This window comes from Dromiciops gliroides, chromosome 5 (assembly GCF_019393635.1).
Source record: "Dromiciops gliroides isolate mDroGli1 chromosome 5, mDroGli1.pri, whole genome shotgun sequence".
NCBI lineage: Eukaryota > Metazoa > Chordata > Mammalia > Microbiotheria > Microbiotheriidae > Dromiciops > Dromiciops gliroides.
The window spans coordinates 214,120,024-214,408,381 of NC_057865.1; the positions used below are offsets into that span (position 1 = coordinate 214,120,024).

At 40.5% G+C, this 288,358-nt stretch overlaps 4 protein-coding genes and 1 pseudogene across 7 annotated transcripts; 3 read left to right on the top strand and 2 right to left on the bottom strand.

Moving 5' to 3' along the window:
- Positions 1–62,806: 62,806 nt before the first annotated feature.
- SENP1 (SUMO specific peptidase 1) lies at positions 62,807–127,644 on the bottom strand. Its single transcript, XM_043965980.1, is given in 20 exon segments — positions 62,807–64,507; positions 67,634–67,729; positions 68,244–68,328; positions 70,780–70,816; positions 70,819–70,858; positions 71,986–72,189; positions 86,347–86,478; positions 87,847–87,979; positions 87,981–88,000; positions 88,257–88,341; positions 89,448–89,486; positions 90,745–90,799; positions 94,782–95,077; positions 95,168–95,271; positions 100,794–100,965; positions 105,285–105,438; positions 111,901–111,985; positions 112,743–112,873; positions 116,864–116,911; positions 127,329–127,644. Coding segments are annotated over 19 exon segments (1,935 nt in total). The 5' UTR covers positions 116,868–116,911; positions 127,329–127,644; the 3' UTR covers positions 62,807–64,444.
- LOC122727998 lies at positions 100,920–104,493 on the top strand (annotated as a pseudogene).
- Positions 127,645–134,139: 6,495 nt separating the features above from the next.
- On the top strand, positions 134,140–184,561 carry PFKM (phosphofructokinase, muscle). 3 transcript variants are annotated; one of them, XM_043965978.1, is made up of 23 exons: positions 134,140–134,271; positions 160,038–160,130; positions 169,336–169,409; positions 170,803–170,880; positions 172,966–173,155; positions 173,667–173,832; positions 174,500–174,544; positions 175,043–175,151; positions 175,258–175,353; positions 175,798–175,890; positions 176,922–177,047; positions 177,600–177,664; positions 178,204–178,270; positions 178,919–179,065; positions 179,378–179,448; positions 179,763–179,850; positions 179,988–180,140; positions 180,952–181,116; positions 181,953–182,014; positions 182,269–182,380; positions 183,529–183,628; positions 183,731–183,836; positions 184,041–184,561. In XM_043965978.1, the coding sequence occupies exons 2-23, from the start codon at positions 160,046–160,048 to the stop codon at positions 184,183–184,185; spliced, it is 2,343 nt and encodes a 780-aa protein (XP_043821913.1). In that variant the 5' UTR covers positions 134,140–134,271; positions 160,038–160,045; the 3' UTR covers positions 184,186–184,561. The 3 variants fall into 3 exon arrangements, with proteins under 3 accessions (XP_043821913.1, XP_043821912.1, XP_043821914.1); XM_043965977.1 differs by lacking the exon at positions 134,140–134,271 and adding an exon at positions 155,430–155,781; XM_043965979.1 differs by lacking the exon at positions 134,140–134,271 and adding an exon at positions 155,880–156,032.
- Positions 184,562–186,742: 2,181 nt separating this feature from the next.
- Positions 186,743–196,443, bottom strand: ASB8 (ankyrin repeat and SOCS box containing 8). The gene is made up of 4 exons (XM_043965981.1): positions 196,228–196,443; positions 192,440–192,600; positions 190,006–190,110; positions 186,743–188,625 (listed from the first exon to the last, which is right to left on the bottom strand). Exons 2-4 carry the CDS (start codon positions 192,566–192,568, stop codon positions 187,993–187,995), a joined length of 867 nt encoding a protein of 288 aa, XP_043821916.1. The 5' UTR covers positions 192,569–192,600; positions 196,228–196,443; the 3' UTR covers positions 186,743–187,992.
- Positions 196,444–240,890: 44,447 nt separating this feature from the next.
- On the top strand, positions 240,891–275,299 carry CCDC184 (coiled-coil domain containing 184). Of its 2 annotated transcripts, XM_043968157.1 has the most exons (2): positions 240,891–241,447; positions 274,841–275,299. In XM_043968157.1, exons 1-2 carry the CDS (start codon positions 240,891–240,893, stop codon positions 274,842–274,844), a joined length of 561 nt encoding a protein of 186 aa, XP_043824092.1. In that variant the 3' UTR covers positions 274,845–275,299. The 2 variants fall into 2 exon arrangements, with proteins under 2 accessions (XP_043824092.1, XP_043824093.1); XM_043968158.1 differs by lacking the exon at positions 274,841–275,299 and having other exon boundaries at positions 240,891–242,715.
- The last annotated feature ends 13,059 nt before the right edge of the window (positions 275,300–288,358 follow it).

The following is a 288,358-nucleotide window of genomic DNA, read 5'->3' on the forward strand; positions in this document are numbered from 1 at the left end:
GGTCCATGCTAATATAATAAAAATATCAACAACAATAGCATTTATATTGCACTTTGAAGTTTACAAAGCACTTTACAAATTAGTTCTTCATAATAACCCTAGAAAGTAGGGGCTAAGATTATCCCCATTTAATTTATGGATTCTGTGCCATCTCAAACTATTTCATGGAAGTAGAAAGATAAAATAAAATAAATTTTTAAAAACAAAAGAACAGGGGCAGCTAGATGGCGCAGTGGATAGAGCACCGGCCCTGGAGTCAGGAGTACCTGAGTTCGGATCCGGCCTCAGACACTTAACACTTACTGGCTGTGTGACCCTGGGCAAGTCACTTAACCCCAATTGCCTAACCAAAAAAACAAACAAACAAAAAAAAAAAAACAAAAAAAACAAAAGAACAATAATCTCAAGGGAAATAGAAAAAAAAATAGGAAAGAATGAAACTTGTCATTACCAGACCTCAAACTACACTAAAAAGTAGTAGTTTCCAAAACTATTTGGTAATAGTTTAAAAATAGAAAAGTTAATCAGTAGAACAGATTATGTACACAAGATCCAGAAGCAAACAACATAGGAACACAATATTTGATAAATCCAAAGACTTCAACTAATGAAATAAGTACTCATTATTTCACAAAAACTGCTGGGAAACCTAGAAAGCATTCTTGAAGAAATTAAGTTTAAGCCAATATCTCCTGCAATATACCAAAATAAACTCCAAATCAATATATGACCTAGATATCAAAAGTCATGTGGTAAAAAAAAAATTGGAAGATCAGGGAAAGAGAATATTACTATGCCTATGGATAGAAAAAGACTTCATAGCCAAAGAAAGGATAAAATAAGAAGAGATACAATGAACAGTTTTGATTACCTAACTTTTTTAAAAAAATTTTTTTACTCCAACAATAGAAGAAGAAGAAGAAGAAGTTGTTATATGGCACCTACCAAGTGCCAGGCACTATGCTAAACACTTTACAAATTTTATCTCCTCTGACCCAAGAAGCCTTTATAATCCCCATTTTACAGATAAGGAACCTGAGGCAAACAGAGATTAAGTGACTTGCCCAGAGTCCCACAGATATTAAGTATCTGAGGCTGGATTTGAACTTAGGTCTTCCTGACTCCAGACCCGGCATTCTTTCCACTGTGCTGCCTAACTGCCATAATATTAGCTAACATTTCTATGGTGTTTACTATGTGCCAGGCACTTTATGTTATATCATTCGATTCTCACAATAACCCTGTGAGGGAGGTGCTATTATTGTCCCCATTTTACAGATAAAGAAACTGAACCAAACAGAATAAGTGTTTGAGGGCAGATTTGAACTCAGGTCTTCCTAACTCCAGGTCCGGACCTCTAACCATTGTACCACCTAGCTGCCCAAAGCAAAAAAGGAAAGGAGCTACACATACAAAAAATATTCCTGGGCAGCTAGATGGTACAGTGGATAGAGCACCGGCCCTGGATTCAGGAGTACCTGAGTTCAAATCCGGCCTCAGACACTTAACACTTACTAGCTGTGTGACCCTGGGCAAATCACTTAACCCAAATTGCCCCCCCCCAAAAAATATTCCTAGCAACACTTCTTGTTGCAGCAAAGAATGGAAACTGAGAGGTGACAATCAGTTGGGGAGTGACTGAACAAAAAGGGAAATATTCAAATCCTGACCCTGCTATTTATTAGCTGCGTGGCTTTGTCCAAGTAATTTTAGCACTCAATTTCCTCATCTTTAAATGAGGACATTGAAATAGATTACCTTCGAGGTCCTGAGCTAAATTCAAATCCGGGATGGATTACATCATAGCACAGACGTCAACAGATCAAGGTCATGGACTTATAGCTAGTAGGATCTTAGAGAACACCCCTACCCCATTTGACAGATGAGGAAACTGAGGTCCATAGTGATAAAGTGATATGGCCAATTGGTATCATTCAGGTAGTAAGTGGTAGAGCCAGGATGCGAACCTGGGTCCTCTGACACCCAATCCAGTGGGACATGATGCTGTGACCCTAGCTCCATCTGACATCCTGCCTCTGCTTCAACTGCGTGGTATAAGACCTGAGGGAGAAAGAACAAATTCTCTAGAACCTTTCACATTTTCTCGTAGGCTTGGTTGATGACAGCAAGCAAAGTTCTCCCAGGGCCAAGCAGGTCCAGACTAATTTTCTCCCCTTTGGGCCAGAAAAGCATACAGTTCTCATCAACTATACATGTACTCCTGTCACGATGATGAAGTAGAGCATCCTAACCAGTCTCCATGCTCCTAATGACTAGTGATGGGTAGACATTCTGATTAGGAATCAGGGCCACCTGGAGGCCCTGAAGCTGTGCATTCCTGAGCCTCTGCCCCAGACTGAATAGGCAACAAGAAAAAGAATTCCCCTCCTAGTGAATCCTGATCATCACCATTCATCTACCAAGCAGAAATGCCAATTTAGCTGTCACAGGAATAGCCCAGTTTCCTTCTCCCTGTTGAGCTTTGCCTAGTCAGCCAAATAGAAGCATCAGTTGATCAAATACTTATTGACATGCCTTTTGGTAACAGAAAATACACTTTCCTCCCTGTTTTGTTTAGGCAAGAAAGATGTGTAATGCTGCATTTTCTATCAGATTTGGTTGTTGGTGATAAATTGCTTTCCTCACCCTGACCCCCACCTTTCCTTTTTACTCTTTGTTACAAGTGATAGTTTACTGAATAAGGGAATGGGGAGAGATAGAGTCAGAAATGAAGGTGATATTAAAGACAAAAGACATCATTTACAAAATTAATGGCCCTTTGAAGTACATTATTGTAGTCATTGTGTGTATTACTGTCTTGGTTCTGTCTACTGCATCAATCGTCAATTTATACAAGTCTCCCTAAGTTTCTCTGAATTCTTTCATATTCATCATTTCTTAAGGTATGATGAGATTCCACTAAACCACAATTCATTCAGTCATTCTCCAAATGATAGCCACCCAGTGTTTTGCTGTCATAAAAAGTATTACTATGAGTATTTTGGGTACATATGGGATCTTTACTCCTGTCTCTGACCTCTTTGGAACGAATACCCATCAGTGGTATCACTGGACCTTAGTATGGTAAGAGATTTCTAAGATCCCATCTAGCTTCAGAGCCCCATGGTCCTAACTGTTGCCTTGTATTACTGTTTAATGTATCTTCATCTTATCTAAGCGATATTCTGCAAGTTGCTTTCCCTCTGTAGGTCTCAGTTTACTCAGAAATAAAATGAAGAGGTTGGACTAAGTGGCCTTCAGATCTCTTCCATCTCTAAACCTATGTTCCTACGATTCTATCCCAATGCAGATTAATAACAACTGTTATAGAACATATGGTAGGCTGGCCTTGGAGTCAGGACTAATTGGGTTCAAGTCCTGTCCTTGACATATATTAGCTGATCTCTCAGTCCCCCAGGCAACTCACTAAGACCATGTGATTCAGATAATTGCCCATTTGTATTATAGAGGGAATGTTTTTACTGGGAATTCCCTATACCAGTGAAACCACAGTTTTGGAGGGGAAAATCATCTCCTCAAGTAAATTTTAACTCTCTCTAAGTTGGGAAATTGTTGTTTAAGTCACACCTTTGATGTTTCTAGCTTAAAGTCATTTCTTTCCTGCCTCTGTTTAAAACCTTTTTTTTGTAATTGATATATTTTATTTTAGCATTATCTTCATTTCGGAATCTGCCCCTTTCTCTGAACAAAAAATAAAAAGGAAGGCAGGGGGAAAAAGTAGCTCAACAAAACAAACTAATACATTGACCAAGTGAAATAAACAGAACTGAGAAAATCTAAACTGTTTTTATATTCTGTTGATGCTATTAATCAAACAGATATTGACTATTTCAGGTTTATTTTATTTTCATTTTTAAAAATTATTTTTAAAGAACCAAGTAGATAATATACACAATGACCACAATAGCATAAAGGAAAGCAACACTAAAGCACATTAGGACTCTTATCAATGCATTGATCAAACTTGACTACACAGTGTGGGTACAACACCGTGGCCTTCCTCCTTTGCCTCAATAGAAGAAGTGGACTACAGATGTGGAATGCAGTGTCTGCTGTCAGACATGATCGATGTGTTTGCTTGGCTTCAATGTAGTTCTTTATTACCGGAGAGTTCCATTGCATATGAAGAGTGGGTAAAGTTACTGGAAAATGACATCTATGTCTAAAAAGCATCAATACAATTTAGAAAACTGAGTCTCGGAGAAGGAAAGCGACTTGTCCAAAGTGACACTAACAATTAGTGGCAAAACCAGGTCTAGAACTCAGGTTCTAACTTAAGTAACATAGACTAAGTCCTAAAGGAATTAAAAGAAGGTTGAAATGTTCAGGTATTAAGCAACCAGACAGGAATGGGCCATGATGGAGTAGTCCGCATGAGGCCAATAACTCATATTTGAGCTTCTGAAATAATTTCTGAGGCATGGCTGTCTAGGAAGCCAAAGGGACTTATTCATAATCAGTAAGTGCGAGAATTGGCCGAAGATTGTATTTGGCTTCAAGGTCGAATTGAAATCTTCATTAGCATTTAGTAGAAATGTTCAAATACCAAATAACCAAGAGGCATTGAATGAATCTAGTTTAGGGAAGGCTGGGAGGGGTTGATTTACTTCCCAGCTTCAGTCTTGGATTATCACTGGCATCCCTTCCCTCATAACAGAGCTGGCCAGGAAACATCTCTGATGAAGGGACCTATTATTCCTCCTCAGGTTGGAGGACAGCTGGTTTTTCTGATGCCACTCTGCCTTTGCAGTCCTGCCTGAGATTCAGGGCTCTGAGACTCTCTGTGTGTTTCTCAAGGGTCACCTGAGTCAAGTAAAAATGTCAGACTTTCCTGGAGAGCCTGAATCACTTCCTATTCATCTTCTTTTCACCTTAGACTCCAGCCAATTTCTAGTGCTGTCCGAAGTCTGAAGTGATGAGTTTCTGTGAGCAGAAGGTACAACAAATGCATTTAAAGAGCTAAACCAAGTCTTACTTAATTGTAAGGGGGCACAGGACCACCCTGCTGTCTGTCGTTCATGTAGAAAACGGTCTTGGGCTTTCATAGTATTGGAAATTTCCCTGGAACAGGTATGCCACGCTTAATAATAATAGTTTGCATTTATATGGCGCTTAAAGGCAAACAAAGTGTGTTCCATACAGCAATCCTATGGGATAGGCAGTGCAAGGATAATGATGATGATGATGATGATGGCATAATCCCCATTTTATAACTGGGAGGTTCAGTCATACTTAGAGACATCCACTAAACTGTTGCCACACAGCTAAAGTGTCTGATTTGGTATCCAGACTCAGATCTTCTCACTCTGAGACCAGCTCTCATTCTCCTATAATATGATAACAGTTCATATCATTACTGTCGGATAATCTTCTCATGAACTATGTGCTTGTGATACAATGCACCTTAGTCTATTGTATCTGACTGGGACACTAGGGCAGCATAGATCTCCAGAGAGAAGCTTTCTGAGAGTTTAGGAGGGGCAAACACCAGGTAATTGTCCCATTTGAGGGAATTACTGCAGCCCGGGAAAAGATGGGGAAATCGCTTCCCCACTTCTACACCTAAGTTTCCTCATTAAAAAAAAAAAATTGGGAGGGGCAGCTAGGTGGCGCAGTGGATAGAGCACCAGCCCTGGATTCAGGAGGACCTGAGTTCAAATCCGGCCTCAGACACTTAATACTTACTAGCTGTGTGACCCCCTGGGCAAGTCACTTAACCCCAATTCCATCACCAAAAGAAAAAAAAAGTTGGGGGGAGGGGGTCTGAGACCGGATGAGATGGTCTCCTTCCAACTCTACACCTGGAATATCTATTAGCTATATTGTCCTATAATGCTCACTGTTACTGTTGTAATTCCCACTTCCCACTGGAGAATGCTGTCAAAGGCGTCACCAGCCAGAGGCTACAACTAAATGATTCTTTACCCCAAATGAGAGAATTCATATTTTCTTCTTCCATCCTTCAAGGGCAGAATTCAGAAAGAGGCTGAGGTAGATTTCTGTTCCTTTCATTGCCATACAGGAGATGTTACTCTATCCAATAGATCCCAAATGGGAAAACCAAGAGAAACATTATCTTTTTCCACTTCTTCTATAAAGCCTGCCTTGAATTCAGCCTATACTGATCTCTGTCCCTTCTCCAACTCCTATTAGACTATGTATGGTGCTCAATTATTAGACTATGTATGGTGCTCAATGTCCCATTTTCCTAATTGTGTACCTGTTTAACTGTAGAATCACAGAACTTAGCAATGGAGGGAACAGTGGAGGTCACCTAGTCAAACATCTATATGCTTTGGATTAGGAAATAGTCCCAGGAGTTTTAAATGGCTTGCCTAAAGTCACCCATCATGTCACCAGCAGAACTGGGATTAAAACACATCTCCTGACACAATCCCAGTGCACCGTGTTATGTTTCAGGTATCAAATAAGTCTCATTTGTCCAACCCGAAGGTAAACTCCATATAGCCAGGAAGTATGTCAATGTCTGATTTCAATATTAGGACATATCATTCCAGAGACAAAATCATAGAAGAGGCATAGGCATGGGCTATGCTTAGGACATAGCATCCCTTCCCTTTGTCTTTGCTGAGGGAGACACTGTATTTTCAATACCTTTAGTGGGCTCTCCTTCCTGTCGCCTCAGCTACCAGACCAACTTCATTAAAAGGAATTTCATTCCTAAAGCGGCCATTAACTAAGGGGTCATTAGGTTATATTTCTGGACTTCTTTCTTGAATATATAATGGAAAGAATATTGAATTTGGAATCAGAATACCTGAGTTCAAGTCCTGATCTTACCTCTTAATAACCAGTTTGAGCTTGGGCAAACCATTTAGCTTAATAATAATGATAATAGGGGCAGCTAGGTGGTGCAGTGGATAGAGCACCAGCCCTGGATTCAGGAGGACCTGAGTTAAAATCCAGTCTCAGACACTTGACACTTACTAGCTGTGTGACCTTGGGCAAGTCACTTAACCCTCATTGCCCCCCACCAAAAAAAATAATAATGATCATAACAGCTAGCACAGGACTTTAAAGTTTGCAAAATACTTTACAAATATTATCTCTTCCTTACAACTTTGGGAGATAAGTACTATTATTTTCCCCCTTTAACCGATGAAGAAACTGAGGCAGAGAGCAGTTAAGTGACTTGCCCAGAGTCACATAGTTAGAGTAAAACAGGATTTGAACTCAATCTTCCTAAGTAATTTCAAGGCAGCTAGATGGCATGGTGGATAGAGTGCTGGGCCTGAAATCAGGAAGACTCATCTTCCTGAGTTTAAATCTGGTCTCAGAGACTTACTAGCTATGTGATCCTAGGCAAGTCACTTCACCCTGTTTGTTGCCTCATGAGCTAGAGAAGGAAATGGGCAAACCACTCCAGTATCTGTACCAAAAAAACCTCCAAATGGGGTTACAAAGAGTTGTACATGACTGAAATGACTGAACCACGCTATTTCCACTATGTCCCCTCGATTCTCTAAAGCTTACCTAATAACACTTCTTATGTCACAGGATTGTGGAGATCAAGTGAGACAATGTAGCTAAGTTCTTTATGCCCTAGAAAGCACTATATAAATATGTTTCAATTACTTTAATGAGGTTATATATATACATATAAAAGTGTCTTGCAAAAAAGAAGACATTTAAAAGTGTCTTGCAAATGTTAAAGCATCATCTTAGATAGCTATTATTAATAATGTTACAATTATTACACATTCTCATAGCATGTAATGCAATACTAGGCATATGGTATGTATAAAAATGGTTGTTTTTAAAAGAGTCAATATTTTTATTTTTCAAGTAACAACTATGTTTAATTAATCTATGCTTTCTACTATCACCATCTCCCTCACTGAGCAAAAAAGAGAAAAAGAAAAAACTTTCCATAGCTAGCTGCATAATCTGATGAAACAAAATTCCTCATTAACTATGTCCAAAAATATACGTCCTTTATGAATTTCAAGTTCATCACCTCTCTGTCATCTTCATTCTTTTTGGCAGGGGCGGAGCAGAGCAATGAGGGTTAAGTGACTTGCCCAGGTCACACAGCTAGTAAGTGTCAAGTGTCTGAGGTCAAATTTGAACTCAAGTCCTCCTGTTCATATCCTTTGACCCAGTGGTACCATGGCTAGGCCTGTATCCCAAAGAGATCATAGAAGAGGGAAAAGGACATACATGTACAAAAATATGTATAGCAGCTCTCTTTGTGGTGGCAAAGAATTGGAAATCGAGGGGATGCCCATCAATTGGGGGATGGCTAAATGAATTGTGATATATTAATGTAATGGAATACAATTGTGCTGAACTCAGGTCCACCTGAATCCAGGGCCCGTGTTTTATTCATTGCACCACCTAGCTGCCCCCATCTTCATTCTTTTGGACTTATGGCTTCTCATTGCATTGATCAGAGTTCTAAAATCTTACAAAGTTGTTTGTCTCTAAAATTTTATCATTGCATAAATTGTACTCCTAGTTCTGCTCACTTTGCTTTGTATCAGTTCATAGAGGTCTTCAGTTTCCTCTGAAATTGTCCATTTTAAAATTTTAATATGGTATAATAATATTCCATTATTTATATACCATTATTTATTCAGTTTTTCCACAATAGTACACCCTCTTGGTTTCCAGTTTGAGGCTGTCATGAAAAGAGCTGCTCTTTCGTTGTCTTCTTTGGGTTATGGGCCAGTAGTGACTCAAAGGATATGCATATTTAGTAACTTTATGGGCATCATTTCAGATTGCTTTTTAGAATGGCTGGGCCAATTCACAGCTCCACTAACAGTGCTTTAGTGCTTTCCCACAGTCTCACCAATGTTTATCATTTTACTTTTTTGTTAACTTTGCCAATCTGATGGGTGTGAAATAGAAGTTAGAATTTTATTTAATTTTTATTTCCCAAATTTTGGGTGATTTAGAGACTTTTTCAATGTTGTTAGCTTGTTGATAACTTGGATTTGTTCATTTGAAAGTTCATATATTTTGACCATTTGTCTTTTGGGAAATGAGTGTTAGTTTCACAAATTTGAATCAATTCCTTATATAGCTTGGAAATAAGACCTTGTTGAAAAGATTTTTCCCCAGATACCTATTTTCCTTCTAATTTTTATTATATTAGTTTTGTTTGTGCAAAAACTTTTTAACTTTATAAAATTAAAATTATCTATTTTATCTTGTGTGATCCTCCTATCATTTGTTTAATTATGAACTCTTCCCCTGTCCATAGATCTGAAAGGTAATTTCTTTCTTGCTCCTCAAACTTGCTTATGCAACTATCTAGAGCATGTATCCATTTGGAGTTTATTTTGGTATATAGTGTGAAGTGCTGGTCTAAACCTAATTTCTGCCAGATTGCTGTTCAGTTTCCCCAGCAGTTTTTGTCAAATAGAGAGTCCTTGCTCTTGTAACTGGTATCCTTAGATTTATTAAACACTGTTACTGTGGCTTTTTCTATAAGTCATATTCTTTTGTTTGTTTGTTTGCTTGTTTTGTTTTTTGCGGGGCAATGGGGGTTAAGTGACTTGCCCAGGGTCACACAGCTAGTAAGTGTCAAGTGTCTGAGGCCGGATTTGAACTCAGGAACTCCTGAATCCAGGGCCAGTGCTCTATCCACTGCGCCACCTAGCTGCCCCTATAAGTCATATTCTTAATCCACTGATCAACCTCTCTCCCTACCCCACCCCCATACCAAATCATTTTAATGATCACTAATTTGAAGTAAAATTTGAGATCTGGTACTGAGAAACTCCTTTTCTACCTATTTTTTTTTCATTATTGCTCTTGATACTCTTGACCTTTTGGCCTTCCATGTAAATTTCATTATTCGAAAAAGATTGATCTATAAAATATGTATAACCCAAGTCTCAAAGCCTCTTTCTATAGGATTCTCTCCTCATTGGTAGAGATCAACACTCTGCACCTGCATGAGGGGCAGGGTGGAGTTGGTGAGCATGAAAGAGAGAAGTTCAAGTTTCTTTGAGTCTCTTTGGGCTCTGCAGTCATTTCAGGTGTTTCTGGCTTCTAGCTTCAAGAGAGAAAATAGACAATGCCAACACCACTTCAAATTGCTAAAGGGAAAACAAAACTCTGGAAAGAAGCCAACATGAGAGGAGCTGACAATCTCCATCATGTCCCTATCCTCAGCTTGCTGAGACTTAAGGGAATTTCCTTTTGGATAAGATGTAGGACTCTCTAATTTGGCCTGAGTTACTTTTGTCCCAATGAGAGAGCTCTTTACTCTTTATTGTCACATCATAGTCTCCTATGTATACTTTCTCTGATTTGTGTTTTGTTATCTTAAATGAATGGATTTCTTTGCTATGTGTGTTCATTGTGGAACTGGTATGGGGGGGGGGAGGGAGTAAAGCCTTGGATATAAAACTTGGGTCTTCCTTTCTCTATTAAAGAAAACAGCAATCAGAAGTTGTGTTTGAAGTTGAAAACCACATTCCCAAGACTAATAATATTTAAGGAAGTAGATAGACATAGATATAATTCTAGCCCAGTACGCCCTCTCTGAGGAGAGCAAAATGGCCAAGCTTCTGTCCCCCAACCTTCTGATTCCCCTCCTGGAAGGAATTAAAATCTTCCTTGAAGAAGGGTGTGGGGAGAAGAGGCTAGATATGTCTACTCTGCCTCCTTTTGAGCCACACAAGGATACTCCCATGCTACATGTTGGGAACAGTCCTTGCCTAATATTCTTTTGGGAGTTTGATAGGTAAAGCACTAAATAAGTTCATTAATTTAGGTTATATTGCCATTTCTCTTACATTGGCCCTACCTATTCATGAGCAATCAATGTTTCTCCAGCTATTTGTCTAATAAATAATTGTTGATTTATTAATCTTTTTAAAAATCAATTCTTTTTCTGTCTCTGTCTACTCATTCTCATTTCCCCATTTCTATCTCTTTAGAAACAGCCCAATGTCTGTCAAAACTGAAAGATGACCAATCCCTGTCTCTGTGAAATAGAAACCTCTTCTGTGAGAAGAGACAACCTTAGCCTCTCATAAACAGGATGAGCACAGAGCAGGGACCCTGTCAATGTTATTTCTGAGCTCATTTCTGTAGATTTTGATATAGCCTGCTTAGTGAGAACATAAGATTAAGAAGTCATAGAATCGGGCAGCTAGGTGGTGCAGTGGATAAGGCACCAGCCTTGGATTCTGGAGGATCTGAATTCAAACCCAGCCTCAGACACTTACTAGCTGTGTGACCCTGGGCAAATCACTTAACCCCCATTGCCCTGCAAAAAAAAAAAAAAAAAAGTAAGAAGTCATAGAATCCAGTGAGAGGTCATAGAGTCTTCATTTTATAGATATGGAAACACAGTCCAAGAGAGGTGACTTACCCTTGGTCACACAACTAGTAGGATTTGAAGTCAAGTCTTCTCTCCAAGTCCAGCACTCTATCTACCATACCATATTGAACCTGCTATGTGGAAACATCCACTTAAGGAAAGAATGGCATCTGAATCCAACTGTCATATGGTAGAATGGAGTCTTTCTACTCAAGTACAATATGTAAGAACATAGGATAATAGATTAAAGATAAAAGGAACCTTAGACATTATTTAGTACAACTGTCTCATTTTATACTTGAGGAAACTGAGGCCCAAAGAAGTGACTTACCCAAGGTCACACAAGTTGGAAATGAAAGAACTAGGATTCAAACACAGGCTCTCTGACTCTAAATCCAGCATTATATTCCTCCAAAGAGAAGCAGTTTCCACTTATCTGCTGGAACCCATTTGGTGTTAGTGGTGGTGCTGTTGTTGAATTGTTTCAGCCGTGTCTGATTCTCTGTGACACCATTTGGGATTTTCTTAACAAACATACTGGAGAGGTTTGCCATTTCCTTCTCCAGCTCATTTTACAGGTGAGGAAACTGAGGCAAACAGGATGAAGTGACTTGCCCCGAATCACACAACTATTAAGTGTCTGAGGCTGGATTTGAACTCACAAAGGAGTCTTCCTTACTCCACTGTGTCACCTGACTCGTGGAATCCATTTAGGTTATGCCTTCTTTCACTGAGACCAATCTCTAGATTAAGGGAGAGAGCAGGAAGGGAAAGGGGGTAAGTAAACTTGTTCTTCCCTTGTTTCTTTATCTCTGGGATTCCCCTTTAAAAACTTCTTTAAACTTCTCTTGCATCTTGGTCTTCAACTAAGGGTAGAAAGAGTAAGGATCATCATCAAAGTCTGTTTCCAAATCCCCCAAGCTTTTAATGAACCCCCTGTTACCTCCTCACTCCAGAAGTCACTCTGTTCCTCAGTCTCTGCTCAAAGAGAAAATAACACAGAGGTTTGTTTCCTCATTGGAAAATGTGTTTATTTGTTTATTCACCCTCAAGAGCTCCCCTCCTGCTCTCCTGCAGTTCTCTGACTTTGACCCAACTCCTGGACCCAGCTTCCTGTCCAACTTTATAAGCCTGGCAACCCCTTGAGCCCAATGCTTTGATCATCATTCTTAGAAGCTCTTCCCAAGGCAAACTTGGTCGAAGATCCAAGCATTTTGTTTGATTGCCTTGTATAAAATAAGTTTGCCTTTATCACAAAGAATTTACAAAAGATACTAAATAAACATATTAAGAGCCTCTAACTAGCCAAACTAGCAAACAATTAGAGGATATCGGGCAAACTAAACTCAATCTGATCACTCTTGGTCTTATCCACTTGGTGTTTATATACCGTGTTCTTAGGATTTCTTACCCGCAGCTTTGTGATACTTCTCTGATTATTTCAGGCATATGTTTTGTTTTACTCCGTGTAGATTTCAAACTCCTTGAGGGCAGGCTATTCCTCTGGGACTTAGCTTCTTAAACTGGGGGTCGTGTGACCGAGTGTGGAGATCATGAAAAATTTGGCCGCTGTAAAAGGTTATGCATACCTATTTTATATGCCTATATACCCAGGGTCATGTAAAAATTCTCAGGCAAAAAGGGGTCATGAGTGGAAAAAGTTTTAAGCCCTGGTCTCTGACAAATATTTAGTATAGTGTTATGCACAGGTTTAAGGCTTACCAAAGGTTAAAAATGCAAAGGAATCCCTTCAAAAGGAACTGCTATTACTCAGGGTTATTAAAAGAAACATTTATTTCGGCATAGAGCTATATAAAAAAATTAACTTTGTTATTTACCTATATAAATGACTATAGAGCTTGGTCCAGCCCGCAGAGCTCTGGGCCATCATGGTTTGTTTTACCACTATGCAGAGTTTCTCTTGGGAAGTCTTCGAATATGTAATACTCTGTAATGTCTATGCAATTATAGTTTCAATGTCTTCACAGATGTGGGGGGAAAGTGTTTCCAGCTCTCATAAAAAAATATTATGGGTAACAATGCATAAGACAGTCAATATTTTATCCCACAGAAAATGCAGAAAACACATAAAAGAATCACAGTAGCCTATAAACAGTTGCTAAATTCTCCTCCCTCCCTGGCGAGTTTCCATTTCCTCCAGGGCCTATACAGTACAGCACGCTCAAAGTACCACCCTGTGGTTTGGAGTCCCCTCCTGTGGGAAACAAGTGAGGTTGCTAGAAGAGAAACCTTCCCAACCCCGAAACTCTACTACCACCGCAACCACCACACACATTTAAAAGCGTCCCACTTTTACTACAGAGACCCATAAAAGCATTCAGCCTTATAGCTCTATGGTGTTAGAAATCCCCCAGAAGAAAAACAACCTTGGGGTTGCTAGACGGGCTACTCCCTGTACATTTGATCTGGCCTATCTGAATAACTCATTAAGCTTGGAGAGTATAGGCTAGGTTTTTTGCTCCCTCAGATCATGGTTTAGTCCCTTGTTGCTCATTTCGGCTCTATGGGCCATGAAAATAATTCTCTTCCCTCTAAGAGGAGGCCCAGGAATTCTCCCCTCTGGATTATTCTACGATGCTATTTTTCTTCAAGAGGCTGGGACTGTTCTTGAACCCCCATTATATCTCTCAAATACAGGACTCATGTACTCGAACTTGCTGCCTAGGAACTACCTGTCCTCTCTCTAGAAGGCTGGATTCTAGAACTTGGGGGTACAGAAATTTTCTTCTGAGGTCACATGGGTGAGAGGACAAGCAATTCTGATGTGTCTCTGTCCCACGGCAGTCATTAGTGTCTCCTAAAGTGAGCAAGGGGCATTCTGGGAACCAGTTCTACTGTTAGCTCTACTGATCTCTAGATCTGACTGAAAAGAGGTATAGAATAAAAGTGACTCTGCAAGGGACCCAATTTTTTACAATCCAGAGCAAAGAGTATGCCTCTGAACCACAACGGTCTAAGCCAACCAATGTATCCAATTTAGGGATTGTGAGGTGGCCTATTTAGATAGAGTGTTAGACTTGGGATCAGGATAGACCTGAGTTCAAATCCCACCTCAAGACACTGTATAATTCTGGGCAAGTTTATTTAACCTCCCTTAACCTCCATTTCTTTGTCTATAAAATGGTGATAATAATAGCAGCTACATCACATGGTTATTGTTAGGAAGTACTATGTAAATGCTAGCTATTATTATCCTCAATTGATCCATAATAGCCTAAGTCAATCATTTCATCTGCTTTTAGTAAGATATAATCAGTCAGGGGCAGCTAGGTGGCACAGTGGATAGAGCACTGGCCCTGGAATCAGGAGTACCTGAGTTCAAATCAGACACTTAACACTTACTAGCTGTGTGACCCTGGTCACTTAACCCCAATTGCCTCACTAAAAATATATATATATATATATGTATATATATAAAATCAGCCATAAACAATGGCTTACCAACATGCTAGTTTATCCATTTGATCACAGGACTCAACTAATCAGTCCCCTACAGAGTCTTCATAATAACACATTTATGATTTACAAAGTGCTTTCCTTAGAGCAAACCTGTGCAGTACAGTAAACAGTACAGCTACAATGAAGGAGGAAACTGAGGTACAAAGAGCCCTTGACTAGGGTTATAGAACTAGTATCAGTGCCAGTGCTATTCTTATTTTTTTAATGGATTTCTATTGATATTTTTGTTTTTTATCACTTATCTTTCTCCCTGCATCTCTCTTTTTTCCCTTTCCCAGAAAATCATGCCTTATTGTAAAGTCTTGTTTAAAGAGGAAAAAGAGAGAACAATTCAGTAAATTCAATCAACACATAAAAAAAATCTGACATTATATGCAATATTCCACACCCCGACCTCTGCAAAGGAGTAGGGAGTGGTGGAAGGGGACTTCTTAAATCTCTGCTTTGGAATAAAGTTTATTTATAATTTAATAATATTCAGTTTCAATTGTTCTGTTGTCATTCTTCCCACTTACATTATTGTATCATTGTGCATATTGTTTTCTTGGTTCTACTAGCTTCACTTTAAGTTTTGCCATGATTCTCTATATCTGTATATTATTTCTTATAGTACAGTAATATTGCTTGATGTTTATGCACTATGATTTGTTTAGCCATTCTCTAATTTATAGGTATCTATTTCATTTACAATTCTTTCATTTTTTTCTTTTATTTCTTAGTAGTATTTTCTTTTATCTTCCAATTACATGTAAAGATTGTTTTCAACATTCATTTTTGTAAGATTTTGTATTTCCAATTTTTCTCCCTTCCTCCTCTCTCCAAGATGGCAAGTAGCCAGATATAGGTTATATATGTACACTCATGTGTTTTATATATAATTTCCATATTAGTCATGTTGTAAAAGAAGAATAAGAACAGAAAAGAAAAGCCACAAGAAAGAAAAAATAACAACTAATAAAGTGAAAATAGTATACTTCAATCTGCATTCAAACTCCATAGTTCTTTTTCTGGATGTGGAGAGCATTTTCTTTTGGAATTGCCCTAGATCATTGCATTGCTGAGAGGAGCCAAGTCCTTCACAGTTGATCATCACACAATGTTGCTGTTACTGTGTGCAATGTTCTCCTGGTTCTGCTCACTTCACTCAGCATCAGTTCATGTAAGTCTTTCCAGGTTTTCCTGAAAACTGCCTCCTCCTCGTTTCTTATAGTACTATAGTATTCCATCACTTTCATACACCACAACTTGTTCAGCCATTCCTCCATTGATGGGCATCTCCGCAATTTCCAATTCTTTGCCACCATAAAAAGAGTTGCTATAAATATTTTTGTACATGTGGCGTTTGCAGTTATTTTCTACCACAAAACAAAAATTGAGGCTACAAATATTTTAGTATAGATGTAGCCTTTCTTTTATCATTGCTCTCCCTGTGTTAAATGCCTAGCAGTAGAATCTTTTGGGTCAAAACATATGGACATTTTAATGCCTTACTTAGTGTAATCCCAAATTGTTTTATAGTGGTTGGAACAATTATCAACTGTACCAACAGTTACTTTATCATGCCTGTCTTTCTACAGTTCTTCCAACATTAATGACTTCCATCTTTTGTCATGTTGGCCAATGGGGTGGGGTATAAGGTGAACCCTCAAAGCTATTTTTATTTGTATTTCTCTTATTACTGATTTGGAGCAATCTTTCACAGGGGTTTTAGTTATTTGCAATTATTTTGAGAACTCTTTTCATATCTGTTGACCACTGATCCTTTGGGGAAATGGCTTTTGACCTTTTATATATGTGTTATTAGATATTTAATGCAAATTTTCCTCAATCTACAATTTTTTCCTATGCTAATTGCATTGATTTTGTTAGTGCAAACATTTTTCAACTTCATTAATTAAAATTATCTGTTTTATATGTTGTAATTACCTTATTTAGTTAAAAACTAGCTATAGCTTATTTAAAACTGATCTAATTTTCTTCTGTTTGTTTATGATGTGACCTTTAATATCAAGGTAAAAAAACCATTTTGAGTTTATCAGGGTATGTGTTGCCAAGTTACTTTTTGGTTTTCCCAGCAATATTTGTCATACAGAAATTTCTTCTCCAAAAGTATATTACCTCCTATAAGAACTAAGAGTTAGAAAGCAACCTGGAGGCCATGTAGTCCCAGCACTACTACCTGATGCATGGATTCCCTATAGACCATCACCATTAAGTAATCAAGCAACTTTTGTTTAAACCTCTCTCGTGCAGGAAACTTACTCTCAAGAGGCAACCCATTACATTTTTTTTTTGTGGGGCTATGGGGGTTAAGTGACTTGCCCAGGGTCACACAGCTAGTAAATGTCAAGTGTCTGAGGCCAGATTTGAACTCAGGTTCTCCTGAATCCAGGGACGGTGCTTTATCCACTGCGCCACCTAGCTGCCCCAACCCATTACATTTTAATAGTTCCTTTGAAATGGTTTTCTTTATATTGAAAGTTCCCTCTCTGTAACTTTTACCCATTGTTCTTCATTTTGTCCTCTAGAACCTCAAAATATAAGTCATATTCTTCTATATGTGACAGTCCTTGATTTGATATAGTCATCATATATCCCTTAAATTCTCTTTTCTTTAGGTTCTTTTTCTTGTGGCTTTTCTTCATTCCCAGTTTTACTATTAGGTGAATATAAAAGGCCAGGTGGTGCACAGGATGTATCTCCCCATAAGAGAGTCCCTAAAGGTATAGTTTCTATTCCAATATATTATCTTTCTGGAGGAAGTTAGGTAGACCTGAAAAAGTAGCTGGATAAACTGCCCACCTGGTTCATTCTGGGCCATGCATGCAGACGTTTGCTTCTCTATCTACTTCCCACTAAGAGACTCCTCCAGGGTCTAAGACATGAGAGAGCCCTGTGTCTTGGAGGGGCTCCCTGGAGCCACAGAGACAGATGGGAATCGTGCTAACTGTCTGAGGGTGAGTCTGGGCAGTAGGGACTGGATTGGTTGGATGCGCTAAAGACAGAAAGTGCAAAAATTCCAAACTTTATGCCCAAAGCAAACTTCTCCTTAGTCCAGGTGTCTGAGACCTCCTCCTCCAGGATGAGGATAGGTTGAATATGCCAAGCCAGAGGCTTTGAAAACCCAAGTTGTGTTTGAGTTGTGAAAGTACCAAAAAAAAAAAAGTTTTCCAAGCAGAGAAGGAGCATTTTTCCCTTTCCAAATGCAAACAACTCAAAAGATGCTCCATGGATTTTTTTCTCCAGACTTTCCACAGGAAATGTAAATAAAGAAAGAAGAAAAATGGTTTGGGATCTGAAACCCAATGTGCGATTTCAGACCCAAAGGGACTTGGAACCAAGTTTCCTTGTCTATCAATGCAGCATTCAGAGCTCAGCTTCAAGTTCCCTTCTTCTGGGAAGCTTTCTCTGATTAGGCAAAAGGAGGCCTGATTGTCAGACCTGACTTCCATCCGTGCCCTTGTCTACATACATATATGAATACATGCATACACACATGCATGTATGCATACACATATGTGTCATAGCTTTATATCTATCCTCCAGACTAGGATCTCTGCTTATCTTAGGTATATGGAATCACAGGTTTATTTATTTTTATGAATGAATGGAAAAGCATTTATCAGGTGCTTACTATGTAGTTAAGCACTAAAGACACAAATAGAAGGAGCTCACATTCTAATACAAAGAGACTACACATATAGGAGATAACTGTGAAATAGCAACTGTCAATTACTTTTATCTCTCATGGTTTTTTGTTTGTTTGGTTGGTTGGTTTTTGCAGGACAATGGGGGTTAAGTGACTTTCCTAGGATCACAGGGCTAGTAAGTGTCAAGTGTCTGAGGCCATATTTGAACTCAGGTCCTCCTGAATCCAGGGCCAGTGCTTTATCCACTGCTCCACCTAGCTTCCCCCCACCCCCACCCCCCCACACACCTGTCAGTTACTTTTATAAGCAGTGGATCTCATTATAATTAGAATAGACATGTGGCAGCTAGGTGGCACAGTGGATAGAGCACCAGCCCTGGAGTCAGGAGGACCTGAGTTCAAATCCGGCCTCAGACACTTAACACTTACTAGCCGTGTGACCCTGGGCAAGTCACTTAACCCCAATTGCCTCACTAAATAATAATAATAATAATAATAATAATAATTAGAGTAGACAATGAGGACCTGACTGAAAGCTGGGTAACCTCCTTTTGGACCAAATTGAGGCAACCAGCTGCAAGTAGTGGGAGAAGGGAAAAGACACCATAGCTGACTCCTCCCTATATGGAAGGACAACAGGCCACAGACTTTGTTCCCCTTTGCTCTCCTTTCCCCTTGCCCTTCCCTGGTTAGTCTATGAAATGCTTAATTTTCCTATGGAGAATTAAAGCATAATTGTCACTTTAAGTTTGCAAAACCTTTTACATGCATTGTCTCAACTGACTCTCACAACAACAACCCTGATAGATAGGGTCATAGATTTACAGCTGGAAAAGACCTTCAATGTTAGCTAGTCTATCTCCTTCACTATACAGATAAGGAAAGCAAAGAATCAGAGAAATTGGAATGACCTGTCCGAGACAGCAAGCCAGGATTCAAACCTAGATTGTCTGACTACAAATCTGGTCACCTTTCCTTTCTTGGTCATACTCAGCCTTATGAACTTGAGGGCAGGGCAGCATTTTTCTCTTTGCTTATATGAACCATACAGAACTATGAGCAGTTCTCAACACCTCTTAAATTTTAAACAGGGAATTTTCTGCCCTGCAAGGGATCCCCCCTTTTTTATTATGTCTTCTTTGGTATTCAGAATTTAAGAGTTCTAACGGACCTTAGAAGTAATCTGTCCCAGTCCACACCTTAACAGAAACCTCCTTAACAACATCTCTCACACAATCCACTCTTCTGCAGGTGGTATATTCTGTTCTGGGAAATCTCAAACTGCTAGAGAAAACTTTTCCTTACTTCTTCCCATTGCTCTTAGTTCTGCCTGTTGGGGCCAAGCAAAAAATGTCTAATCCCTCTTCTTATAGCACAGTCCTTCAAATATTTTGACAGCTATCATGTCCCTACTAAATTTTCTCTGGTCTTCTCCAAACAAAATCTCAAGTTCTTTCTACTGATCCTCATGTGATATGGTCTCTAGATCTCTAAAAAAGGTATCTTTTTTTACTGTAGGCATCTATAAGTAAAAAAAAAATTAATTCATCATAGATTCTCCATTATATGCATGTTTATTTATGTAGTTGTTGTCCTTCATTCTCAAAGAGGACCAAAATGGCATCACTATAGTGAATCTGAGTGTGGCTGATCTATATGAATTCAGAAGGCTCTACCACAGGTTGGACACAAATCGTCCATACGGATATTTGGAATAGAGATTTTTTTCTAAATGTGCACATCTTGAGTTTCTTTTGAGCTACTGCAATTCTGCTTTGTTCATAGTGTATAGCATCTTCTTTGAAGCAGGCACACCATGGCGGGGGCCGGGGCAGGGGGCAGTTTCTGTGCCAGTGTCTCCCATGTCACACAATTGATTCCAAAATCCCAGAAGTCTTCAAGAAGTTTTAAGCAACTTTACCAAGACTTTTGGAACACCCTGTATTATGTACATTTTAAATTATACACGAAAGAGTAAAAAGTAAATCAGAATAAATAAAATATTTTTAACTTTTTTTTTTCAGTTTCCCAAGTTTTACTGAAATACTGTGAGTGACCACAGGGAGACCACTAGGAGGTGTCTCCTTAAGCTTTTATTTTATTTGTTAATGGTACACAAACTTTTTGTTCTCACTGAAGTATAGCAACATACTTCTTAGGGAAAGCAACATGACTGAATATACTTGTTATATTTTAAAATCTTGGTCTAACATTTTGTGCTACAGCCATTTAAAGGTCTGGTTCTAAGTTCAGTGTATTTCAATACTTGGCTTTAATGCTCTCATGGTTGACAGAGAATCTCACAATTAAATGTAGACCTAAACAAAAGAAGTACATCTTTGATTGTACTCGTTAAATCATGATACTCATTTTTAACCACTAGTTCTACAAAGTTTTTAGCTAAAATTCAGTTGTCTTCCTTCATGTCCATCTTCCTTCACATCAGGGAGAGAGAAGCAAGGTCTCTGAACTCCTCTGTCCTCCTTTGCTCCTGTCTCTTAGGATAAAATGGCCAGTCATTCTTGCCCACCCCAAGGCCCCTACTTATATCCTTGATCCCAACATCTCTTCACCTTGTCCTCTAGCACCTTGACCCTCCAATCACCTCTCCTTAACTTTCAGACTTTCCTTATCCATTGACTCCTTCCCTGCTGCCTTTAAATATGCCATATTTCCACCATCCTTAAAAGAAAACCTTCACTATATCTTACTACTATATATATATATATATATATATATATATCCTCTGCTCCCTTTTAAAGTCAATCCTCTAGGAAAAAAAAAAAGCTGTCTACCCTCCCTGACTCCACTTTCTCACCTCCTACTCACTTCACAACTTCTTGCAATCTCGTTTCTTTCCTCTTCACTCAACTGAAACTGCTTTCTCTGGGGTCACTAATGTTCTCTTTATTTTAAACTCCAATGATTTTTTTCTCAGTCCTTATTTTCTTTGAACTCTTTGCAGAACACGATGCTGTTGTCTGCCTTCCCTTTCTATATGTTCTCTTCTCCCTGAAGGGTTTTGGGGGAGGATTAGGGGGGTAGGGATGAGGGAAAGAAACACTACACAATCCTGCTTCTCTTCTCTGCTGTCAGGTTGATTTATCTCAGTCTCTTTTGCAGGGTGTTATTTTACAAATGAGATTTAGAGAGATTGATTGACTTGCCCAATGTCACATAGGTAGTAAGTGGTAGAGCTGCAAGTCAAAACTATGTCTTCTCTATCCAAATCCATCACTATTTAATCATACCACGGCTCTGTCCTGAGTCATCATGTTTATCGTTTCTCTTCTTTCCCCTCTTCCTGTTCCACTCCCTATTCCAGTCCCCATCTTTCCTCTCTCTTTCCCAATTCTCTCCCTCCATCCCTTTCTCTGTGTGTCCCTGTCACCTCCTCATATCTCTTGGTTTTTGTCTTTCTGCTTCTTATTGCCCATCCCTCCATCAATGCAGGAATTCAGGGCTGAGAACGATGCCTCCCTACTGCTGCTGTTGTTCAGTTCATGCAGTCTCAACTTCCCACTCCACTTTTCTGAAAATTATATATGTTCTCAAAACTCCTGAGCATAACTCAAATCATCTCCTGGTTCAAAGAATATGGTAGACCAAATTTTTTCTTAAGACCGAGACAGAACTGAACTACAAATCCCAGAATGTCAGTCAGTTCTTATTATGGGGGCAGCTAGGTGGTACAGTGGATAAAGCACTGACCCTGGATTCAGGAGGATCAGACACTTGACACTAGCTGTGTGACCCTGGGCAAGTCACTTAGCCCTCACTGCCCTGCAAAAACAAAAACAAAACCCTATTACACTGGAAACACTTGAGTTCCTACTGCAACATCTGTGATAGTCATCAAAGTACTTTAAAAGCTACACCTTTATGTATTTCCTTGGAGTAATAACTATCCTTAAAAATCACAGAATTAAAAACACAACAAGAGTGAATATTGAAACAAATGAGTACAGCATGAAATCTGGCCCTTAACTAATTGAGGATTACCTATATGTAGGGAAATGGACTCGATCTAGTCTCATCTGGTCAAGGTCAGACATTCTGAGTAAATCTAATGTCAGTAGAAAAATACATAGAAATATTGCTGTCACGAAATGAAACCTTATCAAAATTATTGCTTGGACCCAGTAAATCATGAATCACTGTAGCAGGCTTCTAACAAATGTTTGCTGAATTGGATTGAAACAATTATAGGATTGTAACCCAAGCCCCAAAGCCTATTTACATAAGAGTCTCTCCTTATTGGTGGAGATGAATGCATCAGGCTGGTGGGAGTCATGGGGTGGAGTTGAAAACAGGAGAGAAGAAAAATCCAATCTTTTCAATCTTTTCTAGTGCTTCTAACTTCCAACAAGACACATGGGATGAAGGGAGAATGATTCTGGGGAGAAGCCAACATGTAGAACTTCAATCATATCTTTATTTTCAGCTTGCCATAGCAGAGACTTTGGGGAATTTCCCTTTGGGTGAGATCTAAGCCTCTCTCAAAACCTTCTTACACTCTTGGTTCAGCTGAGTTAACACACTCCCAATGGAAGAGATCCTTCAATCTATATTATCTAGTATATATTCTCATATGTACACTTTTTTTGTGATTTCTATTTTGCTATCAACTTGGATAAATTTAACTTCTTTGCTACTTGTTCTGTGTGTTCATTGTGGAACAGGTATTTGGTGGGAGGGAAGTCAGGTCTTGCATATAAAACTTGGACCTTCCCTTTTCCCCATTTATGAATAGTAATCAGTAGCTTAGCTTGAACCTAAAAATTAAATCCCCTAAACTAACACTATTTAAAGGAGCAGATAGTTATAAACTTTTCCTGGTAACCAGCAGGAGAACCAGCTTCTTGTTCTAACTTCCTACTTCTCTTCCTGGCAGGAATTAGTCTGCCTTGGAAAAGGCTTATTGGTGGGGGAGAGAAGAGAGGAAAGAGCGGCAGGGGGGGGGGCAGAAAATGCTGGAGGTATCTATTCTTGGTATGATCCTTGACACATGCTCATAGATTAGAGCTAGAAGGGACTTCAGATATCATCTCATCCAGCTATCATCATTTTACAAATGAAGAAATTGAAATCTAGAGAGATTAATTGACTTGCCCAATGTCACATAGGTAGTAAGTGGCAGAGCTGCAAGTCAAACCTGTCTTCTCTCTCCAAATCCATCACTATTTCATCATACCATGGTGCATCTGCACTAGGCCTTAAAAGATGATTAAGAAATGGTAGGATGGGGTGAGGATGAGAAGGGGGACTTACAGACTAAAAAACCACAATCTCTGGCCTCTGAGAGTGCCCTAAACTTTCCTTTATTAATTTTTTCAATAACCTGTAATCTGTGAAACGAGTTTGTTCTGTCCAAATATCATGGACCATTGAAACCTGAAAAGCACAATTTAAAAGTGATCTTTTAGCTGGGTAGCTAACAAGTGATCTGTTCTTTTTGATAAGCCCAATAAATAAAGTATGGAAACCCATTAAAAGGTGCTTTCTGAGAAAGGTGTTTTATCCTGGTCTTGAGACTATGACTTTGATGAGTATGACAAGTAGACAAAGAGAACAGAACTAACTCCTCCTTGGACAAGGAGTTTATTTATCTTGCTTATCTGAAGTTAGAGTCAATCATCCTAATGGCTTTCAATGGCTCCAAAGGATTCTCAGCTTTAGATGAATCGACCCATTTACAGAAAAGAGATATCAATGTACATACAGGCTGACCAGTCTGGAGGAAAGTTACTTTGAGAAGGGGATTTCACCCAGAGGGGTTGAGACCTAATTTAGGCAGGCTTCATGGAAGAGGCTGACTTTGAGGAGAGACATCTGGTTGAGGAAAGAAAATGGCTGAGAGGGTAGGAAATGGCACATTAATGGAGAGGTAAAGGATAGATACATTAAGAGAAGCTGTTAAGGATAGCAAAATATTGCTTCAACATGTGAGGCAAGTCTCCCAGAAAAAACTCCCCTAGTGTTTCTGCATCCACTAAAACCCTTGCAACATTGTGTTTACCTTTTGAGTCAGAGAACTGACTTAGAAAGCAAAGGCACTTAAGGAAAAGGCATAGTAAGAAGAGTGGGAACAAAACATTTCTCCCATAAACCTGGGGCATGCTTTTTCACAAATATGCACCACCAATGGAAGCAGAGGCCATACAGAGGAAATATGTGTGGAGAAGCACACATAGATGGTCAGAGAGCACGTGCATGGAGGACACACCTCAAGAACACATATGGTGGGTGCAGCTAGGTGGTGCAGTGGATTCAGGAAGACCTGAGTTCAAATCCAGCCTCAGACACTTGACACTTACTAGCTGTATGACCCTGGGCAAGTCACTTAACCCTCATTGCCCAGCAAAAACAAACAAACAGAAGAACACATATGGCTAGGACACATGTGGTGAGGGGCAACTCATGTCTGGTGTTGTAGGCTACTGGTGTCTTCCACTAATGCCTGGTTTTGCCTCCTCCTTCCCAGGCTGCTCCCTGGTGTTCCCTGTAAGACATGCAGTTTCTCCTGATTCCTGTTTGCTGACCTCATGGTCAACTAAAGGCTGCCAAGGTAAGCCTCATTGAGCACATGGCTGTTGAAGGTTCTCTCCTCTTCTATCCTCTTTCATCAGCTAAGGTCCTTTGTTTTAAGTTCCTCAAAGGGTTCTACTTTGCTCTCTTAGTTGAAAGCCAGAGGGGTTTTATTTTTTATTTTGCTCTTGTTCTTTAGATTATGATCATTTTTAGAGAAACACAGCTATCCCAGGCATGGACCAGCAAATATCCTAGTAAATTTACCCAGTCTCTTGTCTATGAGGCCTCTCATATCCAGTAAGAGATTCTCAGTCCTGTCCTGGGAGCTTACATCTTTTAGAGCAAAGAGCAGAGGGAATTCCTAGCTAAGAAAATATTGAACTCTGGGCTCAAGCTTATCATTTCTTTGGAATCCCCATCCCCATAGGGCTTGTGTCTGTCTGTCAGAGATATCTGTCACCTATGATTAGTTTCCCAACTTTAATCTCTGAAAGTTAGAGTATACTATCCAAAAATAGGTAATTCATCAATAACCACCAAGCTGCTAAGAGGTTCAAGGACTCCAAGACCTTTCTGTTCTTTAATGTACATGAGCGGGTGGGGGAAAGCTGAGCGCAAAAGGCAAGGCCATTGTCTCTTCAGCCAATCTACTCACGTTCCTATGTACATATGGTCATTTGTTTAGTTATTTGTCCACATCTTCCTGACTCCATTTGGGGATTTCTTGGCAAAGATACTGGAATGGTTTTCCATTTCCTTTTCTAGCTCATTTTACAGATGAGGAACTGAGGCAAATAGAGTTAAGTGACTTGGCCAGGGTCCATATCTAAAGGCAGATTTGAACCCTGAAAAAGAATCTTCTTGACTTCAGACCTGGCACTCTATCCACTTCACCTCCTAGCTGCCCCACAATCCTTAGTTCAGCATAAAAGACCACCCAGAATATATGTAGCTGCTTAAAATAAATATTTATTAACTGATGTCCAGTTTTGCAAATCCCACAACCTATTGCACATCTTGATCTGGATAGCTGGTAGACATCTTAAACTCAACATGTTCAAAACGAATCTCTTTATCTTTCCCCCCAAACCCTCCCCTCTTCCTAACTTCTCTATGAGGATACCACCATCCTCTCAGTCACCTAGGCTCTCAACCTAGGTATCATTCTCTACTCTTCATTCTTTCTCAACCCTCATATCCAATCTGTTCAGAGGGTTTGTTGACTTTACCTTCATAATATCTCTTGAATGTACTACCTTCTTTCCACTTACACTGATATCTCCCTGGTGCAATACTTTCTGTGAGAATGTTATTATTTTTTTAAAAAAGGAAAAAAGAGAATGTTATTATTATCAGAGTTTTACCCATCTCTACTCACTCCAGTCCGTCTTTCACTCAGCTGTCAAAGCAATTTTCTTAAAGCACAAGTCTGACGATGTTGCCCCCCTCATCCCGACAGCAGCAACCAGTCACCACTGACATCACTGTGCTGATAGGCCCACAGGTTTCAAAGGCTTATCATTGTATAATTCGCAGGGAGGTATAACAGACATTTCTAGGCTCTTCTCCCCTCACCCTTCTTCAAAGGAGACTCACGCCTGCCAGGAGGGGAAGTAGGAGATTGGAGTCAAAGGCTGCTCTGCTCTCCTCAGAGAAAGGGGTACTAGGCTAGAAGTATATCTATCTACTCCTTTAAATATTATTAGTCTAGGGGTTATGATCAGGTTCGATCTAACTTCCCATTGCTTTGTTATTATTGGGGGCAAGGGAGGACCCCAAGCTCTATAACCAAGGCTTGACTCCTTTCCTGCCAAATACCAGTTCCACAATAAACACACATAGCAAATAACAAAGAAATCCATTTATTTAAATCATACCATACATAGTAGAATATATACCAAACAATACAGAGTGAAGGAGCTCTCTCATTGGGGAGAAACCTCAGATCAACCAAGAGAGAAGGTCCTGGATCTCACCCAGGGGTAAACTCACTGAAGTCTCTAGTGTAGAAAGCTGGGGATAGGTACATGATAGGGGCTGCTCAGTCCACTAATATGTTCCCAGAGTCTTTTCCTTCAGCCACCTGAAGGCCTCTTCCATTTTTCCTCTTGAAGCTGGAAGCCAGAAGTGCTAGAAGCAGCTTAACATTTGAAGAGTGTCAAAGTGCAGAATCTGGAGGAAAAGGTGTGCCAGCACTTGTTCGAGGACAGGGCAAACTCAAGATTCTAGAAAAAGCACTGCTCACACTGGGGGACATTGTTTTCTGCCCACGGAAGCTCCTAGGAATAGACTTCTAGCAATTATAGCCAGACCAACTCCCAATTTATTCTCCCCAGGGAAACCTTTCCCTAGAGCAGACACTTAAGTTTGTTTATTTTTAATATTTTGTTAACTACATTTCAATATAATAAACTTTCTTTCTAATATTAAGTATTTAATTTTATGAATTTAAAAATGTGATTCTGTAAAGGACTTCATAGGCTTCACCAGACCACCAAAGGGGTCCATGCCACAAAAAACCCAACATGCTCTAGGAAGAACGAAATGTGTAATTTATGGACCCTTATCTCCACACTACTGCTTAATGCTTAAAATTCCTTCAACAGGGACAAAGCTTTTAGTTACATGATTAGAAATAAAAAGCTTAAAAACTCATTTGTAATCAAGAGTGACTAGCTAATCAGTAAGTGTAAAGAACTGATGTCAAATCATTTCCTGTTTTGAAAGGTGTTGACGAGAGCAGAAGAGCACTGGGTCCCTGGAATGGGGGAATGGAGAGAGAGCCCCCACCAAAGGGGGAGAATGGTGGAAGAAAAGAGAGGCTACCCAGAAGAAATATTTTGTCTAAAGTCAATAGCATAATTTAGTAGAAAATACTGACTTAGTATCAGGAGACCTGGGTTCGCATGGTGTTTCCAACTTTTATTTGTATGACAGAGAAAGTCATTTAATCTAGCTGAGACTCAGTTTCCCTATTTATAAAATGGGTATGATGTATTTTGCTTCATGCTGAAGAAAGCGTTTTGATAATTTTTAAAGTGCTCTGTTAATGTGAATTATTACTACAAACTCTAACTTTACAGCAATAGCTAGAAGTTGTTGGGGTTTTTTAAAAATCATAGATGGATAGAGCACCGGCCCTGGAGTCAGGAGTACCTGAGTTCAAATCCGGCCTCAGCCACTTAACACTTACTAGCTGTGTGACCCTGGGCAAGTCACTTAACCCCAATTGCCTCACCAAAAAAAATCATGACCAACTCTAAATGTGTATAATTTTTAAAGATATTTCTTTTTTTCTTTTTTTTTTTTTTGCGGGGCAATGGGGGTTAAGTGACTTGCCCAGGGTCACACAGCCAGTAAGTGTCAAGTGGCTGAGGCCAAATTTGAACTCAGGAACTCCTGAATCCAGGGCCAGTGCTTTATTCACTGTGCCACCTAGCCACCCCCCTATTTTTTTCTTTTTTAAAGTGATTTATTAAAGGGTGGGGCTGGTCTTATAAAGTGAAATGTAAGGGGATCTTTAACTATAAAGGACCTTTATTTCCAGAGGGTTTATTCATCAGGGTATCACTGTACAAAACTGTTCATCAAGGTATTGCTGTACTAACATCATCTCTTCTAGGTTTGGAATAGTCCAGCCTTTACATAGGGGACCACTTGAATATGTCCCTATATATATATATATATAATTTTTTTAAGGCAGGAAGGTGGGTAGTCTTCACAGCCTAACCATTGATCCCCTCTTCTACCTTTTGCACTTTCTTTGCCTTCCCTCTTCTCTCCACAGCCACTCTCTACTTCTGGTTCCTAATTTGGACCTGGGGTCCTCCAGACCCTTGAGTCTCCTAAGCTGCAAGGATCCCACTATGCAGGTGCAGCCAGACTCAGGCTGGAATGATCGGGAATTCATTTTCTCCAGCCACTTTTTCCCCCTTGCCATTTTGGGAAACTGTGGGGCCCACATAAGCTTCTTCAGGACTCAACAGACCCTCTGGGGCTATGGGCGCCCCTATGTCGGCTCAGCCAGGCTGGGCCCCTCTCCAGGGAAGGATGGGGTGTGTGTGAAGAACTGTTGTATATAGCTTTGTTTATTTTCTCTAAAGGATCCTGCTGGAGCCTGGCTATAAAAATAACCTGCCTGGAAACCTCATCTTGAAGGGGGAGAAAGAAGCTTTTGTATCCAGGAAAGTGGTTCTAACGGTTTCTCCACCCCTCTGCCTGAGTCCCACATGCATCAGGGAGGTGCTTGCAAAGGCAATTAAGGGCTAGAACTGGAAGGAGAAAGCCACAGGGTCTGGTGGTATTCTAGAGTCAGTCCATTTGACCATAAAGGGGATAGTTCTGACTTCCACTCTGCAATGGGGAGGCCTCCATTCAGGGTCGGGGCTAACCAAGCAACCTTTAGAGTTGAGCCATAACTAGGGCTGGGCAAATGGATCTTTTTCCCTAAGTGGCAACATTTAGAAGGTTTTGTCATAATTTGTATTCCATCTAAAGAGCAGGAACAACTGAACTTAACATTTAGTTAGTAAGAATCATTACAATTGGAGGCATTCTTCCCTGGCAGCTGCACCCCAGAAGAGAATATTGGTGGCCTTATGGTGTCCCAAGTGGGTTTTCCACCATAACCCCCTCTACACTAACATTTCTTGCTAGAATCGCTGCATAGTATAGAAAAAGAAATTTAAAAGAGATAGGAAAACAGACAGCAACTCAAAGACCAACAGGAATACACATAAAAGGACAAATTCAAAGATTCAAAATGACTATCCAGTCATTCATTCATGCATTCATTCAACATTTATCAGACTATCTACTACATTTGAAGCACTCAGATCCTCAAATAGATACAAAGTTTATATTAAGATAGCATCGCTATTCAGATGGAACTTAGCATCTTTAAGGTGATAAGGCACAAACAGAAATAACTACACAATGATACATGTGTTAGAAAGACTTGGAAAGGCCTGAAGGAGCTCATTTATGACTAGGAAGGAGACTAGTGGAACGAGAAAAAGAAGCAGAAAGACCTACCTAAATACACATATGAATCAAGTGAATCGAGAAAAGAACAATATTATATTTATTATATAGATCCAACCAAAGCAGAAATAAATTTATACAAGTTCACTAATGCATATATTATATACCTAAAGTGAAAGAAAAATGAATGCCTTGGAGATGCTCTTCTATCAGTTGACCCCTAAACTCTCTCTGAGAAGAGCAATCTGAACGTTCTTCAGTAAAAGACCTGCCAATGAAGTGATGCCTGAACCATTTCTCCGAGTTATATGTATCCTTCTGATGGGCAAAAACATCAAGTTCTAGATGACTCTGAAGAGAGAATGTAATAAGAAATGGCTGGAGAGGATCAACTGGAATTATATGTAGAAGTAGCTCATTCTAGTCCTAAACAGGGAATCAAGAAACCATTGAAGCAGAGTGTTCCCCACCCCCTTCCATCATGTGTAGCAATGATTTATCAGAGATACAGCCACTGGAAGATAAATCATCAACTCATAATCAGGAGAGTGATGATGAAACAATTGTTTTAAAAGTCCATTCTACCATTCCATTATACCAGCTGCCTGGGCATGACATGGAAAATAGAAAATCCAGAGAATGACAATGAGAGGTATGATACCAAACCTTCTTTGCAATAAAATTGCGTGCTTTGACTAGAGGCAATAGTACAATTGGACCCATAGAAAATAAGGAAATATTCTTTAAGGGTCTGAATAGTGGCTGTAGCCAATGCAGATTGAACTATGATCCCAGGTGTTGACTACAGTGGGAGCAAACCTTGTACCCTTAGATAGAAGGAGAAGGCCAGTATAATCAGTTTACTAACCAGAGGCCAGTTAAGATCCATGTGAAACCCCTCAGTGATAGCTGCTCTGACTGTCTTGAGGGGCATCACTGGGCAGAAGTAGCTCCATAATTTTTGGGTAAGGGGATCATATGATGTCATGCTCATTACAACCTCAGTAGTCAGATTGATAATGAACACAATCCCCAATTTATGTTCCTTCTGTGGAGGCATCAGATGGGTTGTTCCATTTATTAGAGCACATCTGACATATCTTATGCATAACATTCTCCCACAGACAAATGTATGCTATGAGAAACATCAGCAAAATTCTTCCAATGATTCTGATCCAAATATCTAATTCTTTTCTGCAGACCACTCAGTTAAAGCCATAGCCACCACCCAGGAATCAGTATAAATAAATAACAATTATCTCCATCCTGTAAGACTCTCACAGGCTAGCCATTTAGCTCATAGTTTAACCCACTGGAAAGGATTTCCAGGATCCCCATCTCTCAAGGTATACTCAAATCACTAGGTTAGTAGCACTGAAGTCCAAATGCTTATACCTGCCTTACAAATATCTTATTTGTTCCTTACAACAATCTAGTGAAGTTACCCAAATTTTATAGTTCAGGAAATGGAAGCAAACAGTTAAGTATCTTGATTAGGGTCACAAAGTTAATAATTGTCTAAGATCAGATCTGAACTCACTTCTTCCTAATTCTAGAATCAGCATTCTATCCACTGTGCCACCTAGCTTCTTCCTAATACAAATCAGGACCAAACAAAGTCCTGATATTCACTCAAGAAATTCATAGAGGGGCGGCTAGATGGCGCAGTGGATAAAGCACTGGCCCTGGATTCAGGACTACCTGAGTTCAAATCCGGCCTCAGACACTTGACACTTACTAGCTGTGTGACTCTGGACAAGTCACTTAACCCCCATTGCCCCGCAAAAAAAAAAAAAAAAAGAAAAAAAGAAAAAAAAAAGAAATGCATAGAACTGGCACTATTATGATGTCCCAATTCAGGAATTGTGGCCAGAAGAATAAGTAAACAAAAAAGATTCCTTATGATAAAAATCTATTATGGTGTCAAGGATGCCCAAGACATAAACCCAGAAGGAGAAAATAACTCCAAAACATCAGCAAGCAAAGTGTCAAAGAAAAACACAATTTGGCTTCAATTTCAACTAGAAATAAAGAAATAATTATTTTAAAATGATATTATAAGGGGGCAGATAGGTGGAGGGGGCAGATAGGTGGCGCAGTGGATAAAGCACCGGCCTTGGATTCAGGAGTACCCGGGTTCAAATCCGGCCTCAGACACTTGACACTTACTAGCTGTGTGACCCTGGGCAAGTCACTTAACCCCCATTGCCCTGCAAAAAAAAAAAAAAAAAAAAGATATTATAGGGGCAGCTAGGTGGCACAGTGGATAGAGCACTGGCCTCTATCCACTGGAGGACCTGAGTTCAAATGTGGCCTCAGACACTTAACACTTACTGGCTGTGTGACCCTGGGCAAGTCACTTAACCCCAATTGCCTCAACAAAAACAAAAACAAAAACAAAAAAACAAAAATGATATTATAAATGAAATGACAATGCTAGAGGAAAATTTTAGAAAATAAACTGGAGGAAAAATTTAAAAGGAGAATAAATAGCTTAGTACAAAATGTACAAAACCTTACTAAAGAAATAAACTCCCTGAAAATTAAAATGGAGCAAGTTAATAATACATGAGACAGGGGCAGCTAAGTGGCATAGTAGATAGAGCACTGGTCCCGGAGCCAGGAAGGCCTGAATTCAAATTGGGCCTCAGACACTTAACACTTACTAGCTGTGTGACCCTAGGCAAGTCATTTAACCCCAATTGCCTCACCCCCAAAAAAATAAATAAATAAATGAGACATGAGACGATAAAAACTATTAAAATCCAAAGTGTGTCTGAGAGAGAGAAATACAAGGTATCTCAAGTATCAAAAATGAAATACCTAGAGCATATGATCAAGATGAAATCACTTAAGAATAAATGGACTACCTTAAAGCCAGGACTATCAAAAAGCCTGGAAATTATATTTCAAAAAATCGCCAAAAAAGGTGTCTATATTTATTAGAATCAGAGGAATAGTTGTTTTTTTAAATCCACTAATCATCTTCTAAATGAAACTCCAAAATGGAAACTCCCAGAAACATTATACTCAAAATCCAGGGCTTCTGGATCAAAGTAAAAAAAAAAAAAAAGATCCAGGAAGCCAAAAAGAAAGTTCAAGTACCAAGGAGCCACAATGAGGATCACACAGATTTAGCCGCTACTAAACAGGTGCAGAGAATTTGGAATACAATATTACAAAAGGCAAAAGTTATAGGCTTGGGGACAGCTACATGGCGCCATGGGTAAAGCACTGGCCCTGGATTCAGGAGTACCTGAGTTCAAATACGACTTCAGACACTTGACACTTACTAGCTGTGTGACCCTGGGCAAGTCACTTAACCCTCATTGCCCTGCAAAAAGAAAGAAAGAAAGAAAGAAAGAAAGAAAGAAAGAAAGAAAGAAAGAAAGAAAGAAAGAAAGAAAGAAAGAAAGAAAGAGAAAAAGGAAAGGAAAAAAGAGTGAGAACATGGGGAAGAGACAAAAAGGTAGAAGAGAAAAGGACAAAAGGAAAAACAATGAACAATTATAACTAAATTTGAATGGGATGAACTCACAAAATGGAAGATGATAGAATCCAATAATATGTTGTTTGCAAGAAATACACTTGAAACAAGGATTCATAAAATTAAAATAAGGGACTGAAGAAAAATGCGTTATGTTTCAGGTGAACTAAAAAAATCAAAGATAGAAATCATGATATCAGACATGACAACAGCAAAAACTGATTTGATTAAAGAGATAAACAGGTAAACTTCATTATGCTAAAAGGTACAATAGGCTGACTTAATATTGATATTTAACATATGCTCAACCAGATGGCAAAGCATCTAAGTACTTAAAATGCTAAATGGGTTAGAGGGAGAAATAGACAATAAAATTATGAGTGAGGGCTCAATGTACTCTTTTCAGAACTAGATAAAACTAACAAAAATAAATAAGAATAAAATTTTGAAAAAGTTAGATATGATAGGGGCAGCTAGGTGGCGCAATGGATAGAGCACCAGCCCTGGAGTCAGGAGGACCTGAGTTCAAATCCAACCTCAGACAATTCACATAACCCCAATTGTCTCACATACACACACACACAAAGTTAGATATGATAGCTCTCTGGTGATTAGTGGATGAAAATATATATTGCTCAGAAAAGTCTGGTATCTTTACAAAAATTGGCCAACTATTAGGACACTAAAACATCAAAACAAATAAAAAGCTATATGTTAAACATAGCACAACATAATAAAAATTAGTTTTAATAAAAGGTCATTGAAGTTGGAAGAACAAAAGGTCAGGAACTTCAAAGTAACAAGGACAAAAGATGTAAAGGAAGTAAATTCAGCAGTATCAGAACTTAAATTATAAGGTAAAGGAATTGTTGAAGTATAAAATGCATATTTTCAATTATTTTAAATTTAAATGTTCTGGTACAAATAAAACCCATATAGCCAAGAATAGAAGGAATGCAGAAAATTGGGAGAAAACTTTCATAGACAATCTCTAAGATAGGATGTGATTGGGTTGGAATATTGCTATGGTGAAGGAAATGATAAGCTGGTTGATTTGGAAAAACATTGAAAGACTTGAACTCATCAAGGAAGATGCTGTCCATCCTCAGAGAAACAGATGACAGTTGGAAATAAGTATGGTACAGTCATATATGTATGTGTGTATATGTATATGTATCCATGCTTAATTGTAGCCTTCGGGGTGGGGGGAGGATAAAGTAAAAAGTACACAGCAGAGAACAAAAGAAAACCAACAAGGAAGCAAAGAAAAACTGGGTAGCTTTGAAAACAATGTGTGACATTTATTATATAAGTTTTCTTGAAATGGAAATTTATTCTTTTATACTGAATTCTTTCTTATGTTCTGCTGTATACATGGCAATGGTTTTTTTGTTTGTTTTTTTTTTTGTTTTTTGTTTTCCCATTTTGTTTTTGTCTAAAACAAATTTTAAAATTTACCAAAAAAAAAAAAACAAAAACCCTAAACAGTTCATTGAAGAAAGGATTAGAAAGAATTGCAAACAAAAATAACAATTTTAAGGATCTAGTGAGCCAAAGAACAAATCATAGAAGCAATAGATAATTTAATTAAAGGTGATGACAACAAGAAGACAACATACCAGAATGTCCTTAGAGAATATCTTGATCTGAATGTCCTGTAGATATTTAAAACAACATATTTGCATGTCTATATGTGTACATATAAATGTGTATATATGTATGTGTACATATATGTCTGCATCTAGGAATTATATGTATAGAAAAATTTTACTCATGGGACCTAATGGGATTACCAAGTGATATATACCTTTTATATTCTCCCAAAAGGTAAAGATGCTTTGTTGGACAGCTGAATAGTCCTTCTGACTAGCTCATAAAACTGGATCTCCTGTCAAACTAGGGGCTTGGCTTGGGCTTTCTTATTTTCTTTCATCTGCAGCATCCTTTTGCTAGTTTGTCTTGCTTCTTCTCTGAAAAATAGTGTAATTGTAGAAGGCACTTTGCACTGGGTTGTGAGTCAGGGACTCAGGCACTTCTTAAATTCGTAAGATAGCCACCAAGGATAGAACTGTCCATCTCTCAGGATTATGGTTTGGTGATTTGGCCTCAAGGAAAGAACCACAAAGTAGAAGAAATAGCCAATGATTTAAAGTCCAATCTAGGATTTCCCTAGGCAAGTGCACGTTCTTGCTGACTCATGCTCATAGCTGCAATGGCTACTGCAGGACCGGGAGGGTCAAGGGAGAAGAAGAGAAGTTTCTCCCTTCCTCCCTTCCAAGAGAAATGATGCCTGAATCCCAAGTGGCACACAAAAAAAAGAAGGGAGAAGAAAGATCTGGGGCTGAGGAGCTTCTGTCTTTTCTTTTCATAGCCTCCTCTGTAGGGGCTCTTCCTGCTTCAGTAGCCAGTCATCTTTGACATAACCCCATGGTCATGGGCACCCCTAAAGGAGATCACTGGGTCCCCCAAGATGTTGATCATTAATTCTTTCTTTTTTTGGTGAGGAATTGAGAGTTGTGACTTGCCCAGAGTCACACAGCTAGTAAGTATCAAGTGTCTGAGGTCAAATTTGAACTCAGGTCCTCCTGAATCCAGGACCAGTGCTTAATCCACTGCACCACCTAGCTGCCCCCAATTATTTCTTACAACATGGAGAGCCCAGGTGACTTGCTCACAGCTATACAGTGAGGATGTATCCAGGACAGGACCAGAGCCTCAAGATTCCTTATTCTAAGGCTTGCCTTTGAGTGCTTGTTGAAATGAATTGATAAAGGGCGATGGAAGTGGCTACTGCAGTAACTTGGCCACCATAACTAGAGAAGCATAGTACTGGAAGAGATTATCAAGTTCGTGGATCCAGGAGAGATAATGGAAAAATCACTGGACTACCTGACAGCCATCATCAAAAGGAGGACCTAGACATACTCCAGAAAATTATCAAAGAAAACTACCCTGATATCCTGGAACCAGAGGGCAAAGTAGATATTGAAAGAAGCCACCAGTTGCCTCTGGAAAGAGATCCCCAAATGAAAATTCCAAAGCACGTTATAGCCAAATTCCAGAACTAGCAGGTCCAGGAGATCATCTAGTTCAATCCCTTAATTTGATAGATGAGGAAATGAAGGCCCACTGTAGCTGTCATTCTAGGAATAGAACTGCTGCTACGACCCCTAGCATCGAGTTTAAAAATAGATTTAGGCGGACAGCTAGGTGGTGCAATGGATAGAGCACCAGCCCTGGAGTCAGGAGTACCTGAGTTCAAATCCAGTCTCAGACACTTGACACTTACTAGCTGTGTGACCCTGGGCAAGTCGCTTAACCCCAATTGCCTCACTAAAAAAATAATAATAAATTAAAAATTAAAAATAGATTTAGGCTATATGCTGAGGGTTGGTAAACAGCTCCGTAGCACATCTTGGGATGGAGGAGGGATGATAGGGTCACAAAGTCTAACAGATATTCTGCTGCCATTTGACAAACCTTAGGAAGACAGTGGAGTGTATTGATCTGGTTGTTCCCCACAACAGAAACATCTGAGTAGCACACACAGAGAAGATAAATCCATGTGTGAGACTGGTAGGAGGGATGAAAAAAACAAACAAACCCTGTGGAGATTGAGGTCCTTCCAAGGAAAGCCAATTATCATCTCAGAGACTGCAGCGATACCGCACACAGCAGTTAAACATCTCAAGGAACTGGGGTTTCATTATACCCCCATTCTGGCCTCAATTCAGCAGGCAGATTTGCGAATAGCTATCACCACGGGCATAAGGACTGGCCAAGCAACTCTGCATTAGCGGGGGGGGGGAGGGGGGGGGAGGGGACGGTGTCGGAGGAAGGCACAGGGAGAGATATTTACTCAAGGAGTTTTCTCCACTGAAGATCTAGTTATTTTGTAGATAGCAAATGGAAAGGAAACCTTTTCTGAAATTGGTATTTGAATTTAATTTAGGCCCTAGAACTAGGGGATGATAACCATGACTATATAAAGTATTAAAATCAATTAAGCTGAGAGATGTTTGGAAAGCTCAAGATACAGTGAACAGAGGGCAGGATTGTGGAGTCAAAAGACCTTTGTTTAAATCCTAGCTCTGCCACCTAGTAGCTGGATGATGTTGGACAAGTCATGGAGACAGTGTGGTACAAAGGTTTTGAAGAGGCTTCAAATTCCACCCTTAACATTTATACTGCCTGTGTTACTTTGGGCAAGTTATCAAGCCTCCCTGTGCCTCAGTTTCTTCATCTATAAAAATAAGACTAGATTGCCTATGAGATCTTTTAGCTCTAGATCTCATGACTTTCATCCCTCTAGACCTCAGTTTGCTTATCTGTTAAATGAGAGGTTTAGGAAAGAAACCCAGTAAATTTTTTTAGAACAGAAGTAATCTATATTTGCCTAGGTTGGGTAGGAGTCAAGGATTGGTGATCCCATTCAATCCTCTGCTCTGATCTTGCTATCCCTCCTTTGTCAAGGCTGGGAAAGCCTAGGGTGGGGGAGGAAGTCTATTTTTGTCATATCACATTATATTAGGGAGTGCACCCAGGGAACTTTATTTTTAATTTTTTAGGCAAATATTTAGTATTCATTCATAAAGGACATTTTAAAATTCATGAAACCTGAATTTAATTTAAAAAAAATTAACAATGAGGAGGCGGCTAGGTGGTGCAGTGGATAGAGCACCAGCCCTGGATTCAGGAGTACCTGAGTTCAAATCCGGCCTCAGACACTTGACACTTACTAGCTATGTGACCCTGGGCAAGTCACTTAACCCCCCTTGCCCCGCAAAAAAAAAAAAAAAAATTAACAATGAAACTTTACTTTGTGAAGAGGTCCTTTTAATCAAACCCTTCCAGGGCAGTTAGGTGGCACAGTAGATAAGGCATTGGCCTTGGATTCAGGAAGACCTGAGTTCAAATCCAGCCTCAGACACTTTACACGTTCTAGCTGTATGACCCTGGGCAAGTCATTTAACCCTCATTGCCCTGCAAAAAAAAACAAAAAACAAACAAAACAAAAAAAATCAAACCCTTCCCTTCCCCCTTCTCCTAAATACAGACCAACCTTTTCATCTTTATTTTCTAGGCTAAAACTATTTTTTTTTTCCAGCTAGACTCTGTTTCCTTAGCCCCACACTCTGCAATGAAGGACCAGTGGTAGAAGTTAAGGACTGGTGAACAGAGACGCATCCTTTTAAAGTTTTAAAATATTTTGTCTTTCTTACCTGTACCAACCAAAACTTACGGCCACATAATTTAGAATGAGCCAGGGAAAACAAAGTGACCTGAAGAAAGAAAAATGTCTAGTTGATTTTTCCCTGAGCTGGCTGCAGCAGCCAACTGGAGTCCCAAGGTACCAGGGAAATCCCCTGGGACAGAAATAGGGAAGAAGAACCCAGACCCCAGACTCTGATAGGAACTAGATTCCACCTAGGAATGCCAGTGAACCAATGAGGTGGTACCCCGGAGAGTCTAGAAGAAGATCATAGAGGACCATGGGACTACCGGATGATCAGATGACCAGATCAGGGGATCTTAGCCTTCTTTGTCTTGTTGGCTGTCTGGTGAAGCCCTTCTCAGAATGCTTTAAAATTCACAAAATAAAATGTGTAGGGTTACAAAGGAACCTAATTATACTGAGATACAATAATTGAAATATTTTTAAAAACAAGTGTATGGGGGCAGCTAGATGGCGCAGTGGATAGAGCACTGGCCCTGGAGTCAGTAGTACCTGAGTTCAAATCCGGCCTCAGACACTTAACACTTACTAGCTGTGTGACCCTGGGCAAGTCACTTAACCCCAATTGCCTCACTAAAAAAACACACCAAAAAACAACTGTATGGATGCCAGGGTAAGAACCTTGCACTAGATTCACCTCAAGAAGCATCAAGAATTGGTGCAAGTGGGAAAAGAAGGAAGGAAGCAGCAATAGTGGTGGTTGTAAGTGCAGCTAGGTGGCGCAGTGGATAAAGCACTGGTGTTGGATTCAGGAGGACCTGAGTTCAAATCTAGCCTCAGACACTTGGCATTTAACTAAGCTGCGTGATCCTGGGCAAGTCACTTAACCCTCATTGCCCTGAAATAAAAAGAAAAGAAAAGAAAAGAAAAGAAAGAGGCAAAATCTTGGGGCAGCTAGGTGGCTCAGTGGATAGAGCACCAGCCCTGGATTCAGGAGTACCTGAGTTCAAATCCGGCCTCAGACACTTAACACTTACTAGCTGTGTGACCCTGGGCAAGTCACTTAACCCCAATTGCCTCACTAAAAAAAAAAAAAATAGTGGTGGTTGTAGCAGACTGGGCTCCCAAGAGATTGAGAAAGCCACTCTCATCCCTGGTGAGCCCTAGATCCAGGCAAAAGGGCTGCTAACACATTTGGATGTGTCTGAGTATGCCCTGTACACACACCTATGGCCTCACTATTATTGTTCCCACTAGGCCCATGAAGCTAGATGATGCAATGGATTTCATGTGCCAGGCCTGGAGTCAGGAAGACCTGAGTTCAAATCTAACCTGAGACACTAGCCATGTGACCCTGGGCAAGTTAACCTCACTTAACCTGTTTGTCTTTTTTCAACTGCAAAATGGAGATGAAAACAGGACCTACCTCACATTAGATTTGTGAGGATCAAATGAACACATCCTTGACGTCCAGAGAGGACCAACAACATTTGAGGCATAATTGCACAGTCATCAGCCCCACTCTTTTCCAGAGTCATCGAAGTCCAGTAGCAAGATAAAAGACTGACTGGTGATGGCTCGGGATGCATCTTCATTGTCTGACCAAGCTCTAAGCCCTTCACAGCTCCTGCTTCAGCTGCCTTCACGGCTGTTGGAACAAATTGTTCTCATCTGCCCATTCCACTGGGGGAAGCCTTCACGAGCTTGGGTGAGACATCCTCCTCCTCACCGATGGGCTGATGGGTTTGAGGCCCGTTGGTAACTCTCAGACTGGTTTGGCCCAGCTTCAGAGACAGTTTGATCTGAGTGTGGCTGCTACACACGCTACAGCTTCTTGGAGCCACAGGTGAGAGTTGGGTGACAGGTGGATACCAGAGGTAGAAGAGCTGCCATGAAAGGGGCTCAGCAACCCTCACAGCAGAGGTGCCCTGATCAACCCACCCCCTGGGATGGGGTAAGGGAAGAGGAAAGATGGCATGAACCTGAGCAACTAGAAAGATGGTGATAACCTCAATACAACTCTAGGAGTACAGAAAGGGCAGGTTCTGGTGAAAAGGAATGGAAGAGAGAAGACAGGCTCAAATGAGATATTTGTATCACACTTAGCACACAGTAGGCGCTACATAAATGCTTATTCCCCCTCCCTCTTCTTACTGGGGAAAGAAGGCTTTAAAACTGATTCTGGGGGCAACTAGGTGGCACAGTGGATAGAGCACCGGCCCTGGATTCAGGAGGACCTGAGTTCAAATCCGGCCTCAGATACTTAACACTTACTAGCTGTGTGACCCTGGGCAAATCCCTTAACCCCAATTGCCTCACCAAAAAACAAACAAACAAACAAAAACCACACACACACACAAAAACCTGATTCTGACATTGATGGATAAAGTGGCTGGTGGAAAGGACTAGAGGCATCTGTGGGGAGAAGTGCTCCAAAGGAAAACAAGCCATTCATTAGAGGGCATAAAACTCTAGCAAAGCAATAACTTGGGCCCCCAAATTAGTGACTGCTGCAAAGTCCTTCATCTTTCCCCATCCACTTGGGAATGAGAATGAAGGACACTAGAAGCTCTCACTCATTGGGCAGGAGGAGCATGGAACTATGTCATGGTTTGGACAAATCCCTTTTAGTCTCCTCTGAGGTCTCACGGTTTCACAAAGTGTCCCTGGTCAATTGAAGGATTAGGCTCAGAATCTCATGAAAGTTATGGTTAAATTTAGGTTTGAGGCTTAAATTTTAGGTTAGGTTCAAGAGGAATGGGAAGAGTTTGGGGTGCAGTTGCATAGTTAGCTTTAGGGTTAGGATCAGAGATAAAACTGGGGTTAGATCTGGGTTTAGAGATTTCATTAGGATCAATGGCTGAGTTTACACTAAAAGTTGGGTCAAAGGTTTTGGGTGTCGGTTAATGCTGTGATTGGAATTATGGTTACAGGTTATATATAAGCATAGCAGTTATGGTATGATATGGTGAGCAGGTCTGTTTAGCCACTCCTATTTGCTGCCTACCCCACTACTATTCTTAGATGGACTTAAATATAATTATTTATTTGTGTATATGCCTTTCTATATATATAAATGTTCTCTCTCCTCTCTGGGAAGTTATAACAAAAAGACCTATAATTCCATTTTTTATCTCCAAACCCCTAAGTCAGACAAAGCCCACCAGAAAAACACTTTAGTCTTAAATCTCTCTCTCTCTGTCTCTCTCTCTGTCTCTGTCTCCTACCCACCATGATCTCCCTATCCTCCCAACTGCATTTCACATATGTGTATCCAGAATAGCAAATGATTGTGTTTAGAGCTGTTTATAAATTTCAAATAAATGTGTTTAAAACAAAGGAAAAAGGCTTCAGGTTCTTATGAGTGTTCCAAAAGAAGAAAGGAGATACAGTATTGTTGCATTTACATCTGTAGTCCAGACCATTGGAAGTTTTTTCTCTCTTTTTAAAAGAAATGATTAATTTTACAATTATTTGCTACCTCTCCCTCCTACTGCCACCTCCAACTGAAAAATAAGATATAAAGAAAACCCTCATAACAAATATGCATAGTCCAACAAAAACAAATTTCCACATTGGTTATGTCCAGAAATGTATGCCGCATTTTGTATTTTATGTCTATCCATCTTCAATCTGGCAGGAGATGAGAAGCATGTTTCATCTTTAGTCCTCTGGATGTGGAGAGCATTTTCCATCATGAGTCCTTTGGAATTATCTTGGATCATTGTATTGCTGAGAAGAGTTAAGTCTATCACAGTTGATCATCACAAAATGTTGTTGATACCATGTACAATGTTCTCCTGGTTCAGACCAACTCTTGTTTTTGTTTTTTTTTTGTTTGTTTGTTTTGCGGGGCAATGGGGGGTTAAGTGACTTGCCCAGGGTCACACAGCCAGTAAGTGTCAAGTGTCTGAGGCCGGATTTGAACTTAGGAACTCCTGAATCCAGGGCCGGTGCTTTATCCACTGCGCCACCTAGCTGCCCCCCAGACCAACTCTTAATCTAGGGGAAATGGATATGAGGATAGGACTTTGCCTGTTATTACAAGAACACTGGCATCTCAGCAACCTGTAAGCTATTGCTTTACTACGACAAAATGTCATTGTATAAACTGTTTTTCTACTTTTGCTCACTTCATCATAGAGATACTCCTAGCTTCCTCTGAAACTGTCCATCATTTCTTGTGACTTAACAATATTCTATTACATTCATATGCCATAATTGGTTTAGCCATTCCCCAATAGGTGGCATCTCCTTGGTTTCTAGTTTGAGGCTATTATGAAAAGAGCTGCTATAAATATTTTGATATATATGGGTCCTTTTCTTTTTTCTTCTATCTCTTTGGGGCATAGGCCCAGTAATCAGCGGGCCAATTCACAGCTCTACTAAAAGTGCATTAGAGCACCTGTTTTCCCACAGTCTCTCCAACATTTGTCATTTTCCTTTTTTGTTAACTTTTCCAATGTGAAAGTCTTGAATTGAAGTCTCTGAATTCCTTTAATTTGCATTTCTCTGATTATAAGTGGTTTGGAACATTTTTAATATAGTTGTTGATAGCTTCCTTTGAATGCTACCTGTTTATATTCTTTGACCATTTATCCATTGGGAAATGGCTCTTGTTAATAAATTATAATCAGTTCCATATTTATCTTGACCTATATCAGAGAAACTAGATGTGAAGTTTTTTTCCTCAGAAAAATTTGGAACCAGAAATCTTACAAAAACAAAGTTGAAAACTATCTCTCTATGTAACTAGAAAATAATAAAATACTTTTATGATTTTTTTTAAAAAAGAGAGTTGTTCTGAGATAGCTGAACAGGAGCACTATCCCTCTGAGTATCAGAGTAGGGGAGGAAGAGAATCTTGATCCTGATTTTATTTGCTTAATTTTAATGTTCCTTGTGCCTAGTGCTTTTTTATATTCCCAAGCTTTTCCTGTTCCAATTAACCTGTTTTAATGTACTATGATATGAGGGCTAAGTAAATATTCATGGATGAATTTAAGAAAAGGAAGTTTCTGGTTGGATGGATACTACACCAATGTAGAGTATGCTGAATCAGGAATACTCTACCCCAATGTACTTGTAAAATAACAGGAGAAAGAGATTGCACATAAACGCCCAAAGAACTTGTTATATACCTAGCAGGTACATTTATTAAGAACCTATCCTTTGTCAGGCACTGTGCTAGACACTGGCAATTCATATTTATTGAATGACTGTGGAATGAGAAAAGTTCAGTACTACTTGGAAGTTGTGTGGGGAGTAGATTATATATTTAGAACTGTAATGAAGGATGTTTGAAAAGACTTAGAGAATTTGGGCAGAAAAAATAGGGACACTTATCTGAAATATTTTAAATGTAACAATTCATCATAATAGGACAGGAACTTCCTTGGTGTCACTTTGAACAATGGGACCTGCTTCAGAATACTGAAGAGTTTTGACTTTAATCTCATAATCCTCTTGACTAAAGGCAAAACCCAAACTTCTAACCCAGAATTCAAGGTCCTCAAAACTCCAGGTCCAATTCTTACTGGTCTTATCTTTCCCTTAGCCTTGCTAGCCTAATTAGGACTCTCAAATATATCACGCATAATCCAGATCTGAAGCTTCTGCAGAGAGAGAAGGAAATGCATTTCCTCTCCTGAAATGCCCTTTCTTCAGTTTATCCAATAATTTCTACTTATAGTTCAAGGTCTAGTCTGAGTTCTAATAAAAAGAGAAACATAAAGGTGTTATGGGTCAATGGAGAATAATAATAGCTAAGAAAAATGCTTCCTCACAACAACTCTGTGAATTGTCAGGAAACTGAGGCTGAGAGGTTAAGTGAGTGAGTACTCATGGCTCCCTTAGTAACTGTCTAAAGGTCCTCCTGACTCCAAGTGCAGGGCTCTTTCCCACCAAAGCCACCAGGATAGGTCAATCTTGCTAGCCACATATACCCAATAAAAGCAGGAAAATGGCTAGGCCCAAAGAAGGTAAAACTTGACCCCTGGAGCTTCCTTTTGTCTTGCTGCTTCAGGCCCTCCCCCATGACTGATCAGAAAAGTAGAGGGGAAGGACTTTGAATATTAAAATACTTAGGGACCCCAAGCTACAGGAACCCTGGCAATTTGTTTAGAGGGTATCTATTTTTATTTTATTTATATCTATGTATTTATGTATTTTATTTATGTTTATTGTTTAGAGGAATATATACTGATTAATTTTAGTCTAGCCATTGGAGATTAAAATAGGGAAGCATAAAAAAGTGTACTCTAAACTAGCGAGTTTCTAACAATGCAAAGAGGAAATTTGATTCAAAAAACAGATTAAGCCTGAGGGCGCTATTTACCTAAGAGTAGGTCTACTGCCTGTTCTAAAGAACTTCATGCAGCTAAAACTCTGAAAGAACAAGACAGAATTATTCCTTGAAGAAAAAAACCAGATTTTTTTTTTCTCTTAGGAGGGACAGGGTTTGGAGTTGTAAGGCAAGTGGAATGACAAAAGATGATGATCAGAAGAGGAAATTTCAGAGTTCATGTACTTCAAAGTGGATCATTTGCCTGAAGTCAGGAAAACTCATCTTCCTGAGTGCAAATCCAGCTTCAGACACTTATGACCTGTGTGACCCTGGACAAGTCACTTAACCCCCATTTCCTCATCTGTAAAATGATCTGGAGAAAGAAATAGCAAACCACTCCTGTAACTTTGCCAAGAAATCCCCAAATGGAGTCATGAAAAGTTGGACATGACTAAAAATGACTGAACAACAAAGAGTGTGTAGCTGTGGTGAGGCAAATAAATAGATGATGGAAAATTAAAAAGTTGAGGAATTGAGAGACTAGGGTATTTGAGGGAATATCAATATGTAGTTTGAAGACCCCTAGTATTAGGGCAGAAGTTGGGAAGGGAAGACTGTGAGCCAGGCACTGAATTCATTGAGGAAAGAAGAGGAGAGTATACTTCCTCAGGTGTATATCTCTATATGCATTCATACTTTTCACTGATGGTATCTATGGGAGACCATGCCCCAGGTTTATAGGGGAAGTATTTTATTGCTACCATTTTTCCTATGCTGTTTCATGGAATGTCTTTGTTTTGAACTAACTGTGTCCTCCTACAAGTAGAAAAGGTAAACACGTGGGGGGGGGGAGGGTTGTGATAGATAGTTGTGAGTAGATTCAGAATTCCCTTTTGATTATTAGGGCACAAGGAAAGATTGTTGGTTTGAGCACATGACATTTACCAGCCAGGCTTTGGAAGGCATCAGAGAAGGGCCTGAAGTGAGATTGGAACAAAACTGGGGGAGATGAAAGGCTCTGTAACCCTAGGATGATCCAATGAGAGGGTCTTAGACAAGGCTAAGGAAGAAGGGAAGGAAGCTGAGAATAGGGGAACCCTGACAGAAAACCCCCTTATGGGATAGGAATGCCTACGTACTCTCCCTCTCTCAATCCCAGCAATTTGACAAAGTTGAATCCGGATACAAAAATACAAATGAGAGCTCTTTTTAGACTATACCATTTTAATTAGGCAGAACAGAGATTGGGAGAGTAAGAATAGAGAAAGGACAATGGGTGGGTGGCAACTTGGGGTCCTGAGGCAACAGAAAAGGTTCCTAGGCTGAGGGGTAACAGCAGCTTGGCAGATTTCTGAGCTTTTTAATATTAATTTAAAAGATTTATAAAGCATACATAAGAGTACTGAGCGATATGTGAATAAATATGAGTCCTTCAGCCTTTGCCTCAAAGTGAGAGGTGATGATCTGGACTGTGAAGGCACCCTGATTTGAGTCGCTTTGATTTCCAGGCTCCCCCTTCTGTCCCCAGTTGCCCTCACTCATCACCCTGTTTCTTCTGGGACCCTAAGGGGTGACAGCCTCTTCCTGGGGCTGGTTGTCCCCTGGCTGCTGCCTGGAAGGGGGCAAGTATCCCTCTCCTCAGTGTAGTTGCTTGAGGTACCTGAGGAGCCAAGGAAAGGAAAGAAGTCTCTTGTAGGAGCCACAGTAGTGAACAAAGAAGACATTGAGGCTAGCGCTTGGGAGGGGGCCAGTTCCTCTGCACAGCCTCCACATTCTCCCCCCCCCCAACCACACCGCTCAGGACTCCCACAATGCACTTCCCCCTCCCTCTGAGTCTCTGGCTCCTCTCACCAAAGGGGCCTCCTCAGATGACCTCTGAACCAAGGAATTGAAGTGTTCTGTTCTGTCTGGAATTCCAGGAGTCGGGGAAAAGATTACCAGAAAGGCAGCCCTGGCCCCAGTGCCCTCTCACTCTCTTTGTGCAGCCCTGACCTCCTCTCTAACCGCTCCACATTCCCTCCCTTGTTGACCCAATCCCTCTACCTGACCTCCTCCCAACAGGACAGGCATTTCAGTGGGAGTGAGTCTGGGGTCATATGGAAGGAAGGTCCCTGAACCTGCATTGTGGGAGTATGTTCTCAGCCCAGATAATACCCTAGGGATTGGGGACGAAGGTAGGGTGAGTGCAAATAGGTGAAGGAAGGAGCTATTCATACAGTGATTGCCTGGAAAGGGGTTTGTTTGGGGTCAGGAAAGAAACACTGCCTGGGGCTGAGTTTTTCTTGGTGTCCTGACAGTCATGGGACCATCCCAACAACTCAAGTGAGGAGGTCTTTGTGCAGTTGAGTCCAGATTTCCACTGAGGAAGGGGAGTAAGGGGGCTTGATGCTGCTCTGAGCTATGACTGAGGTGGTATTAATGAGAACAAAGAGCCCTGAGAAAGGGACACTTTCTAACAGAGCCCTCCTAACTCCTACCTGCAGCTCCCACTGGTAACCTCATCTTCCTTTCCCACCTCCCACCCCAACCACCACCACCAAAAGAAGGCAGGGAGAGAAGTTAGAGAAATCTGCCTGATCTAACCACTGAAACTGCAATGAGAAAACAAGTGCAATGGGTTTAATCAAGAGATCTTCTTGACTGGGGTCTTTGGGGCTCATCCCTTGGAGTATACATAAGGATAGACCTGTGCCCTAGGGCCACTTCTGGAGAGGCATCTGCTCTGGCTCAGCACTGAAAGCCTTGCTCCTTGGGATGCCATAGCTATTTTATTGGTTCCTTGGTCCACTTGATGTGGGCATAGGTAGATAGGGCTGAGCATATGCTCTGACTACTTCCAGTGGCTTCTTACTGAAGGTCATGTTTAACAAGGGGTTTCTTTCTGGTTCTTTGATCCCTGTAATGGGGTGGGATGTGGAGGCTGCAACAAAGAGGATTATCCACTGATAGATCCTGTACATGCTCCTAAAATGTAAGACTCATGGTTTCAGAGGTGAAGCACATTCCTCTTCCAACCAAGGGACTCTGGGTCTGGACTTACATGAACCAAGTTCCTGTCCTGGGAAAACCTGGCCCCCAAAGTGAGGCTCCTCTCAAACTCCCTTGTTCATTATGCCCCAACCTCAAGTTTGGCTCATATCAGATGGTTTCCACAAAGGGTACTGACAGGATCTCTTTTAAGCATAGGATGGCTATTTATTTACTCCAAATCAAATAAATACTTAGAACACAAATGATTCATACTCATCACTGCTTTTATACTCTCTCAGGAAGTAGTAAAGCCTACCAAGAGATTTGTGAGACTATTAAACAGGCACATCACTTTCACCTTGGCTCTGCACTGTTCAAGTAACTAATTCAAGGTTGTCTTTTGGTCTGCCTTGGCAGACCATACTCCTGCTAGTCAGCACCTAGGAATTCCTGACCTCTAGATTTCACGAGGTCGTCACTGAGGCCAGAAACGTCCATCTCAAGATCACTCTTCAGTCACCTGTGCTCAGGAAATGTAACACAAACCAAAAGGGACTTATAAATCAGTCTCAGGTTTGCCAAGGCAAGTACAGAGAAAGTCAGAGAGAGAGGCTGACTGGGTCTCAGGTGGCACTTGAGAGAAAGATATAGGCAGAGAGGGTGGTCTCTCCCCTCCCCTCGGGTAGTTTAATTCTCTTTGAGACAGTCCACTACACCCTGTCCTCTATCTCCCACCATCATAGGAACCAAAAGACCAAGTAGGAGAATGGGAATGGTTGAACAAGTTGTGGTTTATGAATGTAATGGAATACGATTGTGCTGTAAGAAATGATGAGCAGGAAGAGTGAAATGAGCAGAACCAGGAGAACATTGTACACAGTAACAGCAACATTGTGTGATGATCAACTGTGATAGACTTAGCTCTTCTCAGCAATACAATGATCCAATAATAGAATGATATCTTCTCCAAGTGCATATCTATGGAGACCAATAAGGGGCAAGTCCTTCAGCACTGAGCCATTTGCTATGTCTCTCTTGAATTGGCCCAGGCCCATCTATATGTATGCATGCTACAAGAGATGGCTCTTATTGGCTCTAGTCTAACTAGACATCATTCTATTATTGGTCCTTTACTTCCTATGATAAGGGAAATTTCAGAATATGTGCTCTGACCCCTTACCATAACACATGCTCTGGCTCTTGCTCTTGCATACGCAAGCAGAGGCTCCTACTTGGTCTTTTGGTTCCTATGATGGATCCAAGACAATTCCAAAAGACTCATAGTAGGAAATGTTCTCCACACTCAGAAAAAGAACTACGGAGTCTGAATGCAGAATGAAGCATACTATTTTCACTTTTGTTGGTTTTTTGTTGATTCTTCTTTCTTGTGTTTTTTCCCTTTTGTTCTGATTCTTCTCTTTCAACATGACTAATGTGGAAATATGTTTAACGTGATTGTAATGCATAACCTAGATTAGACTGCTCGCTGGCTTTGGGGGGTGATGTGGAGAAGGGATGAAGGGAGAAAAATTGGGAACTGAAAATCTTACAAAAACAAATATTGAAAACTATCTTTACATATAATTGGGAAAACTACTGTTTTTAACAACAGAAAAGAGTGCCCATCCACCCGCCAGGCTGCCCTTCTCTGGACTTCTCTGTCTTACAACTGCACCTTCTATGTGCTATGTTCCCCATTAGAATGGAAGCTCATTGAAGACAAGAACCCTTTCTTTTTGCTTATATTTGCATTCCTAGCACTTAATAAGTGCTTAATAATGAGATCATAGTTCCATCATCACCGTGCTTCTTTGTGCCCTGCCAGAGGCTCTATTCATTCTCCTTTCTGGGTTGCGCAATCTGGGCCAGGTGCATTGACTGCCTGAATGGGCAGCTAGGTGATGTCATGGATAGAATGCCGCTGACTCATGCCGGGAAGACAGGAGTCCAAACCCAGCATCAGAAACATTCAAGAGTAAACCGGGGATAATGGTACCTCCCTCCATGGATCAAGTGAGGTATTTGTAAAGCCTGGCACACAGTAGGTGCTTAGTAAATACCTGTTTACGTCTTTCTGAAGAAGCACATAGATCAGCACATTGCTTGGGACAGACGGGGCAAGAGGAGTCAAGGAAGAGCATCATGACCTCAGCCTGGGGAACTCATAGCCGTTCTCCGTATGGCTGAGAAGGGGTTAAAATCATCTGAGCCTACGTGTGCATGTTCATGTTCTAGGGATGCATGGAGGTGTGGGAGGGCATAAAGAGCTGCACGGATGATCCAAAACCCACTTCTTTGTGGTCTGAGTTTGGAATGAAGAGAGAAATATTATACAAATACATATTTAAACACACACACACACAGAGCCCATGTCCTGTCTGTGTTAAGCAGCCTCACAGCCAGCTAGGCAGAGAAGAGGCTGATGACAATTCTTGAAATAGATAATTGGGGGCTGGTTGTCCCCATCAGTGTCAGTCTTTTTTTGTGTCTGTGTCTTATGTGTACGTTCCTTTTAGCCTGTGTGAGCCATCTCTTCACCCCATATTGCCTCCCTCTACCTTTCCCCAGCATATCCCTAGTTGACAGGCTGGCAGGCTGCATGTTTCTTGTGATGGATGGACCTGGCTGTAGGCCCAGCCCAAGGCTATATGTCCCCCCACCCACCACCACCGCCACCATCTTCCTGCCTTGCCTGGGTCTGGGCCCCTGTTGCCCTTGGCCAGGGCTTGTTTGACTGAGTGGCTCCTGTCTGGGAGGTTGGGAGCTCAGGATACAGGGAGACACTTGTCCTTACTTGCTATTTTTTTACCAGAGGAGCCAAACCCACAGCGATGGGCCCACTGGCCTGGCTACATTCCCATTCCCTCCATTTCCGGTCACAGATACACAGACTCTTTTTCCCATAGGTTCTCAATGGACCCCTGGTTAGAATTTCTGGTCACCTGCTAAGGGTGGGGGTCTCCTGTGTGGAGTGTGGAGTGTTCCCTGAGAGGGAGGGGCAGCATGACTTAATAGAACAGTACTGGGCTGGGAAAGAGAAGATTTATGCTCAAATCCCAGTTCTGTTATTATCTGTGTGAACTTGGACAAGTCACAACCTTTCCAGGACTCAGTTTCCCCAACAACAAAATGAGAGAGTTGAACCAGATAACCTCTTGGGTCTCTTCCACCTCTAAATTCCAGATCCTATAATGTTATGCCAGGGGTCTAGGCCTGGAGTGGTTGAGGTGGGGAGACTAACAGGGGATCTGAAGTTCCATAGACAGAGGCAGAAATTCTGATTTTTAAACTCCTTGTGGGCTCCAAAAAAGGAGAAAGGTAAGAAGAAACAATACAATCAATTTGATTTATTTCCTAATTTCATTTAAAAAACCTATTAAGGAAAAGTCAAGATTAAAGATGTTTAAAGAACCAGATATCAATTTATTTTTTAAAAAATGAAAAACAAAAGACTTCACTCAACCCAAGCCTGTAGAACTTCTTTCAGACCAGCCCTTCTGTGGGTTATGGGAAACATTCCTTCTCCACTCCTATATTCACTGCCTCTGGTTCTCAGGGCCCCTCTTAGTGAGGCTGCTCTGGTTCCTGACAATGACATTTTTCTAGGTTTAGGAGATTTGGCACTGGGTAAGAGAACCAGAGAAGTAGACTCAGGGTTGGGGGTTGCTCTGGTGCCAAGACTTCAAGATTCCTAAGGGGGTAGGGGCTGAAGGATGAGGGCCTTCAGATATAAAGTGTGATCCTCTCTGCCTCGGATAAGAATAGATTGTTTCTTCTCCCTCCCTTCTCCCCAGAGGCTCACACTTCCAAGATGTGTCTTCCCAGTATTAGAAGCAAACACCACCTAAGGCCCCCAGTCTGAAGAAAGGGATCGAAGGAGGGGGGATTCAGGACCAGTTAGGTCATAGAAACCCGTGCACCTCCAAACTTCCAAGTCTGGTCAGTCCCAGCTCCAGCCCCCACTGTGCTAAGAGGAACAGTTTGATGATGGAAAGGCTCCAGACACTGAGGCCACCCCAGGAGGGAGCTGTACAAAACCACTCTGTGTGTGCTGGAGGGTGGGGCCTGTGAGAGGCTGGGGCCTGGGGAGAGAGGCCCCTCCTCACCTGATTCCCCTCCTTACCCACACCCCCAACAGGTCCGCAGGCATGCACGGTGCCCAGGCTACAGGCAGTGCTTGTAAGTACAGAGAGGGCTTGGTATTGGGGGTGGGAAGGGAAAGGGAAAAAATGAGAGAAAGCAAGGAGGTGGCTGAATGGAAGTTGAGTGCTTGGCTCGGTATTGAAAGAAGCGAGCTCTCAAAGAGACAGTTCAGTCTCTCAGGTCAAACAGACGAGGGTCTCTATGCAGGCTGAAGCTCACAGAAGGGGAGAAAGCCCTCCAGTAGTGCCCGGAGGTGTTGCCGACACCTAACCACAGCACAGCCTGCTGTCTTCACCCCTTGCCATGGACTCAGCAGTCAGAGAAAGCCCCCAGTGGCTTTCGGGCAGAGCTCATCACTAACCAGCCCATTCCCAGGGTAGCAGGCCCTGCCCATTGCCCCCACCCCTACCCAGTGGGGATGTGAGGTCTCAATTAGATCTGGAAAGTTCTTGGCTTCAAGATGTAGAGGAGAAAAGAGTCCTATTTCCAGGGAAGAGAACCAACGGAAAACAATTAGGAGTAATTACCATCAAAAGGGGCCCCCGAGGAGGGAAAGCAGGGGGAGGAGAGAAGCCAGCAGGAGGAAGGGCAGGGCAGAGAATGGACAAGCTTGGGGACAAAGAGGGGAAGGTAGGAAAGTGAGAATGCGGAGCCTAAAGAGAGAAGCATCGTCTCTACGTGGTCCCTTTGGTCCTGGGGAGGGGGGGGGGGAGGTACACAGCCTCCTTCCCTCCACTGGTCTCTGCAGAAGCTCTGACCGTATTACTGAGGAAAGTCGTCCTAACCCTAGCAGAGAGGACTGAGGTGTTCTGTGGGCTGGAGTGGGGGCAGGGTCATGCATTCCTGAGATTCCCAAACCCTCTGAGTACTGTGGAGGAAACTCCACCTTAAGAAAAGACCGAATAATGAGACTGCAAGATCGCAGAGCTAAATAGCCCCCGGGAAATGTTTCCTCGTGGGGAATAAGGTTCCAGTGCCCCTAAGGAGCCACCCCCTTGTGGTCTTTTGGGGCTGGATAACCTGGGTTTTTCAACAAGTTTCCTCATGTCCCCCTCCTTAACCCCGGGATGTTCCTTCACTCTGAAGTCACCAGCTGTCTCCTCTCTTCCCTCTGTCAAGATGGATGCTCTTAGCAAGTGTTCTTGACTTTTTTTTTTTTTTGGTATCATGAACCACTTTGGGCAGTCTGGTGAAGCCTCTGAACCCTTTCTCAGAATGTTTAAAAATACACAAAATAAAGAGAATTACAAAGAAAGGCAATTACATGGAAAGTTATTCAAATATTTTTTAAAAGTTGATAGACCCCAAATTAAGAACCTTGGCTCTTAATGTAGGTAGATGAACTCATTCTGTAAGGAAATGGGGAATGGCTGTACAGGAAGTGGGTAGAAGGAGAGCACTGCTTCTGGGCATCCTGTGGCTAAGGAAGTCTGGACATACTGGGCAGACATGCTAAAGGTCCCACTAACTCCAACCCTGTCAATCTCCATTGTGTCTCCACTTGAAGACCTGCTATAACAGAGAATTTACAACATTTCAGGGCAGCCTATGAAGGTTCTAATTATCAAAGGCAATAGATATTTTTTTGTTTGTTTTTTTTGCGGGGCAATGGGGGTTAAGTGACTTGCCCAGGGTCACACAGCTAGTGTTAAGTGTCTGAGGCTGGATTTGAACTCGGGTACTCCTGAATCCAGGGCCAGCTGCCCCCCCCCCAAGGCAATAGATATTTAAGAGGGGGATTTAAGAGATGCTCAAGAAAAAAATTAGCCAGCGGTGTGGCAATACGGAGTGGGGAGCAGTCCCAACAAACACATCCCAGGTTTCAAGAAAAGCAGAGTAGCCAGCATTGAGCTACTAATGGGCAGAAATCTTTCGTTTGTTTGATCTTCTTCAAGAGTCCAGAACAGGGCTGGGCACAGAGGGAGTGACTGGAGATGGAAGTGACTGATGACTAGGCGATGCCTACATCCACAAAGAGTTACCCCCAGTTTGGTTACAGAGCCAGATTTTCTGCAGAAAAGATAGGAAGCAATGTGTGGGGAAGATAGCCCCTGATGAAGGGGTTGGAGGACAGCCCTTCTCCTATAAGGCTCAGAGGCTTGTCTGAGGAGTAACTCAGCCCTACCAAACATGCCAAGCCAATTAACCTCTTTCAGATTGCTTTCTAATCTGTAAAATGAATGGGTTTGAATTCCCTACTACCCTCTTAGGTCCTTTTCTGCTTTAACAGAAACCTTTAAAGGGGTTGGTAAAAGAGGCCTAACTGGGGCAGCTAGGTGGAGCAGTGGATAGAGCACCGGCCCTGGAGTCAGGAGGACCTGAGTTCAAATCTGACCTCAGACACTTAACACTTACTAGCTGTGTGACCCCTGGGCAAGTCACTAACCCCAACTGCCTCACAAAAAAAAAAAAAAGAGGCCTGCTTGCCCTAAATGAGTTCAAATCACCATGACAATCAATAGTTCTCAAAGTGTAGCTTGGGGTCCCCCTCCCCCTTATAGGGTTTGTGAGGTCAAAACCATTTTCATAACGTTTTAATTTCTTTTATGGCAAATATGAATAGCTGTGAGTTACATAAACAAAAGCTTTTTGGAGGTGGGGTCCTCAATTATTTTTAAGAGTATAAAGGGGTACTAAGACCAAAAAGTTTGAGAATGACTGCTTTAAACTATATCCCAAGGGGCAGCTAGATGGCGCAGTGGTTAAAGCACCGGCCCTGAATTCAGGAGTACCTGAAATCCGGCCTCAGACACTTGACACTTACTAGCTGTGTGACCCTGGGCAAGTCACAAGCCCCATTGCCTGCAAAAAACAAAACAAAACAAAAAACAAAAAATAAACTATATCCCATGATCCTGAAGGAATTGGCCCATGTTATTGCTGAGCCAGTGCTGGTGATCTCTGGAAAATCATGGCAAATAGGAAATGTGTCACAGGACTTTTTAAAAAAAAAAAAAGAAGATGGAGTCTCCTAATTATGAGGTCAGTGAGCTTGACTGAATCCTGGCAAAATTATAAAAATATCATTAAAAAAGACGATTTATAAGCATTTAGAAAGTGAAGCAATGGTTGGGCATCAAGCATCAGCATAGGTTTGTTAAGGACAAGTCATGTTATATTAACCTTCCTTTTGTGGGGTAGGGGGGACTGGGTTACTCAACAGTCAGGAAAATGCCACCAAAATGGTATTTCTGTATTTCAACAAAACCACTTATGATATCCTGGTAGAGAAAATGGAGAGATATGGACTGGATGATTGTATACTTAGGCAAATAGAGAAGCCATTGAATGGTCCCAAGGAATAGTGAGAGGCAGATAGACCAAACTGGAGGGAGATTTCTAGTGAAGTGCCTCTGGGATCTGCACTTGGCCTGGCTCTTTTAAACTTGGATAAACGGCATGCTTATCAGGTCTGCAGATGACACAAAGCTAAGAGGGGTAGATAAAGTTGTTAGATGGCAAAGACAAGATCCAAAAGGATTCTTACAGTCTAAAAGGGTAAAATGAACCTAAAAAGATGAAATTTAATAGGGGTCTATGTCAAATTCTTACTTAAACTTTAAAAAATTAACTATACGGACACAGGGAAGGCCAGATTACAGTTCATTTTTATTTTTTTTTTTTTTTGGTAAGGCAATTGAGGTTAAGTGACTTGCCCAGGGTCACACAGCTAGTAAGTGTCAAATGTCTGAGGCTGGATTTTAACTCAAGTCCTCCTGAATCCAAGGCTGGTGTTTTATCCACTGTGCCACCTAGCTGCCCCTACGGTTCATTTTTAAAAAGATCTGAGAATCTTAGTGAACTGCAAACTCAATATGAGGGCATGTGACCTATGACAAAAAGAGACAGCATGGTATGTGAGGCAACATGATACTGTGGAAAGTGATTTGGAGCCAAGGAACCTTGGCTCTACTGCTTACCAGCTGGGCAAACCACTTCACCTCCTGGCCCTCAGTTTCCCATCTGTAAAATGAGTGTGTTAGACTAGATGAGTTCCCACTCAGGTCTAAATCTATACTTGGATGAAGAGTCCAACATGGTGGCCAAACCCCCCGAACCCAAATAATCCTTAGGCTTCATAGTTTCCAGAACAAAAGGAAGCCATATATTTAGTCCTGCTGTACCTTGCTCTGGTCAGGAACCTATGGAGCATTTTATTCAGTTTGGGGTATCATATTTTCAAAAGGACATTGACAAACTGGAGAGGGCTGAGGAAAAGTCCTCAAAACCAGGTCATATGAAAATGAGTGGAAGCAACTTGGAATGTTTATCCTGGAAAAAATTGGGGATCCAGGATAGATGTTTGAAGTATTTGAAGGGATGTCATGTAAAAGATGGATTGTTCATTTCTGCTTGGAGCCAAAGTGTAGAATTAGGAGCAAATGGCAAAAGTTGCAGAGAGGGGCAAAATTGGGTTCTCTGTAATGAAAGACTTCCTAACACTTGGATTCCTCTAGAAGTGGAATGAGCTGCCTTAAGAGATAATGAATGTATTGGAGGTTTCCAAGTAGGGGGAGGATGACCACTTGTCAGGCATGTTATAGAAGAGACCATCTGTTACACATAGAGGTTGAACTAGATGGCTCCTGTGACTGATTGATTGTACATTTATCTCTTCATTATCCAGAGGGAACTTGAGGTCAAGTCAGATGTAGTGACAGCAAAGGCCAGGGCATTAGCAACTGGGGAGAAGTGAGGGGGCCTAGGAAACTAGGAAGAGAGGTGGTTTCTGAAGTTACACTTAAAAGATTTAGAGCTGGGGGCAGCTAGGTGGTGCAGTGGATAGAGCACGGGCCCTGGAGTCAAGAGGACCTGAGTTCAAATCCGGCCTCAGACACTTAACACTTACAAGCTGTATGACCCTGGGCAAGTCACTTAACCCCAATTGTCTCACCAAAAAAAAAAAAAGTGATCAAAGAGATTTAGAGCTGGGAAGGACTTTAGAGATCATTTAATCCAACCCCATCATTTTATAGATGAAAAAGCTGAAATTTGAATCCCAGAGGTGTGTAACATAGAGAGTTAGGGGTAGAGATGGAATACTTTGATTCCAAACCCAATATCTTTTCCACCACACCATACAACTTTGAGATGAAAGAAATTACTTAAAATTTTTCTACTCCCTGCCCCACCTTCAGTTGCCTGAAAAAATCTTAATTGTGCCCAAGAAAAAGAATGCTAAAGTTAGAAAACAGTTCAGATCTAACACAGATTGATAGGCATCAATTCTAAAACATTAAACATGTGTGTGTTTTTATTGATGGCTTTAGCTTTCAATGTTTTCTTCTTTTTTGATTTGAAAGGTTTATGAAGAAAACATGAGGAATAACACACATGAAAAAAACATGAGACAGTGTTTTAGGGAGCATTTCAGGGGCCTAAAGAGACAAAAAGGAAAACAATAGGGGATGAAGCAATTAACAAGGATGGGTAGGAAAATCTCAGCAGTCATTGGTATCTGGCTTCAGAAAGCCTCATATTTAGGGTCTACATACAAATCTGGTTTTCAAAGTGCCAGTGCTCTACTCATTTAAATGTAATTTGAGTTCCAGTGCCTAACTCCAGGTATGTGAAATTAAATGTATGAATGAGCTGCATTCAGGTCCTTGTTGCTGGGCCAGGCTCAGAGGAATCCAGACGAGACTGGAGGACCAATCACCAATCCCCGACTGGATCAGGAGACAGAGACAGAACAAACAGTCAGAGACAGAGAGATAGTCAGAGAAAGACAGACACATCCTCACTACTGGGCTTCCATCAGTGGAAGCCCTGTGGACTTGGCCTGGTCCTGAGCATTGGGGGAATATTCTAAAGGAGATAGTCCTCAGTGTCAGTGACCATGTCAGCAAAAGGAATTATCCCACTGGGAGGGACGAAATCTATAGAAATATTAATAGTGAACAAATGTGTAGGAGAGAGACATGCAGAGCTGTGCACAAAGCCTTCCCTGGATAATGCCCACCTAACTCCTATAGGTGGGATATCATTTGTGCTGATGGGAGGTTTTCTATCCCTTATTTCATATGGACCCTTCCATTCAGAATATAAATTCTTCCAGGGTAGGATTAGATTCTTCTTTTATTATCCCTCCCATGAGTGCCTAGCATAAGGCTCTGCAAAATGTTATCAATGAATCCTTTTCTACTGAACACTTATGTGTCAAGCACTGGGCTAAGCACGATGAAGAACACAAACTGGCTCTAGTTTATACCTTTCACATCATTCCTCTTCCTATACCAAACATCCCAATGAAACTGGACCATCAGCAGAGCTTCCTTGTGCCTTTGTGGGTTTATGCCACTGTCATGCCAAGGATGCAGTCCCTCCTTATCAGTACCTTGGAGTCAATCAACAAGCATTACTGGATACCTACTATGTGCTAGGGACTAACCAAAGTGCTGAAGATAGAAGGAAAGGTAACCCCCCAAAAAACAAAACAAAAAAACCCCATGGCCCCTGCCCTCCAGGAGCTTGTATTTTAATAGGGATGGGAACACAAATAACTATGTATTTACAAGTCTAAATTGGAGGTAGTCTCAGTGGGCAGGCACTATAGCAATGTTGGGGGAAGAGGGTAGGTAGGGGGAGTGATGGAGGCAGGGGGAGAGACCAGGAAAACTTCTGCAGAAGATGGGATATAATTGGAGGCTTGAGCCGGGGAAGGGGGTATTAATACAGTGAAGAGGCTCAGAGTTGGAAGATGGAGGGTTGTTTACATGGACCACAGAATACAAGGAGTGGAGTGACATATAAAGAGACAAAGAAGGGGGCAGCTAGGTGGTGCAGTGGATAAAGCACTGGTCCTGGATTCAGGAGGACCTGAGTTCAAATCCAGCTTCAGAGACATGATACTTACTAGTTGTGTAACCCTGGGCAAGTCATTTAACCCTCATTGCCCCCTCCCCGCCCCAAAAAAGACAAAGAAGGTAGGAAGCAACCAGGTTGTGAAGGGTTTTCAAATCCAGAGGACTTTATATTTGATACTGGAGCTAATGGGGAGTTCCTGGAGTTTCCTGAGTGATGAAGGGTTTGGGAGGTATTGACATGGTTGGACCTACGTTTTAGGAAGATCGTCTTGGAAGCTGAGAGAAGGATGAACTGGAGCATGGAGAGGCTTGAGATAGGAAGATCAACCAGAAGGTTATTGCAGTAATCTAGGAGGAAAGCGATGAAGAAAAGAGGGCATGTTACATGCCCAGGATAACAATCTCCCATACAAGACATGTTATGAAGGTAGAAAGGAGAAGATTTGGCAGCAGACTGGATACACGAGGGGAGCACAATTGAAGGCCCAATGATGACCCCAAGGTTGCAAGCTCAGCCCATGTGCCACCTCCCTTGTACGGCCTTCCCTGCTCCACACAGCTTAGAGTGTCTCTTTCCTCAAACATTCCTGTACCGTTTTGTTTAGTCCTTGTTTTGTATTATATGTATCCCACCCAGGAGGATGGAAACACTTTCAGGATTTGGGCTCTTGTCTTTTTATCCATGAGCATTGATGAGGGCAGTGACTTGTACAAAGCAGATGCTTCATAAATGAATGTTGAATCAAACACAAGAGAATAACGGGACCTGATCACTGTCTTTTAGGAGCTTACAATCCAGTTTGTAGAATCGTAGCATTGGAAGAGACCTTTGAGACCCTATGGTTCGACCAACTTAATGTAGGGAAAGAAGACTGGACCTGAAGTCAGAAGGCCTGGATGCAAATCTTGGTTAAGCCACTTCTTCTCCAGCTGACCATGACCATAAACAAAACACCACATCTCTGAGGTTTAGTTTCCCTACTACAAAAAGAGGAAAGTGGACAAGCTGAACACTTTTCTTCCAACTCTACAAAAATCCCATAACGATGGACCTCTCAAAACTCTCTTCTATACAATTCCTGGCATCTCAGCATTCCTGCCCCTGCTTGAATTCTTTGGGGGGCAGCTAGGTGGCACAGTGGATAAAGCAACCAGCCCTGGATTCAGGAGGACCTGAGTTCAAATCCAGCCTCAGACACTTGACACTTAGTAGCTGTGTGACCCTGGGCAAGTCACTTAACCCTCATTGCCCTGCAAAAAAAGAAAAAATGACATATTGAATTCTTTGGACTTCAGTCTCGTGTTCTGAGGAGCTCAAGAGACACACAACCGTAAAACTAAAATATGAGTTCTAGGTGTCAGAAGCAGAATCGAAGGAAGAAGAAAAGAGTCAGGGAATAGTTTTACAGGCCTATTCTTTCCATTGCGTCATGACTCTTCCAAAGCAAAGAGGATCCTGGGTGAAGAGGTAGGATAACCAGCCCCCCCCCCCCACACACACACACTTTACCCCATTTTTGAGAAGCTTCCTAGGAATCCCTACTTGTGGCTCAGAGCCTATGGCCATATGCTATTTAAGGCAAGGGAAGAGGAGCATTTCCTAAGAACTCTGGGCTCAGGATGTTTCACTGGGTTATCCAGAGGCTCCATTAGGACCTTGTGCCCTCTCCTATCTCTTACTCACTTTCTATGTAACATCCCCTTCCCTAAACTGAGCAGATATTCCACCCTGCCATCTCTTATCTCAGCAGAGAGGGGGAGCAGTCAAACCCCAAATTCCATGCTTGGAGATAATTTTATATTTTGTGCCAGAAGAGGGTGGACACTAAAGGAGTGGATTGGGGAAGGAGCTGTGACTAAAACCAAGAAACATAAATCTGGTCTAATTTGGAGTTGTTCAGAGGACTCCCATTTTTCCTCTCTGTCCCCCCCCCCCAAACTAAACTTACCTTCCCCAGCATAAGCCACCCCCCCACACACAGACCCTGAATTATTCAACCAGTTATGCAAATAAACACAAGTCCATGGCCTTGTTGCCGAGCTGAAGAGGTAAGGTTTGGGAAGATCCATTCCTTCCCTGGGCCCATCTCAGTTTTGTGGATCACTGGTACAGGCAGAATGGTTGAGAAATGTTTACTAGGCTGATTTGTTTTTTCTCTGAGGAACATATGAAATATGCAGCTATTCTTGTCAGAGAATAAAGAGATAGCAGAGAAAGTTGGAATGATTAGAACCTAAGGGAGAAAATTATAATTACTTAAGAAAGGCTACCTGGAAAATGATCCAGAGAAGACTTGGAAGGTAGGGAAGGATGTGATATGGAGGGGATCTTGTGTTGTTGTTTGTCCTTCATTCTTTAAGAGGAACATGACATTGGGGTGCTGTCATGACTTGCACTGAATTGGATTTAAGTGAGGGAGGACTGTGCAAGGTCACCAACTTCACTCTCTCCTCCAGAGCCATCTGGGCCCAGTGGCAAGATATACATCAGGACAACTGGAGATAGTCTTGGATGTTTAAGGGAATTGGGGTTAAGTGACTTGCCCAGGGTCACACAGCTACTAAGTGTCTGAGGTGAGATTTGAACTCAGGCCCTCCTGACTCTTGGGTCAGTGCTTTATCCGCTGCACCACCAAAGTGTTTGAGATGAGAGAGAAAAGATCATGTCACTCCTTAAAAGCATTCCTCTTTAAAAGAGGTGATTTAGTTCTGGCCACAGGGAAAAAGTAAAGGTATGGAAAGTGAAGACAAGAAAAAGAATACAGAAGTTAAAACATTCAAGGGGTAATCCATTTAAATATGGTATAAATGCATTTAGTGGACTTGATTTTTCATTTTTGAAATTAAGGTAAGCAACACACCCTGCAGACTAGTAATGGGCCTCCTCTGCCTACCTTCTCTCTTCTCCTATCCATTAAAATGTCAGCTCCTTAAGAGTATGGATTGTTTCATTCATTATATTTGTATCCCTAGCACCTAGCACAGTGCCTGAAGCAAGGGGCTGGCTGATGCGAATGAGCTTCTACCCACCAGTCTGGCTGGATAGCTAAGAAAGGATGGATGGTCCCATTATACAATGAGTATGTCTTTTTTTATCTATGGGAAGGGCATAAGATGGATTGTGCTACTGTAGGGGCCTGTCACTATCCCACCATGTGGACCCTCAACAAGATCATCAACTCATACTTTCTGAAAAATCTGGTAAAGTTAAAGGAGGGAAAGAGGGAGAATCAGGTCACAGATGAGATGCACCCATTAACAATCCCTTGTGCAGACCATCATATATTCCAAAGCACTTTTGTAATAGATTATCTCATTTGAGTTTCATAATAATCCTCTAAATTAGGTAGTTTTCTATCTTCCTTTAAAATATGATGACTGTGGGGCAGCTAGGTGGCACAGTTGATAGAGCACTGGCCCTAGATCAGGAGGACCTGAGTTCAAATCCAGCCTCAGACACTTGACACTTACTAGCTGTGTGACCCTGGGCAAGTCACTTAACCCCAATTGCTTCACCAAATATATATATATATATATATATATATATATGAGATGACTGAAGACACAGAAATAAAGTACCTTGAGCCCAGTTCTACAGCTAGTTAGTGACAGGGCCTACATGAGAATACAGTTCTCCTGACTCCTCAGCCGGTATATTTTCCATCATATCATATTCCTTAAAGGAAACTTAAAGGTTGTCTAGTCAACCCTACATTGTATTTACAGGTGAGACCAAGAGGGGAAGTAGCTTGTCCAAGACCATACAGATAGTGCCAGTGTGATTTTCTGCACACACAGTGCAAGTCCATGACCTTCGTACTGAAGTGTTTAGACCCTAAGTTCTGTTGTGCTCTACACCACATGGTCTCTAATAACAACAAATAATGAGAATGAGACAAAATGCTGTGGCTCTTTAGCCAACCAACATGCCAATGGCGTTCTGAAAGAGAATCTAAAGGGTAAACAGAGTCATGGTATTGAAAGCCATTTATTTCCTATACAAAACACACACAAAAAGTGGCCTTTCCCGAGAAGCCAGACTGTTAAAGAAATAGGACGGTCGCTGGGGTGGACGCATCAACATTCAGTTAACAACGGAATATTAAAAAAAATAATTTCCATTTCAAAATCGTAACTTGTGGCAAACATACAAAAATGTACTAAACAAGGTCAGTAAAAAACAATAAAATCTTCCAATGAGATGAGGGCGAGTGCGATAGGAGAAGGGATGGGATGGGGACGGGGGAAAAGGAGAAGGATCTAATACAAAACTCCCTATTACAATACAGAAAAGGAGTATAAAATGTTCCTTTTTTTTGGAACTTAAGTACAAAATGACACTGACAGCTCATCTTTACTACCCAAGCCCAAGGAGGCTCTGAGATGGTGGGGAGGAGGGTGTCAGAAAGAGCAGAGATTTTTGCATCCCAAGTCAGGAAGCTCAAACCCTGTCTGTCCTAGAGCTAAACAACTCATTATCCGCTTGCACACTGCACCCTCCACCCTCTCCTCAGCCAGAATTCATTCAAGTTTCAAAAGGTTCTGTCAGAAAGCCCATGAATACCCTGCATACAGGTCTTGAGCTCTGTGCGTGCTAGAGCTAAATTTGGAAAATGGAAACAAGTCTGCAGGCCAACTGATGAACACACTCAGCTTTTTTTTTTCTTTTTAAAAAAAGAAGCATTTCCTTGTGAAATACATATATTACATTCTCTGTGGTTAGAAATATATTTAAAACTTGCCACAGATTGGACTGGACCTACATTCATTCAATGCTGGAATTTTATGTTAAAGACTGAGGTCCTTTCTCTTGCTCAGAAATGGGAGCCAGTGAAAATGGTGCTTTGTTGCTTCTCTAATCTGCTTCCTGTGTAGGTCTCCCTATCCCAGAAACTCCCATCATAGGCAAAACCCCCACATGTAGGAAAGGGCTTTTGGGGGCTCCAGGACCTGCATGATGTTCTTCAGATGAAATATGGGAAAGGAACAGGAGGAGATGAGAGATGGTAAAATCAGAATTTACAAAGAAGTCAGCTTCCATGTAGAAGAGACTGAACAGGAACAGTGAATCCATGCATGTACCCAGAATTTCCAGTTTAAAATCACATTCTTGTCCACAAACTTTGACAGTTGTGTGTGGGTGAGCATGCATGTGCACACACCCTTTCCTCCCATACAACCCAACAGCAGTGGTACATCTGAAACAAAGATAACCTCCAGGTCTGTTCAGATCTTAAGGAAACTTATAGGGCCCATTTTGGTTAACAAGGACTAGGGGTGATTAGAGCCCTTTTAAAAGAAGATGGCAGAATTGGAGAAGGGGAAAACAGTCTGTCTCTTCGGCTTGAGGAAAATCCCTTTACCCTCTCTCTTCACAGCACCAAATTACGTTGCAAAAATAGGTTCTGAGATACAAAAGAAAGGCAGGTGTGCTTGTGAAATGCATCTTGCCAGGATCTGGTCCAGGATCAAAGTTCTTTAGGGTTTAACAACAACAACAACAACAACAAAAAGTGGGAGCAACTGTTCCCAAAGCCTCTTGGCCAGAGACCTTGGGAACAGCCCAGAGCTGTTCCCCACGAGGTCAGTGACTGCTGACCATGATGGCTCTCAAAGAAGCTTTCGGTGGAGGATCTCCCAGACCATCCGCTTCCGGAAGTATGGCATGTGTTGCTAGGGAAGAAAAGAAACATGCTCAGGTTTCTGAAGGAGACCCCTCCAGCTTCCCCCTTTGGCCCTCTGAATGAGGGCCCATTAGTGACATTAATGACACTCAAGAATATATCTGCTCCACCCCTACTTTCCTCATTTCTTCCCTCTTGATTTGTAAGGATTTGCAGTAGTCCCTACTTTTATTTAAAATTGTATATTCTTGATTGTACTTATGCTTTTTCATTCTTCAGATTTCTACCTGAAATGATATTGTAGTTCTTTCACTGATACTAGGTGTGCCTAGTCTACCCAGAGCAGCTGGAAAGGTAATGGATTACAATCCCCTCATCCTGAGTTTTGGCTCCATGTGTGAAATGTCAGTGTTTCAGTAGCTGCTATCCTAGAATCACTTGACTCTGCTTCTTCAGGCCTTCTATAGTGCCTGACCTTCAATCCTGGTATAATCACAAATCAAGTTGATTTCTTCCAGTATAGCCTATGGTGAATCACCTCAGATAAGCCCTTGTAGCTGCTGGCCAATCCTTCTGCTCTCTTCTTACTGACTCCATTCTCATTCTCAATAACCCCTGTCCCAAATCTCTTTGTGCATCTGCAAGTCCAAATCATACCCCAAACACTCCATGCTTAGAGTAGATGACACAACTCCATTAAAATCATGGTCAACTCTCTAAATTCCATTTAAAGCTTCTCATCCAGTATTACATACTCTTTCCTACTCAGTATCTGCTCAATTGAATTTCTTTCTGCTCCAGAGCAACCTTGCTAAGGTTACCCACCCTCCCTTTTGATCTCCCCCAACACCTTGCTCTAGCCATGATCCCCTCCCCTCTCATGCATCACTAATCTCTTTCACTTTGCTTGGTCTTTTCCACTGGCCTACATGTTCAGGTGTCCCCAATCCTTTAAAAGAAAAAAGCCTTGTTTGGAGTATTGTCAGTCCAGCCACCTATCATCCCATCTCTTTTCATTGCCAAACTTCTGGAATAAGTTGTCTACACTCAATGCCTTGATGCCTTCCTCACCACCCTCTCTCCTTAACCTCTAGCTATCCAGCTGACCTCTCTGTTGAAACCATCTTTTCAATTTCAACCAATAATGTTTCACTGGCCAAATCTTCATTCTTCTTAACCTCTCTGCAACATTTGATACTGAGTACTGTCTTTGGGGTAGTCAAAATTCTGGGGACTTTTCTATGGTTTCAGAGGAAATACATTTTTCTCCTGTTTCTCTTACTTTTCTAGCGAGTGCTCTGCCTCTTCATTAGTTCCTCTTCTTTTCCTCAATACTCTCTCCTTAGCCCTCTCCTCTTTTATTTTTACAGCCTCTCCCTTAGCATTCTGATTCACTCCCTTGGCTTCAATTCTATGCATCTGACTTTCAAATATTTGTCTCTACCCTAAACCTTCCTTCTTATCTTCATACTCATATCTCCAATGGCCAAGTGGACATCTTTACCGGATACTCCATTAACACCTCAAACTCAACATATTCCAAATGGAGTTTATTATCTTTTGCCATAAACTCAATCCTCAGTCTTCCGGGTTCAAAATTTTAGGGTTATTTTTGAGTCAAACTTCCACCTCCCCTTACTTATTTTTTGGTTTTTAACTTAAAATTTCTTTTTTACTATTATTCCCTTACTTCTTCTTCTTCTTCTTCTTTTTTGGTGAGGCAAGTGGGGTTAATTAAGTGACTTGCCTAGGGTCACACAGCTAGTAAGTGTTAAGTGTCTAAGGCTGGATTTGAACCCAGGTCCTCCTGACTCCAGGGCTGGTGCTCTATCCACCTAGCTGCCCCTATTCCCTTACTTCTTATATCCAATGACTTGGCAAGTCCTGTCACCTTCCAAAATCTCCCTCCCATCCGCTTCTTCCTCTCTATTCCTATTGCTATCATACTACTATAAGACCTCATTACCACCTACCTTGACTATTACAGTAGCCTCGTTACAATCTATTCTACTTCTAATTTCTCCCTCTTCCAATCCTTTCGTCATCCTGCTGGCCAGAATGTGCTTTCTTATGTACAGATCTGATAATATCATTTCCTTGCTCAAAAGTTTTCAGTGGTTCCCTACATCAGACTGAGCAAAGTTCAATAATGGGAAGTCACCCTACTTCTCCAAGCTTATTTCACATTATTTCTCTCCAAGTCCTCTAAGCACTGGTCAAACTGGACTATTCTCTGTCCTCCAAACATTCCCTGGGCTTTTCTGGCCTCTGTTCAAACTGCTTCCTATGTCCTATGTCTTTCCTTTTCGTCTGCTTAAGTGCATTTCCCCCCCCGCCCAGGGCAATGAGGGCTAAGTGACTTGCCCAGGGTCACACAGCTAGTAAATATAAAGTGTCTGAGGCCAAATTTGAACTCAGGTCTTCCTGAATCCAGGGCTGGTGTTTTATCCACTGCGCCACCTAGCTGCCCTCTAAGTGCATTCTTTTAAGCCCAACTCAAATACCACCTCTTGTATGAAGTCTTCCCTGAGCTCTCTAGTCTATAATACTCACACGTGCAAACACAGACTTCTTGGGTGTCATATAACTCTTTGTGTCACTGCCCAAGGACACTTGGTCTTCTACTCATTTTCCTCAAGTCTGGATTCTACTTTTTTTTTTTTTTAGTGAGGCAATTGGGGTTAAGTGATTTGCCCAGGGTCACACAGCTAGTAAGTGTTAAGTGTCTGAGGCTGGATTTGAACTCAGGTCCTCCTGACTCCAGGGCCGGTGCTCTATCCACTGAGTCACCTAGCTGCCCCTGGATTCTACTTTTAATTCACATTTTTCTGTCTTTTCCATACTATGCTGCACAAAAACTTCCTGGCTGGCTTCCATTTCTTTATATAACACCCTAAATAACTTGTTATTTGAAGTTTTCTGTCTCAACAAAGTGAGATTAGGTTTCTAATAAAGTGTCATACTTGTCTCCATGGACATTCAGAGGCCATGGTAGAAACAAAAACACTTTAAGTTCAAAGTTCCTAGTTTACAACAGGAGTTGTGTCCCCTAATGGAATAGTTTGGGCTTACTTTGTCTCACACATCCCTTTCAGCCTATATTATCTGGGATAACCAGTGACAACTACGTTGTAACTTACAGGCTGAAAAATGTTAAAGGTCATCCTCCACTCACCTGTGTGAAATTGATTGGTCTGTCTTTGGTAATGCAATCAGCGTATTTACAGGCAAACATCCCACAGTCACTCCCATTCATCTGCTGGGGAATTTCCTGAAAGAAAAACAACTGACACTCATCTCTATTCTTGGATTTAACTGGGCCTCAAGGGGTAGACACACTAAGGGTATTTTCCTGGGTTGTGAGAAATCATCTTGTTCTGAATAAACCGGCTCCCCCTCCCCCAGAGAAAACAAAGAACTAAGGACAGAATGAGGCATTTCAGTCATGGCTGTGACTTTGTATTTTTTTTTTTAACTTGTAGCAGAGCTGAACTCCTTCTGCTTCCACAGCTCCCCTTAACCAGAATTTTAATTGGTACCAGCTCAGGCCACCTGACCCCTGAGAAGATCTAATCTGGCTTGAAATCCTTAATAACTCTTCTAATTGCTCTGACCTTGTTGGTGATCATCTTAGCAAAGGAGGTAGGGAGTTTGGGTGCCAGTGCCTGAAGGCAGAACTGTTAAGACTGAGACCAAGAACAGAAAGGAGGTTCTTCTAGGGAATTAAGCTAGAGGCCCCAATCTCAGGGTTTCCAGGATGCAACAACAGACAGGAAGCAACATACCTGGCTTTTCTTGCTGAAGAGAAGCCAACCATTGGTATCAAATTCTTTCCTTTTCTTGTCAAGGCTCTCTTGCTTTAGGTACTGCCTACAGGAGTTGAAATAGAATGATTAAAAGGAGAGACTGGGCTAAATCCAAGGTTCCTTCCAGCTTTAAAATTTAATGATTTAAATATGAGCTACAGAGAATTCTAATCATAGTTCTCTATTTTCCAAATAGTTCTGTTGTCTATACATTAACTGAACTGAGCGGAACCAAGACCTTTCAAATTGCACAAGATGCTTAAGAACCAAACTTTTATCCTTTGTGTGACCAAAGATAGAGATGAGTCAGATATGATCTTCCCTTTCTCATTAGCATTCAGGAATAAATTGCTACTTCTTTTTAATTAGTGTGGTAAGACCTACGTTTCTAGAAGTCTCTAGGTGGTCAATGGCATTGATTAGTATAGTTCTATACATTCTATTACTAAGTTTGATTATCTCATGAGACAAATGAACTCTGAAGTCTAACTTACCTCAGGTAACAGGAAAACAAAGGGAATGTTATAACATGGAGGAAAGGAACCCTAAACCATTCAGATTCAAAAGACCAAAGAACATTGAATGTAGATGCTGATGTTCCCTCAAACACTCTAACCTCCCTATTCTGTACCTACTCACCTCCCATGATCTGTTGCTGCACTCTGCCTTTAGTCACACTCTTGGCCTTGTCATTATCCACAACTGTACCACTTCTATGACCAAGAACTATGAAATCCCTTTATTCTAATCATAACCTGTTCTCTTAATGCTTCACCCCTACAATCCCTCCACTCCTCAGGACCCTCTTTGACCATACCCCTGCACAGGCTTCACTTTTCTCTCTTCCCAAGCTATACTTAATTAGTCCAACACTTTCCCCAACTCTTGAATCCCTTGTGCCCCTGTCCTGTCACTGATTATTCTTTACAAACCCCAATCCCCGATCACTCCTATAAGCTCCCTATTCACAACAGAGATAGAGGAAGTCATATAACCATGCTTACTAGGTCCACTACTAATTTGTAATTGGTTTCTACTCTATTCCTCATAGCAATTTGCCAAACTCTCCTCTAATTCCCACACCAATCCCTCTACCCACCTTCACAACTGAGGACATTGCTTCAGGTCATCCACTGAGAAAACTGAGGCCATTTTGCCATGAGTTCCCTCTTCTCCTCTTTTTCTACATCTCAAAACCCCGTGACTACATCCTCCATTCTTTCCTCCCTTACTCCTTTATCTCTGATGAAAAGGTGGCCTTTCTCTTCACAAAGGTCAACCCTTTACATTATCCCTTCTCTTCCTGTATTCTTCAGCAAACTGCTCCTACAGTTTTCCCCTCTCTTCCTTTTATCTTTAATCGCTTATCTACTTGTTCCTTCTCTGCTGCCTGTAAACATACCTGTCTCCTGCATCCTTAAAAATCTTTCAGTAGAGCCGAGCATTCTCTGAATCATCCTCTTTCACAACCAAATTCCTAGAAAAACCTGTCTACACTTTCTTTCCTATACCTCTCAACCTTATGTAATCTACCTCATGAACTCATCACTCAATTTAAACCAACTTAAACACCAACTTTGACATGGAGCATTTCCTGATCTTTCCCAGCTTATAGTGCTTCCTGAATTTTACCCCCACACCCTGCAAATTATTGTTACCTAGTCTGTACAGACCTAGATATAAACTTGCCTCCTCTCACAAGACTATACATTCCTTGAGAGCAGGAACTATTTCATTTTTGTCTTTGTATCCTCAGCCCCTAGCAGAGTGTCTGGAACATAGCAGATGCTTAATATAAGTTAGGAGCCCTAAAATCATTTCTGATTTTAATAGTTTCTGAGTTGGAACTTTGAAGCAGTTATTTCCTTATTTCTCCCCATCCAGCTAAATTTTTAATATAATTGTTATGACATTTTACTTATATATGCCTGTTTTGGGGGAATGGAATCTGTCATTTCATTGGTATAGTGAAATACCCAATGAGACTCTCTCATCAGGTGTGATAGGGGCATCTGCTCTTCAAATCAGCTTAGGGAAGTTGCCTAGAATACTGACAGTTTAAATGATCAGCCCAGGAACTAATACGTATCTGAGGTGGAACTTGAACTCAGGTCTTCCTGACCCTGAATCTAGGTCTCATCTACGATGCCACTCCACATTTTATTTTTATACACAAACACACATGTATTCAAATATACACACACATATATATAATCTCGCTCTGTTCTTTTTCTTCCATTTCACTGTCAGTCCACTTTATGTGTGACATATATTAAAGTATTGTAAAATATATACAACATACATATATATACTTGTTATACATATTATATACTTATATATAAACATAGATACTTATTTTATATATGCTTATTTTGCACTCATATCATTACCCAATTTTTTGGTGAAAAATAAGTTTACCAGACACATTCTCCCCATTTTCCAATATTCAGAGCTGGAAAATACCATTCATGCAACCTGATATCTAATTAATCTCTGTTCATAGCTCCCTACTTACAGCAAGATCCTGCAGGCTTCACTGTTTATTCCACCATTGAATCATAATAGGTGATATACTTCTTCCTGAAGTCTATTACCTAGGAGTTAAGAAAAGAACAAAAGTGAACAAAACAGGCTTTCTGAACTTCCACTACCCAGGCACTTTGTGGGTAACCAGCTGGGAGACACTGTATTCGTGTCTGAGTGATAGAAGGCATCGAAAGTCCAAGGTGAAGCCTGAGCATCTGTGCCTCATAAAGCATTGGACCTCAATTTTTTCAATTATACAAACATGGATCAATGAGAAAAAAAAAGCAACCTGACAAAAGTATTACTGAGATCACTGTGACTAACAGGATAATCATGTGATAGTAATGTGACTAATTGTGCTAGTGATTAATGGTGATACCCCACACTTAGCACAGTGCCTGGCACCTAGTAGGTGCTTAATAAATGTCTGCTGATTGATTGATTGATACTGGGTCCCGTTCTTTTATTATGGAAATCCCTATGGCCCTTTACTCCTCTATTGCCACCATGACACCTTCTTTGATGTTCTCTACATCAAGAATATTTCTGTTCACAGAACTCATGGCATTTTCTCTCTCTTAAACACTTACCACATTTTATCTTATATTATGGTTATATGAGTATGTGTCTTACTTTCCTTAGCAGATTGGAAGTTCTGAGAGCAGGTGCTATATTATTTGTCTTTGTGTTTCCTTGAGCACTAAATATACTGTTTTGATACTGTATGTGGTTAATAACTTTAAAAAATATAAAAGTGAACAGTGAGCTATGAAAGGTTTAACTTTCCAACTTTTATAAAATAAATTTGGACAATTCCACAAATGTGCTGAACTATTTATATGACTAATATTTCGTTATATAAAGCATTAAATCAGTAGGCTTGCAAGGTGAAGTATGATCACAGATTCTGGCAGGAAATAATAGTCCTGAGAAGTCTTCTTGGTCCTCCCTTTATCCTGCATCTCACCTAGCTGCTCTCTTCCCCTTTGTTGTTAATCCCCACCAAAGAAAATTCTAGTTTTCTTCCAAGCTGTCTAGTGTCACCTAATCCAGACAGGAAGTTCTTCCTTCTCTCCAATCTGTAACCCTTCTCCTATCGGTCATTCTAATTTCTTCCTTGTCCCAAGTGAAGATGAAGAATCACTGTTCATTCTTCATGTCCATGTTTCTTTTAAAATTCATCAAAGATTCTCACCGCTAGACACCAATGTACTCCCAGGTGAATAGGGACCAAAAGAATGTCCACAGAGAATACATCCACTTTCTTTGTCCACCGTTTCACTGCCTGATACCCAGCCGTTTTTAATTTGGTAAAAAAAAAGGTATTAAATGCATGGACACTTGGCATTCCCTTCTCTTTACTTCGTTCCATTATCATATTCATATAGAAATTGATGATCTAGGGAAGAAAGAGAGTTTGTATAAATATTATGTTGGTTTTAAACAGTTATGCTATATATAGAAAAAACAATTCTGTACTAAAAACTGTAATATGCTTCCCCAATCAATTCAGTCTGAATGCCAATGCCCTTGTTCTGTAAAGATATGCAGGGGTTCCTCACACTCTTTACCAATTTCTGACCAAGAGGATGAAGGGTAGTGAGTGGCCACATGGAACATACAGGAAGGATGGTGTGTGTGTGTGTGTGTGTGTGTGTGTGTGTGTGTGTGTGTGAGAGAGAGAGAGAGAGAGAGAGAGAGAGAGAGAGAGAGAGAGAGAGAGAGAGACTGAGAAAATGGACAAATTACAGTGCTAGAAGACAGGTTGGGAAGAGTGAATGAAGAAAGGGGATGAATGGGATATAGAAGTTAAGAAGTGTGGGGCAGCTAGGTGGCGCAGTGGATAGAGCACCGGCCCTGGAGTCAAGAGTACCTGAGTTCAAATCCGGCCTCAGACACTTAACATTTACTAGCTGTGTGACCCTGGCAAGTCACTTAACCCCAACTTGCCTCACTTAAAAAAAAAAAAAAAGAGAGAGAAGTGGAGAAAGTTGGTAGGGGCGCAAAAAGAGAAGAGGGACATGGATTAATCAGGCACATTAACAGTCACTTTAATCGAGGTGGGGCTGGTGCTGACCAATTAAAACCAATCTTCAATATGTCTTAAGCTCATGCTTATTAAAGAATGATCCCTAATGAGGTCAAGATCAAAGGCTCAATTCTGCCAAAGACAAACTCTGCTCCATGGTTGCAGCCACCCTCAGTTTTGTCAACCACCTTTCAAAAGTTCATAAGGAGAACTAGGTGAAAATGTGGATGTCGTGGTGTAAGTCCATCAACAATACTGAAAAACCAGTTCAAAGCACATGATGGTGACATCATTAATGACAACTCTATATAGGAAAAACCAAAACATGGCATAGAAATAATTTCTCTTCAAGTCTGAAATGAAAAACATTAGTACATAACTAAGCGCTGCTCAAAGTCTCCAGTAAGCCTGCTTATAAGCTTTCCCCCATTTTTTCTGATCCTGTTCATGTGCTCAATATCAAGTTGGGGTAGAAGAGGTAGGAAAACCTATCTGGGGGAGATATATGACTCCTTCAGTGAAGGAAGCAATGTTCCCCTCACAGTGTACACATATCCCACTATTCCCTGTGAATCCAGAACTCCCTTGTACAGAAGCTTCAAGGTGATAGTGTGGAAGGCTGCTGCATGCTGCTTATGGCCAGCTCAGGGCAGGCCAGTGTCTGCCAAAAGCCGAGGAATGAATGGGCTGCCTGACCCGCAGCTGGAAATATGACTAAGAAAAAAAGGGACATTTTCAGAATGCTTTTTGGGGAATGGGAAAACATCCCCACCCTTTGACAAATATTTACACACCAGGATGCCAAAGCAGTGAGCTACTGCCCTTTAAGCCAACAGTAGGCGACTATATACTGGGCAGGCAGAAGGAATGTTGCCAGGAACACACCGGAACACGGCTAGAGAAAAGCAATACAGATGCAGATGGGATGGGCAGTAGCTGGCAAACCGCAATGGTGGGTGGGTACTGTAGGAAAAATGGGCTGGGCAAGGACATCACACCCGCCCATAGACTAAGAAAGGTCTAGCAGTGATGGGCCCAGAAGGCCCCAAGGCTACAACCTTGTGTAGTGCTTAATAGAGTTTTAGTAGTGACGGGAATAATTAAAATGGTCTGTGTCTCCCTAAGACTTTGCACAGAGTCTGGATTGTCAATATCTAGCCCTGGAGGTGATGCTACTATAGGTCTCTTCTCTATTCCTAGTGAAAGGATTACTGATAAAGGAGGGTCTGTCAAGGAAGCACCTGTCCATAAATAGAGAAAATATCACACTGCCCCAAGAGACTAAATAAATCCCTCTTCCCACTCAAGTTTTTGTGGTTTTTTTAATGTGACATTAATAAAGTAGCTAGAAGCCAAATAGAAGTAAATACTATTTAGATAATATGACAATATAAGGTATTATATAATAATGAATGCCTGTTTACAAAATGGTGGAGAAAAGTATTGAGAATGGAAGTGGCAAGGGAACCCCCAAAGCAACATTATCATGACACTGTAAAAGATGACTAAAAATACAAGCCTTATTAATATTGCAGGTCACTCTTCTTCAAAGTGCCAGTTTTCTTCAGGGTAATAATCCTAAAAATATTTAATGCCTGATGTATAAGCAGGATGGAGGGTGGCCTACAAGAGGGGGGAAGTGTTGTGAAAATAAGGGCCAATGTTGGATCACCTCCTAGCAAACCCACACACAGTGTAAAGTGTAAAGTTAATGCTCCCCGCTGAAACATCAGTAAGATTTTCTGTGGTTCATCTGCTGTTTCTGTAGCTTATTATATATATATATATATATCTCCCTCTGCCCTCTGAATAATATAGTCTTGACTGAGGTAGGGACAACCATAAACACTGCAAACTAAGAATAAGAATAAGATAAGAATATGGGAAAACTGAAAAGCAGGTTAGCAGAATTTAGGTTTCAACAAACATTTTATACCATATAACAAAATAAGATCATAATAGATACATGACCTGAATATTAAAGCTTGTGTATATTATGAAAAAATTAGAAAAGAACCAGATCAGGTACCCTTCATGTATAAAGGAACAAAAAAGTTTTTCAATATTAAGTCAATAATGAAAAAAAAAAAAGCAGTAATAAAGAAGGAATAGTACTTACTGACCTAAAACCATATTGTAAAGCAGTAATCAACAAAACCATTTGATACTGGTTAAAAAACTGGAAAAGTAAATCAGTGGAAGAGACTAGAATTAAATGAAGTCAAATTAATTAACCCAGACTTCAATAAAAATAAGATCATAAACTACTTGGGAAATGACAACCTATTTGACCTAATTTCTCTGAGGAAATGAGAAAGTAGTTTCTCTCTCTCATACACACACACACACACACACACACACCCCAAAGATGCTTAAACTGTGGGCCGCAAAATATTTGGCAACAGTAAAAGACTATGCATACCTATTTTATATACCTATATACTCGAGGTCAAAATTTCTTGGGCAAAAAGGGGTCACAAGTGGAAAAAGTTTAAGAAGCCCTGATTTAGACCAATATCTTAGACCATAGAAGTTCCAAATAAATAGGTACTCAACTCAGAGAGAAAAGGTCATATCATTTTTTTAATTTGTAGAAAAAGTCATAATTTAACAAATTATGGCTATGGGATAATTTTAACCAAACAAGGGATAGAGGCAATCAAAAAAGATAAAATACATAATATCAATTACAGGGAAATTAAAAAGGATTTTATAGTAAAAAAACTAACTTAACTAAGATAAGGGAAGCATATCCTTGATAAGGATACAATGTCTAAGATATATAGGTAACTAACAAATATATGGGGTCAAATTATGTAAACACATTGGTCTAAAAACAATTACAAACTAATAACAATCATATGAAAGAATGCTCCAAATCACTAATAAAAGAAAAGTAAATCAAAAACCAACCTGAGGACTTCACCTAACACATAGCAAAATGACAGAGATTAGAATGGGAATGGTCTGTTTTGAAGGAGTTGTGGGAAAACAGGCCCACTGTATATTCTTGGTGAAGCTGTGAACTTGTTTGACCATTTGGAAAAGAAGTTTAGAACTGTGCAATAAAGTAACTAAATGTCTAAATCCTCTGACCCAGATTCTGGGCCTCAGCATCCACCCCCACGTAGCATTTTTGTGGTAGCAAAGATAGATGCCCTTCATTTGAGAAACAGCTAAACAGTGGTGCATGAATATAATGGAATATAAGTTGTTAATAAGAACTGACAACTATGACAAGAACAGAGAAGCAAGGAAAGATTTACATGAACTGATGCAGAGTAAAGTAAGAAAAGCAAGAAAATAATATACATAATGATAACAAAAAACACAAATGGAAAGAACTGAAAATGAATGTTAATATTATTAACATTCACTGAAAGTGAATGTTACAAATTACAAAGAACAAGCATGGCCTCAACAAAAATATATTAGAAGATACTTCCCTCAACTCCTCTGCAGAGATGGGAGGTCCACCATTGAGGAATATTGCATATATTTTCAGAGTAAGAAATTATTTTTTGTTAGATAGGATGGCTCTCTGGGAGAGGGATGCAGGAAATATAGGGATAAATTTAGGTGATATAAAAACAAAAGATATCAATGTTTTTTCTTAAAAAAGAAAAATAAGAACTATTTATGCAAATCACTAATAATAAGAGATATAAAAACCAAAACGACCCTGAGGTTTCATATCACAACCAGCAATTTGTCAATAATGACAAAACCTAGGAAGAGTCAGTGTTGGAAGAGTTGCAGAAGGACAGACTCAACAATAAAACATTGTTGAAGTTGTGAATTGTAAAACACCCTGGAAAGTAATTTGCAATTATGCTAAGAAAGTCACCCTATGGAGATCAGTGATGAAGAAAGGTCTCATATACACCAAAATATTTTAAAAACTGAAAACAAAGTAGAAACCCATCGAGGAGTGTTGAAAACAAACTGTAGAAATTAAGAAACTAAGACTATGAGGGAAACAGAAAAGCATGGGACAATTTGTATGAACTGACACAATGTGAAACAGAATGGGGGAAACAATATACAAAACTATTACAATATCATGCTCACAGTGTATAAGATAACTGAAAGTACAAGCCTATTAATACAATATTGCACTATAATTTTCTTGGAGGTAGTAATTTTCTTCAGGGTAATAATCCTAAAAATACTAAATGTTTGATGGGGTCGGGGGAATAAAGTAAATAAAGGTCAGTGTTAGATCAACTCCTGTTAAACCCACATATGGTGTAAGAACCAGAAAACAATATAAACAATTATTAGAATGTACTTGGGAAGAGTATCAATGAAACAATTAAAATTGAGTATTATGAAATTAGTTAGTAAGCTCATTTCCAAAGAAGATATGAGAATGTACTTCCCTTCCTTCTCTGAAGAGATGGGGACCATGAGTAAAGAACATTGAATACAATGTTGGGCTCAAAAAGCATTGGTTAGCTTTGTTGAACTGCTTTTCTCCATTTTGTATTCCTTGTTATAAGTGGACCTTGGGGAGGGAGAGTAGGGATATACTGGAAATGTTAATGGAATAAAAATGAAAAATATCAATAAAAATGAAAGATATCAACAAAATTTTTCAAAATAAGATCTCTTCCTATACCTACAGAAAGGAAGTATTGTTGTCAATATGGTTAGTCTGAGGCACAAGTAATAAAACAAATAAATATCACACACCAAATACACATATTCTTCTTTCTTTTTACATCTTCAATAAAAGATCTCGGGAAAAATATGCAGTTTGACCTATAGACTATTCTTAGTTTGAAAGGGTGAACAATAGAGGTAAAGTCTGAGAAAGATTGAGAGTATAGAGCTCTCTCGGGATGCATTGTCGTCTATGATGCTTTTAAAGTGCCCGTGTCAATGATTTAGTTATGTTTTCTACCACCAAGTTTTCTCCATTGAGAAGGCGGAGACTTAAGTCAGGACTTAATTACCCGTTGGGATCATGTCACACTTACTATCTCTTTTGTAGACACCTGGGAGAAAGCTTGGTGACCTTAATTTAGGCCACTCCTTGATGTAATTGAACACTATTATTGCAAAAGAACAAGTGGAGAGTCTGAAAACAAAGAGGATTCTATAAACTCATAGACAAGAAATGAAGATGAAGAAAAATTAATGGGCAATAAGCCTAGGATGAAAGGGAAGCTTTCTTTTACTCCTCCTTTTGGGAAGATGGGTCCATGTTCCCAATGTAAAAAACCTTTCTTCATACTTGAGTCTTCCAAGCCCCCAATGACTTCTAGTTTGCTTTGTCTTTTTAAGAAATGATATCACTTGCAGGATGTGCTCTTTTTTCCATCTTTCCTGGACTTGTGTTCTTTTCCATTTCCTTGTTGGTTCTGGCCACTGGTACCCAAGAAGATACCCAACTTACTTTTACAGTGTTGATGGAGAACACCAGTTTGTCTATGCAGTCCTGTCTAGGATGATGGGGTTTGTTATGGTGGCTTGTTTCTTTGTGATTTTAATAGTAGTCAAACTAAAACTCAAAAAAAGCCTCTATCTTTTTTTTTTAATTTTGACATCTTTTACTTTTATATGATTTTTCATTTCCTAATAACTCTTTCCAGGGGGCAGCTAGGTGGCAGCAGTGGATAAAGCACCAACCCTGGATTCAGGAGGTCCTGAATTCAAATCCAGCCTCAAACACTTAATACTTTACTAGCTGTGTGACCCTGGGCAATTTGCCTCACCAAAAAAAAAAAAATAGATTAATGCCTTTCCAACCCCCTAATAACTCTTTCCACTTTCCCCTAACCCCATCTTTCCCTGTAAACCCTAATAACAAAGAATAAAAAAAGAGAAAAAAAAAAGTTTGGCAAAACTAACCAACACTACTAAGCTTGACACATGCATGTCCTACACCACAGTATCCCAATTTTGCAAAAAGGGGAAGAGCATAACCTCATTTCTCTCTTCTTTGGAGCTAAGCTTGGTCATTATGTTTCCACAGCATTCAGTTTCACGGATTCTTTCGGTTGTTACTCTTCCATTCACACTGCTGTAGTTATTGTGTACAATGCTCTCCTGGCTCTGCTCATCCTTATACTGCATCAGTTCATATGACTTTTCCCATGCTTTTAATACTCTTCACTGTAATCCTGTTTTATAGTACAGGAATATTATATTACGTTCATGTACACCATTGGTTTAGCCATTCCCTAATCAATGGGCATCACTTTGGTTACTAATTCTACTAAAATTCTAACTGCTATTCTACTAAAAAAAGAGTACTGGTATATTTTGGCAAAAAGCCACTCTTTAAAAAGAGAACTCTCAAAATAAAATATTTTTAAAAAAAAGGGGGGGCAGCTAGGTGGTGCAGTGGATAGAGCAATTGGCCCTGGATTCAGGAGGACCTAGTTTCAAATCTCGCCTCAGGCACTTAACACTTACTAGCTGTGACCCTGGGCAAGGTCACTTAACCCCAATTGCCTCACCAAAAATTAAAATAATTAAAAAGAGAACTCTCAGTATTTTTCCTATCATATAGTGACTGAATGACCATTATCACTTGCAGTTCTCCTGCCTTGCTGATTGATCAATTCTCTTATACAGTTTACTTAGAAGTAAAATATTTTTATATCTTAAAATGGTTGTTTCCTCCATCCTCTTCATTTATTTTCTCCGTCCCCTTCCCTTTGAATGAATGAAGAAGCATTTAAGTGCTTTACTATATGCCTAGCATGGTACTTAATGCTGGGTTATAAAAACAAAGACAGTTGGTTTTGTAACTATAATGTAATATAAGGTCTTGATGACAGTCCTGCCCTCAATAAACCTTACATTCTAATAGAGGGAAACAAAACATATAGGGGTGTATGCAGATAGGTGATATCAATATTGATTTGATTAGTTTCAAGAACTAGAAAGGGTAAGGGTTGGAGGATATGGAAAGTACATAAACTTGATGGTAAGGGTAACTAGGAGATGGAGGAAGAAGGCAGCAGAATATGGCTGGAAGAGCCAGTCTGATATATGGGCTAGATATGAGGCATTTAACTAGTCATAAGCTGGATCCAAGATGGGAGGTCAGAGCTAAAGAGATTAAGTTTCCCAAGCTATAGTGTCTGTTTCTAGAATTGACTGACTACTAAAAAGATGTCAGCGGAGTTAAAGTAAAGCAAGTTTGGGAAAAGACTTCTAAAGGCCCTAGGAAGCATTGTATTCCTAAGAAAGGGAGAAGAACAGTTCTTCTACTTTAAGAACAGATTTAAGAATTAAATCCTTCCATTTCAACCTCAATTTTTTTTTTTTTTGGTGGGGCAATGGGGGTTAAGTGACTTGCCAGGGTCACACAGCTAGTAAGTGTCAAGTGTCTGAGGCCGGATTTGAACTCAGTACTCCTGAATCCAGGGCCAGTGCTTTATCCACTGTGCTATCTAGCCGCCCCCTCAATTTTTTTTCATTCACAAAGTCAAAGTATCACAAACTTAAAGCTGTGGCTTGAAGATGATCAAGTCCCACCCTTGTTCACCTTCCCAAGAATAAAGTGACACCCCAAGAAGTCAAGGGACCTGGCCAAGTTCACACAAGCAGCAAGTAGCAGAGCTGAGATGTAAATCAGAGATGCTTACTACTACTACTTTTGCTCTGCAAAAAGGTTATCTGTCCACCAATAATAATAATATAATTAGTAGCTAACATTTATGGATCACTTTAAGGGTTTATAAAGCTTTTTATATGTGTTATCCCCCCAACTTTCTTGGGGATGTAGGTACTAGGATTATTATGCTTATATTTACAGCTGAAGAAACTGAGGCTGAGAAAGGTTAAGTGATTTGCTCATGGTTACACAATTAGTGAGTGTCTAAGGTATGAATTCAGGTGTTCTTGACTCTCACCTAGCACTCTGCCCACAAATAGCTCCTTTGATTAAATTCAAATCAAATATACCAAAGTATCAGGAATATACAAGCACAGAGGGGTCAGGAGAGAGCTCTGCATTGCCCTGACATACATAACTAGCATACCATAAGATTGTTCTCTAATGAAATGTAAAAAAACCTGTCATATCTAGCCTTCTGCTATAGTTTCAAAGGACTTCAACATTTGCACTCTAATTACTTCTGAGGTGACCCTTATTATTAGTGATAATCCAGGGTTCCCTTTAGGAACCATTAAGAAACCATTCAGGGAAGATTAGCTTTTGGGACAGTGTAACTTATGATCTACTTCAGGACCACCACAGTGAAGATCTCTTTATTTCATATGTAATTACAGTAGTGAGCCCACTAGTAGGAATTCAACAAACATCAGAGTGACAATTCTCTTAAAGTGACCTGGCTTCTCTTTTCTCCTTCTGCACACTTGGAAAGTGCTTCCCCACAACAAGAAACAAAACAAACAAAACTCCAAGAGTTTTCAGTCAATTTCCACCCCTAAATGAAAAACCTTTGCTTAGTGAAGAAGCCTAGTGTTTTGCAGGTTATTTTCCTTCTTGATTTCCTTTATTTTTTAAAATAAGGTTTAAAAAAATTTTCTTAAATTATTTTTGATGCCTTTTGTTGTCACATCATAATAATTTCTCAATATATCTTCACCCCCTCTGCTTACCAGGCTAACCAACCCCTGTAACAAAGATTAGAAAAGCAGTTCAGTAAACTGAACATATTGACCATGTCTGATGGCAATACACAACATTCCACACCTATAATACTCCACACTTCTACAATGAAGGGAGAAACGTGCATTTTTTCTCAACTCTCTTCAGGGACTCACACTTGGCCATTATAATTACATGGTATTAAGTTTGGGATTCTTGTTTTCTCCAGGCATGTTACTGTGGTCCTGTATACTGTTTTTCTTGATCATGCTTATTTTACTTTATATCAATTCATAAGTCTTTCACTGCTCTGAATTCTTCATATTTGTCATTTCTTCTGAGCAGTCTTACTTCCATCATATTAATAAGCTATAATTTGTTTATCCATTTTCCAATCAATGGACACATACTTTGTTCTCCAATTCTTTGACACCCACAAAAAGTGCTATGAATATTTAGTATAGATTGGAGACTTCTGTCTTTGACCTTTGGCGCATTTGTTTAGCACATCTCTTGGCCAAAGGTATGGCCTCTTAGTGACTCCTCAGCATAATTTCAAATTGCTTTCAGAAAACTTGGCCAAATAGCATATCAGTGTGCCCTGTCTTCCTTGAAGCCCTTCTACTCTGATTATTTCCATATTTTTCCATCTTTGCTAACTTTGCCAGTTGAGAGGTGAAGCCTCAGAGTTGTTTGAATTTGTACTTCTCTTATCATTACCTTGCTTGATTTCCTTAGCACCACTTAGTTTGAATTGTTGCCCATTGAGAGAACTAAGATTATTCCACGTCCATATCCAATGCCAAGGCTGCCACTACTCTATAATTTCTGAGTCACTCCCAGGCACCAAAGAGAAATCAGGCATTAGGATTCTATAACTGATTCTGCCACCAGATATTCACGCCACCTCTGGTAAAGGATATTGCTTGGCTTCCCAATCAATGATAGAATGGGAACTACTTCCACTGCAGCACAGGGATGCTTTGAAGCTCAGTAGCTGGTGAAGTCAACAGCTGTGATCAACTTCAAGAGATGAGATTGCAAAGCAGACATTTAATTTGCTCCAGTCAGCTAGGGCTCAAGAATTGTTAAACATCTAACTGTACATGTTCTAGATGTAATCTTCCCAACTTGTGCTGCTTGTGAGATAGCCTTTTCCCATGGTTTCTCCTTGTTTGGGAAAGTAAGAAATGCAGTATTCAAAACCTTCAATGCTTTCTTGTTCTGACTCATCTTGGCAAACATTGGTTATTATTATTTCAGATCCATAAATTAGAACCAGAAAAGAAAATGCACCCAGTTGCCACCAAAAACAACAACAACAACTAACAACAACAAAAAACAACATCCCACCAAAACCCAGTAGATGGTAAATAGAAGTTAGATCACTCCAGGAGAGAAGTTAGATTGGAGAGAAGAATCCTTTAACCATTCTGGCTTTTCTGGTAAAAATGAAATGACCATGAGTGTACTGGGCTATATAGAGAAATAAAGTACCCATTGCTATCTGAATTTGCCTTGGCAAGTGGTGTTCTTCCACTTAAGTGCCTGAATTACTTCTATCAATTTTTTAATATAGATGATGTTTCACAAACCAACTTGGGTACTCTGGAAAGCAGATTTACCCTGTACAAAGAGGAGGCAGAATGTCCAGCCTGCTCCAACACAAAAGCCACAGGAGTCCAAGGGACTTGCTCATATTTTTGCTTTGCTCTTTGAGTAGTGGCCTGCTCCTCTTTTAAGGGAGTCACCCAGAGATGGAGTGGTCCAATGGCTTTTTGCACAAATGGAGTAAAAAAAGAGAGTTCTGATTTCCACTCCTGATTTAATGAATGACTTTTGGCACAACAGCTTCTCAGGTGCAAAGTTTGAATTTCTGTGAGTTCCGCACAGCACCAGAGGGAGCCTTCCCTTCTCCTTCCTGGGTCTCAGTTCTCCCATCTGTAAATGGGGAGAATAATACCTGTCAGCCACTTCTTCTGATGAAGAAAGACCTATAAATCACTGAAAGGTACATTTTTTAAAAGGTTATGAATTTTTTGTTAATAGAAATACCTGTTTGAAGGGAACGAGAAAGGGGAAATTTCAGAAAGAAATAAAGAGACCATAATTTAGAAATGAAGTGATGTATTTCAAAGTGGGTAAAGAAATGCCAAGTGATAACTGTTAGTTCCTTCACATAATGTCTACTGTATGAGGATGAGATGTGTGGCTCTGTGCTGGTAGCCTCCATAGAGTACTCATCGTGGGCATTTGTACCTATCTTCAGGGCTGACAATGCTCTTTAAAACTATTCAGAAGACAGGTGTTTCCTCCATTGTAAAAGCTCCAAACTCTCTTCTACACATCTATGGCAAAGTGTGTTAACCATTCCAGGCAGATGAGCTGGGAAGTAGACAAGGCAACTTACCTTCTCCCTCTAAGTGTTTGCCAATTTTCCATTCTCCTCCACTACATAATGCCCTGCCATGAACTTCCCTGACCCCTTTTCTATGAGTGTGAAGAACCAAGACTCTCAAGAATACAAGAAATGAAAGGAACTCTTAAAATGCTTCTTCAGTAAGGACTTTCATTGAAAAAGTAAATAGCAAGAACTGAATTCATGTGCCACTCACTGCTGCCCCCTGGAAGGCTCTTTCCAAGTATGACAAAAAAACTACAATCTTTGGTCCTGTTAGCCAGTTTACTCAAACACTAGTAAAGAAAGAGGGAGCAAATAACTAAATAAATAAATGGAATCAAATCCGTGTCTTCAAGCCAAAGCTTTCAGATTAATGAGGCAGCTGATTATCTTTGGGTTCTCATCTTTCCCAATGATATGGTCAGGCTTATTTAAAGAAATAGATTATTGCTATCTTTTGATTTTAAATCATCTATATTTTCCAATGTATCTCTTCTCCCATCTTTTATAATAGCAGGTCTTAATACATGGTCTGGGGAACCCTTGGGGGTCTCCAAGACACTTTTAGGGGGTCCATGAGGTCCATTATGTTCATATTAATCCATAGATGTTTTAATTTCCAATGCAGTAAATATTAATAGATATAACCCATATAAACTAAAGGTCTTGGGGGGGTCCTCTATAATTTTAAAGAGTGTGAAGAGGTGTGAAGAGTGAGAATAGCTGCTTTAAAACAAAGAATAAAAGTGGGAAAAAAGCAGTTCAACAAAACTAATAAATTGAAAAAACTGGAAATTATATGTGATGTTCTATACCCCTAGTCCACCACCTGTGAAAGAATTAGGGAAAAGTCAGGCTAATTTCTTACTTTTACACTGCTTGGCCCAAAGTCCTAATGCTACTATGCAGAGTTTATATAAACAAGACTAGCATCCCCAGAATTAGGAGAGTATCAAATTTCTTTACCTTGCTCTGAATCAAAATACCAAAATGAGAGAGTAATGTGCCACCAATACACATTTTGCAAACTGACCTGTGGCAAAATAGAAAATAGAACTAGTCTGACTGATATGGTCCAGATGGTGCCCAAAGTGGTGGGCACAGGATACCATGCTATGCAAACAAAGCTCCAGGACTCTATTGGCTTGAGACAAGATTCAAATTCAAGAATCTGATACTTGTCTGAAGGTTCTTGAAAAAGGCAGGATCTGGTTATCTACCATATTCAGTGATACAAAACTCTAAAAACATTCAACTGATTTGGAATTCCACATCGGGACTCCAGATCCTGAGACTTTGGACATCTCTGACCCTAAATCATCCAAGTAAGCTTAAGAACTGGATAATCAGGAACAGATGTCCAACCCAGCTCTCTTCTTTGGCTTTAAAATAATCTTCTCCAAATAAGGCAGACCCCTAGTTGCTTAGGGGAAAGATAAAAAATGAGATTGGGAGGTATACTAATTCACCTGAAGTTCTAAGCTCCAGTGAGAAAAGTCCTAGACAAATGTGAATCTTCCTTGTTAACAACATGAGATAGCGCAGTACACCAATTTCAAAAGAATTCTACAATGCCTTTTAGGTTAGACATCAACTGTTTTCAGCAGTAACGGACACAGCCTGAAAGCCCTATCACCTGACACATCTGACTGTAACTGGCCATGAATCCCTAAACAAATTCATCAGGTTATATTTGCTAGACTGTTTCCTCTTGTCAAGTAACCACATCAGGAAGGCTGGTCCACAGTGGGTCTTAGAATAGGGCAGAAAGCATGTTCAAATGGTACATAATCTCAGAACACAAACCAATAATCCTCTTATGCTATTTAAGGAGCACATCTCTGATACCTAGAATACTCAACAACTGATTTCTATCAAGGCTCTGGCAAAGTCAATTCTGACCTCGTGTAAAAATGAGAAGAGTTTTCTCCAGGTCAAAATTCTGAGTTAAAGTGGCAAACTTGGGCCTCTTCCTAAGGGATTTAAGTGAGCACTTGTGTCTGACTTCTAGCACTTTACTCACCTCCCTTCAGGGACAAAAGGAGGAAATAAAACCAAAAATCAGAAGCTGATTTATACAGGAAAATAAAATTTTTGCTTATAAAGTAGAAATGCCTGATGGTAGTAGAGGAAACACAGTGGCTCAAGCGATGCCTGCTCAAAAGATGATAGCTGAAACTAGAAGAGGTTTTAGAAAACTGATCATAGTCAAGAATGGGAACAACTATAGGCAGAAAGGGGAGGAGAAAGGATATCTTGATGAGTTCAATCCGGCCCCTGTCACTTACTAGCTGTGTGGACTCAGGGCAAGTCACTTAACTTCTGTCTGCCTCAGTTTCTTTCTCTGTATAATAGGGATAATAATAAGCACCTACATCTCCTAGAGTTGTTGTGAGGACTTAAATGACACTAATATTTGTCAAGTGTTTCACACAGTGTTCAGCACATTATGGGCAGTTGGTAAATGTTCCTTCTCCCAATTTCTACCAAGAGGGGAAAAACAAAGCTTACTTTTGGCCACAAGGGTCTAACATTGAAGCAGATGAGCAATTACCTCGTCATTGAGCCAGTTCAGGTTGTTGAGAGTCTGAATGTCCTTTCGGGTGATAGTTAGGCGGAATGCTTCACTGAGAATCTCGTCCTGGTTGCCATTACGGAACACATTCTTTATTTCTTTCTCCATTTCCTAAAGAACCAAAGGGTGTTAGCAAAGAAATGTCATTCTTTGCAGCCAGAAGACAATCTCCACTGATCCTTATGTCTCCACCAACACCAGTAGGCTATAATCTTTACTGAGATGCAAAGGAATATTTTCTCATCCTTCTCATCCAGGTTTTTGCTCCTGTTCCTTCCCAGTCCTTTACTTTTACTGTGCAATTCAGTAAGGGGCCTCCTTACTGTTCTTGAAACAAGACAGTTCCAACATCTCCCAACACCAGGAATTTCCCCTGGCTGTCCCCTATGTCTAGAAGGCTCTCCCTCTTCATTTCTGCCCTCTGGTTTCCTTCAAGTCCTAGCTAAAACCTCTATTGTACAAGGAGCCTTTTCCAATGTCCCTTAATTCTAGTGCCTTCCCTCAACTGATTATTCCCTATTTATCCTATATAGAGCTTCTTTTGCTAAATTGATTTTTCCCTTCCTATTTTCTGTTTTTGTATCTTTTTAAGGGGAAGGTTTTCTGGGAAGGGAAGGTAGTACATCTTAGGGTAAGGGATGAGGTACATTCAAATGGTACACATTCTTAGGGCAAACAAGTTATTGTCTTATGCTGCTTAAAGAAGCATATTTCTGAAACCTAGAATACTCAGCAATGGATACCCACTGAGGCCTTAAATGAATGTTTAACTTGAAGGCACATGGCAAAATGAATTTCAACTAAGTGTCAAAATAAGAAGAGATTCTCAGGATCAAATTTCCATTAAGGTTATTTGGAAGTTAACATGACATAAAAACAAAAGTGTGACTTAGTAAAAATAGATACTAATATTTATAAAGAGTGTTTCGGGGCAGCTAGGTGGCACAGTGGATGGAGCACCGGCCCTGGAGTCAGGAGTACCTGAGTTCAAATGTGGACTCAGACACCTAACACTTACTAGCTGTGTGACCCTGAGCAAGTCACTTAACCCCAATTGCCTCACTAAAAAAAAAAAAAAAGAGTGTTTCAATGAAGTTCTTCAAAGAAATCAGGGTTCCATCATTAATCTTCAATATTCTCTAATATAAAGTCAAACTCTATAGCAACATTTTACAGTAAGAGCAGTGAAAATGAAATACTAGAAACACTTCTTTTTGCTCTCTGAGAACATGATCAGAAATATCCCTTGTGACAAAATGAATCAAATTTTCTCTGGCCAGATTTTAAATTCACAGAGTTCTAAGCAAAGAACTACTGGGGGAAAAAACAAATAAACAAAAAACCAAATGTTGGAAACTATCATTTACATGTAACTGGAAAATAATAAAATACTTTTTTCAAATAAATAGATAGATAGATAGATAAATTAATGAATGAATAGATAAATAAAGAAATAAATATCCCTTGAATATAACCCACCTCTGTGATTTCAGGAAACTCATCTTCACCATCAGTCACTCTGCCAGGCTCTTTCCCTTCTTCTTGGGTAACTGTGACAGGGATCTCCTTTTCAAGAGGTACTCGAAGATGCAGATCTATTGAATCATGTACGAAAGCTCTTGTCTTGCAGTCTCTGAAAGAGAGACCTTCAGAATCAGGGTTTGGTACAGTAACTGTACTTAGGCCTGCTATGTCTGAGTGGTACAAGTTGGACAGAAAAAGAAAAACTATTCTACTTTGTTTTTTCTCAGCTGCTGAAATATTTGATGGACTTAAGAGACAATGCACCATCTAAGGTGTTACAACAGACTCTATCCCAAATCCAAATGCCTTTAAGTCTCAGCTTTCCTGGGCTGATAGTAGTTCATGGGCTTGTCTAACCCCTTTACCTGGTTTTGAAGCTGTAATGCCAGAGCTTTCTGTTCTTCAATTTTACGTAATCTCTCCCGTGCTCGAGAATCATAAACGCTGGTTCTATGAATTGGAAAAAAGATGGTGCAAATAGTGACATCTCTTTAGCACTGAACACATTTCAGATGCATATTAAGAATGAAATATGAAGTATGTGAATTTACATATAATTCCTCCTTTATCAATATGATTCTAGGTGCCCAGGGCCAAGAAGCAGCCAAGAAAATTGTTTAAAATACTTTTGGCCCTGGATTCAGGAGGACCTGAGTTCAAATCCAGTCTCAGACACTTGACACTTACTAGCTGTGTGAGCCTGGGCAAGTCACTTAACCCTCATTGCCCTGACCAAAAAAACAAAACAAAACAAAACAATCTTTCCTTTCTAGTAGTCTCACTGGTTTTCCTTTTCTTTTTTTTTTCTTTTTGTGGGCAATGAGGGTTAAGTGACTTGCCCAGGGTCACACAGCTAGTAAGTGTCAAGTGTCTGAGGCCAAATGTGAACTCAGGTCCTCCTGAATGCAGGGCTGGTGCTTTATCCACTGTGCCACCTAGCTGCCCCAATCTCATTGGTTTTCACCACAATTTGTATTTGTGGAAAAAAATTTGAGTGTACAAGCTATGGTAAAGTATATTGGGTTTTTTTCCTCCAAGAAACCACAGAGGGTGGTGAAGAACAGCAAAGAACATTAGTAAAAGTGGGAAGGCTGGTAGCAGACTGGAGAAATAACTAGGTATAGAGTCTCTAAAGCCCGGGTTTCTGGAGCATGAACTAGTCCTGGTATAAAATTCTGAAAAAACCCATTTGGCATATCTGTTTTAGAAACAGAGTGCTAAATATTCTAGCAGTTTTGCCAGTATACTCTGGATCTCTAAAATGTTAGAACATTATATTTACCAATGTGAAAACTAAGAGAACATTTATTTTCCATTTCTAAATAATGACTAACACTGAAATACTTTTCCAATTGAACTTGGCTTCAACTATTATTTTATATCTAACAAAACTAAGAACTTAAAATGCTTTAATTCCAGTAGAATTTTTAAAAAACCAACTGACAGTATAATTGAATAATTCTTATTGACTAACCAGATGACTGGCTTGCTACTTGGATAAAAAAGTGGATAGAAGGAAAAAAAAAGGAAAAACATTCCAAAAATAAGTAACTTACAATTCTTTGATCCACAGCTCTGCCTGGAAGAAGGAAGGACTAGAGAAGAGGAAAAGAAAATGTGATAAATGAAGTAGGCTTATGGGAAGGTAGAAAGTTTCACTAAGTAACCAAGACTTTAAAACTGAACCAAACATGATCACTTGGAAACAAAGTAAAAGACATTTAGATCAAATTAAATAATTATAATTGGGCAGAAAGGTGATAGGGAGCATGGACTAGTGATTAGAGAGCTGGTCTCAGAATCAGGAAGTCCTGGGTTCAAGTCCTGCCCCAACACACACTGGCTTTGTGATCCTGGGTGAGTCATCTAACCTTTTAGTGCTCCTAGGCAATTCTCGGAAATCATAAGTCACAGAGAAGATACTGATCTGCATTGGTCAAGAAAGTTCCTTAACAGTAAGGCCTCCAACACCAATGAAATCATAGGTCTTAAAAAAGACAGCTGCAATTGGGCATCAAAGGAAAACAGTCACATACAGTAAAGTATACACATAATAATAAAATCAAGAGACACGGGCCAAAGTTTGGCAAAGAAATAAAAGTTAGCACTATCCCAAAGGGCCAGAGGAGAGACCAACGTAATATGAGAAAGCATATCCCAGTCCAAGATAAATAAATTGAATTGGAGCTATTATTCTCTTCCCCACATGGTTCAAAGTAAATGAGTTTTTCACCATTTCTTACAAATATAGTTAGTCAAATGCATTTATATTCTCTTAAAAATATATGCACCCACAGGCTCTTGAAAGCCCATCTGATGCTCTTAGGAAGAATAGTTCTCAAGGAAAGGAAAGGAAAAACAAATAGATTGAGAAATGAAAGTGATATAAAAAACAAAATACAACAATATAAAATTTAAGTAAAATTAAAAGGACAAGGAAAAAAATCCCATTTGAATTAAAACTTACCTAACCCAATCAGCTACTTACCGAAAACCACAAGGTTCCACATATATCCAATATGACATAGTAAGTACAGAAACAGGGTAGCAACTTAGCTCCATGCCTATGGGAGTGAAGGCCAATCCTATCCCAATAATCCCTAGCTTCATAGGAGCTATTTTAGAAGAACAAAACCTCAGTATAGAACTATGTATATTTACTAATTGTGTTAAACAGTGAATCTCCTAGTCTTCCAAAATATTATTAGCCTAATAGCTAACAGAAAATTCTACTTCATACTCCTTATGCCCTCATGCCAACCAAGGGAGTCTTCATTGGACAGGGATCCCTGTTGGTTTACTATCTATACTTGTGCTAATGAGAGCAAGAACATGGACCTTTCCAAAGTTTACCTGTGAGTGGGAGCTCTGGAATCTTTCACCTTGAGTAAAATAACAGAGTCTGATCCTAGACAAAAACAAAGAGCACTCAATTAATAAGAATTAATAATTACTTATAGAATTATTAGTAATAATCAATGTAGCACTTTGCTACATTTTTTAATCAGCTACAATGCAAGCTCCCATTCTTGGTTATATTCCAGTCCCACAAAGAGAACAGTCAGATGAAACTGTGATGAGTTAGAAGGGCTAATGAATTCATAAAGAGATGAGAATCAGATCCAATGCCAGAAAATATTATCTTTCCAGCTGAAAAATCATACAGCATAAATTGCCATGATGAAATACAATGACATCAGTTTATCAGTTTGCTCTTTCACGATTTTGCCTTAATTTCTCTCTTCCTACTAAGATGGCATAGAGGCAGGCTCTGATCTTGTGGGCCTGGATAATGTAGTAGGAGAAACAAACATTAAGAAGCAAATCCTAAAAACATCCTTCGCACAAAAGGAGCAAAGCAGAGATGTTCCCTTTTCCCCGTTGTTATTTAACATGGTTCTACAAATGCTAGTGATAGCAATCAGAGAAAAAAGTTAAAAGTATAAACACTGGTAAAGAAACAAAAGTATACCCACTAGCTGAAGACATGTTTTACTTAAAAAGCCCCAGAGAATTAGCAAAGAAATTAAAACAAGTGATGGTTCAATAAAGGAGGAGAATAAAGAATAACTATACACATAAAACCCTAGCATCTCTAGACAGAAATCAAAACAACTCTGAGGTCTAATCTCATACCCAGTAAAATAGTAAAGACAACAAAACCTGAACATAGTCGATGTTGAAAGGGCTGAAGATGTTAAACAGGCTGATGTATTCTAGAAAGCAATTTTGAATTGTGCTAAGAAAGTCGCTAAGATATCCATATCATTAACCCAAAGATCCTACCGTTAGGAATATACTGCAAGAAAAAGAGAGAAAGAGAGGTCCTACATGCAACAAAAAAAAGTAACAACTTTATGGTATCAAAAAAACTGGAAACAAAGCAGATGCTCATTGATTGGGGAATAGATAAACAAACTGTGGCTACAGAAACATAAGGGAATATTATTTTTGCCATAAGAAACAATGAATATGAAGAATTCAGAGAAGTACAGAAAGAGATATGAATTTATGCACAGTAAAGAAAGCAGAACCAGGAAAAGAATATACACAATGACTAAAATAATATAAGACAAAAGAACAAAAAATCTGAAGCTGTATAATTATAATGACCATGGTTGGCCCACAAAAAGAGATAAGAATATGTCCTTCCCACTCTTCTTTGAAGAGATGGAAGAGTATAACCGTGGAATAGTACACATACTGATATGGTTGATGTACTAGTTTTGCTGAATTTCTTTTCTTTTCTTTTTTTTTTTGTGAGGCAATTGGGGTTAAGTGACTTGCCCAGGGTCACACAGCTAGTAAGTGTTAAGTGTCTGAGGCCGGATTTGAACTCAGGTACTCCTGAATCCGGGGCCAGTGCTTTATCCACTGCACCATCTAGCTGCCCCAATTTCTTTTCTTTTAAAAAATTTTTTTAAAGTATTGTAAATTTGAAAAACATCAACAAACATGATCTCTTCTACATATAAACAGAAAAAGAGAGTTGCATATGAAACTCTGGGTCTCCATCACATAGAACTTAGGGTTTTTTTAAAGCATAAGTTTAAAATGGAAGTTCCAAAACCATCTTACTTATCCATGTTCCCTTCTGAACTTCCTCTTGCTCTCTTCTGCAAATTTCTACATTTTTCAGTGGTATTCTTTTCTTTCTTTCTTTTTTTGACATCACTATCATTACCACTCATAGCTCTCTCTCCAACAAAAAAAAATGAAAATCACTTGTTGTAACTCATAAATATAATCAAACAAAACAAATCCACATATTGGCCCTGTGTGAAAATGTTTGTCTCATTCTACACCTAGACCATCACTTTCCACCCTGAGGTGGGACATGTGATTCTTTTTTGGAATATTTCCTTTTCTTTTTTTTGCGGGACAATGAAGGTTAAGTGACTTGCCCAGGGTCACACAGCTAGTAAGTGTCAAGTGTCTGAGGCTGGCTTTGCACTCGGGTCCTCCTGAATCCAGGACCGGTGCTTTATCCACTGGGCCACCTAGCTGCCCCAACACATGGCTCTTTTTAAAAAAATTTTTTGTTAAAAGAGATGACTTGATAGGTAGGAAAGGAGAGAGGGATGTATTTGGAAATTAATGTAATGTAAAAACATCCAATTCATTTAACTTATACCTTACAGTAGACAAGCACTTTCAAGATGACATTACACAAAAATTTTAATTTCAAAGAATTTTTTTTTAAGTGGTAGGTGGATAAGAAATAGGTGATTAGAAATAAAAACATAAAGGGGAAATCCTGTATTCTGCTGCAAGTACCATCATGTGCTTCAATTACCAAAAATATTCAATGTATAAATATCATGAATAGAAAAAAAATTGCCCTAAGGCTCAGCAAAAAGCGCTATTATAGTAAAATGGTGTGCTTAAGTGAGCAGGGTGTTCTAGTTAAACTAATCTTCTGCTTAATGATGTTAAATCCCCCACTGCCATAAAAAATGTCAACTGAACTTTCTTAGAACCAATCTCTAACCTATGTATGCCCGGAGCTGCACAGAATAGGCCAGAGACAGTGTCAGGAATTAGAGAGAAAGTTTATTTTCTAAGTGAGGAAAAAGGCTTGCAAGCAAGGAAGAACTATAGACACATGTGCTGAGGCACCCCCCCTAGTGGAGGGAACCCCAGGTAGCATGGGGAGATGTCAATACTTATACTAGTGACTGCTCAGTGAATTGTAACCCTAACAATGAGGAAGCAGCAAGCATGGGACAAGCTTGATTCACTTGCAGGACATTCTGACTTTGTCCAGTGTTTGTCTTTGACCAGAGAAAATCTGGTGAATTATGTGACCAGCCCAGAGGGTGAGATCATCCAGAGGGTGATCACAAAGGATTACTGTCCTGCCAAGCTCAAGGCACACCTTCCTTGCTGGGCCTTAGCTCTGAAAACAGGGAGTGTACATTTTATTTTGTCATTGAAAAAATTAAGCAGAATCCATCACTTCAACACTTCCTGAAAATCCTTCTATAGTCTATGAAACTACTTTTCTGATTTTTTTTTCAAGTGGCAGAGGGAAACAGAAGGGTTTTCAAACCTGTAATTTCATTTGTGATGAGAATTTCAGGTAAAGAAACTTCCTCCACAAAGGCAGATGGACAGTCTGCAACTTAAAGTCTTAGAAGCTTGAACTGGGCACTGAGAAGTTAAATATCTTCCCCACAGTCACAAAGCTAGTATGTGTCAGAAGGACTTTAATGGTGTCATAAGAGCATTGAAAAGTCAAAGATGTACAGCTTTAAGTGGCATTAGAGGTGCATTTTATACAGCCCCTCGTTTTAAAAAGAAAATCTGAGACCCAGAGAGGTTCTGTGGTCTGCCCAAGCTCACAGAGGCAGGAGAGGATCACTCTGCTTCCCAACGAAATGCTTCTTTTCATGTAGACTGCTGCTGCCCTGGCTCCAGGCCCGGCCCCATCTCTATCTGTAGCACACTGCCTTCCCCTGCTTTATGAAAAGTGTGCTAGTGGTTTCTTCTGACTGCTCAGAACACAGAACTGCTTTCCTTCAACACTGCAGTGCTTCAGCAGGATAACCTCCAACAACCAATTTTAAGGGTAGGGCCAATAGATGTTTTTGATTGACAAGCCCCATTGTAAAAAAACAATAGCTTCAAAACAATAGCTCAAAAAAGGTCTAAATGTGCACATATCAACATTGTTTTTCTTTGATAAATCTGTTAATAGTATGTCTTTTGCTCTTTTATTTGAAAACTGAGGGATTCTATTTTTTTCTGAGGACTAGTTAATCGTAAATTGTACTGGAGCTAGTAAGCCTCCAGATGTAGTTAAGTCAGACTAGATTTAGGAGTAGAAATTAGACACTAGGGGAAAAAAACAAGTAGCTGCTTACACTCTATTTGTGCAATAGGTTTACCTTCAGACTGTGCATTTGGAGCTGGTGTGTGATTTGGCTGATGTGGATGAGAGGGGTGTTGGTGAGGTTGACTGTGGAGATCAGAATTCTTAGATTCATTTGCAGCAACACCTGGAAGGTAGTGAGACTGGGGAAATGGTACAGTGGGGTGGGACAGCTGTTCCTGGGTATGTAAAATGCTGGCTGAGCTGCCTGATGGAGTGTCAGAGCCAATGGTCTGAGCTGCATAGGAGGAGTTTGAATCTTGAAACACTGGATCTTCCAAAGTACTCTTGTTCGAACTGAGGCATCTAGACCTAAGAAGAGAAGAATACAGTTTCAATATCAAGTAACTTAAACAGTGGCGTCAGGTTGACTTGAAATTTGTGTTTCTGTGACTCACTCACAGGTGTAAAGGAAAATGTGTGGTGGGTTTGGCTGTGGAAAATTGTTTTCCAGTAACCATCTGTAGCAACTGTCTGTAGATCTCTCTCTCTTCTTCTCGAACTGTCTGTGAAAAAATAAAAGAGTCAAGTATTTACTTCTGACAGCAGTGTTTGGGACTTCCAGAGGTTCTGCCAAAACTCTAGCAGGGTATTAAGGCACAGAAAGGAAAGAATCAGGAAATGTGGTGCCCTTGTACACTCCATGCCTAAAATGCAGGCTCTCCATATCTTCCTTAGAAGAACACCTCAAAGTCACTTCCTCCATGAAGCCTTTTCTGGTTTCTCCAATTTTAATGATCTCTCCCTCTTCAAATTATTTAGTACTTATTTATCTGTATACATAATGACTTCCTGAAGTACAATGTTTAAAAAAAAAAAGGCACAGGGGAACAGAAGGAAGTTCAGAGGGAAACACAGATAAGTAGGATAGTTTTGAAACATGTTTAATTTATTTTATACTTTTTTAAAAGCAACCTACTATACATAATAGAGATTTGTGGTTTCACACATGATACTTTTTCTGTTCTATTTTGTATATAGAAATGGGGGGATTTTAATGTGTGTTAAAATGAGAATAATTTTTTTAAAATAAAAGAGTAGGACATTTACCAAAACAGAGTTAATTCTTCCATTACATTTAATTTCTAAGACAATCAAATACTTTCCAGAAGTTAAATGACTCATCACTCACATGCTTTCTGCCACTATCTCCTCCTTTACCTTTCTTTCTTTCTTTTCTTTTTCTTTTTTTTTTTTGTGGGGCAATGAGGGTTAAGTGACTTGCCCAGGGTCACACAGCTAGTAAGTGTCAAGTGTCTGAGGCTGGATTTGGGCCAGTGCTTTATCCACCTTTACCTTTCTTTCACATGAGGTGACCTTACTCTTTACTAAGTTTAATTCCTCCACCTGCTCAAGTGATCCCATTCCTTTGGGTCTCCTCCATCAGTGACCACCCACACATCATCCCCACTTTTTCAGTTATCTTCAATCTTTCTCTGTCTATTGGCTCATTCCCTCCTGACTACAAACATGCCCTTGTTTCCCCCATTCTGAAAAAAACCTTCACTTTATCCTTCCATCCTAGCTAACAACTGCCCAATATCTCTTCTGCTCTTTGTGGCTAACCTCCTCAAAGCTGTTTACAATAAATGTCTTCACTTTTTCTACTCCCACTCTCCCCTTTTTAAAAAATTCATTATTAGGGGGTGGATAGGTGGTGCAGTGGATAAAGCACCGGCCCTGGATTCAGGAGGACCTGAGTTCAAATCCGGCCTCAGACACTTGACACTTAGTAGCTGTGTGACCCTGGGCAAGTCACTTAACCCCCATTGCCCCACACAAAAAAAAACCACCTTATTATTTATTTATTTTTAGCATTGGTTTTTAAAATTTTGAGTTCCAAATTCTCTCCCTCCTGCCAGCCCTTTCCCCACCAACTGAGAAGGCAAGAAACATTATATCAACTACACCTGTGAAATCATGAAAAACACTTCCATATTAGCTATGTCATCCCTGACTCTTCAATCTGTTGCTAAGGCCTGGTGATTTCACCTCAGCAACCCCTCTCGTATATGATCCCTTCTCTCCTCTGACACGGCCACCACTCTAGTGCAGACCCTCATCACCTCACATTTTGGAATATTACAATAGGCTGCTGGTGTGTCTGTCCATTTTGAGTCTCTCACTACTCCAGTCCATCTCAGCCACTAAAGTGAGCTTCCTACAGCCCAAGTCCAACCATGTCCAACCATGTTATCCACTATTTGATACACTCCAGTGGCTCCCTATTGTCTCTAGCAGCAAATACAAACTGCTCTGTTTACCAAAGTCCTTTGTAATCTCGCCCTCTCTTACCTTTCCAGTCTTCGTATACCTTCCTCCCCACCAAGTACTCATCTCCTCTTCAATCCAGTGATGTTGACCTCCTCTCTGTTCCACAAACAAGACATTCCATTTCTCAGCTCCAGGCCTTTTCTCTGACTGTCCTCTATGCCTGGAATGCTCTCCCTCCTCATTTCCACCTACTGGTACAGTGGATAAAGCACCAGGCCTTAAGTCAGGAAGGCTCATCTTCCTGAGTTCAAATGTGGCCTCATATACTTACTAGCTGTGTGACCCATGATAACCTGTTTTCCTCTCTTTCCTCATCTGTAAAATGAGCTGCAGAAGGAAATGGCAAACCACTCCTGTAACTTTGCCAAATAGTAATTAAGGGAGAAAACCATTAGTCTTTTGACTCCTTTCACTTTGTTACATTTGTATCACACTTTACAAATTTACAAACTGTTTTCACATACACCATTAAATTTGGCTCTCACAATAACCCAGGGGGTAGGTAGCAAGTAAAAGTGTTCCAATCTTACAAAAGAAACTGAAGTCTAGAGAAGTTAAATGACTTGTCCAAAGTTACCATCCAAATAAGTGTAGGAAGCAGAACTTGAACTCAGATCATTAGAAAGATAGTCAAGAACTCTTTCCATTAAACCATGTTGTGTGACTTTGGGTAAATCCTTTAACAGGTCTCAATTTCAATTCCTCATCTTAAAAATTAGAATAATACCTATCCTGTCTACCTCAAGAAGCTGTCATGAGGATTACACAAGATAATGTATGTGAAAACACTCTTAAAATTGAAAAATATTATACAAACATAATACCTTACATATCTTTATAATGATCTCTAACACACAGCCTTGCACATAGTAAGTTTTCAATAAATATCTGTCAACTGCATATTATATTTTCTTTCATGCAGTTGATAATTAAATCATAATCACAGCCTTTTGGTATTTAATATTTGCCAAATGTGCAAAAAGAATTAAATGCTGAACAGCATATTCATAATATCTATCCAAAGAAACATAACCGTCCATGGTCACAAAAGGTTCTAATTCTCAAGTATGATGACACACAAACATACACATACATATTCCTTCTCTGTCTTTTTGGGGAACAAGGGGCTAAGGGAGTTGGGACTACTGGATTTAATTTCTTTTCTGTTTATAGATGTTGAAGGTTTGCGGTTGTTTTGGATTGGGGTTTTTTTTTGGATCGAGAGTGAAAATCATTTAACAGAGACAATAGGGACAGCTAGGTGGCGCAGTGGATAGAGCACCGGCCCTGGATTCAGTAGGACCTGAGTTCAAATCCAGCTTCAGACACTTAACACTTACTAGCTGTGTGACCCTGGGCAAGTCACTTAACCCCAAATGCCTTGCAAACCCCCCCCCAAAAAAACAAAACAAAACAAAACAAAAAAACAGAGACAATAAGTATTTCCATCTAACCCACCTAGCCTATTAGGTTTCCAAAGGAAGCAAGGTTAAAGTAAGATCCTAAATAAGGTTGTGCACAGTGACAGCATTATTGTTCTATGAGCAATTGTGAATGACTTAACCGCTATCAGCAATACAATGATCTAAGACAATCCCAAAGGACTAATGATGAAGTATACTATCCACCTCCAGAGAAAGAACTGATGTTGACTGAGCACAGATTGAAGCATGCTGTTTTGCGCTTGCCTTTTTTTTTTACTTGAGTCATTTTGTATAAAATAACTGATATGGTAATGTTTTACATAATTGCACATGTATAACCTATATCTGGTTGCTTGCCGCCTCAAGGAGGGGAGAGGGTAGAGAGGGAGGGAATGAGAGAGGGATAAAATTTGGAACTCAAAACTTTAAATAACAATAAATAAATAAATGAACAAACAAACGAATGAATGAATAAATAAACAAACATAGAAATGAATGAATGCATGAATGAATGAATGAAGATGGATAAATAAATAAATAAAAGATCCTAAATAAGGGAAGTACTTTGACATATGGAATATTGTTCAAGTGAGAAGAGAAAATTCAGTGAAACCTGCCATTAAAAAAAGAAAGAAAGAAATAGGGGAAGAAAGAAAATCAGAACCCACCCAAAATACCTCCTTGATTTCTTGGAAAATGTGAATGGCAGGGGGCAGCTGGGTGGCGCAGTGGATGGAGCACCGGCCCTGGATTCAGGAGTACCTGAGTTCGGATCCGGCCTCAGACACTTACTAGCTGTGTGACCCTGGGCAAGTCACTTAACCCTCATTGCCCTACTAAAATTAAAAAAAAAAAAAATGTGAATGGCAGCTGGGTGGATATTAGATAGGAGAAACACTGGAAGGCTAGAAAGATGGACATAATACCCCCCCAAAACAGAAAGGAATGAAATTAGGTATCTTTCATAACTGGCTGGAGAAAATTGTTTTTTCTTCTTTGTATTAAAAATCTAGGCAGGGGGCAGGTGGTTGGTGCAGTAGATAAAGCACTGGCCTTAGATTCAGGAGGACTTGAGTTCAAATCCAGCCTCAGACACTTGACACTTAATAGCTGTGTGACCCTGAGCAAGTCACTTAACCTTCATTGCCCCACAAAAAAAAAAAAAAAAAGAAATCTGAGCATACAAGATGCTTTACAAAAGAACTACTGATAGGAGCAGCTAGGTGGTGCAGTGGATAGAACACTGGCCATGGATTCAGGAGGACCTGAGTTCAAATCTGGCTTCAGACACTTAACAATTACTAGCTGTGTGACCCTGGGCAAGTCACTTAACCCCAATTGCCTCACCAAAAAAGAAAAAGAACTACTGACTTGGGAAATGACAATGTATCTGAACTTCCCTAAGATTGGAGCAAAAGGTTTTCATAAGAAGATTTTTAAACTACTAACAATCATATGAAAGATTGACCCAAACCACTAATAAGAAAAATATAAAACAAAACCTACACTGAGCAAACTAGCAAAGATGAAAAAAGAGAGAAATGCCCAATACTGAAAGGGCTGCAGGAACACAAACACATTAATACACTGTTGGTGGAGTTGTTAATTATTCTAACCATTATGAAAAGAAATATGGACTAAGAAAGTCACTAAAATGTCCATAATCTTTGACCCAGAAATTTTACTGCTAGTTTACTCTAAGGAAGTAAAAGACAGAAAGAACAGTGTCATAGGAGCCAAATTACTCCTTGTAGAACTTTTTTGTGGGTTCAAAGAAACAGAAACAAAGTCAAATGCCCTTCAACTGAAGAATGGCTAAACAAACTGAGATACATTAATGTAATATAATGATTGTGTTGTAGAAAATGAAGAATATGAAGAATTAAAAGACAGACATATGAACTGATACAGAATGAAGTCAACAGAACTGGAAAAACAACATAGAAGAGTACAACAACGGAAATGTAAAGAACAAAAGAAAACAAAACAATAAGAGTAATTATAATGACCAAGCTTGAACTCAGAGGAGGTTAAGAAGTGAGGAAGTAGGTGTAGAATACTGTATACACGGGCAGACACAGATGATTTATTGGCTGGTTTTGCTGAACTGATTTTTTCCCTCCTTTTTAACTTTTTACTATAAGAAAGAGCTCACTACGTAAGAGAAGGGAGGGAAAATTCAGAAATTAATGTACTTTCAAAACAAGACATCATGAAAAATAAGAATAAAATTAAAAAACCAAAAATGACAAGAAAAAAAAGACAAACTGGGATATCAGATAGCTGAGTGAAGAAAGACCATAGCTTTGGATACAAATGGCTTTTCTTACCTCTTCTGCTGTACTAATATATCGCCTTTGGGTTTTCTTTGGACTTAAAAGATTACGACGACATGAACCACTCCACGATGGACTGGTAACAGGCTTAATAGGAAAGGTTTTTTCATAGGCAGTCACATGACAGTGATGGTTTGACTTTCCAACAAACGTGTTTGACATTCCACTGTGAAAAGAAATTTGACAAAACATTAGTTGACAATTACAAAAGATAAGATTAATTTAATAATCATTTTTTTCTCTTGGAAAGAACATAATTCAACTATGTGCGAGGGTATTGAGTAATGAAGGAAATGATCCACATTCATCATGTGTTTGGGAAATGGCTAGTTAGGTGGCATTTAAGCACATACATGCACACCTGTGTACACACACATATCCCACTCAATACCTCAATTTTCTGGATAAATTAATGATGAAGGCAACAAAATGGAAGAAGCTAAAGACCTAGATTCAGACCCCAGCTCTTCCAATGACTACTTGTGTGATCATGTTCAAATTTATGACCCTGTGTGAACATGAGTGAGAGAAGTTTAGTTTCTTCACCTGTAAAATGCAGAGGTTGGACAAGCCGGTCAAAGAACACTGGCTATAATAAAACCAGATGACCTGACTTCTAATCTTGTCTCTGAATCTTACAACCTGCATGACCTTGGGCAATTCATTTCACTGTCCTGGGTCTCAGGTTTCTCATCTGTACAATGAGGACATTTGTCTAGATGGTCTCTGAGGCCCTTTCCAGCTGTAGATTTATCATCTTCGGATCCTAATCCAGCATCACAACTAAGATGAAAAACAGAACTGCAACAATTTCCAGAGAGGCGACACCAGAGGGCGCCCAAGCCTTACTCAAATACAAACATGGCTTTATTTCCTTGTCTCTGTCATTCTCTCTCATCTCATTATACCCTTTAGCTAACTATTCCAACATAGCCAATGTTCACTAAAGTCACAGATTTAATGTTTTCAAATATCTCCCATCTAAAGAAAATCCCTGTCAAACTAAAATTCAGCACTTGTCAATTGCAATGAAGGCCAAGTGAGAAAGAATAGTTTATATTCTTTGTCCAGCCCAAAGAGAGATGAATTACATAAAACATCCTTGTGGAGAGAACCAATCAAGCCTTATTTATAAGACTGAGTAAACGTCTCTGTGCACTCTTTCTCATCTGTTTTCATCCTAGACAGATAAGACACCTGAGCTAAGAGCTCAGAAAAAGGCTACACATCTAACCCTAACCCTAAACCACATCAGATTTAACATGAAACTAATTCTTTAAATCAGTACATGCCGCTGATTTCCTTGGTTTGAGGGAAATCAGGCTGGATCTGAAAAAAAAAAATCAGGAAACGAATAAAGAAACTTGAAATACACTATCTCATTTCTATTTCACCTTTATCAACTTCTCATGATAATCTGTATTGAGGTTATAGAAGAGGAAGGAGTGTGTATGTGTATTTCATGGAGTGGAGGGGAGGGAAGGGAAAGGTGAACCTAGAAGAACTCGAGTACTGCTGCTTTAGAAAAATGCTAACATTCCTTCAGAGAGAGGGATGGAAGTTGTTAGGCAAGAATGGAATGAGAACAGGTGGCAAAGTTAAGGGTAAAATGTGTACCCTAGTGATTATATGATGGTCTTCAAATTATATCTATTTGCAAGATGGCTCTAAAGTTAAAGAAAGAGTAGGTAAATGGGGCTACCACTGCTAATCAGAATGTATAACCCCATACAACAAAAAGACAGAATTATCTTGTCCTCACCCAAAGGTCCATCACCAAAGCAGAATTTTTAAAGCTGCCACACAACACTCAGGCTTTTAGTTTTAGGTTTTTGGTTTTAGTTAAGCAATTCTCCTTTGGAGAATTTGGATAATTGGACCCAGCCCTCATCACAATTGTGAGTTCATCATTTCCCTTCTTACATTTTTTTTGGTGGGGCAATGGGGGCTAAGTGACTTGCCCAGGGTCACACAGCTGGTAAGTGTCAAGTGTCTGAGACCGGATTTGAACTCAGATACTCCTGAATCCAGCGCCGGTGCTTTATCCACTGTACCACCTAGCTGCCCCCAGTGAATGAACAGTTCTCAAAAGGAGAACTGCAAACTATTAATGATCATATAAAAGATTGCTCCAAATCACAAATAAAAGAAACACAGCAAAATAACTCTGAGGTTTTAGCTCACACAAAGCAAATTGGCAAAGATGAGGAAAGATGAGAAGAGTCAATATTGGAGATATTGTGGAAAGAAAGGCACATACTAAAGCAACTACTGGTAAAACTATATATTGGTCCAACCATTCTAAAAAACAATAAAGAATTATGTTTAAAAAAAAAAATTCACAAAAATGTCCATACTCTTTGACCCAAATATCTCAGTGTTTTATCTCCAAAGGTCAAAGATTAAAATGCAAGCTTCAATACACACCAAAATATTTATAGTACCACTTTGAATGGTTGTAAAGAACTTGAAACAAAGTCCATGCTAATCAACTAAAGAATGGCTACACGCTACATGAATGTGATATAGTATTACTGTACCATAAAAAACAATGACTATAGGGAAATATAGGGAAGGCATGAGAAGATATATGAACTGATATAAAGTGAAATAAGCAGAACCATGAAAATAATTCATACAATTTACAGAAATGTAAATGGAAACAACACAACTATTTAAAAATGAACACTGAATATTTATAATGATGAAGCTTGACTTGAAAAAGAGGTATGAGAATGTACCTTTCTCCCTTCTTTTCAGAGGTAGACAACTATGTAGACTTTCAGACTTGGTGTTGATTAGGTTTGCAGCACTGTCAATTTTCCTTTTTTTTATTCTGTTATAAGGGATGGTTCTCTCAGTGAGGGAGGGATACATTGGGAAATGAGGTAATTTTTTTTTTAAGATCAAAATTTGCTAATGGCTTTAGAGCAGGGATTCTAAATCTGGGGTCCATTAACTTTTCTATTAAAAAAATTTTTTCGATAACTATTTCAATACAATTGGTTTCCTTTGTAATCCTATGTATTTTAATTTACCCATCTAAAAAAAAATTTTCTGAGAAGAGGAACATAGATTTCACCAAACAGATCAACAAAAGGATCACAATATAAAAAAGGTTAAGAACCCCTGCTTGGCAGTTGCCTCCTGGGAGTTTCTCTTGCTTTATCTCTGGTCCCCCATGGCCTTGCAGAACTGAAACCTGGCTGCTGCCAGCACTGCCACAGCGTCCCATAAGGAGGCTGAGCCTGGGGCAGGCACAGCCCTAGGATCCGTGGGCAAAAGGTTACAGCAGGAATAGGAATTTCTGCCTTCCCAAAGTCTGACAATCTCTTCAAATGGGTTGGGACCATCCATGGGGCTGATGGGACAGTATACGAAGACCTGAGGCAAGCTCTCCCTGGAGTTCCCCACTGGCTACCCATATAATGCTCCCACTGTGAAATTTGTCACACCTTGTTACCACCCTAATGTGGATACCCAAGGCAATATCTGTTTGGACATCCTCAAGCACAAGTGGTCAGCTCTGTATGATGTCAGGACCATTCTACTATCTATCCAGAGCCTGCTGGGAGAACCCAACATTGACAGCCCATTGAACACACATGCTGCTGAACTTTGGACAAACCCCACAGCCTTTAAAAAGTACCCGCTGGAAACCTACATGAAGCAGGTGACTAGCCAGGAGCCCTGACACCAGCTGCCCAGCCTATCTTCCCTTCATCTTGTTCGAATGTGTATGTGTGTGCGTGCATCTTTTCCCCTTGCTCATAACCTGTCTTTTCTCTTCTGTACAGGACTGTATCATACTGTTTTCCTTTTTTCTCAAACTCTAGTCCAGCCCTCAGCATTAATGTATAAATAAATTTGGTTTTGTAAAAAAAAAAAAAGAACCCCTGCTTTAGGGTAATGAAAAAGCAGACGAGGCTACCCTGTTCAGCACAGATCCCTAGAGAATGAAGACAAAGGGATGATTTGAGGCTGGGGTGACTAGGATAAAGCTATTCTCTATAGCTGTCAAAGATGCCTTCCTGTAAGTTGAGCAGCAGTATCTCAGTACTAAACAAAGTCAAGTTGTTTAAGTCAATTAAAGAACTGACTGGGCAACATGAAGAACCTAACTAGAGCCTAACTAGAACCCACAGAAATCAACTTTGGACAATATCCAAAGTTAGCATCTTGATCCTAAAGAGACTCGTGTGTGTGCGCGCGCGCGCGTGCGCACGTGTGCACACATGCGCATGCTATCAATAAAGTCTCACTAACCTTTCCATACCTGAGACTGATAGGGTTTGGCCTTTAGCAAACTGAATAAAAAGTAATTCTTATAAGAAATTTAAGAAAAGATTTGTCCCAACTCTCAACTCTAGACTCCAAAAATCCCTTCCTAATAAAAAGTAACAATTCAAATAGCTACTTTGTGTGAATATTCTTCAAATGTGAGGTAGGACTTTAAGTAGGGTCTTATGTGGATAGCATACCAACCTGGAGGCCTTCCGAGTGTCATGGTAAAGACTTCGGCTGATTCTGGGTTTCTGTAAAGCTGAAGTTGCTAGAGGGGTGGAATTTCTCCAGTGGCCATTCACACTCTGACAAAATGTTCTTGGCTCAACCAGAAAACTGTCTGAGGAAGGGCTATCTAAAAGAGAAAAATTATGTATGTCATAAATAACTATATCTGGTATTCTGTAATATATTGCTATCATGTTAATGTTCCAAGCAATGTGGCAAATCACATATCTAAAGAAACCGAGTCTCAATGTTTACTTCTGTAAACTACAGCTGATTCTCAGTCTCGTTAACCTAAAACTCGATGAAGAAGATTAGCTCTGCTACAGCCACGTGCCTTATCTATAATCAATATGACTCTAGGATGTCCAACCAAAGTTGGATTTTACCCCAACTATATCTTGCAAATAGGTAAAAGACTAAGGAGAATTTTAATTAAAATGAAAAACATGAGTTACTTAATGAGCAGCTGGTGCTACTTCCTTTTTGTCAGGCACTTTCTTCTCCAACCAAGGACCTTCTAAATACTTTCTAGCTGTTGTACAACAAAAATGACCTAATACCTGCATTGGAGGCCTGCTACTGCTTATCTTCAACCTGCTGAGGCACAAGACTATCACTCTGAGGACTGCTATTACTGACCCCAATTTCTCTGACCTATAGACTGAAAAGAGCAATGGCTCTGACATCAGAGAACCTGGGTTCAAATCCCACCTATGTTGTCATTTACTACCTTAAGCAAGTCCCTTCTCTCCTATGCCAAATGAAGGGCTAGGACTAGATGAGCTTTGAGGTCTCTTCCCACTCTAGCACTAGAAAATAGGAGCAATATTACAGAGCAGTAGATAGAATGTCAGGCCTGGAATCATGAAGACTCTTGTTCAAATCCAGCTATGTGACCATGGGCAAATCACTTAACTTCACTTAACCTGTCAGTTTCCTCATCTGTAGAATGAGGATAATCAAGCACCTACTTCCTGGGGTTGTTGTGGGATCCAATGAAATAACAATTATAAATCACTTAGCACAGTACCTAGCACAAAGTAAGCACTATTTAATGTTAGCTATAGGGATACCTGGGTGGTATAGTGGATAGGGAGTCAGGAAGACTCCTCTTCCTGAGTTCACATTTGGCCTCTGACACTTAATAGATGTGTGACCCTGGTCAGGTCACTTCACCATGTTTGCCTCAGTTTCCTCATCTGTAAAATGAGCTGTTGAAGAAAATGGCAAACCACTCTAGTATCCTTACCAAGAAAACGCCAAATGGGGACATGAAGAGTTGGATGTGACTGAAAAACGACTTAAGAACAATATTATTAGCTATTATTGTTGAAGGACAAAGCTGCATCAATTGATGCAACACATTTTTTTTATTCATAAGCTAAAGAAAATAGAGATAGTTTGGAAAATTTTTTCAAAGTAAATGATAACATCTGTTTTAAATTATCTGTATTTATAGGACATTTACAGAGAAAGGAAAAATTATAGTAAAATTGTTTTTAAAATTCGCATCAATTGACCCTTGGTCCTTCAAGATAAAGCCAAATAAACCTACAATTCTGAGTAATCTGCAACACATCCAACAGAAGCAGCTGATAAAGAATTCTCCCCTCTATCCACCATGGTGGCCTCCACTGCGGTGGTTGTGAAAGGGGAATGGAAGCCCTAGATTCGGATCCCAGCTCTGATATTTTTAGTATCTGTGTGGCTTCGGATCAATTATTTAAGTGCTTTGGGTCACAGTTTCCTCATCTGCAAATCAGGAAAAGTAGATAAGATAATCTTTAAGGCCCATTCCAGCTCTAAATTACATTATTTTACAGAATGGAAATATTAGAATGATTATTACTGACTCATTTCTAAACCTATTTGCAAATCCAGGGTTTCTTTCACACAACTTTTTTCGAAACGCTGGATTTAGATTAGCACAAAATAATATTTTATCAATTAATCTTAGCTTAATGACAAGAAATTTGCACTATCTTGACTTCAAAATTAGATTGTGATATTTTTGTTCTTTGTGTTAAAGAAATCCCCAATATATTTTCCTATGAAGTACATTCACTTGGTGGTGGTATCTTCATGACAAAGTCAAAATAATAGAAGTCTCATAAATAATACCATGAAAATCAAATCCTAAAATGCACAGTACAAGCACTGACCTTCATCTCTCATACTCTTCTGCTTAAATCTAACCAAGAAATAGTCTCTAAGTACTGATGTCTATTTGAGGAATAAGTCTGTCAAGAAACCCAAATTATCCTGACAGGCATGAAATTTGAGACCAGGGCTGATGCAGTGACCTTCCCAATGGTATGTGATAGAAGGTTCAGCTTCAAAGAACATGATACCAGGGAGTCATCACATCCAGAATTAGCTGCTTTTATCAGGGTCTCAATGAAATCATGGAATTCTCTTCAGCTGTTGAAGTGATCAAGCAAAACCAGACAAGGTCCACCAGGGAGCACCACAGACATTCAGCCTAGGAAGGATTTGGATGTGGGATTCTGGCATTACTGAGAAGTCAAGAGTTGTAAATGTCATAGTTAAGATTACATATTAAGCAATAACTTGACAAAGAAATGAGCATCATGGATCCCTTTTTTGGAGGTACTTAGTAATTTAGTATCCACTTAAAAACTACTGAAATAAAATATCTTAAAAGTAAACAGCATCCAAGAAGTCACTAAGCTATGCATAACCTTTTTTTTGTTTGTTTGTTTTTGTGGGGCAATGAGGGTGAAGTGACTTGCCAAGGGTCACACAGCTAGTAAGTGTCAAGTGTCTGAGGCTGAGATTTGAACTCAGGTCCTCCTGAATCCAGGGCTGGTGCTTTTATCCACTGAGCCACCTAGCTGCCCCTTATGCATAACCTGTGAACCAGTGGTTCTACCCGTAGGCCTACACTACAAAGAAATTTTAAAAAGAGGTAAAGGACCCATATGTGAAAAAATAAAGCAGCTCTTTTTGTTAAGACAAAAAAAAAAAAACGTAACAAAAGGGGTGCCTTTCAAATGGGAGAAAGACTGAACAAATTTCAACATATGAATATAATGGAATATTATTGCATCCCAAGAAAATAACAAAGGGTATGGAGAGAAGGCTTGTATGAACTGGTGCAGAGAGAAGTGAGCAGAACCAGGAGAACAATTTATACAAAACCACTGGGAGACTTAAGAATAAAAAAGAAAAGAAAAGGTCATTAAAGCATTTTTTAAATGCATAGAATACAACTGAAGTAATTACAGACAAGCAGGACAGCATTTATTATATGCTTTAAAAAAAGAAAATCAAGCTATATAAAAGAGATTCATAGTTTCATGAAATGTTTTTCTGTTTTACATATATGGAAATGCTAATTTTATTCATTAAGTTTAGAATTATTTTTAAAAGCAAATGTCCTCATCTTAGTAAATGGTATCTTGAGATAAAGGTTGATGAACCTTCAGAGCAATAATCTGTAGCTCTAAGGTATATGTACAAATTAAATCATTTTCATTCTAAGCTATTTTTCTTTGTTCAGAACAAAAAACTTTTGTCTTCCTTCTCTTTTGTGGTCTTAACCAAATTTAAAGTGGTTTAACAATGTAAATAGATACCTATAAGCTGACTCTAAGACTGGAACGATGTTATTATTTTCCTGCTATTAAGATGAAATGATGTTAACATCTTCCTGCTACCAGGAATATCCGTTTATTTTGTTCACCAATTAACTCAAAAGCAGGTTTTAAAAAATAGGACAGGAAGAGAGACTAAGTCTGTGAGCTCAATGGTATAGGAAACTCCTAAGTAAGGTTACTCCTTCTACTAATACAGGTAATCTGGCACGTTCTTTTGTAGCTTTTGTCTGAAGAGACCTAGGGAACTGAGGTGTCCAGGGTCAGATAGCCAGTATGTGTCAGAGACAGAACTTGAATCCATGTCTTCCTGGGACTGAGGCTAAGTCTCTATCCATTGCACCACATTGTTTCTTTTTAAAAAATACTGGTCTCAAATTGATAGAGAATTAGATTTGTATAAACCTGATTCAAGAAGACAAGCATAAAGTCTTACTTAAAGACTTACTAAAGAGTAATAATTGTTATGACTCTAGGGCTCCCAGCTGACCCAACTATATTTCTATTTCAGTCAATCAATAAGCATTTATTAGGCACCTACTATGTGCCAGGCATTGTACTAAGTGAAGGTGATAAAAAGAAAGACAAAAAACAAAAACAAACCAAAACACCAGTGCCTCTTCACAAAGACCTCCCAGTCCAATGGGGGAGAAAACATGTAAATAACTACTATGTACTAACAAGATATCTGCAGGATATTTGTAGATAATCAACAGAGCAAAAGCACTAGCATTAAGAGGGTTTGGGAAAGGCTTCCTATAGAAGGTGGGATTGTAGCTGGGACTTGAAAGAAGCCATGGAAGCCAGAAGATGGAGAGAAGCCAGAGAAGAGCAGGGAGTGCATTCTAGGCACAGGAAGAGAACCAGTAAAAATGCTGAGAATCAGGAGATGGAATGTCTTGTGTGAGGAAGAGCAAGGAAAGAATCTTAGAATCAGAGAAGCAGCAAATATCAGTATATAGTTGTTGGTTTTTTTTTGGTGGGGCAATGAGGGTTAAGTGACTTGCCCAGGGTCACACACCTAGTTAAGTATCAAGTGTCTGAGGCTGGATTTGAACTAAGGTCCTCCTGAATCCAGGACTGGTGCTTTATCCACTGCACCACCTAGCTGCCCCCATCAGTATATAGTCTTTAACTTCTTTTTTTTTTTTTTTTTTTTTTTTTAGTGAGGCAATTGGGGTTAAGTGACTTGCCCAGGGTCACACAGCTAGTAAGTGTTAAGTGTCTGAGGCCAGATTTGAACTCAGGTACTCCTGACTCCAAGGCCAATGCTCTATCCACTGCGCTATCTAGCTGCCCCAGTATATAGTCTTGATGACAAGACAGATGAACCGAGGACCTCCATTTGGTCCAATCAATTGGCAAGAAGCAAGGCCAAGGTGACTAGGGTAAGGTTTGTTTAAATGAATAGGTCCAATAGAATTTACAAAAAAAAAATAACCCAGCAAGATACACAATGAACTGGACATGGATAGACTGAACGAGAAATTTTAAAATGAATACCGTTAAAGAGCAAGATTACACAGAAAACAAATGGGATGGGGAAAGTTATAAAGAAATATATTTTGGATTCAAATGGAAACATTCATTACACAAATCCTTTACTGAATGGTCAGTGGGACAGTGAAAAATCATAATTTCAGAGCTGGAAGAGACCTTAGAGATCATCTGGTTTAACCCCTTCATTGTGCATAAATTAACCAAAACCCAGAGAGGTGACATGATTTGCCTAAAGTTGCTTTTCAGATTAATGCGGACTCAGAACTAGAATCTAAAACTCCTGATTCCCAGTTCAGGGCTCTCTCCTCTACACAGCCCAATTTAGAAGTCAATGACTCTTTCTATTCTATCATGCTACTTCTCAACATGCTTAGTAGACCTCTCTTCTATGGGAGTATCAGTTAGGAGGAAGGCAGAGCATAGGCTGGCAGGTCAGGAAATTGAAACAACCCAGAAAAATGTAAGCACTTGCCAACCATGGAATGTATGATGAACATATAGGAACAGCTATGGCAGGTACTAGAAAGAATTTATGGCTAACTTCAAAAAAGAAGCTTGGGTCCAAGTAAAGTATTACTGTTTCTATTTAATTATCCCCATTTTTTCATGGTCCTCTTTCACTGGAATTTTAAAGGATTTTTGGGGGGGATATTCTCATCATAAATGTAAACCTTTTAAAACCCAAACACAGGGCAGCTAGGTGGCACAGTGGATAGAGCACCGGCCCTGGAGTCAGGAGTACCTGAGTTCAAATCTGGCCTCAGACACTTAACACTTACTAGCTGTGTGACCCTTGGCAAGTCACTTAACCCCAAATGCCTCACTAAAAAAAAAAATTTTAATTAAAATTAAATTTAAAAATAAATAAAAAATAAAACCCAAACACAGTTTCTTGAAGAACATATAGAGATTCTGATAGGCCAAACATTAAGCTTTAAATCAATGCCATGTTCTCTGCAGATCACAAAAAACAAACAAAAAAGACCCCTATAATTTTTTTCCAACTGCCACTGCTTTTCTCCCCACACAGAAATATAACTGCAAAATAAGAGGATGGATTAGAAGACAACTATCCAAACAGTTCATTCAGTGGCACAGCATATAAGAGTGTTGTGCCTGGAGTCTGAGTGACCCTGGGCAAATCACTTAACCCTGTTTACCTCAGTTTCCTCATCTGTAAAATGAACTTGAGAAGGAAATAGCAAACCATATCAGTTCCTTTTCCAAGAAAACCCCAAATGGGGTCACAACTGAATGACCAAACATCTAAATAAAAACTCAAATTCAGTTATGACTAGAATTGAAAAACAGCAATCAAAAGGAGAGTTTTAAACTAATGATTTAAGAGAGAAATTACACATCATTCTTGACAATAGCTAAACTTTAAGAGATAGCAACTATAAACACCCTACTAGAAAGAAATATGGAGCATATTAGAAGTATATTTTATGACTCCAAGAAATGCATCATACCTGAATAATAATTTGGGTTATATACTGTACTCCTTGTGGAACAAGTAAAAGGTGGATCCAAATTTTCGGGCCTGGAAGACAAACCCTAAACAAAACAAAGAATGTTTTTCAAATCAGATTTCAGATAATAAGATGAAGGAAGATACATTTTTTAAAAAATTATTCATTAAGTGAAACTACAAGATATGTTAGAAAGCAAGAAATTTAAGCAAAAACCTGAGAAGGAAAAAAAAAATAGCAGCTTGACTACGTGATTAAGGATACAAAAATGAAAAAGAATACAATTCAAAAATTGTTTTAAGATTTTATTTTAATTCAAAGCATACTCATTAGCAAGGTACACATCTCATGATATGAAATGCATCCACTTATTTAAATAATGAATCTATTCTACATCCGTTGCTGAGAAAGCTGTAGCCTAAAGCACCAAAGAAAAAAATGTGGCTCAGTAGTGGATATTACTTGTTTCCCAGAGGCTTTTGGGTAGAAACTATTAGAAACAGTTCAATTAGAGGTTTGAAGAGCAGCTACATGCAGACACATTTTCTTTGTTGTTGCTAAGCGACTTTACTAATCGATTAGAGCATTTATGTTTATCCTATTATGTTCAGTAAGTATCTATTCAGAATGTAGCATGTTTCCTCAATGTTGTTGCCCCAAAGAGATCATAAGTAATTTGATATGTGCTTCACCTGTAAAATATCAAACACTAAAATTTGCTCATTAATGTTCTTTATCTGTAAAAGTTGATATAAAGGTCATTTGGACAGAGAAATGTAACTATATTCAAGAAAAATTTAAAAGATAAAACATTTAAAATAAGTTAAGGAGTGATTCCAAACCTGGTGGTCAGAAAGTGGAAGCTGGTTCTCTTGAAATCCTCTCTCTGGCAGGAGATGTGTTTTAAATATGGTGCTGTGGTTCACTAAAGTTATTTCTCTAGACTCCATCCTCATAGTATCAGAAATCTCATCTGAGGGAAAGGGCACAAATCAGTCCATTTTATGGGATGCCTCAACTGAAATTCTCTCCTGCTGAATCAAACTTTTTGTCATAATTTACTTTTTAAAATTTTTATTGATTCATTTTTATGCCACAATCATAACCCAGGAATCTCTCCCCATACCTTTGTTCCCCACCCCACCCCACCCCAAACAAATAAATGATAAGAACAGTTAAAAAAAAAAAAGAAACAATTTTTGGACACAACATAATTTGAGCAATTTCCAAACATGATGCTATGAAACAGCTCCACAATTAAGTGGATTTCCCTCCTTCTAGCTACTCTAATGACTAGCACGTCATCTTAATTTGAGCAAAAAAAAAGAATTAAGTACAGAAAATAGCCTACTTACAAGTAGGGTAGACTAGAAGAAAAGTAGCAGATACAACCTTCAGAAGTACACAAAATGCTTTATTCAAGCCTTAAAAACCAAGCATATTAATTATGAAAAACCAGATTTCCCCCCCAAAAAAATTCTACACTTTTGCATTTAAATTTTTTAAAAATTCTATTTACCCATTTAAAAATTTTTTTTTTGGTGAGGCAATTAAGGTTAAGTGACTTGCCCAGGGTCACACAGCTAATAAGTCTCAAGTGTCTGAGGCTGGATTTGAATTCAGTTCCTCCTGACTCCAGGGCCAGTGCTATATCCTCTGTGCCACCTAGCTGCCCAAATTTTTTTTATTTTTTTGGTTTTTTTGCAGGGCAATGAAAATTAAGTAACTTGCCCAGGGTCACACAGTTAGTAAGTGTCAAGTGTCTGAGGCCGGATTTGAACTCAGGTCCTCCTGTCCTCCTGAATCCAAGGCTGGTGCTTTTTCCACTGTGCCACCTAGCTGCCCCATATTTACCCATTTTTAAATTCTATGCTCTTGATTTTTTTTTTTAAGTATGGGATGGATCTTTTTTGTTGTTTTCTCTTTTAACTTGCATCTGTTTCTTTGATCTTCTTTAAGACTTTCTTTAGGGGGCAGGTAGGTGGTTCAATGGATAAAACACTGGCCCTGGATTCAGAAGGACCTGAGTTCAAATCTGGCCTCAGACACTTGACACTTAATAGCTGTGTGACCGTGGGCAAGTCGTTTAACCCTCACTGCCCTGCAAAAAAAAAAAATCCAAACAAACAAAAACAAACAAAAAACAAAACACACACACAAAACTATATCAGCCAATCACCAATATAAAGTAAGGTCATTACTTTTGCTATAAAATAATAAATTCAGTCAGACACATATAGGAAACAGAAGCAAGGACAGGTAACTAAGTGTAAATACAAAAGAGTAAAAATGATATCAGGAATCCTAAAGCTAAGATGGTGGTGGTGAATACTAAAAATAACAAAAAGAAGCATTCTAGCTATACTGGGACAAGGAGATGATCAAGGGACAAGACCACTGCTTGGTGTGGATGGAATGATAAAGGATGACAGAAAAGGCATAAGCATCCAACCTTTATTTTGCCTCCATTTTCTCTACAAGGGTAAAAAAAAATTGTTTAGCCTATGAAAGATAGAATTAAAATGATTAGCAGGAAGATGAAATACATATGAGGTTCAAGATAGGTGAGCTGATCAAAAAGCACCTGGCTCTCCACAAGTCGTTTAAGTTCTTAGGTCCTGACAAACTACATCTCAAGGTAATGAAATAACTTATGCACATGTGACTGTAGAGGTACAAGTGGTTAGCCTTCAAAAATTATGGAGAAGGGAAAAGATGCCACAAACCTGGAGGCAAGAAAATACAATACTGATTTTGAAAAAAATAAACAGCTAGTAGTTTTCAAATGATATGCAGGTGGGCTTGACCAATTTCTGGCAAAATTCTAGAATTACGACTTTAGGAAGAGAAGTAATGCTTCATCAATAGGTCAGAAAAAGTCAGAGGAATAACACTGACAGTGAATGATGGGATTTCTTCCAGGCATTTGCCAAAGTATCTTACAATACCCTACTGGACAAAACAGAAAGAAGAAGTTTACAGTGCAATGTCCCAGGAACCTGTCCTGGGCCCCGCATGGTATTTTTTTTATCATTGTCCTGGGTTAAAGTACAAGTAGTATACTTGTCCAAGCAACAGAAAACAGAGAGTTGGGAAGGACACTGACATGTTAGGAAACAGAGATGGGTTCTAAAAAGATATCAACAGAATATAATGATGGGTTCAATCAAAGAAGAAAAAATGGATTAAGGATAAACATCATCTTACCCTTAGATTCAAAAGTAAACTGCACAAGGACAGAACAAGGGAAGCACGATCAAAAACCAGTTTGTGTAAATAAGTTCTAGGATTTTGAGGGAACTGTAAGCTCTGTGACATGTGAGCACTGTGACATGACAGACAAAAAGCTAATTCTATCTTAGCCAACCTTAATAAAGACCTGGTATCTACAATAAGGGAAATGATGGTCTCACTTGAACTCTGTCCAATTTACAATATGCTCTGAGGGCTTTGCTCAGTTCCGGCTACATCTTGGGAAAGAAAATGACAACTCGAATGCATAAAAAGCAGAGTCACTAGGATAGTGAGGAAATTGAAGAGCACACTTACCAGGCTCAACTGAAACAAGTAGTAACATGTAATCTTTTTTTTTTTTTTTGCGGGGCAATTGGGGTTAAGTGACTTGCCCAGGGTCACACAGCTGGTAAGTGTTAAGTGTCTGAGGCCAGATTTGAACTCAGGTCCTCCTGAGTCCAGGGCCGGTGCTCTATCCACTGCGCCACCTCGCTGCCTCTGTGTAATCTTAAGAAACAAAGACAGAAGGGACACAAGAGCTGTCTTCAAGTACCTCAGGGCAGTTATAGAGAAGAAGAATTTTCTGCTTGGCCCAAGAGGACAGGGCCAAAGGAGACGGAGCTGTTTCTAGAGGTAGCGGGTTCCCCCATCTTTGGAGAGCTCCATGTGAAGGCTAGATGCCTACTTGTTGAGGATGTTGTGGAAGGAATTCCTATTCAGGAAGTACAGTCCTAGATCAGGGCTTCTTAAACTTTATCCACTCACCACCCCTATTCACCCCAGAAATTTTAATGCAACCTTGGGTATATAAAACAGGTATACATACCCTTTGACTGTTGCCAAATTTTTTAGGACCTCGACATTCAGTTTAAGAAGCTAAATTCTAGATAACCTGTGAGGCACCTATCAACTCTAAGATTAGTTCTGTGACTACAGAAATTCAATGAAAATAACAACAAACAATATGGCAGAGGGAGGGGAAGGGAAATAGGAGGGAGGGAATGTTGGAAAGAAGTGGTAGAAGAGAATAAAATGGGGAAAAAAAGCAGAAAAAAAGGAAATAGGGAGGGAACTAACAGAATATAAACATCACAGAGGATATGGTAAGCGGCAATCTTATAGATTTTTATAGCCAATCTCAAATTTCTTTCAAATTGGCCACCAGTAGATTCTTGTACTGATCCCTTCTATAAAAAAAAAAGAGAGAGACAAAGGAGGATGCTATGAACTAAACAGTAGAAAATGTCATAGCCACAACATTTCCCAAGATCATATAAATAGAATCAAAATTCATATAAAGCAGATGATTTATTGTATTTTGCTTTCTTCTGTAAGAGAAATTAGGGGGCAGCTAGGTGGCGAAGTAGATAGGGCACCAGCTCTGGAGTCAGAAGGACCTGAATTCAAATCCAGCCTCAGACACTTGATACTTACAAGCTGTGTAACCCTGGGCAAATCACTTAACCCCAAGTGCCTCACCAAAAAACAAACAAATAAATGAGAGAAATTAGAAGATGCTTCTTAAATGCTCTATTAATTTTTTTTATCAAAATGAGGTTTGTGTATGTACATTAAGTAATTGGAACTGAAAAAGCACTTAAAATTACCATCGAGTACAAAAATATAAACCATAGAACTATGAGAAAATAAGATTTGTCAGACTCTTATCTCCAGTGCAGCTAAGCTGTCATAGGAGTTAACACTTCCACCTTCACATGGTTGTCCTTACCCATGTCCAGCCTTGTCACATCACATAGTTCAGAGAAGATACAGGGTCCTAGAAAAGACAGTACACAAAGGAATATTACATGCTGAATATCGGTATGTGTATATATCATGTGTGTGTATATATACATATCCACACATATATGCTTATGATAGTACCACAAGAAGCCTTAAGAGAAAACAAAAAGAAGCCATAAGAGGACGAGTTAGTCTTTGTGTTCTTTGTAAATATATAAGAAACCAAAGCTACAAATTAATTAAATAAATCAAAATAAATAGAACACAAGGGGGACTGGCCCCATTTCCCTCAAATGCAAAATGAAGAGCTGGACTAGATCAGAAGTTCTTAACCGGTTTTGTGCCATGGACCCCTTTGGAAATCTGATGAAGCCTATGGACCCCCTTCTCAGAAAAATTTTTCAATTTATAAAATAAAATACACGGAATTATAAAGGCAACTAATTATATTGAAAGTTATTAAAAAATGTTTTTAAAGGTCACAGATGTCAGGTTAAGAACCCTGAACTAGATGGTCTTTTCTGAAGTCCCTTCCAACTTCAGATCTATGTTCCTATGATTCCATGACAGGAAAACGAATTCCATAACAACGCTAAGCTGGAGTAAACTAAAAGCCTCTCTTTAGCCTATGTACAAATGTGAAATTTAGAAGGGACATTAGAGAACACTTGTCCAACCTCCTCATTTTACAAATGAGGAAAGTGAGAACCAGAGAGTAAGTTAACAAATAATCTATTTGCAGTCCCATAGCTTGTATAAAGGTAAAAAGTCAAAATTAAAACGCAAACCTTCTTACTTATCTTGGTCTAGTGCTCTTTCCAATAAATCAGACTAAGCCTACTATCTAATTCAGGCAGATTTATCTAAAATTGACCCTGAGAGTCTTTCTTAGTTCATACACATATCTAATCCTAAGTTATACATAGATAGAAAGACTGATAGATAGATAAAAGCCTGGTAGAGTTCCAAGCAGTATATAGTTCTGTCTTTCTCCAGTTGATATTAACAGACATTCCCTAAGGATGAAATAATGCATAATACACAGTAGAAGGATTACACGTTATACTGCACAACTTCTTCCTAGAACTGCTAAAGACCAAAGTGTCTGATTACACAAATCTGTTAAGAAAGTTTCCCCAGGTAGAATTTAAGTTTTAAAGTTGCTTAATGAGCTAAATTCTTTCTCTCTCAAAAAACAAAAGGGGATGACCACTGTTCTCAACCACCCTGCCCCCACACATTTTCTTTCTTTTTTTTTTAATTTTTTTTTTTGTGTGTGTGTGAGGCACTTGAGGTTAAGTGACTTGCCCAGGGTCACACAGCTAGTAAGTGTCAAGTGTCTGAGGCCAGATTTGAACTCAGGTCCTCCTGACTCCAGGGCTGGTGCTCTATCCACTGTGTCACCTACTTGCCCCAACACATTTTCTTTTAAAAATATCCTTAGCTAGGGGCAGCTAGGTGGCACAGTGGATTGAGCACCAGCCCTGGAGTCAGGAGGACCTGAGTTCAAATCTGGCCTCAGACACTTGACACTTACTAGCTGTGTGACCCTGGGCAAGTCACTTAACCCTCATTGCCCAGCCAAAAAAAAAAATCTTTAGCTATTTGTTAAGAGGAGAGAATATGATCTGTCACAGAATTAAAGTAGCCTTTTCACAATTCACTCCATCAGGCAAGTCACTCAATAATCAACTTTCATTATTCACTGCTCTTTTCACCTTAAAAACACCAGCCCTAAAAGCAGCTGCCCTAAAAAAACTTCTTCAATAGTCCCCTACCCCTTCCCTGACTCAATCGGAGGATGCCTCTCCAGGACCACAGTTTCAGGAAAGCAACAACAATCTTTAGCTTCATATCTACTACACTTTTCCACAGAGCTGGTATTCATTCCTTTCCCTTTCTAGAACCATGACCAAGTCAATTATGCCGGTTGTTGCTATATAGGTTTTGTCAGACCTACTCCCAGTTGCCCCCATTCACCAGCTCTCTAACTTTATGGGACAAAGGGCCCCTTCCTAGATACCATATGCACATATTTTGCTTGTTTATATATTCATTCTCTCACTGCACAAAAAAAGAATGCTGTTTTTTAGGGACAGAAGGTTCCACCTCAAATTCCGCATCCTATGGCTTTTTATGTTTTAGTGAGATGAAGGTAAAAAGGAAAAAATTTTTCTTTTGAATTCTAGCACCCTGTATCCCATATTAAACCCTTTTCCCCAACCACAGCCACTCTAGAATGCAGGTTGGCTGGGGATTTTGAAAAGGTAGCATTGTGGAAGACATTTAAAAAAAAATAAATGCACATAGTTTGTTCCCCTCTCTATAGGATATATGTATTTACTTTGTGATAAATTAAGTCACATATGTACAATTTATGTTCAAAGACTTCAATCAATAAACATTTATTAAATACCTAATATGTGCCTGACTAATATGCTAAGTGCTGGGGAAACAAAAGAAGCAAAAGATACCGACCTCGAGGAGCCTACAATCTAAAGGGAGACACAATATACAAATAAATATATACAAAGCAAGTCAAATATAGGATAAATATAGAAAACAATCAACAGGGGGAAGGCATTGAAATTAAAAGAGGTTGGAGAAGGCTTCTGATTAGGTGTGACTTTAGTTGGAGTTTAAAGGAGGCCAGGAAGGTCAGTAGTCAGAGTGAAGGAACAAGAGTATTTTAGGCATGGCGGACAGCCAGAGAAAATGCCCAGAGCCAAGAGATGGAGTGTTTTATTTGTGGAACAGTCAGGAGGCCACTGTCACTGGATTGCAGAGTACATGGTGGCGAGAAAGGTGTAAGGAGTAAGAAGACTAGAAAAGGGGGTGGCTAGGTGGCGCAGTGGATAAAGCACTGGCCCTGGATTCAGGAGTACCTGAGTTCAAATCCAGCCTCAGACACTTGACACTTACTAGCTGTGTGACCCTGGGCAAGTCACTTAACCCCCATTGCCCGGCCAAAAAAAAAAGAAGACTAGAAAGGTATAAGGGGGCTAGGTTATACCAAAAGGGCTTTGAATGCTAAACAGAGCATCTTGTATTTGATCCTCAAAGCAAAGAGGAGATGACATAATCAGACCTGTGCTTTTGGAAAATTACTTTAGTGGCTGAATGGAAAATGGACTGTAGTGGCAGGCTACAATAACCAGCAAGCTACTGTAACAGTCCGGATGTGATGTGAGTAGGAGCACTAGAGTGGCAGCAGTGTCAGGAGAGAGAGATGTTGTAGAGGTGACATTGACAGGCTTTGACATCATACTGGATAAGAGGGTGTGAGATAGTGAGTAGTCAAGGATGACACCTATGTTGCAAATCTGAGGGATGGGAGCATGGTGTTGACCTCTATAGCAATAGGGAAGATAGAAGGGAGAAGGGTGGCTTAAGGGGAAAGATGGCAAGTTCAGTTTTGGACATACTCAGTTTGAGATGCCTACTAGAGGGGCAGTTAGGTGGTGCAGTGAATAAAGCACCGGCCCTGGATTCAGGAGGACCTGAGTTCAAATCTGACCTCCAACACTTAACACTTACTAGCTGTGTGACCCTGGACAAGTCATTTAATCCTCACTGCCCTGCCCCACAATCTTAAAGATTCGTACTAAAAATCCAGTTTGAGATGTCTGAAAGGCAGTTGGAGGTACAAGATTAGAGGTCAGCAGAAAAGCTGGTGAAGGATGGGTAGATTTAAGAATCAGCAGCATAAAGACAGTAATTAAATCCAGGGGAGCTGACAAGATCAGTAAGTGAATATAGAGGAGAAAAGAAGTGAACCCGGGAAAGAACCTTGTGTGCCACCTAAGGTTAAAAGGTGTGATCTAGATAAGGATCCAGCAAAGAAGACTGAGAAAGAGAGATCAGACAGGTAGGAGGGGAACCAGGAGATAGTGGTGTCCCAAAAATCCAGAGAGAAGAGAATATCAAGGAGAGAGGGATCAACAGTGTCAAAAGCTGAAGAGAGGTCAAGGAGAATGAGGACTGAGAAAAGGCCACTGGATCTGACAACTAAGATATCATTAATAACTTTGGAGAGAGCAGTTTCTGTCGGAAGCTGCATCTTTTTTATTTTATTTATTTTATTTTTCTTTGCAGGGCAATGGGGGTTAAGTGACTTGCCCAGGGTCACACAGTTAGTAAGTGTCAAGTGTCTGAGGTCGGATTTGAACTCAGTTACTCCTGAATCCAGGGCCATTGCTTTATCCACTGCGCCACCTAGCTGCCCCCTGGAAGCTGGATCTTAAGGAATGAAAGCAAAAGGGAGAGGAGAGAAAATGAAGGAACTATTGTAATATGGCCTTTTCCAGAGTTTAGTTATAAAGGGCAGAAGAGATATAAGATGGGGCAGCTAGATGGCGCAGTGGATAGAGCACCGGCCCTGGAGTCAGGAGTACCTGAGTTCAAATCCGGCCTCAGACACTTAACACTTACTAGCTGTGTGACCCTAGGCAAGTCACTTAACCCCAATTGCCTCACTAAAAAAAAAAAAAAAAAGAAGAGATATAAGATGATATTAGAAGAGACACGGGCATGTTTGTATGCAATAGGAAATGAGTCAACAAGCAGAAAGAGACTGAAAATAAGTTTGCTTCAGGATAGAAATCGCCCAAAGGAATAAAACACAGGTGGGGTTTTTTTTTGTTTGTTTTTTTTTTGGCAGGGCAGTGAGGGTTAAGTGACTTGCCCAGGGTCACATAGCTAGTAAGTGTCAAGTGTCTGGGGCTGGATTTGAACTCAGGTCCTCCTGACTCCAGGGCTGGTGCTCTATCCACTGCGCCACCTAGCTGCCCTAAATGCAGTTTTAAAGGAGGAAAAGTAGAACATGAAAATTTCAAGGTTGGCTTAGGGTCCACAAATGCCTTAACAGCTCTAATAATGACCTCTAGTGCTGCTCTAACCTAAATAGTATGGGATATTTCCTAAAGTTCCAATATAATTGCTTGGTTAAAAATCTATGTTAAAACCACCTCTCGAATGTTTGACTTTATAATATTAATCAAAAGAGAAGTAAAACTCTAACAAGGAAAAATATGTCTAGAAAGAACTCTTGAATAACAACACTCCCAATTTTTCTTGCTGCCCCTGAAATAATGAAAATAGCATACAGGACAGGTGCTACCCAGTCCCCATGGTTGTGTGCATTCAACTGAACACATCCTATCAAGTGAATTGATGCATTCTGAAATTGCTAATAATTCCATCATAATTTTACCTCACTTTAAGAAACCTGGGAGTCCTGAAATATTAAAAACACCACCTTAAAAGTTCTACTTACCTAATAATGGCCAAAAACCTCCCAGAACACTCTAAAAAAACATACTATCTAGGTTCAAGCAGCACAAGAGGTCATTATTATAGCTAAAGGACAAGAGACTTATGTCATATAGGTATTAACTGTACTAGAATTAACAGTGACAGGTGTCAAAAAGAGAGGGAGTATGAGGACTGAAGTCATTAGTTATCCTTGAGCAGTTTTATTAAGGTGGGAAGAGTACAACTGAACTGAAGCAAATTAGGGAAATAGTGTGGTCAAAGAGAATTAAAGAAATAAATAATTTGGTACAAGGGCATCCAAAGGTCTGCTGGTGGCCTTACACTACCTGTGTGACCATGGGCAAGTCCCTTTCCCTGTCCTGTCCTCAATTTCCACATCTGTAAAAGAAGGGAGGTAGTCTAAAACCTAGCTTCTTCAACTGTGGGTCTCAACCCCATCTGGGAGGAAACCTTCTTAAATTGTGGGTTGCAACCCCATATGGGGTAGCATAACTGAATGTGGGGGTTGCAAAAAACTTGGCAACAGTCAAAGTTTATGTATACCTTTTTTATATACCCATATAACCAGGGTCACACTCACGCTACTCCTAACCATTCTTTGGATTTGTCTGGAACACAGAATATATTCCTTAACCTTAGAGTGCTGTTTGTCCCTTATTATTACCTAAGACATACTACTCATTAGCAAAAATCTAGCTAAAATACCATTTCCCCCACTAATTCCAACAACTGAAGAATGGTTGAATAAGTATATGAATGTGATGGAGTTCTATTGTGCTGTAAAAAATGAGGAAATTGATTATTTCAAAAGGACATTGAACTGATACAGAGAGAAGTGAGCAAAACCAGAATGCATATCAATATTCTAAAAATGAGCAGTTTTGAGGTCTTTTATAAACTGATGAAAAAATAAGCAAAACTAAAACAATTTATGCAGTGACAACAATACTGAAAAAACAAACAGCTTTGAAAGCTTTAAGAACCATTCGTGGTTCCAGAGGACTGATGAAACATGCTGTCCATGACAGAGAAGTGTTGGATTTGGGGTGCAGAATAAGATATGACTAAGCATATTTGTTAAAAGAAATGTCGGGGCAGCTAGGTGGCGCAGTGGATAGAGCAACGGCCCTGGAGTCAGGAGTACCTGAGTTCGGATCCCACCTCAGACACTTAACACACACTTGCTAGCTGTGTGACCCTGGGCAAGTCACTTGACCCCAATTGCCTCACTAAAATTAATTATTAATTAATTAATTTAAAAAAAAAAAAAAGGAAATGTCATTTTTTCTTTTTCAATCCCCACCCCGGGGATAGGAGAGAAAATAGGTTTCTGTTATTTTTTTTTAAAGAGAAGGTGCTACAGATGTGAATGTTGCATGTTCTTTCAAATGAAGTCTCTATATTATTAATTTTGCTTAACTGTTTTACTTTGTTTCTTTTTTTTTTTTTTAGTTTGTTTGTTTTTTAGGCAATTGGGGTTAAGTGACTTGCCCACAGTCACACAGCTAGTAAGTGTTAAGTGTCTGAGGCCGGATTTGAACTCAGGTACTCCTGACTCCAGGGCCAGTGCTCTATCCACTGCGCCACCTGGCTGCCCCTGTTTTACTTTGTTTTAAGAAACTCATAAAGTTGGAATAAACTATAAATGCATGTTAAAAAATAAAACATATCAATAAAACTGAAAGTGGCAAAAGAACAAAAATAACATAGTTTTTTAAGACTTTGCACTGTACTTTGTGCTTCTCTAATTATATTCTATTCTCAGCAGAATCATTTTTCAGGTTTTCAAGTATCACATTTTTTACTAGTGTTTCATACTTTGCTTATTGTTGTGTATTGGGTCATCTTTCTCACAAGATGTGGCTTAGTCAAGACAAGGTCTTATCTAAACTCTGTAATTCCCCTCAGGGTGTCTCCCTCTTGGAATGACATACTTTACTGTCTGGACTTTACTCAGGTAGGCAAATAAGACCAAAGGGTATTGAACAACAAAATGACAAATCATATCTGTGCATAAGAAAGATAAATTAATCTTTCTAATCTGTCAAGATAAGTAGGCTGTGGGGCAGCCAGGTGGCACAGTGGATAAAGCACCAGCACTGGATTCAGGAGTACCTGAGTTCAAATCTGGCCTCAGATACTTGACACCTACTAGCTGTGTGACCCTGGGCAAGTCACTTAACCCTCATTGCCCAGCAAAAAAAAAAAAAAAAAGATAAGTAGGCTGTGAAAAATTATTTCAAAGGGAAGGAGGGAGACCAGAGATTGGGAGATAGAGGCTTTTATGGCAGAAGTCCAGAAGGTGGTAATAAGGGTGGCACCAGGAGAAAGAAGGGAATAGCTTTGAGATTCAGAGTTAGCATTTATATTGAAAAATTGATGTCAAAATTTGCTTTTACATATAATTTGGAAAATAAAATTCTAAACAATGTGTGAAGAATTGTTATTTGAGGGTTTTATGACCCCATCTTTTGGCTAGAATTTTTTCATAAAACCTTGGCGTGCACACTGGCCTCTAGGGTTCTGCAAACAGTGCTCCACCCACTGGTTGTAGCCATCACCATGGCGCTGGCACTCACATCATCACCACTCGGCGACACCTACATGGGCCTAGCAAAATTATAATGATCGGAAGCCTAGTGAGGGCAGTCATGTGACTATCAGAGCAGCCAGCCAATTGGCTGGGGGCTGTGTGTGGTCAGCCTGGGGTCTGCTGGGAAGAAGGGAGGAGATTCACCATTCTAGCTTGAAGCTGGAAGGCAACAGGACACTGCTGTGTGTTCTCAGCTGATTCCTGGGTGGTGGTGTTATTCAGGTTGTATAATTTCCCTTTTCCCCATTTTATTTCCTTTCCCTTGATTCTACTGATCCTGTTTGTGTTTTGTTTTGTTTTTTAAGTTCATTCTTGTTAAATAAATCCTGCTCTGTTTTGAGGGAGGCTGCCGGTCCCCTTCCTTGCCCCAATATTACAGTGAGTCACTTAGCTAACACTCCCCAATTAAAAATTGGTCCCCACAAATGTTTTAAGGTTTGCAAAGCACTTTACACGTTCTCTAATTGGAACCCTGCAACAACTTGTCAAGTTAGGGGCTATTATTATCCCCATTTTACAGTAGAGGAAACTGAGGCAAACGGAAACACAGCAGGATTCAAACTGAGGTCTTCCTGACTCCAGGTCCACTCTATCCACTGCACCGCATACTCTAGACTGGCAACTAAGTAGATGTGGAAGGTAAGAGAAAAGAAGAGTCAAAGAAAACACTAAGGTTTTGCCCACAAATGATAGGTTAGTGGTAGTACAATTGAAAGAAACAGGGAAGTATAATGGGGAATGGTTTTGTTATTGTTGTTGTTCAGTCATGTCCTACTCTTCATGAGCCCTATTTTGAGGTTTTCTTGGCAAAGATACTGGAGTAGTTTGCCATTTCCTTCTCCAGCTCATTTTACAGATGAGGAAACTGAGGCAAATAGGGTTAAGTGACTTTCCCAGAGTCACACAGCTAGTCAGTTCCTGAGACCCAATTTGAACTCCAGTCTTCCTGATTCTAGGCCCAGCACTCTATGCACTGGGTCACCTAGCTGCCCCAGTGGTTTTGTAAGATAATATCATCTTTTCTGTATACGTTCAATGTAAGTACATCAAGAACATTTGGATAGAAATGGTTGTGGGGAAGAGTTGGAGCTGAACATATAGCTATGGGAGACACACAGAGAAGCTCCCATAGGAGTGAATAACTAAGATCAGTATAGGAGAGAGCAAAGAGAGAGAAGGGAAAGCCAAAGAATCTTAGAAAATATCCAACTTAAAAGGTTAGGAGAAACCAGTGAGAGAGAAAAGAGTGGTCAGAGGAGGAAAACTGGGCTTTCAAAGATGCCAAAGGAGGATGAAGTGGTCAATAAGTGTCAAATGCTGTAAAGAGGTGAAAGAGGATGAAAAATGAAGAAGAGTCACTGGATCTTTGAAGAAATGATGGCATATTGGGAAAGGAAGACAGATTACAGCAGGCTTAGAAGTGGTCAGGGGTGGAAACATGGAAAATAGAGTACTTTTTAAGAGGCAAGGCAATGAAGAAAAAGGAAAGGTATCAAATGAAAAACTCAATAGGGGTAGAAGGAAACCAAATATATTAGTTTAGGTAGCCTCAATTATTTGCCCATGGTCACAAAGCTAGTAAGTGTCAGAAACAGGATTTGAACCTAAGTCTCTCCTGATTCCAGTCTTGTACTCTTTCTACACCATGATGCCTCTAAGGAATAGATCATTTTTGTTTCGGGGGGAGAAGAAATAGGGAAGGATTAGTTGTAAGGATAAGGCTTCATAGAAGATGTGGCTTTGAAGTTAGAATTTCAGTAAAAGAAGATGGACCTGGCAGAGGTGATAGAGGAAGAAAAACAGTTAATTCAAAGAAGAGAGAGAGAGAGAGAGAGAGAGAGAGAGAGAGAGAGAGAGAGAGAGAGAGAGAGAGAGAATGAACAAACAGGAGCCTGCAGACAGGATGAAAATAGGTGGTGAACTGGGGGATAGAAAGTAGTCCAGTTTGGCTAGAAAAAGCAAAAATGAGAAGGCTGAAAAAATAGGATTGAGCCTCACTGTTGACAACCTTACATTCTGAAATCAGCAGTTTATAGTTCATTGAATAGGCATGGGAAGTCAATAAAGGAGTTTGAGTAATGACATGATCATTAGAACTCATTAAATTACTTGGGCAGTAGGGAGAGGATGCATTGGAGAAGGAATATACTGAAGACGGAAGAAAACTGCTAGAAAGCTATTACAATCTAAGTAATAAGAGATGAAGACACGAACTATGACAGATACAGTGGGAATGGAGAGGAGATAGTGAATGCAAAACATGTCTGAAGTATAATCAACAGGACTGGACAAATGACTGGACGCATAGGTGAGAAAAAGGTAACTGTAGATGTTAGGCTTATGGGACATATGACTTCAGTTTTAGACATACTTCATCTGATGTGACAGGTGGATTTAATTGAGTAAGCATTTATTACAACTTTCCATGTGCTAAGAGTAAGTTCCCAACACAGTCTCCAACCTAAAGGAGCTAACAATCAAATGGATATGTAGACCAATAAGTATGCTACGGAGTAGAATGTAAAAATTGCAAAGAAGAGATCTAGACAAAAACATAAGACAATCTGAAGAGGAAAAAGCTTACTTTTAGTTGGAGAGTAGGAGAGGGCAGAGAAAACTTCCAGGGGTTGATGTCACCTCTTAAGAGATAGTTGACAAGAGGAAGACGTGTGAAGGAAGAGTCTCAGTCATGGAGTGTGATGACCTACACAACTGCAGAAAGAAAAGAGAGGACATGATGACATCAAGAAAGTAGTCCAAGGTACACTGGAACATACAAGGCATTCATATCAAGAAGCATTTGATTTCTACAACTGATTGTAGAAACACAAATTAAAACAACTCTCACACCACTTCATACCCATCAGATTGGCTAACAAGACAAAAAAAGAAAAATGCTGGAGAGGATTTGGAAAAATTGGGACACCAATGAACTGTTGGTGGAGTTATGAACTGGTCCAACCACTTTGGAGAAGAACACTTTGGAGCTATGCCCAAAGTGCTTGACCCAGCAATAACACTACTAGGTCTGTATCCCAAAGAGATCAAAGAAAAGGAAAAAGAACTTATCTGTACAAAAATATTTATAAGAACTCCGTTTGTAGTGGCGAAGAATTGGAAATTCTGGGGATGCCCATCATTTTGGGGAACAGCCAAACAAGTTGTGGTATATGATTGTGATGAAATACTATTGTGCTATAAGAAATAACAAGAAGGATGGTTTCAGAAAAACCTGGGAAGACATGTGAACTCATGCAAAGTGAAATGAGAACAACCAGGAGAACATTGTATACAGTAACAGCAATATTATAGGGATGATAAACTGTGAAAGACTTAGCTACTCTAATCAAGACAATGATCCAAGACAATTCCAAAAACCCATTATGAAAAATGTTTTCAGGAGTACCTGAGTTCAAATCCGGCCTCAGACTCTTGACACTAGCTGTGTGACCCTGGGCAAGTCACTTAACTCTCATTGCCCTGCAAAAAAAACAAAACAAAACAGACACGAAAAACGCTTATCCACCTGCAGAAAGCAAGCTGATGAACTCAATGCAGTTGAAGCATAATTTTTTTACTTTGTTTTTGTTGTTTTGTTTGTTTTCCTTTGCAACCTGCCTAACATGGAAATATATTTTTTATGACTTCACATGTATAATCAATATCAAATTGCTTACCTTCTCAACCAGGGGAGAGAGAAAGAATTTGGAACTCAAAATTTTTTTTTTAATTGTTAAAAAGACTTTTATATGTAATTGGGAAATATTTGATGAAATAAACAAAAATGTTTTCCTAAAAGAAAGCAGCATTTATTAAGTCTCTACTACATACAAAGTTCTGTGCTAGGTTCTGAAAAAACAAAGCCAAAAAATGAATTGTTCCCATCTTCAAGATTACATTCTACTGGAAGACACATGGTATAAACAGATTAAGAAGGATCAAGAGAGGATTCATATAAGAGGCAGTACCTAAGTTAAGCCTTGAAGAAAGCTAAGGATTCTAAGGCGTAAGAGGTGAAGAAAGTGTATATGAAGGAGACCTGTACAAAGGCATAGGGAAGCAGGAGATGGAAGGCCAACTCTAAACAGCAAATAGGCCAATTTGGCTACAACATAAGAGTTCAAGAAAGAAAATCATTTGGAATAAGACTGGAAAGGTCAAGTTTTCCCTGTTTGTGAAAGGCTTTCTTTTTTGTTTGTTTGGGGTTTTGGGGGGTTTTTTTGTGGGGCAACGGGGGTTAAGTGACTTGCCCAGGGTCACACAGCTAGTAAGTGTCAAGTGTCTGAGGCCGGATTTGAACTCAGGTCCTCCTAAATCCAGGGCCGGTGCTTTATCTACTGTGCCACCTAGCTGCCCGCGAAAGGCTTTCTTAGCCTTCATTCTAGAAGTCATGTAATGCATAGACTAGAGATGCCAGAACATTTATACCCCTATTATTATAATCTATGCAAGAAGTCTGATAGGGTGATAGCACTATGAATGGAGAGGACACACTCCAGATATTTAGTAGAACACTAAAACCTCAAAGTGACTGCATATGTGAGAATGACAAAAAGAACCAAAGATAATAGGTTTGATTTGATTTTGTAGAGTAAGAGATAGTGGAGTGATACCTATGATTTCACTGGTATAAGGAATTTCTGGCATCACAGCTCCCTTTATTGAAGCAGATGGGCAACATATCTGTAACTTAAAGAGTCTTAGAGTTACCTGGGCCACTGAAAGGTTAACTGACTTTCTCACAACCTGAACTCAGATTTTCCTGAAAGGCCACCCTCAATTCACTATGCTACCTATCCTCAAAAATAAGAGTGATGTATCATATTGTTAAATTGACCTAAATTCAAATGCCACACCAACCCCATACTACCACAGAACTTTGAGAAATCCAGTTTTCTTATCTTTATAATGCAGAAGTTGAACGAGGTAGCATCTGAGGTCCTTTCTAGTTCAGACATTCTAAGTCTGTGATTCTCCTTATTTTACAAATGTGAGGTAGTTTCCTTTTAGAAAAATAACTGATAACTCACTCATGTAAAGGGACCCTTTAATTTTCTTCTTGAATATGTATGACAGAGGGCAGCTAGGTGGCGCAGTGGATAGAGCACCAGCCCTGGATTCAGGAGAACCTGAGTTCAAATCGGGCCTCAGACACTTGACACTAGCTGTATGACCCTGGACAAGTCACTTAACCCTCACTGCCCTGCAAAAAAAAGAATATGTATGACAAGTATTCTGGTAGGTTTATGCTGAAGAGAAAAAAGAAACAAGCAGTAAGCTGCATGCATATAAGTCACATACATATAAAATATCCAGAATGTGTATGTAGGGGGCAGGGGGGAAGTACAATATACACACACATATTGAGAAGGGTGGTTGTGGAGAATGCTATTTAGTGGTTATCAAGAGAGCAACACTGGAAAGTTATGAGGATCTATCTACATCCCTTCACTTCTCGACCACCTACAATCTAGCTTCTGACCTCACCACTCAACTCAAACTACTTTCCATCATTAACCAATAATCTCTTTTTTTTTTAATATTTTTTTTTTTTAGTGAGGCAATTGGGGTTAAGTGACTTGCCCAGGGTCACACAGCTAGTTAACTGTTAAGTGTCTGAGGCCGGATTTGAACTCAGGTACTCCTGACTCCAGGGCCGGTGCTCTATCCACTTCGCCATCTAGCTGCCCCAACCAATGATCTCTTAATTGCCAAATTAGATGGTCTTATTTCAATCCTCATGCTTCTTGACCTATTTGCTGCATTTAACACTGGTGACCACCTTCTGTTCCTACATAGTCATCAAAAGCACATGAAGGGCTTTCATGATGCTGCTCTCTCCTGCGTCTCTTCCTGCTTAGCCACTCCTCAGCAGCCTCCTTTGTGGATTTATCATCAATATCATGTACCTTAACTGCATATATTCTCTACTCTATACTTTCTCTTGGAGACCTCATCAGCTTCCAAGGATTTAATTATGATGTTTATACATATGACTCAGGATTTATATATCCAGCCCTAGACCCTCCCCTGAACTTCAAACCGAATTACTAACTGCCTATTGGACATTTCAAACTGGATATCCTGGAATGGTTGGTTGTCGTTTTAGCAGGATCAGGCTGGTATGAGGGAGGAGTGCTCTTAGAGAGAACAACCACCACTAGAAGTGGGGCAGAATCTGACTTGTTTTACTGGTAAAATTGACTGACTCAGCCAAGGTGAAATGTAAAATAGCTAATTAGCATTTCAAACTTCTTCATGTTTTAATAAGGATTAACTACCAGCAGCCCAGCAGATTGTAACCATAGTTATGTCACTGAATTCTTCTAAAATTGTTTTACAGTGCTTTCTGTGGTTCTATATTTAGCCTTTCTCTGTATATAGGAATAAACTACCTGTCCCAAATTAGATTCATATTGAATATACATATTGAGTACCTCTTTACTCTTCAGTTTAGGAAAACTCAGACATTAGCTATAAACGAAACCAGGAATAAAACTATTCCTGGGAAATCAACCTCTGGGTGGGAGTTTGTTAAAAAGCCAAAGAATGTGAGAATAAGGAACATAAGCCTCCTAATTAGAGGACAGGGCTCTCCAGGACTGAACCTGGTATAAACTGAAATGGTTTGGGTATCATAAAGGGGGGAGGGGGGGAGGGGGAACGTACTTACCCTATAAGGCCCAGCAATAGTTACTCTATGTTAGAAAAGTCATAAACAAAAGTACTCAAGGAGCTCATATGCTACTAGGAGATATTACATGTGGAAAATGAGAGTTCTAATAAGTAGCAAGATCCATAAAGGCTTCACATAAAAAGTGGACTTATGGGGTGGCTAAGTGGCGCAGTGGATAAAGCACCGGCCCTGGATTCAGGAGTTCCTGAGTTCAAATCCGGCCTCAGACACTTGACACTTACTAGCTGTGTGACCTTGGGCAAGTCACTTAAGCCCCATTGCCCCGCAAAAAAAAAAAAAAGTGGACTTATGTGCAACTTTGAAGGAAACTAAGGATTCTAAGGAGGCAGAAAGAGGATACTCCAGGCAGAGTCAAAGCCTCAAACTCCAACCAGAGACAAAGTAGTAGGGGTTGGAATGCCAAGTTCAGGGAAAAATAAATAGGCCAGTCCAAGTGAAATGTAGGGTGAATGAATCAGAAATAATGTGAAATAAGTTTCGAAAGATCAGCTGAAGCAAGATTGTGAAGGGCTTTAATTCCCAAGCTAAAATATTTTTACATTATTATAGAGGTAATGGATGGCCAATGAAGCTTCTTGCACAGAGGAATGAAATGGATCATCTACACTTTAGGAATAACATTTTAGAAGTTGTGTAGAACATGGATTGAGTAGGAGAAAATCTGGAAGCAAGAAGACCAATTAGAAAGCTACAGAGGGGGCAGCTAGGTGGCACAGTAGACAGAGCACCAGCCCTGGATTCAGGAGGACCTGAGTTTAAATCCAGCCTCAGACACTTGACACTTACTAGCTGTGTGACCCTGGGCAAATCACTTACCCCTCATTGCCCTGCCAAGAAAAAAAGAAGAAGGCTACAGAAATACTCCAAATGAGAGATAGGTAGGACCATAAAATGAGGGCAACCAGACCTGGAGTCAAGAAGACCTGAGTTCAAATTAAGCCTCAGATATTTACTAGCTGTGTGACCCTGGGCAAGTCACTTTAACCTGTTTGCCCAGGAAGTAGCTAAGTAGCTCAGTGGATAGAGTGCTGGACCTGGAATAAGGAAGACCTGAGTTCAAATTTAGCCTCAGACACTTGTTGTGTGACCCTGGGCAAGTCACTGGAGAAGGAAATGTCAAACCACTCCATCATCCTTGCCAATAAAACCCCCATGACTGAACACCAAGGACCTGAACTAGACTGGTGGTCATATGAGTAAAGAGAAGGAAATAGATGAGAGATGTATAGGAAGAATTAAGATTTGGCAGCTGGTTAAATATGGGGTATGAGGGAGAGAAAAGAATTAAAAATGATTCTGAAGTTATGAATATGCATGACTGTAATGTTAATGTGCTCTCAATGGGGAACTCTGGAGAAAGGTCAGATTAGGGAAACAAGTAATGAATTCCATTTTGTGCATGTTCAGGAAATAGAATACTTAACCCTATCTTAAAAAAAGAAGTTGAACAAGCCATAAATGAGCTCCCCAAGAAAAAAATCCCAGGACCAGATGGATTTACATGCAAATTTTACCAAACATATAAAGAACAATTAATTCTGAATGTAAGTTGCCTATGGAATCTGAGATGATATTTTTTACCTCTCCAATGTTGAGGATCAAGGGAATGAAGGGAGGAAAGCCATTTCAAAGATGTTATGACTAGGGGGCAGCTAGGTGGCGCAGTGGATAAAGCACCGAACCTGTATTCAGGAAGACCTGACTTGACACTTACTAGCTGTGTGACCCTGGGCTAGTCACTTAACCCTCACTGCCCCGCAAAAAAAAAAAAAGAATAACAACAATATTGCTACTTTCAAGTAAAAGCAAGGAGAAAGTAAGGAGGTGAGAAAAAAACTGAAAACTTTAAAGCAAAATCCAGCAGTTCTATCACCTAAAATAAGAAGCAGTAGAACCTGTTTTTAATTTCCATTCCCACCTACCAGATTTAGCTCTCATCAAATGGGTGGTAGCAAGACCTGTTTTGCAACTAGTTGAAGGCAATGAAATGGGTGGCCTCAGGATTTCAGAGTAGAATTTACCATCATTTCTCCTCATCCCAAAGGGAAGAACAGCAAGAAGTGTCAAGGAGAGAGAAAAAAAGGGAAAAGGTCCAGAATATGCTTCAAGTTTCACTATAAATACTTCTCAATTCAATATAATTTATATTTCAACGTCCTTATGTGATACAAATATTTAAGGGACAAAGAGTTCATTCAACTAGTGACCATGTTCCTTCAACCAAATAACTAGTTCAAAGCCTTGAAAGGCTCACCAGTTAGTCAACAAGCATTTATTAAAATGCCTACTATGAGCCAGGCCCTGTGCTAAGCACTGGGGATACAAGAAAGACAAGAAGTCTCTCTTCTCAAGGAGCTCACAGTCTAATAGAGAGAAAACACACAAATAAACTATATTCCAACGATAAAGACAGGATAAATTGCAAATAATTAACAGAGGGAATAAGGGAGATCAGTAAAGTCTTACTGGAGAAAGCAAAATTTTAGGTGGAGCTTAAGGGAAACCTAGGAGACCAGGAGATGCAGATGAAAAAGCACAGGAGTCCAGGCTCTGTACCTAACTTTTAAAATGACCACCACAGCTGATATCCTTCTACACGGCACCAAATATGGAGCAAAGAGTCTTCAATAAGGCTGGCTTGGGAATGATAAAAGGGGTGTAAGTGATTGCAAAGGAAGATACTGAAGAGACTGCACAGCCACTGATAAATAGGCATCCTCCTGCTCAAGTCAGAAGAAACTGGGCATCTCTCCAGTAGCGCGCACGTTCGGGGACTTGAGGGGAGCGAGTGTGACAGCTCCTGGAGAAATCACCGGGAGGAATGAACCAGGTGAGCAAACAAAGGGGAGGGGGGAGTTAAAGGAAACCCGACTCCCACAGTGCGGACTTGGGTACGAGTGGTGGCCGTGGAGGTGCTGACTCGAGTGACAGCAGGGGCCGCTGAGGGGAGCGACATCAGGGTGCAGAGGAGGGGGGGGGGTCACGGAGATGCTCCGGAGCCGCCTCCCGTCCCGGCTCCAAGGAGGCTGCCCCCTCCCCCCCGGCCCCGCTCCATTCCCGCCCTCCCTGCCCTGCTCCCGCCACCCGGGAGCTGGCCTGGATCCACGGGGCCCCCTGAGGTCTGCCCCCCGGCGGCGCGGGTCCTGAGGGCGGCCTCAGCCGCAGGGCGCGGGCTGGGCTCGCCCGGGAGGACGGCGGGTAGAGATGCGGAACCCCCCCCCCCCGGCCTCCAGGATTAACGGCTGCCGGGGGGAGAAGGGGGGGCTGTGGGCGGGAGGGGGGGAAAGAGGCAGATCCCGAGGGAGGTGGGGTGCCGAGTCGCTGCCTTCCCCGCCGAGCCCCACCTCAGTCAGGTTTGTCCCGACCTAGCCCGGCTCGGTCTCCGGGCCCCGGCTTCCCTTGGCTCCCCCTCCCGCTTCCCGCCGCCACTCACCGAACCGGAACCGGGCGCCACGCGAGGGGGTTTCCGGCCGGGAGCCGAACACAGAACCCGGGAACCGCTGCGAACCGGAACCACCTCTGTCGCACCGGAAGCTTTCCTTGGCGGTGGCGGCGGCGGCCACGGCAATGGCAGAGGCGGCGGCAGCGGCCCGGCAGCGGCAGCGGAGGAGTACACAGAGCCCGGAGGGGGAAGAGCCGGGGTGGGGGCCGTGCCGAGCGTCTGCGCGTGCGTGGGGAGAGGACGCTCGGCTGAAATCAGCCCCAGAAAGAAGCGGCGCCACCTGAAGAAGTAGATTTAGAATCGCTTTGTTTCCTTTGGGGGGACCTCCAAAAGCCAGTTCTGCCATTTATCCCCCTCCCCTCAGCCGGAGAGGTCTCCGAAGCCGCGGTCCCACCCTGCGCCTCAGTTTCCACGTCCGTAAAATGGGGAGAGGGGGAAGGGTGTTGGAGTAGATGGTCTCCGAGGTCTCTTTCCTATGATCCACCTTGCCCACGGCCCCCCTCCCTGACTTACTGCTGGCCGGGGAGGAGGTCGAGTAAGAGTGGGATCAGCTCAGTTCTAGGAGTTTCCTAACATTTTATTTAAAAAATAAAAATTGTTCTCTCCCAATTACATGTAAGTTTCTAACTTCTAAACCATCTAAACATCTTAAGCCATCGTGATTTGTTTGTTTTTGAGGTTAACGTGGCAAGAACAAGCCAGGCTGTAGTTTTCTTCTTTCTTCATTATCTTCGTTTACCTTTTTCAAACTGGGGAAAATACTGTGACTATGATATCCCTAGGTCCCATCAAAAAAAAAGGATAAAATCTCTCAAACTATCCTTTGGACGTGAGAGAAATAAGGACAAGATGATAATACAATTACGTGGTATCCCGCATCTCACAATTTTAGGGTACAGAGTCAGGTAAAAGCTTTATTGTCCTAGAAATCATGTCACTTGGTTCACGGAAAAGTCTTGAGTCAAATGGGCTTTCTTCGGAGCCATTTCATGTTTATATATAGTATAAAAAGATCAGTAGATGGCAGTTAGGCGGGATTACAGGTTATTTCTAAGTATATGAAAACAATATTCTTTACAAGGAGAGATAGGATTTTTGTAACATTTTGCAGCATTGTTCATCACAGTGATAAGAGAAGCACCCGTTGAACATACCATGAAAGGCCTTGCAAGTGGCCAGGGGCAGAGATAAACTCAAATACCGGAAGAAGGGAAGGAAGCAAGCAAACATTCATTCCAATATATGCACTCAGGAAGCCTACATTCTAATGGGGGAAGATCGTATATGAAAGGGAAACCAAAAAAGGAGAGGGGTTGATTGATGTGCAAGATAGGGTTGTTGAAGGTGATCAGGGGCTTTCCACATTCATATCTAATCCGAGCATTATCTTCCCACTTGTCTCCTCACCCTAATTTTTTTTTTGTTGTCTGTTTTATTTTTTTAATAAATGTTTTTATTTAAAGTTTTGAGTTACAAATTCTATTTCCTCTCACCTCCTCTTCCCCTTCCCTGAGGTGGTAAGTAATCATTTTATCTTTGACCTGTCCTTACAAGTCTGTAGATCTTTTTTCTTGACAGAAAATAGACAAGAAAGGAAGTAATTCCAAGTAAGGGTTCTGTCCCTTCCCTTCCCTTCCCTTCCCTTTCTCTTCCTCTTTCTCCTAACAGGTTTTTAAAAAGGTCCTTTTGTTAGCCTCATTATTTCAAGTTTCAATTCATAGTGGACTTTATTTTGACCTTCTGAATTCTGTTTGTTTTTGTGGGGCAGTGAGGGTTAAGTGACTTGATAAGGGTCACACAGCTAGTGTCAGGTGTCCGAGGTCAGTTTTGAACTCAGGTCCTTATGAATCCAGGGCCCATACTCTATCCACTCAGCCACCTAGCTGCCCCTGCCCTTCTGAATTCTTACAGGACTATGCTACTTTTTATGTTAATCCACAGTTAACTTCCCTCTGGTCTTGTATGCATACTTCTAAAATAAGAATTTCATTGAAATCACATCAGTCTCTTTAGACACTATCCCTTTTTCTTCCTTGCAGAAATAAATACAGATTGTGTTGCTAGAATTTTTTTATCAGTTTCCCATCTCTCTAGAACAGTTTTCCTTTTTAAACATACCATTTTCATATTCCTTGAAATGCATACTATTAAGTCTCAGTGATACCTATGAAGTCCTCTTTACTCCTTCATGTTAAGAATTCTACTCATTTATGGGGGCAGCTAGGTGGCACAGTGGATAGAGCACCAGCCCTGGATTCAGGAGGACCTGAGTTCAAATTAGGCCTCAGACACTTGACACTCGCTGTGTGACCCTGGGCAAGTCACTTAACCCCAATTGCCTCACCAAAAAAAAAAAAAAGATTTCTACTCATTTATTACCTGCACATTGGTATATAGAGACACACATGTTGTTTCTGGTGTGTCCCAAGACTCTTTGTTGGGCCTTTTTTCTCTAAACCTCCTCATGGGGTAGTTTCATTAGCTGCCATGGGTTTGTAGTAGGGATGGACTAGAGCACTAACAATAGAAAGGGGCCAGTTCCATAGGAAATACTCCAGTCTGACATCACCATTCCCCCCCTCCCCATGTAGGTTCAATTACTACTCTGCAAATGACACCCAAGTCTATGTATCCAGCCCTGATCTGTGCCCTGTGCTCCAGGTGCCTATTGGACCTGTCTAACTGAATGTTCTATAAACATCTCAAACTCAACATATCCAAAACATAACTCATTATTTACCCCTCCCCGATAATCAAAACCAGTAGTCTTCATAATTTTTCACAGGCCTGGAATATGTTACTCTATTCTTCCCTCCCTGCCCCTTAGAAATCCTCAGTTCCTTCAAAGCTTGCCTCAAGTGCTGTCTCCTTCATGAGACCTTTCCTTATCCCTTCCAGTTGCTTGTACCTCTCTTCCATCTTGCTGAAATTAGCTTGTATTTACTCTGTATATGTTTTATGTGTACTTACATATTGTATTGGCAGCTAGGTGGTGAAGCGGATAGAGTGCCAGGCCTGAAATCAGGAAGATTTGTCTTCCAGAGTTCAAATCTGGCCTCAGAAACTTAATAGTTGTGTATCCCTGGGCAAATTACTTAGCCCTATTTGCCTCAGTTTCCTCATCTGTAAAATGAGCTGGAGAAAGAAAGAGCAAACCATTCCAGTATCTTTGCCAATAAAACCCCAAAATGGGGTTGTGGAAAGTTGGACATGAGTGAAAAACTTTGTATTGTATACAATTATATACTGAGAGAGGAGCTGAATTGTCATTTCAGTCTTGATATTTGAACTATAAACAAGTCCAGAGGGAAGAAGGGTATTATCACTAAATGCCTTGTTGAGGCAAAGGTAGAATGCAACAACTACTTTCTCACAATAGTTAGTCATTTTGTATGAAGTACTCATCATAAGATTTGCGGAAAGAATACCACTTAAAAATAAATGCCACTTGCACATGAACATTGTTTGCAGAGGATAGGGGGAGGGCGCAGGGAGAAATTCTACCAAGAACTCAATAAGAGCCTCCAAGTTAAATCAATATATATTTGGATAGTTAGTGACTTCAAGGCAAATGTGGGAATGGTTGAAGATGGTGAGAAATACATTGGAACACATAGATCAAGAAGAAAGAATGAGAAACCCATAATTTGTGGACTACATTGAAGACTCACCTTTATATTATGAATATTTTCTTCAAGAAAAGATTTGTTAGAACCAATTTCATTTTTGTGATGTTATTCAATGTTCATGTCCGGTGTCTATTTTAACAGCCAGGAAAAAACTCATCATTGATGGGGGAGGCATCCCTCAATAAGCTGTACGTCAGACCACTGACTTGTTAAAGATCAGAAGTAGTAAAAAGCTAGAAAGAAGAGTAATGAGGAAAAGATATGGCATATAAATGGAACGACTCAATCCTGAACTATTTAAAAAAAAATTTTTTTTTAGTGAGGCAATCGGGGTTAAGTGACTTGCCCAGGGTCACACAGCTAGTAAGTGTTAAGTGTCTGAGGCCGGATTTGAACTCAGATACTCCTGACTCCAGGGCCAGTGCTCTATCTACTGCCCCACCTAGCTGCCCCCTGAACTATTTTAAAGATAATAAATGAAGAGGTGACTGGCAAAATTATAATTTTATGCAGAAGTTTAATATTACTCAATTTCCATAACAAGGAAACAAAAAGAGCCTTAAAAGCCCTCAGGTCAGCAAACACTTGACAAGTGGGAAGAGAAGTTGGCCAAAGGCAACACTGCATTAGAATATAGAATAGATTGTAAAAGCTCATGGAAAAGGATGATGGATGCCTGGCACATCGATTTGTAGTGGATCCAGTCAGTTGCTTGTTGTCCTTCATTCTTTAAGAGGACCAAAATGGCATCACAATGTTAGAGTCAGGTTACAGTGTGTCCAGCTGAGCCTGATCAAACCAATACAAGCTCGGAATGCTGTACTACACTTCGGGCACCAATATTCCATGTGAACATTTGAGTAGGATTCTCTAAATTTGTGCATCTCACATTTCTTTTGAGCTCTTTCAATTCAACTTGGCTTATAAAGCATATCAACTTCTCTGATAAGGGCACACCATTCTGGGTAGTCCTGTGCCCGTATCTCCCATGTCATGTAATCATTTCCAAAGTTCTTAAGAGAGATCTTGAGAGTGTCCTTATATTGCTTTTTCTGACTACCATATGAGCGCTTGCCTTCTGTGTTTTCCATAAAATAGTCTTTTAGGTAAGCGTACATTTGTCATTCAAACAATGTGACCAGCCCATCAGAGTTGCCCTCTCTGCAGTAGAGTTTGAATGCTTGGCAGTTGAGAGAGAGAGAAAGAAGGCAGACCTCAGTGTCTAGTATCTTATGCCGCCAGGTGATCTTCAGAGTCTTCCTAAGACAATTCAAATGGAAGTACAGTTTTCCAGCAAGGCGCTGGTAGACTGTCCAGATTTCACAGGTAGACAAGAATGAGGTCAGCACAATGGCTCTGTAGACCTTCAGTTTGGTAGTCAGTCTAATAGCTCTTCTCTTGGAGTCTCTCAAATGCTGAGCTAGCTCTGGCAATGTGTACATCCCTCCAAAGTATACTGCCAGAAAAAAAAAAAAGAAAGAAAAAAAGAAAAAAAAATTTTGTAAAGTATACTGCCAGGGTAAGTGAACTTATCCACAGAATTCAACATTTCTCCATTTTCTGTAACCGATGGTTCTATATATGGATGGTATGGCTGTTGTTTTATCTTTCATTTCCAAAGACGACCATGCATCAGGGTAATATCATGATTTGCAGTGAATTGGATTTCAGTGAGGGAGGGCTATGCAAGGTCACCAACCCCATTCTCTCCTCCAGAGCCATCTGGAGTTCATGTGTTGTCAGCACTTGAGTGGAAGAGTCAGCTAGGTGGTGCAGTGGGTAGAGAGCTGCCCTTGAAGTTGAGAGGAGCTGAGTTCAAATCTAACCTCAGACACTTACTAGGTGAGGGACCCTGGTCAAGTCACTTAATCCCCATTGCCTTAAACATCTTGGTCCATCTCCAGTCTTCTTGATATATATATCTTGCCACTGGACCCAGATGGCTCTGGAGGAGAGAATGCGGTTGGTGACCTTGCATAGCCCTCCCTCACTGAAATCCAATTCACTGCAACTCATGACATCATCATCTCCTCTTTGAGAATGAAGGACAGATCGCTCCACAAAACATCCAAATAACACCATAGAAAAATGCCCAGAGCAGCAAAACTCACAGAAGAATGTACTGAAATCATCTTCTAACCAAGAACAGCTTGGAAGATCAGAAGGAGGGAGCTGCTGTGCTGATACAGGAGTCAAGCCCAACCCCACAGTCACCCTGACACAGATCCAGTCCCAGGAAGGCCTCACTAGAGAAGCAGACCCCCAGAGCCTCTGAATCAGCTGAAGCACCAGTGTCATCTGGAACTAAGCTCACAGTCTAGTGAGAGGGCTGAGCCCTGAGCAGGGGGGAACTACAGGGGTCTATGCTGGTGCTAAGGCAGAACTTGGGTTTTTCACCCCTGCTGAGAACCAGGAGGTAGACTTGAGTAGCAGTGTCCCAGGTTGGGGAGGGGCACAGGTTCGTTGGAGCTAACAACCACAACACACAAAGCTGGTTGATTAGTAAGTTGCTCTGGGGTCATCTAAGGACCAGGGAACAGGCCAGGTGAGTGAAAAACCTGATCCTCCTTAAATCATACCACCTGGGACTTCTGAAGCTTGGGATACTGCAGCCTGGAAACAGTACCCCACTTTAAGGAGCTAAAAGTCAAGTAAAAGAAAGGCAAGATGAGCCGACAGAGAAAGGTGAGGACCATAGAAAGTTTCTTCAGTAACAAGGAAGACCAAGGTGCACTGTCAGAGGAAGATGTCAACATCAGGGCCCCTATATCTAAAGCTTCCAAGAAAAATATGAATTGGTCTCAGGCCATAGAGGTGCTCAAAAAGGACTTTGAAGATAAAGTTAGAGAGGTAGAGGAAAAAATGGAAAGAGAAATGAGGGTGATGCAGGAAAGACATGAGAAAAAAGTCAACAGCTTTGAAAAGTCAAATTGGCCAAATGGAAAAGGAGGTACAAAAGCTCTCTGATGAAAATAATTGCCTAAGAATTAGGATTGAACAAATGGAAGCCAGTGACTTTATGAGAAGCCGCAATAAAGCAAATCCAAATGAATAAAAAATAGAGGGCAATGTGAAGTATCTTCTGGGAAAAACTGCTGACCTGGAAAATAGGTCCAGGAGAGATCATTTGAAAATGATTGATCTACCTGAAAACCATGATCAAGTAAAGAGCTTAGACATCATCTTCCAAGAAAGTGTCAGGGAAAATTGCCCTGAAATTCTAGAAGAAGAAGCTAAAATAGAAATTGAAAGAATCCACCCATCACCCCCAGAAAGAGATCCCAAAAGGAAAACTCCTAGGAATATAATAGCCAAATTCCAGAGCTCTCAGGTCAAGGAGAAAATATTGCAAGCTGCCAAAAAGAAAGAATTCAAGTACTGTGGAGCCCCGGTCAGGATAGCACAAGATCTAGCAGCTTCTACATGAAAGGACTGGAGGGCATGGAATATGATATTTCAGAGGGCTAAGGAAATGGGATTACAACCAAGAATCACCTACCCAGCAAAGCTCAGCATAATCTTTCAGAGGAAAAAATGGGACTTTAATGAAAAAGAAGACTTTCAGATATTTGTGATGAAAAGACCTGAACTGAATGGCAAATTTGACTTTCAAATACAAGACCCTAGAGAACCATAAAAAATTGGAGCTGGGGGACACATCTGGGGTCCTATGGTGGGCAACTGTCTTGTGTCTGAGGCTGGGTTTTGGCTGGGATCTCCCTGGGTCCAGGGGTGATGCTTTGTCCACTGTGTCACCTAGCTAGGGGATGACATCTTTAGGGTTAAATTGAGGGGTGAGGGGAATGCACTGGAGGAGGGGGAAGGGCAGAAGTGAAATCCTACTTGAAAGAAACAGGAAAAGGCTTAGGGAGTGGGGGAAGAGATAGGAGAGGAGCAGGGCAGTAAATGAATTATACACTCATCAGAAAAGGCTCAAAGACCTTAAACTCATTTGAGCTGCCTCAAGGAGGGACTAACACACACACCCAACTGGGTGGAGTAATCTATTTAATCTGGGCAGTAAATGAGCCTAACACTCCTCAGAACTGGCTCAAAGACCTCAATCTCATTAGAATTGGCTCAAGGAGGGAATAATGTACTCACTCAATTGGGTGGAGTAATCTCTATAACTGCAGGAAAATAGGAGGGGAAGGGGAAAAAGAGAGAGGGGCAAAAGAAGGAAGGGCAGTGGGGCAGCTAGGTGGCGCATTGGATACAGCACTGGCCCTGGAGTCAGGAGGACCTGAGTTCAAATCCAGCCTCAGCCACTTAACACTAAGTAGCTGTATGGCCCTGGACAAGTCACTTAACCCCAATTGCCTCACCAAAAAACAAAAGAAAAAGAAGGAAGGGCAGAGTGGGGGAGGGGACAGACAGAAGGAAATCCCTTTTGAAGAGTGATAGGATGAAAGAAGATGGATAATAGAATAAATATCATGGGGAAGGGAATGGGATGGAAGGGAAACAGTTAACAATAATAACCATGAAAAAAAGAAAAGGGGGGAAAAATGTACAAAAAATATTTATAGCAACTCTTGGTGGAAGCTAAGAATTGAGAATCAAGGGAATGTCCATCAATTGAGGAATGATGGAAAAAGCTGTGCTATATGATTGTGGTGGAATGGTCTTGTTCTACAGGAAATGACAAACCTGGAAAGACTAATGAACATCAATGTATAGTGAAGTGAGCAGAGTTGGGAGGACATTGTGCATAGTGACAGCAGTATTGTTCAGTGAGCAATTGTGAATGACTTAACTACTCTCAGCAATGCAATGATCCAAGACAATCCCAAGGAACTAATGAGGAAGCTTACTATGCACCCCCATAGAAAGAACTGATAAAAAGAACACTTGGGGATTGTACATATATAACCTGGTTGTGATCTTGTGGAGGGGGAGGAAAGGGAGGAAGGGAGAAAAATTTGGAACTCTAAATCTTATGAAAATGAATGTTTAAAAAAGAGAGAGAATGAAGGACAAACAACAACAACAACTTGAGTAGAAAAAAATGAAGATGGTTATGGGGGATGGTCTGACTAATCCAAGATTGTAATTTGTTCATTAGAATAGGGGAGCAAGGGATTCAAGATTAAAAGAAATTTTAGAATTAAACTAGTTAACCAAAGAGCACTGGAAAGGGAAAAGTTGTGCTGGAGCAGGGATATGACACAGGAGAGTACTGAGGGGTGGAAGAATTGGAGATCTTAGTGGATGACAAAGAATTGGCTTAGTAGAAATGGAATTTCAAAGCTTTTGACCATAGATGTGGAAAATCTGTAGATTTTAAAATTTAACAATGTAACTACCCTGGTGTGTGACTGAGTTGGAATAAGTCATGGGAGTTAAGAAGATTGGGGAGTTTGAAGGAACATCAACATGTGCTTTAAAGTCCCTTAGTATAAGGGCAGGAGCTGGAATGGAAAGGAACAACATTATGAGACCAGAACTGAACTTCTTGAGAAGGGAAGAGCCAAAAGTTAATTCCATGAGGAGATGAATTGGGTGATAAATTTGGATAGTTGTTGTTGGTGGTAGTGTTTAGTCATTTCAGTCATGTCTGACTCTTCATGACCCTATTTTGGGGTTTTCTTGGCAAAGATATTGGAGTGGTTTGTCATTTCCTTCTCCAGCTCATTTTACTGATGAGAAAAGTGACTTGCCCAGAATCACACAGCTATTAAGTGTCTAAGGCTAGATTTGAACTCATGAAGATGAGTCTTCCTGTTTCCAAGCCCAGTGCTCTATCCACTGAACCACATAGCTACTCTAAATTTGAATGGCATGAACCTCAAATTAGGAGACGTTGCTGAGTAAGGCAGCAAAGGAAAAATCTAGAATTGATAGTGGGATGCAAGGAGTATTCCAGCTTCTAGGACCAGTATTTTAGAGGGTATGAGAGAAGCTACACTCAGTGTTATAGAAGATAACCAGGGGGGCAGCTAGGTGGCGCAGTGGATAGAGCACTGGCCCTGGATTCAGGAGTACCTGAGTTCAAATCTGGCCTCAGACACTTGACGCTTACTAGCTGTGTGACCCTGGGCAAGTCACTTAACCCCCACTGCCTTGCAAAAAAAAAAAAAAAGAAGATAACCAGGGATACAGTGGCATTCAAAGGGACCTATACTTCTATTAATGCCAGAAGATGGAAAGAACATAAGAGAAAGAGATGAAAATGAAGAGATTCATGGAATAAGAACTCCAAAGAGCACAACGGAGGGGGACATGAGGAGGGGTAGGGTTGAGGTGTATGAAACTGAGAGGAAGTGATGGTTAGAAAGGGGAGTGTTTCTTTTTAGTCAACTGACAATAAGTATCCCAATGTTTGGGAAAGTAAAAACCATGAAGTGTATAGATAGTTTAGATCTGTGCTAGAGGCAACTGAATTATCAGGCCATTGAAGATTCATAATGTATCTAAAGGAGGGAAACACCAAAGGCCTCAGACCTTATGTATATATTTATATCCTGAGTACATAGGACATCAGCAACCTTCTGCCTATATGCCTACTTTCTCCTTTACACACCAAAAAAGTTACATAAATTGAGGATGCTCTCAACCAGGTGAACAGGCTAAGAAACAGGATGGATTTCAAAGTGATACTTTACCATAGATCACCTGACAAATAACTAAAAGGTGAAGAGAATATGATATCCCACTGTTTTATCTCATAGAATAATATGCTGCCTTGGAGTAACTCTTTTAACAATGTGTCTTCTATCCATCCATCAAAATCATTCAAGATTCCTTGAAAGACAAATAATTCTGTGAAATGACTTTCTAATCATAAACATCAGGGGACACATAAAATAGGGATATGTATGCTTGGCAAAGGTGCTTGCTACTTTGGTGAAGGAAATCTAGCACTGAGTCTAAGTCGATGAGGATTCCCTATGGTTGGTGGTGTCCTCCAGAGGCTGCTGTTTTCAAATACCATTGTGCTGGTTGCATTAAGCCCCAAATTTTTGTAGCACCTTTTGAAAGAGATCTATTATCACTCAAAAAAAAGTTTGGTCTGTCCATCCATACAGGAAAGACCAAGTAGATTTTTTTAAAAAGACTATTGCCATACCTGAGTTCAAATCCGGCCTCAGACGCTTAACACATACTGGCTGTGTGACCTTGGGCAAGTCACTTAACCCCAATTGCCTCACAAAAAAAAAATTCAAAAAAAAAAGATTATTGCCTAGATTATGGCATACAGTTGAATATATAACTTATAAGAGCTTTCCCATCAGCATGTATTTTTGACTGATTGCAAGGGATCCATTAGCCCTATAATAGCCAACCCCCTTGTAATTTATCTTTCCAATTTAACCATAAAAAGTTTAGTATGACGATGGCATATTGAGTACATGAGAGATGGGAAAGAATTAGGACATAGGGAGAATGGGGCAGCTAGGTGGCATGGTGGATAGAGCACTGGACTCGGAATCAGGAAGAATGAATTTGGAATCCAAAACCTAGTAAGTTTTCCTCCCACCTCACCATTTGTGAATCATCCCAGCCTCAGGGACACCTTCTGTAGGGTTCTTTGTTTCTATGGCACCCAACACTCCAGAACATCAAGAAACCAGTATCCACAGAAAAGAAGATTCTATTCCTTGTCTCACTGAATTTTCTATGTTTCCTTCCCCCTCCCCCCTTGTTCTGCCTGAGGCACGGGGCCCAGTTGAGCTAAAAGAGGAGCCTGGACTCCCATTTCCTCCCATGAAAATAAGGCATCCGAGAGTTGGGAACAATGCCTGTAGGAAGAGGGGAAAGGGATAAAGAAAAGATTGAAATTTGCTTCTCTTTCTGATCCTGAGTCACACTAGCAATTATCATACTCCATCTTCAACTTACATCATGGAAAAATTGAAGACAGAGCATTTTTTTAAAATTGGAGACACTATAGATGGCATAATTATTTTGGAAATAGGTGAGGAACTTGTGGTATGGAAGGGGGAAGAACTGGGGAAAAGCAAATTAGAGGACAGATTTCTGTGCATTATTATAAACTAGGCTAAAAGCACACACAGGCAAAACAGGAATTGAGGGTCATGGGGTTGGAAAAAAGAAAAAGAGGTGAGAATACTATGAGAAGAAAGATGTGGGCAGAGGAATAGTGAGAAAATCTGCATTTTGACATTAAATAAATTATTGGTCAGTTGAATGGAATCCATTAAGTAGGTATATCTTATTGTAAGCTTATTCTGAGTAGGGATTATTTCATTTTCCTTTATCCCCAAAGCCTAACAGAGTGTCTGGCACATAGCAGGTACCCAGTAAATATTTGTTTGATTAAAGGAACTTTGATATTAAAAATGGAAACATAAAAAAGTTATTAACATTATAATAGACCTCTATAGGAAAAACAACAATACAGTTCAACATAGGAGTTAGTCACTATGATATTAAAATGACCATGGACAAAACCAAGCCTAGATAACCACTTGAGAGGGTAACTTAGTTGCAATGATTACCTGTATTTAACTCCTTTGGGACAGTATGGTTCTCTCTGAACTTACAGATATGTCACTAAACTGAGGAGTCTGCCTATTTCTTCTCTCTAAAGACATAGCTTTGCTTACCATTCTTTCTTTTTGATGATTGAAGCCAATAAGAACAGGGGAAGGACTGCAGAAAGAACAGGGATAGAGACAGGGTCATGGACAAGGCATGGATACGAAGAAGAAAAGGGGAAAAGATAAGGATGAAGAGGGAAATACAGAGGAAAGGACCAATACCTTTTAATCAGGAAATAAATGAATACCTATGCCCCAAGTCCTATCAGCTATGTAAAGACTTGCTCTAAAGACATGATCTACTACAAGATAATAAAACATGAGTGGCAACTTTGGTGGAAGGAAAGAAAATGTGTGGCGCCTTTTGGTGGGATTCATGTTGGGGAAATTCTTCAACTTGGTTCCCCAAGGGCTTAATGCAAAAATCATCCCATTTTGACTATATAATAAGCACAATAGAGAGAAAAAAAGGGTTGGGTGACTAAATCATTTAGACTTTGGCCCTTCTGCGATTATATCATGCTCCAGAGGTAAGGAAGATGATCCTCCAATGATGTCTTCCTTCTGATTTGAAGACATGGGACTTATGGAGCCTGTATATAAATTGGGGGGTGAAAACAGCAACTTATTTGGGAATGTGATCTTTATTTTGACTTCCAGGGATCTAGTTATGACTATATTTATTTTTCTAATATTGCACAGTTGCATCCTTAGTATAAATCCAAAATGGTCATAATAATTTCTTGAATAAATCACTGTAGTCTTTTTGACATGATATTATTTAAAATGTTAGATTCGTTGATTATTGAATGCTGATTGTTTTCCTAATGCTGAACCATCTTTGCATACCTGGTATAAAGCCAACTTGGTCATAATGAATAATTTCTCAGAGAAATTGCTGTAGTCTGTTTTGATAGGATTTTGTTAAAATTTAAAAATAGAGTCATTAATGATATTGGCCTATAGTTTTCCTTTCATGTTTTAGCCTTCCTTAATTTAGACATTAGGATTATATCTGGGGCAGCTAGGTAGCACAGTAGATAAACTACTGGCCCTGGATTCAGGAGGACCTGAGGTCAAATCCGGCCTCAGACACTTGACACTAGCTGTGTGACCCTGGTCATGTCATTTGACCCTCATTACCCCACAAAAAACTCACAAACAAACAAAAACTCACAAAAAAAAAAAGGATTATATCTGTCTCATAAAAGGATTCTGGTAGGCTGATTTCTTTCTGGTTTTGAAAATAATTTGTATAGTATGTGTACTAACTGTTCTTTAAAAGTTTTCTAGAATTCTCTTGTGAATCCATCATGACTAGAAGTTTTTTCCTCTGGTAGTTCTTTACAGTTAGTTTTATTTCCTTTCCTGAGATTGAGTTATTTAAGACCTCTATCTGATCTTCTGTTAGTTTGGGCATTTTATATTTTTGAACATATTCCTCTATTGCTTTTGTGCTCGTGGTTTTGTTAACATATGACTTGCATAATAGGTTCTGATTATTCCTTTTATTTATTCTGATTTTGTTGTGATTTCACATTGCTCATTTACTATTTTATTGATTTGATTTTCCTCCTCCTTCTTAATCAGATTAACTAAAGATATCAGATTAGCAATTTTGTTAATCTTTTTTTTTTTTTTTTGCGGGGCAATGGAGGTTAAGTGACTTGCCCAGGGTCACACAGCTAGTAAGTGTCAAGTGTCTGAGGCCGGATTTGAACTCAGGTACTCCTGAATCCAGGGCCGGTGCTTTATCCACTGCACCACCTAGCCGCCCCCTTTGTTAATCTTTTAAAAGAACTAAATTTTATTTATCATTTAAATAAATTGGTGGTTTCCAGTTTATCTATTTTCCTTTAATTTTTATATATCCTCTTTTGTGCTTATTTTGGATATTTTATTTGTTGGCTTTCTAATTTTTATGTACATATTCAGGTTCATTAATCCTATATTTTTCTATTTTGTTAACGTGTGTTTATAGGGATGTGATTTTTCCCCTGAGGACTGCTTTAACTGCATCCTAGAAATGTTGGTATGTTGTTTCATCATTATCGTTTTCTTTCACACAATTATTTATTATTTCTATGATTTGTCCTTTGATCCACTCACTCTTTTTTTTTTTTTAAGTGAGGCAATTGGGGTTAAACGACTTTCCAAGGGTCACACAGCTAGTAAGTGTTAAGTGTCTGAGGCCGGATTTGAACTTAGATACTTCTGACTCCAGGGCCGGTGCTCTATCCACGGCGCCACCTAGCTGCCAATCCACTCACTCTTTAAGATTTTGGTTTTTTGTTTTTTGGGTTTTTCTTTTCTTTTGTTTTTGTGGGGCAATGAGGGTTAAGTGACTTGCCCAGGGTCACACAGCTATTAAGTATCAAGTGTTTGAGGTCGGATATGAACTCAAGTCCTCCTGAATCCAGGGCCAGTGCTCTATCTACTGTGCCACCTAGCTGCCCCCTAGGACTTTGTTAAGTCTGCATTTGGGTCTGTGTCTTTTGTTTTTTGTCCCTGACCAAATAACTCATTTTATTGCATGATGATCTATAAAGGATGCATTTACATTTTACATTTGTTTGTACCTAATATGTGGTCACTTTTGGTAAAAGTTCCATGTGGGGCTGAGAGATATTTTCTAAATGAGACTGCAAAAGAATACATATGCCAGATGTGTCAAATTTTTCCAACAATTGTACAGTTCTATATTTCCCCCTTCATTTATCTGGTAGGTATCGAAAACTGAGAGAGGGATATTTTAGTCTTCTCTGACTTTTGTTTTATCATTTATGTATTCTTTTTTTTTTTTTTTAGTGAGGCAATTGGGGTTAAGTGACTTGCCCAGGGTCACACAGCTAGTAAATGTTAAGTGTCTGAGGCTGGACTTGAACTCAGGTACTCCTGACTCCAGGACCGGTGCTCTATCCACTGCGCCACCTAGCTGCCCCCTATCATTTATGTATTCTTATAGTTATGTTAATTCCTTTATGAATTTGGATTCTAAGGCATTTGGAGCATATAACTTTAATGCTGATATTAGCTTGTTGTCTATGGTTCCTTTCAGCATAATGTATTTTTCTTGTTTATCCCTTTTTATTTTTGAATGCTTATTTTTGCTTTATCAGACAGCATGATTATAACTTTTTTCATGAATGTAACAGCATTCACTTGATGCCAGAATTTTTTTCCTATTTCTCAATTTAATTCTGTGTAAGCCTTTTTTTAAAAAATGTGTTTCAGGGGCAGCTAGGTGGCGCAGTGGATAGAGCACCGGCCCTGGAGTCAGGAATACCTGAGTTCAAATCTGGCCTCAGACACTTAACATTTACTAGCTGTGTGACCTTGGGCAAGTTACTTAACCCCAATTGCCTCACTAAAAAAAAATAATAATAATAAAAATGTGTTTCTCATAAGTAACAGATTGTGGGGTTTTATTATCTTATTCAATCTGTGACTTTTCTTTCATTTTATTGGATTGTTCAATCCATTCACATTTAAAGTTTAAAGAATTAGGTTTATACTTCCCTCCATTTGTCTCTAATATTGGGGATTTTCTTAAAGATAAGACTTTTCCCCCCCTTCCACTGTAAACACAGTACTATATCTCTTTTGTTACTTTTGCTTAATCTTGTATAAGGTGGCTCTATTTCCACTGGTTCTCTTCCCTTCACTCCTGAGTGCTCCTTCCCATTTGTTACCCCTTTCCCTTTGGAGATTTTATTAGTTCCTTTTTCTTTCCTGCTTTTACCTGATTATTTAATTCTTCCCTTCTCTTTTTCTTCTTAGTTAATCAAGCAAAATCTCCCTTCTTCTTTTCACCTTCAACTTAACCTGTTCGTTAGTTTAAAAATTTTTTATTTTCTGCAACCCTTTCCAGAGAGGATTTCTCTCCCTCACTCTCTTCATAATCTGCCCTCCTTTTCTGTGTACTCTAGACTCTTACTCTCTGATTAATGAACCCTGTATTTATCCAGTGCCTTTCTAGTCTCGGTATTCCTCATGGAATCAAAATTACTGAGGTGCCCATTCTGGGCTCTTCCTTCTAAGCAGCTCTGCCTTGTAGAGTGTACATCTCCCTCTCTTCCATTATGCTTCATTTCCAGAAAAATATCAATTTCTTCAGGTGATAGAGAGGACACTGCTCCATGTCAAGAGCCCTCCCTATATTCTCAGTTATGCAGCCCAACACTGACCTTTGCCCTCCCTCTGGTTCTTACTCATTTGCTTCAAAATCTCTGGCTCCATGCCTTCCCACTCCTTCAGGCATCAATTGCCCCCAGGTGCTTTAATTCTCCCACCCCAACCCATTACCTCCAAGGCTGGATGAGTAGTCTCTCCAAGAACCAGATCCCTGCAGACAACACCCAGCACAAGGTTCTCTTTTTCCTTCATAAAAAAAAAAAAAAATCTCTCTGGGCAGCTAAGTGGCACAGTGGATAAAGTACCTGCCCCGGATTCAGGAGGACCTGAGTTCAAATTTGACCTCAGACACTTGACACTTACTTGCTGTGTGACCCTGGGCAAGTCATTTAACCCTCATTGCCCTGAAGAAAAAAAATATATCTCCACTCTTCTCCTCTCTCCTCCCTCCTTTTCAAACCTTCCCCATACTGTGTCACCCATACCCCTATAGGCTCTCCTCTTCCTGACAGACCACAGGAGTCATATTCCCCTCATTCCCCAAATCATATCACACACTGCCCTCCAACCTGCTCCTTTCCTCTTCCCTTCTGTGCACCTTCTCATTTTGTTATTTAGTCCCATTGATTCACCATTGAGTCATGTCTAGGGATGCCACAAAGTTCAGTCCGTAAAGCCTCAGGCCTGCTTTCCCACCATTACTTCCACTTGACTTCTGGCTTCACTTCTGTTTCCTTGTGTATAGTTTAGAACAAAGTCTCTTAATGGTCTTGCTTTTGCTGTCTCTGGCTGCTGCATTCGTTCATGCCTTCTGCATTTCTGTTGTCTGGGGTGTTTAAGAAGCAAATAATCTCTTCAGGTCTAGTTTTCTTTCCAAGAATGTTTCAAATGACTTTTTAATTGCTGAACATCCATTTCTCCCCACTTATGGTTAAGCTCAGATTTTCAGGTTAGGTCACTTCCATTGCTCTTCGGAACACATTATTTCATTCCCTCCTTCATTTTCTGTTGGTACAGAATAGTCTTGTGCTACTTCAATTTCTTTGTATTTCAATGTCTTTCACCTCACTATTAAAAAAATTTGTTGTTTCTGCATGGAATTGTTCAATTTAACCACTATATATCTCAGAGTTTGCAGCCTAGGTTGTTTTCTTGGAATGTTTTGTGCATTCTGTGGGTTCAGTCCAGAGAAGTTTTCTTGTATTATTTCTGGCATTTTGACATTCAGGCTTTTTGACTTGTCCTGTTCTTCTGGGAGAAACTTTTTGGGAAGGGAAGTGTTATAGTCATATTTGTGCTTTAGGAGCATTTGTGGGTAGAACAGAAGGGGAGAGTCTGAATTCAGGAATTCACCTCTAGGGAGCCTATTGCAGTAGTCTAAGTTAAGAGGTGATCAGACCTGAACTAGGGAAGTGGAGAGAAAAACATGAATCATGAGAGACAGAGAAAGAATTGACAGGACTTGGCATCTCATTGGATATTAGGGGAGAGGGTATGGTAAGGAGCAGAGAAGAGGCAAAATGACCATCAAGTTGTGATCCTTGGTGACTGGAAGGATGGTGGTACCTTAAAAAAAAATAGAAAGTTAGGAAGGAAGATGGGTGGGTTTGGACATATCAAATTTGAGCTGTCCATAGAATATCCAGTTGGAAATGTCCAATAGGTAGTTGGTAATGCAAGACTGGAGCTCCAGAGATGAGGGAAGTAAACACACATATATACATATGTGTATATAGGTATGGATGCACACATATACATATGTATAGTTAATATAGATGGAAGATATTTGATTAGGATGATCATTGAACCCATGAGAACTAATAAGGTCACCAAGAAAGAGGGTATTGAGTGAGAAAAAAGCCTAGGACAAAGACTTGGTATATAACCATCATTAGAAGGTAGGATACGTATGATAATCTAGCAAAGATTAACCAAGAAAGCAAGAGAGTAACCAAGAAAAAAATATTCAACAAAGAGAGGAGAGAGTATACAATAAGAAATGGTGACCAACATTAGCAAATGCTGTGGAGAGTTAAAGAAGGTTGAGGACTGAGAAAAGGCCATTGAATCTAGAGAGGGTAGTTTGTGTGTGGCTATACACATACACACATGTGGGAATGTGGAAATGTGTCTCTTCTGGTGAGTATCCAGAAGAAAACATTTCCATAGAGTGTTAGACATGAGGGGATATATGGAAATTCTAATAAGGAATGAGGCCTGAGGAAGAACTTTCCAATGGTTGTGTGTGAGATATAGAATGAATTTCTGGCATCTTTCCTGAAGATCTTAAAGAAAAGGATACATTCTCTCATGTATGGAAGAACACACTTGAAGATGCTTCAAGTCTAGAACTCCTATGTATGGGCATGATAAAAATATGGTTTAGTGGACAGAGTACTAGACTTGGAGTCAGGAAGACCGGGGATCACATCTCACTTTGGAAACTTGTAGCTGTGTGACCCTGGACTTCTCTACCTCAGTTTCTTCATCCATAAAATGAGGGATTTGGACTCAATGACTTCTAAGGTCTATGATCCTCTATTGCTTTTGGAGAAAAAGGTACAGAAGTGAGTATATCTATATGGAAATTAAAGCTTTTTCCTGCTCCTTGATGCTTTGGCTTTGATGTTCTTTCATAGTCTAACAATTATAGCTACTTCTGGACCTTATGGGCCAACACCTTCATCTTCTCCACTAAGGGGTCCCTTTAAGCTCTAGTTCTGTGTGCTCAGTGACTGAATTCAGTGCCAGTGGAGCCTGGCCTCTAATGAGAGGAGTTAGATTCTGTTTCTTGCTCTTTTGGGCTTCTTACACATGATGCCCCAGGGTAAAACTGCTAAAAGTTGAGGTTTGGCTTACTAGTCTTCCCCAAAAGACAGCAGTAGAAAGGTAGTCAATGTACAATATGAATCAGGTATGGGATAGATATTTATTTCTCCTTGCTTCCCCCCCCTCCCCCTACACAAAACCCACAATCACAAAACATTAGAAACTTAAACAAGCAGCAGCAATAACTATTATTCTATTTCCCAGGGAGGGTGAGCCATAAACTTCGGAATACAAAGGAATTTGCCATCCTGGCGCATAGCTGTTGTTACATTCCATCTTGGTTTTGCACTGTCCGAACAACTCTCTCTAGCTCCTCCTAGTGGTGGTTAGCTTCTCCAAGAAGTAATATAGTGGTTTTTACTGATTTCCCCAAGCACACTGACTAGGTGGTACTGAGTAACCCCAGAACTCTCCAACTCATAAGGTTCTTCCAACACACCCAACTCGGAATTGCTTTTTGATCAGCTGTATCAGGAAAGGAAACACAAAGCAGAAAGGGCAGTGAGAGGCCCAGGCTTATGCTCACCTAGTTGAGTTTTCCTTCTCTAACTACTCCATGGAGTAGTCTCCATGGTGCTGGGGTTGGAGAAGGGTGCTCTCTCTCCCCAACACTGAAAAGATACAATAGCCCTAACATAATCTATGGTAGAGAGGAGAGTGACTGAAGACCAGTCACTGTCACTATCACTATCATTCTCTTTTAAAGATTCACTGAGTCAGCAGCTTTTCCATTCCCAAAGCCCTAAATCCTTTAGCATCTTGTCATACGAGCTGCTTCATTATCCCCAAACAACCTAAGTACTCAACTACAACACTTGGGGGACCAGAAGCAGCTACGGCAGTTCTCTACTTGCCCTTTTGTTCTACGCTGAACACCTTCCCCTACATATTGCTCTTTCCTCCAACCTCACATCTGTACTGACCAGGTCCAATAAACGATACATACACAGGAAAATATTCATTACTTTGATAATGGAATGATGATTTGAGAGCCAAAAGCAAAACAAGTGAAGCATAGAGACCTCTTGAGCCTGTAGTTCTAGCTCCCCTAAGGATACAACCTGAGGGAAGGAGATAACAATTTAAAAATAACATTTATATAGCATTTTAAGATTTGCAAAATGATTTACATGTTATCTTATTCGTTCTTCCCAATAGCTCCGTGAGATAAGTGCTCCAGATACTGTTTAACTGCTTTGAATATGGAAACGGAGGGATGGAGAAAGTTGAATGATTTTCCCGAGGTGACATGCACAGCGTCTGAGAACGTATTTAAATCTAGGTTTTTTAGACTCCAAATTTAGCACTTTGTTTGCTATGTCATTGCAGCAGGAGGGACCAAAATTATGCCTTAGAAAGAACTTTCCGTCATAGGCAGATGTTGGATCAGACCAGGGAAGAGGGCTGTGCTATCTCGGTTTTGATCAGCTTGAATAGGAGAAACCCCTGTCAATCTGAGCTGAGAGAGAGCAGTCCTGTTTATAAACAAGAGAATAACCTAAATGTATATGCCATCTTGTTCCTGCTTAGTGCAGGTGCTAGTAACTCCCCAAATATTAATAGAGAACCAGAGTCATCTGGAGAGTGAACGAAGCTATCGAGCTGGTTACTTAGAGAGAAAAGAAAAAGGAGGAGAGGGCGGAGCAGCCTGGGCAATATCTCCTTGTGAGAAGGAGAAAGTCTCTTTTCCTTCCCCCCTCCTCTTTTGCTTCCACCTGGCTCCGCCCCAACTTCACCACGCTCCCCTCCTCCCAAGGACAGTCCGCAGGGAAGCAGCCGCACAAGAAAGCTCAAGACTCCAGGCAAGCTGGGGGTTACCAGGGACGAGCCAAGGGGGAATCAGAGCAAGTTAAATAGGGGTGAATCGTACTAGGACGATACGGTGGGGGCGAACTGGAGGAAACTGGGAAAGAGAAACAGCGGATGTAGAATGAGAAGCTGGACTGGAGAAGGGGGGATGGGGAAGGGCAGACTTGGAGAATCCTAGTCCCTCAACCAGGCACCTACTCCTACCTGACTGCTTCACTTGCCAAAAAAGGCTCTGCTGTCTAAGGTGAAGGAAGGGGGTGGGGGCTAGTTAGGTGGCCTAGCCCTTGCTCACCTACTCCCTGCCCTAGCAGTCATCTAAGGACAAGGAAGTGCCCCCTGTGATATGACGCAGTCTCTCTCTGTGTTTTGGTTTTATGTCCACGTGTGTGTGGGGAGTGGGGGTGGGGAAGATGTATGTATAGATAGATGTATGTCATTGGAGGTATATGTATGTACTAGAGAATGACTGTTTCTCTTAAGATTAATCTATGGATGCATCTGTTTGTGCAGATTTAGCTTTTTAATATGTGCCCATGGATTTTTGTCTTTGTATGTGTTTGTGAGAGTATATTAATATATCTGTGTGTGTGTGGTGTGTGTGTTGCACAGATGACCTAGCACTGACTCGACTTTCCCCTTGTTGCTATGATTTTCTCCCTAGTGAAGTCTCAAGGGTATGAGACCCTTACGTAGTCACTTCTTTTCTGAAGGGAACAGACTGTTCCCTTCATGGGCTGTGGGCAAGAAGGAATCAGTGAACTAAAATAATGAATAGCTTGTCCCTTCCTTCATTTACACTTCTTTCTGCCTTATTCTTTTTTTTTTTACTTTATTCTTGTTCTTTCCAGGATCCTGAGTGAAAGACATTTCTCTGTCCATGTGTGAATGAATGTATCTATGTGTGTAACTATTTATTGTTGTATAAGTTCATGTCTTATATGTGTAGAAAAAAATATGGTGTTTTTGTATCTGTGTGTTTGTATCTATGTATTTGGCTCTGTTCATTCATGTACTAAATATTTAAGTGGCTATTATGAGCATGAACTATGTTAGGCACTAAAGAATACAAAAAATTAAATGACTTATTCCTTATTCTTGGGGAACTTATAGTCTGGTTGGAAGAAACAAGAACATGTGTTAAATAATTAAATATCAGAACAAAGTGATATATAATGTGGGGAGTAGCCTAGATTATAAATAGGAACTGAGAAATGAGATCTTGGGTTATACCTTAAAGGATTGAAAAGAGGAGGCATTGGGGGCAGCTAGGTGGAACAGTGGGTAAAGCACCAGCCCTGGATTCAGGAGGACCTGAGTTCAAATCTGGCCTCAGTCACGTGACACTTACTAGCTGTGTGACCCTGGGCAAGTCACTTAACCCTCATTGCCCCCCCCCAAAAAAAAAAAGAAAAGAGGGGACAAAAGAAGCAGAGAGTTAATACTTCATAAGCACAGGCAAAAATGAGAAATGTGGTAGATGGTGGACTAACATGACTAGTAGTGCTGAAGGTTTGTGGTTGAAAATCTAGATTGTGGAAGAACTTGAATGTCCAACTAAGCAATTTGGCCTTGAAAATGGTAGGCAATGGAAAAAAAATGAAGATATTTGAGTAGTGCTTTGAAGTGATTAAAGTGATTTGGGGGGGGGAGGGGGGAGGCAATTGGGGTTAAGTGGCTTGCCCAGGGTCACACAGTTAGTAAAGTGTCAAGTGACTGAGGCCAGATTTGAACTCAGGTCCTCCTGACTCCAGGGCCAGTGCTCTATCCACTGCGCCACCTAGCTGCCCCTAAAGTGATATTTTAAAAAGATTAGTCCAGTACCAGTATGTACTATGAATTGAACACTGAAGAGATTAGGAACAGGGATATCATGTAGGAATTCAGGTAAGAGATGATTCAGGCTGGTAGTAGTAAAAATGGAAAGGAAGGGCTGAGTAAGAAAGACATTATGAAAGAAGCCTTGATGAGATTTGGTGATTGATGACAATGAAGTCAAAAGTGACTTGGAGATTTTAAATTATGCGACTGAGAGAATGAAGACATATCTCTATTTTCTATACTGTGAGGATGAGTTCCATTCAACCAACATTTATTAAATGCTTAGTAGGTGCTTGGTACAATGCTATGTGCTGGAGATACAAAGAAAAAATGAGACGGTCTCTGCCCTTAATGAGATTATATGCTTTGAAGGGAAAGCAAAATGTCCACAGAATGTAAGTTTAGAGGGGAGCACCTGGAGAACACCTGGAGACATCAGCAAAGGTCTCTTTGGGAGATGGAATTTGAGCCGAACCTTGAAGGGAGTGAGGAATTATAAGAGGCATAGGGGAAGAAGGTGTAGAGAGGTATAGAGAGAATCTATGGAAAGGCATAGGGATAGATGGGATTCTAGATTTGGAGTAAAAGTAGGTTAATTTGGCTGAAATACAGAGTGGGGGTCAGTGAAATCTGTCTAAAATAATGATAGGTTGAAACCAAACTTTGAAGAGTTTTAAATGACAAACACAGGAGGCTGATTGGAGAGAGGGAGAGACTGTTTGCAGGGAGAATGTTATGAGGCTATTGCAGTAGTCCAGGTAACAAGTGGTCAGAGTGTGAATTAGGCCCTGTAAGAAGAAAGAAAGGGATGGATGCAAGAGACTGATTGGAAGTGAGGAAGAATAAAGAATAAGGATAACTCTGAGGTGGCAAATTTTGGTGACTGGAAGAATGATGGTATACTCAGCCAAAAATTGGGAAGTTTGGAGGAAGTGTGGGCTTGGGGAAAAAAAATAGTGAGTTCTATGTTAAACATGTTTAGTTTGAAAGGACTTATAGGACATCTAGGCGAATGTCCCACAGGCATATGGTGATTTAGGACTGGAACTCAAAAGAGAGATAAAGATAGGATATGTAGATTTGGGAAATAGCTACATACTGAGGAGAGCTGAAACTACAGAAGTTGATGAGATCACCTAAAAAGGGACAGTATAGAGAAATAAGAGGACTCAGGAAAGAACCCAAGGGTGGTATAACGACTGGAATAACGCCACCTGCTGGAGACTTACTGTAGAAGAGTTCCGCCCATGAAGCAAAGGTCTTTGAGGGCAAGACCAGGAGTCTTTTCTTTGGCATCAGGAAGTGACACGGGCTAGTGGGAGGAGGAAGGAGGAAGGAAGAGACTGGCGCTCGGTCTCAGGCTCTTTCCTTTGGACTCTGGTGGAGAGCGGAGCTAGAAATGTGCTCTCCCTTTAATAGATAGGAATCTAGGCCTTTCTCTCTCTTTACCAAAATTCTTATTCTCCTTAATAAATGCTTAAAAGTCTAACTCTTGCTAAAGCTTATAATTTATTGGCGACCACTCATTGGATATTTTAGACAGACTAGCTAGAATTTTAGCCCTTAACAGTGGACTTCACCTAAAGGGTGAAGAACTTGGATGATTGCAAAGGAGACTGAAGAATAAGGTACAAGGGGTTCAGAAGTGAGTAGCTGGAGATAGGGAAATGGAAGTAAGTATACTCATGTATAAAAGACAGGAATAAGAAGAAAATGCTCTATATCTATATTGGTATATATGTTTGCAGTACATATATGTACAGTTACATAAACAAGTGGAAAAGCTAACTGTGGATCCAGAGTGAACTAGGAGACAGTTAAGAGCCTGAAAATAAGAATGGGATGTGAAAAACTCTTAACTAAGTCACCAATAATTCCCACCCCATTCTTACTGCCTATTCCTAATCCTAGTATTAGATTTAATTCAAATCCTGATTCCAGCCCTTCTCCATATTCCTAAAATACAGATTATATTGCCAACCCTATCACCAGACCTTACCTTGCAACTTTGTTAGCTTTCCATTACTGCTCTACTCTCTACCCAGCCACCTTTACCTCCATCTTCCCATCACAATACATTTAAAAACAGAAGAGCCCCTGGAGTTTATCCCATTTCTCCTTTTCTAGTCAGACACCTCCCCTTAATTTAGCCCTGTTCTCCAAATAGACCCCAACTGGAGTGGGAGGGAAGTAGGAGGGATTAGCCAAGAGCTGACATAGCCTTGGGCTCGATTACACTGACATTTCAGCTTGTCACTCTGACAGGGAACAGCACTGGGGCTCTTGTCTTGGGAAAGTTCAAAAAGTTGCCAAGTCACAGAATCCAGACTCAGTGCAAGAAGTGAAGAGCAGGAAAAAGGGGGCCACAGGCTGTCCAATACTGCAACATCCTGATCCATCTCTCTCTTAACTGACTGCTTTTCCTTTCCAGAGTGGACCATGAAGCATGACACACATCTTGAGGCAAAAACACTGGGTATTGGCAAGGCCATCGCTGTACTCACCTCTGGGGGAGATGCCCAAGGTAAGTGAAAGGGCCCTGCTCAATGAAGGGGCTGACATCTGTGATCAATAGACAAAGGCATCATTAGAAACTTCAGACTCCAGAACTGGACCTCACTGAAAAACCACTGTCAGATTTAATACCTTCAGTAGATTCTAGTAGACTTAGTAGACTCTAAAGCCCCCAAACTACTTTTATTTCCCTAAATGATTCTTTTTTTTTCCCTAAATGATTCTTAAACTTCCTTTTAAGTTCCTTCCAAAGGCAGAGTGGTCTGTTTGGTACTCTAAGGGATTGGACACCAAATTTATTTGTGATTCATTTATCCAGTAGAAGAAGCAGCACTAGATAAAGGAGGAAGAGGGAGTGGCAGTGATTTAGGAACTGGGAGATGGAGGACACAGACTTGGGTTCCTGGAAGCGGCAACTAGGATAGTGAGACCTGAGTGAATTATGGTATGCCTCCATGTTTTTTAACACTGATAGTTTAAAAGTGCTCAGATTTAACAAGCAAGTCAGCTGTCTTAGCCCTAACAGGTGACTTGTTCTCTTCTCCTTCCTTCTACTTGCTTCCTCCCACCCTCTTCTTCAACATCTGCCCTTCCTTTTCCTGAAGGGTAAACACAGGACAGAAATAGAAGTAATTGAAGAGACTGGGACCACTGTAGGGAGGTGAGAATAGCAGTAAAGAGAGAATCAGCTAAAACAGGGAAGGCTTGAGGGTCAGGAAGGTTAGGTGTGGAGGACAAAGAAAATAGGGGGAAAGACTGAAATAATTTTTCCTTTTTCTCTCCTTGGTTTTTCTTGCTTTGTCTAATTCCTAAACTGATGAATAGGAGATAATCAAGGACTCTGGCCCTGACAGAAACCCATTAGAAGAGAGGAGAGAGGGACCGTTTAGTTAGCCCTTCTACTGAAAGGTTATATAGAGCATTTATTACATATAAAATTTTTTTTTGCTTCTCTTATTCCAGAATGTTTTTTTTTACTTCTGTATATTTGCATTCCCAATGTCTTTATTTTCTCTTTAGTTTCATTGATGAGATTCCCTATTGCAGATTCACATTTTTCTATTCTGCTAATTATTTTTGCTGTTCAAACCATGAATTCTGCTCTCATTTTAAACCACTAAGGAACAGTATATTGTGGTTCTATAGCCTCCTCAAACTCCACAGCCTCCTCTTCTTATCAAGTGTTGGATCATTTCTTTTCCTTTGTTTTGAAGTATTTTGCCTTCTTTACTAGATCCAGAAGCTATATTTCCTTCTGCTATTAATGTTTCCCTTATTGATTTTATCTGCTTATGTTCAAAGTCTTTGAGGTTTTTTTCTTCCTCCTGAGGTCTTTGGTAATTTCAGTCTTTTTTCCCCATTATTTTCTCCTCTTACTCACCTTCTGACTCCCTCTTCTCTGATAGTTGCTTCCCTGTGGAAGTGGATCTCAAAGTGTCTCAGCCTCCTCTCAAAATGGGCAATTCATGGTTCATCAGTTTAGTTCTAGTTCCTTGCTTCAAGTGACTTTTGCGGGGACAGAATTGGCCCTAACTGGATGCTGGGCTCTTTCCTTCAGTCTTTTTTTTGTTTTGTTTTGTTTTTTTCTTTCCCTCAGTCTTAATGGAATGCTACACAGCACATACACCGCCCCCCCCCAACACTCTATCCTGGTGCCCTGTCCCACTTTCTCTGTTCCTCAGTTCTCTGGCTCAGCACCAGCTGTTCAGAGCTGCCATGCTGATGCTTTGGGGGTTGATTTCTGTTGTTAGGTTCTCCAAAGCTCTGGGAGGAGGGTGAAGTGGGTGTAGGGTTGAGTTCTATTTCAAGCTCAGACATGTGTCTTGCCCCCTTCTTTCCCTGGCTATCTGTAGTGGCCCCAGCAAGTTTCCAGAGCCTCGGCCCTGGCTACAAACTTCCCTAACCTGGAGCCCATAGCACTGGAAAGAGCAAGGAGGGTCTGGGCTGTGAGGTTAGGTTTTGTTGTAAACCTATATATCAGTTCCTTGAGTCAGCTAGTGCAGCCACAATGCCAGTAGTATGGTGAGGGGTGGGGGAGGTGATGCGGAGCTTGGGATAGGTGACAATTCGTAGGTTTTTTTTAAACCTTCCTGATGTCCATGGAGACAGCTGAAGTTGCTTTAATTTGACACGTAATTTCTGTTTTGGAAAGTGTGGAGGTCATGGGAATCAGAGAAAATGTATAGACCTCCATTTTGTTGATCATGTGACCCAGAAGTCCAATTTCACCTAGAAATTTGTTTTGATGTTTATGTAACAATGGAAAGAAAGGAGGAGGATTTCCTCTGGAGAGCTTACAGTTTAATGCGGAAGTATCATACATAGCCAAAACACAGACATAAAACATATGATCTAGTAGCAGATATGTCCATAAGTCATTCAACCCACAGAGCCAGTACATTGCCAAGTCTTCTCATTTCTATCTTCACACTTCTCAAATCCTTCCCCTTTCTTCCATTCACACACTTTCATCAACTCTCACTGGTCTATTACAATAGCCTTCTAATTTTTTCTCCCTGCTTCAGATCTCTCCCCACTCTTAATTCATTCTCCTCTATTCAGTTGCCAAAATCATTTTCTTAAAGTACAGGACTGACCACATCACCCCTTTATTCAATCAATGCCATTGGCTCCCTCAAGGATCAAATATAAAGTTCTCTGTTGTTTAGCACAGTTCATTGCCTGGTCCTTTCCTATCTTTCCGATTTTCTAGCTCTTTACTTCCCTCCTTGCTGCTTCCCATCCTGCTATACACAAGACACTCCATCTCCCCTGTGCATGCCCTTGTACCGACTGTCTCCCATGTCTGAAATTCCTTCTTCCTCACCTCCACCTCTTAAGTTCCCCGGCTTTCTTCAAGACTCAGCTTGAACTCTAGCTTCAGCAGAAGGCCTTTCCTGGTTCCCCAGATTCTAATGACATCCCTTCTGGTTACCTTCCATATTGTTTCCCTCATTCAAATGCTCCTTGAGGGTAGAAATGGTTGGTTGTTTCTTTTTAACTTTTCTTGATATCCTTCAGTGCTTAGGGTAATGCCTGGCATATCAGTGCTTTGTAAGTGTTTGTTGATTGACTAACCGCAATATAGTATAGATCTTCTGACTCCTAATTTAGAGCTCTTTCTACTATGCAGAAATATAAAGAAATTTCCTTTCATTCAAGGATAGTATCCCTTTCAATTTTAGATTTTGAGTGGCAAAACGCAGTGGCTAGGATAATCGCTCCTTCCTTGAAGACCTAAGTCCGGAACTTTCTTGAGGTCAGGAATTATTTCTTATTTGTCCATATTGCCACTATCTAGCACAGTGTCTTGAATAGAACAGATGCATAGTGTTTATGGAAGGGCCTTTCTCTCTGTAGACAGAGAGAGATGGGTGAGATGATATAAAATTACAAAATCTTAAGGGTTCAAAGGTAGCTTAGATGTGATTTACTGCTTGGAGCTGCCATCAAGTCAAGTGCTTTGTGAATGGGGAAGTACAATCTAAATTTGATTTATTGTTATTATCTAATTTAGCTACTGGTCTCCTTCCAAACAAAAATTTTTCCAGGATTCTGCAACAGGTGCAGAGTTGTGCCTATAGCATTTATGGACTGGGAACTAAAGAAAGTGAGAATAACAACTGAAAAGGCAAAGGGACAGAACAGGACAGAGAGGCAGAAACAAAGCCTTGAGAGGCTCTCAACTGAAATATTAGTCAACAAACATTTATTTAGTGTTTACTGTGTACCAGGCATTGTGATAGGACCAGGAATACAAAGAAAGGCAGAACAATTTCTGCCCTCAAGGAGCCCACTGTCTAATGGGGGAGACAATATTCAAGCTCTTGTGTACATACAAGATATAGATAACTTGAAGGGAATGCAAATGAGGGTATATTGAAAGGCAACTCAAACAGAGGTGGAGCCTAACATAAAGACAAGGGCCTAGACTGGAGCCACTCTAGTAGCAAAGACAATATGAGGGAGAGTCCCCACGGGTAGGCATTCAGAGTCTCTGGGCAAGATCAGCTAGTCCTTGGGGGATGTTGTGGGAATGATCAGAAACAGACTTTTTGGCTCTTTCAGAGTTTAGGAGCTATGTCAACACAAGCTCATGAACTTCATCAAATCCACCAAAAATGAGGTTAGCACCAAGATTATTACGTGCTCATCCCTAAAGGTGAAGATCCAGGAATTGTAAATGTATTCAATGTCAACTTGTCCTCTCAGTTTCATAAACTGAGTATCATTGAGCCTCATGGAACAAATCATAGGTCCAGAAGGGACCTCAAGAGATCATCTAGTGGTCCAGCTCTCTCCAGGTATATAATTGTCTATTTAATTTTTTTTTTTTAAAGTGAGGCAATTGGGGTTAAGTGACTTGCCCAGGGTCACACAGCTAAGTAAGTGTTAAGTGTCTGAGGCTGGATTTGAACTCAGGTCCTCCTGACTCCAGGGCCGGTGCTCTATCCACTGCGCCACCTAGCTGCCCCTGTCTATTTAATTTTAAAAGAGATTTCAATATGTCTATTAGTTGTATGTTCACCATGTCACTTAGACAATTCTCTTTGTGTCTAGTTTTAATTATTTCTGTTTCAATTCAAGTTCTTGCCTTGTAGAATTTTAGCCTCAATCCAGAAAGAAACTGACCAACTTCTTTCAAATTCACTGAATTCAGCCTTCTCTGTCTAATCTTGCCCAGTCTGTAATTTCAATCACCTGTCTTTCTGGGCACTCCTAGCTGAAGCTTCCCCTAGTTTTGGGGGGCTCTTCCTACCTTTCTTGAAACTCCTTTGCTCTCTGCCTGATTCATTACCTCTTCCCGGCTAGGCAGTAATTATAGAATCTGAATTACGTGCCTGTGATGTTCCCTATAACGTTTTAGGGCTTCTGGTACAGCTGAAGATTCACTCCAGGTGGGGCCTGTAACCCTATTCCTCTTCTTGTCCCTAATGGTCCTGGTGGCTGTTCAAGAGGGTTAGTGTGACACAGAGAAGCTAAAGAAAGACAGATGAGGACTGCCTGGAAGTCAGACTAGGCCACGGGGCTGAAGCAGGACAGGGGAGGGGCTAAAGGTCCCAGGGTCTTCACCCTCCAGGCTTTCTTGATATTCATCCCAGAGAAATAAGGTATAAGAGACAGGTTCCAGAAGTTGAGGCTGTGAAACTTCTTTACCTCAAATGCAGAAGTGACCATCTTGTCTTGAGGCACAGAACTGGACCTCCAGAGGACACGGCCAGGCCTGACTCTAGACTTCAACTCTCTAGTCCATTCTTTCTGCACCTGGGTCCCAGGCTGGTAGCAGGTGCTCATACAGTGTCCAGAGTGCTAGGATGAGAGCTAGGCAATCTGGACTCTGGCTCCACCTATGACAACATACAGCTGTGGTCAAAAGTTTCGAATCCTCTCTGTACCTCCTTCTCCTTATTTATATAACTGGTAGAATCACACTTTTCACACTACCCCCAACCCTTACTGCCCCCCCTTCCCTACCACCCACCAAAAATATCTTCTTATTTCATGGAACAGGGAAGGGGCAAGCTCATATGATGAGGGAAGATGCTAAAATCTTGTTGTTTGTCCTTCATTCTCAAAGAGGACCATGACAGATGTCATGACTTGCAATGAATTGGATTTAAGTAAGGGAGGGCTGTGCAAAGTCACCAACTTCATTCTCTCCTCCAGAGCCATCTGGGTCCAGTGGCAAGATAGACATCAGAATGACTGGAGATGGCCCCAGATGTTTAAGGCAATTGGGGTTAAGATTTTATAGGATCAAAGAGAATCCTAAATAAGGTAGGAGATTTACTTGGGATCATAAAGAAAGTCAGAGCAGAGCCAGGATTAGATCTCAGGGATCCTTCATGATCCACTGGAAGGAAAACTAGATTAGAAGTCTGGAAAAAAGTTCTAGGCCCAACTATATCACGAACTAGTTCTGTGACCTAAAACAATTCATTTAACCTGAAATTTTGTTTCCTCATTTATCAAATGGGGACCATACCTTCCTTACCTACAGGGCTGTTATGAGGATAAAATGAGATAATATATGTAAAAGTGTTTTTTTAAAAAACTATAGAGTGCTTATATAAAGGCAAGGTCTAAATATGATCACTATTATCTCAAGTTTCTTTGCCCACCCACCATATGAGTTATTTTCCCCATATTCCAATGCCCTGCTTTATAGCTCTGGCCTCGGTTCTGATGTTAAAAGATCATTCCTGCAAAAAGCCTTAAGCTCAGATACTTAAAATTGGGCTTTATGTAATGCTACTCCCTAAATGCCCCCAAACTAACTCTAAGACAGACTGAGAGAAGGGTCCTGGGAGTACACATAGCCAGGACCGGCCACCATGGCAATTTACCAACCCAAACTGAAGGCTTGGCAGTGTGGATGGACTCTAACCTCTTTCAGAGGCTCAGTGCCATTGCTATAGCTTGAGGGAGGGGAGGGAGAAAACTAGGTTGGAGAAGGAAGCTGAGAGTACTTATACTTCTCTAAAGAAGAGGTATGGGGTGGAGCTTGAGATATTTGGACACTGCTATGAGTATGACAGGCCCAGCTTATTGGTTGTCTGGTGAGAAAAGGGCAGAGATCACATCCACCAGGGATTGAAGTATGGCCAGGAAGATAGTCCTAAACCTCACCAGTACCCTTAGTGTTAACCAGGTTGCTCTTCAAGGTTGCATTGTAGCATGCCTCACCACCTAGGGAGGGAGAAAGTACAGTTGCTGGGCCTGGCAGCAACCCATGATCAACCCACAAAGAGAGAGGCCCATTAAGTAGGACAGAGCCAGGGAAGGAAGAGGCAGCACCTTCATCTCTGCCAGAACTGAGCCTTCTTGGAGATGCCTCTGCCTCCCTGATCCAAAGGACTTTTTCAAGCATTTACATAATGTTTTAAGGTTTACAAAGTGCTTTGCATGTGTTTCCTCATTTAATCCCTAAAACAACCCATTTTATAGATGAGGGGATTTAGGCTGAGAGAGGTTAAAACTTGCCCAGAGTCACACAGTCAGGATTTGAACTAAGATTTTCCTGACTCCAAGCCCAGAAAACATTCTCTGTACCGGTGGTACTGTGGTTAGGGATCTTTGGAATCTTGACCTTTCCTAAGGCATGGAACCTCAGAGAGTGGGACCTGAAGGGTGGAGGTGGGTTGGGGTGAGATTTAGGCTAGCATGTACCTGGAAAGATTGGAGGACTCCTCAACTGTGAGACTGGAGACCAGTGCTCAGGAAGATCTATCATCCCCCCCAAAAAAGTCACATCTCTGCATCTTGGCTGAACAAGTATTAGACTAGGAGTTAGGAAACCTGGGCTCTAATTTCTGCTTTGACATTTATTTTGAGTCTCTTTTCTCCTTCATAAAATGAAGAAGTTTTTTCAAGGTGATTTCAGAGGTCTCATGTAGCTCTAACAGTCTATGAGTCTATAATATTTGACCTCCATTCAACTCTACCTCAGCTCAGCCTCATTTTCAGTAAGGGTTTGAATGAGCTTTTGCTCTTTGAACAAGCCCCTTTCCCGCTCTTGGTCCTCATTTTCCTCCTCCATAAAATGAAGGAGTTGTAATAGATGATGTCTAAAGGCCCTTTAAGTTCAAATTTTATATTTCATGGAGAGAGGAGTGGCTCTGAGCTCTCCTCAGTATACAGATTAATTAACCCCAGTAATCAGGCTTCTTGGATGCTGGGTATGAGGAAACACCTGGCCTCAGCTCCCGGTTACCAAGAACAATTAGTTTAAATAGGAGGTTACCAGATGGTCTGATTCCTGGGTGGGGAGAGAGGAGTGAGGGATGGGCAGCCTGTCAGCACTGGCCCTGTGGTGTCCAAGGATTTTTTCTCTCCACAGGGCAATGTCCAACCCCTCCTCCCAAACATTAGGGTTTGTTTCATGTCACTTACCCTGGGTTTGCAGTCAGGTAGCTCTTCTGCATCCGAGTCAATGAACCACCCAAGAGTTTGTTAATTAAACAATATTTTTACTAAAATCAGATTCCATATTGCTTCTCAGCCCAAAGAAGCAATTCAAAAGTAATTTAAAAGCAGTTCAGGAATGACAAAAACATGAAAATATTCAGCAAGGTGATAAGCAGTCAGCCAGGAGGTACCCTGGGGTTCTGGGAGTTCCCCACCCAAAGCTGCTTTTCTACTTTTCTTTCCCAAAGGTCTTATGTACAGCTGGGCTCCCCCTCGACCCACCTTGGGGCAAGGTTAACCCAAACTGCCCTAGGTATGCATCATAACTTCCCTTACTCAAATTGTGTGGGGAATTAACTCATGCCTCCCTAGTTCTACCAATAGAGTGCTTTGTGGTGCAACATTTCTAATTAGGGCTTTGCTCAGCTCTCTGTCTACCCAAGTGCCTGCCCTCAAAACTGTTCTGGATCTGGAGTTTCATGTTGGATCCTACTTTGCTTGACCATGCTATACCCTTCTCAATCCTCTGATTGCTTTGCTATGACCCCGACCTTATTTTCTTTTTTAAAAAATGAATCTGGAATTATTGAATGTCTTGAAAAGTTTCTAGAACTCGTTTCCTCCCTTCACACGTTTTCATTGAGTTGTCAGTCCTACCACTTGGGCTTGTGATATCATGGGATTTGGGGTCCTCATTCTTCTCCAGATGGGCTATGATAACATGAGTTGTTATCAAGATTTAGGTGGTACTCAATCAATGTTTGTTGATTGAGTGACTGACTACTGGAACCCAGGGAGAGAGAATGAAATAGAGCTCAGCTACAGCAACTTTGACCAGTGTCAGGAAGGGTAGACTGGGGAATCCCAGGCTTGTAGAAGGGGAATTCCCTCTTTCTACCCCCTTTTGGCCACATACGACTGTATGTGGGTAGAGGCCCTGAGAGAATAGCAGGGACCAGACCTTTCAAACAACTCACTGAAAACCCTGGGAATATATCTGTTATCGTGGAGGTGAATCAAAGTTAAATGTTTAGGACTGGTGTAGAAGGCAGACCAGATTATCTCTGCTTCACAAAGAGCTTTTAGGAAGGGGCTGGGTATATAATGGCTTTGAAATGAAGGAGGGAGAAATGACTTATTCTCATGGGTTTGGATGAGGATGGCATCCCAGACTCAGGGAATACAGCCTGCAGGAAAAGATTGCCTTCCTTTTTCTAGAGCCTGAATGAGTTTCACTCCCTTCTCCCCTCCTACCACCCCATTATCCTCTGTTTTTTCCTGACCTCTCTCTTTCCCTCTCTACACAGGTATGAATGCTGCTGTCCGAGCTGTGGTGCGTGTTGGGCTCTTCACTGGAGCAAGGGTTTTCTTTGTCCATGAGGTTGGTAATCCACTCCCTACCCTTCTCTCTATTCTGTTCTCTCCTCAGTCTTATACCCTCCACCCCATCTCACTGAGGCTAGAGCACATATTATGGAATTCCCCTCTTCTACCTTCCCCACCTCCCCCAGAAGTTACAGGGACCTCCCAAGTTCATCTTATTTTTTCTTTCTGATTTTGGGTCTCATTGGACAAACTTACTTTTTATTCCTTGACCAAATTTTCCATTATTTCCCTCTCTTCTCCACTTGCCATCGGTAAGACTGTCTCTGACTTAGCACCCCCACTCCTGACCTTTCCTCTAGGGCACTTTCCTTCCTCAGGCCAGTCCTTTCTAACCTGATGGACAAGATGATGGAGCCATGCTTCCTAAGGGCTCCAGGGTATAGGGAACATTGCCCTTTGCTGCTGCTCTTCCTTTCTACCTTGAGCTTAACTTGGAAGGAAGAGCCATGTTTGCCAGCCACTCCATATATACCTGATCTTGCTTCTTCATCAGAGAGGGAAACTGAGATAAAAGAGTGAGGTGGTCAATGACACAGTAAGTTGAATGTAGCTAGGAATAAAACTGAGGTAACCTGATTCTAAAATAAGATTTTTCTCAAGATGGGAGAAATTTTACTGGCTAGTTCTCTAATTTCTGCTTGACCAGATTCTAATCCTGAGGTATCAGCCCCTCCTTTTCAGCTATCTTCTTAGTTTGGTTCCCTCTCTGATTTGGCTTCATCCCCCTCACTCCCCTTTGGATGATTCTATCTGGCCTTCTATAACCTAGTCGTCCATTCCTTCCTCAGGGCATGCCCCCTTTTCTAAATTCCTCTAATTGTCTAGGAAGACCCTAGTTACCCATCTTCTTTGAACACTGTACAATAAGGGATGAGGTAGGACTTTAAGGTTTGAAAGATAGGATTGCTTGCTGTTAAACATGAGAGAATATTGAGCAGTGAGTGATGGGGATACTGAGGGATCCCCTTCTTAAGGAACAAGGAGAAGAGAGAAGCTCCCCAATGTACAGGGACTAAGGGCAAGAGCTGTTTTTCCCTCAGTCAGAAACTAAATAGAATAACTTAAAAGGGCACATATTTAAGACAGCACAAATGGGTGATTCCCCCATGGGCTGGAAAAAAAGGACTTCATTCTCAGGGGGTTTAGTGATTAAGAACTTGGAAGTAAACCTAGCTCTTTCCCAAGAATTCATTCAGCCTTAGAGGATGCAGGAAAAATGGAGCAAGAGTGGAATGGATGTGTTGAAAACAATGTTAGATTTGGAGTCAATGAAAATGGGGTCTTTGCTCTTTCCTGTCCTTGTGACTGTGGGCCTTAGTCTCCTAATGTGTAAAATCAATGAGTTAGACTAGATGACCTCTAAATCCATCATCCTCTGTGTTCTACAGGGTTATCAAGGTCTGGTAGATGGTGGAGACAACATCAAAGAGGCCAATTGGGAAAGCGTTTCCATGATCGTCCAGCTGGTACGTTCCAGGAGACCTGCAGTCAACATTTCCTTTTTTCCCTGGCTCTCCGTTTGAGTCTCCTTTCAAACTCCATTCCCCAGTGGTTAGATGTGGAAGGTTTCAAGGACAGAGAAGGGGCAGCTTTTTCTATTTGTTTTTTATGCTTTGGGAGTTCATTTTGTTTTTCTGTTATGGGGATGGTCATGAGACAATCCCTAAGATAGTCTGATCTTTCTGAGAAAGGTCATAGGCAGGAATCTGGGAGTGGGCATATAAACAGATTCTGTTTTAGGATTGTGGAGAAGGTCTGGGCCTGAAAATAACCTGACTGCAGAGTAGGAGTTAGACCCAGCAGCAGAGCCAACGCCTGTGAGCTAACCATGTGATAGTGATTAGGTTTCAGGGAAGAAAGTTTGGGGCAGGGTGAAGGGAGATTAGGAGGCATTACAAGCTCAGGCAGCCTTGCAGAGAACTTCCAAAAATCTACTAGGTTTCAAAAAAAAAATCACATTTCTGCCACTTTCAGCATGGCCTCTGCTCAGATTACTGTAGTCATATCAGGTGTCACCCTCTCTCATACCCCACCCCCCAATCGCATGTATTTATTGAGAGCCAGCAGAGCAATAATGTTCATTCCCATGTTGTGAATTCTAGAAATAATAACACTAATGTACATTTATTGGCACTTTAGTGCTTACAAAATGGTATCTTTATTCCAATCCTGTGTGGTAGACCAATTATTCTCAATTTACAAATGAGGAAACTGTGGCCCAGAGAGATTAACAGACTTGCTCCCGGGTCATCCAACTAGTAAATGTCACTATTGGAGCTGAAGAGAACAGCAGATAGCCTTACACACCTACCTCTGATCTCTGTGCCCCTTCCCAGCTCCCTCCTGTTGTCACACCTAATTAAGCCCTTCTTCAGGGCCTGGGGCCTGCCTATGGCTGTACTTAGGGTTCCCCCAGATGGCTTTTTTCTATAAAACACTCTGAGGACAGGGCAGAGATACTAAAAACTCTTTAACATCATTGATGCCTCAGAATTGATGAAGCTCTTGCAATCCCCTACATGCCTACACTCTCCCTAGAAGTGTCCATGCCACTCTGGGGGTCCAAGAGGGTTTCCAGAGCCAGAGGCATCTTCATCCCTGCCTGAAACTGGACACTAGTTCCTGTTCCTGGTACCTAGTACTTTCCTTAGGATTCAAGGGATTGAAAGGAGAAATGAGGAACAGAATCTTGTACAAATGGGGAGGTGGTGGAAAGGGGGAGGTCAAGAAGAGTAAAAAACCCTGAAATTCCAACAACAGTAACCTTCCCAGTGGAGATTAGATTCGATCCTGTGATGCCAGGTTGCTAAGAAAAATCTACTACTCCCTCCACTTAGCTTTAAGAAGGTTCAAAAAGTTCAGATACACCAAGTCAAGAGGCCACCTGGAAGGAAGAATCAACTTTTTTTTTTTTTGCGGGGCAATGGGGGTTAAGTGACTTGCCCAGGGTCACACAGCTAGTAAGTGTCAAGTGTCTGAGGCCAAATTTGAACTCAGGTCCTCCTGACTCCAGGGCCGGTGCTTTATCCACTGTGCCACCTAGCCGCCCCAGAATCAACTTTCTGATAAGACTGGACTAGGGGACAGCATGATGGTGTCTCTGTAGTGTGTGTGAGTGCACATGTGCATATGTGTGCATGCACACACACACACCCACACACACACACACACACCTTTCTGCAGGAACAGATTCAGATTAGTAATTTAATTTTAAAAGCACTTAGTAAGTACCTACAATGTGCCAGGTACTGTTTTAGGTACAAAACTGAAAACAAAACAGCCCCTGCTCATGAGGAGCTTATGTTCTGTTGGAGGAATGCAACACATGTGCAACAAAGTAAATACTAAATAAACACAGAGTAAATTAATCATGGCCCAGCCTCACTGACAACTTGGAGAATCAGGGGAAAGAGTTCTTGGAGGAGGAGGGTGCACTTAAGGGAGCTGGGTGGGAGATGGGGCAGCTCCAAGAGGCTGAGCTGAACAGGGAGAGCAGCCCGTGTTTAGAGGCAGCAGCTGGAATATATATATATGTATGATCCTTCCCACAGGGAGGCACAGTGATAGGTAGCGCCCGGTGCAAAGATTTCCTTGAACGTCCAGGCCGACTTCAAGCTGCCTGCAACCTTGTGAAACTTGGGATCACCAATCTGTGTGTCATTGGGGGTGATGGCAGCCTCACTGGAGCAGACACGTTCCGTGCTGAATGGAGTAGCCTGTTGGCCGAGTTACAGAAAGATGGTGAGAAGCCCCTGCCATGGTCTAGTGCCACTTATTCCTCCCTACGCCTACCCTCCATCCCCCTCCAGCTTGTTAATTCTTTCAGCACTTCTCAAGAACTTGATTTTGTAGCTGTAAAGCTACTGCCTAGCAGTTGTTGTTTGGTCATTCAGTCGTGTCCAACTTTAGTTCGTGGGATTTTCTTGGCAAAGACACTGGAGTAGTTTGACACTTCCTTCTCCGGTCTGTTCCCATTTTATACGTGAGGAATGAGGCAAATAAGGGGTTAAATGACTTGCTCAAGGTCACACTACCTGTCTGAGGCTAGATTTGAGCTCAGATCTTCCTGACTCCAGGCCCAGTGCTCTATCCACTGCACTACCTAGCTTCCCAGTATTGCCTAGCAGTAAGGAACAATTAATGGTCCCTTCTGTACCCTGACCTTTTCCACTGCCCACTCTTTGGGCTGTCGTTCCTTCCCTTTTCATTATGGATTCTAACTGTGGCTTTTGGTCTGCTTCCTACCTGGAAGGCAAGATCACAGAAGAAGAGGCGAAGAAGTCCAGCTACCTGAATATTGTAGGCTTGGTTGGCTCCATTGACAATGACTTCTGTGGCACAGACATGACCATTGGTACTGATTCTGCCCTACACCGTATCATAGAGATTGTGGATGCTATCACCACTACAGCCCAAAGGTGGGAGAAGGGCTAAGAGTTGGGAGATATAGCTGGGTGGAGGGTTGGGACAGGTTGGTTAATTGGGGCAAAAGGGCTACAGTGACTTTAACAACCACTTTCTAAGACTGGGGTAGTTTTTGGATAAAACTCCACCCAAATGGCCCACACTGTCCTGTTTCACCAAATGCAAGTTTAACACTTTATCAGTAAATTCAGGACTTCCAGGCTACACCTTGAAGGGCCACCTTAGAGCTTCCGGAGCCAATGTGAACTCTTCTAGGGTTGGAGATAGGGCCGAATCAGTTCTGAAGAGCCCGCAGTATTCCTCCCTTCCTTCAACCCACCAAAGCAGATTTTGATTTGCTGCCTAGAGGTTCTGGATATTTAAGTTCAATCTAATCCTTTCTCTTCCCTTTCCCCCTCTAACTGATTTGGAGTCTAATGGATCATGTATTAGGTCTTAGAACTGACTCTTCTCCCCACCAGTTTCCCTCAGGACTAAGAGAGAAACCTTCACAGAAGTGAAGTGGCTTCCTGAAATTTTGTCTTAATCCCAATCTGGACCTCTGATCCCACTGCACTATAGTTTCTCCAGGGTTCCAGGGGAAGGCTAGAGGACCTACCAGTGATATCTAGATCTTGGTGATCAAAATACCTGATTTCCTCCCATATTCATCTTTTTCAGTCATCAGAGGACTTTTGTATTGGAAGTGATGGGCCGGCACTGCGGGTAAGGGCTCCATCCTAATCCATTCACCCCCATGGACCCAGGACTCTGCACTACCTTTTCATTCCCATGTGTAGCCGAGCTACCACTGCTACCCCCTCCTTCTAGAATGGCTGTAGGGATTGGACAGATACTCCTCTAGTCCAAAGGGTTACAGAAGCACTGCCACTTAGGACCTCATGCTGCTCATCCCACACTCCTGCCCAAACTTACACTCACTAAGGTTGGAGGGCCATGGTGACTGGGTTACATTTCCCAAGATATTCCTTTGGAGGTGGAATTAGAACAGAAGATTTCCTAAACCTTACCACCTCAAATCACCTGTGGAAACCCAAGACCTCTCACCAATCTAGAGTAGAGGATTGATTACAGTGTGGGGGCTGCCTTTAGAGGATGAAATGTTTGTACCTGGGAGGGGAACAGAGTAGCATCTGGTTGGATGCAGGATATTGCCTGGGTGGAGACATTTATGGAGTGAGGCTTCTTTGCTTCTCACCCCAGATATCTCGCCCTGATCACCTCTATTGCCTGTGGGGCTGACTGGGTTTTTGTTCCTGAGTGTCCACCAGATGATGATTGGGAGGATCATCTTTGCCGCAGGCTCACTGAGGTAAAGGTTTTCCCAAATCTGTTTTCATCCCACTCTCATTCTTAACAACTATTCTTGTTCTGCTGAACTGCCCTTATCCCACTGACCATCTCCTATTCTTGGCCAGACAAGGTGCCGTGGTTCCCGTCTCAACATCATCATCGTGGCTGAAGGAGCAATTGACAGGCATGGGAAACCCATCACATCTGAGTACATCAAGGATGTTAGTGGCTGGAGGCAGAGTCCCCAGTTAATACATCTAACCCATACCCACACCTTCTTCCTTACACACCTCTTAATTCCCTTGGATTCTTTGTGTCTCTATCCCAAAATCCTTTATTCCTATCCCTTTTCCTCCACCACTCTCTCCTATACCGATGCTTCTATGACTTCTAATTCTCAATTCTTTTTATCCCTAGTTCCCTTATCCTCTAAATATATCTATAACCTCCTTAGCATTCTGTAACACCATACTATGCTCTTCTACACATTTGCTCCCAGAAGAGCTCAGTGTTTTCCTAATCCTTTCTACTTTCTATCCTTTATAATGTAAAATGTTTGATTATTATAAGAGGTATATTCATCCCATCCCAAGTCTTTCTGTGACTATTTCCCTTCTTGTCTCACTTGATGTCTCTATCTCTTCTTAAATTTTCCCTCTCCACAGCTGGTGGTGAAGCGTTTGGGATATGATACGCGTGTCACTGTCCTGGGACATGTACAACGGGGTGGTACCCCCTCAGCTTTTGACCGAATTCTGGTAGGAACCATGGGATTTTCTTGTCCTGTCCACCCAGAAGCCTCACTTTTGTTGACTTCCTTCCTTAACACCCTCCCTCTCAACCCTGCCCCTCTCCCATCTTCCAGTGGGTCAAGTATGAGTTAGATAGGCAGGGACAAGGTACTTTGCAACTAACAAATTTCTCTGTGCGATGGAGACAAAGCCTGAAAATCTCAGATCTGTGTTCCTCTCAATCCAGCCCATCTGTCCCAAACATAGTCTCTCTAAATCCTGCTCTTGGTGGTGATTTCTGAAGAGAAGCTGTAGACATCAGAACCATCCACTGACAAGGCCTTTTGCTATGCAGATGTATACGGGGATCCAACAATCACAGATTGTTGCCTTCTGAAGTTGTGTTTTCCCCCTGCCTCTGGGTAGGAAGAACCTTCCTGTGTCCCCAATCTTTCTTTTTTTCCTATCGTTTAAGCCCCCTTGTCTTCAGTTAGCTGCAAAGAAGAGGCGCCTCTCATCTACTAGTCCTAGTTTTCTCAGCTGTGAAACAATGTTGCTACTTAATTTAGTTTTTATTTTTACTTCCCTTCATCTTTTCTGCCATTTTAAACCCTGCCTAGGACCAGATACAATTCTAAGATAGAATTTGTATTCCCTAGTCAGAGTGGCATTGCTAATCTTTAGCTTTATGATGCGTACTGAGACAGAGTACAATGAATGCAAGGCCCCAGCACTCTAGTTTGGAACATATACAGGGTGGACCAAAAGTCATGAAAGGATTTCAATATTGAATAACTCCTTTATTTTTAATTTACAATATCATAGCATCATATACAGTATATGTAGGAAATGAATTTACATTGGGTGTGAAAAAATAAATCTCATAAATGGCAAAAAATGAAGAAAAAATACATTTCAAAAAGTTATTAAAACATCATGACTTTTGGCCCACCCCGCATATGGTCTGGAATGAGTTTTTGGTCGCTTGGCGCTTCCTAAGACTGAGGTAAGAGAAAGAGCCCTACCCTTGACTATGGTTGTTCTCCTGATTGCCACAGGGTAGCAGGATGGGGATGGAGGCTGTGATGGCGTTGTTGGAGGGAACACCAGACACCCCAGCTTGTGTAGTTAGCCTCTGTGGTAACCAGGCTGTGCGTCTACCACTCATGGAGTGTGTCCAGGTGGTGAGTATTTCCCCCAAATCTTTCTCCCAGCAGACCCATCTCTGAGCCTGGAGCTCACGGGAAATCCAAGAGACATGTAGGAGAGGGTAGCCATATGCCTTCCACTATGACCATAGGGCTGAGAGGTCATGAGTGTTAGGTTTGAAGCAAGGATGCTTGAGGTTGATTTTCAGTGTCAATCTAAGGGATCCTCTCGAGGCCTCCATTCCTCTCAGCCCCAGGAATTCAAAAAACTAGCAAGGGAAGCAGGTGATACTAGGAGGGTTTGTTTTTTCATGTTCTATATGGTTTAAGGAACACCAACCACATTGGTGAAGCTGGGATGTTGAAAGTTGAGGATAACATCAATGATAAAGAACCCTCCTTTTTGTTTTCCATCGCTTAAAAAAATCAAGACTCTTCCCCTGGTTGGGGAAACTCAGGGGAAAAAAATGGAAAACGGAGGCCCTGTAATGGACCTCCTCAAAGAGGAAGGGATTTCTCTGGGTATGTAAATCCAGACATAAAAACACCTGTTCTGGAGCAGTGACTGTGGCTCTGTTCCTCCTTCAGACCAAAGATGTGACTAAGGCCATGCAAAATAAGAAGTTTGATGATGCCATGAAGCTGAGAGGCCGGTAAGGGACAAGGGAGCTACCTGGGTATTGCGGAAGGACAGGGATTAGGTGCCAGAAAAGTCTGCATGTGGCAACTCCTGACAAAAAGATACGGGCTTCCCATTCTTCCTCCTCATCCTGTTTGCTCCAATTTCCTTCAAGAAGATGACTGAAGGGTGATCAGGAGGCCTTGTCCAACCTAGGGATTGTGGGATCATGTATTTATAGCTAGAAAGTCATCCAGGCCAACCCTTATCTTTTTCCACTGAGGCTCAGAGATGATAAGCAGCTTTCCCAAGATTACAGAGGTCAGGTCTTCTGACTCCAACTCCATTGCTCATTTCTGTTATATGACTGTGCCTGCTAATAAGCTCTCTGGGGTCAACAGCTTCTGCTAGACAGTTAGGGAGCAGGAGAATTAAACTTAGGGTTTCTTCCCAGACCCTTAGCCTGCTTTAATGCCTGACTGGGGCAGGTAGTTGAAGTGATGGGTCCCCAAGGTTGTTGGGCAAGGGATTTGACATGATTATATTTTTTTCTTCCTCTACCTGTCCTTTCAGGAGCTTCCAGAACAACTGGGATGTATACACACGGCTAGCTCACGTCAAAGCCCCAGTGATTAACCAGGTATTAACAGACCCACCAACCCAATTTTTCAATTCAGCTTCTCCTCATACTTTCCTGTAGGACTAATACAATTCCCAAAGCCCCCTCCCTCTCATTCCTAGTCTCCCAGGTGCTCCAGTGACAGTACCCTTGCCCCACCCATGTATCTTCTGGGGTGTTTCTCCTTCCCCAGGTTCCCCATGATCCAACCACATATATTGCCCCATCTCTGGACCTCCGATGTCTTTATTTCTCTGTGCCCCCATTGTCTTTCTAATTAAGCCTCTTATCAATGACTTTTAGCCTTGGGCAGAAGAGGCAGGGGACCTTGGCAAAGGAAAGGTGGTGGGGGCAGGGGGAGGAGGGAACAGTTGGGGGAATGGATTTCTGTATCTATCTCTTCACTCAGCACTAGGAGAGTGAAAAATTTGACAGGCCCCCAGGTCCTTCTAAAAGGGTTTCTCATTAATTTTTAGATGACAATAGTAACTGGCATTAGTGATCATTAGGATCCTGGCACAGCAGTGGGAGGGGGACACTAGAACATGTCCTGATGGGACAGAATATACAAATCCCCTCAAAGATCTCCACACTCCCTTCTACCCACCTTTAATGATTCACATTCTCTCTCTCTCTGTTCCCTCCTCTTCCCCCCATCGCTCCCAAAAGTTTAAGAATGTAGTGGCTGTGATGAATGTGGGAGCCCCAGCTGCAGGTATGAATGCAGCTGTTCGTTCTTCTGTGAGAATCGGGCTTATCCAGGGAAGCCAAGTGCTGGTTGTACATGACGGCTTCGAGGGGCTGGCCAAGGGTCAGGTATGAGGAGTAAGATTTAGAGCCAAGGGCACAGATTCTGGGAACCAAAAAGGAGGCATGGGGAAGGAGTAGGTACAGGGAGTAAATTTCCATTTTCCCTAGGTTCCAACAGCTCTGGAGGGAAGGGGAGAATCACCCTCGGAAGCAAGCAGGGGCTGGTGGGAAGGAGATACTCAAAAAGATGGGGGTCAAGGTCCCTCCCAAAATGAAGGAAACCAGAAGATACCAATCTTGGTTCAAGATGCCCATTTTGTTTGGTTTCTGCCCATTTCTTTTTCTACTAGCTCACTGCTGAGTGTCCTTCCCTTGTAGATTGAGGAAGCTGGCTGGACCTATGTTGGAGGCTGGACTGGGCAAGGAGGTTCTAAACTTGGAACCAAGAGGTAAGTGGGAATTATTAAACTCTCAGGAATATGCCATTGGAGCTTTGTTGCTTCAGACTCAGGCTTAATCACCAACAGGGTGCCCCATGGGAAGGGGGCACCATCTCACTAGGTCATTAGTGTTTGCACCTTTCTGAACTCTAGACCTTTCTACCTTTGGGCCTTCCATCATCCAAGCTCAGAGATGTTGCAAGGAGGGCAAAGACACTAGCCAGAACGTTTGTGATTTGTGCAAATATAAGGCCTTTTCAACGGAAGGGTTCTGTCCTCTAGATTTTCTTGTATCTTTACCTGAAGCTCATTGCACCTTCCAGGACTCTGCCCAAGAAGCTCTTTAAGGAGATCAGTGCTAACATCACCAAGTTTAAGATCCAGGGCCTGATCATTATTGGGGGCTTTGAGGTGAGAAAAACCCCTCCCCTGAATTCTTAACTTTATTCTTCTACCCTCCTTCTACCCTTTTTCCCTGTACAGTTCCTTTTGACAATGAACTTTGCCGCTTCCTTCTCTCCACTTCTCCCCTCCCCTTTCTCTCCCAGGCTTACACAGGAGCTCTGGAGTTGATGGAAGGCCGTGCAAAGTTTGAGGAGCTCTGCATCCCATATGTAGTCATTCCTGCTACTGTTTCCAACAATGTCCCTGGCTCTGACTTCAGCGTTGGGGCTGACACAGCCCTCAATGCCATCTGCATGGTGAGGGCCCCACAATGTTGACATACCCAAAGGTCCCATCAATAAGAACGAGGCATTTTCTTGGGGGCAAGGATAGTAAACAAGGGGTAAATTTTCTTCCCTTAAAACAACCAATGCCAGTGCTTTCAAAATACTTCTGTTTCTTTAGACAATGAGAGGATTCATCATAACTGCATCGATAACATCCATTCTCCTTCCCCACTGACATTTATCATACCTTGTAGTCTGAAGATGTCTTAGAGACACCAAATGTCTCTTCATGGCTGAGCCCACATAGTAGAACTTCCCTCCTCTGAGCAGAAGGGAAGAGAGGCTACATGATTTTTGTGGATCAGGGGAGATAGCTAACCCCACTGGATTGCACAGGGCTGGATTTTCATGATTTGCTTGAGGCACCTGCGGCCTAGGGAGGATGGAACCTATAAAATGTCCTTTTAAGAATTAGTGGTGGGGCAGCTAGATGGCGCAGTGGATAAAGCACCGGCCCTGGAGTCAGGAGTACCTGGGTTCGGATTTGGCCTCAGACACTTACCACTTACTAGCTGTGTGACCCTGAGCAAGTCACTTGACCCCAATTGCCTCACAAAAAAAACAAAAACAAAAAAGAATTAGTGGTGGGGGCAGCTAGGTGGCACAGAGCACCAGCCCTGGATTCAGGAGGACCTGAGTTCAAATTTGACCTCAGACACTTGACACTTACTGGCTGTGTGGGCCATCCTTAATTTGCCTCACCAAAAAAAAAAAAAGAATTAGTGGTAAGGAGTTGGAGGAGCCACAAGAATTTCTAACCATCTCCTACCCTTTCTCCCAGACTTGTGACCGACTTAAACAGTCAGCAGAAGGCACCAAGCGACGTGTGTTCATCATTGAGACCATGGGTGGTTACTGTGGCTACCTGGCTACCATGGCAGGGCTAGCAGCTGGGGCTGACGCTGCTTACATCTATGAGGAGCCCTTCAATATCCATGACTTGCAGGTGGGAGCCCAAGCTAAGACCTGGATAACAAGCCCACACCTCCCTCCATCCCTCAGGGAACCCTAGAGTATCCAGGGTTTATGAATAAGGACTGATTGACCTGACTGTGTGGAATACAGCAGGAAGCCTAGAAGGAGGGTGCTAATGGCCAGTTAGAAATCTTTTCAACTACCCACCTGAGTGGTCCCTTTCTCCATGCTACACAGCTGGGCTATCACCTTTTTGAAGTGGAGCTCTTGACTCTCACTTTACACATGGGAAGTATGAGGCTAAGAATGGGAAAAGGACTTGCTGCAAGCTCCAGTTCTCTCCATATTGAGGAAGAAGTAAAGGGATCATGAATCAGTTAGATGGAAGCTTGTTAGAGAAAGAAGTCACCAGAACCCCTGGGGAGGAAGGTGGGCAGCTGGGGCAGGCAGAGTCACTTATTCTTTTTCCTTTCCAAAACCAAACCCAAAGCAAGAGTGGCCTTTATTTTTCCTTTTGATGGATTACTGCATCTCACATGGTCTACAGCACACAAACATTCAATATACAATAGCACATTCATCATATTAACCCAAAAAGGAGATGGGAACTTAGAGCCAATAGCAAAGCTGTGCCTTCTATTCCAGTTCTCATTGCTGAATATGAACTCCTGGCCTGAACTTGGAATGACATTGAGCGTAGCATGGATCTATCAATTCAATTTACAACCAGCTTTCCACCATGTTGGTCCCTGGTGTAGAGGACCCTAGTATGGGAGGAAGGGAGAATCTAAGTACTTGTCCACCATTTCCATGTCCCATCCACCCCCCTCTCCCAGCTGAGCTCAGAATCTACTATTGTTCATTCAGGCAAATGTTGAACATCTGGTGCAAAAGATGAAGTCGACAGTGAAGAGGGGATTGATTGTAAGGTATTTCTTGCCCCCATTTCCCATACTTCCTCCAAAGAACAGAAAAAATAGTCAGGATCCAAGGTCACCCTGGGTGAGGACCCATAGTTGGGAAAATGTTTAATAACTGGATGGAAAGGAATGGAAAGGGAAGTCCTATCATCTATGTTAGTCACTGATGGAGGGAGGAAGGCACAAAGCCTACAGTGGATAAATGGGGGAGGAAATGGGGAATTTGGAGCTGCAGTTGCTGGATTCTAGTCTCTGTTCAACAGGAATGAGAAGTGCAATGAAAATTATACCACTGATTTTATCTTCAACCTGTACTCAGAAGAGGGGAAAGGCATCTTCGATAGCAGGAAGAATGTGCTGGGCCACATGCAACAGGTGGGGGAACTCACAGATCCCATCTCCATTCAGTCAAGATCCCAGCCCCTGCCACTGCTGTTCTAAATAACCCCCATCCCAGCCCTTTGATCTTGCTCCACAGTACAGGAAGAGCCAGCCACCCCTCTGAAAGCTCACCTGCTAGGACAGTGACCCCCTTGTGGCCCACTCTTAAAGTCTACTAGCTTCTTTCCCTCACTCCTCTCCTTGGGTAAAGTCAAGACGTTAGATAATTAGGTGACCTTATGGGATGGGGCTTCAAGGAAAGGTTATTTCTCTCTGCCTGAACCAAAAGCATAAGGAAGAAAGAATACATTGAAAACCCAACACTTTACTATGAATACTAGTCCAAGCTTTAGTACTTTCTCCACAACCTCGTGAGGCCGCATAGTGCAAGTATTGTCTGTATTTTATAACTGAAGAAACTGAAGCTTAGGGAGCTTAAGTGACTAGCCCATGGTCACACCAGGGCAAAAACCTAGGTTTTCCAATGCCTTGGTACACCACTTTTTCTATTATTTCATTCTACTATCTGTTTTCAAATCTTTGTCCTAAGCCACAAACACAGAGCAGACTGAGGCCCTTGATAGGGAGATAGTTAGGGGAAAGGAACGCAGAAAATGTCTGTTCTAAGAGAGGGAGGGGAAAGTACCATAAATGGATCAATTTTGCCTACTTCACACTTTTGCCTAGGGCTGACCCTGTCCCCTCTTATCCACATTCCATTATTCCCAATTTATTATCCACATTTTCCTGTCCCAGGAAAAAGCATCTTCTGAATATCTTCTTTCCTCAGACAATAGCAAGTGTAGCTAGACTAATAGGGCAGGGACACTGCCCTGAGTGGCCTTCCCGCAGTAAGTAGATAGGCTTGAAGTACCAGCACAGAACCAGGTGGCCAAAGGATACCCCCAACCAACATCTTCCCCTCAACAGACCAAACATCCAGACCAAAGGCAAGGCCTTGCTGAACCATTTACTAAACTGAGCCTTTGCATTTATTTCCTAGTTCAAAAGGATTTCAAATAATTTCTCCCACTTGGGTCTTCTGTGTTTTCTCCTCCAACCTTATACACATCTCAAAATATCTTCCTCTTATCCCTAACTCATGGCTCCTTTTTTTCAACTTTCCCTTGTATTCTTTTTAGGGTGGAAGCCCAACTCCATTTGACAGAAACTTTGCTACTAAGATGGGAGCTAAGGCTATGACCTGGATGTCAACAAAAATCCAAGAAAATATCCGTAATGGTAGGTGAAGCTAAAGAGGAAGGCTTGGGAACCTGGTCCAGCACTTGTGGCCAGGCCTGCCCTTTGCAGGGTGAGAATCTTATTGACAAACTTTTATTCCAGGGCGTGTTTTTGCCAATTCCCCGGATTCTGCTTGTGTACTGGGGATGCGTAAGAGAGCCTTGATCTTCCAACCACTGTCTGACCTCAAAGAAGAGACAGACTTTGAGTGAGTACCATCTCTACAATCCTAGGACACTCTTATTTCCCCCAGCCTCAAGGCTCTCTTAATAATGTTTAGTTTCTTTTACTAAATCCCTTTCCAAACTATTCTTTTCTGCCTAACTAGATTCCTAGACCCTCTAGATTTGTTATTTGTAGGCAACTGTGGTGTTTGGTGGCTGCCGGGTGACCCTATCTTATTTCCCTATAGACACAGGATCCCTAAGGAGCAGTGGTGGATGAAGATTCGGCCTCTCCTTAAAATCCTGGCCAAATATGATACTGACCTGGACACTACAGAACATGCTCACCTGGAACATGTCAAGCGTATGTCTGGAGAGTCTACAAGCCCCTGAGTAGATGGAGCAAGAGCTAGAATTGCTCAGCTCACTCTGGCTAGTCCATGCCTAGACTTATTCTTAAATTCTCAGTGTTTTAGCTCCCTTCTCATTAAATGGTACCTCACCCTATAACCAACCACAGCCACAAGCAAGTGGCTCAATCTTAACAGCTGGAGGCACGTGGCAAGCTGGGTAGCTTCTACTCCACGTTTATCTGTCACCCCAGGCAGGGTTCCTTGCCAGGTTTCAGTCACTCGGTTATCAATGATCTAAAAACAAGTTTTATTTATTTTCTCATTTGTAATTTGGACAAAATGATCGTAGTTTCCATGTTGCTTCTGTTGCAGTGGCAAATGCTGTAGGTACGGTAATAAATGCCAATGTTATTGTGGTTTGGGCTCACCTTAGGCTATCTTCTTTAAATGAGTTATGACCATACTTGCTCCTTGTCTCTGCTGGTTCTTACAGAGCATTTATAGGTTGGAGGAATCAGACCATTGCTCATCACCTTTAGACCCTCCCTTCTCCACGGTGTTACCTTTCTTACCTCCTTTCTCCATATTGGAATCATCTTTCTAAGGCCTACAATTTTGTTTAAAGGTCACAGAACTCAGTGATGTTGGAGGAGCAGGGCGCTTGCTTTGGGTCACCAAGAAAAAGTCAAAACATTAGACTATCTTGAGACAACTATAGCTGAGATTTTACATTTCTCATGGGGGCATCCACTGTAAGGTTTCATGCCATTAAACATCAGGTATACATTCTCTACAACTTGCATAGAAGAGTGTCATTGTCTAGCCACATCCCTCATTCTACTCAGATTTTGTTTTCCAAGGATACCTGCTTTGTCCTTCCATTCACCAGCCACATCACTGAGGAGGTAAAAAGGAAGTTTGCCCTCAGTGCGCCATCTTTGCTAGAAGCCAAGACTATAATCGGAGCAGCTAGGTGGGACAGTGGGTACAGCGCTGGCCCAGGAGAAATGGCAAACTACGCCAATATCTTTGTCAAGAAAAACCCCAAATGCAGTCATGGAGAGTCAGACACAACTGAACTGACTCAAGACTATGACTGGTTTTCCTTGAGATCTACAAAATCTCAATGGAGAGAAAAATAAGTTACTAAGAAAAATAATTTTATAACTATGTTCAGAGTGTTTGTCCAAACTTAGAAACGTAAGGGATTGTAAAAGGAGGTTGAGTTCATAGATCACAGATAGGAGATATCTTAAAGGTAAATTAATCCAACCCCCTAATTTTGCAGATTAAAAACTACAACCAAGGACAGTGATAGGACTTGCCAAAAATTACACAGGTAGTCTGTCGTGGAGCTAAGACTTGAATTCAGGCTCTCTTACTCTAAATCCAATGGGATGCATAAGCTTCTGGGGAAAAAAAGCATATTTAAAGAGCAAACATCCTTTATACTAAAAGTTGTTTTTTAACCCTCTAGAGCTGACAATAAATGAAAACGTGTGAAGTTGAGTCTTTAAACAAAGAAGTCAAATGACAAACCATTTACAGAGAATCTCCCTAACAAGAACACGATACTGTAACAATCTGAGTTTATGACCTCCTTGAAGGCAGGTAATTTTTCATTCATGTCTTTGTATCTCTGTCACCAGGCATAGTGCCTAGCACTTTGTCTACTGAATAGAACTGCAACAAAGTGAAATAGGAAGGCTGAGAGGAACACGATTCACTGGAGGGCTAAGAATTTGTGAGTAAAGATCGAGAGCAAGGGCTTTCCAATCATGCTTCGACTCCAAAAATCCAGTCAGATGTGGTTTTTGTTAAATGGAGGAGAAACTATTTTCTCAGAGCCAAGATGGATGGAACTCGTTATAAACTAAAGTGAAGTGGGAGTTTCTCAGCCAGCTAAAAACATTTGTTAAATGGAGGCGGGGAAAGACATCATGACATCGGTGAGGTTCTAGTCCTCACTTAGCCACTAAATAGTGGCATGAATTTGGGCAAGACATTTCACCTCATCTAGTATCAACTGTAAAATGAGAGTTGGATTAAATGTTCTTTGTGGGCCCCTCTATTACACCTAATAGCCTTCATTTAGCTATTCCTTTTCCCTTGTGGGTGTGATTCCCATCCCCACAACCCTTCTGAAAATGATTTTATTAATGTACTGTCAAGCTTAGTGACATATGAAATAGGGGAGGAGATATTTACAGTAGGGACCATAATGTATGAGAGAGGAGCTAGGGATATATTTTGTAGTTAATTAAACCTATAAGGAAAAAGAGAATGCAAAAGAATGCCCAGAAAATAACTAGAATAAAGTAGGTGTTTAGAAGCTCTCCCCTTTGGAACTACTACTACTTTCCCATACCCCCTCTACCACCTCAATAAATGTAATATACAAATAGCAAAAAAGAAAAAAATCAGATTCACTTTTCGGGGGGACTAGACCTGTGATTTCAGAGCTCTCTTGAAGAGGAAACTCTACTGATCAATACCAATTGGCAACTGTTTGGTAGCTTAAGCTAAATGGGGTACAAAGTGATTTGCCCGGGGTTACAAAGCCAGTATGTATGGAAGAATTTGAACCCTGGTCTTCCTGAATTCAAAGTCTGCTCTTTATTCAATATACCACACTGCCTTTTTCCTCACTTATTTTCAAGTTACTTCAACAGATTCCATTCCTATTTTGCATATGGCTTTCTCCCACTCTTTTCCTTCCCCTCCCCACACGATACAGTTTTTTGTTTTGTTTTGGTCAAGTATTACTCAGATTACGGCTTCTCAGGTCAGTGACAACTTGACTGAAAGGGCAGGAATATGGAAATGAAAAGTACTGTTAACCCAAACCACATTTTTCCAGGCAGTTTTCTATACAGCATCTCCCCACTACCAGCACATACATACACACAGCCTGAAATGACTAAAATGTCAATTAATACAAAGCACAACTTAAATAACAATAAGAAAGGAAAACAATTCCAAACATTTAGTAGAGTATTCTATAGGGAGACTATGAACTTGACCTTGGAGGAAAGCAGCCTAGCTTATACTCTTCCCTTCTAGAATCAAACACTAAAAGGTTTAAAGGACAGGGATGATGGTTTCTTGGTGCTTAGAACACCTCATTGGAGAAGGTCTGAGAACTACATTTGAAAAACTAGCATTCTCAGGACTGCAGAGATAACTATTTTCTTTCCACTGGAGAGCAGCTAAGTTCATTCAGCTGTACCACTATTCCACTCAGATACAGAGGGGGAAAAAGACAGCTTGTTTCTTATGACGGAAACCAAAGGAAAGTTCCCCCTTCAACTACATGGCAATGCTAGTATGTCATTCGGTTAAGTCATTATTAACTTGCACTATTTAAGCTGTGTTATATTTTCCTCTTTAGACTGTCAACAGTGTTATCTCGTCTGTTTTTTCCCTGAATATCTCCACTGACCAATTAAAAAGCTCCTAAAGGGTTAGTAACCAAACGTCTCTGCAGGGAGGTCACACACACTATTTAAATACATTTAATTTTCCTAAAGAAATCCAGCTGTGCAGCTGACTCCAGCTGTATGTCTCCTAAATGAGAGAACATGGAGACCTTTTCTTTTAGAAGGTGCAATATCAAAAGCTGAGTAAGCAATACACACTTTCTGCAAACAAAAAAGCATGGGATTTTTTTGTTTGTTTGGCTTAGAGGGGAGGTGGCAAAGGTGTTATTGCTGTGATATGTTGCTTCAAAATCTATGCACCAGACATGAGCATCTGCATCCCGTTTCTCATGACAGAACAGGAGAGCTAGGTCTGCAGGGCAAACCTCATGTAGAACTGCTGTGTGATGGCCCAAACTCTTCCTCAGTTATTCTACAAGTAACAGGTATTCCTTCAAAGATGCTGGTAATGGCAGGCCCTTTACCGCATCTGGCAGATACTGGAGTCCCAAGCTATGTCGAACAGCATATCGAGACAATGTTTTTAGGGTTCCTGGGGCAGAGCACAGCATAGTCAGTTTCTCACAAAGTTGCTGGTCTCTGGCTACCTCACCAGGCATAGTGCCATTTTTCCGTAATTCAAAGTGTCCGACGGCTCTGTGGAGGAGCTCAAAGCAAGAGTCCTCTTTTTCTGTTCCAAGTCCCCTAACCAACAGAGCCACCAACCGGGAGATAGGTGTCTGGCCCTTTAAGTTGGTGACCCTGACCTCTGCACCATAGTCAAGGAGTATGCTAACACTCTCAAGATTTCCCTTCATGGCTGCCCAGCTGAGTGGTGTGTCATTGTTGTAATCCAAGGCATTGACAGAGGCACCACTTTCTAGGAGGGCCCTTACACACTCGGCATTATTCTTAAAGGCTGCCCAGTGAAGTGGAGTATCCCTGTTGCCATCTAATGCATTGGGGTTTGCACCATATTCCAACAGGACTTCCACACAAGCTTCATCTTTCTCAGCAGCGTAATGGAGAGCTGTCCGGTTGTAGCCATCTAGAGCATTTACCTGTAAAAAGAAATAACAAATACATTACAGTGGACATAACAGACACAGATGGTCAGGCAGATCCAAATTATTCATCCACAAACCATCACTAATAATCTGTTATGCTGCACAAGAATGTCCATAAGCCAGTTCCAAAGGGAGATGATAGGTACATGGGAGATAGGGGCCAGGGGTAGGAATAGCTTTTAATATTCATATAAGGCCATAGGAAGGCAAAGGAAGTCCAGAGAAAAAAGTATCGATTACTTGGCAATACCTATTTTAAGTGAGTACATACTCCATATCTGTAAGTTTGAAGTTCCCTGGAAATAAGTTTGGAAGGTTGGATATGAAAGGAGTTGTTTCTATGGTAGCCCCATAAAGCTGCTAGAAGAGAATCTAGTTGATATTTCTTTGGTAAGAAGAAATATTCTGTTAGTATTCCTGGGAGGAAAGTTTAAAAAGAGACTAGAGAAAAAAGACTCTTTGGTCCTAAGTACTTAATGAACAGCAAGATCCCGGTAGCTGCCACAAATACAATTAAAGCTGTCAAAGGGAGAAAACAGAACCACCCTCTTAACAGAGGAGGAAAGAAAAGCTTTAATGAACTGAAAAACTGAGACAGTTGTTTGTTACAGAAAAATTGGCTCCGAACTCATGGACTCTTATCTACTCTGAACCATCCAGGGCTCTGCTGCTGTCTTTCCTCTTCCTCCTTATCTTCTGGCTATGCTACTACTTCTTAGTACTTCTGTAACAGGGTCAGGTAGAAAGGAGGAGGATGCAACTTAAACTCATCTTTTGCTAATAAGCAGTGATGTGAGAGGGTTGGTGAAGATAAAATTTAAATAGTAGAAATTTGGGGTTCTCTCTTTTATCCCAGTTCTTTTTGTCATCTACTATTAAGGACAATCTACAGAAAGCTCCAATATATACAGTATTATTAATTTGGAAAAGAGGAAAATTCCCAAGAAGGGGTTGCCTGAGAGATGTAATTCTTTGTTTTCATTTGATGTTGGGAGGCTGTGTCTGATGTCAGGTCCAACCCTAAGAAGGAAAATGTACAAGCGAGGGTTGGGGGATGTCCTCCTATGTACGGCTTGAATTCATTCCATAAGGAAAAAAAATTTCAAGAGTATTGAAGAGTAGCTGAAAAGTAGCACCAACAAAGTAGGCTGGGAACAAAAAAGGGAAAGACAGAGGGACACAATGGGGCTGATAAGGAACAAATATCCATGGCTCTGAATACCTGCTATGATGTCTGGCAATAACAGTGGTTCTAACCAATGGCACTACTGAATACAGCATAAGACAGAAGGTGAAGAGATATGGAGAACTGATTCTTAGAAAATATAATGCTCTTCAATGAAGTGTTAGAGTGGGTTATTAAAAACAAACTACCTCAGCTCCTTTTTCCAAGAGTAACTCCACACAGTCAGCATCTGACACCATGCAGGCACAGTGCAGTGGCTTCAGTGTGCCATGAGTACAATTCACGTCAGCTCCCTATAGGTAGAAAGAGAGAGAACTTTCATCAGTTTTGCAAAAATAGTGAGACCTTAGTCAAACTAGGAAGAATTTGCTATTTTGAGGAAATTGGAATGGTGATCCATTTCCCAAATCCATTATGTTCTGTTTTTTGTTTTGTTTTGTTTTTGGTGATGCAATTGAGGTTAAGTGACTTGCCCAGGGTCACACAGCTAATAAGTGTTAAGTGTCTGAGGCCAGATTTGAACTCAGGTCCTCCTGAATCCAGGGCCAGTGCTCTATCCACTGCACCACCTAGCTGCCCCCCATTATGTTCTGAAAACGCTAGTCAGATTGGCAGGGAAAAGGTTCTAATGGGTACCAGAGAAAATGAGTCCTGCCTCCACCAGACACACCATGCAATATAAACACAGCAACCCATTTACGAACTAAAGAAATACAGCTCTACTGTTGGAGCCAAGCCAGTGAATCACTTGCCAATTTTTTTGAATCGTGCTAATAGCCACCTTTATTAAGAAGACTAAGAAATTTTAAAAGTTGTTTAGTCCAGTGGTAGAGTTGCTCCTAATCTAAATCTGAAAAAAAAAGAAAACTAAGCCGAAGTCAGGCTGATTCAACAGAAGGGCAGAATCAGAATTTGAGAGTTTCTAGGATGGAGTCCTTTACCAAGATTTCATTAACTGCACATTTTCCTTTTCACAGCCATGAAGCACCAGACTGTTCACATAGATTCTTAAGTCCCATTTACTACTACCATGGTAATGGTATGGTTGCAGTCAAGAAACTGCACCTGCAACAACTGCCCAATAGAAATTGATGGATTTTCTAAAATATCAGATTTATAACCAGCATTTCTTAAGGATGTCACACTGTGCTTTTAAGAGTTAGAATACTACCCAAAGTAAGAAATAGTAACATTTGGGCAATAGAGTGATACATAGTAAAACAAAAACAATCATACCCTTTGACCCAGTTTTCTTAGGGATATACCCTGAAAGTATCATAAAGAACAACAAAAAAAAGGAACTGTGTAAAGATTTTTGTAGTCATGGGGGCAGCTAGGTGGCACAGTGGATAAAGCACTGGCCCTGGATTCAGGAGTACCTGAGTTCAAATCTGGCCTTAGACACTTGACACTTACTAGCTGTGTGACCCTGGGCAAGTCACTTAATCCCCATTGCCCCTCAAAAAAACCAAAAAAAGGACTTGGATATACTGAAAAGTTATAATTTTTTATACACTCAAATTAAATTGTAAACAGTTCTCAAAATGCAGGATTTTGTTTCAATATGTTTAGTTTTTGCTGCTGTTGTGAAATGTTCAGCCATGTCCAACTCTACATGACACCACAGACATCATCTTTGTTCTTCACAAAGATATTGGAAGTGTTTTGCTATTTCCTTCTCCAGTATGTCCCCATTTTAGAGATGAGGAACTGAGGCAAAAAGGGGTTACATGATTCAAGGTCACACAAGTGTCTAAGGTTAGATTTGAACTCAGAATTCCCAACTCCAGGCCCAGTGCTCTATTCACTGCACTGCCTAGGTTACCCCCAACCACCAAAGTTGGTTTTATTGATGTTCATTATTAAAGCTTTAATAAAATACCTACTTTTCAAAACCGATACAGCAGGTAATAAATTACTTAATAGAAATAAATTACAATTGTTCTATCCTGGGCATGGAAAGATCAGTGTGTCAGGGCAGCTAGATGGCGCAGTGGTTAAAGCACCAGCCCTGGATTCAGGAGTACCTGAGTTCAAATCCAGCCTCAGACACTTGACACTTACTAGCTGTGTGACCTTGGGCAAGTCACAACCCCAATTGCCTCACAAAAAAAAAAAAAAGAAAGATCAGTGTGTCAAAATGAGAACTTCTATAAAATAACTTGTATAGTATCACTTGTAAAGTCTTTCTAGCTCCCCTCTGCATGATATTGTTATTGGGGTTTGGGGGGGGCGGGGCAATGAGAGTTAAGTGACTTGTCCAGGGTCACACGGCTAGTAAGTGTCAAGTGTCTGAGGCCAGATTTAAACTCAGGTCTTCCTGAATCCAGGGCAGGTACTTTATCCACTGTGCCACCTAGCTGCCCCCTTCTGCGTGATATTGTAATGGAGTTTAAACCACTAGATATCTAGAAGTCAACACATTTCATGACAAAAAGAAGAAGGGAAGGAAAACTGAACCAAAGAACAAATAAGAATCAACAGGTTATCATCTCTTGGGAGGTAATGGAAATTTTACTCTCTGTAGAGTTGATGCTTCAGGCTTGTAACATAGCACAGTCCCCCAGGAATCATTCCATTTTAACCCTCAGTGGTTTCTCACAGAAATAGCAGTACACTCACCCCTCTGATCAGGTCCTCTACATTATCATGGGGAAAGGAACGTATGGCAGCGATTGTTCGAATTAAGCGCTCTGAGAGAGAGTATTTGCTCTGAATGCTCTGCATAATATACCACATACTGGAACTCATCAAGGGCTCAGGATATGTTCACATGCTCCAAACTGCATAAAACAAAGAAACTTTTTAAAATACAGATCACCTTTGAGCATATTTGTCTTTGTATCCAAGACTTCCCTGAGGCATTCACATCATTTTAAATTGCCATATATCTCAGCAATCCTCATAAACCTGGATGGTGGCTAATATAATCTTTTTTAAAAATCATATTGAGGGGCAGCTAGGTGGCACAGTGGATAAAGCACCAGCCCTGGATTCAGAAGGACCTGAGTTCAAATTCGACCTCAGACACTTGACACTTACTAGCTGTGTGACCCTGGGCAAGTCACTTAACCCCAATTGCCTCACCCCCCCAAAAAAATTCATATTGAAACAACCAGATTATAAATTGTTAAGTAAGCAAGGGGAACCTGGATCTAGGTGTCCTATATTGTCAAGGTCCTGTCTTCCATCCAGTACACAATGCTTTTCCTTTCTTTTGTGGGGCAATGAGGGTTAAGTGACTTACCCAGGGACAAAGCTAGTAAAGTGGGGGCAGCTAGGTGGCACAGTGGATAGAGCACCGGCCCTGGAGTCAGGAGTACCTGAGTTCAAATCCAGCCTCAGACACAATGCTTACTAGCTGTGTAACCCTGGGCAAGTCACTTAACCCCAATTGCCTCACTAAAAAAAAAAAAAGCTAGTAAAGTGTCTGAGGCTGGATTTGAACTCAGGTGCTCAATCCAGGGCCAGTGCTTTATCCACTGCACCGCCTAGCTGCTCCCCCCCCCCCAATGCTTTTCAAATGAAGGTATTGAGACCCATGGGCATCCAGTGGTTTACAAATAGCTAGGTATGAGGGTACAATTTATATGGGCCTGAGTTTGTATTTTATCCTAGCAGCAAGAGGGAGCTATTGAAAATTTTTGAGGAGGGTGTGACATGACCAACCTGCCTTTAGAAAAATCCAGTGTTTTTTATAGCAACCACATTGTAATGGCTAAAATATACATAAGACAGTGAGGAGCTTTTTGGGTGTGTGTTTAAATATGAAGGGAACTCCTGGTATGCAAATGATCTGCTACTTTAAGTTTCAGAGTTGGCTAAGGCCCTGAAGTTAAAGTGGTCATGAAGTGTCAAGTGAATGACATGAGCCCAAGTCTTCCTTACTTCAAGGCCAGCCCACTATCCACCATGCTCACTCTCTCTCTTACATCACATTTCCTAAACTGTGTTCCATGGAACCCTGGGTTTCAAAAGATGTGAATAGAGTAGTGAATATTAAATTGCATACATTAAAATGCTTATTATGTAAAACATTTGGTGGGACCAAAAATAGGCTTAATGTTCTCTATTTTGTTCCTCAATTTCTTCAACTTCCTTTTAATCTGGGTGTATTCTACCCCAGACTAACCAATCCTTCCTTCCCTTTCTCTCTTCTTACCTCAAACAATTTGGGGTTCTGTCAAATTTCAATGTATTCCGGGGCAGCTAGGTGGCGCAGTGGATAAAGCACCGGCCCTGGATTCAGGAGTACCTGAGTTCAAATCCGGCCTCAGACACTTGACACTTGCTAGCTGTGTGACCCTGGGCAAGTCACTTAATCCCCATTGCCCCGTTAAAAAAAAAAAATTTCAATGTATTCCACTGTTTAGTCAGTTTGGGAATTTTTGTTTTGTTTTGTTTTTGCAGGGCAATGAGGGTTAAGTGACTTGTCCAGGGTCACACAGCTAGTGCCAAGTGTTTGAGGTTGGATTTGAACTCAGGTCTTCCTGAATCCAGGGCTGGTGCTCTATCCACTGTGCCACCTAGCTGCCTCCAAGGGAAATTTTTTGATCATACAATAATATAGGGAAGGAAGACAAAGACATAGTTGTCTAGCTCATTTCTTTAAAAGGAGGAGTGGAGGATGAGGACAGAGTACTAAATCAATATACCCAGAGACTGTGAGATCCCTTTATTTCAGAGAGAAATTTCATTTTTGGAAAAAATATGATAAAATTTCTGGGTCATGAAAACTAAGGAAAACTGCAAAGTGTGTTCAAATTCTGCTACACCAGGAGTCTGACTACAAAAGGATTCATTTGTAAAAAGGAACCATTTTGGGGAGAATTTAAAGTACAGCTTTTTTTTTTTTAACGAAGATTGTACACTTTCACAGAAACAATTACTGAAAATTTTGAAAAGAGAATACATAGTAGAAAATAAAATGCTACTGATTTAGATTAATAATAGCTAGCATTTATATAGCTCTTTAAGGTTCACAAAATGCTCATTTTATCCTCACAACAATGCTTGGAGACATGTACTTTAGAAATGAAGGAGCTGAAGCATACAGAATTGCCAAGAATCACACAGCTAGTAAGTTTCTGGGGTTCGATTTGGGTCTGACTCTAGGTCCGGCACTCCATCCCCTCTGCTACCTAGTTGCTCCGATTTTGTTTGTGATAATATCACTGCAGTTGATTATTACTGAGGTTAAAAATCTGAAATAAGTAGCATATTTGAGATTTTTATATTTATGATATGTTTGATGTTATAAACAAGTTCACCTACTTATTCATTTTCAGTATTTGTACGAATGGTAGTTGAAATTAATTAATATGAAAATATATAATTCAGACATTTCACTGAGTCGACATTCTTCCCCGTGTTTCTTCTAGAAAAATAAACTTGTTCTGCATTATTAAGCATTTGCTGACTATACATGTTTTTTTTAGAATTATCTTCTAGTTTTAAATATTTTCTATTTTCTCAACTCGTCTTTAATTGCTTCACAAGATCTTTTTTTTAAAATTTATTCTCACTGATTAAATGATCAACATGAGACATCAAAAAGTGGCCCTGGCATCACAACCAGAGCAGTAGAAATGGGAGGCTAAGACTGCGCAAACTTTGTCCCTACCTATGTCTTTGTGCAGGCTGAAAACGGACCCAAGGACAAGCTGCCTTTGGAATCCGTGCAATTCTGCAGTTTTTGATTCTACTCTGTGGCCCCCCCAAGCAGACCCCTTTCCTTTTCAGGGGTTGGTCGCCTGCTTGGAGACAGTGAGGATGAACCTCAAGGTCCTTTTCTAAAGGGGAAGCAATGTTTACAAGCGGAACGCCGACGGCTCTTCCGAGTACGACGCCTCCCCGGGCACAGGTGCCAAGCAACCAGCTTTAGGGTCACCGTCACTCACTCCAACCGTTGGGGCTGGGCGAAGGGCAGTGGCGCCTGAAGCCGGACGGAGGGACAGGGGGCGGACAGCCGGGGAGGCCCTGGAGAAAACGTAACTGGCCCCTAAGCCCGGGCGGGCAGGCTGGGCTCCCTCCCAAACGCCGCGGCCCCCGGGCTGCCCAGGGCACGACGCCGGCAACCTTTGGGAACGAGCAGAGGCAGGACCCACCGCGGGGCCCAGCTCGGAGGGGCAGAACGGAGGCTGCCCGCGGGGCACAAGCTCCCGCTGCTCCAGGCCAGCTGGCAGCCCTGCCTCTGTCCCGGGGCACAGGAGTGGGGGGTGAGGGTGGGGGCCACCCGCTGGCGAAGGAGGGGCCCGGGCTGCCCCAGACTCCCTCCCTCCCCAGAGCATCTCGCCCCAGAAGGGAAGGGGGGAACGGGAGGGACAGCGGCTCCGTAGGGGGGAGGGGGGAGTTGGGAGCCAGGTCTCCAGAGGGACCCAGTAGTGACGGAACTGGGAGCTAGGCCTTACCGAACCACCAAGTCGAAATGGATACCGAAGCCGCTACCAAGGGGCGACCCGGAAGCAGAAGCTGTCAGGTGCGGGTCGTTCCTCTCCGGACTACCCGAGGACAGAAGGGAGGCAACGGGCCTGCGCAAATGCCCATCACCGGGCAGCGGAGGGCGCCTGCGCACTCTGGGTGCCCGGCTCTTTCCCTGTCTGGGCTTCTTCCCAGCCTCCGTCCTCTCGCAATTAATGGCTGGTACTGCCCCTGCTTAAGGCGTGGTTCTAGAACCCCAGGGGAGGAGGGGCGGGAAAGGGAAAGACTTCTACTTCCTTCACACACCCCACACACCCCCATTTTAAGAGCCTAGTGATTGTGAGCAAGTCAGGCCTCAATTTTCTTCTTCAGTAAAATGAGTGGCAATTTAATGATTGCCTTGCCTAGCTCACTCATTGTAAAAGAAAGCTTTTTGGGTAAACTGCAAAATTCAATATAAATGAGAAAATTTTAAAAGCATATTATGGATTGGATGCGAATGTCTGTCATATTTCCTTTGTACTTGAGAAGTCTTGGTTATACTCTCCAAGAAAATTGGATGTTTAGAAAGCATACTTCTCTCACCTCCATTAAAAGAAAAACTATTGGCAAAAGGGGTTTCTATTCTATATAGCTATATATAGATAAATGTGTATCTATATATACCTACACACAAATATAGATATATACATGCTTGAGTAGTGTTTCATATAATATGTATATATTTCTTTATATCTAATACATAAGTATTTGTCTTTTTTTATGCTACTTAGAAAAGCAGCACTGCAGAGTGAATTGAGAGAGGTAGTGTCAGAAAATAAGACCTGGAGTCAAGTCCTGCCTCATTCAAAACATTAGCAGTATGACCTCTAGTCATTTTTAACCTCTCCATGCTCTAAGCATATAAGACTATAAATTGGTGATGACCTTTATTGATAAAGGAAGTTTCTTCACCTGGGAATCACAGGTTTAGTTCCTATCTTTTATCTGAATTATTTTTTCCTTCTGAGTACAAAAGTGGTGCTGATTTTAAGCGTGATAAAAATCTCCCAGCCCTGTATTGCAGGAGGTTCCCAACAAAGGAAATCAGATTCATAAAGCAAACAGCAAAGAAGAGGGGAACCTAGGTATGGACTCACCCTTTGAATTTCAATTGCCATTCACAGTCACTGTTGGCCAGCAGGAGTGTGGAGAGTAAGAGAGATGCTTCTGATAAACTGGAGCTCCCTGTCTAGCATTCCAGATATTGCAACAGGAAAGTACTTTTTGTTGTGTCTATCAGAGTCTAAGATTGCAACTGAACAAACAGATAAGAAAGACTCAGGAAAGAACATGATGCCTGAGAGCAAGAAGGAATTAGAGTTGAGGCAAGCTAGGCTTGGAGAACAGATGATTGGGAAGAGTGCTCAGAAATTAGACTGGAACAATAAACAAGTCTGGTGAGGACAGTAGGATCCACTTCTCTGCATTTCCCCTGTTTTTATCTTGCCTACAGAGTGAAGCCCATGGCGAGGCTCTAGTTACAGAGTTCTCAGATGCATGATCCTCTTTCCTTTATCTTTGCCATCCAGGTGGGTGGTGCTTCTGAACTGTCCCTCTGAGTCCCAGAAAAAAAAAAGGGAGGGGCAAATTGAAGAACGGTTTGGGAAATAATCAGTTAGGGTGCACCATGGAAAAATGCGTAACAATTTTCCTTGCATTATTAATATGTGAAATAAATTATGTTACCATAAATTGAGTGTGCCCATGTTCTTTGAATGTAGTGGTTGGATAGAGCAATAGAGGAAATGGTCTTTCATGTTAAGTCTGAGTGGGCAGCTCTTTCTTTTCAGTAATCAGTCTTTGCATGACTCCTCCCTGCTCTTACTACCACCACCATGGGATCCAAGGGACCAACCAATAGCCTTTTGTTCACAAATGCTTTACAGCAAGAAGCTCAGGACACACTAGCATTGGATATGACCATTCATGGTGAATGGGCCAGCTCAGGGGTGACCTGGTCTCTCACACAAAGACCGATTCAAAGGACCTGTCCAGACTCTGTTCAAGGTCAGTTCTAATTGTCACAATCAAAAGTGTCATCACCTATTCAATGTGGGGTGATTTCAATCCCATCCTTGAAGTTCCTAACCATTTTTCATGTCATAGAAACTTTGGCAGTCGGGAGAAGCCTATGGAATCTTTCTCAGAATGTCTGTTGTCAATATTTCATAACTGAAGAAAAACACAATTTCAATTGGTGGTTAGTGAAGATTAAAATGTAATTTTTCCATATCTATAAGTTCATAGACCCCCTGAAATCTATGGGGTCTATAAACCTCAGGTTAAGAATCCCTGATCTAATTGTAGGATGAGTGCCCTCTACATTCAGGAAGGATGCCACAGCCTTTAGGTTGTTAATTGTTTCAACTAGTAGGTTCTCTAAATATACCACCATATCACTTGCAAAAAGGGATAGTTTTGTTTCTGCTTTGCCTGTGCTTATTTCTTCAGTTTCTTTTTCTTGTCTCATCACTATAGCTAGCATTTCTAGTACAATATTGAATGACAATAGTGATAATGAGCATCCTTGGAAAGACTTCTAGTTTATCTCCACTACAAATAATCCCTCTTCTCGGTTTTAAATGATTTAACTAATCGTTTTTAAGAAAAAAATCATTTATTTTTCTACTTTCTGGTGTTTTTAACAGGAACGAGTGTTGTATGTTGTTGAAAGCTTTTACTGTATCTCTTAATATAATCATATGATTTTTTGTTTTTGTTGTTGTTGTTGTTGTTATTGACATGGTCATGATGCTTATGGTTGTCCTAATATTGAACCAGTCCTGGTTCCCAGTATAAATCCAACCTAGTCAAAGAATATGATCTTTATGATATATTGTTATAATTTCCATGTTAGTATTTTGTTTAATTTTTTGCATCATTAGGGACATTGGTCTGTAGTTTTCTTTCTCTGTTTTTTAGGTATCAAAATCATATTTGTGTCATAGAAAGAATTTGGTATGACTCCTTTGCCTATTTTTTCAGGCAGTTTATATGACATTGGAATTAATTATTCTTTAAATGTTTGATAAAATTCACTTGTAAATCCATCCTGGTCCCTTTCCTTGGGGAGCTCATTTATGGCTTGTTCAATTTATTTTTCTAAGATAGAGTTATTTAAGTATACTATTTTCTTTTCTGTTAATCTTGGCAATTCATATTTTTGCAAATATTCATCTATTTCACTAAGATTATCAGTTTTATTGTCATAGAACTAGGCAAAATTGCTCCTAATATAATTGCTTTAATTTCATCTTCATTAGTTATGCATTTCCCCTTTCCATTTTTTTTTTTTAGTGAGGCAATTGGGGTTAAGTGACTTGCCCAGGGTCACACAGCTAGTAAGTGTTAAGTGTCTGAGGCCGGATTTGAACTCAGGTACTCTTGACTCCAGGGCCGGTGCTCTATCCACTGCACCACCTAGCTGCCCCGTCCCCTTTCCATTTTTGATACTAGTAATTTGGTTTTCTTCTTTCTTTTTTTAAATTAAGTTAACCAATGGTTTATCTATTTTTTTATAAACCTGTTTTTAGTTTTATTTACTGGTTCAATGGCATTTTTAAACTTTCAGTTTTATTAATCTATCATTTGATTTTCAGGATTTCTATTTTGGTGTTTAATTGGGGATTTAAAATTTTCTCTTTTCCTGGTGTTTTGTTTTGGGTTGCTTGCCCAGTTCATTCATTGATCTGCTCTTTCTCTCTTTTATTGATGTGTGTAAAGATACAAAATTTCCTCCAAAATTCCCCTAAAAAACTACTGCTTTGGCTGCACCCCACAAATTTTGGTATGTTGTCATTATGACTTTTAGGAAAGCTGACCTCCACCCTGATGGCTCAAGAAGCTCACTTTTCCCTCCACTCCTCACCAATTCAGATATTACACATCTTTGCTGTGTAATTAATAGAGTAAACCTTTCCTCCCTATAGGTTTAAGAAAGTCAGCATAATAGGTGTGAATTGCTTATGTTACTGCAGTGCCTTCTCATTATCACGTGAGGTACCTAGCAAGTGTCACATGCAGCCTACACCTTTAGATTATGATGAAATCTGTCTTTCTATACTTACTGCTAGTTCTGCCTTCTGGGGAGAAGTAAAACAAATCTAATCCCTCTTCCATATAATAGCCCACCAAATATTTAAAGACAACTATCATATCCCCTCTTAGTATTTTCTACCCTGGACTTCCTTCAGTCATTGTATGGCATGATTTTTTAGTCCCTTCAACATCCTAGTCTCTCTTTTGGACAATAGCTCCCACCTGCACCTGTCAAAGTTCTTCCTAATTTTCTCTCCTAATTCCAGCTGACAAATGGAAATCATACCTAGGTCTGACCATGTCAGTTCTCTGCCCCACATACTTCAGTGGCTTCTTAATAACTTTAGGATAAAATGAAAACTCGGTTTTAAAGACTTTCACATTCTGGCTCCAGGCTACCATCTAGCTGGATTTTATATTGTTCCCCTTCTTGGGCTCAAGATTTGAGTAAAACTTGCCTCTGTTCTGTTCTCCATACAGGACATTCCATCTCCCATTTTTGTGCCATTGCACGGGCTTTACCCCATGCTTAGACTGCTGTTCCCCTTCCTCAATGTCTCTTGGAATGTTCAACTCTCTTCAAGGTTCACTTCAAGTGCCAACCCCTACAGAAGACTCTGGGGGTATTTTGATAGATGCACTCTGCAGATTGATATCAATCTATTAATCACTACTCTTTGTTTTTGGTTGTTCATTCAGTTCTGAATCCCCCAACTCTATTATCCACATTTATCACTGCCTACTCAAGCAAGGAAGATATGGGTCAGTGACAGGCTGAGTCAGACAGACTCATAGACAAGTCCAGCTTCTTAGCCCTTGGTTGGATGCTAATCTTCCTGTAAACAGCTTCTAATTTCTCTTTCAATTCCTTGGATTTGGGCACTCAATAAAGTCACGATATTGACTCAGTGTAGTTTTTTGTTTTGTATTGTTGTTGGTTACTTGGATCCCAATCAAAACTACATCCCAGCTCTGGTAATTCCATTCATCATGGGCAACTGTTGGCCTATCCCTGGGCAGATTGTGATTTTCCTTTCTTGTAATTGCATAGCATTTAACTGTCTACATAATTTATTTCAAATATATAACATGCTACCTTATTTTGTCTTGTTTCTCCAATATTACAAACTTTAAAAGAGTGAAGACCATATCATTTGCTTCTGGAAGGCAGGGTGGTATACTGGAAAGAGTGCTGGATTTGGATTCAGAGAACATGAGTTCCAATCCTAGTACTGGCACTGTGTGACCTTGAGGAAGTTATGTAACCTTTCTAGACCCCAGTTTCATTATCTATAAAATGATTGAGTTGGATTGGGCCCTTTCTAAATCCATCTTGTTTAATTCCTATAGCCCTTACTGCAAATGCCTACACCTAGTGGACAGTGAATTCCTATTGCTTGATTTTCTGCTTGATCATTTCATCACCACCACCTATTTTAGGATGAGAAGTCAGGAGATTATACTTTATATGAAAGGATTTGGTATTTTTCTATGTACTGTCTAGCTATCTTGCTTCTTTCTTGTGCTCATTAGAAGATTAAATGAGATAACCAAGGTAAAGCCCTTCACAAACCTTAAAGCATTATACAAATGTTGTCATAGTAACATTAATCAAAGGAATATCCACTCCTTTAGTATCTATGACATATAAGTCTGTATTTCAAGCTTCCAACCAGTTAATATTTGACCACCTTGGTGGTTCTTTTATATTAGGAACCATTTCTTCCTTATTGATAGGTTATAGTTGATTTTTTTTTTTGGTGTTTGAATAATCCATCAATATCTCTTTTACCCTCCTTATTGTGAAAGCTTGCTTAATTCATGCATCCCTGGACTTGGAAGAAAGTGGTGCTGCTAGAGAGCTGCCTTCCCTTCTCCACAGTGCTCCTTACTGCTAGACATAACTCTCAACATATTAAGAATATGCTAGGGGCAGCTAGATGGCGGAGTGGATTCAGGAGGACCTGAGATCAAATCCAGCATTAGACACTTGATACTTTACTAGCTGTGTGACCCTGGGCAAGTCACAACCCTCACTGCCTGACCAAAAAAAAATATGCTAGCTGTCTTTGTGACTATAATATAAGGGCACAAAGTGTCAAAAGGCTCCTTCCACTTCAAGGAATCCACTTCTGTACTAATAATTTCCTCCTGCCTTTCTGCATCATTTTACAATTTGTAGTGCTTTCACATACATCATCTCATTAGATATTTCCAACACCCTTCGAGATAGATAGCAAAGAGGAGAATGTAAGCCATAGAATATTGGTCACCATATTAATGATTAAATCTATCAAGAATCCTGGACAACCAGAAAGGGTATTTAAACACTTCTACTTTTTTTAATGCTATTTGCAACATAGGTGGTTTCTGGCATAGGTTAGAAACACAACTCCCATAACTGCCCAGTGATAGAGTTGCTTAGTAAATTTTGATTTACCTAGAAGGTGACTTTGGACAGTGTTATGGGGAAAATAGGGAAGGGTTTGAGATAGGGCTTCTCAGGAATTCCTCTTTAAAGAATTACACCCTCTTGCACACAAATCCAATTAGAATAAAATAATATTTTATTTAGGTGCTAGGGAAAGGAAACCTAGGGGGAGAAGGCATGGCACAGAGGCGTGGCTCTCTGAGATTTGTATCTCCTTGAGCAGTAGACAGGCAGAAACTTTTATAGAGGACCAATGGTGGTCCGATGAGGTGATTGTAGAAAGTTCCCTTATTGGGAGAGATCCATCCCCCACTGGTGGTGGCTGAGGGAAGTTGGGTAAGGAGTGGCTCTGCTCTCTCAAGCCATTTCTCTCCTCCCTCATGCCACAAAGGCAGCAGGCACACCTAATCTTATCTCCCCAGGGGTAGGGGAGACTGGAATGAAGGGTGGTAGTCCTGGAGCTAACTCAGTCATGATCCTGTGCCACTTATCTCTCTCTTTTTTTTTTTTTTTTAGTGAGGCAATTGGGGTCAAGTGACTTGCCCAGGGTCACACAGCTAGTAAGTGTTAAGTGTCTGAGGCCGGATCCGAACCCAGGTACTCCTGACTCCAGGGCCGGTGCTTTATCCACTGTGCCACCTAGCTGCCCCCACTTATCTCTTTAGGTGTGTCTGTCTTGATGTGGGATAGAATTAGGGTTCAAATTGATAGTGAGTCTGATGTAAGAGGCAAAAAAGGGTTAATAGAAAAACCTAAGACCCAAGCTCTAATACAGATCTTAGCTCTAAAAAGGAGTCAGATCCCAGTTAATGGATAACTTATGTTAGGTTCTCATATCCATAGTAATCAATATCCATAACGGACCAGAACAGGTCAGGTCAAAATAACAATAAAGGAAAAGGACAACCCATAGAAATTCTAATGAAAAATGATTCTATTTTGAAACTAGCCATGGGAATCAGAAAGAGACATGCGTAGAAAAGGCCAAATTTGTCCCCAGGTTCACCTTATGATGTGTAAACCCCCAAAACACACCTCCACGGGAAATTTCTTTTTCTTTCCTGAAAAGGGAAGAAAGGAATTGCCCTGTTGGTAAGACCCAGCAGTCTGGGGGATGCCCTGGATTGGGTTCTTTGCTGTTTTAATGGACACCCACGTGGATGCAGGTGCAGTGTTGGTAACCTCTGGGAGGTTACAGATGGGTCAGGAAATTTTGACAAATCGGGAGAAGGGAGTAAGGAGAAAACTGGATATAGCCAAAAAGAAACAAATGACTTTAAGAGAAAGGAGAATACCAATAGCACTGACCTGGAAAAGAAAATGGGTGGTGTTTTATTGCAATACTGTCTAACCACAGCAACCCCCTTATTTGGCTCTTGGGTTCCCTGAGACAGAGTATGCATTGTGTTTTTCCCCTCTGTTGCCTCAGAAACCTCAGTCATATTGGGTGGGGACCCCAAGGTCTGAGGTAGGATTTTTCTCAGGTACGGTCTTAGCCCAACCTACCTTAAAGGGACAGGGAAAGAAAACATTCTGCATGACCTCTTGGGTGTATCCTTACAAATTTAGGAAAAGGAGAAAAAAAGGGGGAAAAAGTGGACATGGGTGAAAAGAAACAAATGACTTATTTGCAAGAGAAAGGTTTAAGGTAACATACCTCCTGATAGAAGTTATATCTTATGGCTGTTTCTTTGCTTGTCTGTGTGCAGCTGCTAGCCTGCTTGTTGTCTCATGCATTTATGTCTGTCACATGTTGTAATCATGTTGTACAATCTGTGGGAAATTTTTGGTTGTATCCCTGTAGCCTTTCAGAGTGATGGCCAGGCTCTGAAAGTAGGGAGAAGGGAAGTCTCTGACTTCTGAATATCTTTACAGGTGTGTGTCTACTTAAGAGTTTTGAATTTGGAATTGGGATGTAGCTTCTTTGCTAGGCATTCATAGCCTTAGATGAACATTGTAAAAGCTGGTTTGAAAATGCTGCTACTTAGAAATCTTTTGTAGTGGAATGATTTAAAAAATCAGGAACTCTTCATAATGTGTAAAAGTCGTAATGAAAAATGATCTCTAGTCGAGCATGACTTGCGAGGCTGCCTCCCTCCCCCCCCCCCCCAGCCCCTCAGGTGCTGGCTGGCTGCACAGCAACAGAGCAGAGTGATGGGTGAGAGAGAGAATGTTTAGAAAATCTTAAGAAACTGTCCAGGGTATTTTAAATTATTGGTAAAAACAGATAGAAAGAAAACTATGCTGTTTTGTACTGACTGTTCAAAGAATTTGGAATCTTGGGGAAAAAAAGGGCGGGGTACACTGCAACTTTAAGTGTTCACCTGCCGTTTCAAGGCTTGTGAATTCTGGAAGAAACCAAAGAGTACTGTTAAAGTTTTAAAGTTATTTTTAAATTGATGTATATATGTTAAAATTTTGTTAAAGTTGTAATTGTGTTAAAATTATTGGAAACAAAGCAACTGATAGTTGTTGTTTCCTCTAAGACACAGAGGAAAGCATTGGAAGCTGGTAAATCATTACACAGAAAAAGGCCTTCTAGATTTTTTTACTTTGTGAACTTGCCAGAAAAGAGCTGGTTACAAAGAATGGTTTTACTGAGGATTTATAAGGTTGCTAATTGTATAGAAGCAATTTCTAATGATTGATCTTTACACCAGGATAAAGTTTAAACCTGAGAAGAAGGAAGGAAAAAACAAGCATCTTATGTGTGTGACCTGCTAAATCTGTTTTGCTCATTGCAATTTCATGAGAGTAGAGGTTTGCTATTTAAGATAAAAATATTTTGGGGACTGTAATTTATGTTGTTTTGAGTTTTGAATTCAGGAATAATTGTTTGAATGGTCAAGCCAATAATCCAAGTATTGGAGAGAATGCCACAAATCAATGCCACAAGAGGGAATGTGTTGCTTACAAGTAGAAGTATCTGGGGAAAAACAGAGGACAATTTTCGGACTCAATCCGAGGTAGGATCCTTTTGGCTCATTGTGTTCCTACTAAATAGGAAATGTTTCCCCACCTGGCTATCCCTAAATTTGGGTAGTACTGTATGATTGGTGGTCACTTGTAACTTTTACCTGAAATCAAATAGAGCTAAGGATGTTTTATCCTGGCCTTATAATCATGTCCCTGCTTTTTCTTTTATAGCAGATTTCTATAATTAGAGCAAGTAGTCAGTAGAAGAAATGAGCACAATGCAAGTATGCAAGATCTTACTGTTTTCAGTTTAAATGTATGGTTACTTGATAAGTCAAACAACAAGGTATATTAATATTCAGGTTTGTCATCTGCCTGCTAATGCTTACATGGTATAATGATAAGGTTAAATTAACTCGGTATTTTTCTGGTTTAGAAGAAAGTGAAATTCTTCCCCATTCAGATGAGAGGGAGGATGGTAACTAGGAAACATAGTTATGCATTTTAGGTTTTACCATAAATCTGCCCAGTCAGATCTCTGTTGTGTATTGCCAAGGGCACCAAGCTACCAACTCCGTAGTACAAGGGAATCACAGAGCAGACCTTGCTGCTAGATTAGCTTTTATTATTTATTATTTTTTTGGGGGGGGGAAGGTAATTGGGATTAAGTGACTTGCCCAAGGTCACACAGCTAGTAAGTGTCAAGTGTCCGAGGTCAGATTTGAACTCAGGTCCTCCTGAATCCAGGGCCGGTGCTCTATCCACTGCGCCACCTAGCTGCCCCACTAGATTAGCTTTTAAGTACATTCACTGGTCCACCCTAGCCCTGGTCCCCTTGCACCCTATTGTGCCCCAAAGGTATTTCCCCTTCCTAAACCAAATTGGAGATTATAAGTCTTTAGTGTTAACTACCGGCTGCTTAAATTCATATGTTATCTTGGGCTATTTAGATTATAGAGTAAAAATGCTACTGCTTCTTCTTTTACTAGAGTCAGAAGAGGAACGTGAGATAATTTTCTTTGGTGGGTCTGAAAATCTGCTGTCTTTACTATTCCTTTTGTTGGGTAACTTGAACATGAAGCTATGCTTACAAATTTAACTTTGGTAATGGAATAAGTTTCTAATTCTACTGCATTAGGGTTACAAGAATTAGAAGAATGCTTTAACTCTCTGGCAAATGTGGTCCTGGACTGAGGCAGAATCTGTATGGTTCAGAACACCTCCTGAAGTTTGAGCTGTCATGCAGGGATTACCTGGATAGCTGAAACTGTTTACATCTGCTTGCTTCGTCCAGTTGTTTTTTTTTTTTTTTTCCCATGGAACTCTTAGATTTATTCTGTATTAGGGTCCCTATTGCCTCTTGGTCTGTTTGTAAATCATTTGTGTTTTGTGTTGTGGTTCTTGCATTTGTAACACTAGTTCCTACATCTCCCTCAATTCATAACCCCCCTGTGAACCACTACTTCACCCCCACTCAGGAGGAAGCAGTAACAGAAGAGATGATCTTCGTTCTTTTTCCTGGGGTATATGAAAAGGGGGGAATGATGTAGGAGGCAAAAAAGGGTTAATAGAAAAGACCCAAGCTCTAATACAGATCTTAGCTCTAAAAAGGAGTCAGATCCCAGTTAATGGATAGCTTATGTTAGGTTCTCATATCCATAGTGATCAACATCCATAATGGACCAGAACGGGTCAGGTCAAAATAATAATAAAGAAAAAAGACAACCTATAGAAATTCTAATGAAAAATGATTCTATTTTGAAACTAGCCATGAGAATCAGAAAGAGACATGCGCAGAAAAGGCCAAATTTGTCCCCAGGTTCACCTTATGATGTGTAAACCCCCAAAACACACCTCCACTGAAAAAGGTACCCGCCTCGGGGGTTGGCTTAGGACCCCCAGGAACTCCAAATTAGGATAAGCCCTCCCCTGTACTTCCCCAGAGGTGGAGAATATTATAATGAGAAGGACAGGCCCTCCTTTGTATCTCCCCAAGGTAGAGATTATTATAATGAGACTGATAATCAATTTATCCATCCTATAAATATAACTACATTTCCTTTCACTATTCGAGAGATACCTTTCCACTCTTCTGGTTCTCTGCCTGTGGTCACCCCCAGTATTGCAATAAAACTTGGGAAACGGAGTCACTGAGTCTTGTAATTCTTTTGGGATGACTCATGATCAATTTGACCCCAAATTCTAGCCCACATCAAGTCATCCCAAAAGAATTACAAGACTCAGTGACTCCGTTTCCCAAGTTTTATTGCAATACTGTGGGTGACCACAGGGAGAGAACCAGAAGAGTGGAAAGGTATCTCTCGAATAGTGAAAGGAAATGTAGTTATATTTATAGTATGGATAAATTGATTATCAGTCTCATTATAATAATCTCCACCTTGGGGAGGTGCAGGACACGGCCTGTCCTAATTTGGAGTTCCTGGGGTCCTAAGCCAACCCCCAAGGCGGGTACCTTTTTCAGTGGAGGTGTGTTTTGGGGGTTACATGCCATAAGGTGAATCTGGGTACAAATTTGGCCTTTTCTGCGCATGTTTCTTTCAGATTCCCATGGCTAGTTTCAAAATATCTCCATTTTTCATTAGAATTTCTATACCCTTGTCATTTAGTCTAAGGTCATCATGGTCTCTCTTCCTCTGTTCCCGTTATGGGCACTGATTTCTGTGGGTACGATAACCTAGCATAAGTTATCCATTAACTGGGGTCTGACTCCCTTTTAGAGCTAATATCTGAATTAGAGCTTGGATCTTAGGTTTTTCTATTAAGCCCTTTTCGCCTCCTATATCATGTCCCTTGGTTTAGTTTCTCAAGGAGAAGGTTCTTTTGATTTACTCCAGAAAACTTCTGAGGTACTCGGGGCGGGGGGGGGGGGCCATAACAACAGTATGAGGAATTTCCTACATTTAGTCACAAATTTCCCTCTCATATTCTCTGAAATCTTGCTCACTATTCCCAGTCCTTCAAACTCAAATTTCTAGGGACATTATAATGCACATTGTCAAATTGTTTCTCATTAGCATTGATCTGCCTGGATGCTCCCAGGGAGGCAGCAGGGTGAAGTGAAACATAAGCTAGATTCAAAGGATCTGGGCTTAGCTACTTCCTGCTTGTGTGACCTGGGGCAACTCACAGTGTCTCCGGTCCTCCTCAGTCTTCTATAAAATGAGGAGGTTGGGTTTAGTGAGTTCTATAATTTCTTCCAGCTCCAAATTCTCAGAAACCGTGCCTTCCAGCGGGTCTATCTCTAGATGTTTAAGAGAGTTTTCAAAAGTATAAATGACAATGTAAGTGTAAGGAATCACCCTCCCCAGTGAGAAAGTCCCTACTTTAGACTTTCTCAAAGGGGAAGGGTCTTAACATGCAAACATGCAAAAATATAGACCTTAATTAAAAGTATGTGTACTTTAATTAAACCAGCATCACACGGTAGAAAATCTAGAATGAAAAGCAAAATAAACAAGGCAAGTAGTATTTTGTTCTGATTCAGGCTCTCCCCTTTCTTATGCAACATCCCACCAAGTTTCAACAAGAGTTGCAAAAACTTTTCCCTAAATACTAGAACATAATTAACATTATTCTGGAGACAAGACTTGAGACTCAAGATAAGGTCTGAAGTTTTATGAATACACTGTCCTCTTTTGTACTGGATCCCATCACTGGAGGTGCCAGACTGTGGCATAAGACTGTTTCATTGTGTCATGGGGAAATTGGGGTAGGGGTTTGGGGTTCTTAGGAGTTCCTCTTTAAAGAATTACACCCTCTTGCACACAAAAGCAGTTAGAGTAAGATGGTAATTTATTAAGGGGCAAGGGAAGGGAGGGGAAGGGAAACCATGAAAGAAATCCTTGGACTTCTCATGGGGAGAGAGGTATGGCACAAAGCATGTGGCTTTGAGATACCAATCTCCTCAAGCAGGAGACTGGCAGGTACTTTTATAGAGGACTGATGGGGGGGGGTTACCATATGACTGTGGAAAGTTCCTTTAGTGAGAGAGGACCACCCCCACTGGTGGTGACTGGAGGAATTGGGGTGGCTACAGGTCTCTCAAGCTATCTCTCTCTTCTGGACACAAAGGCAGCAGCCACACCCAAATTTATTTCCCCAAGGGTAAGGGAGACCAGAATGAAGGGTGGAGGTCCCAAAGCTAGCTCAGATCTGGTTCTGCTTATCTCTCTAGGTGTATCTGTCCTCTGGTTTAGTTTCTCAAGGAGAAGATTCTTTGATGTGCCCCAGAGAACTTCTGGGGTACTCTGGGTCCCATGTGTGAGATTTAAAATTGGATATTAGATCATAAATCTCCCCTACTTAACTCTTCCCTTAATTTATCTCCCAGACTAGTAAATGGAAGAAGCTTCTGGTTTTCTAGATAGAGCCTTTATTGTATATAAGGTGTTGTTGATTAGAAGGATAGGAAAATAGAAATACAGTACAAATCGTCTTAAATCTAGGCTTAGTCTATATTCCTTATAAAAACTCACCAAACCGATTTAGGCCACCTTTGGAGTGAGTCAGACCGTCTGTGCCGCCCGCCAGGAGTCCCGCCAAACCGGCAAAAAAGGCTCCTCCCGTTCTCTCCACCCCGGAAGTCAAAAAACCCGGCAGGCAGTCTGACATGCGCAGCAGGCGGACTGTACCCGGCAGGCAGTCTGACATGCGCAGCAGGCGGACTGTTCATCTCCTCCCCAAAAGGGTGGTCCTTGAAAAACTGGCGTCTTTCAGTTATCCTAACCGACTGTTAAAAACTTTCATATTTTACCACATTTCCCCCCTTTGCTTGAAAACTTTCATTGTTTGATTTGATTATTGACAAAGCTATTTTAAAGTTGTGTTAAGCTCAATTTTGTAGGAAATTTTCCTGGCTGATTACCAGCATCCACACATCAACCCCTGAAAAGACTTCCATTCCACGACTACACCTAGAGGACATCTGAGAAAAGACTTTCAGAGACTTTAAATGAACAGTTTTGATTTGTTGTTTTTGTTGTTGTTTTTCTCTTTCTGTTATAATATACACCATCTGTTACATGTATTCTCTGCAGAGGCCCTCCCTTTGCAAGACTAATGTCAAAGCGTCGGTTCATGAGGACAAAAAAAAAATCGCCCCTCTGGACAAAACTTTCCTCTCTTCCTTTTCTATATTGTTGTTCACATATTATTAGTTAGCAATAGTTATTATATTGTTTTTACTGTTCCGTCAAGGAAACATTTTGTTTCTTGAGGAACAACAGGGGGGACTGTAACGATTGGAATAACGCCACCTGCTGGATACTTACTGTAGAAGAGTTCTGACCATGAAGCGAAGGTCTTTGAGGGCAAGACCAGGAGTCTTTTCTTTGGCGGGAGGAAATGACGCGGACTAGTGGGAGGAGGAAGGAAGAGACTGGCGCTGACTCTGGGGCTTTTTCCTGAGGACTCTGGCAGAGAAGGGAGCTAGAAATGTGCTCTCCCTTTAATAGATAGGAATCTAGGCCTTTCTCTCTCTCTTTACCAAATTCTTATTCTCCTTAATAAATGCTTAAAAGTCTAACTCTTGCTAAAGCTTGTAATTGATTGGCGACCACTCATTAGATATTTTAGACAGTTTAGCTAGAATTTTAGCCCTTAACACATGACAATTGGAACTCTGCTCATTACTTCCAAATCAGGAATCTCCCTGAAAAGGAGTAAGTAGAAAGGTACTCAATGGACAATGTAGAACAGGTAAGAGAGAGAAATTTATTTCCTCTCCACAAAAGAAATGCTCAAAACATATCGCTCACAAGCACACGTTCACAAACAGTAACTCATACCTCCTCTTTTCCTCTACCAGGAGATTTATGCTTGAAATATTAAAACAGGAAGCATTTTGTAAGACTGCTTGAATGATCATTTCACTTTCACTTGGGCTCTGCATTGTCCATATCTTTTGTCAAGTCACAGCACATCTTGGGCTCATTCTCCTAGGAGTAGTCTTCTCTTCTGAGAAGGGTGTAATTACAGAAAATTTCTGCTGCCAGGAAGCCCTTACTGAGGAATGTAGAATTTTCCAACATAACCCCTCCTGAAAAGCATCTCTTAACTTCTGTATTCAGTCACCTGTGTTTGGGGCTGGGGGGGGGGGGGCAGAATACAAACAGAAGTGACAGCCCTGTCCTGCCAGGTACTTGTTGCCATTAATGAGCAACAGTCATAGCTTCAGGGTAAAGACTGGGTGGGGTAGAAAGGAGGCCCTTCCTTCCTTTTAGGAAGTGCAATAGAGTCTCACAGAGTCCCCATTATGTTCAGCATATGGCAATAGAGAAAGCACCAAAGGGCAGAGTTACACCTTTTAATTTCTATTCAGTAGTGCACTCTTGGTTCACTGGCCAATTGTTTTTAACACTGCCTGTCATGAAGGCTGGACCAAAGATTGTTTCATCACCCTAAAGCACAAGTCCTTCAGCTGTGAGCAACTATGTTCCTAAAAGTAGCCAGCAAGACTCAGAGCATGCTTTCTGGCATATGCTCTAATCCAACCCATGCTACATTCCTAAGAGTCCTGGGCTTTTTTTTTTTCCTGTTGTAAATGTTTTTGAAACATTCTTTGTAGAAAGAGAAGAAGTTTCCATTTGTATACAGGAAAGCTGAGTTAGTGACAGAGTTCACCAAGCAAAAGTATATAAAAAGATAATTTATGTTTCTTTTCAGAAAGTTAGTATCTTTGAAGCTGCTGTTGCATGTCATGTAGATAGTGTCAATGAGGGACCATTAGGCTAGGAGTTAAGAGCTTCAGTTCTATGACACATTGTTTGACTTTGTATAAATTAATCTCTCTTTGCTTCAATTTCCTTTTCCATAAAATGATGGGATCATACAGAATGAACTCCAAGGTCTCTTCCAGTTTTAAAATAGTTTATGACATTTTTCTTTCTTATAGGAACAAAGAATCTCTGCTTCCTAAAGGTTTATGTTAAGTTCAAGTGAGATCTTTGTGTATATGATCACAGTGATGGGGGCTACAAAGAAAGATTAGTTCTGAGAAAGCCCAATGTAAGGTCTAGAGAGAGGGATGATTTCTGTTGTCCTTGGGTCCCAATCTCCCCTTTTCACCAAAAAAATAAATAAAAGACTGGGATGTCTCACTTTTTAAACCGATGGAGTACCCTGCCCTTATAACAGGATGGAGGAGAAAGATCACCAAGAGACCACCCAGGGGTATTGGCTTCAACATCCCAAAGCACCGAACAATTCAGTGGTGAGCCCTGGAAGTTGTCTCCAATGGATGACCTCTGCGGGTCCAAACCAATGTCTAATATATTGGATATACTCCAGTCAGACCTTCACTTCACATATGAATGGAAATATTTACACAAGGGTTAAGTGATCAGAAGAATAGGGGTAGTTCTTAGCATGACTTCAAGGCCTTAAGAAATATAAATTTTAGAAGGCTTTGGGGGCAGCTAGGTGGTACAGTGGATAAAGCATTGGCCCTGGAGTCAGGAGGACCTGAGTTCAAATCCAGCCTCAGACACTTGACACTTACTAGCTGTGTGACCCTGGGCAAATCACTTAACCCCAATTGCCTCACCAAAAAAGAAAGAAAGAAAGAAAGAAAGAAAGAGGGAGGGAGGGAGGGAGGAAGGAAGGAAAGAAAGAAAGAAAGAAAAAAGAAGGCTTCTTTGAGGAGGGAAACATTAATCAGATTTTTGAAGAGAAGGACTAAGGAGATTTGGGGAAAGGGAAAGCTTCTGTGAATGGGAATTTGGACATGGAGACAGGTAACAGTTTGGGATGCTTCAGAGGCATGAGTTAAATTCGTTATTTGCAAAGCAGGCTGCAGACACTGTGAAACAAGTTTCTTCTATGTTTATATCCTCTAAAATTGCCTAGAAAAACCTTTGTCTTGGGGGCAGCTAGGTGGTGCAGTGGATAAAGCACCAGCCCTGGATACAGGAGGACCTGAGTTCGAATCCAACTTCAGACACTTGACACTTACTAGCTGTGTGACCCTGGGCAAGTCACTTAACCCTCGTCGCCCTGAAAAAAAAAGAAAAAAAAACCCTACCTTTGTCTTGCTTATAAAACATTTCATTGGCTGTATTATAGAATTCACAGATATAAAATAACCAGTCTGGATAACATTTCAGTGGATGTATTATAGAATTCACAGATATAAAATAATCAGTCTGGATAGCGTAATTGGCCACTTCTAGAACATATTACATAAGAAAAATGAGCATCCATGCACACTAATATAGATTGTAGTTGCTTGTGGGTGTTGATATTACATATGATCCTGTGTATTTGCACATTTCCTATTTCTCAGCGGACTGGGAGCTCCCCCAGGGCAAATGTTCTCTCTGTCTCTGTCTTTCCTCTTCTCTTTTCTCTCTTTTCCTTTCTCCCTCTCCCTCCCCCTCCCACCCTCCACCTCAGCTAGGAGCTAAACACAAGATTTCATTTCAGGGTGTTGACTAAAACAGTGTGACTGGTGTTTCTGTTTTCATGCCTGCCCCTGAGCATGACCTAGAAATTTGATAATGATGTTTTGCTTGTCACCATTGCTCTTGTAACTGTCTGACGAGAGTTAGTACTCATCTTCCTCTGATGGCTGCCTCTGGCTGATGTCCCAGGTTCTGAGTTATTAACTTCGTTTCTTGCCAGGTGAGCCCTGTGTACCTAACAGCCCTAAGCTTCCCTGGGTTTCCTCTTGGGTAGACAACTGCTCTCTTCACAGGGCTGCCTCAAAACTTCTTTCTGTGATCTGAGTGTGATGCACAAATTGCACCATCTACTACTATCTTCTGCCTCAGTGGCATTATCCTGTTCTTCCATAGGATGTTTGACTTCTGACCATGACCAATTTTCTATTTACTTCTTCTAGGGGAAGAAAATTTTAATGAAAACAAAACAAAACAAAACAAAACAGGGGGGAGCTTCTTCCAAACAAGTCTTTTTTTTTTTATATCCTCAACTAAGGCAAAGGCAGAGAAAAAGAAAGCAAGAGCCTCGTGGCAGTTTGAAACTCTCCAGGAGATAAATATAAGGGGGAAAGTTATATTGGGGCAATTAGCAGAGGCACTCCCTAACTCACCTCAAACCCAAAAGACCAAGAAACTTTCCAGATATGTGCAGCACAACTACTAGTTGGACCTTTGGTTCCCATAACTGGTATGGCATTGAAGATGATTGATTATTGAGCTAAGAAGAATTACTCCCTTAGTAGGTTTATAAGATAATCTATAAGAAGGCTCTATTACTCTTTCTGGTGGTGGGGGGAAGGGGCTGGGCAGTGAGGGTTAGGTGACTTGCCCAGGGTCACACAGCTAGTAAGTGTCAAGTGTTTGAGGCCAGATTTGAACTGAGGTCTTCCTGAATCCAGGGCCCCCTCTATTACTCTTTTGAGCTCATCACTTAGGGGTCTGCCAGCTCTCACTTGGACTTTCAGCAAGGGGAAGATAGAATTTCTCTCCCTTTTCTTCTACTGCAGTAGCCACGGAGGCTAAATTCACATGACTGTAAGAACTTGTGCTTACCTAAGTGAGCCTGAGACTGGTCCTCAAATCCCTGGGTATGTCTTGTGTTTTTGAATTTCCTGACACACAGGGAATCCTGAGAAATGGACTCTGCCAGTTCTGGTGTAACCTCAGGAGTTCAAAAGGAAATGGTTACTGACAGGCTTATCCTGAACCTGAAAAGACTAAGAAACCATGCCTCACTGGCCCAAGGATCTAGATCTGAAAGAAGTGGCCTAGACAGGACAGGCCTGAGGGGAAAGTGGAATGACTGTTCAGTAGTCCTACAAAGTATCTTTCTTTTCAATGATATAATGATAGTGAGGTTATTGTTTTATAGTAAGAATTGGATAGTATATGTGTATAAGTCTCTTGTGTCTTAAATTCTGATATTGTTGTTCAGGGGGAAATAAATCATTGTTCTGTACCCAATACCTACTTTGTACATTGAATCCCTTTTCTAGAAGAGACCCTTTAAGCTCTTTGGGAAAAAGCCTGGACTTGAGCTGTACTTATTTTGTTTTTGAGATTTTCTTCAGAGTTTTAAGTTGGAGATGGGGGAATAACCAGACAAAAAGTGCAAGGAAAGCCTAACTCCTCTTTTGGGGGTCAAGTGACCCCAGGTTCTGGGTAAATCCAGAACAGAGCTCCTTGTTGGAGTGCCCCTTTACCCTGGTCGTGGGTGACAAAGTGAGTATTCAAAAACCTTTGAAAAGAATAATGAATACTTAAGTGACAGAGCAGATGAAAGTTAAAAAGCCTTACCTAAATAACAGCTCCAGTGATCTTTTCTTTTTGGGGGGGTGGGTTCTCTCAACTCTTATCTATATAGTCTGTCCTACATTATCTCACATGTTGCCTTAGAACTGTTCTCTAAGTATTTGATAAATGCACAAATGCCTCTATTCTACTGTTTTTGTGTCCCTCATGGTGCCTAGCATTCCACAGGCTACATAAGAGGCCCTTGATAAATGTCAGCTGAATGGAATTGAACTGAAATGAACTGAATTAAACAAACCTGCCAAAGCCAAATTATTTGAATTATTGTTTTTTCTGTACCCTGACCCTGAAAAAGAGGTGGGGAGGAAGTTTAGAAAGAACAACCTTAAAGGATGGTTTGGAAATGAAGCAAATGGGGAAAAAGAGTAAAATCCAAAGGCGACATAACTTAGAACTCATTAAGCTCTTTACACTGCGAAGCCTTGTTCTGTGGCAAAGGAATAAGCAGTTCTGAGGAGGAAGGAACAGTGTTTATTAGCAGCAGGGATATTTTTCCAAGACATGTCATCAGGGGGAAACAGCAGTTTCTTTCAGTGTCTGTCCCAGACTAGACATGCCCTCAATTTTCAAACACTGATCTTTTTTTTACTGCTTTTTCCAGGCCTTAAGAAAATTTATGATTAAGGGGAAAAAAACTGGAAAAGGCTAGCTTTTCATCAATACACTACAAAGATATGCATATATATATACACACACATATATGTATATAGATGAACTCATATATATATTGATTTTGATGTTACAAAATATGTATATATGTGTTTGGATAAAAATATAGATATTCCTCTGTGTAGAGTGGGTAAGTGATACGGTGCATTTCATGTACACTAGGGAAACACCAACTACACCAAACCCTATTCTGCTACTGGCTCATATTATTTATTCCCTCTCTTTTCAAGTTCAAAGGCAGTCCAATGAGCATGCTTTGAATTGCTAGCATAAGAAATTAACAAATTTGCAGATACTGTCTGTTAATTATTTGGTCCCTACCCCAATAAACACTGGGGAAATCTCTTCCTTGATGGGAAGGACACACTTTCATACTTTTCTTACAATTCAATTGTGAATTCTCACAATTCTAAACCACACAAACATAAGTTTAGGCAAAATCACTATTAATGGTCATATTATCAGTATAAAGAGTATCAAGTTGCTTAAAAACTCAGATAGACATTGATATACCCTCCCAACAGTTCTACTTTTTTTTTTTTTTGCTTAGCCAATTGGGGTTAAGTGACTTGCCCAGGGTCAAACAGCTAGTAAGTGTCAAGTGTCTGAGGTCGGATTTGAACTCAGGTCCTCCTGAATCCAGGGCTGGTGCTCTATCCACTGTGCCACCTAGCTGCCCCCTCCCAACAGTTCTAACAGGATTTCTGAAGAAAGGGCTTGAAATTTAAACTTTGGGGAAAGTTGGGAGAAGAAAGGAGCTGATGACTAGACTTCATTCTCCATAACTGGAACTACTAGATATTCTCCCACCACAATGGTTAAGAAAACTTGCTTTTAGAAATGTTAGATGGGGGCAGTTAGATGGCACAGTGGATAAAGCACTGGCCCTGGATTCAGGAGGACCTGAGTTCAAATCTAGCCTCAAACACTTGATACTTACTAGTTGTGTGACCATGGTCAAGTCACTTGACCCTCACTGCCCAGCAAAAAACCAAAACCAAAACCAAAACCAAACAAAAAAACCCCAAACCAAAAACAAAACAAAAAAAGAAATGTTAGATGGATTATAAGTGTTTCATTTAATTCCAGTTTCAGACCCAAGCTACCAGAGGACATATATTAAAATTGGTAGTAGGAATGCCAGCTCACCTTTAGGTTGAAATGAGGGAAGGTGCTTTGAATACAAGGAAGACAGGATGATTGGATGGTTGAATTTGGCAACATGGCAAGGGCCCTTTTTGTGGTGTATAGAGTCTTCTCAATGAAACAGAGAGAAGGCCCCCACTGACATGTAATGATTAATGTGGTGGGTGCTGGAGGAAGGCAAAGAAAACACCAGGTATACCATTCCATGGTTATTATTAACCATCACAGAGAATCTAAATTAACAACCTAAGAAAGCTTGCCTGTAAACTGTCCTAGAATATTCAGTAGTTAAAGACAGACCTCTTAGTTTTTAAGGACTGTGCAATGAAAGCAGAAAAACACTGGTAAAAGGGGCATTGATTAGAAGGGTGGGGACTGGGAGGCTTCAGGTACAGACCCAAGTATTTTGCTAGAAAATGTGCTGCAAATCATTGGGATTATGACTGATAGTGAAAGTGAGAATGAGACTTGGGAACTAATGGTAAGAAAGCATAGAACTTATCCTATGAATGTCCTCCAAAATGTGATTTTCTTGTTATGAGAAAAAGAATTTTTACCATCAAGGAACTGGAAAGGTTGCAAGAGAAATTTAAACAGCATCTTTTTTTTTTTTTTTGCGGGGCAATGGGGGTTAAGTGACTTGCCCAGGGTCACACAGCTAGTAAGTGTCAAGTGTCTGAGGCCAGATTTGAACTCAGGTCCTCCTGAATCCAGGGCTGGTGCTTTATCCACTGTGCCAACTAGCTGCCCCCTAAACAGCATCTTTATGGTTCGCTCAACCAGTGATTGTGGAGGGCCTGATCCAAATGAGCCAATTTGGAGACTTCAGTAGAGTTTCATAGGTTTAGGGAACTCTCAAAAAACTTACTTCTGCAGATTCAATTGAATCAGTTAAATACCCCAAATGGAAACCATCTTTTGGCCCTTTTTGGTGGCTAAGATGGACATATCTGGCCTCATAAAGATGGATTCTATTGCAGGCAGCTCCCCAATGGGGTTCTGAAAGGGAGGGACGAAAGTTTCTAAAGAAAATGGATTTGAGAAATTGGATTTACTGTCATAGCAAAGCCTGTCAGGCCTTAGGACCAGCCTGAGATACCCTCAGTTAGATCTCTCCTTTTGGAGCAAATAACTAGACTTCATTCTCAGTACCTATGACTAGATATCCTTTGGGGTGGAGCCCTGCCCAAATGGTATCAGGCTATTCAGGTAGCAGAGTTCCTTCTTCTTTCTTGCTTCAATCAATCAATAATCATTTCTTGTTGTTATTGTTTAGTCATTTCAGTCATGTCCAATTCTTTGTGACCCCTTTGGGGGTTTTCTTGGCAAAGATACCGGTGTGCTTTGCCATTTCCTTTTCCAGCTCATTTTGCAGATGAAGAAACTGAGGCAAACAGGGTTAAGTGACTTACTCAGGGTCACGTAGCTAGTAAATATCTGAGGCTGGATTTGAACTCAGTTTTTTCCTGACTGCAAGCCTGGAGCTCTATCCACTATACCACTTATCTGCCCACTCTCACATTTATACTTTTTCTAATTTCTGTTTCCCTATGGATTTGAACAAATGGGGTTTCTTTGCTCGTTGCTATGTGTGTTCATTGTGGAATTGGTATCTTGCGGGAAGGGAGTCAAGCCTTAGATATAAAGCTCAGGGTCCTGCTCCTCCCAATTAATGAAACAGCAATCGGATTAGATTGAACCTAAAAACACATCCCCTTGTAACGATTGGAATGACGCCACCTGCTGGAGACTTACTGTAGGAAAGCTCCACCATGAGGAGAAGGTCTCTGAGGGCAAGGCCATGCAACTTTTCTTTGGCATCAGGAAGTGACATTTGCTTGTGGGAGGAAGAGAGGGCGAGGATGGCTCTCTTTCCTCAGGACTTGGGTGGAGAAGGGAGCTTGAAATGTGTTCTCTCTTTAATAGATAGATGAATCTAGGCCTTTTTTTTTCTTTTCACCAAATTCTTATTCTCCTTAATAAATGCTTAGAAGTCTAACTCTTGCTAAAGCTTATAATTTATTGGCAACTACTCATTAGATATTTTAGACAGACTAGCTAGAATTTTAGCCCCTTACACCCTAGAATAACAATCTTTAATGGACCAAATAGACATAGTTCTAGCCTGGTACCCCCTCTTTCTGAAGAGAAGTGAATGGCCAAATGACTGGCCCCAAACTCTTGCTTCTCCTCCTGGCAAGAATTAGTGTTCCTTGGAGAAGGGTGTATGAGATGATTATGGATTTGAGTCAGATTAAACTCTGAGGATGGGGTTTGGAAGGTACCCAGCCCTGCCCCAGTATAGTTTGTTTAGAAGTTTATTGCTTGTCAAATTCTCACTGTCTCCTTTAAGTTTTATTGCCAATTAACAGTATTTTTACTTCTGCTCAGTCTCCCCACTTGTCAGCTACATATTAGTTTTGTCTGCAATCCATCATGTGTCAGAATCCCAGTCAGTGGGTCAGGGAGTTTGCCCATCAATTCAATACTCGGGACTCAAGAAGAAAGGACGGGGCTCGGCACAGGATGCAGCAATTGAGTTGAGACCAGAAGTTAAGTGCTGAAGCACCTGAATGACTCTTCCTGTTGTTCAGGTTGAATATCTTTAGAGACAGGGGCCGGGAGAGGGGAGTCAGTGGGAACTGTGAGATCTGAAACATCTGACTGTCACTCCCCTGTTTCCTCTTCCTTTGGTTTGACCTTGTTCCCCCTCCCCTTTTCCCCCTTGTTCCTGGAACACGTATGCATGTCTCCATACATTGATCACGAGCTGAACACGCACCCTGGGTGAGACAGGATTGGATGTTAGATTGTGAGCTCGACCTAGTGTGCGTGGGGACTTCCCCTCTGACCAGCATTCCTATATAAGGTTAAGGCATGTATTGGCTGGCACGGTTCATGTATTGAACTTGCCCATTCCTATGGGAATGTAATAAATCTGTCTCTGCTTGACTTGGTGGTCTCCTCGAGTTATTTGGGTAAACTGAGGCAGTTTGCTCCATACAAGGGGAAGGGGAGAAATGGTAGAGAAGAAGCTAGAGATGTCTAGCCTGTGAGCCACACAATGATACTCCCACCCTACATAAAGAGGACAGCCTTTATTATAGTAAGCAAACTTTTTGTTAACTTTTGAATGAAGTATATTAATTTCATTCTAATATCAGATCTAAACTACCAAGGTACTGACCCAAGTGAGGTCCATGACAGTTCTCCAAAATCTTTGGAAGGCTTCTAAAGTCTCAATAATCCTCTGAGATTAAACTGTAGTGAAGACAGAGAGAAAGAAGGTGAAGAGAAACTTCTTTCTAGTTAGAACTGTCTAGTTTGCTTTATGAAGAAACATCATGAAGAGAATTCCATGAGCAATCATCTGTGAAGAGCCTGTTGTCCTCTTGTGGCCAGAGAGCAGCTGAGAGAGGGCAGTAGCCCTCTATTTTCCTTAAGTTGAGTCATCTTTGAATATGTGGTATAAATTTGATCATAATAAATGGCTTGGTGGGGTGGGGAGACATGCATAAATTCCTTTAGTCTTTTTTTCCAGGATTTTATTTATAATTTTTGAATCGATATTCATTAACAATATTGATCTATAGTTCACTTTATTATTCCATAATTTAGTTATTAAGACTATATCTTATAAAAGGAATTTAATAGAGTACTTTCTTAATTTTTAGAAAAAATTATAGGTTAATTTTTAATTATTCTTTAAAAGTTTGATAGAATTTGATAGAATTCTTCTGTAAATCCATCTGAACCAGGGCTCACTGCCTATTTGTGTTTTCTTTCCATTGGAACAAAATGTTGCAAGGTCTGAAAAGGCAGGTGGCATCTTCCCTCTCCTGGGTAGCCAAGCAGCATGGTATCAACTATGGGAATAGTTGTAGTGGGAATAAAAGCAAAAGCACGCCAGCTGGCCAAGAGAGGAAGAGCTGCCCACAGAGACAGAAGACACCAGAAAGAAAAGGATCCAACTGGCATTAAGATGGCTACACTCAGTGGCTGTGAAATAGCAAATGAGCAGCCCTGTTGCAAATGTACCAATGAGACCTGAATAATAGCCTCTCAAATGATTGTAATCATTCTAGGATTCTTTATTACTTAGAATTCCCCTTCCTATGTGATAATAAAACTGCCTGTTTCATATCTGGGTTTTTTTTTTTGGTACTCTGGGTACTTTTAAAAAATTCTTACTCCCTTCAAGGAAGAGCACACCACCTCATTCTACTGCCTGTAGGAGCTCACATTTCCCTTTTCCAGAGGCACCGGATCTTGAGTGCTGGCAAAGGCAGGTGTCACTTTTTTCTCTATGCAGTGGTACCCCTGAACATAGCCACACCCACATGTTTTAAGAAAAGAATTCAATAACTCCCTCAGGAAAGGGGAATCATATGACTGCTATGTGCAGTATTTGAGATCTGAAGGAGATGAGATCTAGTGGTCCCAAGAAGTTTGGAGATTGAAAAAGCAGAGAAAATTGTGGTCAGGAGGCAGCTGTGTTATATTGTAGAAGCTATTTAATGCAGTGGAAAATAAGCATCATTTTTCCACAGCAGGCACATGTCTGTAGCAACTTGATAGGATATCTTGTAGAATCTACTCCCCCTATTAAGTACCCTGGCTAAAGGACATCTTTTGCCTAGTCTCTCCCCTCTTCCTCTTTTATTATTTTTTTTGTAGGTGGAGCTGAAAAACAGCAACTACAATCCCATTTCAAAGATATTTTATAAACCTGATTTTCTTTTTAAAAACCAATTTGTTCCTATTGTCTATGGTTATGCCATCACTTGGAATCAGAATGTTCATGGCAGGACAGTGTTTAGGGATTTTGTATTTCACAAATTAGGTTTAAGATCCTGCAATTCTGGCTGGAGGTTAAGACCTTCCTCGGGGCCATTTGAGTCACATTTTAGCATTATGAACAATCCTATAACTTTCTCGAACAGAATCTTAAAATTTGAACTCAGAGGTCTCTTAAATTTCCTCTGGAAGATTAAGCCCTTGGATTATGTTACCCGAAGGTATGAGTAAAGGTTCTGGAGACTCAATTCTGATGAAAGGTAAAGGAAAGTGAGTAGTTAAGGTTACAGCGACACCTAGTGTTACAAAGAGGGAAGGTCTTCTTTGGATCATTTTTCTACAATTTAATTTCTTTTCTTTGGATTGGGTGTAATTAGCATCCAATGCTTGGATTTGGTTGTTTTTATTTTTGTTTTTAAGCAGCACTGTTTGTTTTATCACACAAGCATTTTCCCCCAGTACTACAATGGTTTTAATTGTAATCTTTTATTTTTTCTTTCTTTCCTCTGTATTTTCATTTTAACATTAAAAATTTTTTTTATTCATTCATTCTTTCATTCATTTACTCACTTATTTATTTTTAATGTTTAAGCTGAATTTAGCCCACTCTTGGCAACTTTTGGGGAAGATTACTGTGTATTGATAATGATTTTAATCCTAGTTTTGTACTTTTTTTGCATTTTCTTTTCTTTTGATAGGATAATTTATTTCCAATAAGATAGTTTTCCTCTGTCTCACCAAAATTATCATTTGGATTTTCTTTTATTATTAATTCTGTGATTTTTTTTTGTTTTTTCTTTTCTTTTGATATTTCTTCTACTTTCTTTTAGTGAATTGTTTTCAAACTGAATTTATGGGTAATCTGCTGTTAGGGAAGGGTCTAATGCCAGAGGTCTAAAACCCTATTCAGGTTAACACAAGGAAATTTACGTTGTCCTAACACTGTCAAAGACTTGAAACAAGGATACAATAGTAGTTAACTGTTCTGGATTCAGCCTCCCTCATCCCCATATGGAAACCTATCCAGTCACAAGTCACAAACATTCACTACATTGGAGGACTCCATGTGGGTGGGAATTTTTATGCTCTTAGGTGACCAGGAAGCTTGATAAAGTCCTGGGGGGGGGGCGCGGTGTGTGTAGGGGGGGTGACAGCTTTGTTGCCTTTTAGGGAAGATAAATCCCTATTGCAGGGAATCAGGGAAACCTTGGTCCTACCCCCCCCCCCTACACACACCTAATATAGTTAGGCTTTCATATGGTGGCAAGGTGCCAAGGATCTTCAAGAGTACCTCCTACTATGCAAAAATAATTCCAGGGCTTTTACTCAACAGTTTTCCTGCTATAGGAAGTACTAAGAGAAAAACGAAAAAGTAAAAAACTATAACTCTCCTGCTCATCCTATAGAAGACTCTACCCCATTCAAAGTAACCAAAAGGAAAAAGAAGAAAGAGAAAGGAAAAATAAATGTGAAGGACAAAAGCCAGAAATCCAAGACTTTCCCTCCCCATTTTGCTGACAGGTTGGAAACCACTTGGGTTAGGTGGATGCTCTGACTGGCACAAAGAATCCAATTAGACAGGCACGCTCCTTAGGGGAATTATACGGTTTTTTGCCCACAACATGACATCGCCACCCCAATATCCATATTGACATGGGATCTACTCCCCAATTTCTACTGTTCTCTGATCAGTGATGACATACCCCACAAACATGAGGTGAAGTAGGAGGGATTGGCAAAGCTTCTCCATTGGTCTTGACCCCAAAAGGAAGAGCCTTTGATTTGGTGGAGCTTTCCTATAGTAAGTCTCCAGCAGGTGGCATTCTCTTCACTCCCTCTGCAAGACCAATGTCAAAGCATAGCATCTATGAGAGACTGCCCCTCTGGACAAAACTTTTCTCCCTCCCTTTTCTATATTGTTATTTACATATTGTTAGTTAGCATAGGGTATTATTTTTGGCTGTTTCATTGAGCAAACTCATTCATTTTTCAAATGAAAAAAAGGGGGGACTGTAATGATCGGAATGACGCCACCTGCTGGAGACTTACTATAGGAAAGCTCCACCATGAGGAGAATGCCTCTGAGGGCAAGGCCATGCGGCTTTTCCTTGGTGTCAGGAAGTGATGTTTGCTCATGGGTACTGTCTATCAAGGCTACCAGCCAATCAACTTGAGGAGCCTCCCATTTCTGGGAGGAACACACGAAGGAGGAAGTGGGTGCTGGGGGAGGAGTTCGTGTTCTTTTTGGGTTCCTGACTTCACCATGGTGGAGGAGAGAGAATCCAGAGGACTTCACAGGAAAATCGAGGAAAGATAGGATTGCCAGGCTATAGGAATTCTGTTCTCAATCTTTCTCTTTCTATCTTTCAATAAACCCTTAAAAACCTAAACTCGTTTTATCAGTGATTTTAGTCAGTTTCTCCCAAAACTGGGGGAACAGATTAGAACCCACATTTAGAATTTAAAATTACACAGTTTGTAGAATTAGAGCTCTTAGAGGTCTTTTGACTCTTTGTATTCCCAAAGCTTAGTACAGTGCCTGGCACATAGTTGGTACTTAATAAATTCATATTGATTGACTAACTCTCAGGTCCCAAACCACTTGACCCAACCCATAGTCACTGCTCAGGAATCAGAGTACAGATGAAGTTCTTCTCTGTGCCATCCCTCAAGGCTTTCCATATAGCTATAGAGAGTGGAGCTAAGCCAACTGAAAGGACTTGCCAGAACCTCCATTCTCTAGGTTATCCCACATTATTAGATTAGTAGCTGCTAAAGTCCAATTGTGTATGGAGCCATTGGAAAACCAGAATGGCTTCCTCAGGAGATAGATCCAAATAGGTGGGGGACCATTGGTCCAGCAGAAGAAACAGGGCTCCAGGATTTGTACTGGAACCTTCAAACTACCTGTTTTTGAATAGTACTAATTTGAGGGACTAAAACATGATTTTAAATTTTCAGTTAGCCTCCCATGTTCTATCCTTCTTTATAGGAACCAACTTATAATCGGGGACTCTGGACAAAGAGTGGTTATATTATCTAATGTCATCTGTTTAGTAGCAATTAAAGTCCAGCTAACAGAAAAGAAATTTATTTTAAAAAATGATATAGTGAATGGCCCCTTTGGGGAACTTGGAACTCCAGAAACCTAATAGTTACTTATAACAGAATCAGTTCTTGGTGGCTACCAAAGCTTCTACTTGAACTGGTATTTATGGATGGAGACCTCCAGAAACATGGGCCTTGCAGAGTCATAAGAGCCCAAGTGGACATACTGCTCAGCTTGCTTTATATCTTCTAGGGCTATCCTGGGCCCCTCTGGGAAGGCGTAGACTTGTGGGTGACTCAGTAAATAGGGCAATCAGGATACCCATTCTACATATTGTAGGCTAAGCATGATTCACTCCAGTTTGGTGGTCCAGCAATGAATATCCCTCCAACAATTTTGTTAGTCTTTATTTTTTTAAAAGAATGTTTCATTATTATATTTTATGTAAGTCTTGAGTCAAGGAACCTAGGACATGGTAGAAATATTTTTCATTTCCATTCTGCCATTCCTTTTCATTTTATGGGATTCTTTAATCCATTTACATTTTAGCTAAGCCTCTGTTTTCTTCTATTTATTCCATATAATTTTTTCTTTTTTATTATCGTGCACCTCAAAAATATCAATAAATATGACATTTCCTTAAAAAACAAGAACAAAAAAAGGATTACATATGACACCATAAATCTATTAAATGAATGAAAAAGCACTTCTTATTAAGTGCAATCAGGTTCCAAATTCTTTTCACCGCAAAGCACAGCTCAAAACAAAATAGATGCAAAACCTGTCTTTCTCTTTTTCCCTTTCAAACTAGAGAGAGCAGTAGAGGACAACAATGGTACCTTTGAAATACCCTGTAGATGGCACTAGAGAGCAATAAACCAGATAGCTCTTTCCGCAGCAGGATTCATCTCCTTTTTATTTATGTCCAGAGCATTTATTGCCAGGCAAGATTTCTAGCACTGTCTATGCTATTCTTTTTTTTTTCTTCATTTAAAATGTTTTTAAAAGACTTACATGAACTGATCTATAGTGAAGTGAACAGAACCAGGAGAACATTGTACACAGTGACAGCAATATTGTTCAATGAAGAACTGTGAATGACTTAGCTAATTCTCAGCAATACAATGATCTAAGACAATCCCAAAGGACTAATGATGAAGTATACTATCCACTTCCAGAGAAAGAACTGATACTGAATGAATACAGATTAAAGCATGCTATTTTTCCACTTTCTTTTTTTCTTTTTGAATCTTCTTATGCAAAATGACAAATAGGGAAATGTTTTATATAATTGCATATGCATATGCATAATATAAATCTGATTGCTTATTGCCTTAGGGAGGAGAGAGGGGAGGGAGGGAGGAAGGGATATAATTTGGAAATCAAAATTTTAAATAAATTTTTTTTAATTAAAAAAAGGTTTTGGAAAAGGCAAGATGACAGAGGAAAGGCATTGAGCTCTTGAACTATGACATGATCACTCCAAAAAACATCCAAATAATGCCATAGGAAAATGCCCGGAGCAACAAAACTCACAGAAGAATGTGCTGAAATCATCTGCTAACCAAGAACGGCTTGGAAGGTCAGAAGGAGGGAGCTGCTGTGCTGATACAGGAGTTGAGCCCAACACCACAGTCACCCTGACAAAGATGCAGTCCCAGGAAGGCCTCACCAGAGAAGGAGACCCCAGAGCCTCTGAATCACCTGAAGTGCAAGTGTCATCTGGAACTAAGCTCACAGTCTGGTGAGAGGGCTGAACCCTGGGCGGGGGGGAGACTACAGGGGTCTATGCTGGTGCTGAGGCAGAACTTGGATTTTTCACCCTTGCTGAGAACCAGGAGGTAGGCTTGAGTAGCAGTGGCCCAGGTGGGGGAGGGGCACAGGCTCCTCAGAGCTGACAACCACAACACACACAGCTGGTTGATTAGCAAGTTGGTCTGGGGTCATCTAAGGACCAGGGAACAGGCCAGGTGAGTGAAAAACCTGATCCTCCTTAAATCATACCACCTGGGACTTCTTAAGCTTGGGATAGTGCAGCCTGGAAACAGTGCCCCACTTTAAGGAGCTAAAAGTCAAGTAAAAGAAAGGCAAGATGAGCCGACAGAGAAAGGTGAGGACCATAGAAAGTTTCTTCAGTAACAAGGAAGACCAAGGTGCACTGTCAGAGGAAGATGTCAACATCAGGGCCCCTATATCTAAAGCTTCCAAGAAAAATATGAATTGGTCTCAGGCCATAGAGGTGCTCAAAAAGGACTTTGAAGATAAAGTTAGAGAGGTAGAGGAAAAAAATGAAAAGAGAAATGAGGGTGATGCAGGAAAGACATGAGAAAAAAGTCAACAGCTTTGAAAAGTCAAATTGGCCAAATGGAAAAGGAGGTACAAAAGCTCTCTGATGAAAATAATTGCCTAAGAATGAGAATGGAAGCCAGTGACTTTATGAGAAGCCACAATAAAGCAAATCCAAATGAATAAAAAATAGAGGGCAATGTGAAGTATCTTCTGGGAAAAACTGCTGACCCGGAAAATAGTTCAGGAGAGATCATTTGAAAATGATTGGTCTACCTGAAAACCATGATCAAGGAAAGAGCTTCCAAGATATTCTCAGGGAAAATTGCCCTGAAATTCTAGAAGAAGAAGCTAAAATAGAAATTGAAAGAATCCACCCATCACCTCCAGAAAGAGATCCCAAAAGGAAAACTCCTAGGAATATAATAGCCAAATTCCAGAGCTCTCAGGTCAAGGAGAAACTATTGCAAGCTGCCAAAAAGAAAGAATTCAAGTACTGTGGAGCCCCGGTCAGGATAGCACAAGATCTAGCAGCTTCTACATGAAAGGACTGGAGGGCATGGAATATGATATTTCAGAGGGCTAAGGAAATGGGATTACAACCAAGAATCACCTACCCAGCAAAGCTCAGCATAATCTTTCAGAGGAAAAAATGGGACTTTAATGAAAAAGAAGACTTTCAGATATTTGTGATGAAAAGACCTGAACTGAATGGCAAATTTGACTTTCAAATACAAGACCCTAGAGAACCATAAAAAAAAATTGGAGCTGGGGGACATACCTGGGGTCCTATGGTGGGCAACTGTCTTGTGTCTGAGGCTGGGTTTTGGCTGGGATCTCCCTGGGTCCAGGGGTGATGCTTTGTCCACTGTGTCACCTAGCTAGGGGATGACATTTTTAGGGTTAAATTGAGGGGTGAGGGGAATGCACTGGAGGAGGGGGAAGGGCAGAGGTGAAATCCTACTTGAAAGAAACAGGAAAAGGCTTAGGGAGTGGAGGAAGAGATGGGAGAGGAGCAGGGCAGTAAATGAATTATACACTCATCAGAAAAGGCTCAAAGACCTTAAACTCATTTGAGCTGCCTCAAGGAGGGACTAACACACACACCCAACTGGGTGGAGTAATCTATTTAATCTGGGCAGTAAATGAGCCTAACACTCATCAGAACTGGCTCAAAGACCTCAATTTCATTAGAATTGGCTCAAGGAGGGAATAATGTACTTACTCAATTGGGTTTCCTGCAGGGTTCTGCAGGAAAATAGGAGGGGAAGGGGATAAAGAGAGAGGGGCAAAAGAAGGAAGGGCAGTGGGGCAGCTAGGTGGCGCAGTGGATAGAGCACTGGCCCTGGAGTCAGGAGGACCTGAGTTCAAATCCGGCTTCAGACACTTAACACTTAGTAGCTGTATGGCCCTGGACAAGTCACTTAACCCCAATTGCCTCACCAAAAAACAAAAGAAAAAGAAGGAAGGGCAGAGTGGGGGAGGGGACAGACAGAAGGAAATCCCTTTTGAAGAGTGATAGGATGAAAGAAGATGGATAATAGAATAAATATCATGGGGAAAGGAATAGGATGGAAGGGAAACAGTTAACAATAGTAACCATGAAAAAAAGAAAAGGGGGAAAAATTGTACAAAAAACATTTATAGCAACTCTTGGTGGAGGCTAAGAGTTGAGAATCAAGGGAATGTCCATCAAATGAGTAATGATGGAAAAAGCTGTGCTATATGATTGTGGTGGAATGGTCTTGTTCTACAGGAAATGACAAACAGGATGATCCTCCCAAAACCTGGAAAGACTAATGAACATCGATGTATAGTGAAGTGAGCAGAGTTGGGAGGACATTGTGCATAGTGACAGCAGTATTATTCAATGAGCAATTATGAATGACTTTACTCTCGGCAATGCAATGATCCAAGACAATCCCAAGGAACTAATGAGGAAGTTTACTATGCACCCCCATAGAAAGAACTGATAAAAAGAACACTTGGGGATTGTACATATATAACCTGGTTGTGATCTTGTGGAGGGGGAGGAAAGGGAGGAAGGGAGAAAAATTTGGAACTCTAAATCTTATGAAAATGAATGTTGAAAACTACCCTTACATGTAACTGGAAAAAATAAAATAAATGCAAACTAAAAAAAAAAAGTTTTCATTGTTATTTTTTACAAGTGTCCCTAAACCCTACACTAAAGATTTCAGAGAATTTTCCCTTGGGGTAAAATCTGAAATGCACTCTCTTTGGGTCTCTGTATGTCTTCTCTCTCAGAGGTGGAAGGCCAAAGACTCACTCAATCTCTCCTCAAACTCTCAATAAGTCAGTCAAACACAGATGCAGAGCATTGAGGAATGGATTTCCACCAATGAGAAGAGTCTTGCAGAAATTGACAAGCATTTATTTTCTTTTCCTCCCCTTCCCCCACTGAACAATAACATTTTAAAGAACAAAATAAGATCCTCATAACAAATACGCATCCTGCAGCAAAACAAATTCCCATATTGGCTATATCTAAAAATACATGTTTCATTTTGCCTTTTAAGCCCATCACTGCTCTCTCAGGAGATAGATAGCATGGTTTATAAAAGAGCAAAGTCTCTGGAATCATGAATAGTCAGTCATTGTATTGATTGGAGTTCTAAAGTCTTTCAAAGTTTTTTTTTTCTTTATAATGTTGTTATTGTATAAATTATTTAGTTCTGTTCATTTCACACTACATAATTTCACAAAGGTCTTCCTAGGTTCCTCTGAAATAATCTATTTCATAATTTATGACATGATAGTATTTCATTATGGTTATCATAATTAAATTAGCTAGCCATTCTTTAATAGGTGGGCACCTCCTTTGTTTCTAGGTTTTGGCTATTACTAAAAGAACTGCTGCAAGTATCTTTGTATATATGTCTCTTGGGATATAGTTTAGGCCAAGAAGTGGTCTTGTTCAATCAAAATGAATGCACAGTTTAGTAACTTTTGGAGCAGTTTTCCAAGTTACTCTCCAGAATGATTGGGCCAACTGAAAGATTACTTTATAGAACTAGAAAAAATAATAGCAAATTCATCTTGAGGAACAAAAGGTAAAAAATATCAAGGAAATCAATGAAAAAAGTGAAAAGGAAGGGGGGGCTAGCAATACCAGATCTCAAATCATACTAAAAAGCCATAACCATCAAAACATTGGTATTAGTTAAGAAATAGAGAGATATGGGGCAGCTAGATCACACAGTGGATAGAGCACTGGCCCTGGAGTCAGGAGGACCTGAGTTCAAATCCAGCCTCAGACACTTAACATTTATTGGCTGTGTGACCCTGGGCAAGTCACTTAAGCTCAATAGCCTCACACAAAACAAAACAAAAGAAAAAAAAAAAGAAATAGAGAGATATGGGGAAGCTAGGTGGCGCAGTAGATAAAGTACCAGCCCTGGATTCAGGAGGACCTGAGTTCCAATCCGACCTCAGACACTTGACGCTTACTAGCTATGTGACCCTAGGCAAGTCACTTAACCCTCATTGCCCTTCAAAAAAAGAAAAGAAAAGAAATAGAGAGATGGATTAGTGGAACAGATTAGATTAGGTAAATGATATTCACAAGCAAACAAGCATAGTAGCCTACTGTTTGGTAAAATCAAAGATCCCAGACAAAAACTTTGAAAATAGTAGAAATTAGGTATAGACCAACAACAGTTCACACTGTATAACAAGATAAGCTTCCTATAGGCCAAAGATTTAGACATAAAAGATGACATCAGAACAACTACACCAACTTATGTTACCACCAGGCTATTTTCCTATAGCCTTTCAATGTTTTCCATTTTACTTTTTTGTCATTTTATACAATCTGCGTGTGAAATGAAATTTTACCATTATTTTAATATACATTTATTCATTAGTATTTTGGAGTATTTTTTCAAATAGTTGCTGATAGCTTGGATTTTTCCTTTGAAAACAAGTCATTCCGCAACTGAGAAATGGTCAAAGGATATGAACAGGCAGTTTTCAGAAAAAGAAATCAAAGCTACCTATAGTCTTATGAAAAAATGCTTTAAATCATTATTGGTCAGAGAAATGCAAATTAAAACAACTCTAAGGTGCCATCTCATACCTATCAGATTAGCTAACATGACACAAAAGGAAAATGACAAATTTTGGAGGAGTATGGGAAAATTGGGACACTAATGTATTTTTTTTTTGAGGCAATGGTGGTTAAGTGACTTGCTCAGGGTCACACAGCTAGTAAGTGTCAAGTGTCTGAGGTCAAATTGGAATTCATGTCCTCCCAAATCCAGGGCCAGCGCTTTATCTACTGTGCCACCTAGCTGCCCCATAGTAATGCATTGTTGGTGGAGTTTTGTACTTATCTAACCATTCTGGAGGGTAATTTGGAGCTATGCCCACAGGGGTTTAAAAACTATGTATACCTTTGACCCAGCAATACAAGTACTAGGTCTGTATTCAAAGAGATTTTTTTTTAAAAAGGACCTATATGTACAAAAATATTTATAGCAGTTCTTTTTATGGTGGCAAAGAATTGGAAACTTAGGGGAATGCCATCAACTGGGGAATGGCTGAACAAGTTGTGGAATATGATTGTGATTATTGTACTATAAAAAATGATGAACAGGATGCTTTCAGAGTAACCTGGAAAGAAGGAAGGAAGGAAGGGAAAGAAAGAAGGAAAAAGGAAGGAAGGAAGAAGGAAGGAAGGAAGGAAGGGATGGAAGGGAAGGAAGAAAGAAAAGAAGAAGAAGGAAGGAAGGGGAAGAAGGAAAGAAGGAAGGAAGAAAGGAAGGAAAGAAGGAAGGAAAGAAAAGAAGGAAGGAAGGAAGGAAGGAAGGAAGGAAGGAAGGAAGGAAGGAAGGAAGGAAGGAGGGAAACTACCTGTCATATACTTTAAACATTTATTTGTTGAAGAATGGCTCTTAGTCATAAATTTGAATTAGTTCCTTATATATCTTAGATATGAGATCTTCATCAGAGAAACTTGGACAGTTTTCCTCCTAATTAACCTGTATCTTTTCTAACTAAATTAGTTTTGTTTGTGCAAAACTTTTTAAATTTTATACAATCAAAATGGTAAATTTTATATTTTGTGTTCCTCTGTTGTTTAATCATGAACTCGTCCCCTCTCCATAAATCTGAAAGAGAATCTCTTCCTTGCTCCTCTATTTTGCTTATCATGTTCCTTTTTTCTTTTTTTCTGGTTTTAAAATGGTTAATTTTTTTCTTTTTTGAGTTTTAATTCTGTTTAGAATTTTTATTTTCCCAAATTACATGTAAAAACAAATCTTGACATCAATTTTTTAAAACATCATGTTCCAAATTCTCTTCTTTCTCTCCCTTCCCCAAGAACTCAAGCAATTCAATATCAGCTATACATGAGTAGTCATACAAAACATTTCCACATTAGCCAGGTTGTGAAAGAAAACAAACAAAAACAAAACTTCAGATAAAGGAACTAACAAAAAAATTATGCTTCAATTTGTATCAGATACGATCAATTCTTTAGATGGATTGCATTTTTCATAAGTCTTTCAGAGTTGTCTTGGATCATTGCATTGCTGAAAATAACCAAGTCATTCACAGCAGATCATCTTACAATAGTGCTCTTATTTTGTACTTAGTTTTAATTCTGAAATAAAGAATGAAACATATGAAGGGTTCATTTTATAAATCAGGCCCTCATACATTTCTTTTAAGATTTGATAGTGTTTATATAAGATACAAAGTTTCAATATAAAAACAGTCGAGATGGGGAGGATTTAAATTCTCTAAAGTTTCAGGTATGGTTTCCTAATTTGATGGTCTATTGTTCACCATTTCAACTAGTTGCTAAATTGCATTAAAATCTGTCTTGTAAAAAAGGTTATAGTAGAAACGCCTAGGAACCTCTTCAAGTTAGCAGCTCTTCCCAGAATAGCTGCCATCAACTGAGGCCTTCATTCTCCAGAATGGGAACATGGGAAATTGTTTCCAGGGATGGTAGAAGTGCCTGAGACATCTGAAAGTCATGTGTTCCTTTTTATAAGTCATGTATCCATTTGGAGTTAATCTTGATATACAGCATGAGATGTTGGCCTGATTTCTCTCAAACTGCTGTCTAGTTTTCCCAGCAGTTTTTGTCAGTGATTCCTTTCCTCAGTAACTGGGATCTTTGGGTTATGTTACAATGTTCAAGTTCATCACTTTAGCTCTTGAGCTGTCACTGATGCATTTCTATTCATGCAAAGCAGCCACTCACAGTGATGACACTTTTAGATAACAAATAAAACCATCTACTTGGCAAAAAGGAAAATTTTTGAAAATCACAAATACTCATAGTAGTCTACTAGCTGTGTGACCTTGGGCAAGTCACTTAACCCTCATTGGCCACCCCCCCCCCCAATACTCATAGTAGTCGTGTATGAATTATAAAATACATCACAAGCCAAGCCATACAAAAGCCTGGGTAACTTTCTCTCACCAATGCACTCAATATCTATGGGAGGGAAATAAGAACCTGGAGAGGAGACACAGGAGGGAGGAAAACCCAAGAGTTTGGAGAACACAGTTCTGGATTTCAGGCTTTAATGTCATTGGTCCACTCTGAACCTGCTTTGTTTCTCTGTAAACTGCTTGTCTACTGATCTCCACAGCTCTCCAACTGGGCAAATTATCTTCTCTTCTGTACTTGAACTGACACAGCATTTACACTTTTAACTTACAATCACCCTTAAAAGGACATTTAGAAAAGTTACGTCTTAATTGGGGCCTCAGGTCCCTTTAAGCCAGGGAACTGCAAAGCCCATCAGACTGGCTTTCTCTGGGTAATAAAAATCAGACCAGCCAGTTATTCACTCGTCATGATGCTTCATCATCCAATCACAACAGAGCTCACAGCAAAGCGCTCCGAGGTCGACTCCGAGGAAATCCGCCCACTCAGCTCTTATAAAACGAAGCATCCACCACAACCGTCTTCTCCCTCTTCGTGCTTTACCCTAAAAAAAATAAAAATAAAAAATAAAAAAAGGAGCAAGAATGGGGGTGGGTGGGGCGGGGAGCGGGGGAGGAATGCATCAGTTATTTTTGAAAGGCTTTACCTCTCTTAAACTCTTGGTGGCAATGAAGTGCAATAGCCGGAACTGTAGTCTTTATTCAAACTATCAGGAACCAGCTAGCAACTGACTGCTCCTGCTGTTGCAGATCTCTTCAAATAGCTCCAACAAAGTGGCTTTTCTGACCCTCTGGTGTCTCTTTACCTCCCCAACAGCCTCATATCTCCTATACCTCCTGAACCTTTCAGTAACTTAAATCAAAGCTTCCGGGCACTCACCTTTTCACTTGAAATGTAAACTCATCAAATATCATCGACGAAATATATAATCCTTTAGAAATCATACCTGTCTCCAAATATTTGTGATTTTTTTGTATTAAAAAAAAATATTTTCCCAGGGCAGCTACGTGGTGCGGTGGATAGAACACTGGCCCTGGAGTCAGGAGGATCTGAGTTCAAATCCAGCCACGGACACTCCCATGGTACTAGGTGTATGACCCTGGGCAAATCACTTAACTGATTGCCTCCTCCTCCCCCCAAAAAAGTTTTCCCCTATTAATTCTTGAAACTTATATAATTTATATTTGTAGACACACATTCATGAACTGAGGTATCCAAAATGCCCTGCAACTCTTACATTTTCAAACAACCCTTTCTCTCATTTTGTGTCCTAGAAACGGTTTCCTCATACTAACATTTTTCCAGTTTTTAATAAAAACTATTTTATGTTCCTTTAAGCCATTAAATTCTTCACATATGAACGAGGCACTGTGTGGCATCTTTCACAAAGTATGAAATGTTTAAGGGCTTGCACTTAGTTGAACACTGTAGAAGATGCTAGGGATATAAGTACAAAGACTGAAACAATCTACTTGTAATTCTACTGGGGGATATAACAAGTGTCTGTGTATATATACATACATATACACATACACATACACACATATACACATACACATATACATATACATGCAGCCAAATAAATATACAGCTTATAAATATATACAAAGTAGTTTATAACAGAAGGCATTTGGGAGGAAGGGCACTAGTAATTGGGGTAGGGGAGAGATCAGGAAAGGCTTCCTACAGAAGATGATGCTTGAGTTGTATCTTGAAGCAAGAGAGAAACTAACTACTAACTCTGTGAGGCAGAGATAAAGAGAGGGGTCATTCTGGGTATGAGGAAAGGGCAGTTCGAACTCATGGAGATGGATTTAAGTGACTTCTATTTACAAAATAATTTATCTTTTTTTTTTTCTGAAACTACTCAAATCCCATCTGACAACTGTTTCTTCAAGCACATATTTTTACCAGTTTTTATTAAAACAAAGTTCCTTTCCTTTCAGGCATCAACATGTCTATGACAGCAACAATGCCTTTTAATTGCTCAGTCAGTAGACATTTATTATGCACTTACTATGTACCAGACACTATGCCAAGTCCTGGGGGTACAAAGGAAAGTAAATGATAGTCTCTATTCTAAGGGAGCTCACACTCTAATGGCAGGGGTATATGTGGAGCAGGATGGGGGGCAGAGGTATAGTGTTTAAACAACTATGTACAAATAAGCTATATACAGGATCAATTAGAAATAATTAACAGAGGGAAAGCCCTAAAATGAAGGGTAATCATAAAATGCTTCCTATAGAACAGGGCTTCTTCTTCTTCTTCTTCTTTGCAGGACAATGAGGGTTGAGTGACTTGCCCAGGGTCACACAGCTAGTAAGTGTCAAGTGTCTGAGACCAGATTTGAACTCAGGTCCTCCTGAATCCAGGGCCAGTGCATTATCCATTGTGCCACCTAGCTGCCCCATAACAGGGCTTCTTAAAACTTTCCACTCATGACCCCTTTTCACCTGAGAAATTTTTATATGATACCAGGTATATAAGATAGGTATACATAACCTTTTACTGTTGCCAAATTTTTGTGACCCCCACATTCAGTTATGTGACCCCACATGGGGTCATAACCAACAATTTAAGAAGCTTTGCTATAGAATATAGGATTCTAATCAGGACTTAAAGGAAGCAGGAAAAGGTGGTAGGCAGAGCTGAGGAGGGACAGCCAAGAAAAACACCTGAAGTAGGGAAATGAAATGTTTTGTGCAAGGAACAGTAAGGAGGATAGTGTCAGTACATCTTAGAGTACTTCAGGGGGGAGGTGTAAAGCCAAAAAATGGGTAACAGCAAAAGATTATATATACCTATTTTATATACCTATTTTATATACCTATATACCTGGAGTCACGTAAAAATTTCTCGGGCAAAAAGCGGTCACCAGTAGAAAAAGTTTAAGAAGCCCTGGTGTAAAGTATAAGAAGACTAGAAGGGGGGCAGGTTACAAAGGGCTTTGAATGCCTTTCAATAGAGGGTTTTATATTTGATTTTTCAGGTGACAAGGAATCACTTAGAGTTTAATGGGTATTGGGATAAACATTATTACACCTGCACTTTAGGAAGATCATTTTGACACATGAGCAGAGGATGGATTGGAGTGAAGAGAGACTTGAAGCAGGCAGACCAACCAGCAAACTATTGCAATAGTTTAGGCATCAGGTGATGAGGCCCTGTATCATGGTGATGGCAGGATCAGAGGAGAGGAGGCATAGAGAGATGTTACAAAGGTAAGGAGCTTTTCGGTCCTTCAGTACAGTATTACTGGCAGCAGGAAAGTTTATGCACTGAAGAGGCTGACCGCTGACAGGAGAAGTCCCAACACCTAGCCTAGCTGGCCAAAAGACATGGACCTAGTAAGAGGCAGTGAATAACTGAACCAAAGATAGCATACTGATTCAGCATTATGAAATGCTTGACGTTTTCATGTTTTAAGTAATAACTTTCTGAACGAGTATAATGGTAGTTATTATTATTTGTTCTTCATTTCCAAAGAGGACCAATAATATTGGGATAAATTGTTCTCATCTGCCCATTCCACCTGGGGAATTCTTCATATACTTAGGGTAGAATCTTCCCTAATTCACTGATGGGTTTGAGGCCCCTCTTGGTTACCCATAACCTGGTAGCCCATCTGCCAAGATGACTTATTGGGGTCTGGCCACTGTGCATACTACAGATTCTTGGAGCCACGGGTGATAGTTGAGTGCCATGTGGACACAAAAGGTGGATGAGCAGCCCTGAAAAGGGCCCAACAAACCCTCCCACCAGAGTTGTTAGTCCTTCTCAAACACCTGTACACCTCATAATGGTGGTTACATAATGGTTGTAATAAGTTGCTGCTCATTGTTTAAGTCTTTATCACTGCTATGTTAAGGTTGAGCAATCCTCATTTTGTTAACTATTCAGTGTCTTAGGAGTGCCTTATTTCTTCCCAATATCAAACCTTAACAGTGTGGTGGTGTCACATCCATCCATAACATCCATCAACATTTTTTCTCATTTTCTTTTGTCAGAATTGCCAATCTGATGAGTGTGAGGAAGAACTTCTCTATAGCTTTTCTTTTTTTGTTTTGTTTTTTTTTTTTTTTGGTGGGGCACTGAGGGTTAAGTGACTTGCCCAGGGTCACACAGCTAGTGAGTGTCAAGTGTCTGAGGCTGAATTTGAACTCAGGTCTTCCTGAATCCAGGGCTGGTGCTTTATCCACTGCGACATCTAGCTGCCCCCTCTATAGCTTTTCAATGGCCCTCTTAAACCAAGGTACCCAGAACTGAACACAGTAATCTTGACCACATTTGGGTCACGTAACTGAATGTGGGGGTAAAGAAAAATGTGGCAACAGTAGAAGGTTATGTATACATATTTTAGATACTTATATACCCGGGGTTGTGCAAAATTTCTCGGGTGAAAATGGGCTGCGAGTGGAAAAGGTTTACGAAGTCCTGATCTAGATGATCCCTCTGTCAGGGAAAGACTACAGTGCTCCTGAAAGTTGTGCCCCTCTTAATGCAGCCCAAGACACATTAGTTTCTTTGGCTGCCACATCACTTTGCTGACTTTTATTGAGCTTACAATCCACTAAAACTCCCTTATGCTTTATAAACAGCTCTTTAATCATGCCTCCATCATTTTGTGCTGGTGAAGTTGATTTCTTTTGTGCACAAGTGTAAAAATTTATATTTATCCCTATTGAATTTCATCTTATTAGACTTAGCTCAATGTTCTAGTCTGTCAAAATAGTGTTAGATTCTGACTGACATTCAGTGTGTTAGTAATCACTCCCAGCTTTATGTCATAGGTAAATCTGGTGAACTTGCTATCTAATGTTAAATAGCACGGAGCCAAAATGAATCTCTGAACTATTTCAGTGTAGATTTCTGGCTACACTAACTTTGAACCATTAATGACATGTTAATTAAATTGAATTCTTGAGTTAACTTGCTTTGTGACCTTGAGTAAGACCTTGGTGGTGTAATAGAGAATCAGTCTAACAGGGAAGAATAAAACACCATACATGGAATATTGTTTTAGTCCTGGGAGCCACATTTCTTAAGGAGATTGATTAATTGCCATCAAGGAGGGTAACCACATACTTTGGAAATCTTAAAGAGCAATTGAAATATGAAAAAATTATCATTGTTATTATTATTCAGTGGTTAGCAAAAAAGAACAGAGATTTAGGAAATGGGTAGTTCTCAGTATGGGAATGAGGTGAGAAATTTTTCTTGGTATGCTGGCCTTTCCTTTGGGATGTTAAACAACCTAGGTATGCTCAGTCAAGTAACCCATTGTTCCCAATGATCTGATCCAGGGGTCATATAATTCTTATTGAAGAGGTAAGTGATGATATAGATGACTGGGCTAATTTCATAAAGGAAGAGCTGCTCCTATCCACAGGGCTACTTAGAGTATAGGTTGTTTTATTTCTAGCTGTATCTTTGTTTCCCTTCTTTCTCCAGGAATTTGAAGAGACAAGAAAAGAACATTTATGAAGGGTCTAATATGGGCAAAATACTTTGCTAGGTTTGCATCTACAATAATCTAAGAGGTACCTAACCATTCTTAGTTTTTGTGCTTACTGCCAGTGGTCACACAGCAGTACCAGAGAGACATCTCTCCCTTGCTTTTGGAAGGGGTTCCCCTATCCACAGGGTATTTTGGGAGTTCCAGAAATCCCCAGGGACCAGAAGAGAAAAGAGTGGAACATGACCCTGGCTCCAGTTACTCAGTCTAAGAAGTCTGAACCAGGGTGATTCTCAAGGGGAGCCAGTATAAAATGTGTATGTGTGTGTTTCCAGAAGTTGCAGGGAACCCAGGGAATATCCTCTCTCTCTCTCTCTCTCTCTCTCTCTCTCTCTCTCTCTCTCTCTCTCTCTCTCTCTCCAGCGCTGTTGCTGTGGGGTTTTTATGCAGCAAACTGCAGTCTCACTCTTCCCCAATGCACATTAATCCTGTCCATCCGCTCTCTTTCCAGACCCTAGGCCAGAGGACAACTACAGCTCCCCCACAGTCTGAGACCTTGGCTCCTGGGGCAGACTGCGGTCCTCCACCATCATCTTGGGTATATCCCCACCTCCCTCCTCTCTCTTTTTTTCCTCCTCTCTCTCTGGTCCCCCTTTCCTAGTTGCCATGGAGACTCACGTCATCTACGTGCCGTGCGTCGCCTTGGAAACAGAGGAGCATCCGAGGCGCGGCTGGGAGACCCGCCCCTCTCCTCCTCTCTCCAGCTGCCGCTGCCAGTTAATGGCGGCAGAGAGGTAGTCCTCGGACCCAGAGCCGGACTCGGCCTCGGCTCCCGCCCCTGAACTGCTGGGCGCGTTCCTGCGAGGCCAGGAGTGGGCTTTACGTTCGCGGCTCCCGACGCTGGGCTGGTGGATCTGATAGGGTTGCCGGGGGCCCAACCTGAGGGCCCCCCACTCCCAGGTACTCTCTCGCTTTCCGCTCGCCCCCCGCCCCCCGGGACCCTTACTCATCTCCCGGCCGCTGCACCGGCGGGGCCCCCTGCTCCCCTCTCTGCCCCCAGCCCGGGGGGCCGGGCCGGACCTGCTGCCGACACCGCCGCCGCCGCTGCCGCCGCCGCAAGTCAATGGAGGACGGACCGCTGGAGATCCTGACCAAGGACGGCGACCTCCCGGGCCCCTTGGAGGTGTCCTCGGTGCCTGCTGTGGGGGACGTGATCTCGGGCGAGTACAACGGCGGCATGAAGGACCTGATGGAGCACCTGAAGGCCCAGCTGCAGGCCCTGTTTGAGGACGTGCGGGCAATGCGGGGGGCCCTGGACGAGCAGGCCTCTCACATCCAGGTGCTTTCCGACGACGTGTGCGCCAACCAGCGGGCCATCGTCTCCATGTGCCAGATTATGACCACCGCGCCCCGCCAGGGCCTGGGAGCGACCAGTGGCCCCGAGGGAGGAGACCGGGGCTCGCCGGGAGCCCTCGACACCCCCCCTCCCAAGGCGTGGGGCTGTGGTTCGCAGGATCCCGAGGAGGAAGGGAAGGAGGTTCCCAACCCGGCCACACCCACTAATCACTGTGAGAGCCCGGAGAACCCCTGTGCTTGCCTGCTGGAGGGGGACGGGCCACTCGTGGATGCTCACGACCTGCCTGACATAGCCCTGCTACATCTGGAGGGGGAGAACTCAATGTAAGAGGCTCCAGCGCGGGGCAGTACCTCCGAGGCACGGTTTTGGGTTTTTGGTGCATGATGATGAGGGAACTGGACAACTCGGTGCAGCATGCTTCACTTGGGTGTCTACTATGGGATGCTAGGCAGAGACTCCTCTAAAGAGGAACCTGTAATGAATGGGATCATCATGGATTATTTCTGCCTAACAGACAGAATGACTGCCAAAGAGGCTAACAGGGAAAGGTGAAATGCAAGGGAGAGGAAGCTATTGGGCATCTCACCTCTGGATTCCCATCCATCCTAACCCTCCCCTTGCCCCCAGCCAACACAAGAGCCCCTGAATTGTGTAAATAAAATTCTGCTTTTTATATTCTGAAGATGTACTCCTTAGGACTGAGGCAAATTAAGTCCCTAGAGATGTATATAGAAATTAAGGAATTGAGGGTTTTGTTTTGGCAACAAGAAACACCCCTCCGCTGAAACCCACTGACACTCAGTGCTGCTGCCAAAACCCCTTCCCCCAGTACAGAGATCTCTACACCTTGTTGTTTAAGGAAGCTTGAGGAATGAACTGCATGCAGCCCAGGGAGTGTGAATGAAGGGGGTACCAAAGGTATCGGGGCTAAAAGGCAATGGCTCTCAATGTGCATGAAGATTTGTTAGCTCAACTCTTAGGATATTGCATGCCGAGAAGATCTTGCTTTGTTATGACTTCACCTGGGGCTGCATATCAAACCCCAATGGGTTTTAGGAACAATGACCCCACACCCCAGGCTGAGACTTAGGAACTTGGAGACACAGGGATGCTCAGCAACAACAGTTTTGGGGTGCTCCTGAGTGACTCTTGGGTACCACAGCCAAGTTCTGTCTCTCCTGGCCAGACTTGCATAACTCCAGTTCTTTTCTTTCCTTGCCAAAATTTCCCCTCTTGTAGCCAGCCACTCTGTGTTGCCTCCATGATTGTCCTGTGTTATGTTATATGTGTCCACTGTGTTGTAGTGTGTGAGCCCCAAGGGACAGGGTTTGTGGCTCACATGTCTGGTTCAGGGGGTTTCAGATCCCTTTTGTGAGCCCCAAACTATCTTGACGCTTCTCCCCCCAACCCGGTCAGGGCATGGAGCATGTGGTTGTCCTGGGGTTCCGTAAATGAAGTGCTGCTTTCCCTCCCCTCTCTTCCCCTTATAAGTACTGACTCTGTGTGCCCTTTCCCCTGCTCCTGTGTATCCTTTCTTCTTAGAGCTTTACTCGATGTTGATCTTAATAATAAAGAGGTGTCATCTCCCTTCCTTGCTGACTGGTCCTGGGGGCATGGTCTGGCTCTGTATGATGCAGGGCCCAGAGGAGAGAGCCACACAAACTCGGGGGAAAGTGTGTGTAGTGGGGAAAACTCCAGGAGACCTGAATCTGAATCCTGGCTTTGCCATCTGCAGCCCAGCTTTGAGCAAGTCACTTAACTTCTCTGGGATTTAGCTTTCTAATAGTAAAAATAGGGGTTGAACTATATAATAGGGCTAGCATTTAGATAGTGCTTTAAAATTTGCAAAGTGCCTTATATATCTAATCCACCTCCCTTCACCTTCCCTGCCCAAGGCCATGGCCCCATGCCCAAGGATGTGTTGGGACTGAGTTAGTGGCTAGTTCTGCCTGTCTTCTCTGTCCTTGCCTTGGAACTAAAATGGAAGCAAGAATTTCAGCTGAGATATGGAAGAAAGGCTCTTGTTCAGTGAGGCATCTTGCATCAATAATAACTGAATTTCCCAGTGTAGCACACATTGGAAGAATGAAAGTCCTTTCCAGAGAAGAGGGAGAGGGAGGTTGTCAGGGAGGGAAAAGCCTCAAGAGAGTGGTGGGTTCTCCAAAGTACTCCTTTTGACCTATAATGGAGAAGGATAATTTGGTTTCCTTCCTTAACATCACTGTGTGGAAGTTTACTAAGGCTGCTTTGGGGGCTGTAGTTGGGAACCCTGGGGGATCTGCAGTGGCCTACAGTGCTCCTGGGTAGGTATAGTAGTCCCTCTAGTAATCCAAATTTACTGGGAAGGGTTCTGGGTGACCTTGTTTCATTCTGACCTAGTCTTTATCAGGAGAGGTGAGAAATTCTAAACTGACCAGTTGAACCCAAATGTATCTATCCTTTGGTGCAATTGTGTGCTAAATGGAACTTCGAATCCCACTCTATACCCACAGGATGATCAGGGGAGACCTAGAATTATCATGGTGTTGAGGAATGTGTGCCAGGGAGCTTCACAGATGACTGCTAAGCTGGTGCACATAGGTGCTTATTGGTATGTATGCAAAGAAGAGTCCCTGGGGAAATTATGACTGGTAGAGTTCTAGCATCCGGTAGCATCTTTAGGATCTAAAGGGATGGAGATTCCCTTATCCCTCCATGGTCTCAGAGCTATAATGATAAGAATTCTTAGTGTTTCTTGCTGTAGTTTTAGTCTTATTCTGCCTAAAGGTTAGATGGAAAACAGTTCCCTGTGCCCTACTCCTTAGGGTTTATACCACTTCTTCCACAAGGATAGCATTAAGATCAAAGACTAGCACTGTTCCTTAAGAAGAAGGAGCTATCATTCCTTGATGCTTCTGAATCCAACTGTGCTCTGGTATCTCCTCTTCAGTCGGTAGGAAGAACCAGGCTAAGTTTGGCTCCTTGGGATACCTGTTTGGGACCCTGACTTCATTTCGTAGGGTTGTTATGGGGAAAATGTTGTAAACCTTAAAAGTGCTATAGATCAGTAACCGATTACATCATTTCACATGAAGTCCAGTGTTTAGTACAGTATCTGGAACAGAGTAGGCATGTATTAACCAATTATTCTTCAAACCAGATTAAAGATTGAGCATAAATTCTATGCCCCACCCCATTTTCCTTTCTATTACCTGCCCTTGTTATATACTCCTGATGAATGGGGTATGAGCCCAATTGGTAGGGGGGAGAAGTGGACAAACACTGAAATTGCAAACCTTAGTATGTAACAATATATGAAGTATGCTTCATCATAGTTAAAAATTGCCCAAGAAGAAATGACCCAATCTGACCCCATTTTGTATATCCCTTTTGGGTGTGAGTATCCTCTGTATTTGCCCAGATGATTCACAAAAATCCATGGATTTAATAATTTTCACTGCCAAGAAGTTATTAATTAGTCTAAGTCTCTCCTGCTATATAATTTTCAAGGATATAAAGAACAATATTTCCCATCCTTTACAAAGTTAAATATTATTACGACTATCTGTCTTTGATCTTCTAGTCTTTGCCTGTGGGTCTCATTTTCTAGTCCTGTTACCTTATTTGTGTCTCTTCTCAGATCCCACTAGATATCTTCCCATGTGCTTCTTTAGCAGAGACTCAGAATAGAGCCTAGTAATTTTGTGTCTATTCCTGAGAACTGTAAGGTTCCATGGAAAGGTTGCTCTAGTACCAGAGGTCTTATATGTGAGGCCACTGGCAACAAACGTTAGAATTTTCAACCAGTCTTACCAAAGTTACTGTTTGCAGAGCATGCTACCAAGCACCATGGAGTAATATACAAGAAACAGACAATATGGTGTTAGCTCCTGTCCTTGAGGGAATGAAAAACATGTATAAATCTGAAATGATTTTGTTGGACTTTGGAATATCTATGGAATATTAAAACAGATTTAAGAACATATAAAATTGAATTCGGCAAATACTAAGTACCTATTATGTACAAAGCACCACAAATACAACGATAGAGCATAGATTTTGTTCTTAAATAGGTAATAAATTGAATGGAGAGAAGGATACAAATAACTTGATTGAAGGGAGAAAGAGAAATGTAAAGGAGAGGTCCAGATAAATCTGAAGAGGGAACATTCAAGATCATTATCACCTGGAGCATAAGGTGTTGTTGTTTGTCTTCAGGGTGATGTCATGATTTGCCCTGAATTGGATTTAAGCAAGGGCTGTGCAAGGTTACCAACCTCACTTTCTCCTCCAGAGCCATCTGGGTCCAGTGGCAAGATATAGATCAGGACTGGAGATGGCTCCGGATATTTAAGGGAATTGAAATTAAGTGACTTGCCTATCTCTGATCCACCTCCCTTCACCTTCCCTGTCCAAAGTCATGGCCCCATGCCCAAGGATGGGTTGGGGCTGAATTAGTGGCTAGTTCTGCCTGTCTTCTCTGTCTTTGCCCTTGCTATTAAGTGTCTAAGGACAGGGGCATAAGGTAAGGCTTTAAAGTAGAGGTAATATCTTAAATAGGCCTTGAAGGAATCATTCAACAAGTATTAAAGACTAACTATATGCTAGGAACTCTACTAGGTGCTGGGGATAAGAGGATAAAGAGTAAAACAATACTTGAAAACCGAGATTCCCCCATTACTTCAAAAACCAGAGAAGAGCAGAAGTCTATTACAGGCATTCTACAGAAGAATGAGAATGGGGGATCAAAAGTAGTCCACTTTAGCTAGAACCTAGATTACATGAAGGTGTATGAGGTAAGATTGGAAAGGTAGATTACAGTCAAATTGTGAAAGACCTTGAATGCCTCTCTCTCTCTCCCTCTTCCCTACCCCCAATACAGAAATAGAAATCATTTGCCCCAGTAACATGAGAATGAACCAATTTTTCTGCAACATGCTGCTAGAATCACTCCTTCCATGTCCCCTCAGATGTCTACTTCCACAGAGATCTCTGGGCTTCCTCCTTGACACAGGCACCTGCATTCCTTTGAAGCCTTTGGTGCATAGCTACTTCTCCTGCACTTCCCTCCCCCCCCCCCCACTCCTTTAGCACTGCAGCATCTCCAGATCCACAGTATTTGCATTCAATCTGCCTTATTGGGATCAGAAGAAGAACTGTCTAGCTCCCCTTGGACTAAATAGAAAAATGCCTTCTCAAGTGCTTCCTAGTCAGCACTTTGTCAACCTTCTTTCTTCCTGTTGCTCTCTAATGGCACTGACTCTGAGGGCTACTGAAGGAACAACCAAAATCTCTAAGTCAAGGCTTTTCTTTTTGTTGAGGAGTATTCCCCTGAGATGAAGCTGGAATTTGAAAGTCTCACTGGGGTCTCCTTATCCCCAGACTCCAGGTTTATCTGACCCCTGCCTTCTTGGGGCTAGGATAGTGATCCCCACCTTTCTGGGGGCTCAGTCCCTTCTCTTCAGTGAGCCTGGACTCAGGTTTCTGCTCTTGCAGTAGAATTGTGAGTGTGCATCTGTGTATATGTGCTTATTTATAGACTGATCCAGGGGACAGCCACTGCCCAGATCTCCTTTCATGATGTGGGTATGTTTCCTATGCCAATAGGATAGATGCACTTGGCCTCTGCAACAAACATATGTGCATTCTCAAAACAGTTCTAGGAAAATCTCATAAGCCCATAATTCAGATACAATACACAAGACAGAATCTTTATTATAATTTTTCACCACAACTCTTTCTCTTGGTTTATCACTGCATAGGCATGCAGTAGTAGCACTCGGGTCACTGCACTTCCCCTATGTTGCATACGTTCTCTCTCAAATTAGGTCTCAATGAATAGCCACAGCTTTCTAGATTTGCACTCCAGAACAAAGCATCTGTCTGTGGCTCAGTCTCTCATGCTGTCTCCCTCCCTCCTTTCCAGCTAGAGCTCATTTACATTCCTTTCAGTCTCCCAACCAGAAGCAGTCAGAAAGTTTACCTAATTGAATAGCTGCCACTCAAGATACTTGCTAGGGAAGCATATAACCAGGCAGGGGATGCTCACAGCTACACAGACAGTGCATTAGGAGAGGATTGGTTTCTAGGCTTTTCTATCAAGGTTGTTGCTACTTCCATAGATGCTGAGAAATCAGGATTGCCACTACCAAGGTCCTGGTTCAGGTATACCTGGTTCTGACTCAGTGGGGCAGGAGTGAAGCAGCTTCTCACTTGCTCTTTGGTCTCTCAGGGGCTGCCAGATTACAGAAGGAAGTAGAAAATCCTCATTGTCTTATTCTCAGACAAAGGAAAGGTGCTGAGAGCTTATGAAGATCCCAAATACCATTTTTCTTTTCTTCCATCTTTGCTTTTTTGAAGTTTGTACCATTACCTGCAATAACCTCCTTTGTCCAGAGTGTAGGTCACCCCTCCTCCACTAACCAGGTACTATGCATCCCACTGTGACCCATAACCCAGGGGAGCCATCTCACAAGCCAACTCACAGAGACCAGAGTCATCTGGGAGGGGGATTACCTCAAAGAAGGGGCATAGGCTTACTCTCTCTTTGGCTCATTGGAGTAACTTTGGGGAAATCTTTAAAACAAGGTTTAGTTATGTCTAGAGATTCTGAAAAATGTGGGTAACAAAAATGCTTCTAAAAAGGTACCTGATGTACATTATGAATATCAGGTTTAGGACAAGCATTTCTTTGACCACAGTAATGTCATAAGATTCAACCGACTCACAAATCTGAGTTAACATGTATAAAGCATATAAAACACCTCAATTGGTCCATCATACTCATTATCTACATATACCACAAAGGTTTTTGTGGGAATAATACATAGATATTTAACTTTTTTTGGGGGGGGGCAATGAGGGTTAAGTGACTTTCCCAGGACCACACAGCTAGTGTCAAGTGTCTGAGGCTGGATTTGAACTCAGGTCCTCCTGACTCCAGGGCTGGTACTTTATCTACTGTGCCACCTAGCTGCCCCAATATTTCACTTTTATCTCAGATTTGTATTATCTATGCAACTGAAGAGGTCCAAATCTGCTTCCTGGCCAGCCAGGGCATGATTTAGGCATGCTTCAGTCAATTGGTTACATAAAAAGTATCCATTTCTCAGGACTGGTGGTCAGTGGAAGTACAGGAAAGAAAGTGCTGGAAGAGTCCCAAAAGGAAAAAGCCCCCCAAATAGAGATGAAACCTTTATCATTATTGTTCTTGTACATCAGAGTGGGTAGCTCCTGTTGACTCAGTTGCCAATCATCTTCACAACCCTCTAGCTCTGGGAATAATGAGTTCCTTTGTCAAATTACAATGTCCCTTAGCAAGAAGCCAGAACACATGTTCCATAGAAAAGGACCAGAATTCACATACCCTAGTGCAAGCAAATCAGAGTTTTCTCCTGACCACCCCCGCTACATTGGGAGATAAAGGGCCAAATAAAACTACGTCTAGATCTCAGAGAACTATCAGAGGATGTTGATTGGAGGATGAATAAGTCAAAGTTCACATTCATCCTCTACAAATAGTTGGTCTCAGTTATCCCACTAAGACACCAGGTCTTAACTGAATACCAACTTCCTTGCCCATACTACCTCTTGCTCATGGAATAATAAATCAACATTGCTATTGGAAAAGGTATGACAACCTACTTAGTATTGCTTTACTCAGAATCCCTGTGATTCTGAAATGTCTAGATGAAAACTCCCTTCCTTCAAAACTTCCAGCCCCTTCCTATCCATCCATATCATCTCCATCCCTCCCTTATTCCTGTAAAACTACCCTCTTCTTCCATTGTGCACCATGGACAGAATCCTTGTTCTTTTTTTTTGACAAATTCCTTCATTTTAGACCACTGTCTCTCATTTTCTTTGTGTTGTTGCAGCCAAAGAAAACTGGCTTAGACCTGAAGGCACTAGAGGCTCAGCAACTGCTTCTAGTTCCTTCTCTCATCCTCTCATCCACTAAGCCAGGAGGGAAAATAAGCCTATTTCTTCTTCTTCCATCATTTCCATACTCTCATTCTTCCAGTGAGCAGAATTCTCTCCAGAACCTGGTCACTGGTCTCTACTGGCCTTCAGGTCATTTTTCTTCCTTTCACGAGTTTAATAGCTGTATCAGTCTTCCCTTCCAACCAATCCCTGCTCTTGTACTTCGACTTAGATGTTGACATTGTCTCAGACATCTTTGTTTCTTTATCAGTCAATGTCCTCAATTCCTGTGACTGGCACTTTTACTTCACTCTACACATGCATGGAGGTGGTCATATTCTTGAGCTCATTATCATGTATAAGTGTTTTACCTCCACAGTCCTTAACTCTGAAAGTCCTCTCTCTGATCATAGCTTGTCTTTCCACTTTTCCTTGTCTCATCCTTCCTTTTTTCCTTTCCCTCATCTCCCCCTGCAGTCAGTTCACTCTTCCATTTTCCCACACCCCTGAACTGACCTTGCTGTCCTCCCTTCCAAATAGAAATACTTTAGTTAACTAGTTCAAATTTATACAGTCTTTAACCTTTGAATCCCTTGCCTCATTGTCCTTTTGCTGTTCACTTCCATATTCCAACCTTGAATCATTCATCCCATCTACCTTCTCTATTCCTGGTACACTGCTAAATAGTCCTGAAGAAAGTCATGCTGACTTGGTCCACTACACATTTATATTATTCAAACTCAGCTGGGCCTTCACTGTTTTAAACCAATCTTTTTTATTTTTCCTTGGTTAACTATTGAATTTCCACAGGAGCTATTCTGAATTTTCTCTCTTCTTTCTTTTCTGTACCTATACCACTACTTGTCCTCTTCCTTTCAGCAGATTCCTGTTGATGTTTGTTGTTCAGTCATTTTCAGTTATGTCTGACTCTTTGTGATTCCATTTGGGGTTTTCTTGGCAAAGATACTGGTGTGGTTTGTCGAATGAAAAATCATTTTACAGATGAGGAAACTGAGGCAAATGGAATTAAGTGACTTTCCCAAGGTCACACAGCTAGTAAGCATCTAAGGCCAGATTTGAACTCAGGAAAATGAGTCTTCCTGACCTCAGGCCCTGTATACTGTCCACTGTACCACCTAGCTGCTCTCTCAGCAGATTACCTTGAATAAATTTAGGTAATCCATAATCACAAATTCCTTTGCCTTCCTAATTCCACATTTAAAGAATCAGCCTTCATCTTCTCTTTCTTTGCTCCAATCTCTGATGATGAACTGACCCTTCTTGACAATGACAACTTCTCTACTTGTACCCTTGATCCCATACCCTCCTCTCTTCCCTAGCAGTTAGCCTCTTCTGTCACTCCCTATTTCCTCCTATTGTTCTTTAAAAATTGTTAGTATCATTTGTTTTTACATCACCCTCATATCCATATATATCCCACTCCCCCCATATACACACAATCAGAAATCCCATCCCTTGTAACAAAGAATAAAAAAGGAAAGAGCTCAGCAAAACTAATCAATTCATCAGCCCAAGCAGTTATGAATTGATGGGTAAATAAAAGCATTTATTAAACTCTTACTACATGCCAAACATTGTGATAAGTGCTGAGGATACAAAAATAAGATTCCCTTTGAGGAGAGTAGCAACCAGAGAAGGGTGTTTTAATTTGGGAAGCTATGAGGTTGATGAGTGGAGATAAGGGAGACAATTGACATGCCTTTCAGAGAAGCATTGCATGTGTGTATTATATACATATGTATGTGTGTATATACATATATATGATTATATCTATCTGCCCCACACACACACACGCATGCACGCACATGCACACGCACATGCAAAATGCTGGCCTAAGGACACAGTTTTTAGGGTCAAGTCATTTCCTTGGCTACTCTCTCTTATGGAGAAAGGTGACCCAAGTAGGCTTCACTCATTCCCACCAAATGCTTAATTAAGTTGCACAAATACTTAAAAGCCAGGACATCTATTTATCCAAGGAGATAAGCAAACAAAAATTGGAGTTCTGTAGTTTAGAATATAGCAGATATTACATTAGAGTAAATGAACTCTTCATATTGGGAGTAAGCTGAAATCTCGCTTACCCAAGAGAGTGCTTAGATTTCATGCAAGAGGGAATTCCCCCAAATCTCTAAGGAGATAAACTAGAAAGGAGGACATGCTGACATACTGCCTCTGCCTACACAATTGCTGTCCAAAATTTCTCTCTTTAAATGCCTGTTGCTCCCCTAAAAAAGTCTGGGACTGCTCATGTCTTCTCTCAAGGCAAAAATGAAGAATGTCTCTCCTCCCCAAAGCTCTTATGCCAATTCCATCCCTCATGAATGCAACATGGAGTCATCATTCTCCCCAACAATGAGGAGAGTCTTTGAAAAATGCTCTGCTTGGAGCTAGGAGATGGAGTGTTATGTATAAGGAACTTCAAGATAAAGTGAGACAATATTTGTGAAGAGCTTAACTCAGTGCCTGGCACATGGTTGTTGTTGTTGTTGTTCAGTTGTATCCTACTCTTTGTGACTCCATTTGAAGTTTCCTTGGCAAGGATACTGGAGTGGTTTGTCATCTCCTTCTCCAGCTCATTTTACAGATGAGGAAACTGAGGCAAATAGGGTTAAGTGACTTTCCCAGGGTCACACATCTAGTGTCTGAGGCTGAATTTGAACTCATAAAGATGAGTCTTCTTTTCTCCCCCATTTGTTTAGAATTTTATTTCCCCCCAATTGCGTGTAAAAAAATTTCAACTTCCATTTTAAAAACTTTGTGTTCCAAATTCTCTTCCTCCTTCCTCCCCTAAGAATTCAAGCAAATCAATACAGGTTATACATGTGTAGTCATGCAAAACATTTCCACATTAGTCAGGTTGTAAAAGAAAACAGGCAAAAAAAAAATGCTCTGCTTGACTGAAAACTGAAGGTACATATAAAATCCTCTGTTTGGCATTTAAAGCCTTTCACAACCTGGCCCCTTCCTACATTTCCATTCTTCTTACACTTTACTCAGTATCTACACTGGGCTATTTGTGGTTGTTTCTCACACATGACATCTCTCATCTCCAAGAATTTCCACTGCTTAGCTCCATGCCTGCAATACTGTCCCTCCTCACCTCTAACTCTAGCTAGCTTTGCTAGCTGGCTTCAAGATTCACCTCAGATTCCACCTTCTTCAGTCTACCTTTTCCTTTTCCCCCTTTTACCTCCCAGCCTGCGACCCCTCCAATGGTGCCTTCCCTCTGCTATTACTCTCCCTTTACACTGTATATATAATATATATATTACAAAAACATTGTTACTTGTAAGCATGCTATCTCCTCAATTAGAATGTGAGTTTCGTAGGACAGGAACTGTCTTTTACCTTTATTCCCATCCCTTAGCACAGTGCCTGACATGTAGTAGGTTCTTCTTCTTCTTCTTCTTCTTCTTCTTCTTCTTCTTCTTCTTCTTCTTCTTCTTCTTCTTCTTCTTCTTCTTCTTCTTCTCCTCCTTCTTCTCCTTCTTCTTCTTTTTCTTCTGGCGGGGCGATGAGGGTTAAATGACTTGCCCAGGGTCACACAACTAGTAAGTGTCAAGTGTCTGAGGCCTGATTTGAACTCAGATCCTCCTGAATCCAGGGCTGGTGCTTTATCCACTGTGCTACCTATGTGCCCCACCCCCCCATGTAGAAGGTTCTTAATAAATATTTGTTAACTGATTACAGTACTATAAAGTAACCCTTTCATAATTTAATTGTTAGGAGGGGAGGAAGAGAAGAGACAGAAAGATGTTCACAAAACTTCGCAAAGCAATAACAGAGTGTTAATCCCTTGTCAGCATGTTAACATCCCATATTTTGTGATTATATCCTATGGAAATAACAATTGGACTCTTAGGGGGCACCAAACCTTCTAGATATTTTATATATTCCATATTTTTAAATGTATTTCTTTTTCTATTTATTCCTATTGAGTTTGTTGGCAAATTATTTTTCTGCGTCCATTTTTGTTTAAGTTGTTGTTTGGATTAATTTTAGTTAAATTTTTAGGGTTCTCTAAGTAAAACAGTTTATTATCTGCAAAATGTGACAATTTTGTTTCTTTTTTTAACTTATATTCATTCCCTTGGTTTATTTTTCTTGTCTTTCTATTATAGCCACCACTTCTATCTAATGATATCAGTGATAGCAGATGGCCTTGCCTTGCCTATGATCCTATTGAAAAGGTCTCTAGGGTTTCACTATTACAGATAATGCTAGCTCTTGGTTTTAGATATACTTAACTATATTAAGAAGTAGTCTAGAGGCAGGTAGGTGGCACAGTGGATAAAGCACAGGCCCTAGATTCAGGAGGACCTGAGTTCAAATCTAGCCTCAGACACTTGACACTTACTAGCTGTGTGACCCTGGGCAAGTCACTTAACCCTCATTGCCCCCCCCATTAAAATTTTAAAAAATTAAATTAATATTAGACATTTGGCTTCCTATCTTTTAATTTTTTAATATTAATTAATGGTTTATCTATTTTTATTAGTTCTCCCACAACTATGTTGCTCCTAGTTTTATTCATCAATTCAAAATTTTGGTTTTCAACTTTGTTTATCTCTTCTTTAATTTTCATAGTTTCTACTTGTGCTTAGTTAGTTTTTTATTTTGTTTTTTTCCTAGTTTTTAAAAGTTGTATGCCCCAGTCCTTTATCCCTTTTGTTAATGAATATATTTAGAGAGATAAATTTTCCAATAAGGACTGAACTCCAAAAATTTTATGTTGTCTCCTTGTTATTATTTTATTTGTTGGGATTATACAATTTTCTGCAGCTTATTATTTGATCATTATTATTTAAGATTAAATGATTTAGTCTCCATTGAAGTTTGAATTATTTTATTGCTTTGTGACTAATAAAGATGTGTTTAATATTTGTGCTTTTCTTCATTGGTTTATGAGGTTTTAATTATATCATAAACTCCTTGAGGGCAGGGACTGTCTTTTGTTTCTTTCTTTCCCTAGCACTTAGCACAGTGCCTGGCACATAATAGGCACTTAATAAATGTTTATTGATTGATGCCCTAGCACATGATCAATTTTTGTTAAGGTGCTATTTATCTTTTTTCTTTTTTAAAGATTTGTCTGGGTCTAACAGGAGGTACGTTAGGGTCCTCAACACAGTAGATGTTTAGATTAGATATAGCATCACCTAGATATCACTAGGTATCTACCAAAGACTTCAATTAATTTCATATTTATGGACAAAGACTTCCAAAAACATGGGCCCCACAGAGTACTAAGGACCTGGGGAGGGAAGGGATCCCTTTAATTCTTCCAGAGATTATAGCCTATCCTAGAATCCACTTAAAAGAGGCACACTTGAAAGTAACTTGGTAAATGGGGGCCACTAGTATACCCATGTGAGGAATGGAGATTCTCCAAAACAGAATGAATCCCATAAGCCTCTAGGTTTTTTTAGATTAATTGAAGCAAATGCTGATAGCTTATCATCTGAGCTCTCCCCACATCCACTGTATTCCCCAAAACTTGACTGAGTGGGCTGGCTCCTAGATTTCCTTAGTGTTGATCTCTCTCTCCTTGTCCTTCATATGGGCCACAGACCTTATGACTTTGTCCAGTCTGGTTTATGTTATGGAAACCATATCGTGTGGTGGGCATCAGTAATCCAGGGAAGGGAAGCTTCTTTCTTGTCTCTGCTCACCAGAATGTGGCAGCCTGAAGAAAAGTTCATGTAGTCCTGGGGAAGGTAGTCTGAACTTCTTCCCAAGTGAAAGCAAACTGTTGCTTATTATTTTTAGCCAAGGGAACAGAGAAAAAAGTATTGGTTAGTTCAGTAAGCTTGTACTGATCACCCCAGGCCTAGGGTCCCTAGTTCACCACATTGAAAAGGTCAGGAATAGCTGTTGTGATAAGTATGATGACTTTGCTCAGCTTCCTGTAGTCTACTGAAAGTTACTAGGTAACATCTTCCTTCTTCCTTCACCTCCGATCGATGGCTGTTGTAAGAAGAGTTGGTATGATAACTATTTCAGCTCCCTTCATTTTGATCACTAGAGAGGAAATATCTTTCACACACACATACACACACTTACCACCCTAGAGACTTTATGTTGTTTGGTGCTAATTATATGGAATGTCTCAAGTGACTTCAATGTTTTCATTTGGCCCTACTCATAATGACACACGTATAGATTAGTGAAATTGCCAGATATCTGCTCCCATGAGCTCATGATAACCCTTCCCTTGGTGGTGTTTCCTCTATAATCACTCATTACTAAATGATACTCCCTTATTATGAAATGAGATAACATATGTAAAGCATTTTGCAAACCTTAAAGTGCTTTTGTGCATGTAAGCTATTATTAGAATTATTATTGGAGGTTTTTTGGTACTATAGTAGCCAGTGACCAGCAGCCCCTTATATTTATATGTAGAAAAGGGCTTTAGGGAATATCTTTAGCTTGGATGGAGCTTAAAGATCCCTATCATGCTGAATTTTTTAAAAGTTGTATTAATATTTTGTTTTTATATTACAAACATATGCAGATTACTATTTTATTTTTTTGCGGGGCAATGGGGGTTAAGTGACTTGCACAGCTAGTACATGTCTTGGGAGTCAAATGTCTTAGGTCAGATTTGAATTCAGGTCCTCCTGAATCCAGGGCCAGTGCTTTTCCCCACTGCACCACCTAGCTGCCCCCTGTGCTGAATTTAATGGCACAAATTTATTAGTACCCCAACAACTTGATGATTATTTTCTTACCAACTTAGTATTTCAGGAGTCACTCCTAAAGCTCTCTTGAAAAGAGGGTGTTATTACCCTTCATCCATCTTTTTTAAAAAAATTATTTATTTATTTTAGTTTTCAACATTTGTTTAGATAAGATTTCCAATTTCAAATTTTCCTTCCTCCCTCCCCTCCCTCCCCCCCTCTCCTAGACAGCCGGTAATCTGATATAGGTTATACCCTTCATTCATCTTGAAGGGTGGCTGGCTTCATGTACTCTCCCCACCCCATTTCCATAGTGTCACTTTGTGCCCAGAACAATATTGTTCAGATCTCTTGCTCAAATTTCACCAAATAGAGACACCCCTACATAAATAAAGCTTTACACCACTTGGATAGGTCTAGGTCTCTGCTCAGAAGATGGGATCCAACAGCTGATTGTAGGGATTAAGCTAGATTTGTGTGGGAGTATATAGATCCAATTCATGGAATCCATTTCCTTGAGAAACTTTACCTCTCTCTTGCAGATCTCCCCTGGGGAATGAGCTCCCAAAATATTCATTTTTATAGGACCAACTATGGATAACTCCCCATCTTAGCCACCTAAAAAGGCATAACTTAAGTGAGGTCAAAAAGCATTTATTAAGAGCTTCCCATGTCCCAGTCACTGTACTAAGTTCTGTGGATACAAAGAAAGGCAAAAGACAGTCCCTGCTCTCAAGTAACTCATGGTCTAATTGGGGAGACAATGTGCAAAAGACAATGTATAAACAAGCCACACACAGCGCAAACTGGAAATAAGGACAACAGGGTATGTGGATGCATGTTGGCACCAACAGCCAGCTAGCTGCAAGGGAAGAGTATAGCCACCCCAAACTAGATATAGTCATGAACAGTTGGGGTCTCCTCCAGCTCCCTGACCTGATTAAGGAGAGAGCCACCTATACTGTTCAAATCCAGTATCACAGTTACTAGTGTGATGCTGGGCATGTCACTTAACCTCTCTTTGCCTCAGTTTCTTTTTAAATTTTTTTTATTTTTGCAGGGCAATGAGGGTTAAGTGACTTGCCCAGGGTCACACAGCTAGTAAATGTCAAGTGTCAGAGGCTGGATTTGAACTCAGGTCCTCCTGAATCCAGAGCCAGTGCTTTATCTGTTGCACCACCTAGCTGCCCCCTTGCCTCAGTTGCAAAATGAGAATTATAATAGCATCTATCTCCCAGGGTTATTGTGAGGATCAAATGAGATAATAATAATAAGCACTTTGCACAGTGCCTGGAACAAATAAATGTTAGTTGGTTGTTGTTGTTGTTGTTGTTAAGATCAAGTGGATGTATTCCCTCTTCCCACTTTCTCCCCTCCCTCTGTTTCACCATTGCCTAGTGAACTGGTAGCTTACCCTTGAATTTTGCTTATTTGTTGTCTATACTTTAATAATGGATTTTGTTTTGTTATAATGGTCTTTAAAGTTACATTCTGAATTTTTGTTATAAAAGAGAGGATCACTATGAAGAAGGATGAAGGGAAACCTTTGGACAAATAGCCCTACACTTAATTCTGAATCAATCTCTCTCTCTCTCTCCTTCCTTCACCCCTCTCTCTTTCTCCCTCTCCCCCTCTTTCCTTCTCCCTCTCTCCCTCTCCCTCCCTCCCCTCCTCTCTGTCTACCCCCCTACCCTGGCTCCTTTCTCCCTTTCTCTCTCCCTCTTACTTCTCTCCTTGGCTCTGGTCCTATCTCTGTCTTTCTCGGTCTCTGTTTCTCTCTCTGTGTGTCTGTCTCTCTCTGTGTCTCTTTGTCTGTGTCTGTCTCTCTGTCTCTCTCTCTCTCTCCCTCCCTCTCTTTCCTTCTGGAGATATAAAAAGAGGCTTCACTGGGATTAAAAATATGGACTTTAATTTGTGTGGGAAGCTTGGAGTCAGTAAAGGAGCTTTGCAATTTCCCCAAGGTAATCCAGACCACTCTCCATTTTTTTCAACTTTGGTTTCATGTCATTGTCCATTTGTATTTTCTGTCCCAGATCTACAAGGTGATGGAGGAGTTCTTTAATACATGCTGATGGCGACATTCTATAGTTTGTCCATCAAAATGCACGTTGTGATCTGGGGAACAGACTTTCTTAATTCACTTGGTTTTTCTTGTGTGAATGACTAGGCCAGACTCCTCTGAGTGATTATAGATTTCTTCATCTTCACCATGACCTCCACAATCCTGTACCCTTCAATTCTTTCCAAGGCCATTACCCCTTTACCTGCCTCCATTCCCCATTTCAACCCCTTGGTGAACCAGTTCAACTCTATACTATGTTCTATACTCAAGTGTCTTGCTCCATTATCCTATAGCTGCTCAGACTTTGCTAAGCCCCAGCCTTGAATTAATTCCTCCATCTGTTGTTCTTGCCCTATTCATGTGCTAGCAGAGCTGGAGAAAATTGAGAAATCATGCTGACTGGGTACACTATAAATGTATGTTATATAATCTCAACTGGGTCCTCATTGTGACAAGGCAATCTTTTTTACACTTCCCTGATCAATTCACTTGATCCCACTTACTACATTGTTTTTCCCCCAAACTTTTACATCCCTCCTCAAAATTCCTTCCCATGAAACAAATTCCTTCCACCCTCTCAGCTGAGAACCTTCTTTCATACTTCAATGAAAAAGTTGATGCTATTCAATACCACTACTGGGTCTGTATCCCAAAGAAATCATAAAAAAGGGAAAAGGACCCACATTTACAAAAATATTTATAGTTGCTCTTTTTGTGGTGGCAAAGAATTGGAATTTGAGGGGATGCCCATCAATAGGGAAATGGCTGAACAAGTTGTAGTATATGAATGTAATGGAAAGCTACTGTGCTATAAGAAATGATCAGCAGGAAGATTTCAGAAAAACCTGGAAAGACTTACATGAACTGATGCTGAGTGAGCAGAACCAGGAGAACATTATACATAGTAATAGCAACATTGTGGGATGATCAGCTTTGATAGACTTAGCTCTTCTTAGCAATACAGTCATGCAAGACAATTCTAAAAGACTCATGATGGAAAATGTTCTCCACATCAAGAAAAAGGACTGTGGAATTTGAATACAGATCAAAACATACTATTTTCACTTTTTTTGTTTGCTTTTATTTTTTCTCTCTTGAGGTTTTACCGTTTTTCTGATTCTTCTTTTACAATATGACTAATGTGGAAATATGTCTAACATATTGTACATATATAACCTATATCAGATTGGTTGTTGTCTTGGCGTGGGGGAAGGGAAGGGAGGGATAAAAATTTGGAACTCAAACTCTTATAAAAATGAATGTTGAAAACTATCTTTACAAACTGAAAAAAATGAAATACTATTAAGACTGAAAAAAATCCAAAAATAAAATTAAAAAGTTGAGGCTATATACTAGGGGTCTCCCTTTTCATTTCCCCTTCATGTATTTCCTCATTATCTTCTCATTAATCCTATCTCACTTGATGAGGTGGACCTTTGCCTTGTCAAGGTTAACTCCTCTGAGAATTATGGGAAGATGGCATAATGAGACAGGAAATTAGCTGGCTCTCTCAAATTCCCACCTACAACCCCACCCCAAATTACTCAAAATAACACCTCAAAGTGAATTTTAGAGTGGAAGAAATAATTAAAAGTCAGGGTAAAGCAGTTGTCAACTTGTAAGGACTTTAGGAAAGATCTGACTTCAGGAGTGGTGGTGTGGCCAGAGCAAAGTGCGGAAAATACCACAGGACATATTTCATTGAGTCAAGAAACAGCAAGCCCTGGGGGAAGCAATAGCAGTACCAGCCTCAGCTTTGGGAACTTTTGCCCCATGGACTAAGTGGGGATAGGGCTACTGATGAGGAGAAGATTGCAGAGGGAGGGACCCTCCTCTAGTGCTGGATGAAGGGTCCAGGGACATTGACCAGACACTGTCAAAGGCTATGGCTGTGGCTGCAGGCAAGAAAGAGTGAGCACATAGTAATAAGTGAGGTTGGAGGGGGTCAGGGTAGGGGACCTGCTGGTTGTAGTTACTCACAAAAGAGGGGAATCCCTCATTTTGGTTCTAGGGCAGAGGGGTGAGCTGATACTTCTGGCTCCCTCAGGGACCAAAGGGGACAAGAACATTTATGGTGGCAGCAGTACTGGGAGCCTTGATCACAGCTTAGGGGGCAGAGAAGTCACTCATGGACCAAGACATGAGCCAGAAAAACAGTGGCCACACCTGGCTTTGGATGATAGAACATTGGAATAATCAAAAAGTAAAAGGCCACCAGATAGAACTCAGAAAAAAAAAAAAACAGTAGAAAAACCTGAAGCCTGAGACATTATTCATCCAAACTCTGGGAACAAAGCTCAATCCTAACATAAAGTTAGCAGCCTATTTATTGGCTGTTAAAAAAGATAAGTAAATGACAGAGAAAGAACCTGATCACTACTATAATGATAGAGAAGATCAGGGTTCAAACTCAGAAAAAGACAAAGTCAAAACAGCTACTTGTAAAGTATCAAAGAAAAATTTTAAATGGTCACAAGAGAGCTTAAAAGGATTTTAAAAAATCAAAATAAGAGAGGTTGAGGAAAAATTAGGGGAAAAATAAGAGTAATGCAAGAAAATTAAGAACATTATGAAAAGAAAGTCCAACAATTGGAAAAAGAAATCCAAAAACTTAAGGAAGAAAATAACTCTTTAAAATTAGAATTGGGCAAGAAGAAGCTAATGACTTCATAAGACATTAAGAAATAATAAAAACAGGGGCAGCTAGGTGGCACAGCAGATAGAGCACTAGCCCTGGATTCAGGAGGACCTGAGTTCAAATCCGGCCTCAGACACTTAACAATTACTAGCTGTGTGATCCTAGGCAAGTCACTTAACCCCAATTACCTCACCAAAAAAAAAAAAAAAGAAGTTAAAAAAAAGAAATAATAAAAACAAAATCAAAGTATAAAAAATAGAAGAGGAAATGAAATATTTCACTAGAAAAACAACTGACGAGGAAAAGAGATCAAGGAGTGATAATGTTAGAATTGTTGGATTATCTGAAAGTTATGATTTTTAAAAGTCTAGACATTATACTTCCAGAAATTATTAAGGAAAAATGCTCTGAAGTTTTTGAACTAGAGGGCAAAATAGAAATTTTTTAATTCTGTTGATCACTGCTTAAAAGAGATCCCAAAATGAAAATTCACAAGAACATTATAGCTAAGTTTCAAAGCTCCCAGGTCAAGGAGAAAGTATTATAAGTGACTAGAAAGAATAAATTTAAATATTGTTGAGCTACAGTCAGGATAATACAAGATTTAGCAGGTTCTACATTAAAAGACTGAAGGGCATGATATTCCAAAGAGCAAAGATGCTGGGTTTGCAACCAAGAATAACCTACCCGGCAAAGCCTAGTGTGTTCCTGCAAGGGAAAAAAAAAAATGAATATTTAATGAATTAAAGGACTTTCAGATACTCTTGAGGAAAATACCAGAACTGAACAGAAAATTTGACTTACAAGAATCAGGAGAAACATGAGAAGGTAAACATGAAAATTTAATTATAAAGGATTTAATAAGGTTGAACTGTTTATTTCTTTTTAATATGATATTTTATTTTTTCCTAGTTACATGTAAAAACAATTTTTAACATTTTTAAAAACAGCTTTGAATTCCAAATTTTGTCCCTCCCTCCTTCCTTTACCTACTCCCTGAGATGGTAAGCAATCTGATATAGGTTATATATGTGCAATCTTTCTACATTAGTAATTTTATTTAAGAAAATAAAAAGGAAAAAAAAGAAAAGAAAAAGGAAGAAAAGAAAGAGAGAGAGGGAAGTGAAGAAATTTGCTTTGGTCTATATTCAGATAACACCAGTTCTTTCTCTGGAGGCAGATAGCATTTTGCTGAGAGCTAAGTCATTTGCAGTTCTTCATCATACAGTATTGCTGTTACTACATATAATGTTCTCCCAGTTCTGCTCACTTTACTTTGTGTTAGTTCATCTAAGTCTTTCCAGTTTTTTCTGAAAGTATCCTGTTTGTCATTTCTTATAGCATAATAATATTCCATTACACGCATAAACCATAACTTGTTCAGCCATTCCCTAATTGATGAGCATCCCCTCAATTTCCAATTCTTTGCCACAACAAAAAGAGCTGCTGCAAGTATTTCTGTACAAACAGATTCTTTTTTTTTTTTTTTGTGGAGCAATGAGGCTTAAGTGACTTGCCCAGGGTCACACAGCTAGTAAATGTCAAGTGTTTGAGGTCACATTTGAACTCAGGTCCTTCTGAATCCAGGGCCGATGCTTTATCCACTGCACCACTTAGCTGCTCCCAATAGGTTCTTTTTTTTTTTTTAATCTCTTTGGCATAAAGACCTAGTAGTTGTAATGCTGGATCAAAGGGTATGCACAGCTTTATAGGGTATGCATATATACATACACACACACATACAGATATATGGTATGCATTAGCTTTACAGACACACACACACAGAGAAAGAGAGAGAGCACTTTATATGGTCATAGTTCCAAATTTCTCACCAGAATGGTTGGATCAATTCACAACTACAACAACAATGCATTAGTGTCCAAACTTTTACTTCTTATATGGGAAAGTGTTATTTGTAACTCTTAAGAATGTTATCATTACTAGGGTAATCCAAAAGAGTATATAAAGATAGAAGGGTTTGGGGTTGAATTGTTTATGATGGGATGATTCTAAAAAATAAAACTGGGTGGAGACAGGTAAAATTGAGCAAATTATCTCATACAAAAGAGCCATGAAGGAAAGAATTGTTACAGTAGAGGGGAAGAAGGGGTGGAGGGAAGATAGTGTGGGAACCTTAATCTCATCAGAACTGGGTTAAAGAGGAAATGACATATATATACACACATATATACATATACATATATATGTCATTTCCTTCCATATATATGTATGTGTGTATATGTGTGTGTGCATGACTATAAAAGTCTTCTTAAATTACAGAGAAATAGGAATGCAAAGGAATAGGATAAAGGGGGCAGGACGTTTAGAAGAGTGTGCAGATAAGGGAGGCAGTGGTCAAAAGAAACTTAGACTTCTCAGGAAGAATAGGGGGAGAGACAGAGAGAGAGACAGAGAGAGAGAGAGAAGGATAAACAATGAGGAAAAATACGATGGAGGGAAGTGCACAATTGATAATTATAACTCTGAATGTGAATGGAATGAACTCACTCATAAAATGGAAGCAGATAGCTGAATGGATCAAAACCCAGAACCCAACAATATGTTGTTTACAAGAAAAACATTTTTAAAATGAGAGACACACATGGAATAAAAATAAAGGGCCGGAGTAGAATTTATTATGATTAAGCTGATGCAAGAAAAAGCAGTGGTAGCAATCATGATCTCAGAAAAAGTTAAAGCTAAAATAGATGTAATTAAAAGAGGTAAAAGGAAAACTGAATTATTGGATAATGAAGATACTAGATAATGAAGTAATATCAATACTAAGGATACATGCACCAAATGCTATATAGCATCCACATTTTTAAAGGCAAAGGTAAATGAATTACAGGGGGAAATAAATAGCAAAACTATAATAGTGAGGGACTTTTACCTTCCTCTCTCAGAACTAGATAAGTCAAATAAAAAAATTAAAAGAAGTAAAGGAGATGAATAGAATCTAAGATAAACTATATATAATAGACGTCTGAAGAGAATTGTATGGGCATAGAAAGAAATATACCTTGTTCTCACTGGTACATGGCACCTTTATAAAAATTGACCATACATTAAGCCATAAAAGCTTTATAGATAAATGCAGAAAAGCAGAAATATTAAATGCATCTTTTCAGATCATAATGCAGTTAAAATTACATTTAATAAAGGACCATGAAAACACAGATTAAAAATTAATTGGAGACTAACCTAATCTTAAAGAGTGAGTGGACTGAAGAACAAGTCATAGGAACAATAAATAATTTTATTTTGTAATATTTTATTTTTTTCCAAATACATGTAAAGACATTTATTTTTGTAAGATTTTGAATTCCAAATTTTTCTCCCTACCTTCCCTCCCCAAGATAGCAACCAATCTGATATAGGTTATACAGTACAATCACGTTGAACATATTTCCACATTGGTCACATTGTAAGAGAAGAATCAGAACAAAATGGAAAAACCACAAGAAAGAAGAAACAAACAACAACAACAACAACAACAAAAAGGTGAAAATAGTATGCTTTGATCTGCATTCAGACTACATAGTTCTTTTTCTGGATGTGGAGAGTATTTTCCATCAGTGAGGTTTTTGGAACTGTCTTGCATCATTGTATTGCTGAGAAGGGCTCAGTCTATCACAGTTGATCATCACACAATGTTGCTGTTACTATATAAAATGTTCTTCTTGTTCTGATCACTTCAACTCAGCAACAGTTCATGTAAGTCTTTCCAGGTTTCTCTGAAATCCTCCTGATCGTCATTTTTTATAGCACAGTAGCATTCCATTCCATTCACATACCATAACTTGTTCAGCCATTCCCAAATTGAAGGGCATCCCCATAATTTCCAATTCTTTGGAACCACAAAAAAAAAAGCAGGTATAAATATTTTTGTACATGTGGGTCCTTTTCCCTTTTATATGATCTCTTTGGGATATAGACCTAGTGGTGATATTGCTGGGTCAAAGGGTACACACAGTTTTATAGTCGTTTGGGCATAGTTCCAAATTGCTTTCCAGAATGGTTATATCAATTCACAATGCCACCAAAAATGCATTAGTATTCCAATTTTCCCACACATTTTCCTTTTTTATCATATTAGCCAATATGATAGGTATGAAGTGGTACCACAGAGTAGTTTCAATTTGAATTTCTCTAATCAATAGTGATTAAGAACATTTTTTCATGTGACTATAGATAGCTTTAATTTCTTCATTTGAAAACTTCCGATTCATATCGATTGAGTATTTCTCAGTTGGGGAATGACTTGTATTTTTTTTGTTTTTGTGGGGCAATGGAAGTTAAGTGACTTGCCCAGGGTCACACAGCTAGTAAGTGTCAAGTGTCTGAAGCCGGATTTGAACTCAGGTCCTCCTGAATCCAGGGCTGGTGCTTTATCCACTGAGCCACCTAGCTGCCCCCTGACTTGTAGTCTTATAAATTTGACTCTGTTCTCTACATATTTGAGAAATTAGGCCTTTATCAGAAACACTGGCTGTAAAAGTTGTTTCGCAGCTTCCTGCTTTCCTTCTAATCTTGTTTGTATTAGTTTTGTTTGTGCAAAACTTCTTAAAATTTAATGTAATCAAAAGCATTAATACTGTTCTCTATCTCATTGGTGGTCATTAATTCTTCCCCTCTCCATAGATTTGACAGGCAAACTATTCCTTCCTCTTCTAATTTGCCTATAGTACTACCCTTTATGTCTAAAAATAAATAATTTTATCAAAGAGAACAAAAATAACAAAACAACATGCCAAAATTTATGGGATGCAGCAAAAGCAGTAATTAGAGGAAAATTTATATATCTGAATGCTTATAATCAATAAAATAGAAAAAGGGCAGATTAATTGTATACATTTTTTAAAATTGTATACAATTTTTTTAAAAAGAAACAGAACTAATTAAAAATCCCCAATTAAACTCCAAATTGGAAATCCTAAAAATTAATAAAATTGAATGTAAGAAAAATATTGGATTAATAAATAAAACTAGGATTTGGTTTTATGAAAAAAACCAGTAAAATAGGTAAACGATCAGTTAATATGATTTTTTAAATGTTTGAAGAAAACCAAATCACTGCTATCCAAAATATAAGGGTGAATATATGATTAGTAAAGATGAAATTATAGCAATTATGTTCCATATTTAAGTGAAATGGAAGAATAGTTACCAAAATATAAACTGACTAGATTAAAAGAAGAGGAGATAGAATATCTAAATAAATCTGTTTTAGAAAAAGAAATTGAACATGCCATAAAAATGAGCTTCCTGGGGCAGCTAGATGGCTCAGTGGATAAAGCACCAGCCTTGGATTCAGAAGAACCTGAGTTCAAATCCGGCCTCAGACACTTGACACTTACTAGCTGTGTGACCCTGGGCAAGTCACTTAACCCTCACTGCCCTGCAAAAAAAAAAAAAAATAGCTTCCTAAGAAGAAAGCATTAGGATCAGATAAATTTACAAGTGAATTCTACCAAACATTTAAAAATCAACTAATTCCAATATTAAATAAATTATTTGGAATAATAGACAATGAAAAAGTCCCACCAAATGCCTTTTATGAAACAAATATGGTATTGGTACTTACACTGGGAAAAGCAAAAACAGAGAAAGAAATTTATAAACCAATTCCACTAATGAATATTAATGCAAAAATCCTAAATAAAATCTTAGCTAGAAGACAACAATATATCACAAAGACTATACATTGTGACCAAATGGAATTTATGCCAAGAATATAGGGCTAGTTAAATATAAGGAAACCTTTTAATATAATTCATTATATCAATAACAAAAGTAACAAAAATCATATCATTATATCAATAGAAAAAGCTTTTGACAAAATATAATACTTGTTCCTATTTTTAAAAATCACTTGAAAGCATAGGTATAACCCAAAGACCCCAGCTTCTGGGATAGGAATTCAGTATTTGACAAAAATTGCTGGGAAAAATGGCAGATAATATGGCAGAAATTAGGCATAGACCAACATTTGACACCTTATACTAAAATAAGGTAAAAATGATTTAGACATAAGAGGTGATACCATAGGTAAATTAGGAGAAAAAGGAATAGTCTACCTTTCAGATCTTTGGAAAGGAGACCAGTTTATGACCAAAGAAGAGATAGAGAATATTATGAAATTCAAAATAGATGACTTTGATTAAATTAAAAAGTTTTTATACAAACAGAAGCAATACATCCAAAATTAGAAGGCATACAGAAAGCTGGGAAACAATCTTTATGGCCAGTACTTCTGATAAAGGCATCATTTCTAAAATATATAGGGAACTAAATCAAATTTATATGAGTCCAAGTCATTCCCCAATTGAGAAATGGTCAAAGGATATGAACAGGCAGTTTTCTGATGAAGAAATCAAAGCTATCTATTCCCATATGAAAAAATGTTCTAAATCACTATTGATTAGAGAGATGCAAATTAAAACAACTCTAAGGTACCACCTGACACCAATAAGATTGGCTAAAATGACAAAAAAGGAAAATAATCAATGGAGGAGAAGCTATGGGAAAATTGGAACACTAATGCATTGTTGGTGGAGCTGTGAACTGATCCAAACATTCTGGAGAGCAATTTGGAATTATGCCCAAAGAGCTATAAAGCTGTGCATACCCTTTGACCCAGCAATACCACTCTTGGGTCTTTTTCCCAAAGAGATCATAAAAAAGGGAAAAGGATCCACATGTACAAAAATATTTATAGCTGCTCTTTTTGTGGTGGAAAGGAATTGGAAATTGAGGGGATGTCCATCAATTGGGGAATGGCTGAACAAGTTATGGTATATGAATGTAATGGAATTCTATTGTGCTGTAAGAAATGATGACCAGGTGGAGTTCAGAGAAACCTGGAAGGACTTGCATGAACTGATGATGAGTGAGATGAGCAGAACCAGAAGAATATTATACACAGTATCATCAACACTATGTGTGGACCAACTGTGATAGATTAGATTCTTCTCACCTATCCAATGGAACAAGAATGTTCCAAAGGACTCATGATGAAAAGGCTCTTCAAATCCATGGGGGGAAAAAGGAACTGTGGGATATGGATGCTGATTGACCATACTATTTCTTTTGTTTTTGATGCTATTGGTTTTCTGATTTCAGGTTTTTCCTTTGTGCTATGATCCTTCTCATATAACATGACTAATGCAGAAAAAAAAAAAAGAAAGCATAGGTACAAATGGATTTTGCCTTAGAATGATAGGAAGTATCTATCTAAAACCATTAGTAACATAATCTGTAATGAGGATAAGCTAGAAGCCTTCCCAAGAAGATCAGGAGTGAAACAAAGATTCCCATATTATTCAATATTATTGAATATTATACAAGAAATTCTAGCAATAACAATAAAGGAAGAAAAAGAAATTGAAGGAATCAGAATGAACAATGAGGTAATAAAACTTTCTTTTTGCAGATGATATGGTGGTATACTTGAAAAATTTTAGTGGGTCAACTAAAAAACTAACTGAAACAATGAGTAATTTTAGTAAAACAGCATGATATAAAATAAACACAAAGAAATCATAAGCATTTGTATATATCACCAACAAAACTCTGCAAGAGGAGAAAGTAAGAGATATTTAATTTAAAATAGCCACAGACAATATAAAATACCTAGAAGTATACCTGTTAAGACAAACCCAGAAACTATATACCCATAATTATAAAACAGTTTTTATACGAATGGTCAGATTTAAATAATTAGAAAGGTGTTCATTGTTCATGGGTAGGATGAGCCAATATTTTTTAAAAATCTCAATTCTACCTAAACTAGTCTACTTATTCATTGCCAGCCCAATTAATTTACAAAAAAATCTTTTATTGAGCTTGAAAAAAATAACAAAATTCATTTGGAAGAACAAATGGTCAAAAAATATCAAAGGAAATAATTTTTTAAGTGAAAAAAAGTAAAGGAAGGAGGTCTAGAAGCAGCAGATTTTATCAAAACAATCTAGTTCTGGCTAAGAAATAGAAAGGTGAATCCATGGAATAGAATAGATATATAATACACAGTGGTAAATTATCATAGTAACCTTGTGTTTGATAAATGTAAAGATGATAAGAATTCACAAGTTGGTAAAAAAAATTGTTGGTAAAACTGGAAAGCAGTCTGGCAGAATCTAGTCATAGATCAATATCTTACACCATTTACCAAGATAAGGACAAAATGGACATATGACCCAGACATAAAGGGAGATATTAGAAGTAAATTAAGAGAACATGGAATATATTATTTTTTAGACTTATAGATAAAATAATTTATAAGTAAAGAAGAGATAGAGAGCATTGTGAAATGTAAAATGGATAATTTTGATTATAATAAATGAAAAAGGCAATGTACAACTAAAGCCAATGTAGCTAAGATTAGAAGGAAAGCAGAAAATTGGAGGGGAGGGGAGAAATTCTATATAGAGTTTCTCAGATAAAGGCCTCATATCTCAAATACGTAGGGAACTGAGTTAGCTTTATAAGAATTTTAGTCATTCCCCAGTTGATAAAGGTCAAATAATGGGCAGTTTTTGGAAGAAGAAATCAAAATTATACAGTCATATGCTCTAAATAGTTATTGATTAGAGACATGCAAATTAAAACATCTTTGAGATACTGTCTCACAACTATCAAATTGGCTAAAATAATAGAAGGGGAAAGCTACAAATGTTGGAAGGGACGTGGAAAAATTGGGACACTAATACACTGTTGGTGAAATTGTGAACTGATCCAACCACTTTGGAGAGCAATCTAGAATTATGCCCAAAATTATAAAACTGTATATACCTTTGGGGGCAACTAGGTGGTGCAGTGGGTAAAGCACTGGCCCTGGATTCAGGAGGACCTGAGTTCAAATTTGGCCTGAGACATTTGAAACTTACTAGCTGTGTGAGCCTGGGCAAGTCACTTAACCCTCATTGCCCTGCCACCCCCCCCCCCCGCCCAAACCCACAAAACTCTCTCTCTCTCTCTTTATATATGTATATATATATATATACATATATATATATGTTCTATATGTATACCTTTTTTTCCAGTTTTTAAAAATAATCTTTTTTTTTCTTTTTGCAGGGCATTGGGGGTTAAGTGACTTGCCCAGGGTCACACAGCTAGTAAGTGTTAAGTGTCTGAGGCCGGATTTGAACTCAGATACTCCTGAATCCAGGACCGGTGCTTTATCCATATATAATATATATATATATATATATATATATATATATATATATATATATATATATATATATATATATACACACACACACACACACATATATATATATACCTTTTAATAGTCTATATGTTCTAAAATGTTTATTTCAGCTCTTTTTGTGGTGGCAAAGAACTGGAAATTGAGGGGATGTCCACCAATTGGGGAATGGCTAAATAAGTTGTGGTATATGATTGTGATGACATACTACTTTGCTGTAAGAAATGATGAGCATGTTGATTTTAGAAAAACATGGAGGGGTGGGCAGCTAGGTGGTGCAGTGGAAAAAGCACCGGCCCTGGATTTAGGAGTACCTGAGTTCAAATCCAGCCTCAGACACTTGACATTACTAGCTGTGTGACCCTGGGCAAGTCACTTAACCCCCATTGCCCTGTGCAAAAAAAGAAAAGAAAAAAGAAAAACATGGAAAGACACACAAACTGATGCAAAATGAAGTGAGGAGAAGCAGAAAAACATTGTATACAGTAACAGCAATATTGTACGATGATCAATTATGAATGACTTAGCTTTTCTTAGCAATACAATGAATCAAGAAAATCCCAAAGGACTCATGGCGAAAAATGCTATCCACCTTCAGAAAAAGAAATGATGGTATCTGACTACAGACTGAAGCAGAGTTTTCTCTCTCTCTCTCTCTCTCTCTCTCTCTCTCTCTCTCTCTCTCTCTCTCTCTCTCTCTCTCCTTCCCTTCCTCTTCCCTTTGCCTTCTGGGATATCATATTCCAAGTTTTTCACTCATATAAAGTGGTGGCTGCTAAGTCATGTATGATCCTGACTAAGTACTTGAATTCTTTCTTTCTTTCTGGCTGCTTGCAGTATCATGATACTCTTGGGACCTTTTTTTGTGTTGTTTTATATTAGGAAGTGACCAATGGAGTCTTTCTATTTCCACTTTGCCCTCTGGTTCTAAAGGAATATGGGCAGCTTTCTTTTTAAATTTCTTGAAATACTGTGCCTAGGATATATTTTTTTGATAATGACGTTCAGGTAGTCCAAATGAATCATACATTTTTTCTCCTCAAACTGTTTTCCAGGTTAGTTGTTTTTGCTATGAGACAACTTAAAATGTATTCTTTTTTAGGCTTTTGACTTTGGGTTGGCTTTTTGTTTTGTTTTGTTTTAGTGAGGCAATTGGGGTTAAGTGACTTGCCTAGGGTCATACAGCTAGTAAGTGTTAAGTGTCTGAGGCCAGATTTGAACTCAGGTACTCCTGAATCCAGGGCCAGTGCTCTATCCACTGTGCCACCTAGCTGCCCCGACTTTGTTTTAATATTTCTTGTTGCCCTATAGAGTAACTGGTTTTTATTTGACCCCTTCTAATTTTCAGGGAGGTTTTATACTTCTTGTGCCAAGTTAACTCCTTTTCCAAATCTTTCTTCCATAGCTCCTATTTCTTTTCCAATTTTTTCCATGTGATTTTATTTCATTGACAAAAACATCTTAGACTCTTAAAAAAAATCTCTTGCTATATCTCTTCCAGGAATTATACTTGAGTTTATGACCAAGCTATATTTTTCTCTGAGCCACTGCTTATACATGTTTTAGTTGTTCCTCTTCTTCCCTGCCACCATAACAGCTCATTATGGCAGGGTTATTTTATTGTTGTTTGTCCATCCTTTCTAACTGACTTCAGATTTAATATCAAGGCTGGGTTCTACCACACTTTTGGAAGAAAGGGTTGGACTGGCCCTGTGGACCTGCAAGCTGTCAGTGTTCCTAAAGTGGTCTGATCCAGGGAAAAATCTGATTTGCTATCCCTCTGGTCTGAATTTGGCAAATTCCTGACCTGGGTTTGGGTCTGTGTAAAAGTAGACCACTCCTGGATTCAGTTCTAATCATTCAGCTAGAAAGCCCTATTGTCTTAGAGTGGCAGAATTGTAGGTACCCATTTGATCTGAGATTCCTGCCTTGGTTCATGCTGGGCTAGATGCTCTACATCTGAATCTAAGCCACACCACTGCTGCTACTTCTGCTGCCTTCCAAACTTCCTCCTTTCTCCACACACAGCCCAGGGCCTCCCTAGCCAAGAATGTCACCCATTTGCAGGTCCCCTTCTCACTTCACCTTTCATCTGTGACCTAGAATTGAGTAGTTGATAACTAAGCTGCCAGTTGACACCTGTCTTCATTGCAGTGCCCCAGTTTAGATCTGGGGGGTGCCTTGAGGTGAACCTGGGACCTCCTTTTGTCCTGGTATATTGTTTCTCCCTGAGCACTGGCACACTCTACACAGCATGCTCTTGGCCTCACCTTATCTTTAGTGTCCCTAGACCTATCTGTCTATTTCCTTATGTTGATCTGGGCTGGACAAATGACATTTTTTCCAGATTTCTCCATCAGTATTTGACCTAGTGCATTTTAAAAATCTTTTTGAAGAAATTTTGCCTGTCAACTTTTTAATGTTTCTCTTGATTCTTGTGTTTATATTTCAAAGCCTTGACTAACCTCTGGTCAAGTCTTCTATTTCATAAAAGGTCTATTTTTTTCCTCCTGTAGCTCATTTTTGCTGAGTAAATTATTCTTGGCTGTAAGCCCATATCTTTTGCCTTCTGGAATATCATATTCCAAACTCCTTGCTTCTTTATGATGTGATCCTGCTAAATTATGTGTGATCCTAACTGTGACTCTTCGGTACTTGAATTCTTTCTTTCTAGATGCTTGCAGTATTTTTACTTTGACCTAGAAACTCTTGATCTTGGCTATAATGTTCCTGGGGGTAATTCTTTCCATTCCACTTTTCCCTTTAGTTTAAAGAGATCTGAGTACTATTCTTTTTATGCTTACTTGAATTATGATGTCTAGGCTCTTTTTTTTTCTTGGTCATAGATTGTAGGTAGCTCAGTGATCCTTACTTAAATTATTTATTTTCTAGGCTAGTTATTTGTTGTTGTTGTTTTTACCATGAGATACCTTTTATTTTCTATTTTTCAGTCTTTTGACTTTGGATATTTCTTATCTTATTGAGTTATTAACTTCTATTTGTTCTATTCTATTTTTCAGATAAATTCTTTGGGTAAGATTTTGTATGTCTTGTTCTAAGGTGTTCATTTTCTTTCATGGTTTTGATTTCTTTTCCCATTTTTCCCCTCTAGTACTCCTATTTCTCTTATAAAAAACATTTTAAGTCTTAAAAAAACCTTTTTATCTCTTTTAGGAATTCTAATTGAAATTGTGCCCAAGCTGTGTTTTTCTTAAAGACTTTGCTTATAGATATTTTAAGAGTGATTTTATTCTTTGGGGTTTATTTCTTGAATGTTTCTGTCACCATAATAGGTTTTTATGGTGGGATTTTGTTTTGCTTACTCATTCTTCTAATTTATTTCCTGACTTCAGGCAATGTTTGAACTATATTCTGCATACTTCTGAAGGGAAAGTTTAGATTGGTTCTGTTGCTACTTTCTTGGGGTACTGAGTGTTATATAGAATATTATATCAGGATGTCAGGGACAGTTCTAGCTGGGAACTCATAATCAATCCTTCAGTGTTCCCAAAGTGGTCTGATCCAAGACAATGCCTTCCTGGTCTGAGCTCTTCCAGTTCCTGCTGACTCTAGATCTGTGCAATACGCCTGTGGGCTTTCCCCTGATTAGAAATCCCAGCAGACTGCTGCTGGATTAAGCTAGAAAGCTCTGTATTTTCAGAATGACAGAATTGCAAACTCCTGTTTGGTTTTGGGATTCCTGACCCACTTATTCTGCATTTGATTCAAACTTGGCTGGAGGCTAGAACTGATTTCCTGCTTTGCTCCTGGAATCAGACACATAACTACTTTTTGTTTAGGAACTTATTCCTTAGTCCACAACCTATAGCCTATGACCACTCCTAATCCTGGAATGCCATCCCTGGCACAGCTCCCTTCCTTTGCCCACTCTGGATCTGTGATCTGGAGCTGGGTAGTGAACAACAGATCTGCCACATGACATATATTCCTGCATCCTCAACAAAGATCTTTCTGTTATAGACCTAGGACCTCTTCTTGACCTACCACAGCTTTGTTGCTCTTTGGTCAGAGCCTGTCCCCAGTGTCTGTAGACCTCTCTGTCTGTCTCTCTATTCTGACTGGCTGGAAATAAGACTCAGTGTAATTTTATCTTGGATTTCCTGGTCAAGACTTGGTCTGATGTGTTTTCTTTGTTTGGTTGGTTTTTTTGGGGGGGGGGGGAGGCAATTGGGGTTAAGTGACTTGCCCAGGGTCACACAGCTAGTGTCAAGTATCTGAGGCTGGATTTGAACTCAGGTCTTCCTGAATCCAGGGGTGGTACTTTATCCACTGTGCCACCTAGCTGCCCGTATCTGATGTGTTTTCAAGATCTTTGTGGAATGGCACTGGGGAGTTCAGCTATACTTCTCCCTGCTATTCCTCCATCTTGGCTCTCTCTCTCTGGCCTGTGCTTTTCCAGAGTGAAAGGAGTGGGAAACCATGGCCAGAGCTTCAAGATGATCTGCCATTAACCAGGCCTTCTGGAGATGGGCCTGGCCTGCAAAATCATGCAACCTTCTTTTTTTTTTTTTGGTGGGGCAATGAGGGTTAAGGGACTTGTCCAGGGTCACACAGCTAGTTAGTGTCAAGTGTCTGAGGCCGGATTTGAACTCAGGTCCTCTTGAATCCAGGGCCGGTGCTTTATCCACTGTGCCACCTAGCTGCCCCCTCATGCAACCTTCTTACAGGGGAGATGTTTGGGGTTTTTTTGTTTTCTTCTCCCGTGGTTATACATGCTTCTCTATGCTTTATTCCTTGAAACAGGACGGGAAAAAGGGTTAAACTTTTTCATTATATAGCAGCAGCTATAGAAGGTTATACCTCATGGACCATATATGAGAATGGTCCTATAAGATCTATCCCAGGAATGTGTGCCAGAGCTTGCCTGGAATAGTCCAGGAATATGTGTGACAATGCTGAAGGGCACTGAACTTAAAATCCCCTTACCGGCTGTTGAACTTCATGAATCTTGAAAGGTGGGTGACTTGCCTTCTGATCTCTCTTCTCTTCTTTGCAGATTATGTCACAACTATCCGAGTCTCTCTGTCTCTAGGGGTTGGGGTAGGGCTGATGTCCTTTCCCACCCCTGGCCATGTGGAGCTAATGTTCCAATCTTGTCTATGTGAGCCTAAGACTGGATCTCAGAACCGTAGCCAACTCTTTAATTTGATGTTTCTTTCCTGAATATAGGTGACTGAACAGTGATCCTGTGATGCATAGTTCCAGCTTTGGAGGCCCACTTTTTGAGTTCAGGAGATACAGAGATCCTGCATATCCCATCGGCACGGGAACTGATTTCTCTACATCCACTACAACCTTTCTTATAGGAAAAGATGACCATTGGCCAAAATGATGGAGCTGATACTCAGCCTAGCTTGCCAGAAGACATGGAGGGAATTGTTTGGACAGTGAAGAACAGAGGTGAAACATAAAATGTCTGTTCAGCCATCCCTACTTCATGTTTAGATATTTGAACTTCAAACCTCAGGAGAGTATAATGGTAGTTATATTACTGCTTCTATGGGTTGTTTTAAGTTTTGCTCGTTTGAGAACAGCATTCATGTATTCAACTTGTGAGAGAGCCTTTTGTGGTTAGCATTTCTTTTTGTGGAGGAAATAAATAGTTGTTATATACTGGTCAACATTGTACATTGAATATCTTTTTATTTTCCCTGCCTTAGACATAAGCCAAAACCTAGACTTTAAAGAACTCTCCCTTGGGCTGTGATCCAGGGGATATAATAAGCCAAGGAGTGCAAAAAAAAAAAAAAAAAAAAAAGAACCTGACCCTTCTCTTAAGTGGTCAGGATCCCACACTGCTGAATAGGGTCTACATGCATAGATACAGAGCTGAAAGGGACAAACAAGGAGAGGGGAATGGTGATGGTCCTAGCTTCTCTGGGCCTGACAACAGCTATTATCTTACAACTATAATTGTCCTAAATATGGCAAATTCCAGCCTTCCAGCTTCCCCAGTGACTTATAACACACAGATGGCTATGCCTAGCATATCATTATTGTTGGGTCAATAGCAATGACTTTGAACTTCAAAACTTTGCTCCCTGGAGAGTCCTAATAATAAACCCATTCTCCGAATAAGCATCTGAGTCACAGTAGTATTTCTGCCAAGTCAGAACCACTAAACAATCATCTTTCATTGCTCTAGTCCCTGTGGAAAAGCATACCCTCAATTGTGCACAAAGAGAGAAAGTTAAAGTCGAGACCAACCCGGCCTCATTAATTAGCTTTTGGGGCTTGGCAGTCTCTGGAGACTCCACACTTTAGAAGTCTCCACAGGCAGCTTTGCATCAGACCAATTATGCCCAGCCATAGTTTCACTTTTGTTGCAAATGAGTCTTGGGAGGTTAGTTAGGAAGGGATTCCTTAGGGAAACTCTCCCAGCAACAGTCCAGAGGAGGATCAGGAGCAATTGGGACCTAGAAAACGAATGAGCAAAACAGAGCTGAGACAGGTCAGGAGCCCAGAAACCTCTCCTACTTCATTAGTATTCAAAGTAATTTGTCTCAGTACCAGAGTCAATCTGATCTGCAGCATTATTTAAGGGGCAACATCTCCACAGGCTAAATAGCTGCTATTTTCAGACCTGCATATTCCACCAATGGGATCTTCTCTGGATTTGACTAGTTATTGTCAACAGAAAGCCTCTGTTAAAATGCACAAAGGTCTTTTCAATCCATCTTGCTTGCCATTGCAAGATTAATTGTCCCTAAGACAACACTCTCACTCAGGAACTTATTCTACAATTCAAGAATCCAATCAATAGGCAATGTCTCCAACACTTCCAGGGAAATCAAACCCAAACTTCTTATCCTAGTGTTCAAACATCCAAGGCTCTTTCTAAAGTGACTCCATCTCACCATATAGCCCAGGACAATCCAATATGAGCCATTGACTCTAGTCAAGCAAGTCTACTTATTACATCCCCAACATTCTCACCATGTTTATTTCTGTCCCCACACCTTCACTTATATTAGTCTTCTAAGCAGTAATGGTAAAAATCCTTCCCTCCACTCTTCTAAATCCTGCCTGTCTTTTAAGGCCCATCACAAATCCAGACTCATACAGGAAGCCTTCCTCTCCTCCAGCTCTCTATGATCACTGCCTTCTTTAAATTCATTTAGAATTAACATCACATAAAAACACTTGATCACACAGTGTGGTGTGTTTTTAAAAGTCACTATTTCACATTTATCTTCTTTCCTAAACCACGCTGGCAGAGAACATGTTTTATATTTCTGTTGTGTCTCCACAATTCTTGGGGAAAGAACACTGGATTTGGGTTCAGGAAATCCAGGTTTTGAAAGCAAATTAGAGTGACAAAGAGCAAAATCATTTAACCTCTCGGAGTCTCAAATTTTTCTGCCTATAAAGTTGGAATAATAATAATTGTACTATCAATCTCACAAGGTTATTTTAAGGAGAGTGCTTTATAAATAGTGTTCCTTCTATCAGTCTCCTGGCTTGACCCAGCCCCCTTGCCAGGGAAGGAGACATACACGATCCCATCCTGCTCCCTTCACAAGTAATCTGATTGGGTTTGCCCACTGGACACCATTCCATAGCACCCCCCCCCCACTCTACCCTGAGGCCAAATCTCTAGGGATATTGATAATCTACAGGAACTCATTCCTCAATAATTAACATAATCCTCTCCTGTCATGCCCTTTGTATCCTAGTGATTCTGACTGAACCTTTCAGAAGCCCATTCTCCAACCCCCAATGCTTTCTCACTTGTTCCCATCCCTCTCAACTCAACTCAACTCTCCTAATCTCCTACTCTAAAGCTTCATGCCCCTTCCACTGTGCTCTCTGGAATGCTTGATCCATAGGTAACAAACTTGCTTTTATCTGAAATCTTTTCCTTTCCTACTCCTTCCACCTTCTGGCTCTCATCAGTTCTGATGAATTTGATTATCATCTTTATGCCGACAATTCTCACATCTACTTATCTAGCTCTCACCTCTTTGCTTACTTCCAGTCTCACATCTCTAATTGCCTACTGAATATCTCAAAGTAGAAGTCCTATCAACATCTTAAATGCAACATGTCCAAAACTAAAAGCATTCTCTTTCCCCCCAAGCCCTTCCCTTCTTCCTATCTTTTCTTTTATTATAGAAGACAGATGGTGGTAGGAATAGAAAGCTGAGACCTGATGGTCACCTAGGCTTTTGACCTTGGTGTTATCCTTGACTCCTCACTTTCACTACCCATATCCAATCTATTGCCAAGGCCTGTCAATTTTACCTTTGTAATGTCTCTCATATATACCCTCCTCTCTTCTCTGACACTTCTACTACCCTAGTGTAGGCCCTGATCACCTCTTGCCTGGACCATTGAAATAAACTTTTGGGGTCTTTCTCCCTCCTTCCCATCTCTCCCTACTTCAGTTCATCCTCCACTCATCTTTCAAATTGATCTTCCTAAAGGACAGGTCTGTTCATGTCATTCCTCTAATCAAAAAACTCTAGTGGCTCCCTTCAAGATCAAATTTAAATTTCTCTATTTGCCTTTTAAATCCTGTTATAACCTGGTATCTTCCCACCTTCCTGGTGTTTTTACACTTTGCCTCTCCCCTCCTGCCCCCAAGATCCAGCAACATGGTCCTCCTTGCTGTTCCACAAATTAGACACTCTATATCTCAGCTCCAGGCATTTTTACTGGCTGTGCCTAGAATTCTCTTCTTCCTCATTTCAGAGTAATGGTTACTCTGGCTTCTTACAAGCCCCAGCTAAGATTTTATCTTCTGTATTGTTATACCCCCTGACAACACAGCCTTTCTTGATCTTTCTTAATATTATTAAAATCTATTGATTAAGGGGCAGCTAGGTGGCACAGTGGATAGAGCACCGGCCCTGAAGTCAGGAGTACCTGAGTTCAAATCCAGCCTCAGACACTTAACACTTACTAGCTGTGTGACCCTGGGCAAGTCACTTAACCCCAATTGCCTCACTAAAAAAAAAAAATAAATAAATAAATCTATTGATTATCTCCAATTTATGAAATATATACATAATACATGTAGTTAGTGAATTTGTTTATTTGAAATAGTCATTTGCATGTTGTCTCTGCCATTAGATTGTAAGCTCCTGGAGCGCAATGACTTAGGTCTTTTGCACATAGTGGACACTTAATGAATGCTTGTTGACTTGTTGCCTTATAAACTTTAATGAATTATAGAAATGTGATAGATAATTATTAGTCTGGTTAAGAATAGAAGCCTTCAGGGGGCAGCTAGGTGGTGCAGTGGATAAAGCACCAGCCCTGGATTCAGGAAGACCTGAGTTCAAATATGGCCTCAGACACTTGACACTTAATAGCTGTGTGACCCTGGGCAAGTCACTTAACCCTCATTGCCATGCAAATAATAATAATAATAATAATAATAATAACAATAATAAATAAATGAAAAATTTACCAAAAAAAGAGAATAGAACCCTTCTAAGGGGCAGCTAGGTGGCACAGTGGATAAAGCACCAGTCCTGGATTCAGGAAGACCTGAGTTCAAATCTGGCCTCGGACACTTGCTACTTACTAGCTGTGTGATCCTGGGCAAGTCACTTGACCCTCACTGCCCTGCAAAAAGGAAAAAAAGAATAGAGCCCTTCTAAGGGCTAGTCCCTCAACTTGAATTCATACTTTTGAATTGAGTCCCTTGGAGGGTAACCAAGGTTCAGAATTATTCTGTATATCCTAAACACACATCTGAACTTACTCCTAAAATTATATAGCTCACTACCCCCATTCATATGTTTATCTTTATAGTCAATTAATAGACACAATTCATGGGGTGGCTAGGTGGTGAAGTGGAGAGAGTACTGGGACTGAAATCAGGAAATCTCATCTTCCTGAGTTCAAATTTGGCCTCAGACACTAGCTGTGTGACCCTGGGCAAAGCACTTGACCTTGTTTGCTTCAGTGTCCTTATCTGTAAAATGAGCTGGAGAAGGAAATGGAAAACTACTCCAGTATCTTTGTCAAAAATTCCTCAAATGGAAGACAAAGAGCCAGACACAACTGAAACAGCTGGACAACAAAACAAAAGACACAATTAGCTCACAGCAAAGGCATTTAACAAAATGGCATGGTAAGAACACTTAGATACACACAACATTATCCTCATAAACCTGGGCGTACTACCTCAGTACACAAAATAGTGGAAGGCTGGTCACTCCCCTGTAAAAATCCACTGAGTCGGCAGCATTTACTGTTCAGCGTCCAATAAGTAAACTGCTTCATCATTTCAGAGTGCAAGACTCTTCAGCGTTCAGAGTTTCCAGAATAGCCCTGGGATGGCCTTTGAGGACTAGTCTCATACATGCTCCACGCAACATAACCTCTGCTATATAATGAAACAATCCAACGCCTTTTTTCTCTCTATTTCAAGGAGTGAGGCATAGAGAAACTTGTATACCTAAAGAAACTCTTCTGTAAGAGGGTTATATGACTTTCTCTTTTTTTTTTGGTGGAGCAATGAGGGTTAAGTGACTTACCCAAAGTCACACACCTAGTAAGTGTTAAGTATATGAGGCTAGATTTGAACTCAGGTCCTCCTGAATTCAGGGCCAGTGCTTTATCCACTGCGCCACCTAGCTGCCCCTATATGGCTTTCCATGAGCAGACCAGGTACATCACGGGGCAGAGTATCTAGAGGCACTATCCATGGCTTCATTCTGGAAAAGGGCAGGCCACTCCTCATACTTATGAGCAAAATCTTCATTTGCTTTCTGGGATAGCCTTACCTGTGATTTAGTCTGATGTCTGGTGATTTTTGTGAGTTCATTCTCTCACAGGGTAGCCAGAATTCAAAAGTACTCTGGGGGTTCTTAAGCTGTTTCCTCCTGGGAACCCTTCCAGAGCTGGCAGGCTTAGCTTTTTAAAGCACATCAAGGGGCATGTCCAATATGCAGCTAATCAATGGCTTGCTGCCCTTCCAACTCCATCAAGGATGTGTCTTCACATTTTATATAGGGACAAGGGGCATAGATGTGTCTTTGCACTTCATTTAACACATTTATATATTGTTACTTGTGTTTTCTGTCCCTCACTTATTGTGATTACACCAATTGGTGGGGGGAGAGAGGGAACCAACTCTCCTCCACTACATAATCATAAAATACTGAGCACATAGTGGCTGCTAAGCTACCACTAGTTGGCTAGTTTTTCCCAAGGGAATGAAGATGGATGAATTGACTTGTCCAGAGGACTCTTCCATGCTTGGCATACTGGACAGCCTATGTGCATATGCTACAGCAATTGAGTGCAAGCTAAAACCAGAGAATCACTAATAATCCAGTTTGACTCAAATATAGAGTGCATTAAGGAGAGTGGTATGAGAAAAGTTCTACCAAAGTAGAATGAAACTAGGTTGTGAAGGGCCCTAAATCTAAATGTTAGGCAAAGATGTTTGTATTTGTTCTCTCAAGGCATGGAGGGGACTTGTGTTCTAAAGACTTTTTTGTTTACCAGGTTTAGTTCTACACCTTAGGATAATCATTTCAGGTGGCTATGGAAAGGATAGATTAGAGTGAGGAGAGACAGGAACCACGAAGACCACTCTGGATGTTATTATAGTAGTCCAGTCCAGAGTTAATAAGAGCTTGAATTTGGGTGGTAGCACTGAGAAGTAGATGAACCATGAAGGTTTCAGCCATGTACCCCTAGGAGGCCAGGGTCTGTTTTCCAGAGCCCGTCCCCGAAAGACTCAACTTTCTTCCTTTTTCAAATTCTGTAGCCCCTAGTAGACTTAAAATAAAATGCTAGAATTCCTCTGACCCCTCCCCCACACCCTCCCTGTTTTCTCATGATGATTTCTTACTCTAGTCCCTTGCCCAGGGGAGTGGTTTTCTAGGCTCCCTCATCCAGCTTTAAAAAATTACAACACTTGGGGCAGCTAAGTGGCGCAGTGGATAGAGCACCGGCCCTGGATTTAGGAGGACCTGAGTTCAAATCCAGCCTCAGACACTTAACACTTCCTAGCTGTGTGACCCTAGGCAAGTCACTTAACCCCAATTGCCCCACCCCACACACACACACACACACACACACAAATTACAACACTTATCACATATAATTACTAATGGCCAATTCCCTCCACTAATAAAAGCAAGGTCATAATAATATTAACTCCAATATCAATGGAGAAAATTGGAAGTGGAATCTAGAGCTAAGGACTTATAAATTATCTTAATTACATACTCAGAAAGAGAAGGATAGTGCTTAGATCCAAGCAGTTCTAACTCAGAAGAGTTCCTTTTTCTCCAAACCTCTCCAGCCACTCTTCCCTTGATTCACAATGCAACATACTTGTTAGGCGATTACTAAATGCTTAGTGAACGAATCATGAGTTTGATTACAGAATATTTTTCATTTTCTTCTTTATTTTGTTTTTTTGCTCTCTGCACAATTTCCTACTCAGCTTATTGTTTTACTCCTAGAAATTTGGACTTTCATCCCACAGTACAGGAGTGGTTTAAATATAGCAACAGGAATATCCTATCAGAAGGCCTCAGGAAGTATATTTTGCAGTTGTTGTTGTTCAGGGTTTTTTTTAGACTTCTCTGACTCTTTGTGACCCCATTTGTGGTTTTCTTAGTAAAGATACTGGCATTGTTTGCCATTTCCTTCTCTAGTTCATTCTACAGATGAGGAAACTGTATATAGTAAGCTCCTATTTAGAAAGTTTCTACCAACCTAACTCTGAGGCAGCTTCAGTTTACTGATTTGAAGATAAGGCTAGGGTGGCTTAACCAACTTAAAAAAAAGAAAAGCAATTGTTGCACGTGTGGCATTTTTCCAGTACTTGGTCTCTAAAGGAATTAACCCCAGATTCAAATCACTCTGTGGATCCATAAGCACTCAACCAGTCAGCCAAAGGATACATTTGAATAAACATATTTAATCGTAGCCCAGACTTCCAAATCACACTCACACTGAATCAAAATGGGTCTTTAGAATGCAGCTATTCCATCTCCCCCTCGGGATTCTACGGATACCCCTAAGTGGTTGGGGGTGTCTTTCGAGTGCTATATAAATCACAAGTCCCTCACTTGCGTGTTCCCCTCCATGATTATTGTTTGATAATAGTTAGCCAGACTTAATTAGCTTTTATTAGGATGTTATGTTCAGAATAGTGGGCATAAAACATCACCCCAAAAGTCTTGACACACTTCCCCACAGGTACACATGGGGTTCAGGGAAGGTGGGTAGCACATGTGGCAAAGGATTACCTCACAGTTCCCGGAACTCTTTTTGCTGGAGTCACTGCCTTTCTGCAGGGCTTTCTGTAAAATCTTGAATCTGCATCCTCATTTTTTCACCTGGCTGCAGTACTTTGGGACTTCTCTAGACTTTTCCACCATGCTCCAGGAAGCTCATTATGGAGAAAACCTCATCATCCTGTAGGATTTTATCAGGCTTGGTACTTTACCTCATCCTGATTGGAGGATAAAGCCATGAACTCCAAAACCTCCGTTTAAGGAGTGAGCTCAGCTCAGAACGCGTCATTTCTGGCTATACTACTTTGAGACTTGTCTCCTGCCTCCCACCCCCACCCCTTTTCCTGCTTTTCAGCAACTTTTGTATATTGTCTTCTCCCATTAGATTGTAAGCTCCTTGAGGGCAGGGCCTTTCTTCTTTGCATTTGTAGAGTTTAGCACAGTGCCTAGCACATCATAGGTGCTTAATAAATATTCATTGACTGCCCACATCCAGTATATCCTTTGGTTATAGTGAAGGCAATGTAATCAGGGGTTTGGGGAACTTTGCTAGGATGCCAAAGAAAAGACCTGAATATATGAATTTCATGAAGTCTTCCTTTAGTGAAGCAATAGAATAGACTCCAATAAAGAAAGGCTAATACCCTAGGCTCTGTTCCTATGCCATAATTGATTTTTTTTTTTTAGTGAGGCAATTGGGGTTAAGTGACTTGCCCAGGGTCACACAGCTAGTAAGTGTTAAGTGTCTGAGGCTGGATTTGAACTCAGGTACTTCTGACTCCAGGGCCGGTGCTCCATCCACTGCGCCACCTAGCTGCCCCCATAATTGATTTTTTCTCATGGATTTAGCTGGAATGATTGCGTTTCTTCTAGCTCAAATCTCTTGGGATTCTGAACTAGCTCCCTAGCCCCTCAGGGGGTTACCAAGTTTCTTAAGCCAGTGTGAACAAATTTCCTGGGCAAACTTACTCCAGTTGATCAAAGACTTTTTCACACTTAGTCTAAATCCTGCATTTAATTGATTATCGATTGAGACATATTTTCACTTGGCTAAAGTATGAGGTCATCGCACTTTAGTACTTTAAATGAGATGAGGTAATTTGATTGATTTACTCAATTAGCCTCACCCTTACATAATGAAATGAAACAGTAAGAAGACTTATAAAACAACATTATCCCTGGTTCACTAGCCATGAATGTGGATTTAGGCACACTATCCAGGAAACACACACAATTGCTGTGCAGAGCAGCCATGCCATGGGGATCATTCGTGACAGACATATGGAGAATATGTAATGAAGGGGCAATGCAATGTTGCCACTGCAGGACCCTTGATGTTCTCTGGAGATGTCATTACACTGTTCTCACTAGGCCTGCACCTCACTGGGGCATTATTCCCCTGGGCTTACTGAGCTTGCTTATCACTGCATGCAGAGTCTCCATGAGGTCTCCTTACTCTGCTAGGCTCTGCTAGGCTCATAATGATCATCTCTTTGTTGTCAATTCAACAATATCAACTTTAATGTAGGAGGGATGTGATGACAATAACCTGTAATTCATGCTACTTAACAGGCCAGATGTATACACCAAGTCTGGCACTGATATACTGTCTCCAGAAGCAGTGAGCCAATAGGTTGCCCAAGGAGAGATAAACTGGGATAGGTAGGAAATGGAGCAGATTAAAGCTTCCATCCCCATCAGCAGTGGGATCAAACTGTGACTAGCCACTACACTTCTAAAATGGACAAGACAGGGAGACCAAAACTCAAAACAAAAACAAAACCAAAACCAAAACCATACCAGTCTACAGAAAGGGTCTGTAACATTGTTTGGATCATGGAGTCTTTGGCAGTCTGGACCCCTTTTTAGAAGAATGTTTTTAAATGCATAAAATGAAGTACATGGGATTAAAAAGGAAACTAATTCTATACAATTGAAATACAATTATCAAAATATTTTTAAAACAAGTTCACAGACTCCAGGTTAAGAATCCCTACTAGGGTATAGTAGCTAAAGCTTCTCCTTGATAAGGGCTGAGTGACATCTCTTTTTTCATAGTCCCCAGTTAACAAAAGCCAAGCAGAATGCCCCTAGTACAAGATGAGGCTTTTTGCTTTTTAAGTCTTATGTCTGGTTGTTGTTGTTCATTGTTCAGTGTTTTAGTCATGTCCAACTCTTTGTAACCCCATGTGGGGTTTTCTTGGCAAAGATACTGGAGTGGTTTGCTATTTCCTTCTTCAGTTTATTTTACAGATAAGGAAACTGAGGCAAACAGAGTTAAGTGACTTGCCCAACGTCACACAATTAGTAAGTGTCTGAAGCTGGATTTCAACTCAGGAAGATGTCTTCCTGACTCCAGGCTCTTATATGGTATTTTTGGTTGGTTAATAGAGGCTGTTTGGTCTCAATCTGGTTTACCTGGGTTCACCTTAACTCATGGGGAACATCTACATTGAATACTGGCAGGTTTTAGCACTTTGTTTTTTGAAGCTGAGCATTGGATCTTCAAGGTCTTCTGTAGCATTTTGGAACAGAATGTTAGAGACCTGGAAACTTCAGGGCCTGGGATATCCTAATCTGGGTACTGTCATGTCAGGACTGGTCATTGCTTCCCCTACTCAATTACAAGGTCCATGCTATTGATTTCTGACCATCCTGGAACTTTCTCATGAAAGCTAGCTCTAGATACAAAGCATTGCCAGATAGCGGTGAGCCTTCTGTTTTATATGCCTGCTTAGGCACTGGTTTTTCTGGTGAATTCTTTTTCCTGTTGTCTGTGGATTTCCAGATGACCTATTTTTTACAGTTCTTAAGTGGATGAAGTAATTTACTGTAGTTTGTCATTAGATTTCTTGGTCATTATTTAGCCTGGTGCTATTTTTAGGTTTTCACTTGACAAGTGAACCGGGTTGCCTACCTCTGTTCAAGCAGCCATCTTGGACAGAAGTCTTGTGTCTCATTCTTAATGAAGTTATGCTGGTTCTTTGTGATTCCTGATTCCTAGAAAAACTCTGGAAAGTGATTTTGGAAAAAGGATTATTCCAAAATCTTATATCATAAGCTCAAAATAAATAGGCAATGTGGATATAAAAGGTCACACTGTTTTGTTTGGTTTGGTGAGGCAATTGGGGTTAAGTGACTTGCCCAGGGTCACACAGCTAGTAAGTGTCAAGTGTCTGAGGCCACATTTGAACTCAGATCCTCCTGAATACAGGGCCGGTGCTCTATCCACTGTACCACCTAGCTGCCCCTCCTTTAATTCTTTCTTTTTTTTTTTTAGTGAGGCAATTGAGGTTAAGTGACTTGCCCAGGGTCACACAGCTAGTAAGTGTCAAGTGTCTGAGGCCGGATTTGAACCCAGGTCCTCCTGAATACAGGGCTGGTGCTCTATCCACTGTGCCACCTAGCTGCCCCCCTCCTTTTATTTTTAATAGTGTGACCTTTTGGGGGCAGCTAGGTGGCACAGTGGATAGAGCACCAGCCCTGTATTCAGGAGGACCTGGGTTCAAATCCGGCCTCAGACACTTGACACTTACTAGCTGTGTGACCCTGGGCAAGTCACTTAACCCCCATTGCCCTGCAAAAAAAAAAATCAAGATTCATCTTTCATAACTATGACTGAGAAAGAACATTTAACCAAACAAGAGATAGAGGAGGTTATAAAAGGTAAAATAGACAATAATGACACAATAAAATGGGGGGGGGAGCTATTGTATTGAAAAACATCAGTGAAGAAAGAATTAGAATAGAATGACAGAAAGGGAAAAACATTTACAACAACAAATATCACTGATAAAAGTCTGATATCTAAAATATGGTGCTAATATGTATATAATATTAAAAGCCACAATCCAGTAGATAAGTTATCCAAGCATCTGAACAGTTTGCAGAAGATTTGCAAACTATAAATGACCACATGAAAATTTGTTCCAATTCTCTAGTAATGAGAGCAAATGAAAATCAAAACAACTCTGAGACTATCACTCCATGCAAACTGGCAAACACACACACACACACACACACAAAAGAAACAATCAATGTGGGAAAGACTATGGGAACACAAGCTAACTGATACTATGTTGGTAGAGCTATGAAGTGGCCTAACCATTCTGGATTTCAATGAGGAAATATTATATAATTATACAGGAAAAGTGAGTGAACTGTCCATACTTTTTGGCCCAGCAATTCTAATGGGGGTAGTACTATGTACCCCAAGAAAGTCAAAGACAGAAACAAAGGTCCTATAAATACCAAAATATTCACAACCACCTTCTATGATAACGAAGAACTGAAAACACGATGTGTGCTCATTCATTAGAGAATGCATTTATAATGCACATTATTGTGCAGTAAGATATGATAAATATGAAGAATGAAGAGAAACATGGGAATATTTTCATAAGCTGATGCAGAGTGAAACGCACAAAAGAAAATACCCAATGGCTATAACAATAGAAATGAAAAGATCACTTCAATAAAGAACTCTAAGTAATAGAAAAAAAAAATCAGTTGAAGTCCTAGAGAAAATAGAAAGAAAAATAACTCCTCTTTCCAGACAGAAAAGTGGGGGGCTGATAAGATAAAACTATTTTCATTATGAGACAAAGTTTCTGTATTGAATGTTTTTGCTTAATTGTTTTAGTCACAAGGGAGGGTTCAATCTTGGAGTTAGGGTGGGAAATTACTGTGATATAAAAACAAGAGGCATAAATAAAACTTTGTGACAGACAGGCAAGACAGACAGACAGACAGACAGAGAAGGTTGAATTAGAGGAAAGAAAATGTTTTGTGACTTTGGCCATGAAAGTCAACTCAACATGGTGCTTCCTCAGAGGGCCTCATTTAGGAAACTGCTTGCTCAAATGGAACTAACAGTCATTTTGATTACTGATGCTAGCTAGCCTTTTCAACAGAGAAGCCTCAACAAGATAGTAATTTCTTTTTGAAAACTGTTGTGCTATTCTATTTGCTTTGGATGTTCAGTGTTGTGCCAAAGGAAGTCTTCTGAAGGACATGGCTTATAGAATAATTGCATTCTCATTGATTCTCCCTTGGTGCAGCTGTGTATTGGTCCAAACACTTAGGGAAAGCAATTTGGTGTTCAGTGAAAAAAGTCACTAAAATGTCCATACCCTTTCACCCAGACATTGTACTGTTAAGCTATGTGATCAGTAGCAGCAAGAAATATCCCATACACAAAAATATTCATAGCATCTTTTCATGGTATCAAAGAATTAGAAATAAAACACATATTAAACATTTCAGTGCATGAATATAAAATGGAACATTACTGCACTATAAGAAACAATGACTTTGAAGAACCCAGAAGATCGTAGAAACACCTATGAACTGAATGAAGTAAGCAGCATTACAACAGACTTCACAGTTTGTATTCATACTGAAAATCAAGATCATGCAGCTTTTACCCTCCTGCTCCACTAGAGGTTTTTGTCCTCTTTGAAATGGCCTATGT

Coding starts and splice junctions, on each gene's coding strand:
- PFKM (XM_043965978.1), top strand. CDS start 160,046: ATGAAGCATGACACACATCTTGAGGCAAAAACACTGGGTATTGGCAAG. Junction 169,410..170,802: donor GGGTTTTCTTTGTCCATGAG/GTTGGTAATCCA, acceptor TGTGTTCTACAG/GGTTATCAAGGTCTGGTAGA. Junction 183,629..183,730: donor CCAAGAAAATATCCGTAATG/GTAGGTGAAGCT, acceptor CTTTTATTCCAG/GGCGTGTTTTTGCCAATTCC.
- CCDC184 (XM_043968157.1), top strand. CDS start 240,891: ATGGAGGACGGACCGCTGGAGATCCTGACCAAGGACGGCGACCTCCCG.
- ASB8 (XM_043965981.1), bottom strand. CDS start 192,568: ATGAGTTCCAGTATGTGGTATATTATGCAGAGCATTCAGAGCAAATAC. Junction 190,111..192,439: donor TAGAGGACCTGATCAGAGGG/GTGAGTGTACTG, acceptor TTCTACCTATAG/GGAGCTGACGTGAATTGTAC. Junction 188,626..190,005: donor TCTTGGAAAAAGGAGCTGAG/GTAGTTTGTTTT, acceptor TTCTTTTTACAG/GTAAATGCTCTAGATGGCTA.